This window comes from Pelodiscus sinensis, chromosome 24 (genome assembly GCF_049634645.1).
Source record: "Pelodiscus sinensis isolate JC-2024 chromosome 24, ASM4963464v1, whole genome shotgun sequence".
Taxonomy (NCBI): Eukaryota; Metazoa; Chordata; order Testudines; family Trionychidae; genus Pelodiscus; species Pelodiscus sinensis.
The window spans coordinates 17,019,354-17,301,597 of record NC_134734.1 but is presented as its reverse complement, the minus strand read 5'-3'; the positions used below and the strand labels follow the sequence as shown (position 1 = coordinate 17,301,597).

At 48.2% G+C, this 282,244-nt stretch overlaps 1 protein-coding gene and 1 long non-coding RNA gene across 14 annotated transcripts; one reads left to right on the top strand and one right to left on the bottom strand.

Moving 5' to 3' along the window:
* Window positions 1–50,495: 50,495 nt before the first annotated feature.
* On the bottom strand, window positions 50,496–273,546 carry MEF2D (myocyte enhancer factor 2D). 13 transcript variants are annotated; one of them, XM_075907987.1, is made up of 13 exons: window positions 273,144–273,546; window positions 202,399–202,465; window positions 147,463–147,738; window positions 127,188–127,391; window positions 97,029–97,166; window positions 96,759–96,893; window positions 87,597–87,807; window positions 82,456–82,512; window positions 74,187–74,377; window positions 69,099–69,119; window positions 62,927–63,053; window positions 56,475–56,652; window positions 50,496–50,880 (listed from the first exon to the last, which is right to left on the bottom strand). In XM_075907987.1, the coding sequence occupies exons 3-13, from the start codon at window positions 147,514–147,516 to the stop codon at window positions 50,553–50,555; spliced, it is 1,644 nt and encodes a 547-aa protein (XP_075764102.1). In that variant the 5' UTR covers window positions 147,517–147,738; window positions 202,399–202,465; window positions 273,144–273,546; the 3' UTR covers window positions 50,496–50,552. The 13 variants fall into 13 exon arrangements, with proteins under 13 accessions (XP_075764102.1, XP_075764099.1, XP_075764100.1 ...); XM_075907984.1 differs by having other exon boundaries at window positions 62,927–63,056; window positions 273,144–273,544; XM_075907985.1 differs by lacking the exon at window positions 273,144–273,546 and adding an exon at window positions 253,250–254,099 and having other exon boundaries at window positions 62,927–63,056.
* LOC142819638 (uncharacterized) lies at window positions 74,801–78,483 on the top strand. Its single transcript, XR_012897501.1, has 3 exons — window positions 74,801–74,842; window positions 77,189–77,301; window positions 78,365–78,483. It is a non-coding gene; the product is annotated as an uncharacterized LOC142819638 (long non-coding RNA).
* Window positions 273,547–282,244: the final 8,698 nt, after the last annotated feature.

Genomic DNA, 282,244 nt, shown 5'->3' with positions numbered 1-282,244 from the left:
GTCTCTATATTTGTAATTTGATTTAAAAAAACCAACACCTCTTTGCCAGGGACGTTTATCTGCTGGATTCAGGCATCCAAGAATGGGGAAAACATCTTAACTTCTCCCCCCCCCCTTTACTGTCATGCAGAAAAAACAAGGGGGGGACATAAGAATTGGAACCTTTAAAATATATTATCTCATTGCTTTGATTCTTACCTCGTGGGTCTGCCACGAAGCCCCTCGCTTTTGGCTAAAAAGATGGGCACGTATCTTCGCCTTTTCTCTCTTCCTTGCTCTTTTTCTCTCCTCTTCCTTTAATCCTCGGAGGAGAAACAAGTCTTCAAGGAGGGACGCTGAAGATGGAATTGACAAGGAAAAAAAGGGGGAAAGAGATGCGAGGCGTGAGGATATATATGAGCCGCCAAAGGAGACTTCCACGTAGCCTATACGTAAAGTATACGTATTATATTTAAAAAAAAAAGATGATATGCAAATGTTGGGAGGTCAAACTCATACATTACAAGGGTATTTTGAAAGGGGGTGGTGGAGGAGGGAGGTGGGGGCGCAATAGTGCAAAGCTTTCTTAACCTATGTATTTATAGCAATCGATCAGCAAAGCCCAGCAGCTTGGCAATTAGAAGCTCATTACCATATATGCAAATATGGCAACCTACAGCCACCGCCGTGGAGGCTACCAGGATGAATTCTTAGCCGCGTTTCTTAGCAATGACGCCAAATGATAGCACCGCTGTTGACTTTAATGGGGGGGGGGGGAGAGAAGAGGGACTGGAAGGGAAGAGAGACACACATAGTTGATGGCTTTTTTTGCTGGTTTCAGCAGGAAGCCGGCCGAGTCCACCTCGATGGCGCTCCGATTTCGGCTCCGATTTCGGCGCTCCGATTTCGCCCGAAGTGGCGAGCAGGGAGCCTAGCTGTTGAGGTCAGGCACCCGAGTTTGGGTCGCTAAGAGAAGTAATTGGCCTACTCCCCTAATTAGGCGGGAGTGAACAGAGGCCACGCTGCCTCTCCCACGCCTTTGTGTCCCTGTGTGTGTCGGTATCCGTGTGAAATAGACAGAGCAGCGGATACCAGTGTCGATCCATTTTTGACGCCCCTCCGCCCGCCTCCTTTCCCCAGGCAACCGTACTCTGTAGTTTGGGACCCTGCACAATCATCATCATAAACCTTCCTGGGGTGAAAATCTCGGGGGCGCAGCCAGAAATCCGAACGGGGCTGAAATAAACAAACTCCGGCTCCCCTAAAGTTGGGCTCGCTAGATCTCCGTGAGACCTGGTAGGGGATTTTCCTGGGATGCCCCTGTTTTCCTGGCCGTAGGTTTGCACTATTTCGTGAGCTTTGGGACACCCCCCTCCCCCCCAAAAAAGAAACCTAAACCAGACGCCTTTCATTTCCGAGTGTACAAACATGTTACCTTATTGTGCTTTGTGGACATGTTATTGCCTGGAAGAGTTACCTGCAATCTTATCCGCGCGGGCATTTTATTCGAGGATCAGGATTTTGTGGCTTAATAAGGGTAGTTTCACAGCAGGTCTTCCTAGGACTGGTTGACTTCTGATCCCAGCTGAATAGGTATACATCGCAGAAGCAATCGCGTAATGGATTTCTTCTTGATTGGCCATGGCAGGAAAATATTGGCGACAAAACCCAGATTCTAGATAACTTCGGTGTCCATTTAGGAAGTTACAATCAGCTGTATACCGCTTCCCCTCCCCACACATGGATTAAATCTCAGGTTGGATATTAAATACACGCGCGGGCACTTATAGACCAATGGCTAGTGAAAGTAAGAATAACATTTTCTCCCACACGTGGGTGAATAGTTTTCGAGGCGAATTGGAAAGCCTGAAAAGCAGAAGAAAACGGGATTCGATTCCTATCAATGCATCACTTCATATTTCGCTGGGGGAGGAGGGGCGTGTGGGAAAGCCACCAAGGAAGCTAATGTGGGACAGTCATCCAGAAAACCTCTGTGCTTTTTGTCTCAATTCTCTATAAGAACGGCCAGACTGGGTCACACTGAAGGTCAATGTAGCCTTCAGTGCCAATGCCATAAGGTGTGACATGTTGTGCAACCATGCTAGGATGTGAATCATTTATTTTACTTCCCGTTATTTGGGGTCCCTTTCAGGGGGTGCTGCAGTAACCCCAACCACCTAGTTTCAGTAGCTATCCCCCTTATCCTCCTGCATAGCTCGCTCTTACAAACCAACGTCAATTTCCGAGCTGTCACTGGTTTACAGTAAAAACTTTAAAAACTACAAATAGTCTAGCTGCAACCAACTCTAGCAGCACCTTAAAGACTAACAACATATGTAGATGGAATCATGAATTTACGTGGGCAAAACCCACTTCTTCAGCTGGCAAATATCACTGCAGCTCTTGAAAAAGCTCCGTGTTGCAACGTACAAATCCACGAAGACAGATCTCCGGCCAATGTGTTCTTTTTCAACACCCCATCAGACGGGAGAAGATTATGTATTTTTGCAGTTGCTTCTTGATCTACATTTTGGGTTGTTTTTTTTTTTTTAACTTAGTGAGGATGGACAGAAACGGAGCAGCCACTTAGCGATAGATCCGTGGATACTTTTCCAAACTGGGAATTTCACTTCCTTTTTATTAGAGACACCTATTTCATATTCGGATCGGGCTTTGTCCATTTGGTTTTGCAAAGCCCATGAGAAACTGCGTTTTGTAATATGCAGCGATCACTCCCTCCTCGCGGCAAATTCTCAGGAACATGGAATACACGAGCAAGCATCTATATTCTTGCGAAGAGCAATCCCCATTTGTTAGGTCATGGTTTCACAGGACTGAATTTTAGGGAAGGGGGTTGCTTCATTGACCAGATTATGCGAAAGCAACACATTTGGTTTCCTTCCGTTGCTCCAACGTAGCAATTCAAATAAGTGATGACTTTCGCCTTTAAATGAAGATCATATGTGGTCACTGCTCTCAGTAGGTTGGAATTGGCATCCGATCTTGCACTTTTCCACTTTCGTGCCGGTAACACAGAGCTCTGCTGTATTCTGCGCTCCTGGTTTTGTTTGCTTGCTTTTTTTGAAGACCATTCTTGCAGCCACAACAACAGAAAACCTGCCAGATTTTGGAGATTTCAGCTTCCTTTTAAATCTAGATTTGTTGTGTTTCTTTATTTTAGTGCACGCCCCCTTTGGAAATATTATGGGGCGTGTTATACCGATTTGATAGTGTATCTTTAAAACAAAACAAGCAAAAAGGGTTAGTCAATTAAACTACAGACCATCAAAGGAAAAGAGGCATTTTCACTTAAACTAATTAATTATTAATTATTATTATTATAAATGAATGAATCCACAGACACATTGTTCAGCAATATGTTACCCCGGAACATGCAACAACACGGAGGTGTGTCTAAAACTATATTCCGGGACAATATCTACAGCCAGATGTTGTGAGGTGTTCATACAGAATTACAAATCTGTAGCTAACAAAAGAGATGAACTTCTATGATACGGACTTTTCCTATATAAGTGTTCTTGTACAGACTACACAATATCGCTTTGCGATATAGAATTAGATGCCTATAGCTTATACTGGTTACAAATATATAACTCTGGTATATAGAGAGGTGGAGGTGATAGATAGACAGCCAGACCGACCGACCGACCGACAGAATTCTGTTAAATGGTCTTGTGAAAAGTGCGTTCACACACATGTGTTTTATTAACAGAGAAAGAGGAATGCAAAGACAGCACTGTTGTGTGTTGGAGAAAAGGCCCGGGTTATTAACAGTAACATCCAGTCTCTTTTCCCCTGAGATCATGGCAAGCTTCCGAGTCACAGGATACAAATGCATGATTGCAAAAGTTCCAGTCCCACACTCTGAAGAGTATGGATTGAGCCTAAAAAATGACTGTGCATCTGTCTGAAATAATGGCTGGATTTCCCCCTCCCTTTCTCTCGTCCCCCCCCCCCCACTTAGATCCTCCCCAAAATCGCAGCACTGCCAGTGCTGGGGAACCCCTCTATTTATTGAGAAGGAGCAGCCAAGAATTCACTGCCGTGCCTCGATTTCCCTTCCCAACTAATGCCGTGGATCCCATTAGGCAGGGATAGCTGTCACGCGGTCACTTTCGGCAGGTCAGGGTGAAAACTCCAGCACGGTTTTACTTGGGAAGAATACAGCCCCTTACACAGCGGTCTCTGAAAGGGTAAGTAGTAACTGCCACATGATTAACACAGCTGCATGTGTTGCATGCATGGAAACTTTCGTTTGATTGGGAGTCCCTTCCCTAGCTCGTTACTCCCCCAGCGTTGTCCAGTTATAATCTATAGTATCAAAACTGTATAACCCACGACTAACTGAACATATACCTCTAGCTAAACACACACACCCATCCCGCAGTAGGATCTTATTTTCAGTTACACTTAAGATTCTTTGCACTGTTCTCGCATGCTAAAGGGACCTTACAAAGTGAACCTCAGCTCCATGATCTGCATGTGTGTGTGTGTGTGTGTGTGCATTGTGTGTACATTGTGTGTACACACCGACATATTTTATGCACACACGCATTCTCTCTCTATGTGTGTGCGTGTGTGTGTGCACACATACACTTACAGCCATCAAATATATCTAACTAGAGATGCAAATTTTGATACACATCTGCATGCATATATATACCTAATCTACATACATCTATCTGTCTCAAAGGACAGAGGTGTGTGTCGCTTTGTATACACCCACCCGCTACATCTACCCACCCATCCACACACCCGTCTATAGACACCTACACCATTAAAATGCAGACTGTTTTCCTTTCCGCAAATGTGTGACTGTGTTTTGTACCCCTTTTGTGCATATACTAGGTAGGTAGGTAGGTAGGTAGATAGATAGATAGATAGATAGATAGATAGATAGATAGATAGATAGATAGATAGATAGATAGATAGATAGATAGATAGATGGGTGTGCGCGGATAGATAGATAGATAGATAGATAGATAGATAATTTACGAACACATCGCTGTATATATAGTAAGTATAAATATTCAGTGTGTATTTGTGCGTGATAAGTACACACATATCTAACAATCACACCCAGCTTTCCAGCCCTGCATTTCTCTGAATCTAGCCACCTATAACTCTCCTAGTTAGAGGGTTCTACTGTACCTAGGCTTAAATCGAATCCCCTGAATTGAACTCACTCCCATTGACTCCACTGGATCCAGGCGTAATTGAAGACAACACATGTTGCCCATCACGTGTACAGAGTCGCTACACACATGCACAACGGATAGGGTAGACGCCCCACAGAAGTGACACGATTTTGTTCTTTTGTGTGCGCGTCCCACCACGGCGCTGGAAGGAGGCAGGGAATAAAAGCCTGTTACAGAACATGAAGCCCTATGCTTGGCAACGGGCTATCGTATCATGAACACGGAAGGGTGAGAAAATACCTTGCGGACCCATTGCACTGAAAATATTCGAAAGAGGTGGCATGGGCGGGGAGGGGGGGGAGGAGAAGCATTAGAAAGAGAAGGCTGGTAAAGTCTAGAAGGCTCCTCCATATGGCATGGGAATTCTGCGGGGAAAAGCCTGACAAAGAGATACATAGATTCCCTTGCGGAACCTAGGGTCTTTGGGGTAGGAGGGGTCCCTTTAACCCAGACTAGCTTAGGCAATCAAAAGGGCTTAGCTTCTATTCAGGCACCTAAAGGAAGGGGCCTGAAACGTGTGGAGCACCTAGGAACCCCCCTTGGCGGAAACCAGCCACTTCATTGTGGAGCTCAGCTCGGCTGAAAATCCTTCCTTAACTCTGAGAAGGCGGGTTTGTCACTATGTTAAAGAGACAAGGCTTACACAGCGATAGGAACTTTCCCCCCTACGCCCTCTCCCCCTTGCTGCCCAAGGTGGATCCGAAGGGACCCATCTGCGTGGCGAGCATTTTATGGTGAGCCCCCTGCAAATTCAGCCCTGTGGAAGAATTTAGACTTAGATTTTTTTTTTTTGGTGGTAGGCAAAACAATATTGTCAGACACCTGTATATGCCATTGCTTGATTGAGCTTTCTTTCTTTCTTTCTTTCTTTCTTTCTTTCTTTCTTTCTTTCTTTCTTTCTTTCTTTCTTTCTTTCTTTCTTTCTTTCTTTCTTTCTTTTCCTGATTACACTTTCCAAACCAGAATGCAGTAGAGGGACATTTGTATCTGCGACCATTTCTACAATAAAAGGACCCTAAAACACAGATTGTTGTTCTGTTTTGAATTTCTATTTCTCCGTGCAGCATTGGTGGGTTGGCAACATTCATTTTGCATTTTTTTTGCATTGAGTCTGAAATCTATTTCCTATTCCCCTTTAAAGAAAAAAAAGACACAAGCAACGCAATACAGATACTTTCCCCGAAGTAAAAAATGATGAAGAATTAATATTTCAGCCCTTGCTATTGATTTCGCTTTTCATTCTTTAGTGAGGCTAAAATTCAAATACACCACTTAGAAACACCCAGCACTCCCCTTTTAAACTACTTCTTAGCATTATCAGCTGATCTTTGGCACAACTGGCTGTATGTCATTCTTTAAGGGGTAAAACCGGATTCTATTATTATTTATTGGCGTGTGATACGCACAAAATATGGAAAATGTGTGTATGTACACAGAGGTGCACATTGCATGTAATAAACATACATACACATGGTAGAAACATGCCTGGCATATCTGATACTGTCAAAATAGGTTTTTATTGTAGTATTCAAAGAGCTAATCATATTTAGACAGACAGGCAGACTGACAGATAGATAGATGTGGTGTGGGGATGGATAGATAGAAGGAGTGGACAGAGCGAGATAGAGAGAGAGAGAGAGAGAGAGAGAGAGAGCGTGTATGAGGATAGATAGATAGATAGATAGATAGATAGATAGATAGATAGTTCATGTATGTATACCCACACAGTACACGAAAGTTTATGTATATATGTTATCCATAAGCGTTTGCATTCTCAGACATTTTGTACTTGGTTTTACTGAAAGAGGGGAAAGGGTCTTTAAATACCTCTGCTTCTTTTAATGATTGGTCTCCCCATTTCGATTCCCTATGTTGCCTTCCCCCACACACTTGGTCCTGATTCTTACAGTACCACTCTGTAATATGCAGCTACCCACACCTCTTGTGTCTGCAGACCATGAAAGCCACCCAACCCAGCCTTCGCTCTGTTTCAAGGTGCAATTCTTTTCTTGTTACTAATCAATCACAGCTGGGGGGAGGGGGAGGAAAGCGAGATTTGAACAAAACAAAAAAAGGATCAGAAGAAGCCAGGCCTTTTCTAGCCCTGTGCGCTAATGCAGACACCTCGAAAAGACGCTGGACTGTACAAAGGGAATCGTTTCTAGGTTGCTTTGAAGCCGTTCTGGATGTTTTCGGGAATGTTTTCCCAAACTTCATTCTCTGCTCTTTCTTGGGGGGGGGGGGGGGAGAATGCTCTTCAAAACATCATAGGTCTTGAATCTTTTGTTTTTCCTGCCCCATCGGAGGATGGGGAGAGGACTAGACTAAATGTCACCTGCAGTTGCTTCGCTAGTCTACTGCCTCCAGGTCTGGCCACCGAAGGGACTCGCTGGCTGTTCGGATACAAAAGTTGAACGCCACTAGCTGCAAAAGGGGAGTGCTCACTCCGAGGACAAACCTCGTTACTTTGGGGGCGGGTTGTTTTCCAGGTGGAGAGGGACGCGGCCTCCAATTCCCCCCAGCTGGAAGCGCTGCTGCAGCCAGGCACCAAGCCGGCTCCATCCCAGAGCGGGGCGTGGCGCAAGGCGCGCACGGGGAAGTTTCTCAGCCCCCCCGGGAGAGTCTAACTCCGCTCTCCCTGGCACCGACAAGCTCAGCGGGAAGACCCGGGCAGACTGGCCGGGTCACAGCAGGGCACAGGACAGAGAAGCGGGGGGAGAGCCCCGAGAGGCGCGAGGGACCCGGGCACAGGCAGCCGATTGCCCGCCCTAGCCCCAAGGCCTGCGCTACGCGTCGGAGGCGCGGGGCGAGGGAGAAAGTTGCGCGCCTTTGGTGGGGTTTTTTGTTCTTTTTTTGCACGTGCTCTGATGTTAGGTGCGAGAATCACAATTAATCCTGCACAGGAGAGACACACACACACACACACACACACACACACACACACACACACACACACACACACACACACACACACACACACGTGCAGCCTTCCCTCCCACACAACCTCACGAGGGTCACCTGCTTAGGAAAGGAAGGCTTCCTCCTGGGGGCCGAGCCTGCATTCAACAGGAATCAGGCCCTTTTGTAACCCTTTCCCCGTTCTCTAAAAGAGGGAAGGAGAAAAAGTCTCTTCTCCCCCGCCCCCTCCGCCCCGTTTGTTTGCGTTTTCCAGGAAGAAACGAAGATTAAGACAGGAAATCGCTGCAAAGATCTTTTTTTTTTTTACAACGAAAACATTTTTCTCAACGCAGTAATCAAAGTTGACAGGGGAATAAAATCCGTTTCTCCGATGGTAACTCATTGCAAAATGATATGATAGCTAAAAGCTATTTAAAATTATAAACAGCCTCAATAGCTTTTAAATAAGATACACAGAAATTATGACTGTTATATACGTAAAATATAAAGAGCATATTGCGATGTAGCTATGAAATACAAAACTATTATAAAATATTTCATACGTCCTGTTATTTAATATTTAATATTATGTTTAATAATATTATGCCTCCTGTTATATATAAGATTAGAGAATGTCAAATAACTATTATTTAATACATAGTAGATATACACTATTATATGTATATATTAAATATTCTATATTTTAATATTTATATTATATAGGAAATATACCTTCAGACCATTATATATATATATATATATATATATATATATATATATATATATATATATATATATATATACACACACACACACCATTATACCATTATATATTGCATAATATAGTCTCTATAACAGACCTATGACTTACTGCTGTCATATTATAATGTGTCCGGGAGAAATGTCTGTATGTATCATAAACCCACATATAATTTCTGTACTGCTCTTTCTTACCGCTTTCCCAATCACTTCCAATTTTCTGTTTTCAAATGTCGCATCTTCTACTCTTCATTCTTTTTCCTGGCTGAGAAAGAAGGAATTTCAGAGACGGGGGCTTTACAAATACAGGTCCTATCATATGTCTAGGATTTTGTAAAATTGATTTTATTTTTATGCCTCCATCCACGGTATTTCATGTTTTCATTCATTTTGAAATGAGAGGACCGAGAAATCTGTCAGTGGCACCAGAAACGTTTTTGTTGTTGTTCAAACTCCAGTCTCTGTGTTGCGTCTATTTTCATTTTTGCACGAAACCCAGCCTTGGGAAGGTCTTAACTTAAACCTCTCTCTGCTGGGAACAACATTTCTGCCCTTCTTTCAGACTTATGATAAAACAGAGCGTTGCCATTTGCATCGGTAGTCAAACACAGTGGGGACTGGTTTGCTAAAACAGGCGGGTTATGCCCAAGGAAAGCCAAGAAAGTCAGGGGCGCCCGGAATGAAATACAGCTCGTTTGGAACGCCAGCCTCTCTAAAAGGAAGATCACAGATCCGATCACAGCAGAAGGAAACTGACACAGTTGCAATGTGTGGATTGTATCACGTCTCCCCGTAAGTTTGGAGAGAGGTGAGGTAGTTTCTCACCCGACCAACTTCTGTGAGTGAAAGAGACACGGTTGGAGGTGCGCAGAGCTCCATCCCTCCAGAGACTGGAAGCACATTCTTTTGACCTCACACACAGGAAATGTTAAAGTTGTGGCTAGATTCATCTGACTAGAGTCTGGGCGATCCAGAATAGCTAAACCCCAAATCAATACACTTTAAAGTCCCTTACAGACGAGTTTAAAGGGGAAAGACATACCTCGCCCAGTTCTAATCCAAAAATCTGCTAGGTTCTAGGTCTGCCATTCGTTGAGTTTGATTTTTCGAGGAAGGATCTTAGGAGAAAGATCGGTGTGGGTATCAAGCTCTGGCCAGCCCCCGGCTTGTCCCCAGAACCGAGAGTCGTACCATGGAATGAACGCAAAGAATTTACAGCCCATGTAAGCTCTCAGGGTATGTCTACACTACCACCCTAGTTCGAACTAGGGTGATAGTGTAGACATACCCTTAGAAATCCTTGACTTCTTCATTTTTTGTGTCCTGCTTTTCAAAAGGTAACAGTCAGAGGGCTTGAGGTCGGGTTGTTCTTTTTCTCCTGGTGATTCTTAAGACAGGAAAGGAAAGATGTGTTTAAAGTTGATCTCAACACAGAATCTTTTAGGACTTATGTGATCAGTTCTCCTGAGAACTTTCCACCCGTTCTAGTGCCGACCAGGTTAGGGGAGAGCTGTGTCCACCACACAAGTTGTGGCTTTTCCTTAAGAGAACACACATTCCATAGTTCACGTGAAAGGCTGATTGTTGTCAACCTGTCTGCTCCCTTCCCCCACCTCCTTCCTGGTCCATTTCAGAATTCCCTTTTCAGAAACGTCCTTCCGAGAAATTGGATTTTTAAAAGTCACAAATATTATTTTTTTAAAGGTAAATGTTGACAGCTACTAAACGGCAATATATTCAGGCGCTTCCTCGAAGACTGATTTAATAAGAACTGCAGGATGGAATCCACTATCTGTATTAATAATAAAAACAATAAGAGAAAAGAATTATCAAGAACTATAGGCATACCTTTTACATATGTTATGTCTGTTTTCACACATATGGGCAATTTTAACAAGTATATTATAAGCAAGATGCACAAATATCTGAGTGATCATATGTCTGAGTACATGGAGGTGTACACACACCCACACATATACAATATACACAACACTACATAGATATTTAATTGCACACATATGTATATGTTTGCCAGATCAGGGCCAGAGACACTTTTAACAAGTGTATTAGCACCAAAATTTTATAAATGAACATGCATTTAGATATGTTTACACATTTAAGCTCCTTACACACATATTCATTCATGCATATTTATAGATATATAGATAAAGATATAAAACACTTTTAACAAGTGTATTAGCAGCAACAATTGTAATTGAACATGTGTGTTATATATATTTACATCCATAAGCTCCCTACACACGTATTCATATATACGAAACACTTTTAACAAGTTTATTAGTAGCAATATTGTATAAATGAACATGTGTTGATATATGTATGTATATATGTGTGTGTGTTTATATCCATATACACATAAGCATCCTACACACATATTCATCTTTATAACACTTTTAAGAAGTGTATTAGCAGCAGAATTTTAAAAATGGACATGTTTATATATATGTACACACATAAGCTTTCCCCCATGTAGACAGTAATTCCTCATTTAACATGTGCCCGTTTAACACGTTTTCGTGATAGCACGATTTTTTTTAGGGAATGTTTTTTGAATTACACGACCGTCTCCGGAATAACATGATTTCTCCAGCCAGCCTGTCGCCGCTGGCAGCACGGGGCTTCCCCCGCCTCCCTGCAAAGCGGCGAGGGTTTGCCTCTCGCCACGCCGTTCCCGCTGACTCCCCCTTGCCGGACGCTTTGCCCCCTCTCCTCTGCCCCTGCTTGCAGGCCGTCGGCTGGGTTTCCCCAGCTGACCCATTGCCAGTGGCTGCGCGGGTCTTCCCCTGCCTCCCTGCAAAGCGGCGGAGGGTTCACCACTCAACACGCCGTTCCCCAGTGCCCACCCCCTCTCCGGACATAGTGCAGGTCCCGGCAGACCCATCTCAGGGGCATGTTCCCAACCCAATCCTCCTCCCCTCTCCTTTCCTTCCCTTCCCCAGAGCCAAACACCTCCCCTCCCTGCTGTAACCCAGTCCCCTTTCTCCTCCAACCTTATGTCCCGGTACCAACAGACGGCACCACTTGAAACGCAACCCCACCTTTTCCATTATTTTCAATGGGAAAACTGACCCCGCAGAACACATTTTCACTTAACACGATCATTTTCTGAAATATACCTATAGTGTTAAATAAGGAATTACTGTATAATACATATATATGAATACGTGTACATACACATTTTATGCATACATTTATAATACTTTCTATTACCTGTTTCTCATATATAACAACACAGTGTATAATAGTCACATACCTCTGGCTTAAAGTACACTTATTAATAATTTCCATGGCCACAAAGTTGCAAAGACTGGGGCATGTGATTAACTCTGTGCGTATTAATGGTCACACTGAAGACAATAGACGTTGCAGGATTGGGCCTGAAGTGAATTAAAAAGAAATTCAGCTCTATTGAAATCTACTCCCTATATTGTACCATATGGTTCATCGGAGACATTGAAATTTAAAAAAAAATCAGTGCAGTTCCCTGAATTTAATTAAAATGTAAAAGTCCCCTAATCTTACTATTTTCTATCTGGGCATTTTAGAGGTTAAATACCAGTTTTATAGTTGAGAAGCAAGATTTTTTTTGTTTCTTTGACACTAACCTAACACCTTAAATTGCAGCAAGGGAAGCTTAGGTTGGACATAAGGAAAAAGCTTCCTGCCTGTCACAGTGGTTAAACACTGGAATAAGTTGCCTAGGGAGGTTGTGGAATCTCCATCACTGGATATATTTAGCAGCAGGTTAGATAGACATCTATCAGGGATAATCTAAATCAGGGCAACTGAACATGAGGGCCAATGGCTGCATGCGGCCAGTGGCCTGTTTGTTTGCTGCCCGCAGTGTGGTTTGGGTTTACGCAGGCCCGCGGATGGGAGCCAAAACAAAAAAGTAATCAATATAATTGTCTTCTGTTGATATGCATTTTAGAAGTTAAATTCCTGGACTGTCATTGCTCATTAAAAGTGCTGTCATATGGGTGGAATCGGGTCAATATTGCATTTTATTAATATCAGCAGAACTGACTTAAACGGGGCCTGCATGTTGTGTAGTCTTGCCTTAATTATTGTATTCATTGTGTGTATTGTATTCATCAGTGTGAAAGAAGCTATTTGCATATTTTTGCATATATATGTAACTTAAGTTGTGGCCCTCGGCATGTTCTGTGAGTATCATCATAGTTCCTGGGGCTTCCAAAGTTGATCTAGATGGTGTTTGGTCCTGATGTGAAGACATGGGACTGGACTCAAAGACCCCTCAGGGTGCCTTCCAGTTCTAGTGTTCTATGATTCTATGATTCTTATATGATGGCAGCAAAGAAAACCACAGACACCAAGAATTCATCTGAGAGCTTTAATTGGATTTATTCATGTTGTAAACTGAAATGTTACAGACTAGCCCTTAACATGGGCTCTAATGCAGTGAGGGCCTTATGCACGTACTTAACTTGAAGCATGGAAGTCATCCCATGGGACTGTAGAGGTACGTCCACTCAGTAACATTATTTCAAAATGATGAGTGTTATTTTGAAATAACTTAGTCCGGGCCTACACAGCAGGCAGTGATTTCGAAATAATGTCAAAATACTGTCAAACTTGGGGACTTCTTTCTCCGAATCCTGTAACCCTCATTGTACGAGGAGTAAGGGAAGTCGGAGGAAAAGTGCTCTATTTCGAAATAAGTGCTGTATAGATGCTCCCAATTTCAATTTCAAAATAAGCTACGCAATTGATGTAGTTCAATGTGCATAGCTTATTTCAAATTAAGCCCTTTTTGTGTAGACGCACCAGTGTGTGTAAAGCTAGGCACGAGCGCCCCGTTAAAGGAGGCCATCAGCTTTGGTCCTATGTAGACACAGTTCTTTAGGAATCAAGGAGGGGTTTGTTGAGTTATATGCAGGGGCGGCCCGTGCATACATGCAGACTCGGCAGTCGTCACATGAAACGGGGCGCCCAATGATGATGCACCACCATGGAGGACTTTGGATGCAGGGGCGCTGATCGCACATTCCGCCTAGGGCTCCAGTTGCCGACAGCTCATCTCGGAGGTGGGGGTGCTGATCCCGCATTCTGCTTGGGGCACCAGTTGCCGGCAGCTCGTCTCGGGCCGTCCCTGGTTATATGAAATGTGCTAAAGTCTAATGTGGCTTTGTTTTCCTCCCCAAACTCTTGATTTCATACTGATTTGTAACCATAATCACCAACAGGGCTAATCCTGCCCACCAAGGGGAAAAAGTTTCAAATGCACCTAGAAGAGCTAGGCTCAGATCCGCAGAACTCTAGACACTTACCTTCCATTGAGTTAAAATCCTGAGTAAAATCCCACTGCAAGACACTCGGGTGCAAGACGACTGATGCCTGCGGGGAGAGTCACTCAGAAGAACAAGGAGGGGGCATGAGGGAGCACCGCAGTGAGCAATCAAAATTTTGGCAGGTGTACTGGGGGAGCAGTGTACACCCTGGGTGCTACCACAAATCGCCTGTGCTCGGGTGATGTTCTCCTAGTCCCCAAAACTGGACTCTGAAGCTAAGGCATGACCACCCCTCCCCCCAAGTCAATGGAAGCCTTCCTATCCCATTTGACAAGTTTTGGTCAGGCTTAGTGGGAGAACTATTATCAAAAGGGGCTTGTGTGCACATGGCCAGAGGGTCATACACTGGTTAAAACACAACCCATCTCTGGATTTACAGGATAATACGTATGTTTAAATAGAGGATAACCCCTGTATTTGTCAAAAAATGAGGTTTACAGGCTCTTACGCAAAAGGGTTTTTTCTGACACATGGCCCTGTCTACACAGGGCTTTTTATCACCAAAACCTCTTCTGCAAAAAGGTTCAGAAGAAGATATGCAAATGAGAGTGTGAGATATGCAAATGAGCACTCCATTTGCATTTCCTCTTCTGCAAAAAACCCGCAGTGTAGACGTAGCCTAAGGTGCCACAGGACTGCTTGTTGTGTTTAAAGTTATAGCTCAGTATTGCTTAAACTTTTTAAGACTGAGGAACACCAAACAATAATAATTTTTTTTATGAGGAACACCAAGGATTTTTTGTTGTGGGGGGAAAAAAAAGTCAGGGGCGGGGAAAAGGTTTGTAGGGGGGGAAGTTATTGAGGGGAAAAATGGGTCAGGGGAAAGTTATTAACAAAAAAAAGGGGTCTCCTGCCCCTTTAAGGGTGGCCATTTTGAATTCTGTTGCTCTCCGCGGCACACCTCCAAGTGTGTCGCGGTACACCGGTATGCCACAGAACACAGTTTAAGAAACACTGTTATAGCCTAACACAGCAACACGTCTGAGATGACATCTTGAAATAGAGGATAATATGTCTATTCAAAAAGTCTCAGAGGGGTCGCCGTGTTAGTCTGTAATTTGAAAAACAACAAGTAGTCCTGTGACACCGTAGGTCATGTCTACACTGCAGTGCAGAAGTCGCGTTAAACCACGCAGCTTCAGCTACATCAATTGCGTAGCTGAAGTCAAAATAGCTTAATTTGACGTTTGGCACTGTTGACACAGCAGGAAGTCAAAGAAAGAGCACTGTCCCTTCTACTTCTCTTACTCCTCATGAAATGAGGGTTACAGGAGTTGGAGTAAGAAGTCCGCCATCTCGAAATTATTTCAAAATAGAGGGTTGCTGTGCAGACGCACATTAGGTTATCCTGAAATAACGTCAGTTATTCTGAAAGAACACTGCTGTGCAGACATAGCTCTAGAGACTAACAAAAAATATATAGGATCATGAGCTTTCGTGGGTAAAACCCACTTCCTCAGAGTCCAGTTTTGGACACTAGGGCCGTGTCCAGACTCAGGGGTTTTTTCGGGAAAAGTAGCCTTTTCCCGAAAAAACTTCCCCTGCGTCCAGACTCAAGCCGCGTTCTTTCGAAATTATTTCGAAAGAACGCGGCTTTTCTTTCGATGGCGGTAAACCTCATTTCACGAGGAAGAACGCCTTCCTTCGAAAGTTCCTCTTTCGAAGGAAGGCATTCTTCAATGTAAAGAGGCCGTCTTCGAAAGAGAGCATCCAGACTCACTGGGTGCTCTCTTTCGAAAAAGTGGATTTTTCTTTCGAAAGATCCGCCTGCAGTCTAGACGCGATCTTTCGAAAGATGCTCTTTCGAAAGATGCTTTCGAAAGAGCATCTTTCGAAAGAAGCCTGCAGTCTAGACATAGCCTAGGAGAAAAGCAGTTTCACCACACTCATTTGATGAAGTGGATTTTACCAAAGAAAGCTCATGATCTTATTTATTTTTGTTAGTCTTTAAGATGCTGCAGGACTACTCATTGTTTTTAATGTGTATTTAAATACAGGATAACATATATATTTAAATCATCTTTAAGCAACAGAAGATAGGGAAAACTGTGATCATTTAGGGTATGTCTGCACTACATGGCTCCGTCAACAAAGCCATGTAGATGAGCTTTGTAGGCATAGTAAAATGAAGTGGTGATTTAAATAATCACCACTTCATTTACACCAAAATGGCTGCCTCGCTGTGCCAATCAGCTGTTTGTCGGCTCAGCGTGGTAGTCTGGATGCTTGGCGGTCGACATCAAAAGCCTTTGTTGGCCGCCCCGGTAAACCTCATCCCACGAGGCATAACGGGGTAGTCAACAAAGGCTTTTGATGTTGACTGCCGAGCGTCCAGACTACCATGCTGAGCCGACAAACAGCTGATCAGCACAGCGCGGCAGCCATTTTGATGTAAATGAAGCGGAGATTATTTACGTCGCCACTTCATTTTGCTAAGCCTACAAAGTTCATCTACATGGCTCCGTCGATGGAGCCATGTAGTGTAGACATACCCTTAGTTCCCTAGGCCTTCATTTAAGTTCCTTCCTACTTCACTACCAAGGGCCTTTGCTTTCAGTCAATTCCTTATCCACAGATGCTTCCATGAAGTACAGGTTGAACCTCTCTAGTCTGGCACTCTCTGGTCTGGGAACGTTTGTTATCCAGCGTGATTTTAGTTAGCCAGATGCCCACTTATCATGGGTGTAGCCAAGTTTCCCACAGTCTCATAAAGTTTGTTTATAGCCCCCAGTCTTGACTCTCAGTGTTCTGTGTTGTGATTTAGCTCTAATTTACCCCTAAATGTCTTCTAAGAGCCCAGCAAGGAGCAGACACGTTGGTAATGCAATATTGACTTCCCATAGTCCAACAAGTTCTCTGGTTCGGCACCTGTCAGGTCCCGAGGGTGCTGGATTAGAGAGGTATAACCTATATATGCTGCATAGGGCTTTGACCTGCAAGAACTGAAGGACACTGAGGCTCAGTGGAGTGAATTTAGCTGACAAGAGATGGATGAAAAGTTGGATGCAAGTTTTCCTGGGCTCATTAAGGGCTGAGGTGCTCTATCTAAAGGGCATAGAACAACAGAGGTCTGATTTCAGACAGGGCATCCATGGGTTATAATAAATAATAATGGGAGTACGTGATTGTTATTGCTGGGAGTGTACTTGTCACAATAGCGTGAGACCAGAATCCCATGGATTTTTGTCTGTAGCTTGCAAGAAACCTTCCCAAAACAACAACAAAGGGAACATTGCCCTGAAATTTGCTCAGTGACAATGATGCCTTTAAAAAAATATTGCTTATTCCACTTCCAGGCTAAAAAAATCTAGTCTTAGAACACATCAAATGCAGCCAAAAAATGGCACATGTACCTACTTACAGTATCCAAAAGCACCAATCTAACTTAATCACACATACACATAAGAATGGGAGGTGGGGGGAGGGATGGATGGGTGTTTCTTTCTCGATTCTGCCACAGATTTGCTGTTTTCTTGAGCAAGTCTCAGTCACTCTCTGGCTGAGGGTAAGGAAGATCTAATGGTTCAGGTAACAGCCTAAGATTTGGGCCCCTAGTGTGCCACAAACTTCCTGCGTGACTCTAGGCAAGTCATGCAGGCTCGGTGCCTCAGTTTCCCCATCTGTACAATGGGGATAATAGTCTGTGCCCTGCCTCTCCAGGGTGTTATGAGAGTGAGTCCTGTACAGACTGTGAGGGTAGCTATGCAACAGAGAGACGTTCAACCATTTGTAAAATAGAGAAGATCCAAAAGGTGAATTCATTCCTATGTGCTGAGTGCTTTAATGGCCTCTCATGGAGGGCTGCATAGCAGGGCAAGCGATTATCATCCCATGCCACTAGACTGCTGGGCTGACTTGGGGCAAGTCACTTGCCCACTCCGTGCCTCAGTTTCCCCCACCTGTGCCAACCGCCTTTGTAAAGCATTAGGAGAGCTCCTGATGCACAGTGCTTCATAAAAGCTATGTTGTTCTTGTTACTATCTTCCCACTTATTTTCCAAACCTCATACGATCACGATTTTTTATGTCTATTCCAGCAGCACCCTACGGTCCCCCAAAATCAGAATTTCACAATGGTAGGCGCAGCCTGCACATACCGTGGGACACCTTCCCCCTGCAGGATGCTCACAGCTCTTTCACAGCCATGGGGCAGATCCTGGAGGGACATCCATGTGGTGATGCCAGTTGGAAATAGCCAAGCCGCTTGGCCCATTACATTAAGCTCTTTCAAAAGCAGCCGTTCCAAAAGCACCAACCTCCAAAGGCTAGTGGAGCTAGTGTGATTCTGTTGACCTCACGGGGCTTTGAATTGGGCCTTGCCATAAAGGCGTCTACTCCCCCCTCCTACACACACTAGTAAATAAGGCAGTTTTTAATGGGGACAGAGGACGTGTCTTTAGACACAGGGCCACGAAGGGACCGTATCAACTTTCTGAAAGGGAAACTTCTTACATAGCTGAAGGACAATACACTCAAAGGTCTTCCCGGGACAGAGCCTCCTTCAAAGTTCTAACCTTAGGGGAGGATTGGTAGGCAGCCGTCCATAAAACCCTGCTCCATTCTAGCGAATAACCTTTATGTCCAGGGACCAGCAAAGTTTGTTTTTCTCCCTCCAGGGTTAGTCGCAGCAGGAGTGAAATAGAAAGCAACGGTTTTGTAGAAGGCTCCCCGAACACAATAACCTCAGAGGAGTTTAGGTCTAAGGACTAAAAGGGTCTATTTACTTTCACTGACAAGGAACAATATAAGCAGATGTCCTTTGATGGGATTAGGTTATTAATCCTTGAATCATGCGTAAATGGGAAAATGATCCATTATTTGCAATGAAATCCCTCACTGCTTTCGATTTCAAGGGACGACGGGTGAAAGGCTGTTAAAAGAAAGCTCCGGACCGGTATGTTTTTACTGTTGGAAATTTATTTCCCAGATGGATTGGTAACATTCACTATTGGATTCCACTTTCCCCGGAGACCCATTCACCATGTGGAACATTGATTCATCGAGAACCCAGTATTCCTCCTGCAGTAAGAACACAAACGAGGAAATAGACTCAGTGCTTGGTTTTGAACAATCTGGCCTAAACGTTTAGATCTTCACAGCCGTGCAAATCCATGATCACCACTTGATAGCCGCAGGGATCTGCATGCGCGGCTGTGGATGCAGATATCCATGGCTCCTTTTTGCAGATATGGATGAGGATACAAATGGTGTGTCTGCACAGGGCTCTATTGCTCTTCCTGTGTGTTGTGTTAGCAGCAAACCACAAAGCCAATGACACCATGTGATATTCCCTAGGAAAGACACGGGGAAAGGGAGCTCTCAAGAAGGAGAAGCCTGGACATACCTTGTTTTGAGATCTTTGTTTAGTTTGGAAAAGAGAGGCCATGACAGCAGTTTTCAAGTACCTAAAAGAGTCTTACCAGGAGGAGGGAGAAAAATTGTTCTCCTTGATCTCTGAGGATAGGACAAGAAGCAATGGGCTTAAATTACAGCAAGGGAGGTTGAGGTTTGACATTAGGAAAAACTTTGTAACTGGGTGGTTAAACACAGGAATAAATTGCCTAGAGAGGTTGTGGAATCTCCATCACAGAAGATATTTAAGAGCAGGCTGGATAAACATCTATCAGGGATGATTTAGATGGCACTTGGTCCTGCCGTGAGGGCCGGGGACTGGACTTGATGACCTGTTCTAGTGTTCTATGATTCTATGAGGAGGCCTGGCATTCAGGTTCCTACCTATGCACACCCTATTTATTATCTAAAATATCTCAACTGCTAACTCATGCTTTCCTGAATCAACCCCAACTCTTTATCCATGCTCTCTTCAGACTCTTCCTGGCTTTTGCCATCTGATAATCCCAATGCCAACTGAGCAGTGTGCAGTTTGCAAAATCTAGGGAAGTCAGAGGAGTATGATGGAGGCAGATGGGGGCAGTTGGCTTTGAAAACACATCCCTTGGATGGAGAGGGAGCTAGCTGCATTTCTGCAAGCTTAAAAAAAACCCACACACCAGGCAAAAACTGACATGCCAGTTGTCAGAGGAGGAGAATAAAGGGATGGAGGGATGAATAGATTTAGTAGCTGGGGGATGGACAGATAGATTATACAGGGAATGGAGGGATGAAGCTAGAAGGTGTGTGTGTGTGTGGGGGGGTGATTAGACAAATGTACCTTAGAGAAATCACTCTCATTATTTTCCCGATGTTGAATCAACTAGTCTGAGAAAGCATCAGGTAGAACCTTCTATTCTAGCGCCACCTGGTGGTCAGTGCCGTGGGAACCCTAGGAAGGTAAATTCTGAGCGTAAATTACTTTTTTTTCCCCCTAAACAGAGAATGGTAAAGTAATATCCGTTCAATTAAATTACCCATAAAAGCCAAAAGAAAAAAAATTCCCAACAGTTTGGCCTGCGAAGGGAAGGGATCATCGGCTCAGTTTGCTTTCTGCCCCATAGGCTCAGAGAACTATGTGAAACATATATTAGTATTTACTTCCCAATCAATAAAAGGCGTAAATATCGATATCATCGTGTTATTTTATCGGCGCCATTTCAGCTCAAGGTTGGAATTTTTTTCTGGCAACCGCTTCCTCCAAAGATAAACTGCTCAGGGGGAGAATTTGGCGTAACTTTGGACAATATTTGAAAACCGTATCAAAAGCGCTGGTGAAACTTACCGAGAACAGATTCTCTGCAGCCCCAGGCGTAACAAAGAAGCTGTTATATAGCCCTAGATTTTAAGCGAGGGATCTTTGTTTAAAGGGACATTTCTAGTTTAAAAATCACAATTTAAGGGTTCTTCACTATCCTGCCTTAGCCAGAATCAAGAACAAACGTAGTAACGTTGAAAGATTTGGGTTTTTTTTTAAAGAAAAACTCTATTTGCTTATGAGTGTCTTCTCAATTAAAATCATTTATGTCAATTTCACTTTTGTTTCTAGTCACTTTCACGAAGGTGCAAGATTTGGGGTGCAAACATTACAGGCAGGGGAGGTTTACTTCGTTTGTAACCCAATTTGACTTCCTCTTGAACTGAGGGCAGCAGAGCTATCGGTCTTAGGTCTTCTAAGTAGGCTGTCTGTCTGTCTGTCCGGTACTACTTTTGGGGTTGGGTTGTGTGTGTTTTTCTCTGCAGTTCTGGCGTGTGTTGGAATCTCCCCTTCCTCCCCCCACCCCCCGGACTGGTTTGGGCTGTTTGGGAGATGTGTGGGGTTTGTTTCTGTTCTCTTATGTTTCTGGGAAAGCTTCTTTGTGCTGTCTGAGAGTTTGGGGTTTGTATAGACTTTTAATTTTGGGTTTCTTTTGGGTTTTCTTTTTTTTGTTGGTGGTGATAGTGCTAGTGCTAGTGCTAGTGTGTGTGTGTGTGTGTGTGTGTGTGTGTGTGTGTGTGTGTGTGTGTGTGTGTGTGTGTGTGTGTTCCTCGTTTCCTGGAGGAAAAAGTTTGCGCTGTTTGAAAGTTTGGGGTTGTAGAGGCTTTTAATTTTGGTTTTCTTTTGTGTTTTTTTGTTGGTGGTGGTAGTGCTAGTGTGTGTGTGTGTTCGTTCCTTGTTTCCTGGAGGAAAAACTCAGCGTGAAAACACGGATAGATTTTATATATCCCCCTTCCCCCGTATACATGCGGTTTGCACTGCATCACTACTTGGAATCGAGGGATGACAGGCATACAATCGTATGCCAACTACAACTCCACCCTTTCAGTTAGAGTTCCTTTCAAGGCAAATCTAACCAGGGATTTCCCTACACCCCAACCCTCCCCAAGGGGGTGCCTACCCCCCGAATTTCCCCAAGACCCCCCAGTTTTGTGAACTATGGTGTCATACAGCCCATCTTCACCCTCACGGTCTCACCCCTCATCGGCACTGACACCCCCTTGTCAATTTTAACACCCCTCTCCCTAATTTCAATTCCTGGGGAGGAAGCTACTGAATCTAACTCTTGGGAAGCCCCCCCGCAACGGAAATCCTGAGAATAAAAGGTGTCAGCTCTAGGCTGATCTTTTCTCCCTCCTTTCCTGGGTTGGACGGGTGGGGGACCCTGCTTTTAGCCTGTGGAGCAGAACCATCCCCCACCCCCAAATCACTGACGCTGGAGATAATTGGAGCCCTAGGAGCAACCTAGTGTTTCAGGCATTAGTTAAAAAAAAACCTCAAGTCACCCAAAAGGAAAGCTGCGAGCCCGCGAGTAGGATTGCAGGGGAGGGAGGAAAGAGAAATTGGACGAGGAACCCAAACACAGCGGGAGAGGGAAATGCAGAAAGGCTGCCACCTACCCGCCCTCAGTGTTCCCCCCTGTGGCATCTATTGGATCTGATCCCCCCCCCCCCCCCCCCGAATTATTTGGCAAGGAGACGCCGATCCAAAGTCTGGCTCCTTCGTGGGTGCTGCAGTAAAATAAAACAGACCGGCGGGGGAGGGGGGAAGGGGATTGCACCAAATTAAGGCGCCCCGCAAGCTTGGCATTTTAAGGGAATTCTTTGTGGACGATACTCGGGGACCCGTAAAAGGCTACGAGGCGTGAGCGTCCCAGCTCCGACAATGGGCTCAAACTGGCATTTTTGGGGCACCTCCCGATGCATCCCACGCAGAATCGCTCGCTGTGCTGGGAGAGGCCAGGCTGGAAGCAGGGCGCCCTCAGCCCCTGGGTCTGAAATTAACAAGGCAGGCTGAGGGATTTCGTTCGCTTCCTCCAGCTTGTCGAGCTCTGGGGTTTGCTGGTTTCACCTGGCTCCAAGATCACACCGCCCAAAAGCACAAGAAAGGGGCCGGGAAGGTGTTTGCTAGGGGTTAACATTTTACTCTTTCATTGATGGTTCACAAGAATTTTACTGAGCGCATATAAGCAATCACTAGTGGCGTTTGTGTGTCTATAGACAAGCCAGCGACCTAGTATGAGCTCTCTGCTTTGCAGGCAACAGAGGCCAGCCCTGTGGTCAAGCAGTCCAGCCGGGAAGGGGGATGAACATGAAACAATACCCAATCATCCTTCTGAACTCCCTGCCAAAGTTGTAAACGTTTTTAAACTACTTTGGAAAGAAAGAAAGAAAGAAAGAAAGAAAGAAAGAAAGAAAGAAAGAAAGAAAGAAAGAAAGAAAGAAAGAAAGAAAGAAAGAAAGAAAGAAAGAAAGAAAGAAAGAAAGAAAGAAAGAAAGAAAGAAAGAAAGAAAAAGACCTTTGTTCTAATTTAAAATATTAACAAGTGAATCTAAGATTTTCATTTTACAAGGTCCAGTAGGAGAGAACAAAAGTAAACAAAAAGGCAAGTGTATTCAATTTTACAGAGATACTTGCTACATTGATCAGCAATATTTTCTACAGTTTACCATCATCTCTCTCTCACACATAGACACATACACTATGACACATGTATTTGGCAGACACTGAAGTCACACACTGAAGTTATTACTCAGGTATTTCCCCATCTTTGCACAGATTTCTATGATAACTTCATACCATAAACCTGTCATACTCTCCTATCTACCTGTTTATGTTATAAACACTAGGATGTTACATCATGAGAAATCCAGAGACTCCACACAATTCTCTATTAGAAAACCTAAAACATTAACAGGAAAACACAAAGGAAAATGAGATCCCTCTTATGGAGGACCAGCGGTAAGAACAAGGAACCAAACACAAGGCCACACACACGTGCAAGATATACAAATGTTACAAGATTTTTTTCCTCTTAGATCCCAACACATTTCCCTGGAATTTAACACCAAAAATAATAAATAAAATACAAAACAGGGGAAAAAGCAGGTCCGATTGTTGAAGGAAAAATTAAAGGCATTAAAATAGCTTAGTTAAACTAAAAGTTGTAATGAAAGAAAAGGAAATGCCTGTCAGCATCAAAGGCAGAAAAGGGGTGGAATGATTGTCAGAGACAATGAACCCTCCTGCAACTGTACAGAAATAATTTAATAGGAGTCATTCTTTTATTTAAAACTTATTAGTAAAATAAGTCTAACCTAGCATTTGGGGGCTAGAAGATTCAATATTTACAAGTGTATTCACCAGACACAGAATTCTTGCTTATATCACCTTATTGCACTGTATATTTTTCATAATTATGAACCAATATTTCTGTTATTACAACAAAAGAAATCCTCATTCCTGTTCTATTTCTAATGAGCAGCCAGTTGAAGTCACTCATTTTAAATTGCTTTTATTAGCTTTCCTGCAATCTAATCAATTGCATGCAATGAAAAAAAAATACATTTAAAAATAAATGTCACTGGAAAACAGATTGGGTATTAAAAGCAGGTGTGAAAAAACACCTGTTCAGAATCATATTATAAATGTAGCAAAGACTTCGGAGTTATGTATAAAAGTGCTTCATTTGTATTTATGTAAATATCAAATTTGGGATATAGCATCACTATAGTTAATGTAGAAAAGAAAGAAAGAATGAAATTTTAAAGTTGAGTGAAAATAATTATAGCTCCATAATCATTTTTTATTCTATTTTCAATTTTATTTTCCTTGCTTTAAAATTAATACCAAAAATGCTCTTTCCTCTTGCTCAGAGAGACATTTTAACTTCTTTCTTTCTTGTTGGATTTCTGCTATATTTTCCAATTTAACTTAATTTCCTGCTTCAAAGGTGACACGCTCAGACAGAAAAAAAAAACCTGATGAGAAACAGAGGCAGCTGATTTTAACTCTTCCAAGTCACAGGTGCTTTGGGCTAGATCCTCATTTACACTACTGCCCTTTTATACTGCTCTGATTGTGTAAGGCCTCTTTATGGTTCCAAGACGGTGCAAAGAGGCCTTAGTGTAAGCGAAAAGGTGTCTGTTGGGATTTCCAGCAATTTTTCCTCGGATCCAGTTCAGCCACCTTCTAAAACTGGCATCACTAGAAAATAACTCCTGCTTGCATAAATACAGCCTACGTCTTTTGCTGTTTCTCTGTAGGATTTTGTCTGAAAAGGGAAAACAATAGAAAACCAACCCAGAACAAATTAAAATATTAAATGTCATGGCTACCTTTTGGGGTTGTATTTAACTTCCTTCCTTCCTTCCTTCCTTTTTCTGAGAGCTACAAACCAATAAAGATCCAGAATTGATTTTCCATGTCTCAGTCTTTGTCAGAACCATTTTTAACAGCCTCCTCTCACAATCTTGGAACTTCTTTACAGGTTAACTGTTAATAGATGAAGAGCCCCCATGAAAGAAAAGGGATCAGAACCAAAATCTGTGCCACGCGCCAGCTGGGACAAATTCTTTTTGAGATGAGGCAAAAGAGCTGGGGCAGGCCTTGAGGCTTTAAACATTTACACAAGTGTTTAACTTTCAACACACAAAGGTCCCGCAAAATCCAATAGGGTTCCTCGGCTGCTTAAGACGAAGCACATGGAGGGTTGCAAGTCTGATGGGGCCGCTTTTAGACAAGAGCAGCGATGGAACCTGGAAGAGGAGGTGGCGATGGTGAAAGAAAAGGAAGTGAAGGGATTTTTTTTTCGACTGTCGAGCACAGGAGTGGGGAACCTTAGCCCTGCCTGGATCTGGCCCTTGACGCTCCCCATCAGCATTGAGGAGCCTGTGTTGGCGCTCAAGTCCCACCGCTGTTTCCCCCTCCCCCGTGGGGCTGGAGCACACAAAATCTACAAGCCTGGGCCCAGCTGATTTTTCTGTGGGTCAGCAGCCCCTCACCTTAAAAAGGTTCCCTGCCAGTGATCTGGCACAATGGGTCCCTATCAAGGGGCTTCAATAATAGAAGTAAATAATAGATCGGTTGTAAACAAGCAGCCATCGTATTTTCTTTGGAACTGAACATGGGGTATTTGCTTTTAGAAGCATTTTCTATGGGAGGAAAGGGACTACTGATCTCTTTCACACACACCTACATTTCCTACTTCACTACTGCCCCCTGGTGGTCAGATTGGCTAATTAGCGAGGGAGGGATGTTTGGGTCTCAAGTTATAGACTCTCCCAGGTTTTTTTTTACCTTTAGTCCTGGGGTCTGCGAGCTATGGCTCAATATAGAACCAAACAGGGCTCCTTTGTTGTTCCCAAAATGCTGGCAACTTTTAAAAATTAAAATTGAAAAATTAACTCAAGCTTTTAAAAATGTGTCATTACTTACGTAGCTTGAATGCGCGCGTGAACCGCAATGTGACCAGTTCTGATGTCAGCTTCAAAGAAATGTGTGAAGAGCTGTAGCAGCAGAAATCATTTAAAAAAAACCTGTGAGCACAATGTTTCATTGATGCTATTATTAATCGTCAGGCCCATTGTCAATAATATCAAGCTGCATATTTTCAGTCATGCCAATGGGTATTTTTATACGGCTCTTTGTTGACCACTTGTTCTGAATTTTGATGTACAGTAATTACTCGTTTAACACATGCCCACTTAACACGTTTTTGCAATAGCACGATTTTTGGGGGGGAACGTTTTTCGACTAACACAATCGCCCCGAAATAACACGAAAATAATCAAGTAGCAGACTACTTCGCATGGCAGTATAAATTGGTGAAACCAGTGGTAATACACATGAGTGGATGAATACACGTGGTCACTGAGCTCCTCCTCTCACTCACATGTTTATCTTTGTCTTTTAAGAAACCGCGGCGACTTGTGTTGCTAGAGATCTAATGTAGATGTTGATGACCCAGCACCAACAAAAAATTGACTTTGCCACCACCACCTGAAATGCAACCACCAGCTTTTCCATTATTTTTAATGGGAAAATTGACCTCGCATAGCACATTTTCGCTTAGCATGAACATTTTCAGAAAAGCATCTATCATGTTAAATGAGTTTGGCTCTTTGATTTGGAAAGGTTGCCCAACCCAGCTCTAGTCTATTACTCGCAGCTAATCCGTCTCCACCAGCCAATGTGGGATTGCTCCTCAAAAGAAGCAATGGGCTTAGATTGCAGCGAGGGAGGTTTAGGTTGGACATTAGGAAAAACTTCTTGTCCAGGTGGTGAAACACGGGAATAAATCACCTAGGCTGTGTCTACACTACACCCCTCTGTCGGCAGAAGGACGTAAATAAAGCACATCGAAAGTGCAAATGAAGCGGGGATTTAAATATCCTCCGCTTCATTTGCATAATCACGTTCTGGCGCTGTTTTGAACAAGCGCCATTTCAACACTGAAACCGCAGTTTAGATGCGGTTCTGCTAACTGCGGGGTGATTTTTTGACAGATCCTGTACTCCTCGTTTTTTGAGGAGTACAGGATCTGTCAAAAAACCCCTCACTGTCGGCAGAGCCGCGTCTAAACTGTGGTTTCAGTTTCAAAATGATGCTTGTTCGAAACAGCACCAGAACGTAATTATGCAAATGAAGTGCGGGATATTTAAATCCCCGCTTCATTTGCGCTTTCGATGTGCTTTATTTACGTCCCTCTGCCGACAGAGGGGTGTAGTGTAGACACGGCCCTAGGGGCGCTGTGGAGTCTCCATCACTTGGAGATATTTAAGAGCAGGTTGGATAGACACCTGTCAGGGATGATGTAGATGGTGCTTGGTCCTGCCGTGAGGGCAGGGGACTGGACTTGAGGACCTCCCGAGGTCTCTTCCAGTTCTAGTGTTCTAGATTCTGTGACAGTGTCTCTTCTGTCCAGTCTAATTTGAAATGTCCCAAAAGGTGGAGGATCCAGTCACCGCCACACAGAGGCAGGGGAAGTACGGGTGTGGGGGTAATGCAGTCCTCCCAGGTTTTGCACCCAGCTTCCCCACACCTGGGGGCTGGCCCTGCTGCTGGCTCCTCCTGCCATGGGTCTCAGCCTCTGGGAAGTCCCCCAAAGGGTCCTGCTGGCCCTAAGAACTATGCCAGCCCCCCAGGATCCTACTTAGCCCGTCCCCTGGCATTCTGTCAGCCCACACAGGGTCCCATCACCTGCTGATCCCATGGACCCTCGGAGTCCTGCTGCCCACTGGCCTTGCCAGCTCCGGGGTCCTGCCACCAGCCCAGGGCTCTGCAGCTGGCGCCAGCCTGGGGAGATGAGGGTTGCCAACTCTCCTAGACTGGACACCATCTGCAGTCATGGAGTCCGGTCTGTCCTGTCCAGGAGAGTTGGCGACCTGATCTCAGCAGATTGAAATGGGGGAAGGGTGCATCTTAGGTTTACGTCTGGCCACAGAGTCTGGTGCCTTTACACCTTAGCTGCAATGACCCAGAAGGCTCATCCGCATTCCCTGAGATCCTGCCTGGAGATAGAGGGCTCTGCAGAGGAAGCCAATGGAGGACACTGAACCACATGACTCTGGGGAAGCTGATGGGGGGTGGGTCTTCTCAAACAACACATCCCCCCCCTACAGCAATACCTGAGTCATTAGATTGCAGGGAAAAGTCCAGGTGCTTAATATTTACATTGCATTGGCCCCTTCCCCAACATCTATGACAATGTCAATGCCCCAAAGAGCATCTAACTACATACACAAGCCCGGCACAGAGGAAATAGGACATGGCCAAGGTCCCACAGTCAATCAGAGGCAGGGGTGGCACCCAGGAAGTGTTCCCTGTCAGCTGTGCTCTTGTGCGGCGACTCAGGAGAGATTCAAATGCCACTCAGCTGAATAGCAGAGCACCCATAGTTAGGTTTTCAGTTTCTACCAGGGGTACACATTCACACACGCATTGGTGCGCATATAAAAAAATTATTCCACACATCACTGGAAAAGATTAGAGGGGACATTACATCCAGGACTCCTGATTCCTAAATCTAGCCACTGGACCATACTGCCCCTGTAAAAATAACTCTAAGGGCTTGCACTTACCTCATTACCTTAGAGTCACCATCTTCTGGTTGAGTTCTGAGCAGCGACCGAATCCAAGCTCTGTCATTCTACAGCACTGAGCTCTTCTGCAATCAAGAGCTGTGTGGTTATTTGTCAGGCTCCACCTAATCCATCTCTCTTTCAAGGCAGGGGACTCCCGACAGTACATTTTGTAATGCTTAGAGATCTGCTGTCCAAATGGTCTTGAGATACCGGCTGGCCCATGTCATGTTGAAGCCTTTTTAATCTACATTTGCAAGGAAATATGCCCTTGGAGAGACTGGCAAGCTCTCAAATGTATCCTGCAGCAGAAAGCCAAGCTGGGAGAAATGATTTTCTGGCGTATAATTTATTTTGTTGGTCCAATAAAAGGCCTGGCATTATCAGACTTCTGCAATGTCAAGGGCAGCTTCCCCAGCAGATATTAACTGGATCAAAGCGGAGAGAAGATGCTGCTATCCCCACATAGACTGGGCCCCTTTTTCCTGAGGCCTGCAGTGATGAAATGTGCAGCTGTTTGCTGATTCCCAAGTTCTATGAGGGAGTGCAGGGATGGAATTTATTTTCGAGTCCCTGGGAGAAATTTTGACACACGGAAAATCTTGCCTCTTTTTTGGCCCCACATTTTCTGCTTTTTGTCCAAACGCTTAATCTGTCAGGTTTCAGGGTTTTTTATTTTATTTTATGTTTGTTAGTTTTTACAAAAAGCTGAGCACTTTTGACACAGATTGACCTTTATTTTTTTGGGGGGGGGGGGGAGACCTTTGTTTTCCTTTCATTGAGAAATAAGGGCTAAATATCTAGCTATAAAAATAACATTAATACACTTATCCAAACTAACCTCAATGCTTTCTAGCTGGAAAATAAAAATCTAGCTAATGCAATGTAAATATTAAAATGTTCCAGTTGGGAGTAAGAAGCCAGCAAAGACACACCCAGAGGCAGGGGAAACCGAGGCACAGTGTGATTTGAAAGAAAGCCAGCATCATAGATTTCAAGGCCAGAAGGAACCACTGTGTTCTTCCCTTCCGACCTTGGACACAACACATGCCAGGTATTCTCATTTCATTCTTGCACTGAACCCGACGGCCTATAACCGGACTAGAGTGTAGCTTTTAGAACAGAAGTGCGGAACCTAAAGCCCAGGGGCTGAATAAGATCCCCGGCTTGCCTGGATCTGGACCCCAAGATTCAGGCCTCCCCAGCTCCCAGCATTGGGGAGTCCATGCTGGCACCCCAGTCCCTTCTATCCCCCCCCCCCCACCGCCTTGCTGCAGGGCTGAAGCACACAAAATCCACTAGCCTGGGCTACCCTAGGTTCTGGTGTGGGGTGTGTCTTTTTGCTTCTCAGTCCGGGGCCATGTTATGGCTTAGAGAGCTTGGGGAGGAGGGGTAGGAGGAGTGACAGTGCCATGGTCTAGGTGGCATTAAAGATTGACTGCCCTCGGCCCTGCCTCTTGTGGGGGGTGGGGGGGTGGAACTGCCCCCACACATCTGGTCGCAGAGCCCATGGTGGTGATCAGCCTGCTGGGTGCAGGAGTAAGTTGGGGTGTGTGGGGGGTGTAGGAGTGGGCTTGGTGTGGGGGGGGGGGTGGATAGGAAGGAGGATGCAGGAGCAGGCTGGGATGTGGGGTCTGTGCAGAAGGGAGGATGCAGGAGCAGGCTGGGATGCAGGGTCTGTGCAGAAGGGAGGATGCAGGAGCAGGCTGGGATGTGGGGTCTGTGCAGAAGGGAGGGTGCAGGAGCAGGCTGGGATGTGGGGTCTGTGCAGAAGGGAGGGTGCAGGAGCAGGCTGGGATGCAGGGTCTGGGCAGGAGGGAGGATTCAGGAGCAGGCTGGGGTGAGGGGTCTGGGCGTAAGGGGGAGGGGGGAGTGCATACCTGGCTTCGCATCCCTTGCTGCTCCCAGGCACTACGTCCCAGGCACCGCCCCTGCTGCTCCCATTAGCCACAATTTTGGCCAATGGGAGCAGCGGGGAAAGCCTCCAGGCAGCACTTCCCAATCCCTGCACACCCATTTCCCAGCCAGGGAGGGAGGCGGAACGGCAGTGCATGGAGCCAGTTGCTCCCGCATGAGCTGGATCCAGCTCATAAGGTTCAGGGCTCATGTTCCCCCTCCCTCCACAGTAGGAAGCCGGCGCTGGTGTTCTGAACGCGTCAGGGTCTGGGGGGCTGGTGCGCTAGCATGGTCTCCCCGCTGGGGGGGGGGGGGGGGCAAACCTCAAGACACGGCCTACCTACAAGGCAATTGCTCACTGGTGAAAGAAGCATCCTCCGAGGACCACGAAGGCCAAGGGGTCTCTTCAAAAGCGCCATCACCTTGAAAATTTATGGAATTTAAGCTTTTAAGTCCTTGCAGCACCTTTGAAAATTTTAGTCTGAGTGAGCTGCCCAAGGCCATGCAGGGGGCCTGTGACAGACAGGAATTGAACCCACGCATCCTACCTCCTGGTCTGATGCTACTTGTCAGCCTTTATTTGTTCCACTATTTGATCTGAGGAAGTGGGTCTGGCCCACGAAAGTTCATCACCTAATAACCCATCTTGCTAGTGTTTAAAGTGCTACATAGTCCTGTTTTTTAGTTGTTCTGATAGCTTTACTCCATTGTGTTGCTACATACTGCCACCTTGTGGCTTGCAGGAAGAACTCAACCTAGCTGTTGCTCCATCAGTGGAGGTTTTTGGCTGGTTGGTCTTGCTTTTAAATAATAAAGTGAATTTAGTGCAAGAGCAGTCAGGGGAAACAATCCTCTATTTGAGAAAGAAAGAAAGAAAGAAAGAAAGAAAGAAAGAAAGAAAGAAAGAAAGAAAGAAAGAAAGAAAGAAAGAAAGAAAGAAAGAAAGAAAGAAAGAAAGAAAGACCAGGGCTATGTCTAGACTACATTCAAACTCTGTTGCGTCCAAGGATCGTGTTTGCTTTTCTGCTTTTTTTCCACGGAAGAGCAAACATGCTCTTTCGGGGAACCCTGTATATCTCGTTTCATGAGACATAAAGGTTATGGCAGAGTTTTTCCGGGATACCTGGAAAAACTTTTCCACATCCAGGGACGTGTTTGCTCTTCTGGTTTTTTTTGTTTGTTTTTTTTCTGGAAGAGCAAACCCGCTCTTTGGGAAGCCCCTGTATTCGTCATTCTACGAGAAATAAGGGGGCTTCTGAAAGAGGGGTTTTTTTTTTTTACATTTGGCCAGTCTAGATGCGCCAAATGTTGGAAAAGCCTCTTCAGACAAAAATATCGAAAAAAGCAGCACTGTAGCCATATCTAAGGGCTCCACCAAAAGAGGAGGATTTTCTGCCATTTGGCCCCGTCTAGACGGGGTTAAATGGCGGAAAAGCCTCTTCCAAGAAAAAAGAAGCGGAAAAAGCCATGCAAAATGTGGAGAACATTTTGCATAGCTCTTTCCGCAAAACTGTTGCAGTCTAGATCTAGCCAGACTGTGGCAGCTTGTAGGAACGGATGCGTTATAAGTCCTCCCATTCTCCCATTCCCCATTCTTAAGTTGCTCAAAAACCCCACAATTTGCGCAAGTGGAAGTCAGCTGTGGGGGAAAAAAATCCTCCTACTTTAAGTTGTTTTGCTCTAAGTCCAAGTGTTTTGGAATGTACCTTGGACCTGTAGTGAGTACAGCATGGATACCCATCCAGCACCCATGTGAATCCTGAACCAAAGACCTCAGAGCTGTACTGACTTGAATAAAAGTTTTGCTGAATGTGACACAATCTTCTCCCCAACTTTTCAGCAGTGCCGGCCAAATGTAAAAGCTGTTTTTCACCCAGCTCCAGTAGAGAGGAGAATGGGGGTGCGAGCGGTGGCATTTCCAAATCATCAGCTGAAATCTTTCAGATTTTGGCTGAAAACAGAAATGTTTTTGGATTTGGGGCCATTTGGGGAGCAAAAACAAATCAAGATTTTCCACAGAAAACGGACACTTTTTGCATACTTTTTAATGTATCTAAAACTCCAATTTTCTATCAAAAAACATTTAGGCTATGTCTAGACTACATCCCTTTTTCGTAAAAGGGATGTAAATTAGACGTATCTCAATTGCTAAAGAAGCGGGGATTTAAATCTCCCCCGCTTTATTAGCATAAAAATGTCTGCCGCTTATTTTTGGCACGGAGCTTTGCCGGAGAAAAGCACCAGTCTAGACACCGATCTTGCGGAAAATAAAGCCTTTTCCAAAAGATCCCTTACCCCTTATTTCAAGAGGGATAAGGGATCTTTCGGAAAAGGCTTTATTTTCTGCAAGATCAGCGTCTAGACTGGCGCTTTTCTCTGGCAAAGCTCCGTGCTGAAAAAAAGCGGCAGCCATTTTTATGCTAATGAAGCGGGGGAGATTTAAATCCCCGCTTCATTAGCAATTGAGATACGTCTAATTTACATCCCTTTTACGAAAAAGGGATGTATTCTAGACGTAGCCTTAGATGGAAACATTTAGAGCATCTCTTGGCCTGTAAAGATCCTGTATAGGAAGAAGCAGCAGGCGTGGAACAAAACGGGATGGACTCTCTGTATTTTGTATTAGTGCTGTGTCCTTTGGCTCCTGGCTTTGCCGAGAGATGTTGGCCATGCTCTGTGCCAGAGAGGCCTAAGGAGGCACTGTGGGCAGCTTGGCAGATCACGTATGGGGCTGGGACTCAGAGACTTGAGTTCTGTACCTGGCTGTGCTGTTGGGGTGCTTTGCGGAAGTTGTTTCCCTGTCCATAAAGCGAGGATGAGGGTATTGACTGTGTTTGTAAAGCAATTTAGGGTGAGGGGACAGATGGTTCTTGTGCTTTATTAGCAGGAACCTGCCACTGCAGGACAAAACTCTATGCTGCATAGATGGTGCAAACCCCCCACTCAGCAATGGGGTGAGAGCAGCCTCAGGCAACCTAGGCTAGTGAGTGGGCTGCATGAGGGGCCTCCTTCATCCCTGTGGGCTGCAAGATTGTCGTAACCAAGACGATCTCCCGGGCTAGGGCACTTTTGCTCACTGCTCTGGTGTACCTAGAATGCGCAGGAGTGTCAATGGAACCATAGCAGCGCTGTGACTGGCTGCAGAGGCAGTGCACGGCTCTCACACTCAGTGTTGCGTGCGATCAGCCTGCACTGCACTGCACATGTCCTGGCTTTACATGCTATAGTAACACCAGTAGGAAAAAACCTACGCGGGTGAAAACCAGCAGAATCTGGCAACCTTGTGTTTGGGCAACAGGCAGCAAAGTGTCTTGTGGGCCACACACAGAGAACCCTAGCGGGCTGCCAGTTGCCCATCACTGGGTTAGGACCTTGGGGGGTTTGGCTGCAGTAATTCTTCTGCTGCATGGATTACAGGAGAATCCCCTTTAGGAGCCAGCAGTGATAGAACTTGCATTGCTCCGCTGTGCACCCGCCGCTGGGGAAGGGGGAGGGTGATAGACACACACATACACCCACACACACACACACCCTAGCTGATGTACAATTGCTGGCATCCTTTGGAACAAATTAGTTTGTCATAGAAAAATCCCCTTAAAATATTTTTTTACACTTTTTTTTAAAGTTTTCAAAACATTTTAACAGAAATGTTGATGCCAAATGGAGTCTGTTCTTTGGTTGCTGGGCATGATTCTCATTTACACAGATCCCCCTTTACACCTCCGTGGCCATGTAAAGGAGCCATCTGTGAGCGTAAATTACAACCACTTTAAGATCCCTTTACACTGCAAGAGAGGGTGAAAAGGGCTTCCTATACAAGAGAATCAGGCCTTGTGTTTGATTGTTTTGGTTGGTGGGTTTCATTCCCCCTTTTATGGCTGCATCATGCACACTAAGAACTGAATTTAATCCCAGGATGGGATATGAGCTCCCCTCCCCGAAATGAACAATTGCATTTCCAGTTTTCAAAAATAAAAATAATTCTCAAAACTCTGTCAAACACACAAGCATTTGGGCCCATTTCGAAAACCACACAACAGCACATCTCTAGAGATTATCGCAAAACCAAAGCCAAACAAAATCACCCCCACGCTCTTCCAACCAGTTCTAGAATGTGATCCAAAATGCACTCATGTCCATGGGGATTAGTGTCTGCCACCTACACCAACTTGTTATATGGCCCGAGATTGTAGTACCCGAGGACATCACCATCTTTAATGCATTTATCCTCACAACACAACTGTGAAGTGCTGGTTTCCCCATTTTCCAGATAACAGAACATTAAAAAGCCAAAATCCTAAATATCTTGGGAGGTATTTAGCATCTTAATTCCTGGATTATTTTTCTCTTCCGGCTCTTTCATTGAGCCAAAAGATGGAAATTCCATTATGAAGCTAGTTGAAAAAAAAAGTTTGATTCTTTTCCCCTCTGATTTCATTTCTTTTTTGTAAGAAATTTCATTTCATTTCTAAGTAACAAATACTTCTCCCACCCTCTCCTCCCAGTGAAATTCCTAATGAATAAACTCTCATCCCCATCGGTGACTTGGAAGCTGCACTCCCCCCCTCCCCATGTTCCCCAGCCAACATTTTATTTGCTAAATCCGATGCCCCATACATTCTTCCTCCCTGCCGGCACTAGTCATTACGGCCCTTCCCCTGTCCCGCTTCTAGCATTCACATGGTTGCACTGAACGTGCCACTCAGAGACACGGGAAGGGGAAAGAATAATCAGAGGCGAGGAAAGTTATCAGAAATGTGTATTTTTTTTCTTTTTAATAGTAAACCTCTTTACAACAAATATAGTGAAAGAGTTTCCAAACAAAACTCATAAGAATTTTTCCATGGTCATTTTTTTCATCTCTTTTTCTTATTGTGTAATATACAATAACGCATCACCATACAGCACAAAGAAAGGAATATTGAAAAAACAAATCAGACATCTCACTGACGTGCTGCTGTTCCTGGGAAGGAGTCATTGATTGTCAAGGGGTGGGAGTGGGGAAAGGATAGGCCTGGGGATAAGAAAGCGAAGGTGGACCAAGAAAGCGTTCCCAGGGGTTGGGAGATTAATATAGAAGGCCAAACCCCAGGGATGCAAACGCCTAGAGAAAGCTGGAATTAGTAAAAGATCCTTGATGGAAATTTACAAGCTACTAGCACGTATCCACCTCTCCACCGCTTTCTTACTTTCAATGGATCGATGGGCTCCCACGATCCAGATGTATCAAAGAAGGGCAACACCCCAGAAAAATTACCCTCCCCCCATCTCTCCCCTACATGAAGATCATGGATTTTTTTAAACTGATGTGCCGCCACCCAAGAGAACAGAATCCCTTAATTCACACACAAAAAAGGGGAGGGAGCTTTGGGAGATGGGGTGCAGGGATTGGGAAAGAAGAGGTTAAAAATATATATATTTATATATATGTATGTATACTTATAGATACACGGTATAGCTTTTTAAAATTGCCTTTCTAAACAATAAATAAAACCTAATACAGGGAAGTGCACAATTTTTTGTACATTTGCACCATCACGGGCGGGAAAATAAAAGCTGCCCGTGACTTTATAGGCGGGCTGAATTGTGTAGGAAATTCGACTCACCACAATATATATATGTTGGGGTTTTGTTTTTGTTTTTTTTTAGTGCATAATTTAAAGGGTGTATTCTATTTTACAAAGGTTTTTGCACGTAGCCCAGAGAACACGACATCTATCCCGATCTATCTAACTTACAGGGATGAGGAGGCCGGGGGGAGCAGGCAGGAAAGCGGACCCGGAGCTAACACCATCCCTAAGAGCTCTGAGAGAGGCCTGCAGGGTCACCAACCACAATCCTGAGAATTTTAGCATCACGCCAGTGGCCACGAGCTAGGCTGAAACAGGGGGCTGGGCGGAGATGCAACAAAGAGCAATTGCACCGAGCGTGGCCAAAAAGGGCCCTTTCTGGTTTGCCTTTCCTAAGGAGAATATGAGCTAGAGTCTCATTTACAGTTTTACATGATTCTGGCTGGGTAAAGGGGCCCTAAAGTGAGCACAAATTTGTACCCACTAAAACCTCTTTTCTGCTATCACAGTTGGGTGAAAGAGATTTAAGGCACACAAAAGTTGCTCCACTTTATACCAGTATTGTTAAAGAGAGAAAACCCTTGAGTGCAGTTATATCAGCATTAAGGGGCTTATATTGGTATGGTGTGTATATATATATATATAAATATGGGAAATATATATAAAATATATAACATATGAGAAATATAATATATATAATATATGGGATATATTTCCCATATATATTATATTTCCCATATGGGAAGGAGAATAAACTATGTCAATACACGGCACCTTTGCACCAATTTAACTGCATGCACACTAAGGGTTACACTGTAATAACTAGATTATTTTACCAATCACCTCCCCTCACGGATACAGTTATACTGAGGCGAAATCTGTGTTTAAATGAGAGCCAGACCTGTAGATGAGGGGCTGGCAGGTCCCTTTCTCTACTCGGGGGTCATGGGGCTTGCCCTCGGATTTGTTTTCTCTGCTGGAGAGACCGAAAGGAAAGGATCAGACAAAAAAAATTCAGATGGGAAAATAAATAGAAGTCTGCTCGATTCTTGTTTACACTGATGCACGTTTACCTGGCCAGAATGGTGTACAGGGGCCTTTGGGTAAATGGGAATGAGGCCCAGAAAGGGCAGCCAGGGAAAACCAGTGTAGCTCCATTGACTTCACAGACACTGTCCTGAGTTACAGTAGCCAAAGATCTGTCCCATTGACTCCAATGGAACCCTACTGATTTCTATACCAGCTGGGAATCTGGCTTAGTGCCTGTTATCACAAGCCAGCCCAAATTTGCTGGGAGATTTTCTCGCCCCAGTACAGCCAGACACAGTTTCAATCCCCATTTCATGTCTCAAGCCCAGCTCTGGGGGTTTGGGGTATTTTTAAAGAAAAAATGACCACCCTTAACAAAAATAGGGAACCCCTGAATTTGAATGCCACCCATCTAGCCTTCACATCTGCCTTCCAAGCCAGCAGGGGGACAATCACATCAGAAACCAGAGTATTAAAGGCTTTTAATGCAGGGAGCTAAAAGACCCGCTTAGCCAAGGAGGTGGCAGGGTCATTCATCTCGTGATCCAGCCACCGCTAGCAGAGAACAGAAATAAAAAAGGGGAAAATAAAGGATCCGGAAGCTCCTTTTGCAACCCTCCCCCAAAGACCACAAGATCTGAGCATGCCTGTTTCTGCCCCAATCCAAAGAGAGTGCCTCAGTTTCTCTGTCCCATATGGGGAATCCAGAGGAGGGGGTTGTAATTCGCCCTCATGCAGAGGGGCCAGCACAAGGCCTATGTATCACTGTGGACTGATTTTGAAGGCTTCCGTGGGATTCTAGTTTCTATTTACAAGCCAGACGGGGCAATCGCATTGGGATAGTGGGTCAAATGCTCCGCTGGCATTAATCAGCACAGCCCAGTTGGCTTCAAGAGAGCTCTGAATACATTTACTCCATCTGAGGACTTAGCTGCTGCCTGCTAAAAATCACTGGGAAATAGATCCCTTGGTCTCAGGTGCATTCCTCAGACAACCCAGCCCGGAGAGCTGTAACACACAATTCGCCTTGTCACTGACACCTGTGCAAAGCCGGCGTGAATGCTGACCGGACACTAGTGCTTTCCATGCCGACTTTGCACTGGTGTAAGGTGCAAAGGAGGGGGTAAATGGGTCGCTTGGGCTTTCAGGACTTCTTGACAGAGTATCATTCTGGGCTCTGTTGCAAGTTTTCTCTTTGCTCAATTCATCACCAACGCCTGGCCCTCTAGCCACCCAACGCCTGGGTGGGTGGAAATTCTGCAATACAGAACAAACCAGGGCGGGGGAAGCGGAGCAGGTCTGGGGACAAAGGAGGGGAGGAAAGGCAGGTCAACAGAAGGTAAAACAAGAATAAGCTGTACAAGTTGTGGCCATGTTCAAAGTCAGTATTATTACAATATACTCTGACAAAAATATAATCTCATTTCATATCAATACAACAACAAACAAAAAGAAAAAGGAAAAGAAAAACAGTTTCATGTACTGTTACCATTGCTAACATATTGAAACTTGCTATTTACAGTTACAGTAGCCAGGTAAAATACTACAAGTTAAAGATCAGAGAGAAGGGAAGAGAGACCAGGAGACTGGAGCTCCAGAAGAAAGAAAAGCCAGAGGAAAGGACCTCTTCTACAAACGGTTCATGGCTTCTCGTTTTCAGACGGAAGGAGGGATGGCAGAGGTAGCGAGGACATAACACTCCATTTATGGGGCATGGGCGGTTGGTTTTTTAACATCGGGAAGGAGAGAGAGTGAAGGGGGCGATGGAAACAGATGAGAAAGAAAGGAAATTTATGACCTAACCCTCCACAGGTGCCAATTGGCTTGTCACTGGCCTTCCGCTGCTTTAGACCCGCTGGGGGCGTGGCTCATGAGAAGATGAGAGAGGAGGGACATGTTATTTCTGCAGTGGGGAATGAGGGGGTCAGGACAGGCCTGCTCTGGCTCCGTTCCTAACCCAGCTCCCATGTAGCTTGGGTGCTCTCCGAAGCAAAGGTGGGACCCCCACGGCAAGCTGGCACTACTGGAGAGGGCGGCATCAGCTCTCCAGGCCCCATCCTAGCTTCCCAACGCCCGCCAGGGGCCGTTGGGGGAGAAGTGCAGGCAAACGGTTTTCTTTTACCTCACACAACTTGCAGGGATCTTATTATGGCCAGAAAGGGGCCTCCCCAAGTGGCTTTTGAGGGCCTGGCACAGGGAGAAGCCATCTTGACTCTAGGCTTTATTTTGGACTTAGTGTTTGGCCTTTTATAACAGTAGAGATGAGCCACTCTCTCCCCCAAACCTGGCTCACTTCCCTCAGGGAGTGAGCCCTGTTGATTTACTCTCCTGCCTTCTACAACAGGGAAGCCCTGTTCTGCCTGAGCTCCCCTCTCTCTCCCCACTGCTAACTATGCACTGAGTCCTACTAACAGTGTTAGAGCACGGTCTCGGGGGACCAGGAGACATATGTGCCCCCCTCTGCCCCCCGTTGAGCAAACAGAGCCTGCGACCTTCTCAGCAAAGCTAATGCGACAGACTGGCTGAGCCTGCCATGTCCCCCTCTAGTGGCTGGTCTGTGCAGAGGATAAGAGCTTGCTACTGCTACTGGCTGAGGGAGACACTCCTTTTGCTCAAGTGACAAGAGGCCTGTGCAGTTGGTGCTAAAGGTCCTGGATGGCTACCCTGGCTTATCTTGCCTCGGCCAAAGAGCCTTGTTTAGAGGAGGCCAGGGGGGCGGAAGATATAAGTTTGTTCCTTTGAAGGCAGGAGCCCTCCTTAAACCCAACGAGGAAACCGTTACTCTAGTGCAGGGTCACCATTTCACCAGGGCGCTGTTCCCCTTTTACACCTGAGGCAGCTTTTGGTGCAGCCGTCAGGCCACCATTCAAGTGTCAGGCACCCACGGCTCCCACTCCCATGTTTTCCCCAGCATAGGATCTGGCTTCCAGGCATTGCCCTCCCAGTTTCTCTTCACCCCCGCTCCCACCAAGCCATGTCACTAAACAGCCATACGCCAACTGGGACATGGAGCAAAGGCCCACAACTGAACAGACTAGGTAGGATTCAGGCAGCTCCCTCCATCACCTCCTTCTCCTCCCCTACCCCCTGATTTTATGGGGCAAACAGAATTATAGGCCATCAAAGAATATATTACCGATGCTTTAAATGGACTCTCTCAAAATCCTGCCCAATGTTTGGGGGAATGAACTGGGAAGAGAGGACGAGGTGGGACATGTCACAATGAAATGGAAAATGGCATGGAACAAAAAAAAAAGGCATGGGAAGAAACACACCGGGAACCTTTTAGCAAACTGAAAATTCTTTGACTCCATCAGGTTACAAAACTGTGTAAACTTTCACTAGAACCCTTGTAGCTAGGAGGGAGAGTTAAGCAATGTAGGGAGTTTGCATTTACCAAAAAAAAAAAAAAAAAGTTGAAGAACTCCCACATAGATATATTTATGTGCATATATATATATACACACTTTTCCTGCAATATCTCTTAAGAGAACCACTAAAAGAAATAAATATTTCTCTCTATATTACCCGTCCGTATGGTTATTAAAAGTTTTACAAGGTTTCTCCTAGAGCTAGTCCAAAGGTTTTAAATGACTGCTGAAATTTGTTTTGAGAGTGGGCTTGTGGGTTTTTAAACTAGTCAACATTGATTTTTTTTCAAGATCTCAACAGAATTTTCCGACCAAAAAACCTGCCTTTTTTTTTTAAATAAAAAAATCCATTTGTTTATTATGATGGATGAGATTTTTCAGCAGTGTGGAAGTTAAGACAATTCTCTTTGCTTCCTCGTGTGAAACACAGATACTCTGGTTTTTTTCTTCATCAGCTCTAGTTTACACTTAATTCTGCCCTGTATCCCCACGTGACCTTCTGGGTAGTAATATTGCTTTACGGCTGTATAACTCAGGGTTAGGGGAGTTAGGATAAGACCCTTGATATGCAAAATTTCAGAAAACCATGTGATTTGTTGCTGGTAAAGTACGTTCTATGGAGGAGATTTCTGCTAAGCTCGAAGGAACAAGCGGTAGTAATAGTGCCAACATTTAGAAAGAACTCAATTAACATAGCCATCCCTCCAATCCAGGGATTCCAAAATGACTTCCTACCCCCACTACCAACAGCTTCATCATGGTTCTACTAACTGCAGTTTACACCAGTGGTGGATTTGATCCCACGTACTTCACTGCCTGGATTTGATCCCACGTACTTCACTGCCTAAGTCCAGAAGTGGGCTCAGGCCACAACACTGATCTGGCTTTCTAGCTCCCTGATTTGCGGCTGGCTGGCCCCTTATTCGCTCGTTGACGTCAGTGCAATGTGAGTGTGAAACGCGAGACAGCAACATTCTACACTCACTTCGCAGCAGCCTTAGGAATTACTCAAGAAGCAGGCCTGAGAAGAACCAAGCCCCTTGTGTTTGGCTTTAGCCTACTATACAGATGGGAACCAAGTATGAAATTTGCATTGAGTTGACCCCGGATTGCTCCAGCAAAGCAACGGGATGGTAGGTTGCAAGATTTTCCCTCTGGCCTTATTTCCATTCAACCCAATTTATACCTGTTCCCATATGCAATGGTACTTGATTTCCACTAGAAAACTCTATGGACTTTTGCTGTCCAATTATTTCTATTCAGTTATCTGTACCTTTCCCCTTTCTCCTTTCCACCACTCTGGCAGCATAAAAGGGCCTCCACGTAGTCACAACTATAACTGACTCAATGAGGAGGTCCCTGTACACTGCCGGAGAAGTTGTGCTCTGTGAAATGTATCTAGTTTCTCAGCATCCTACTCAAGCTTCGAGAGATTCCCCTCTCTGCCCTTCGAACGCAGGAGACCCCATGTCCAATAGAACATTTGACAATGTTTTGCTGCCAACCAATATTTGAAAAGACACCGATCTCTGAAATTTTGCTGCCTCTTTCCCTCCCTCCTCCCCTTAGTTTCTTAGTCACAAAGAGGGGAATCAAACCCAGCTCCTTTTCCTAAGAGACAACAGGAAATATCACATTATTGTTGAAATGACCTAGAATTTCTATAAACGTTAGGGCTGAAAAAAAAACACATGACCACAATCTGTCCCAACACAGTCAAATGGCCTTTTTATGGCCAAATATAGCATACTCAAGGGGTTGAAAGGAACACCAACCAGGGCACCACAATGCTACAACTTCCAGGATGTATGCAGATGAAACTCCTGATCCAATTTCATGCACTGGAATCTACTCAACAAAATATGATTTTAAACAGGAATCCAGTGTTGTGTTTGAGTCTGAATTTACCCAAGAAATTCTCAGTGCATGTCTTGATTTGTCTCACGCCCCATCCATGAAGGACTATTTTGTTCTCCTGATGGGTTAAAACAGTTTCTGATGGAACAGTTAACCTATGGTTAAAATCTGCTCAGAACCTAGGCTACGCCCTACATTTTTGGTGCTGGTAGGGAAGATACCACACATCAAAGCAAACCCAACATCTAAGTTGCTTGAGAAACCTGTTACACAAAAGACTCTTTACACCACTCTCGGAGTGTAAAGAAGCTTTAAGATGAAGCCATTTTAATTTCTCTCTCCTTTCCTCTTCCACAGCAATGTAAAGAGGTCTTAGTGTAACTTGAATTAGGCCTCTTTGTGTTTAACTCCAGAGTATGTATGTCGAAGGATCCACATAGGTTTCAAGAAGGAAAAGATCAGAAACAGACTTTGGTAAGTAACCACACCTTTAGAAAGTAATATATCATTTTTTGAAACATATCAGTGCATACTTCTTATATGAAAAATATACACAATTGTATTTCATTCTCAAAAAAGGAACAATTAAAAACAAAAGCAAACTAGCCAAACACAATATATTAGCTGTTTTTCATTGTTGTAATCGTTTTAAAATTTTTTTAACGCTACACTTTGTTCAGGTTACACTTTTTTTGTCTATTTTTTTTTTGTTTTTTGTAAATGTTTTTTTCTTCATGCATTTTACACCTTTTATAGCTTTTGAGAATAAATAAGCTCCATTTTGCTTCCATATCTCTAAAAACTGCAGCATTTTAACTATTTGTCATTTAAATCGTGCAATTCTTTTTTGCAACACCCCTTTTTAAAAAATGGAAAAAATATATATATATTTTTAAAACTAAACCCTATACAACGCAAAAATTCCAAATTAAAAAAAATTATACACAATGTAACTGTCAACAGTACAGTGGAGCACGAGAAATAAAATTAAAAGATCAGAAACATATTTATAGAAGCACAAAGGAGGGTGTTGATTTCTTAGATTGTCATCCTTTCGTTTGTCTTTTGAAAATTAGGAGGAGGTTATTGGATTCTACAGTCTGTGGTAAAATAGAGAATAACCCAGACAAAAAGACATCCCAAACAAACTCAAAAATCATTTCACCCAAATGGTGAAGCTAATGCAGTTGTCAAACCCCATTCCCGCCTTTGTCAATTCACATGGTACAGTCCCAACTTTCCCACAAGCCATATTTGCATATGGGTGGAGCCAATACACCTTTTAGAGTCCCTCCACCAGATTTCTGAAGATCTGTTTTGAACCTTGGCTTTTTATTTATTTTAAATACTAGCTGCTTGTCAGTTGAATGCCGTTTTGTAACCAATTTAGCCAGTCAATTGATGGTCTCTCTCTGTGTCTCTCTCTGTCTCTCTCTCTATATATATATATGCACCCAGTTGCCTTTTTATTTTCCATGCTCTTAGCTCCAAGGTAGACGTTCCAAGTTGGGAGTTAAGGTGTGACGTTAATGAGCAAAAAGGTTTTTCCTCAGGTTTGTTCAGGTCAGATGGTCGAGTACCAGATGGTATTTTATACCTGTCAACGGAGTTAATCATTTGGGATCCTCTTGACTAAAGAATGCACTGAGAGCAGCAAATGATATTCCACTGTACAGTCTCCCGACAAGAGAAAAAGTGTTTATTTGCAGGATAGTGAAGGAAAAATAAAATTGATGAGAAATGCTTTGTGTTCTGCTCAGTTTCAAAGGCCATGCAAAGCCTTCAGATGGATGGATGGTACCCAAACATCACTAAGGTAATAAGGTGGGCTTTGTCTGATTTTGATGGTCAGATACGTTTCAGGTTGGGGACTTCTGCTTAGATTGACATATGTAGGCCACATAAAGCCTGCCACAGAGACTTCCAAATACTGCCCAGTTTGCAGCACAACTTGCAAAATTCACTCTGGATTGCAAGCTCATCAGGAAAACAGTCAACTGTTTTATGGTGGGGGAAAAAAAAACCTGTTGAAAGTTGGAAACTTTTTTTTAACAAAACGAAAAAAAAATCAAAACTTTTCCTCACAAAAAGTGTGGTCAAAGTTACAAATTGCTCAGCTTTTGAGGTCTCTTGGACAAGCAAACAGAATCATGAGCTGATTTGTCCGTCATTATGCTGGAGTAGAATTTTGTTCCCGAGCTGCTCCATGTTCATAATTTTGCAAGGCGGCAGTAGCCCATAAACCCACAATTCACCCAAATCCTTGGTGTAGATCAGTGGAAAACACACTGATTTACACCTGCCGGCGATCTAATGCTCAGGATGAAACTCATCCATGCGCAGAGGGGTCGACAGGAGATGCGTCTACCACTTAATTGCTATATAAGCCATATGGGCTTGGATACTCATGGGTCTAATATTCCACAGGCTTCGACTGGGTCTTTGCACATAGAAGAATTCCATTTAAGGAGGGGAAAAAGTCATGGTAGAAATTATCTGTAGAAAAACCTGTGAGCGAATTCCTCTGAAATTGCCAAAGTGCTAAGTTAGCATGTGATTATATAGGATAAACAGCGCCACTTGAGCCCTGTTATTCACCAGAGAAAAGCTGGTGGGCTTGGAAAATGAAGTCCTTCCTTGATCCATAGAACCATGCAGTCAGCAGCATTGCTACTGCCACTCATTGCTCTGGAATAACTCCCTGAGGAAAGTTCAGTCTCTGTGCACAGTCAATCCATGGCCTCTATGTTCAGGCTCCTAACAAAGAGGTCTAGTTTGCACCAGTTGCAATGTTGGCTTTTATGATGATGGTTTGTTTCCCTGGGGGAAATGAACTGAAATCTGACAAGGAGAGCCTATTTTAAAGGCACAGATACATTTAGAGAGGCTTGAGATCCAGGAGAACTAGGCAAAAATCATTTAATTAAAAATTAATTCAACATAAAATGTTTTTTCTCTAAAAAAGAAAGGCAAATTTCATCTCTCAAAAGGAGATTTTGTTTACATTTTCCCTTTCCCCTCTTAAGAGTACCTGCCTTTATTGCATTGCTTTTTCATGTAACTGTTTATTTTTGGGTTGGGGGGGCGCTTCCCCTCCTCCCCTTATTGCTAATTTTGGTTGGCCAGCACAGTTGCATGGAAGGGCTTTTACAAAACTGAAAGTGTCCTAAGCCAAAAATGTTCATTTAAAAACAGAAACTTTTCAATTTTCTAATGGAGAATTTTGAAAAATGGCACACCATAGGGGGAAAAAAAGGTCCCATTGAAAAAAAATGTTGCGGGAAATGTTGAAAAACAAATGAAAATGTTCCGTTTTTGAAACTCTCGCATTGTAGTGCTTTATTATTCTTATTCTTTAGCTACTCTAATTTCAACAGGCCTTTCTCACAATCTTCCATCTCCTGTTGAATTGGAAGTAGTCTAAGCCCTGGTCTACACTAGGGAGTTATTTCAAAATAACCCCTCTTCTTTCGAAATAATAAGCAGAGCATTTACACTACTAAGCCTGTTATTTTCAAATAACAGGCTGGTTATTTCGAAGTCTGTCCTTCTGCTTTCCTTGGGGAATAACGTTATTTCGATTTTATTTCGGGAGTTGTTATTTCAAATTTAGTTGTTTCAAAATTATTTCCTAGTGTAGACATGCCCTAAAAGTCTAGAGGCTTCTGGAATAATGGTGGGTTGCAAAAAGCTACATTCATAAACCCTACCATGACTTTTTCCTCCTCCCCTTTGAAGTATTTCTGGGCAGATCTCTAAGCCACGGAGTTGGCAGACGCTGAAAAAGAATTCACTTATTTCAAGGAGCAGCCACAAATGGCAGCAGAACTCCACTGACATAGGTAATGAACCAAGTGAAAACAAAGCTTTCATATGCCAGGGTATGTCAACACTGGTGCAGAACTGAGATGCCCTTGCAGGTCTGGGGGGAGAGGGGAGAGGAGAGGAAGGACCATGAGCCCAAACACAGGATACACATAAAAGGCAGGATGGGAGAGCAGATTAGGGAATAAACTAGGTCCTGATTCTACTGCTCATCCATGCACAAATGCAGGTGAAAGGAGGGACTGAACTGTTATCTGCAGGAGTTCCCAAAAGCCCTTCAGTACAAGATTCCTGAGCTAGCTTCACTGGCTTTCTTTTTCGTTTCCATCCGCTGACCCCCAGGAGCTGTAGGGAGGAGGGGGGAAGCTACCCAGCATTCACTGCTGGAGAAGAAAGCATTTGACGATCTTACCTAATAATGAGAGAGGAGACTGCCTTACCAGCGTTTGCCAGCTGGCCAATGAGCCGGAAGGGCAGCACGCACCAATAACCATGGGGAGAAAACACCTGCTGGAAATGACTAATGAAACGCCTCCTTCACTATTCGCCCCTTTGCATTTTGCCAGTCCCTCGGCTGGTGTCAATTGGGCGTAGCTCCATCATCATGCACCAATGGACACCAGCAAGGGTTTCGCCCTTTGGTTTATATAATTTTGGGAAAGGAATCATGGGGCGGGGTGAAGGGTGAAAAATGCGCTCCTGCCTGTTGGCGATTGGAGGGCAAAATAAACACCAGGATGGGATGGGACATTAAAGGAGTAGAGGGTGTCGGGAGAGAGGGTGTTTCTGGCTGGAATGCACAGCGGCTGCCATTGAAAAACCACTGCTGTTACCCACGCAGCAGGTGCTGTGCCTACCCTTTCGGGGTACCAGCAGAGCAACGGGGTGAGCTGGAGTGCTCTGCGGCCCACAGCTTCATCGCCTGATTTTGAGCAGATCTTCTCATTCCACACACGCCCCCTCGAGGCAGTCACCAAAGGGGGCAAATGCCCCGTCGGGTAACTGTTTCGGCCAAAAAGTCTCAGAGGGGTCACCAGGTTAGTCGGTGCCTCCAGGAACAACGGAGGCTGTGTCCAGACTAGTCTCAGAGGCTGTGTCCAGACTCAGGGGTTTTTTCGAAAAAAGTAGCCTTTTTTCGAAAAAACCTCACCTGCATCCAGACTCAAGCCGCGTTCTTTCGAAATTAAATCGAAAGAACGCGGCTTTTCTTTCGATGGCGGTAAACCTCATTTCACGAGGAAGAACGCCTTCTTTCGAAAGTTCCTCTTTCGAAAGAAGGCGTTCTTCAATGTAAATAGGGCTTCTTCGAAAGAGAGCATCCAGACTCACTGGATGCTTTCTTTCGAAAAAGCAAGCCGCTTTTTCGAAAGTTCAACGTGCAGTCTAGACGCTCTCTTTCGAAAGAGGCTTGCAGTCTAGACATAGCCAGAGACTAGCAGATTTATTAGGGCATTAGCTTTTAGGGGGAGAATCCACTTGGTCAGATGAAGTGAGTTATCCCCAATACATCTCTCTAAGGTGCCACAGGACTCCTCGTTGTTGCTTAGGGAGACCATACGACTCCTGGCCCACTAAAATGAATGGGAGCATTGTACCAATTACTTCATCAAAGCCAGGGATTTGGTTAGGTGGCTGGAATTCAGCCCATGCAGATACACCCTCCCCATCTATATACACCACCAGAAATGCCCTCTTCCTCCACATAGGGCGTTACGGGACTCTGCTTAGGTTGAATTTTACCTTACATGAATAAGCACTAAACACAATAAGCTCTCTCTCTGCTCAACTCTGAGGCATCTTGCGGCCACTGAAATCAGTGGCAAAGCGCCCAGGGACCCCAATGGGACGTCAGATCAAAGAATGTATTTTTTGTCTTGCTAATTCACAACCCTGATCATGGTTTTATCAGCCTCTGTTTGTATCAAGACTCGAGTAAAGTCTTACACAGTTCCACAACGTGTGTGTTTCTACTCGCTGGAGCGCATAAAGCTTTAACTGAGCCGATTACAGTATATTAGGGTCGGGTCAGTACAGTACATTGGTGGTAATATTGTCAGGAAGGGATGAAGATGTATGTTCTGTCCCATCTGTGATGTAGCTAACTGCCTGAGCCATTGTGACAGGAGAAATCAGCTTGAATGGCTTGTACAGGAAGAAAATATCCCAGGGTGATGCCCTCCCCGGTTTCTACTGCTCTGACTTCCCTCAGTTGAACTCCTAATGTAAAACACCAAGTTGGAATGTTTCCAATCACAACAAAAATTTTAATCAAGATTTCAATATTTCAAAAATAAACCCTCCATAGAAGGTTTGCAATCTTCCCCCACCCATTTTGCGATAATCCAGGCTACAGAATTTTAGGCATTTCAAAAATTCTGGATTTTGATGAAGAGGAAGGGGAAGGAAAACAATGTTCAATGAATTTTTCATACATTTTCCTCTTATTCTTCAATAAAATTGACCAGAACTTTCTAATTTCAAGTTACTGTTAAAAAAATTTGCATTTTGGGGAAGAAAACAAGTTGGCGGCTATTTTGCAAATATTCCTGACATGCTGTTCAGAATTCTTCACATTTCAATAAAAAAAAATTAGAATTTAAATTAAAAAATTCTTATAAGTGTCCGTGAATCATTTTTCCTGTGTGTTATCAGCTTTAATTTAAATCTACAGCTTCGCCAACATCTGATTAGTATCAATTTTAATTGAGGTAAGATTTACACATTTATCTTTTCCCCCCATCTTTGGTGGGTGAAACTGATTTATTATAAACATTGATATGATCTGCCCCCCTTACATTTTTCAGGTATGTGCATTATTTCCAGCATGCAGTGCTCTAGACCTCAGTGGGGTGTTCGAAAACCTGCCATTTGCAAAAATGGTTGGCACAAATCTGATGATCTACGAGAGGGGATGTTTTCTTTCATTCAATTTCATCTCAATTCCCGGTTAAAGCCCTAAAAATCAAGGGCCTGATTCTCGTTTACACTAAGGTCCCTTTATATGGTTCTGGCAGTGCAAAGTCACCTTTTAGTGCCACGGACGACACTGACCTTTGCCAGACTACTTGCCAATTATACAATGCAGCTAGGGTGACTTACGCTGGCTCACAATCTGACCCTATAAATTGCACTGCGAAAGCTCTCTTTGAACAGCTGATTATTATTATTCATTGTTAATTTAGCAACATAATTGGAGTTGAAACTGATTAGAAGAAGCCAACCCTCCTGTGATATTGATCAGCAGTCTGATCTTCCTGAGCATGCTGGGCCCTGAGCAAGAGCTACAAACAGTGCAGAGACACGGCATCTGATCCACAGCATTGGTAGGTTACCAGTTCAGCCACCTGTGGTGCTGAGGGGCCAGGAAAGAGAGGCATCGCTTAAGTCTCACTGAAGTGCTATGCTATTGGAGTGGCACTGAAGCAGTGTTCAACGCCACCCTCTGATTGGTGCAAAACCCCTCAGCTCTATTTGAATTTGGCTGAAAAGGACCGGCACATGAATGGGAATTGGGAGGGCACAGAGCCTTGCAGAATCGGAGCAAAAATGTGCACATGTACGTGCGTGCATAAGAAATTCCCTGTGTCCACACAGAATTCCTATGTGTAGTTCTCGTCAAAGGCACTCTTCTCTCAGAATCAGGTCTGATCTTATCAACTGGGCAGGTGTGTCAAGCTCTCCCCAACTCCTGAGCGCCAGTGGGTGGAATTTTATCGACAACAACCTAGCACGCAATGCCCAACACTTGTTCGCTGGGATAAGTGACTTTTTTTTTTTTTTTGGTGACACGTTTCCCCACCCCACCCCGCTTCTTATACTTGAGTCTAAGCTGCTGTCAGCCGTGGAGTGCCTTCTGTGCTGCAAACGTCGCCTGCGGCGCTAGAACGAAAGCCTACAAAATCCTAAAGCTATTTCTCAGGCAGTTTATAATAAGTCCCCCACCCCCACCCCGAACCCGTGTAGCTCCACCCATTCCCCCTCCCCCTCCCAGCCAGATCACTGGTAACAATCCCACCCCACCCCACCCTTATCCACCCGCCCCCACCCGGACGTGAGCAGAAAGTAGCTCGCACAGAGTCGGGACTGGTTATGTTACCCAGGCATCCAGCCTCACGCGCTTTACGGACGGGCTCTCTCCCTCGGCCTCGGGCGTGGGTCTCAGGAGGCCAAGGGACGAGCCGAAATCAGCTCGGGCGGGGTCGTCCCGATCGTTGCCTTCGTAGGAGCTGGCGTTGCTGCTGAGGCTGTCGACGGGTGAGCGCCCCGTTGGCTCATGCCGGCTCTGGTGTGGGAAAGAGCTGAGCGGCGTGGCAGTGTTACGGTCCCGATTGGGCGAGACCGGCTCCGACTTGATGCTGATGTTGGGGTTGGTGTTGACAGTCAACGTGGTGGTGTGAGATAAGTGGCTCCCTTGTCTGCAACCGTGGAGGGACGGAGAGCGGAGAGAGGGAAAGGGGAGGCAGGAGACAAGAAGGGAATGGGGGAAGACGAGAGGCAAGAATGGGAAGGGAGGAAGGGGAGAAAACATAGGCATATGCACACGGGTTAGGAAAGGAGGACGAGACAATCGCAGAGAAGGTAAAAAAGAAACAGATGGAGAAAGGGGGAGAGAGAAATGTTGATTAGTAAAGGCCTTTTCTGTTACAGCAATTCCGAGATCTTATCCATCTCAGTGCAGTTCAATATTATTAGTCTACACCAGTGAGAGGCAACCAAGGCTAAGGTGTGAGTGGCCTCCTTCATCTCAATGGGCCACCAGATTGTCGTAACCAAGACGCTCTCTCGGGAGGGGGTCGTTTTGCTAACTCTGATTCCGTCCCTTGAATGTGCGAGGATGGAACGGTCGCAGCGCTGGGACTGGCTGCAGAGGGAGTACCCAGCGCTCCCAGTCGGTGTTGCGTGGAATCAGCCCCCGCCTCATGTCACGTGACCTTGCTCTGCGGGCCTGTTCCTTCAGTCATGTCGGTAGGAAAACCAAAACATGTGGATGAAAAACAGCAGAATCTGGCAACCCTGTGCATGGACAAGGGCCAACAAAATATCTCATGGGCCACACCAAGAACCCCACTGGGTTGCATGCAGCCCTCAAGTTGCCCCCGCTGGTCTACATGGTGAACCGGAGACAGAGAAAGGAAGTCGCTGGCTCCCAAATCACCCAGACTCAGCACAAGAACCCAAGTCTCTGAAAGCCCAACCTAATGACTTAGCAGAAGACCACTGTACCAGGCATCCTCCCGCCCCGCTAAGGCCCATTTATGCTGCAGGAGCAACCTAAAGGAGCCATTATGTCTAGGAGATGCTACTCCCTAAAAGTCTCAACTGGGCTACTGGATGATTTGATCATTCCAAGGCCAGAAAGCTGCCAGCCCTCACTACACAGTTATTGCCAGCAGCATAGCTTGCACTGCTAGTGGGCTTGGAACGGCAGTAATAGGCAAAGAGCATGTGCTAGACTGGGAACCAGAAGACCTGGGATCTGCTCCTGGCCATGTTGCCAACCTGCGTGAGCCTGCCACTTCCTCTCTCTCTCTCTCTCTGTGGGTCTTTCCCCCGCCCTCATTTGTCTTGTCTAATGAGAGTCCAAGCTGCGGAGCATGAAGCTTGTCTCTTTCATCAAGAACAGCAGATCCAATGAAAGATGTTGCCCCGCCCACCTCATCTCTTTCATACCGTGGGGCTCCCACGGCCACAACAGCGCCACAGAAAACTGTAGCTGAAAATCACAAAATATTCATTGAAACGTTTCACATGGCGGAAAGAAACGATTTTCTAGCCAGATCAATTGGGCAGCCAGCTCTTTGGTTAATGAGGAAAGTAGGTCAATATAGCTATGTAACTCAGAGCCACTGAAAATCCAACCCTCTGAACAACCCAGTGGAACTGACCTACTCCCTGGTTGAAACTAGGGATGTGAATGGTAAACTGGTTAACCAGTAAACATCACCCTGTTAGTGGGGGTCAGCTCCAGCCCAACCCGAGCTGGAGTGGCACCTCTGCTCGCCCCTTTTTAAACAGTTAATTGGTTAAACATAATGTTTAACCAGTTAACCGACTAAATAGGATTTGATATCCTTAGTAGAGGCAGCACTCGAATTTTCCTGCCAACCTAACCCCTCTCAGGGAGGTGGCATGCCGTGCCAAGGGGAGAGCTCCTCACAGTGCTGCAGGTCATGTCTTCATGGATGCACTACCATGGTGCCGCTGTTGCAGCATCTAGCAAAAGGTAGGGGACCTTGATTAGGTCCTCTAAGCACCGTTCTGGGTTTGTACAGCACTGGGCACACTGGAGGGCTGCTGGCTCATGAAGAGGGCACCTACTTGCGGTGGTAACACAAGTAAACAATCATCCTAATTATAAAGTGAGCAATTATTCAACGGAGGGGGCCTTGAACACTCAGGTCTGATTCTGACCAGTAGATGGCAGTGACACACACACACACAGTCGCCAGCTGACTGCAACATTCTCCTACAGTCTGAACACACCAGGATCCCTTTCATTGCTCCGGACCGTGCTAGAGATTTCTGCACAGTGCTCAACCAGATAACGTGATCTTTTTACAGCAACAGGGCCAAATCCTGCGCTGATGTCAACCAGGGTGGCTCCATCTCTGCTGATTTACCCCCCAGAGGCTCACTACAAATGAAAAGTGTTTTGAGGAGCGAAAAGTCTGGACTGGGGATTGAGGATCAGGCTTGTCCAGATTCCACGTAACATGGTAAACAGTCATTGTTGGTGGTGAATGCACCTTCCCAGCAGACAGCCCAACACGACAGTTCAGGCCAAGGACTGAGGAAGGTCACATGCCCCTGCACACACAAGCCTCCTGCTCATTCTGCTGACAGCCCGGCCTGACCGTGGGTTGATCAAACTGGCTGCCTGCCTTTGACTCCCCCAAAGGCAGCTGCACACCCAGGCTAGACTTCTGGCAATGTCCCATCCCTGCCTCTGCCCCCTAGGTGTTGCATGACCTAGCACAAGCCACCCAAGTCGTGTCTGCGCTGCTCCTGGGATCAAGATGTTCTGAGACTGTCACTCCGACTGTCAAGCCCACCCTGGCTGTGACTTGAGAACACGGGTCCCGCCATCTCTGCAGCATTTTTGAGTGCCCGGGCATGGGTCTCTGGCTGAGAGGCTCACTCCTAGATACAATGTGGACTGCAATGGCTCCCTGCGCAGATGCTCTATTAGGGTACGTCTACACTAGCTCGTTTGTTGGAGCTAGGTAGGGTAATTAGGGCAAGCAGAGTTGCAAATGAAGCCTGGGATTTAAATATCCCGGGCCTCATTTGCATGTTCCCGGGCGACACCATTTTTAAATCCCCCTTAGTCCAAACTCCGTGCCCGCGGCTACACGCGGCACGGAGTGGGTAGTTCGAATTAAAGATCCTAATTCGAACTACTGTTACTCCTCATTCCACGAGTAAGTACTCAGCTTTGGAAGCCCCCTATTTAGTGCAAAATAAAGGGGCCACAAGGGGAGCTATTGCACAAGAGCTGTTTGGGTCAGCCTCCCCATGTAGACAAGCCCTTACTTTCTGGGCCTCAGTTTCCCATTTGGGAAGGAGGACAACAACTGTTATTTCGTCTAGTTCGATTGCAAGATATTTGGGACAGGAAATGTCTTCTCCCTAAAGGTATGATCTGCCCTATAAAAAAACTCATGGCATGGGCACAGTTGATCCAGGTCAGTCAGGCCTGCTGATGGGGGGAGGAGGGGCAAAGGGGAGGCTTAGTGGTACAAAAAGGCCCAGAGTTCCCATGTGCCACCACTGATACCGTAGCAGCATCCAGGGCCCTTTAAATTGTGGCCGGAGCGTGTGGGGCAGCACTCAGGGCTGCTTGAGGGAGGTGCGGCACCCTCCAGGCGATGCTGAAGGCTGCCTAGCCACAGCCCCGCCCCTTCCACACAAGGCCCCACCCCTTCCAGGTGCAGAGAAGTTCCCCCACTCCCGCTTTGCCCAAAGGCCCTGCGAGGCTGTCGGCCCGCTGAGGTCAGCTGACTGAGGCTTGTGGGGGCTCTAATATTGCAGTGTAGACATCTGGGCTCTGGCTATAACCTGGGCTCTGAGACCCTGCGAGGGGGGCTTGGTCTGGGGGAGGCAACTCCATGCCCACATAGCAAATGAAGCCTAGGGATGCCAGATGGTTTATCCAAAAATACCAAACTCCTCCCCCCTCCCGCCCCAAAAGAAAAAAAAACACTGGAAAAAAATTCTGTTGAGGAAAAAATAAGGAGGGGAGGGGACCACAGTTGTTGAACAAAAAAAAAAAAGGGACAGCCCCTTTAAGAAACGTTTTTTTTGCTGATGGCCATTTTGTTTTTCTGCTGCAGCCACAAGACAAGCCTCTGTGGAACCAGGTACCAGGGTTGGGGGGACATCTGGGGGGCCTGGTAGCGGATCCGGGGGCTGGGCCCAGTTGCTGAGTGTGTCATAGGGTTCCCAGGTGTTCAGTATTTTTGCCTCCTGGCAGGAGGGAAAAAAAATCAGAAAATACCAGACATTTTAGATGTCCAGTATTTTCTGAATTTTTTTACCGGACAGGAGGCAAAAATACCAGACTGTCCAGGTCAATACCGGACACCTGGCAACCCTAATGAAGCCCCTGGTATTCCTATCAATGTTCAGACACAGAATTCCCCAAAGTTCAAGGCTGGTTTGGTTGGGCTCGTTATCGGCCACCCACAGTCAGACTCACTGCTGCTCAAACCTGGGGGCATAGCACAGAACCATCTTAATGAGGGTGCTGTCTGTAGCCTGCAGTGCAGTGTGTAACATTATTCTATTATTACTCAGGAGTGGCTGCAGGCAGCAGGTTGCACAGGTTCTGAACTCGTCAGGGATTCCACGGTTCGCTAACAATGCCCTCTGACAATGATGCTTAGAGCTCTGGCAGGTTTTCAGTTGGAAATCAGGTTTTCGTTTTTGCAAAACAATGTCCACTTTCTGCAGAAAGCGTTCATTGTCATCACAAAGACCAAACTCGTTTTTTCAGACAAAACACTGAAATATTTCTATTCGGACAGCTTCTGTGATACCCCACAGGAGTGTAGCTTGGTTTCCTCATGCCCCTGCTCTTGACTACATCTCCCATGAAGCACCATGGCCAAGAACTCCCATGATGCAACTGCGTCCCCTCACAAGGAGGAAGCCCAAGTTACACCATGGGAAATGTAGTCTGTTGAGGGAGCCTTGTCTATACAGAATGGGAGCATCCAAACTGTAACTCCCATGAGGCACCATAGTGGGATTTCAGTAGAGAACTATGTTTTTTTCATTTTTCACCAAAATGTCAACCATCTTAAACACTAAAGGAATAAGAAGAATTTGCCCTTCTAGAGAACTCTCCAGACCAGAATTTAAAAATACATTAAATTAAGGCCTTGTAAGGTAGATCAGACTCATTCTCCTCATTTTACTAGAGGAAAACTGAGGCACAGAGTAAGGAAGTGACTTGGGAGTCTTTGGAACAACCAGGCATGGAACTGAGGAGTGATGGTTCCATGACCTCTTTGCTCCAACCACTAGGCAAAACTGCCTCCTCAAATCATGACTAACTGCTGTCGACATACACAGCTACAGCATGCATTTGAGGAAATGGACTGACTGAGGACTGAAATGTTTTCATCTAAGGCCAGGTCTAAACTATAACTGGAATGTCGGGTTAAGGCACACAACTCCAGCTACGTAAAATACATAAAATACATAGCTGGAGTTGGATTACCTTAAGCCGAGCTCAGTGCTATCTTCACAGAGGGAGGCCGACAGAAGCAAATGTTCCTGTCAGCTTCCCTTATTCCTTGCGACTGCCACGGCGCGGACTGAAGCCACCCTCAGTGTTCAATTTAGCAGGTCTTAACTAGACCTGCTAAATCAAATGCCAAAAGATCAAACTCTGGCGTGGTAAGGTTCTATACAGTGGTATCTGGATGACACATAATAGCCAGTGGTCAGAATGGATGTTCTCTAAAGCAATATCAGGTAAGTAATACGCCTCCATTTCCCTTACATTAAGTTGCTTAGCGATACAGGAACAAGATGTTGTTGTTGTTGCTGCTGCTGCTGCTGCTGCTGTTGTTGTTGCTGCTGCTGTTGCTGCTGCCAGGCAGAGATGTTGCCGAGCGACAACCCGCTGGGTGAACTGAACGCTGGGAGAGAGGATAACTCCGCACTGGTCAGCTGGTAATCTGAAAGAGAAGACACACTGTTAAGAAGCAAAATTCTTCACTATTTCGGCGGCAAGTCTGTCTCAACACCGAATTCTGAGCTAGCCAGAGGGTGAAGGCCAAATCCTTCTCCAAGTTGTGATAAAAATGTAGGCAGCTAAGGAACCTCGCAGGTGCCACTGTGCTGTGCACTACAGTTGCCCAGAACAGCCCAGCAAAACTGGAGATAGACTGCACATCCTCCTTTTCCAAAACCACAGACCTCGGCCATTTGAGTTAAAGGAGAATCACCATTAGCTGTATGCCATATAGGGCACATGACACATGAATAAGCAGCTCTGATTCCATCCAAGAGACTGCAGAGGTTCCTGCACACACATAAAGGGATTACATCCCATACATGGAAGTGCTGTAGAAATGCGCACCTTTGCACACACACACACACACACACACACACTGATTCCAGTGGAGGGTAGCGGTATATAAATTGCACAAATGTCCATGCACGCACGCACGCACATGTGCGCACGCACACACATGCATACACACACTATCCTGTACAGGATTGTAGGATATAAACTAGGGATGTGAAATGTTAACTGGTTAACTGGGACGGAGGGTTTTTTCCTAGCGCAGCCCCTCTCCGTGGCTGGGCCCTGGCACATTGCAGGCAGGGGCTACATCTGGAGAAGCCCTTGTTCGCAGTGGCCCGGGCATGTCACAGGCAAGGGCTTCTCCATTTAACCAATTCAGCGGGCTATTCTATCCCTAATATAAACATAAATATACATGCCAATTCCACCCAGTACAGGGCACTGGTGTATTCCCACCGCCCAAACTAGGAGGTAGTGGTGCCCACATTCATATGCTTACCCAAGTTATTTCACTCTGTACAGTGCACCAAGCAGCACTTCTACCCCAGGGCAGGGCTAAGCAGCACAGAGGAAATGGAAGCGGGACTGTTACATTCCGTTGATTAGAATTAGTTTATGTCTGAACCAAAAGACGCGCCTGCATCTTAATGGAATAATCAACTTTTTGTGTTTGATCAGCGTCTTGTTTTGTTATGAAAGCTCCTTGAGATGTCTGGCATGATAAAAGCGGCTGCAGACATTGATCTTGCTGCTGTTTAATTGAGTTAGCTGACATATCAGCAAGGCCATCACTTTAACAAACTCCATGTGATCCTCCTGCGTAATCAGACACAAGCTGTCTTGGCTTCCTAATCTGCTCCACTCCACCCACCAGTGCACAGCCACCCCCTCCTCTCCGTTCTTCCTCCTGACTCAGCCTTCTAAAAATCTTGTCATCTTCTTATTAATATGGTAGCAGACGGGAGGCCGCAGGGTGCTAGGTGCTGTACATGCTGACAGCAGGAGGAGCAGCACAGAGGGAGCCACCTTCTGGTTGTAAGCTGGAGCTAAGGGTTGGAGTAGGATGAAGGCAGGGTAGTATGGCAGGTGCTAACCTGCTTCCTGCTGGCTCCCAGCAGAAAGGGTGAGGGGTTCTTACAGGGAACTGTGGGATTACACCGCAGTGCAAAGGGCTGGCTGGCTGTGCTGGCAGAGATGGCGCATGGTGAGCAATATCAGGGCTATATTGGATCTGCTCGCTGGGCTATGGTATTGAGTCTTTGTTATGCACACAGAGGCTTTCTTCTGTAAGAAATTAGCCCCACAAGGACAACTGGGCACGAAGAAAGACGAGATTCCTTTGGGGGAACTCTCAAAGGAGAAACAGAGGCAGATATACCTGGCATGCTGTTGCCATGCAGGACTGGCCTCTGATTCAAGTCATTCTCCACTGAGAGGAGAAGTGACTGGAATCAGAATGCGTCTAACCCAGTAAGTTGCTCCTGTTCTAGATGCTTGTATGAATGTTCTTATTTCAGTTTCAACCAAGTTTATTTAAAAAACGATGTGTTGTCCAGTGGCACCTTAGAGACTCACCAAAATATAGAGAATCATGAGCTTTCCTGGGTAAAACCCACTTCATCAGATGAACTGGAGTTAGGGTTAGGGATCAGTTCAACTGAATTAATTTAGTTTCTTACATTGAAATAAGAGTATTTGCACTGGTTTAATTAAACCGGTTTTGAAACAGACCTTAGTTTGGTGCAACTCTCTCGTGTAGATAAGGTCTTGGACCATCAATAGCTTATCTAAATAGTTTCTCAACTATGGAACAACAATTTTATCAAACATATAAACTTATGAATAATACTACACACCCTATTCTCACATTCCAATAGATGGCATTCGTATATACTAACTACTAAAGCTGAGGGGAAAAAAAGGTTGTTGTTAGTTTTGAGTTAGTTTTGTTCCTTTTAATTTGGTAGCCAAATTAAAAAAATAAAACCGGAAAAAATCAATTTGTTTTGAACCAAATGGATTTTTTCCCTCAGTTTTCCAGACAAAACAAAAAACCAAAATGGTTTCACTTAGGTGAAACAAAATATTTTTAACATTTATTCAAATTTACATTTTGCTTCAAAACTCCATTTGAAATTAAATATCAAAATAAATGATTTTGATATTTTCTACACAAACATTTTGATACTTCAGAGATTTGTTTTCAGGTTTTTTGGTTTGTTTGTTTGTTTGTTTGTTTTAGTACATCTCACCCAAGAGGTGAAGAGGTTTGGCTGAAACTATTTTTCAAATTTGATTTAAATTCACAAATCATTTTGGTGCCCTGAAAAATGAATTATTGTGTGGAAAGATGATGGGGGAGGGCAAATTCTTAGTGACAATTTTTGTGTATGTGTGTGCAGAGATTTAGTAACTATACACAGAGAGATACTGGGCCTTACTTTACGATAAGGCCTCTTTAGTCTACAACACAGTACTTTTTATATATAAAAGTCTTTATCCTCTTTGTAGACATCTGTTATGCATATTAATCCCAAAGAGACAAATACAGTTTTGTCAATCTCAGGTGTTTAAACATCATGAATCATGTCCCTGAAAAACCATAAGACTGGCTTAAAAATCTGTTTTTTGAGCATTGAGGAATCATGTTTTCCAGCTCTTCTCTGCAATCATGAGGGCTAGAAATGTACTTAATCTTTTTTAAGTTTCATATAATCACATGACTCTAGGACCAAGAGCTGTCAGAAGACCAAACAGCATGGAACTTGCTGTAAATTCAGAAGGGCTGGCCAAGCTGTGAGTAATTGAGTGTTGCCAGATAATTGTTTCTGGGGGGAAAAAAACGACCTTTGATCAAAGGCGGTGCTACTGTATTGTCTCAGCATTTGATGTACTTGCAATAGAGCCAGAATTCCTGGGTGCAACTCATCACCCACTGCACCCCGCCCCTCAATGTTGGCGTTTGTGGTTTCAGTCTTCCCCACCCCTGCAGGGACAAACCTGCTTGCAGCAGCTTGTCACAAAGAGATGGCTGAAGGGGAGTTGAAAGGTTGCCAAAGTGACTCTACCAGTCTGAGGCACACCCACCAGAAAGACCCAGTGTTTGATTTCTCCTCGGCTCTGTGCCTGGCTGGGTCACTGACACCGGTTATGATCTATTCAGGCTTGGTAGCACTGTATGGCCCCTGGGTGAGACAGCCATCAGCTTTGGCCAACACTTGGGGATTGAATTGCAGATTTTCCCACAAGTGAAAATTGACATTGTTACAGTTTGAGCTAGTTCAGAGCAGGCATACAGGGGGCAAGTAATACACACTGCTGAGGAGGTTATATTGTTCTCCTGGATGAAGGACACTATCTGAAACCCAAAGCCGCTCAAATTCCAGCTAACCCCTAATTTGAGATTGTCTATAAGGGGACACTTGGGCAAATGAATCTTAATTACCTAAAGGTGTGAACTGAAAGGGGGTTAGTGAAACCAGATTAAGCTCCCGTGTGAATGCTCCCATTCAAAATTCAAGTGGGCTTAACGGAGTTTAGTTTAATTCATTGTGGAAATGGTTATTGTTTAATAACAGCAGATTGGCTCATTGGGTAGCATGTGGGACAGCAGAAAAATAGTCTGCCTGGTCAGAGGGCAGAGGAAAAGTGAGTCTCTGGGGAAGAGACTGTCCTTCATTTTGTGTGCATGCTGCACAATGGGGCCCCGATCTCATTGGAGATAGTGAGGCCTTGCAGCAATATAAGCAATGATCATCATAATAGCATCTCTAATATCAGGTATTTTAGTCAAATGTTCAGGCTAGGGATATTAACCTGTAGTCGACTACACCAGGAGTGACCAACCCATTAAATGAAGAGAGCCGAAACAGCGAATAAATGCGAAGAGCCGCACCCGAATTTTTTTGAGCATATTTGTTGTTGAGGCAAAATAAAATAAAATAAAAAAAGGAAGAGCTCCCCCCGAGTTGTTGACCAAAAAAAAAAAAAACCTTTGCTGCTCCTTTAAAAGAGAAGACTTTTTGGCAAGATCAGGCTCACATCAGCCGAGGCCATCTTGCCAACGCCATTTTGAATCGCCGCGCCAGATGGCGATCTAACCTGCTGAGCATCTAACCTGGCGAGTATAGGCCATATCTAGGGGCACAGGGGCAGCTTCATGAGCCACGGGGCCATGGGGGAGGCTTTGTGATCCGTACTTTAACGGGGGGAAGCCACATGCGGCTCGCGAGCTGCGGGTTGGCCATCCCTGGACTACACGATTAACTGATAACCCTGGGCTTGTTGGCCAATTCTATCGGCTACCCGCATTGCCCCACCTTGCTGCCTCTCTATCAGAGGCAGCAGTCGGGTGTGAACATGTGGAGCCAGCTTTTAATGCTGGCTCCCCATGAGCACTGGATCCCACAGAACTGCCTCCTCCCCTCCCCCACTGCTGCTCCTGATCTAGAGGCAGCAGTGCAGAAGATGAGGGCGGCAGGCAGGAGCCAGTAGAAGGCAGGAGCGTGGTGGGGAGGCGGCAGGGGAGGCTGCCACGGAGTAGCCTCTGTCAGTGGTGGGCCCAAGCTTGTTGGGGACAAAGGCTGTTCTGTGGGATGCTGGAGTAGCCTCTGTCCGTGGAGGGCTCTCCGCCGACAGGGGCTGCTGCTGCCTTACGCTGCTACCTCTGATACCGAGGCAGCAGTGCGGGTGGGTGGGGACTCTCCAGGAGTGCGGCTGGGAGCGTGCTGGCTGCCACTCTCGCCACTGGGAACTATCGAATAGTCGTGTAACCGCTCACGTTTGATGCAGTTACATGTTTCTTCAATTAACCGATATCTAGCATCCCTAATTCAGGCTGCCACGTGGGAACCCTTTTTTCCCCTTTGGTGTCTTCACAAGACAAGCCCAGAGAGAGAGAGAGAGAGAGAGAGAGAGAGGCTGAAATTCACCCCTGTGCACAGGGCGTGAGCCCCCACCTCTGCTCCATTTACAATCTCTTGTCGGGCCCTGGCACTGGGTGCTCTGAGCAAGTTGAAATCCACCCAAGGAGAGGAGACTTCTCCTTGCCTGGGAGCAGACATCTGCGAGGTTACACCTAGTAATTAGAGGGTGTTCCCCACATGCCTACCCTGGGCTCTCCCAGACAAACAACTTCATGCAGCATTTTTACAAGATAGTCTCTGAGCAAGTGCCAAACTGAGTTAGACAAGAAACCGAGAACCCTTCCCTTCTGCATGGGTGTGGGACTGGTTCCAGAGGCGTAATGCCTTTTCTGGGGACAGTGTTTTGTTACTTTCATCTCTCTTCCTTTAAGGGGAGCCGACAAGAATGCTGGGCCCTTGGGCAGTGGGGAAGGGTCCTGTGGTGCTGAAAGAGGCAGGACTAGGGCAGCCAGCTCCCAGCCCTGGACGGATTTCCCCCTCCCCCCAAAAAATCACCTGGAGTGCACCGTGCAGCATTTCTAAAGGACCCAGGGCTCTGGCTGGAGCCCCAGGTCCTGTAGAGTCACCGGATTGTCCCCCACTTTCTTCCTAACCCCCCCATCAGTTAGCAACTGGCTTATGCCCAGCGGCATGCTGGGTTTTGGTCTGGCTGCTCATTTGCACTAAGATTTCTTTAACCACAGATGTAAACTGTACGTAACACCCCACTGCAGGGCACTTTTACACGGAGTAACGAGGCCTTCCTATAAATGAAAGTCACATCTTTAAAATCCTTACGGATGTAACAATGGATGTTCTCATTAGCCAAATAAATGGCCACTCTTTCAAAACAAACGAAGAAAAAAAATATTGCGACCCTCTTGTCCTCAGCAATATCTTGTGGCAAGGAGTTCCACAGGATGTTTGTGCATTGTGTGAGGAAAGCTGACCCCGTCATGGCAACAGGACACTTATCCGTTCCCACCGACACCATAATGTCATGTCCAATTGACTTACCTGTGTTGTATGCGGTGGGCATGGCAGAAAAAGGCAGGCCTTGGCTCAACAAACTCGGAGTGGCCACTGATACGACTGGTGTAGTTAAAGAATGAGTTGCTTGGGAAACTCCTAACCTCTGTGCGTTCTGCTGGGGAAGCAAAAAGAGAAGGAATTATAAGCCGGAGGTGTTAAAACCATCAGTGTGTTAGGTTTCCAAACTCTCAGCTGTAATCACCGACGGGCAGTAGGATTGCTGGCTCCTGCTACAGTACAATAAGCCAGGTAGACTGCTTGTCTGAGCCATGGGGGCGATTGTCGTACACCGCAGTCTAAAACACCAGGCCATGTTCAAATCCATCAGTAACAGATTCCAGGGCCCATATACCCTCCCCTTGCTGGATCATTTGTGCTGGGTTTTTTTTCCCCCCCTTCTGATGTTTAAAATACCCCGGGCTTGATTCACCAGGGCACTAAGGTGCCATTTCCCTGCCTGACTAGGGAAAAAAGGCCTTAAACGAGACTCTGGTTCAATGTAACTTGCCATAAGCAAACCAGCCAAAGTGAACTGGTTCAAAGAGATGCTTCTTTTTAAACCGAAACAGCAGCAGAGGTGGTAGCAATGCTTTCAGGGACATTCACTCTGCACAGAGATCCTATGGCCAGCATTCCCAGTCAGCTGGGCACTTGGATGGCGACCCAGTTAATTAGCTGAGCACCCACAGCAGGTGTTTCTATTAGTGGTGCACATCCGCACATGCTTTGGTGAACAAAACAAAATTTATTCTGCACACAGATGGGAAAAAATTAGAGGGAACACTATCCCACTTAAATCCTATTTTGCTGGCTTGCACAGATCTTGTGCTGACACTCTGCACCGGGGATGAATTTTACCCTTACGGATGAATGCCGTGAAGTGATTCTAATTTACATGCTGGAAAGACTATCATAGGTAATTATCTGGTTCCCAACACCCTAGTACATGAGCACACTGCAGTCTTTAATGCAATTTTCCTCACTACCTCCTTCATGAAGTAGGACCCTGCTCTTATTGTACAGATGGGGAAACTGAGGCACGGAGCGAATTTGACTTGCCCAAGGTATTGGATTCCATGAGGACAGGGGACTGAACTCGATGACCTCTCGAGGTCCCTCCCAGTCCTAGTATTCTATCATTGATTCTATGATTGGCACGACCCCCTTTGTGAGGTAGGACGCTGCTCTTATTGTACAGAGGGGGAAACTGAGGCACAGAGCGAAATTAACTTGCCCAACTTGTTCTACACTCAGTTTAAGGCCCCTTTGTGCTACCAGCATGGAATGAAGGGACCTAGTGTAACTGGAGATCAGGTCAGAGAAGGACAAAGGCGACTTAACTCCAGCTTAACCTCCTCCACCCCTGCACTGAACATGCCTAAGACTTCCATGGGAATCAGGGGCACTCAGCATCTCTCAGCAGTGCTAAATTCCTCACAGGATTGGGTCCCGAATGAGATTTGTGGATCTCCCTCATTAAGAAGCCCCCATTTTAAGAGTGGACCCTGAGGTCCATTATCAAACCATGCAAAAATTCTGCCCTGGGATAGCCGTACCGAGCCCAGAGGTGGGCAATAAAACAGTAGCAGTTCACCAGGTTTAGCTCTGGGTTGGCCGCAACCACTATATTTACCTGCATCTCCTCAGGTACAGGTGATCACAGCTCCCATTGGCCAGCAGAGGTGATCTGCAGCCATCAGGAGCTACAATTCCCCATACCTGCACAGGCAAAAACGGCGGCGTGGGGGCTAACCCTGGCAGACCAGATCCGGCCTGTGAGCCAGTATTTGCCCCCCTGACCTAACCCCTCCCACATTGCACTGGTTTTACTGGGAGCTACTTGGGTGTCTCCGAGGGCATGATTCAGCCCTCTTTGCAAACCAGATCATCCGGGCTGTCTATGTTAATCTGGACTCAAGCGGCTTGACTTTAATCCGAAACACCCAGGCACATGTCACCCCCAATGAAGCCTAACAGTGAATCCAGCTTAGCCCAAGCTTGGCATGGCTCGATGCCCGGTGGGTCATTTAGGGCCTCGGTCGAGACAGCGAGTTGTTCTCCATGCTCATTCAATGGGAGTTGAGGGGGACAGTTGCCTCCAAGCACCCTAGCGCGCCAGTTTCTGCAGCCAGTTCTTTGCAAAGCAGCAGGTTGCTCTGTTCAGTGTGCGGTTCGGCTCCGTGTCGACTAAACCCTAGAAGGTGGAGAAAACAGGCCTTCCAGGCGCGCATCCTGCAGCCAGCAAAAGTCCAGGCTGTGGCTGCTGCTCCGTGGGTTAAGAATATTTAAGACAAATGCCTTCATGGTGGCTAGGATTTCACCTTTGTTTCTGGGAAGGTCACATCAAGTCCAAGAGGCATTTGGTTTGGGATACAGCCAGTCCATGGTAGCAAGCCAATCAGACAACTGCTTTCTGGGATTGGATTTATTGCTGCTCCGACCCTGACCTTCCAAAAGGATTTTCTTTCCTCTCTGGCTCCTGAGAGACTAACCAGCAGACCTTACCTGAGCTTCTAGACAATGCTCTCTAACTTTTTTTCCACCTATGTGCAGAATAAATTTTGTTATGTGCACCAAGGCATGTGTGGATGTACACCACCAATGGAAACACATGCTGCCAGCTGAGGGTGCTCAGCTAATCATCTGGGCGGCACTTGAAACTCTCCAGGGTGGCCAGCCAAGCGCACAGTTTATCAGGAACACAGCTTCTAGACACAGGGAAGGGAAAACAGAGCTAGAAACCACCTTGGGGCAGAAGGTCAGCCCAAGGACCATGCAGCATGTCACTCATATCAAGGGTCCCAATCTCCTGAGCCTGATTCACATTTACACTTAAGGCCTTTTCAGCACTAGAAAAGGTTTGCTGGTACCTTCCTAAATGGAGAAGAATCTTATATTGGCAACCCAGTTCTTTCGCTTGTATAGAAGAGTGCTTAACTAATGTTTCAGGAAGTGGTGTTACTATTCCAACAGGAAAACTCCTTCCGCTGGGGCAGGCTGTGTCCGCACAAAGCAGATCTGATGGTAGTGTAGACGTGGTCTTTTTCATGCTCCTAATGAAGATAACTGCGTAGATCAGTCTCTACCATTCCTTTCCTCTGCTCTGGCAGTAAATTACAGTCACTTTCACTTTAAAGTCCCTTTATCCCATCAGAGTTGGGTAAAGGCACCTTGTGATTCACACCAGAGCAAAACAAGTGCAAAGTGCTACCAGATGAGATGGGTGGTACTTTGCAACCACTTTGCCTAAGGGGCAGTGGAGAATACAGCTCTTAGTTTTCAAACTAGGATTTAAATGGAATATGGAGGAGTGTGCCTACAAGAAATTATTTCAGAATAAGGTAGATTGAGGGCTTGTCTACATCTGGAGTTATTCTGGAATAGCTATTCAGGAATAACTATTCTGGAACAAGTCCATGTATAAACGCTCTTATTCTAGACTAAAGAGTACCTTATTCCAAATTAGCTTAATCCACTTTGGAAGTGGATTAAGCGCTAAACCACAAAAAGCCACTCTTATTCCGGAATTACAGGGCTCACACTGGTCATGTCTACACTACGCGGAAGATCAACGCTGCCACAGTCCATTTTCCAGGGTTTGATTTAGCAGGTCTAGTGAAGAATCTCTCATTTGAACTAAGAGGGCTCCCTCGTTGGCACAGATAGTCTTGCTTCTCAAGAGGAGTAAGGGAAACCATGGGGGGGGGGGGGAGAAGGGTGCGTGTGTGTGTGTGCGCGCGCGCGCTCCTGTCAACCTCTCGCTGTGTAGACAGCACCAAACACGACGTAAGATACTTAGACTACAGGCTAGGTAGCTGGAATTGTGTATCTTAAGTTGACTTTCCCCTTTAGTGTAGATCAGGCCACACAGAGTTCTCCAAGAATAGCTGTTCTGCTTTAAAGTAACACCTCTCCTTAATCTAGAATAAGTTTCACGTGTAGACAAATCCCTTAGAAAGCGCTACAGTTATTCCAGAGTTGGAGTGTCCACACAAGAGTGCTTCTGGATTCATTTTTGTGGAACAGTTTATTCCACAATATCCATTCCGGTCAATCCCTCCACTGGAGACAAACCCTTTGGAGATGCATTGATTTTCTGCAAACCCTCTCTGCGCAGAACCGGATTTGAGCCTGTAAGGGTTAGTCTTATTCCCTGACTCGATGATGTTCCCGGGGAAACTCAGGAGGAAGACAAACTCGCAGCTTTCTCCCCCCGCCCCCGAAAAGAATCTGAAAAACAACTCCCTTAAAGAGCACAGGAGACGAGACAGCCTCTTCCGTTCTGCAGGCGTGATACACCAATAGCAAGATGACAAAACTTTAAAGCGCAGAGGACCTCAGGTCCTTTCCCACCATTCTGGCCAGGGAAAGGGGCCTCTTCGAGTAGGTCTAAGTGTAATTTACACGTATCCCCTGAGCGGTATAAACGGGCCATAGTGTAAAGGAAAATCAGACTCCAAGACTGCAATCAAGTCAGCAACTTAAAACTTGCTGTGATTTCACACCCCGCCAGGTTGTTATAATTAACAAAGTTTTAGTGCCTCTCCATGCAGGCAAATTTTGTCAGCATTTTAATGCTCTCCCACTCTCCCGGGTTATTTTGACAGCCATGTGAGCTTGTTAATGGTGTGGAGTAGCACACTTCCATTCAAGAGCACTGCGACATCATGCACACATGCTCCCAGGTGAAATCTCTTGTCACAGAAGGCTTGGTGGATGGGGGTTGCTCTTCACTTCAAATTAAGAGATGCAGTCTAATGTCTAGGAATAAGGGAGTGTCCCTTTAAATCATTTGTGGTCCTCTCCAGGATCTCTGGTTTAGAAGCTGCCAGAAACACACCCACGTTGTTAGCAGGGGTTGAGCCTGCTGCTGGCAAAGGGTTAAGTGGGTTCTGCTGACTCATTGAGAGGCCGGTGACTCATAGCCCTGCCTGTGTATAAAGGAGGTAGGAAAGGATGTTTATAGAAAGAGGATCTGGGGTGTGGGATGAGCAATATGGAGGAAGTCAAATGTGGGGAAAAGATCTGAGCTGATCTTTGTGTTAGTAGAGCTAGGGGAGTGCACTAAATGGGCTGGGTTATTGCAGCAATAATACTATCTAGCTCTTATACAGCACTTTTTATCAGCAGAGCTCAAGTGGTCCATTATCCCCATTTTACAGAAGGGAAAACTGAGGGATCAAACAGGGAAATGTCTTGCCTACGGTTGCCCAGAACTAGTGAGTAAAGCAGATGCAAGACTACTCTGCCAGCTAACAGGATGGAAAAGGTACTTGCCTGTATCTATACCCACTTGCCTCCAGAGAGCCGTTTCTATCAGAGTTCTGCAAGCCATTGCTCTGTAAGACCATGATTTACGGCTATTCCAACCTTCCCTGACTGCCACGACCCTATTACCAGTGTGTACTGCACCAGAATAGCATCAGGACAAAATGGTATTATTGTCACCAACAAGGTGACACCACTCCCTTTGCTGGCAGGAAGAGCGATAAAAATAACGAGAAGCCGCGTTCCCCCGCAGAAATTCGTTCTCGTGAATGAACTTGTGGGATGGTGGATTGAGATTTCCCTTTCCCTTTCTGAGTTCGCCTTTGTATTTGAAGGACTCGTTTTCTTTCCTGCTTTAGGCCAGATGCCCAGAGTAGCGTAAATCAGTGTAGCTCTTTTGAACTTACTGAACTGACGCCAATTTACATCAACTGAGGATTTGGCTCACTGATTCCAATGGAGTATTACCAGTCTATACCAATTAGGGATCTGGCCCATTGACTCCAATAAAGTGACACCAATTTACGCCAGCTAAAGAGTCCTTTGACTTCAATGGAACTGTGCTAATTTAAAACAGCTGGGGACCTAGGCCTATAGCTTTTCTTTGCCACGGAGAAAATGTTTTTCCCTGACACATAGACTCCTAAACCTAATTCTCTGTTGCTCTGTAGAATAATAGCCCTGGAAATTATAGTTATACTAACTTTATGGTTCCTTTGTACCAACAGTATATTGTAAATGGAGCCATGGAGTAAATAAAATGTAAATATCAGGCCCACAGTGTTCAATGCCTTCTTTAATCCCCCATCCCTCCAGGCCTGGTGTTTAGGGAAGTGTTAAAGGAAACAAAAAGATGCTAAGAAAACACACACACAGCAAGGCAACTTACCAGATCCAAGTGGTCCTCCGTCTGAATGCAGAAGAACAGAAACAAAACCAAGAGGCACGGTTACATTGACGCCTTTGGCCCATTGTTTCAAAGCCCAGAGCCAAAAGCTTGATTCTAAGGCCCCTTTACCTAGCTTTTGGCAGGAGAAAGGGGTCCTGAGATGGCCATACATTCATAAACCTCCACTTTAGGATACCTTTCCACTACCCAAATGGTGTAAAAGGGACTAGTGCAAGTGAGAATTCAAGCATTCATTTGTCTTTCTGAGAAACTTCTGTAACATAGCTAAAGCTTGCCACACACAGCATATCTTGTACAGTGCACTAACTGTATATGTTAGGGGTGTGATTTATACCAATATAGTTATACCCAACAACTCCTATACAGGAAAGAATGAGCATCTTTATGCCAGTATAACTATCTCACATTATTTGGGGTTGTGTCCCTTTAACTATACTTTTTGGTTAATGTCGGACAACTTTTGGCTAGGTCTACACTAAAGCTTTTTCAGATTTTTTTCCGGAAGAGGCTTTTCCGAAATTTGGCCCGTCTACACTGGGACAAATTTTGGAAAAGCCCGCTCTTTCGGAAGAGCTCTTCTTCCTCATAGAAGAAATGCAATGAGGAAGACAGGGCTTCTGAAAGAGTGCGTTTGCACTGCTGCAAAAAAAGCAGAAGAGCAAACGCAGTCCCTGGATGTGGCAGAGTTTTTCCGGGATACTTTTGGTATCCCGGAAAACCCCCGTAGTGTAGATGTAGCCTTTGTGTGTAGACAAAGTTTCAGAAACGTGGTGTGGTCCACATCTATTTGTTTGGATTTGAGCTGGCCAATATTGTTACAGATCTATTACAAAACGCAGCTTTTTTTAAAAAAAGGCAGCAAATTCTCAGGAACATGGTTGCTCCAAACGTTTCGTTCTTCAAAACTTCTCCATGGCTTTTTGTGCATCAGAATCTTTTGCTTAGCTTTAATTTTTTGCACCGACAGTTTTGAGCAGTGGGCAACCTTTGGCCTGAGAGCTGTATGCGGCTCATCGGGGTTCTATGCCTAGCCCATGAGACATTTTGTTGCCCATGCACAGGGTTGCCAGATTCTGCTGGGTTTCATCCGCATCGTTTTTTTCCTACCGGTATCACTAAAGTGACACACACGCACGTGAAGCCAGGGCACGTGCAAGGAGGGGCGGGCTGACTGCACACGACATTGACTGTGAGCACCACGTGTGTCCTCTGAAGCCAATCGCAGCATGGCTACGGTTCCATCAGCCCTGCCCGCACATTCTAGGTGCGCAAGCGCAGTGAGCAAAACCACCCTGTCCCCGGAGACCATCTTGGTTACGACAATCTTGCGGAGATGAAAGAAACCACCCTGTGGTCCACTCACTAGTCTCGGTTGCCCTTCACTGGTTTTGACTGATTCTCTCTTCAGCCCCAATCCTGCTTATGTTTATGGGGGTAGATAACTTTTAACAGGGGCGTCCTGGACTTCACCTAATAGTTAGATTGACCTGGCTACAGCTGTGAAAGGGTTCAGAAAAGGGCAACTAAAATGACTAGGGGTTTGGAACGGGTCGCATATGAGGAGAGGTTAAAGCAACTGGGACTTTTCAGTTTAGAAAAGAGGAGACTGAGGGGGGATATGATAGAGGTATATAAAATCATGAGTGGTGTGGAGAGGGCCGATAAAGAAAAGTTATTTATTAGTTCCCATAATAGAAGAACTAGAGGATACCAAATGAAATTAATGGGTAGCAGGTTTAAAACTAATAAAAGAAAGTTCTTCTTCACACAGCATGTAGTCAACCTGTGGAACTCCTTGCCAGAGGAGGCTGTTAAGGCTAGGATTATAATAGAGTTTAAAGAGAAGCTAGATAATTTCATGGAGGTTAGGTCCATAAAAGGCTATTAGCCAGGGGATAAAATGGTGTCCTTGGCCTCTCTTTGTCAGAGGCTGGAGAGGGATTGCAGGAGACAAATCGCTTGATCATTGTCTTCGGTCCACCCTCTCTGGGGCACCTGGTGCTGGCCACTGACAGCAGACAGGATACCGGGCTAGAAGGACCTTTGGTCTGACCCGGTACGGCCGTTCTTATGTTCTTATGTAAATGTCACCCCCTAAGCCCTGAAGCTGTGGCAACCTGACTTTTGGTGTAGATGTGGCCAGGCTGAGGGAAGAATTCTGTCTCCCTCTCAGAGAAGTGGATTTCCTACGTCAATGGAAAATAAAAAGTTCCCTCGATAACCCTCTGGAACTGCCGGAGCACAGCTGCAGTGCAGACATAGTCTGAGCACTTAGGGTACGTCTAGACTACATCCCTTTTTCGGAAAAGGGATGTAAATTAGACGCATTGAAGTTGCTAATGAAGTGGGGATTTCAATAGCCCGTGCTTCATAGAATCATAGAATCATAGAATAATAGGACTGGAAGGGACCTCGAGAGGTCATCGAGTCCAGCCCCCCGCCCTCAAGGCAGGACCAAGCTCCGTCTACACCATCCCTGACAGATGTCTATCTAACCTGTTCTTAAATATCTCCAGAGAGGGAGATTCCACCACCTCCCTTGGCAATTTATTCCAATATTTGACCACCCTGACAGTTAGGAATTTTTTCCTAATGTCCAATCTAAACCTCCCCTGCTGCACTTTAAGCCCATTACTCCTTGTCCTGTCCTCAGTAACCAAGAGGAACAAATTTTCTCCTTCCTGCTTCCTCCTTGTGACACCCTTTTAGATATTTGAAAACCACTATCATGTCCCCCCTTAATCTTCTTTTTTCCAAACTAAACAAGCCCAGTTCATGAAGCCTGGCTTCATAGGTCATGTTCTCTAAACCTTTAACCATTCTTGTCGCTCTTCTCTGTACCCTTTCCAATTTTTCCACATCTTTCTTGAAATGTGGCGCCCAGAACTGGACACAGTACTCCAGCTGAGGCCTAACTAGTGCAGAGTAGAGCGGCAGAATGACTTCACGAGTTTTGCTTACAACACACCTGTTGATACAACCTAGAATCATATTTGCTTTTTTTGCAACAGCATCACACTGTTGACTCATATTCAACTTGTGGTCCACTATGACCCCTAGATCCCTTTCCGCCATGCTCCTTCCTAGACAGTCGCTTCCCATCTTGTATGTATGGAACTGATTGTTCCTTCCTAAGTGGAGCACTTTGCATTTCTCTTTATTAAACCTCATCCTGTTTACCTCTGACCATTTCTCTAACTTGCTAAGGTCATTAGCATAAAAATGGCCGCCGCTTTTTTTCGGCACGGAGCTTTGTCGGAGAAAAGAAAGCCGTTTCCGATAGATCCTGTATACCTTGTTTTACGAGGCATAAGGGATCTATTGGAAAAGGCTTTCTTTAGAGAAAGATCAGCCTCTAGACTGCTGCTTTTCTCCGACAAAGCTCCATGACGAAAAAAACGGCGGCCATTTTAATGCTAATGAAGTGCGGGATATTTAAATCTCCGCTTCATTAGCAATTTCGACCTGCCTAATCTGCATCCCTCTGCCGGCAGAGGGGTGCAGTCTAGACACACCCTTAGACTGGGACTCTCTGGGCTTGGAAGAAAGGTGTGATGGTTTTTAAAACCAAATTACCTCAAAACCTCGGTCTTCACTGCAGAGTTAACTCAAGTTATTGAGTGTTCCCTGTAAGCTGAGCACTTGGGCAGGAGCCAAGGAGAGATTCAGGTGCCCCCCAGCTGATTGGCAGAGTGCCCACAGCTGACAACCGCCAGCAGCTGGTGTTTCTATTGGTGGTGCACATCTGCACATGCCTTGGTGCACACAACAGAGTTTATTCTGCACATGGATGGAAAAACTTCGAGGGAACACTGGTCTACATTACAGCAAAGCTGTGTCCTTAACTTGGGTTATCAGCTTGAGTCAAAGTCCAGGAGGAGCCGGGAGTGGAATTCGAGCTCTCACCCTAGTCAAAAGCTGTGCTTCGGTGTCTTCACTGCTCTTTGGAACCAGCTAATTCACACCGACAAACACACCATTTGCAATGAGGACGGAAGCACAGCGATGCGCTGGCAGCTGACGTGCCCGCTCAAGCTGTGGTGTGCACCCCAACAGGCTGGCTAGAGGGAGTTAACAGCTCCCAAGGGGGGGAGGTATGGATGGAACTCAAGTGAGAGACAACCCTCAGGTTATAACTCGTGTTAAATTTCCATGAAGACAAGCCCCTTAATTCCCGGCGCTTGATTCTCATTTCCACAGAGGCCATTTCACACCCCTCTGGTAGTCTGAAGGGGCCTGAGAATGTGTATAAATTACGCTCTGTGGTCACTTCCCGAGGGCTTTCAAGGGACCGTGGCATAACTGGAAACGTGGGCCACTGTATTTACATATGCTTTAAAACTGCTTCATGTTCCCAGAGCGGCCCTAATATCAATGCGAGTCAGGCCCCTAAGACAGAGGCGGCAGAACACCTTTACAGTCTCAGAATGGTAGACTCCAAGCAATGGTGAGACTCAGTAAAACCTTGTAACGTCGCAGCTTGGTAGGGATTAGGGAGGTGAATGGTTAACCGGTTAACCAATGAAGTTTACCAGTTGTGTTTAACTTATGGGGGCTGCTTCAGCCTTGTGAGGTCCGCAGTGGACCTGGGCATGCTATAGGCAGGGGCAGCCCAGTTGGACCAGACAGTCCCTTCCTGTGGCCAAGGGACCATCCTAGCCCAGTTGCGGTGGGTGAGGGGGCTGCTCCCCCAGGCTGGAGCCCCCCCCCTTTAATCGGTTAACTGGCTAAACACTTGTGCTTTAATTCAATGGGATTTTACATCCCTAGTAGTGATGGGTGACGCCTGAGGAATCCTGTCGTATGGGCCATTACTGGGGAATACGAATACTTGATAGTAATAATCCAGCGGCAACGCTGTTACTGTGCTGCCGCACTACGCACGGTGACCAAGGAATACGGCAGCGTTCTAGAGCAACGAGGTCACGGCACGACCGGCTATTGCCGGGGAACACGGCAGCCTTCCCCATCTCCCGGTAGCCACATGGCCAGCGGGAAGAGTAGCAGCTCCAGACGCCAAGAGAATTCCTCCCCCTTCCCCTCCCCAACGAAGGCAGCGGCACTCACCAAATGGTGCATCAAGCCCTTGGCGCCCTGCGAGGTGATCACACGGAGGTCCGGTTTACGGCTGTTGGCGGCGAGCTGCGTGCCGTGGGAGGGCGGTGGGGGTGATTTCGCTGGGAGGATCTTGCCCATGGTGCTGCCGTTTGAGACCGGGAGAAGACCCGGCGAGGCTCTGGCGCTGACGTAGCCGTTTCCTGCGGGGGGAGAGAGGGGAGTGCACATTTTGGAAATGGTTGGAAGGGGAGATGGAGAGCTCCAATCGCCGTTGCCCTGTAACTTGAGCCCCACCCTCTATTGCCTCTTGCAGTCATTTCTATCCCAGCAATTTGAGCGCCCAAAGGCTGCAAAGCCAGGTGGGGGATTAATTCTGACTTAGACTAAGCCCCCTTTACACCACTTGAGCAGTGCCATCAGGGGTTCAGATAATTCCTCACCATTTTGAGGCCCCTTTGCACGGCTAGCATGACCCGAAGGGGCTGTAGTGTAAATGCGAATCAGGACCGAGGATCCTCTCCCCCGGTGTCGGTGTGGTCTCTATGAACTGTGAGCATTTTGGGGCCGAGGCTGTCTCAAACAGAAACACCCAGCATCCAGCACAATCTACCTTCATTCTCAGCAGGTCCCATCTCCACAGCATCTGAGCATCTCTCAAGTTTCAAGTAAGGATATTAAATTGCGGGTAACTGACTAATCAAATAGTCGATACATTTTGCATCGAGTATTCGACTAGTCAATAGGGAGTGTCTGCCTTTGAAGGGCCCTAGGGCTATTGCTACACTTTAAAGGCGAAAGTGCCCCGTGGAGCCCAGATTCAGCTGGGGACTCCCCAGCTGACCCCAGGATCCTAGCCACTTTGAAACACCGCCACAGGAGCCTGGAGTCAGGCTCCTCCCAGCGTTTCAAAAGAGCAGCACTGCGTGGAGCCTGGGATCAGTTGGTCCCAGGCTCCATGCAACTCTGCCGCTTTGAAATGCCGGGAGGAGCCTGACGTGGGGCTCCCGCAGCGGTGTTTCAAAGCAGCCGCGCTGCGTGCAGCCCGAGGTCTGGCCCCAGGCTCCACACAGCGCTGCCGCTTTGAAGTACCCCTTCCTTCCCCCCCGCCCTTGCTGCCTCTTTCTGACAGAGGCAGCAAAGTGGGAGGGAGCAACTAGTCAACTAGCTTGTCAACTATCCAATAAGCATTTGCTAATCGGATAGTCAACTAGTGTTTCACATCCCTAGTTTCAAGGCTTTTTTGGGGGGGGAGGGGGAGTAAAAAATTCATAGATTCCAAGGCCAGAAGGCAGCATTGTGATCAGCTAGTTGGGGTCCCCAGACTTTTCAGAGTTGTGCCCTGCCTTACGAGTGTCTGTGCCTCCCCCTTCAGAGTGGGGCCGTGGCTGAGGTGGGGCGAGGGGGGCACAGACTAAGGAGGCTACAGACGGTGTCGCAGCTGGGTCCATGGAGAAGAATGCTGCTGTGACAAGGGGCCAGGGCCGGAACGGAGCTTGCAAGGCCCCTCCCCACCTGCCACGGACCCTGGACAGAGCCCTGCCGTGCCGCATGGAACATTCCTCCATGCACCCCCGGGGGGCCGCACCCCACAGCTGGGGGACCTCTTATCTAGTCTGACTTGCTTCGTAACACAGGTCAGAGAACTGCCATACAATAATGCCATCTTTTAGAAAGCGATCCAGGCTTCATTTAAACTCCCCCGGGACCCTTGTTAAGCTACTCCAGTGGCTAATTACCCAGAATTGCGCACCTCTTTTCCAGTCTGAATGTGTCTAGCTTCAGCTTCAAACCTTTCCATCATATTGGACCTCCTTCTACTAGACTGAAGAGCCCGTTACCAAATATTTCTCTCTCATGTAAAAACACTGCCCTGGCTGAGCCAGAAGGGCCATGAGCATCCGTGCTAAGAAGGGACCCGTGACACAGATTTTGTTCTAAATCTTTGGCAATGCTGAGACGTAACGCCAGCTCTCCTAAGTGCCAGTCCCGGGCTTTGACCCTCCAAACTGTCCTCTCTCACTCCCCGCACCCATCCTAGCCTTACACTCTAGCTATAAGGCAGAATGGGGCTGTTACCCCTTTTGAGAGATGGGAAACTGAGGCATGGAGATTTGCCTCCTGCCAACCAAACATCTGGGACATGAGTCCATGTTTCTAGAGCTTCACTGTCCTTCCTCCCCTTAGGTGCCAACTTCTTCCTTGGCCACCCCCTCTCTGCCCTAGGCTCCCCTCCACTTCTCCCTTCGCCCCTATCATCTACCCTCCATTCCCTTCCCCCAAGTCCCTGCCCTGCCTCTTCCCTGCCACTGCCCCACCACCTCCAGAATATGGCAAATCAGCTGTTCGTGGCACTCTGCAAGCACTGAGAGGGTGGGGGAGGAGCTGGTCAGCAGAGCCACCAGCGGATAAGAGGCGTAGATGAAGGGCCAGAGAGGAGGGCACATGTATGCTGGTGGGTGCTTAGCACCCACTAATTTCCCCCCCGCCGGTGCTCAGCCCTGGAGTACCCACAAAGTCAGTGCCTATACTCCCACCTACTAGGCCTCTAAGCACTACTGCAGGGCAAGTGATAAACATTAAGGGTCTGAGCCTTATTTACACGGAGGCCTCTTTGAGCTGGTCTGGCAGCACAAAGGGACGTCAGAGAGGGCGAAAATCAGCGACACCCTTGGTCACTGAGAATCGGGGCTCCTCATCCCAACCCCCCCATGACACTCAGAGTTTCTTCCTCCTCTTCTCCCCCCCCCACCCCCGCCCCAGTTCAGAATTTCACGTGCGAAGCAAAATTAAAAAAAGATCTGACGAGCGTCAGGGAAAGAATAAACTGGATGAGATTATTGTTCCGATGAGATTATTATATTTATTTTTTTATGAATAGGCCCCTAAGATAGAAAGACATTTAGCAATCACCAAGATTCAGCCCTCATATTCATCACACATTAGACTGGGAAAAATAGGTCGCTGATTGCATTATTAATCAGCTTCCCAATCACGCTACATCTGCATTTCAGGGGGCAGCTGGGTAGCAGTGGAGTTTCAGACATGACGCGCGCCCAGCTGGGACGAACCCTGGCTCCCGTCGGTTGTCCCTGCCTTGCCATCGGCCTGGTGTAAGGGCCTAAAAGTGAGTGTCACTGTGATTTATACCTACAAATTACCCTGCCAGACCTCTGACCCCAAATGCTAATGCCTGGACACTGCAGGGAGGGGTAGCACTGCGTATGTGGGCGTTTGCACAAGTATAGTGCTCTGCGTCGCTGCAAATCTAGAGCAGCACTGAACTTGAAGGAGCGACTGCACTACCGCACAGATCTCACCCTGCCAAAGCCAATGGATGTGCTCCCGGTGACTGCGGCTGGGCTTTGGATCAAGCTCCGCAGCAGCAGGGAATCAGGCCCGGTGTGAACACGCGGCTGCTGAGGATGTATGGTCAGATTACTCGGCCAGATCCTCAAACTTCCACGCAGCTGAGCAGAAAGGAGGTGGCGAAGCTGCCTTAAAGCCACCTTTGCGCTCGTCTAATCCTAGGACGGCTCTGTGCCAGCTCGTGCCCCCTCTCCCAGTAAGTCAGAGAAGCCTCGAGGCTGCTCTAATTGGCATTGGCTGTCAACCGCCTCCAGAATTTGTCCTGCAGCATGAACCCTGATGATGCCCCTTACCCTAGAAATGCCCCTATGCTGGCACTGAGAAGGAAGTACGGTCAGAGCTGGTATTAGCAGCCAAGAATAACAGTAGGGATCTTCCAGCGGGATTCGAATGTGCTCTGATTTGGGCTGCTTTGTATTGAAGGAACACAGGAATTGCCAAAGCCATGGTCTGTCTGACCTGCTATGCAGCCTCTCACCAGTACCAGCGGTGGCCACTACCTGCTGCTTCCTAGAAAGGTCCGAGAACCCTGGCAGAGATGGGATAGTTTGCCCTTGAGGAATGTCTCCTCCTAACTCCAAAGCTTGAGGCTGGCGCATGCCCTGATCCAGGGTTCGACGGGTGTGGGTACTCTTGGATCAAATGCAACTTCTGAGCCCAGACAATCAACACATTAGCCTGATCCAGGGGTGCACTGGGTTTTGCACAAACCGTCTCTCATTTGCAAGGCCACCAGCTTTTATACTAATTGCCAACGGAAGCGCCCAACATTTCCTGTGCGACCTTCACCGCTTTCAGCTGCTTTTTTTTTTTTTTTACAGTGGCGTGCTGTTGGGTTTTATGCAAGGCTGTGCGCAAGCAGAGTGGGGCAAGGCCAAAGCATGTTCAAAATGCTTACGTTTTCCAGCCATAAGGCTTCCGTAACGATAACTCAGACGCATAAATAGGTTCCATGACAACAGCAACTGGTATTTTGCCTTATTGTCTGTGAAGATCTGGGTGCGTATATTGCAATGGGCTGGCTGGAGTGTATGCGCAACACTGCCCCCTGCAGGATGGAATCAGAACTGCTCACCATGGATCATAAGCCCTGTACTAACAGCGATTCTCCTTGAATTCAAGTGCTCTGGCCTTGTGCTTTAGGAGCAGGAGGAGCTGAGTTCTATCCCTGAAATTCCCATGAAATTTTGAGCCAGTGCAGAATAGCAATAATGCAGAAATGGCCCTGTCCCCACAAAGCTGTGTCCTTCAGGGCGTCGGGAGGGGCGGCACAGGGACTGGGGAGAGCTGTGGGTTGCAAGTTGAAGATCAGCAGTAGAAAAACCCATCTTGACTCCTTTGCATTTCCCACCCCCGCCCCAGATCAAAGCATGACTGGCCAGGTGCCTGCTGCCGTTTGCTGGCCCCCTGCCAGCCTCTGGCTCGGAACTCGTAGGTGGGGTGTCAAAGCCACACTGGAAGCAGGCTGCAGTGAGAACCCAACATGCCATATGTCAGCTCTCCTGCGAGGTCCTCTCTGCTGACCGCAGGGGGCCAGCAGAATACACACCAGCAAGCAGGGCCGGCCTCACCATGAGGCAAACAGAGGCAGCCGCCTCAGGTGCCAGACTGTGTGGGCGGGGGCGGGGGGGGGGGGGGGTGCCACTAGGACCCAGAGTGTAGAAAATTGTGCCTGCTGCTGGTGCAGATGTATTTTCTCTGCTCTAGATGCACAGAGATGGTGGAGCGCTGTGCTGGAGGAAGGAGGGCACAAGAGACATAACAGACAGGCAGAAGAAAAGGGGGCATGGGGGCGTCATTTGAGCTCCCCGCCTCAAGTGCCAAAATGTTGTGGGCCAGCCCTGCCAGCAGGCAAGCAGGATCCCGGAGCCACCCGCAGGCCCAGATCTCCTCCAAGTCCCTGGTTTGACTGCTAGCGACATCAATCCCTGCCGGAACGGCCACGCCCCGGCCACAACCGTCTGCCGCCTCACCCCAGGGACTCTCCCGCCTGTCTGATCCCCCACCCGAGGGAACCGGAGGGAGAGCTGAGAGGCAGCAGCGCTGGCTTCGGAGGGCAATCGATTGCCTGACGTGGCAGGGACCGGCTCCTGGAGAGAGGATGAGCACTCCTCCTTCCAGAGGCGAATGTGATCTCCAATGCACAGGGGAGGCACGGAGGAAGCCGCCTCCCTCGGCGACGGTGAGGCTGAGATGTTACAAAGCAAAGGCTGGGAGGTGAGCGGGGGGCTGTGTTACACCTCTGAGGCCGACAGAGTATGAGCTGCTTTCTCAAAGCCCTTTGTCTCCTAGGCCTAAGATGTTCTGCAGAGCAGGACCCGACATCTGCAAGGGAGGGCTGGAAACACAAGGCCTTGTCAGTTACTTCTATTCCCAGGCTTGGGCGTGGGGGCATCTCAAGACGTGTTTGCACCAGTACCCTGAGACTGTTTGCAGCCCCCCAGTAAGTCAGAGCAGCCTCAGGGCTGCCATGCTCCAAGGGGAACCTGAACTAGCTGCAGCGCAGGGTGCTCTAGGCTTCGTGGTCCCCGGAAGCCGTGCGCTCTCAGTCATGTCCCTGATGGGAATCCTGGGGATTGGAGAAGAGCTGCAAGGCAACTTGTTCAGGCCAGGTCCCAAAATCCCCCATCCTGCTGGGCGCAAGGTAGGGAGCCTCTATGTTTGCTCCACGCTGGCTGGGAATCCCAATGCGATCCAGGCCTGCGGTCAGAGGGATCCAGAGAGAGGAACGAGCCAAAGGTCGCTGGCGATCCCATGGTGCTGCCTGCCAGGCTCAGCACCCCCACTGAGGGGAAGGAGGGCGACAGAGGCGTTAGTGGGGGAGGGGAGAGCGACAAGGGCGGAGGAGAGCAGCTACCGCCTCATGTAGAACTCAAAGCCAACGTCTGGCCCTAAGATTTTGGATGCTCCATAGAGCCTCATCCCCCTGGTGACTATGAAGAGCACAGCCCATCTTCCCCTCTTCTCCACCCACATGCGGCCAACTGAAGGGAGTCTGGGGCTCGGTGGGGACAGGGTCTAGGAGAGGACTTGGGAACAAGGCCTGGGCTGAAAACAGCCGGCGCTGATCGACTCCGCAGGGCTCCCTGCGGCCCCGCAGGCCCCGCTGCCATTTCCTGGAGTGGCTGGAGGAATGAGAGGAATGTTTCAGTGACGTCAATTCTGACATTCATGGAACCTGCCAAGCTAGAAGCTGGAACAGCCGCTCACAACAGCTGACGTGGGGGCTGGGGGGAGGTGGGTGAGCTGGGGGGGGTGATAGAAAGTGACAGAGCGTCTCTGCCTAGAGGTATGGGCCAGTCCTTAATGCCTCTTTCCTGGCAGCCCTGACTTTGCAGATGAGCTTAAACAGCAAGGTCTAGAGCCAGATTTTGAACACTCCTAAAGACACGGAGACAAATTCTGATCTCTGCTCCCCACGCCGGCAATATCCCAGAGGCCTAAAGCCACCGCAGCGGGATAAGGGAGAACTCCCCAGCTGCAGGCTGTCTGCCTATACACTGCCTCATGTTGGGAGGGCATGCTGGGAGCGGGCCCCTCGTGTATGTTGCTATTGGGATTAGGAATACGATAGTGTAATGGTGTACACGGTTAACGTATGCTCAGGGAGCCGTCTGCCTCTCTCCCCTGCGCTGCTGCCTCTACTACAGAGGCAGCAGTGGGGGGGGGGAGGAACCCACCAGCTCCCAGGGAGCCAACTGCTTCCCTGTGTGTAACCGCTGAAAATTTCAGCACTAAATTAAATGTTAACATCCCTAACTAGGATTCTGGAAGGGAGACCAGCCCCCTGGGGAGTGTGGATGCAGGATGCTCATTTGGCCCTGTTCTGAGAAGTCCATTTGGCTGTAGGATCCAGCACCCAGCCAGCAGCTGAAACAGGGCTTTGAGTCTTGCGCCTGCAGCCTGAATCTCACTTGACGAGAGTCATTCATTCCACTCCCCTTCCCCGCAAAGTCTCCAGGGCACGACTCGTCCTGGAGTGACCCGTCTCTGTGGCACAAAAGAGGCATGGGAGCCACGCCTGGTTTTGTTCGGGCGGAGGGCTCTTCGCGCCTCCTTCTGATTGTCAGTATTAGAAGTAACCGCACCGAGGGAGCCCGCTGAGATCATTGCGGAGCTGGACACGCAGCTCATAAGAGACAGTCCCTGCCCTGCAGGGAGAGCAATTTAAATAGACAAGACGGGGAACACACAAAGATGTGTTAGTCCCATTTTACAGAGGACCTAGCCCTCGCTGACACTTAGCTCCTTCCTCCCACTCTGGCAATGGAAAGGGGCCTTCAAGAGGAAGCTCCACCAACACGGAATGTGTTTTTCCGAAGCCAGAGTGGGATGTAGGGGCCTTAGCTTACGTGTGACTCAGGTCCTATGGATTTTTCCCAAGGACACAGAGTCTGTGACGCAGCCAATTGCTTTGGCCTTACGGCAACCGTTCTCCTCCACCAGGCTAAGCAAAGTTTGGTTCGGATTTGAATTTGAACGGGTTATGTCCCAAGAGACAGAGCTATAAAAAGGAGCAGAGATGGAAGAGAGAAAATTATTCCCGCCGGCAAAGTCAGGCCCCAAACCCAGACCTTCTGCCTCCCAATCCAGCAGTTTAATCACAGGACACACCTGCCACACACAATTAGCTGACCTAAAAATCCACATCTGAAAGATCTGGAGGCGTTTGAAAGCGCACGCCAGACCTGACTCGAGCTGTCTGAGAGGATCTTCACTACCCATCACAACATCTAACCATTTTCAGCAACAGAACTCAAGACATTTTACACAGAAGGGCAGTATCCCGGGGGAAACTGAGGCACTAAGCAGTGCCCACAAGTCACCGAGCTGGGGATAGCACCTGGGTTTTCTGAGTGCCAGTCCAGCACTCTAGGCCTCCTCATGGAAGGTGGTCTGCATGCTCACTCACCAACTGGGCTCGGGCAGGCTCCGTTTGTGTTGTTCAAGTCTCCCCCGAGCATCGCCCCTGGAAAGCAACGGGAGACACAGGGGACAAAGTTAGTTCCGAACTCAGTGCGCTGAGCAGAGATCAACTCTTTGTACGAAGGAAAGGGGGGAGATCAACAGTGTTGCATTCTCATCCAGAAAATTCAGGGTAAAATGTACATACAGCCCTTGCAGGCATGGAAACCAATCTACACACACATTCCCTTTGGCGATGAGGCATGCTGCTCAGACGCGCATTCCAAACCACTCGGCTTGGAAACCAGCGTGGCTCGGCTGTTCCCAGCCCTCTCAGGGACACACGCGCTGCAGAAGGGAACCCGCCCCTAGCTCTGGGCCTGGAAAGAGGATCTCTCATGTAACATTTGCACCGAATGGAAACCATTCCCGAGGCGGCCAAAGAGGCATGGCGAGAAGCCGGCTGTGGCAGTCATGTGAAGACAAATAGCTGGGAAGCGCTACTTTTCACTTGAGGCTAGGAAAGCGATTCCCAGGGAATCGAGCCCATTAGCCCCTTTGCAAACAGACTTTGATGTTTGCTAATTAAACTGGTTAAAAGAAAGGAAACAAAGGGTAGGAATAAATGGTAAATTTTCAGAATGGAGAGGGGTAGCTAGTGGTGTCCCCCAAGGGTCAGTCCTGGGACCAATCCTGTTCAACTTATTCATAAATGATCTGGAGAAAGGGGTAAGCAGTGAGGTGGTAAAGTTTGCGGATGATACTAAACTGTTTAAGATAGTCAAGACAGAAGCAGACTGTGAAGAACTTCAGAAAGATCTCACCAAACTGAGTGATTGGGCACAAAATGGCAAATGAAATTTAATGTGGACGACTGTAAAGTAACCCACACTGGAAAAAATAACCCCAACTATACGTATGGTATGATGGGGGTTAATTTGGCTACCACAAATCAAGAAAGAGATCTTGGAGTTATCATGGATAGTTCTCTGAAAACTTCCACACAGTGTACAGCAGTGGTCAAAAAGGCAAATAAGATGTTAGGAATTATTAAGAAAGGGCTAGAAAATAAGACACACAATATCTTACTGTCCCTGTACAAAACTATGGTACGCCCACATCTTGAATACTGTGTACAGATGTGGTCTCCTCACCTCAAAAAAGATATTTTGACCTTGGAAAGGGTTCAGAAAAGGGCAACTAAAATGATGAGGCGTTTGGAACGGGTCCCATATGAAGAGAGGCTAAAGCAACTGGAACTTTTCAGTTTAGAAAAGAGGAGACTGCGGGGGGATATGATAGAGGTCTGTAAAATCATAAGTGGTGTGGAGAGGGTGGATAAAGAAAAGTTATTTATTAGTTCCCATAATAGAAGAACTAGAGGACACCAAATGAAATTAATGGGTAGCAGGTTTAAAGCTAATAAAAGAAAGTTCTTCACACAGTGCGTAGTCAACCTGTGAAACTCCTTGCCAGAGGAGGCTGCAAAGGCTAGGACTATAAGGGTATGTCTACACTAGCTCGTTAATTCGAGCTAGGTAGGCAAATGAGGTGACCGCAGTTGCAAATGAAGACCGGGATTTAAATATCCCAGGCTTTATTTGCATGTTCCCGTCTGGTCGCCATTTTGAAATTTCACTAGGCCTGAACTCACTGCCGTGCGGCTACACACAGCAGTGAAACGTTAATTAAGTCCTTAGATCGAATTAACTGCTACTCCTCATTCCCCCAACCCCAATAGCATTCCACGAGGAGTAACATTTAATTCAAACTAAGGACTTTAGTTCAAATTAACGTTTCACTGCTGTGTGTAGCCGTGCGGCAGAGAGTTCGGGCTAGTGAAATTTCAAAATGGCGACCGGACGCGAACATGCAAACAAAGCCTGGGATATTTAAATCCCGGGCTTCATTTGCAACTCCGGTCGCCTCATTTGCCTACCTAGCTCGAATTAACGAGCTAGTATAGACATACCCTAACAGAGTTTAAAGAGAAGCTAGATAAATTCATGGAGGTTAGGTCCATAAAAGGCTATTAGCCAGGGGATAAAATGGTGTCCCTGGCCTCTGTTTGTCAGAGGCTGGAGATGGATGGCATAAGACAAATCGCTTGATCATTGTCTTTGGTCCACCCCCTCTGGGGCACCAGGCGCTGGCTACTGGGCTAGATGGACCTTTGGTCTGACCCAGTACGGCCGTTCTTATGTTTATTTGCTGTTTTGAATTGCTTGACCCTTGGAACACTGTTATTTCTTCCAGCGGTCTGCACTCCCTCTCCCTCCCGATACCCACCTAGACGTCTTACAGAGCAGGGTCAGGAATCTAGGAGTCTGTGTTCCCATGCCACTGCTCCGACCACTACCCTACACTCCCCTCCCAAAACCAGGAGCTAGAAACTAGGCATCTTAATTCTCAGTCCGCCACGCTAATCACCAGACCACACTTCATTCGCAGAGAACCCAGGAGTCCTGATTCCCAGCCCCCTGCTCCAGTCACTACACAGGCTGGACCTCCCTGGTCTGGCACCCTTGGGGCTTGAATGATCCTGGATGAAGGATTTGGCCAGACCAGGGGATGGTCATTTCTCGCCCCCATGCTGCCAGCCCCACTCCCGCCTTGGCTTCCCGCACAGCCCAGGGGAACTGTGCTGGCTCCTGGACCCTTGCAGACCAGCTGTCGCATGCCAGGTCCTGCACCCCCGCCATTCCCCCCAGCTGCGCTGCATGTGTGGCCCTTCCCAGCTCCCCTCCCCCACAGCCCAGCCCTCTCTCCACCCCAAATTGTGCCAGGCTCCTAGCCCCCCTCACCACACACACCACAATCTGCTGCGACTCTCTGATCCTGGAACATCCACTGGACCCCGGATGTTGCTGGCCCCGAGAGATGTAACCTGCACGGCAGTCCCCTCTCAAAGAAAATAACTGATCTCAGAAGTTCCTAGCCTCTGATGAGTGTCTGCATTGCACTAGGAGTTTGGGGGCCAATAATTCCCCATGGTAAATAATTAGGGCCAGATTTTCATTCACAAAAGGGCCCCTTTGTGCGTCTACGTCAAGGGACTTTCAAGGGGACATTGTGTTCATTGTAACGCCCTCCCTCAGGGTATGTCTACACGAGCCCCCTAGTTTGAACTAGGGAGGCTAATGAGGGTGCCCAAAATTGCAAATGAAGCGCGGGATTTAAATATTCCGCACTTCATTAGCATGTTCCTGGGTGGTCGCCATTTTGGAAATTGACTAGCCCGGAAGAACTGCCCGCGTCTACACGCGGCAGTGAAACGGGAGATTGAAGTAAAGCCCTTAATTCGAATTAGCTGTTAAACCTCATTCCAGGAGGAATAACAGCTAATTCGAGTTAGGAGTTTACTTTGAACTCCCGTTTCACTGCCACGTGTAGACGCGGGCAGTTCTTCCGGGCTAGTCAATTTCCAAAACGGCGACCGCCCGGGAACATGCTAATGAAGCGCGGGATATTTAAATCCTGCGCTTCATTTGCAATTTCAGTCGCCCTCATTAGCCTCCCTAGTTCGAACTAGCCGGCTAGTGTAGACATACCCTCACAGAGTGTAACGGACCTCAAGCTGTGCGAAGGAGAGTTTCCCAGACACATCCAGGACATCGGATTCCGCGGAACCATTTTCATGCTCAGCAGCGGGCCTTGGCCTTTTCCTTACGCAAGGCAACTGCAGGTTCTGCTCCATTAGCGCCGCTTTTGATTTGGGCACTACAGGGCAGCTCTCTGTTCTCCTCTGATGCGCCTCGTGAATGGCACCGATCCAGCAGGCAGCGCTTACAAAAGACGATTCCTTCCACGCCCAGGAGGAAATGCCCAGGGCAGCTGCCTCCGGGGGACCTCTGCACGGATGCGCTCCGCTCAAAGCAAACAGTTCGACCCAAATCCATTTTTCCACCCCCCGACCCCAAGCTCCAATTTTTCGGAACTGTCAGCAAGCTGAAAAATCGGAGCTTCGCCCAGCTCTAGGGGTTATACGCTGATTGTGCCTGCCTGTCGCACTTCATGGGATTTTTCCCGAGCACCCAGGACCTTTTCATGTCTTATTATCGCACTGCGGGAGCGCCCTACAAACCCGAGTCATGGACCGGACACTACTGTGCTTGTGTAGTGAGGGATGGTAGATATGGTTTAATTGAATAATCAGGTAACTGCACCAAATCTTATCGATTACACAATTATTCAATAGTCCCCAGGAACAGGAGTGGCAGCCAGTGCGCTCCCAGTCCTACTCCCAGGGAGCCCCCTGCCACACCGTGCTGCTGCTTCTGTATCAGAGGCAGCACCGTGGGGTGGCCGTAGCCTCTGTCTGTGGGGGGCACGAGCTCCTCATAGGCAGAGGCTGCGCCGGCATCCTATCCTCCCCATGTTGCTGTCTCTGATACAGGGGCAGCAGTGCGGGGCAAAGGGGGGAGCAGGCGGCTTCACAGAGCCAGTGCTCATGGGGAACCAGCTTTTAAGCAGTCTCCCCCCAAGCACTGGCTCCTGTCTGCTTCCTCCTGCCTCCCCCCTCCCCCCCCCCACTGCCTCTGTGGAGGCAACAAGCAGGGGTGGGAGGAGGCAGCTCTGCATGAGTTGATACATCCCTTGAAAGCTGGCTTCCCGCATGTACCTGCTCCCGCCTGCCCCCCTCACCCTCTGCACTGCTACCTCTGGGATTGGGGGGGAGGGGCAGCTCCACAGGATCTGGTGCTCATAGGAAACCAGCTTAAAAGCCAGCTCCTCACAGGTACTAGCTCCTGCCTCTCCCATCCTTGCTGCCTCTGATACAGAGGCAGCAGCGGGGCAGGGGGAGGAGTGCATGTTGTTGTTAGGCTACGCCCAGGTTGATCGGTTAAGACTAAACGCTCACATCCCGAAGTGTAACACCAGCAGGCAGAATCGAACCTGGGCCCTCTGGAGCCTGCGGCAGGAGCCATAAACTCAAAGCCAGCTGGCCCACAGCTAAGGCTGCGTAGTGCACGCTCCTTCTCTCTGTGAGTGGTCTCAGTGCCACAAGATGGGACTGTGCCCCACCCCCCCAGCAGGTGTGCTCGGTGCTGCACAAACAGCTAGAAGGGAGTGAGCGGGGAGATGCACAACAGGCTGAAAACACTGGTGCCCTCTCTTGGCTATTTGAGCAGTAGGCTGAACACTCACCCGCGCTGGCTGGTCTCTGCGGCAAACCAGGAGACACGGAGTTTCTCTGCAGGGCTGGCTGCTGTGGCGAGAGAAGTCGGGGGTCCGTCAATGAGGAGGTCACCAAGGACTGGGTCACCAAGGAGCCCCCCGGGTTGCTGAACTGTAACGTGTTTTGGTTGGTCACCGGCACCGTCACGGGCATGGCGAAGTTCGGCGCGGGCACTGCAGACTGAAGAGAGAGGCAGATGAACGCAGGGCCCGGCACTGAGGAGATGCCCAAAGGCCCTCACTTCACCAAGGAGCAGCCTTCTGTGCGGTTCACGGCACCACCGCGTCCTGGAAGGCCACAACACCAATCGACACCAGCTATGCACCCGGTTCAAAGCTGCACCCGGTTCTGTTACTGCCCTCCAACATGTGCAGCAGCCACTTTACACTGGTGAAAATGGCGGCGGACAGGAGGGAATCTGGCATACGGCACACGGGGGGGATATGGATCCCCTCCGGGAAGAGAGAGAAAGAAGGGCAAACAGGAGTCCCTCTGGGCATGCCCAAGCTGCTCGGAGGGGAGAGGGGCATGACTAAAGTCCTGCATTAATTTCCCTCCAGAGCTCAGCCAAGTGGCTCTAGAACAGCTCACAGAGCGCTGGAAACATCTCAAAGCGGCTCCCCTGGAATGCTAGAGAGGGGAACAGCGTGAGAGGCTCTGGAGAAACAGAGCCAAAACTGCCCTTCTACCTTGGAGGGAGGTAAACAGAGCCCGGTGGAGACCAGATCCCCCGCTGGTGTGAGTGACCGCAGCTCTTCGGAAGTCAGTGGAGCTGCCCCGCCTTACACAGCGGAGGATCCCGGTGAACCTCTCTCAGCAAAAAGATCCTGCAGATTCTGCACATGCGTGTCAGATCCCAGGGCCCTACTCACAGCGGCTTCTTTTATTCCCACAACACCCAGAGTCACCAATCCAGATTCTGCGAGGCCCACAGACCCAGCCTCCAAGAGTTTCCTCAGACATTGTTCCTCTCTCCCTATTAGTAGGAAGTCTGATAGCCCCTGTGCTCATTCTAGGGAGAACACCATCTTGGGGTTACAGTACTAATGTACCTTCGGACACAGGAGCATTCCCACCTTTGCCACAGACTCTATGAAAGACCTTAGGCAAGTCACTTAATCTCTCTGTGTCTCGACTTCTCACCCCTTCAGCAGGGATAACAATGCTTCCTTTGTGTATTCTACAAGGCAGCAGCCCTTTTTTACTAGGCGTCTGTACAACAGCTAGCACATGGGGGCCTGTCTCGTCCCGTTGTGTGAAAGCAGCACAAAAGGTCCCGGTTATTATTTATGATCCATGTGGAGCCTGGGACCTGGATCAAATACACAGCTGACCTCAACTGGAGCCTTTAGGCGGCTACTGTACTAGAAAGGGTGACAGATCGGCCTAGTCGCCAGGTGCAGCTTTCTTCAGAGAAGCAGGCTATAGATAGCTCCTACCAATTCATGGAGCTGCCAGTCAATGGAAAGACCTGGAGCTCTGAACCCCAAAGCAGCAGAAGCACCTTTAATCTGTAATGCTGGGCCCCTGGCTTGAGGGATAGATCCACCTACCTCATTTCCTATTAAAGCCAGACTTGTCCCGTTTACTCTTTCTTATGTCACTGATTTGCACCTGCATCTGTTTCAATGCAGAGCATGGGAGGGGAGAGGGGATAGTTGGGATTAACCGGGACCGTTAACCAATAAGCAATCGTTGATTGGTTGTACAGCTATCTGACTAGCTGCTAACATCCCTAGCTATCGCATTGCTTGTGTATTAAGGATGTTAAATTGTGTTTAATCAACTAATCGAGTAATCGATGGAATTTCCATCGACTACTCAATGAATCGATAAGGGGGGAAACTGCAAAGCCACGGCAGGGTTATCTCCCAGCCCAGAAGCTAACCCTGCTGCGGCTCCTCCTTTTAAATGTAGTAAGAGCCGCACAGCTCTTACTACATTTAAAAGGCAGAGGCGCAGTGGGGGACCGGACGCGAGCCGGGACTCAGCTGTCCTAGCTTGCGCCCGGTCACAGGCACTGTGCCTCTGCTTTTTAAATGTAGTAAGAGCCATGTGGATCTTACTACACTTAAAAAGCAGAGGTGCAGCAGGGGACTGGGTACGAGCTGGGACAGATGAGTCCTGGCTCGTGCCCGGTCCCCGGCTGTGCCTTTGCCTCCACTGCCCCCTCCACGGAGATGGTGCTGGGGGGAACCGGCTCCTGCTCCCCCCTCTTCCTGCCTCTCATGGAGACAGTGGGTCGGGGGTGGGGGGAATAGGGGAAGAGAAGCAATTAGTCGAGTAATGACTCAACTACCTGATAAGCCTAGTTGCTTATATCCCTACTGTGCATGCGCATGCTTGGCTCCTTGAGTCTACAGCGTGCATCCTCACCAGGAGCACTTGCACCAATTGCATCACCAGTGTGGGCAATGGGGCACGGCTGCTGAAAGCTGGTAGTAACAGTCCATGTGATCTGCACTGACACTGCTTCAACTTAATTCCCTGAACCATGACTCCACGCTGCTCGGAGAGGTGGTGTTACCAAATCGCTATGAAGAGCTACTTAAATCAGCAGGAGTCAAACTGACATGAAGACACTTCCACAGCTAGGTTGATGCAAGGCAGCTTACATCAACCTACCCTGTCATGTACACGGGGCCTCAGAGAGAGCGAGACGGTACAGTCATGGAAGAACTCCTTCCGTCATTCTGTAGGAAGTGTCTGCATTGCATCTACACAGCACTGAGGCAGCTACAACATCCTTACTGAGGGGGAATCAGGCCCTTAAATGTTTGGCCATGCTCATCTAGAATGCAATATTGCAAAAGAAAAGAAAAGAAAAGAAAAGAAAAGAAAAGAAAAGAAAAGAAAAGAAAAGAAAAGAAAAGAAAAGAAAAGAAAAGAAAAGAAAAGAAAAGAAAAGAAAAGAACTAACCTACCCAGGTCTAGTTCTTCCCCAGATGCACCTGTGAAACCTTCTGATGTAATCCATTTATGGATTGGAGGACAAGATCCAGCCCTTAGCTCTTAACTATCACATTGCACCGTTGCAGAAACTCATCATCCCCATGCTCCTGCCCATTTGGGAAGAGACTTGTGAACACGCAAAAGGTAACTCAACCAGCAGCTTCCATTCTCCCCAGGGTCAGTGCTGATTACAGAGCACCGGGACCAGTAGTGTTATGGCAGGCAAAGGTTTGGAATGAACACAACAATCCAAAGTCCGGGGAGGGGGAGGTTCGTTAATCAGACAAACGCCAATGACTTTTCATTTTCTCGAAAGCCAGTTTCAAACGCACTCCGAATGCAGAGCCCTGTTAAGGCCAGTTTCACTGTTCCAGGGTGTCATTCGCTTCCCCGGCAGATGAGTGGTGTTAGTTCTCCTCACACAAAAAGCCGGTTAAAAGGGAAAAGCAACTGCTCCAACAATCCAAAATTCCATCCGGTTACAAAAGGGGTGTAGTCAAGGAGGCAGATGACAGCCATTTACTATTAATCGCCCTGCTTCTGGGATGCGACGGACTGCAAGATCTCTGAGGGGCAGGGACTTGCCTCTTTTTATATATGCTCACAGCACCTAGCATAATGGGGGCCCGATTCTGGACTGCAGCCTGTAACCATTACTATGATGCAAATAATAATAATAATAGTAATAAAATCCACAGGCAGATAAGCACACCATTCTCCCATTGCCCTGCTCTTCTGCAACTATCCGCCCCAGGGCAAAGTGAGCGCTAAATGCTACATGCTCCTCTGGCATCTGACACCCACTTTGCACAGGTGTAAACGACAGGACAAAGCGCAGTGCAGTGGAGAATCTGACCCACAGATGCTAGGGCCAGAAGTGACAACTGGTGGTCTCAGTCTGACCTTGGACATGGCACAGGCACACTTTTACCCTGCAACTCTTGCACCAATGAAGATGGCGGCAAAGCTCCACATGACCAGCATGAAGCAGAATCAAGCCGAAAGAGCTAACCGTTCCTTAAAATCCAATTCCGGGGCTTGATTCTCATTTACACTATGGGTTGTCTAAGGGTACGTCTAGACTACATGCCTCTGTTGCCAGAGGCATGTAGATTAGGCTACCAGGCATGCCTGGGTGGTCAACAAATGCCTTTGATGTCGACACCCGCGAGTTCAGACTACCGCGCTGAGCCGACAAACAGCTGATTGGCTCAGCTTGGCAGCCATGTAAATTAAATGAAGAGGCGATTATTTAAATCGCCGCTTCATTTTCCTATGCCTGGTAGCCTAATCTACATGCCTCTGTCGCCAGAGGCATGTAGTCTAGACGTACCCTAAGCTTGAAAATGAATGCAAATTCAGGTAGGGTGTGGCTTTAAAGCACATCCGTTGTAATCAAATCACTCCACATGTAGACATTCTGAATCCAGAATAAGAGGGCCTAGTTAAACCCACTTTGGGTTTGTCTGCACTATGCAGAAGATCAACACTGCCGCAGTCGATCTTCCGGGGTTCGAATTAGTAGGGTCTAGTGAAGACCTGATCATTCGAACTGAGGGCACTCCTGTCGGTGCTGGTAGTCTTGCTACTCATGAGGAGTAAGGGAAGTGGACAGGAGCGTTTGCTCCCGTTGGCCTCCCATTGGGTAGAGGGCACCAAAACACGGTTTAAGATAAGTCAACTCCAGCGACGTAATTAATGTATCTTAAGTTGACTTTCCCCTTTAGTGCAGACCATGATTTTCAGAGGAAGTGACGCTAAACCGAAAGAAGGCGCTCTTACTCCAGAACGTAAGTGTCCACACATGGAGTTAGTCAGGAGCTACACCATAAGCAGAGAAGCCCCAAAACCCGTTTACCCCACTTTGGCCATGTAAATAGGTGTGGATTTCAGTTACATCCACTTTAAGGGCCATTTCTACTGCCACGGTGGCGTGATTGAAGCCTTCGTGTAATCTGGTCTGGGGTCGGAATTTGGTTCCTTTCCTACCATCATTTGGTTCCTTTCCTACCATCAATCCCCGGGCTGAAGGAGAGCCTGAATCTCATTTACACTGAGGTCTCTTTACACTGCTTCAGCAGCATAATACAAGTGAGACAATTACACTCAGTTGAAGGTCCCTTTATGTTGCCAGAGGGCTGGCAAGGGGGAAATGAGCATCCACAATCTCTTACTGGCTGAGTCAGCCCCCCCTTCTCTGCCCCCTCAAAAATGCCTTAGGCTTTTGCAACAGAGAAGTCTCAAGAAAACAAAAAATAGTTCCTGTGACCTTGTAAGGAATAGCAGGAAGGAGTTGAGATATTTTATTCTGAATCCAACACTTGGAACGCTTCTTCCCTATTTCGAAAAAGTTTTTTTCGGAAAAAAAAGCAGTCTAGACGCGGTTCTTTAAAAAATAACCTCTTTTTTGAAAGAACCCTTATTCCTGAAAAAAGGAGAATTACAGGGCTCTTTCGAAAAACGGTTTATTTTTGAAAGAACCGTGTCTAGACTGCTTTCTTTTTTTTCCAAAAAAACCTTTTTCAAAAAAGCGATCAGTCGCGATAATGCAAATGAAGTGCAAAATTTGTAAAGCTGCGCTTCATTTGCATTTTCAATTTCCTTCATTCATATTCCTCTTTCGAAAGAGGAATGTAGTCTAGATGCACCCTAAAAGTGCTGTCATATGGGTGGAAATCGGGTCAATACTGCATTTTATTAATCTTAGCAAAGCAGATTTAAATGGGGCCTGCGTGTTGTGTAATCTTGCCTTACTCTTTGTATTCATGCCCGTCAGTGTGAAAGAAGCAATTTGCATATATATTTGCAAGTCTATGCAACCACGCTTAAGTTGCGGCCCTCGACATGTGCCGTGAGTATCATTGTGTCCCCTGGGGCCTCCAAAGTCAAGTAGCCCTGAACCAACAACTAATTTGCAATGCTCCTCTTCCCTCCCTTGACACAATCTTTTTCATCACTGTCCTGAGGTCACCTCAGTGACCTCCTCTCTGAAATCACAGGTTAAAGCCACCTTAGATTTCTGACGCCTCCAGGAGCTTTATGGATTCACATGGATTGAAAGCACAGTGGCTCCCAAACCAGAGCTGATCTCAATGCAGGTGCAACTGTCATAATCTGACCCTTTCTTTCTCCACCGTGGCTTATATTAATACTAGGGCTGTCAAGCGATTATAAAAATTAATTGCACGATTTAATCACACTGCTAAACAATCAGAGAATATCATTTATTTAAGTATTTTTGGAGTTCTTCTACATTTTCAAATATTTTTATTTCAATTACAACACAGAATACAAAGTGCACAATGCTCACTTAATATTTATTTTTGAGTCCAAATACTTGCACCGTAAAAAAATAAAACAAAAGAAATATTATTTTTTCAATTCATCTAATAAAAGAAATGTATTGCAATATCTTTATCATGGAAATTGAACTTACAAATGTTGATGTATGTACTAAAAATAACTGCATTCAACCATGTGGAACTTTAGAGGCTACAAGTCTACTCAGTCCTACTTCTTGTTCAGCCAATCGCTTAGAAAAACAAGTTTGATTACAATTTGCAGGAGATAAAGCTGCCTGCTTCTTGTCTACAATGTCACCTGAAAGTGAGAACAGGCGTTCACATTGCCACTACTGTAGTCAGTGCTGCAAGATACGTATTGTGTGTCAGATGCACTAAAGATACATGTGTCCCTTCATGCTTCCAGAGGACATGCATCCATGCTGATGATGGATTCTACTGGATAACAATCCAAAGCAGAGCAGACCAACCCACAGTCCTTTTCATCATCAGATGCCACCAGCAGAAGGTTGAATTTCTTTTTTGGTGGTTCATTTTTTGTAGTTTCTGCATTGAGGGTTGCTCTTTTAAGACTTCTGAAAGCATGTGGCACACTTCATCCCTCTCCAAGTTTGAAAGGCACTTCAGATTGTTACATCTTGGGTCAAGTACTATGGCTATTTTTAGAATTCTCAGATTGGTACCTTCTTTGAGTTTTGTCAAATCTGCAGTGAAAATGTTCTTAAAATGAACACATGTGCTGGGTCATCATCCGAGACTGTTATCACATGGAATATATGGCAGAATGTGGGTTAAACTGATCAGGAGACATACAGTTCTTCCCCCATAGTGTTCAGTGACAAATTTAATTAACACGTTATTTTTTTAAATGAGTCTCATCAGCATGGAAGCATATCCTCTGGAATATTGACCGAAGCAAGAAGAGACATAAGAAGGTTTAGTGTATCTGGCACATAAATATTTTGCAACATTGGATACAATAGTATCATGCGAACACCTGGTCTCACCGCTGGTGACATTGTAAATAACCAATAGGACTGAGTATCAGAGGAGTAGCCGTGTTAGTCTGAATCTGCAAAAACAACGAGAAGTCCTGTGGCACCTTATAGACTAATAGATTTATTGGAGTATAAGCTTTCGTGGGCAAAGACCCACTTCGTGCATGCATCTGACAAAGTGGGTCTTTGTCCACGAAAGCTTATGCTCCAATACATCTGTTAGTCTAATAGAACTAAGTGGAACTGTACGCTCTGAAGTTTTACATTGCTTTGTTTTTGTGTGCAGTTCTGTAACAAAAAAACCTCTATGTTTGTAAGTTATGCTTTCACGATAAGCCACTGCATCTCAGCACTGGTGTGAAGTGAACTGAAAACAACTATTTATTTTGTTTATCATTTTTACAGTGCAAGTATTTGTAATAAAATCAATATAAAGTGAGCCGTGTTGTAACAGAAATCAATATATTTGAAAATGTAGAAAAAACATCCAAACTATTTAGTACATTTCAATAGATAGTCTATTGTTTAACAGGGCAATTAATGATTATTTTTGAATTAACGGGGTGAATTAACGATGACTCACTGACAGCCCAAACAATAACAATGGATTTTTAAGGTCCGGGATCTGAACTTTTCCAACGTAGGGGCCAAAAGTTGGACAGCAAAGCTCAGACCCTCCAATGTATTTAGGTGCTTAACTCCCTTTGAAACCAATAGAGTCAGGCACCTAAATATACTAGAGGATTTGAGCCCTAGTGACAGGTCTGCTACACTGATTAGTAAGCAGTACAATCCCCCTAGCACAGATGCGGCTATAGTGTTTGTCTTTATTCTGACATGGGTAGGAGAATAAACTACCCCAGTGAAGAGCACTTTTATAACAGCTGCCGCATGTTGGACTGATAGAATGATTTCCGAAAACAACAACACACACACCCTCACCCAGAGCAAGAGAGTTATACTAAATGCAGACCAGGCCCGAGAACCTTTCTCACCACTCCAACACTGGAAAGGGGTCTTCATGTGAATACAAAAGTGATTTACACCCTTTTTAAGGCCAGAACGGTGTAACTGAGAATCAGGCCCAAGAGAGAGCGAAGACTGAAAGAATCAGGCTTGTTTAGTTTGGAAAGGAGAAGACTGAGAGGGGACGTGATAGTGGTTTTCAAGTATCTAAAAGGGTGTCACAAGGAGGAGGGAGACAAATGGTTCTCCTTGGCCTCTAAATATAGAACAAGAAGCAATGGGCTTAAACTGCAGCAAGGGAGGTTTAGGTTGGACATTAGGAAAAACTTCCTAACTGTCAGGGTAGTCACACAGTGGAATAAATTGCCAGTGGGGGGTTGTGGAATCTCCATCTCTTCATCTATTTAAGAGCAGGTTAGACAGACATCTATCAGGGATGGTCTGGACGGTACTGGGTCCTGTCATGAGGGCAGGGGACTGGACTCGATGACCTCTCGAGGTCCCTTCCAAATCTACTGTTCTATGATTCTATGAGACCAGGGAACAACTGTAATGTGCTATGTTCTAGCCTTGCCTCCACTCTGGCAGGCAAAGGTGAGTGCAGGGATCTGCCGTCAGCTCCATACCAGCTGGGGAGGGGCATTTCAACCCACTTTAACACCGCCTTATGCTGGCAGGGTGACCTAACCGGGTCTGCCGAGCATCAGACTGAGAGGCCCGTTTCTAACCATTCCAGACCATGCTGCCTCCTAGACATTCCCTAGCCCTGGGTTTGCGACGTCCGATGGGAGCCAACGAACAAGGCAGAGCAGGGCTCCATAAGCAAAGCCATGCAAAGTCGTCACCCCCGCCGCTTTGCAGTCTACATTGCTAGGGGGCTGGGGCAGAAGGTGCAGGCCCACCAGCTACTCACTGCGAGCCTGTAACTCTGCATCATTTTATCAAACTCCTCATCAATCTTTTTATATTTCTCCTCCGTCTGCGGGGTCAGTGCAAACACCTCGTCCCCTTCCGGGCTCTCGCATTCCCTGTGCTTCTTGTTCAGCGCCTGTGACGTGAGGGGAGGGGGAAGGGGGGAGGCGTTGGGGATGGGGGGAGGATTGGAAAGAAATCGAACAAAAGGAAAAAAAAAAAAAGAAAAAAGATAATGAAGGATTTCTGGCCAGAGGGGCGCAGTACTTACACCGTATCGTTTGAAGAGGATATCCAGATCCTCGCTGGTTTTGCGGTATTTATCCTCCATCAGGGGACTCTGGTCTATGGAGTCGTCTCCGTCGGGTTCCGGGCTGTCACAGCCGTTAAAACCTTTCTTTCTTAATGTCTGAAAACACAACCAGGACAGGTTGAGACCTGGAGGAGGAAGAGTACGATGGAGACGGGAGAGGCGGCGGGGCGTCAGACACGGGCATGTAACATATGGAGGTGGCGGGGGCTTGTTTCAAATGTCACAGCTGCCTTCCCAGTACAGCGGATTTGAAAAGGGGGGGGAGTGACTGAAATGGGAAAGGGGGGGATTTACTCAACATTTGGAAAAAATTGGGGGGGGGGAGAATAAATCCACATTCAAAATATTTGAAGAATATGAATAATTTCAAAAACACTGGAAAAACAATCTTCAAGATGTTAAAAACCTGCAGGGGGGGAAATCATTAAAATGTCAATTAAAAATATCACCCAACATGCAACCAGCTCCGCTTCCTAGTTACGAGAAAAGGCCTACAAAGCCAGATCCTCATTTACACTGGGACAGCTGCACATTGCTTTGGTGAGCTGGAGCTATGGTGAAGATGCCGTGGTTATGAGAATGTTTGTAGCTCTTATGTCTTCATCCTTATGTGCTGAAAGCTCAGCTTTGCCATAAATTCATTCTGCGATCCTGGGCAAATCCCAGAGGTCTGGCTTTTTCTTTCAAGTGGGTGTATATGTAATTTATTCCCATTTTAAGGGTCCTATATGAGAATCAGGCCAGCAGTGTTTAAGAGACAGATAACAATACATCTTTTGAACCCTTCTATAGAATTTAATAGATTTTTGTGAAATAACAAAAACAATGCAAATTAAGCTGCGGAACTCACAGCCACAAGAGACCACTGAGATTAGCAGGATTCAGAAAGATTAAATCACAGACCTTACTCAGGATTTGACTAGGCTTGCACATCTATTTTAGAAGAGACTATGACCCCAGGCAATGCCAGGGGGTGGAACTCCATTGACTTCCTAGGATCCATTTACATGAGGAATGAATTTGGCCCCATTCCAGCTCAGATTCAAAACCTATTCTTCTGCCATTACAATGATATGGGGAGGGAGAGAGGGAAACCCAAAAGATAGTTCCTCTCCTATTAAAAATATTTCCTCTCCTATAAAAAGAACAAAAATTTGCCTTGCCCCCAGCAAATGGGTGGGTAAAATTCTACAAGGTTGCTTTACACAGATGTAAGGGACTTTGGAACAATGTACAATGGAACCTGCCAAGCCCAACAGAGCAAAACTGTATCAATGAACGAGACTGTGTCTGCACCAATAAATGGTGAATACTTTGTAAGCAACGACCTTCTTTAACTTAAAAAAAAATAAACAAGTGCACCTTTTCAGTGGACAACTGCCAAATTTACCGTTGGTGTAAGCTGGGTTACAACTGTTGAAATCAGGGAGCTGGTTCTTATTTCACTTAGGGTACCTTTACACTGCATCCGTAGCTCGACATAAGCTACGCAGTTTGAGCTATGCAAATTGCGTAGCCTATTTTGAGACTATTTCAAAATAGCTTATTTTGAAATTTGGCACCGCCTACACAGCACTTATTTCAAAATAAATCGCTATTCCAAAACGTCCCTTCCTCCTCATGGAATGAGGTTTACAGGGACATTGGAATAGTGAGCCCGTGATATTTTGAAATAACAGACTTGCTCGAAAGAGGCAGACAAGCTATTTTGGGATTCTTTCGGTATCCCGAAATAGCTCCGCAGTGTAGACGTAGCAACAGGAGTGTAAATCCACTGCAAGGAAGTGGAGTCACTCTGGATTCACATCCAGGTGAGATCAGAATCCGTTCCAATGTGCTTAGCAGCTCTCTAGTTCCATTGCCCTGGGTTTTTTCATTATTTTACCTGTCATTTACCAAATGCCCCCAGATTGCTGCACACCTCATAAAACAAGAAAAAACTTGCTCCTGTGCCAACCTGACCTTTGGAACATTCAAAATCTGGACCCAAATGACCAAGTTAGAGCCAATCTCAAAGAAGAATATTGCAGACATGAGCTAACCTGACCGAGCTCTGACCTTTGCCGTGGTTGGAATCTGGAGTTGAACGTACCTTGGGCTCATTTACACTAAAGTCCTTTCATACTACTCTGCTATGGTGCATCTACACAGCAGGGCTTAACTCGAAATAAGCTATGCAAATTGAGCTATGTCAATAGTGTATCTTATTTTGAAATAGCTTATTTCGGAACAGGGAGCACCTACATAGCACTTATTTAGAAATCGAGCATTCTTCCTCTGACCTCCCTTACTCCTTGTACAATGAGGGTTACAGGAGTAGGAGTAAGAAGTCCTCCAGCTTGACAGTATTTTGACGCTATTGCGAAATAACTGCCTGCTGTGTAGATTTGGACTAAGTTGTTTCAGAATAACCCTAGTTATTTTGAAATAGTGTTGCAGTGTAGATGTAGCGCTAGTATAAAAGGACCTTGAAACAGGAATATCACCATGCAAGAACAGCTGCTGGCCTGGGTTACACTTACAAGTTTTACTTCTGAATTATTTTAGTTAAGGGAGTGATTTACTCAAATGGACACCCCAGTAAAAGCCTAGTGTGAACAGTTAACTGCTGTGAAAGTAACTTAAACCTGGTCTACACTTAACATTTAGGTCCAAGCACTAAACCACCCTATGCATACCAATCTCATTCCCAGTGTAGATGCAGCTAGGTTAATGGAAGAGAACTACCAACCTAGCTACTGTCACTCAGGGAGACGGCATTCCTATACTGATGGAAAAACCCATTCTGTCAGTGTAGGCTATATCTACACTATGAGATTATACTGGAATGGCTACAGAGCTGTAGCTATGCCATAACAGTCCCTGTAGTGTGGACAGTGCTATAGCTTGGCCAGTATAATCTCCATAGTTTAGGCATGCCTATAGCTATACAAGTATAAACACTTCTATGCTAATATAATCGCAACCACAATAGGAGATTTTATATCACTGGTTTAGTTAAAGCACTCTACACTACAGACTTCTTCCAACACAACTGTGGCAGTCCAGGGTGTCAAGAGGTGTGATCTGTGACTGACAGAGCTGAGACAGCTGAAACTTGTACTGTAGACTTAGTGACAGGCAACCTGGGCTAGTGAGTGGGCTGCAGGAGTGGCCTTCCTCTATCTCAGTGGGCTGCAAGACTGTTATAACCAAGATGGTCTCCAGGAAAGAGTAGTTTTGCTCACTGCACTTGCAGACCTAGAATTTTTGGGCTGTGCCAATGGAACTGTAGCAGCGCTAGGATTGGCTGTAGAGGGAGTGCCTGGCTCTCACAATCAGTGTCGTTTGCAATCCACCCGCATCTCCCTTTACCTGCCCTGGCTTCACATGCCTGTCACTTGAGTAACACCAGTAGGAAAAAAAATTACCAGGGTGGAAACCAGCAGCATCTGGCAACCCTACGCACGGGCAACTGTCAGCAAAATGTCTCCCGAGCCCACACATAGAACCCTGATGGGCCACAGGTTGCCCATCGCTGTGGTAGACTCATCTGGTCTACACTCAGAATTAGACTAAGCCAGCTCCCTCACTCCAGGTGATGAAAAACATTGCACCCTGTGTAGTGTAGGCAGGTTGGCCTAACCCCCTGTGTAGACACGGAAAAATTCTTCCCTTCACCTACCTCCCACAAGGGATGTTAATACCCATTAAAATGTTAACTGGTAAAACAATGTAATTTTCATTGTTTAACCAGTTAACCGGAGGCTGGTTCAGAGCAGCTAGGATCCCACAGCTGGGGCTGCTCCAAACAGGCTGGGATCCTGCCGGCCAGCCTATGGTAGATAGAGAACTCCTCCTGCTGGTTCGGCTCTCTGGTTAACCGGTTAGGCTGGAAATCATGCCGGTAAGGTTAACCAGTTACCCTTTTACGTCCCTACCTACCATCTCCCGGAGACAAGGAGTAACCACATTCCTTGGAGGTAGGAAATGTCTACACTATGGCACTATAACTTCAGTGCGAGAGGTGTGCCTCTATGGTGGAGATATATCCTTACTGGCAAAGCTATGCTATTCCCAGTAGAGCTTGTTTCACTTGGGAGGAGAAGGGGAGGTGTAGCAAGCTATACAAGCAGAAGTGTAACTCTGCAGATGTAAGCTACTTCCACACAAAGATGGTTTTGAACGTGCAGTATGTCGGTAAAGCACTCCAAGTGTAAACATGACCGACAACTACTCAGTAGGAGTAGGACAAGCCCCTAGCAGGAGAGCGAACGCAGGCCGAGGAATCGGTAGCAGAGTCAGGAACTGAATTTTGAATTTGATTGCAGCTCCTTATCGGCAGGACCATCTTTGCACTCTTACAGAAGTCCCATTAATTGGAAACATGGGCATCCCACGTGTACAGTAAGAATCCTTCAGAGACTTTGTACAGAAAGTTCCTGTCGCGTGTTTAGTAGCCAATTTACAGATTGCATTACACAAGCACACTGAATCATTTTATTTTCAAAATAACAGAAGTAATTAGGCATTATTATGGAACTAGCACTTGCCAGGTTTTTTTTTTTTTTTTTAAAGTCAAAGCGACATAATTTCCTGGAAGTCTTGATCTTTTTTCATGCCAAACTTGAAAGGGGGGAAAAATGCCTTGACAATTCTCCTCTCTCTTCCCAAACAGAGATAAACATATCTGCTTCCAGGCCAAATTTTATCCTTAAGAGGTTCCTTACCTACAATATGAGCATGGAGAAACATGTGTTTAAAATGAATCAAGTCAGTGATAGGGGAATGTATCTCTCATTTAACGTGCTAAGGTCCATGGGGCAGGGACTGTATTTATATTGTGTTTGTATGGCACCTAACACCATAGGGTTCTGGTCCATTTTTGGCACTTATAAATGCTACCCCAATAAACAATAATATTTTAAAGTGCTTTGAGATTTACTGAAGAAAAAGTGCTATGTAAGAGCCATGTGGTCTTATTATTTAATAATATGATGTGACACTTTCCACAGCTGGTCAAAATAATGGGAAAACTGATTTCATTGCACATTTTGATGCTGTTTCTGTTCCACAGTGTTTGAAATAAACCCATTTCCCTCCCCTGCCTTTCATCAATTTTTTCTAATATATTTTAGAGATTTGTCTGTCTGCCAGTCCGTTTGTTCAGGAACTCCTCCTAAACAGTAAGAGCTAGGACCATCACATTTGGTAAGCAGCTTCCTCTTACCCTAGCTGAAAGCAAGGCCAGCGTTTGGTTGTGCCAGGAAAATGGGATATGCCTGGAATTTGATTTTTCTCTGTAACATGGAAAGGGAGGGGGCTGAGCGGAGGGATGTTATACTAATTGTCACCACTGGGGGTAGCGAACTCAGGGGCAGCTGCACTGCAGAGTGACCACTGGAGGCAGCCACACCACCAAGGGAGTAGACAGCTGGAGACAGGGCTCGCAATCTTGCTTGCCAGCAACTCAGGTAAGTGTCCCTCCTGCCTCCAAACCCTACCCCCTCCCAGCCCAGCACCAGACCAGGAGGGGAGAAGTCCCACCACCACGGCCCCTCCGGGAGCACCACTGGGGCCTGGCAACGCACCAGCAGCCCCTGCCGCAGGAGACAAAGCCCTGCCACCCCACACTGTCAGGCTGCCCAGCACAGCCGGCTGGCCTGTCCTGCCCTCTCTTCCCCTCAGGGAATGTTGGCTGGAGGCCTATGCTCCCCCTTCCCCAGCCCTTCAGACTGAACCCAGGCAATGCTGGGCAAATATTCTATTTATTTTTTTCTAAAGAGCAGTATTTGTTACCAATGTTTTAATTGGAATCATTTGCAAAACTGTTTAGGTTTTTAAGCAAGTACACCTTCCTGCTAACGATTCCAATTATGGCAAATGTAGCAAAAAACCCCAGGATGATTGCAATAACGCATCTCTCGTGACAAGTTCCAGTGCCAAAACCTGCACACACACAGAACCACACGCGCGGAACTTTTCTTGTGCAGAAAAAGGGCAATCATTTCTAATCATCCCTCGGGTGAGCGAGACTGAAATCGGTTTCCTTGCTCGCTTACTTCAAATCTTGGGGGCATGCTGGTTTGTTATTGTCGGGTGGCCCGTGAGCTTGAAATGCACGGACTAATTAATTACTGGACACGTGCAGCAAATGTGCACCATGACTTGCCATTGCCCGTTCCATTCTGTTTTTCCACTTTACTCGTCACCATGGCACCCGGCTTATCACCGATTGCACATGGATGGAGGGCTGCTTACATTGGCTGATGATCGCCTGGTTGTCATCAGTTTGATCAGAACGTATTATTATTATTATTATTATTATTATGAACATTACAGGGCTATGACGCACCTTCTTCCCTCTTTCCTGCAATGCCCAGGCACACAACACATGCTCACGCTAACACAAGCTGTCAGTTGCAAACGGCTACCCATTCTGCAGCACTCATCTGATCTCTTGCCCCTTGAGCCACAATTCATCTCAGGTCATCGCCACCTCTGCAAGATGCAGGACTCCCAACTTTGTACTAGCACAAAACCGAACACACTCGCCCCACCCCTTCCCTGAAGCCCCACCCCTTGCTACATTCCCGCTCCCTCAGTGGCATGCTCTTCTTCACCCTCATTCATTTTTACTGGGCTTAGGCAGGGGGTCAGGGTGCTAACTGGTGGCGCAGGGTCTGGGATGGGGCCAGAAATTAGGGGTTCTGAGTGCGGGAAGGAGATCTAGGGTGGGGCAGAGGGTTGAAGTATGAGAGGGAGGGAGGGCTTCAGCTGGGGGTGCAGACTCTGGGGTGGAGCCAGGGATAAGAGGTGCAGAAGGGGGCTCAAGGCTGGGGCTGGAATATGGAGGGGGCCAGCGGCGGATTTAGGGCAGGGCGAGCGGGGTGGCTGCCCCGGGCCCCGCGCTTCCCGAGGCCCCGCGCATGCGCCATGGTGCCACGACGCATGCGCTGTGTCAAAGGAGGGGCCCCGCAAAATTTCGCTGCCCGGGGCCCCACGGTGCTGCCCTGGGCCCCGCGGCACTCTCATCCACCCCTAGAGGGGGCTACCAGCTTAGAATGAAATTTGACCACAACTACAATGTTTTCCAAAAACGCCACGAGACTTGAACAGAGGAAATGAGATGGCTAAAGGCAAAAAGCATTATTTAAAAATGAAAAGTCCCGGTGAAGAAAATAAAAAGCACACGCAGGCAAGTCAAGTGTGAAGGAATAGTTAGGCAGGCCAAGATAGAAGTTGAAGAGCAGCTATCTAAGGACTCAAAAATTAATGGAAAAAAAAAATAAGATCAGAGTCAGGACACTCACCCACCAGTCAGTGGGGCCACTGGGCAATTGAGGTGCTAAAAGGACACTCCAGGAAGACAAGGTCATTGCAGAGAAGCTACACAAATTCTTTTCACTGATTGCTACTGCAGAGAATATGGGGTATTTTCCCCCTTCCAGGACCTTCTTTTTTTAAGGGACAAATGTGAGGAACTGTCCCAGACTCAAGTCTCAGTAGAGCAGACTTTGGAACAAACTAATAATTAAATAAGACAACAACACCAGGATCAGACGGTATTCACCCTCAGTTCTAAAGGAACTCTGATATGAAACAGTAGAACTAATTGTGGCGTATAAGTCTATTGTTTAAATCAGCCAGAGGACTGCTGGGTAGCTAATGTAACTCTGATTTTTAAAAAGCCTCCAGAAGAGGTAATCCCAGCAATCACAAGCTAATTCACCTTGCAGTGAAATGCAGCCATCTCTGGGGTGTTTCACTGGCACACAGCAACAACTCTGACTAGAGATCACTCACCCGGCACTAAAATGCAGTCTGACTTCCAAATGCCTAACCTCAGAACCAGGCAAATTGATTAAAATAGGAAAGAACAAAATTATCAGATACACAGATGAACACGACATGTTGGGGAACAATCAACATGGCTTTTACAAAGGGAAAATACGCCTCACCAATTTACTGCAATTCTCTGATGGAGTCAATATGCATGTGGACAAGGGTGATGCAGTGGACTTAATGTACTTGGACTTTCAGAAAGCCCTTGACAAGGTCCCTCACCAAAAGCTTTTAAGCAAACTAAGCAGTCATGGACTAAGAGGGAAGGTTCTTTCATGGATCAGTAATGGATTAAAAGATAGGAAACAAAGGGTAGGAATAAATGGTCAGTTTTCACAATGGAGAGAAGCAAATAGCCAGGTCCTCCATAGATGTGTTCTGGGCTTTGTGTTGTTCCACACATTCGTTAATGATCTGGAAAAAGGGGTGAACAAGCAGGTGACTAAATCTGCAAATGGTACAAAATGACTCAAGCTAGAGAAGTCCAAACCAGATTGCAAAGAGCTACACAGGGACCTCACCATACCAGGGGACTCAATGACAAGATGAAATTCCATCTTGATAAGTGCAAGGTACTGCACACGGGAAAGAACAGTCCCAACTATAGGTGCAAACTGTTGGAGTCTCAATTAGCGCTTACCACCCAAGAAAGAGATCTTGGTGGCACTGTGAATACTGCTCTGAAAACATCTGATTAGTGTGCGGAGGCAGTCAAAAGAGCTAACAGAATGTTAGGAAGCATTAGGAAACAGATAGCTAAGATGACAGAAAATATCATAATGCTGCTGTATAAATCCATGGTACGCTCCTATCTCAAATACGGCACGCAGTTCCGGCAGTGGTGTGGGATCGTTTTTAAGAATGGGGGAGCTGAAATCCTGCCCCTCCTACTCCTGTCCGCACCCGCAGCTGAGGCTGGGAACAAAGCCCCAATGCAGGGCCAGCAACCAGAACCTAGGGCGTGGGACCGGCAGCAAATCCCCCAGAATGCAGGGGGGGCAGCCGGGACTCCAGGTGCAGAGCCAGCAGCAGAATCCCCAGAGCACGGAGAGGCAGCTGGGACCCTGGGCACCAGATTGCAGCACCCTCTCTTGCCCCCACCCGTAGTTTCCGTGCTTATGAATTCTGGTTTACCCATCTCAGAAAAGCTATATTAGAACCGGAAAAAATACAGAGAAGGTCAGGCATCCAGAACAGCTTCCGCATGAAGAAAGATTAAAAAGATTGGAACTGTTCAGCTTAGGAAAGAGAAGACAACACAGGTCTAGAAACTCGCGACCGGGGCAGAGAAAGCGAACAAGGAAGTGTTATCTACCCTTGCACATAACACAAGAACCAGGCCCACACAATGAAGTTCACAGGCAGCTGGTTTAAAATAAACCCAAGAGAGCACTTCTTTGCACCAGACAAAGTCAGCCTGGGGAACCCACTGCTAGGGGATGTTGGGGCAGCCAAAACATACAACTGGGTTCATCGCCTCACGGAGGATCGGACCATCCACGGCCATTAGCCAAGACTGGCAACATCACACTCTGGCTGCCAGAAGATGGAACTTGATAATTCCATCACTTGATAATTGCTCTATTCATTCCCTCTGAAGCACCTAGCACCAGGCACCGTCGGAAGCCAGGATCCTAGATAGATGGGCCATTGGTCCGACCCAGCATGGCCGTTCAGCAGCAGCGGCAAGGAACGTTTTCGTTTTCACACTGTATCTAAAAGACGACACCTCCATTGGCATGTGCCGTCTAGCAACGTGTCCTCTGGACAGCGCCTCCTACTGAACCGTTCACCCTGCTTCCTGTTAGGCATGTGAATGGTTAACCAGTAAGCCTCGCCCATGGGGCCTGCTGAGGGTGTGGGGTGCTCCAGCCCGGCCGGAGCAATCCTTGGCCATGGCGGAGGGGCTGCTACAGCCCAGTCAGGCTGGAATGGCCCCCCGCTCGCTCCCGTTTAATTGGTTAACCAGTTCAACTTAACATTAAACCAGTTAACTAATTAAACAGGATGTTACATCCCTACTTCCTGTAGTCCCCCTCCCCCCTCACACTTCTTCCAATCCCACGTTGGGGCATTTGCGTCTAGCGCAGAGCAAGGGCTCAGGATGGATTCCAAGGGAAGAGCAGGGCCTGCTTGGGTCATTCACATCCCGGACCAGCTACATGCTGGCTGCAAGGAAAGCGATGCGGTCTCCAGAACAACGCTCTCGAGGAAGAGACGACTGGAAACGTTGCTCCATAAGCCCATTCGAGGCATCTGCATCTATACTGTCACACACCCGTATATGCAGTTAAACATACTGCGCATGTCACAGCGAGCCTGATTTCTAGATCTGAGGTCTAAACAGCCCTCTGCAATATCACTCTCCTTGTCTCTTTCCTATCCCACCCCAGGGCTCTCTTGTCTATTAATAATGGAAGATGTTTGGGGCAAGGACTGCCTCTAAGGGTACGTCTACACTACATGGCTATGTCGACGGAGCCATGTAGATTTGTTTATTGGGCAAAGAGAAATTTAAATCATCGCCGCTTCATTTAAATTTACAGGGCTGCCGCGCTGAGCTGACAAACAGCTGATCAGCTGTTTGTCGGCTCAGCACGCTAGTCTGGATGCTCCCCTGCCGACATCAAAGCCCTTTGTCGGCAGCCCCGGTAAACCTCATCCCACGAGGCCAAAAGAGAACACTCTGGGATTCCGGGTCTGAGCCTCAGGTGCTGTAGTCACCAAAGCTCTGAAGGCCAGTTTACACCCTTAGAGGATCTAGTCCCGGATATCGGCCTTGGGGCAAGTACCAATGCCTTGGTTTCTCAGGGGTTCATGGATCGGGATGGAGGGCCAGCCAGGGTGTGTATCAGAAACTCACATTGAGAAGTGGTGCAAAAGGGCAAGTTTAAAAGGTCACCATGAAAAAGCCCAGGGGTTTCCCACCCGGAAAGAGGAGCAAGCTGGCCGGTAAGGACACCAGCACAGTAAAGGCTAAAAATAAACCAGGCCCCAGGCCCCAACAACTACCATCGTGTGGCGACCCAATCACAAACAGAGGCAACTTCCCAAAGCAGACGGGACATGGCAGCAGGGCTGGCCTTACCATGAGGCAAATTGAGGTAGCCACTTCAGGTACCAGACTGTGGGGGAAGGGGAGCACCACTAGGACTCAGAGTGTAGAAAATTGTGTCTGCTTCTGGTGCATAGGTATTCTCTCTGCTCTAGATGCACAGAGATGGTGGAGTGCCAGGAGAGGGGTAGAACAGGAAGAAGGCAGAATTGAAACCTTTCAAAATTTTGGCCCAAGCGAGGAGGCATGGGGGCATCATTTGAGCTCCCTGCCTCAGCTGCCAAATTGTTGCGGGCCAGCCCTGCATGGCAGCTCCACAGAATGACCCCAGTACTAGTAGAAAGCCAGCTATACCCAGCACAGCTGTGCCGGTGATCAGAGGGAGAGCAATGGATCGGACAGGGGCACAGCGCACCCCAAGAAATGACCAAGGCCTTCTGTTTCCCCACACACATATCCTGTAAAAACAAGCAAGGGATCGAGTTTTACCAAAGCCAAAGACTTTCGCTGTCGTTTTTCTTTAGAACTGGTAAAAAAAAAATCTAAATGGTTTTTGGTTTGGTTTCCAGTGTGTGTGTGGGGTGAGGGGAACCTCAGCTTTGTTTGGGAATCAGAATTTTTTCCTGAATGTTTCCATTTTCCCAACAACAACACACTTCATTGTTTCCTCGGGTTTTTCTTCTCCTTGCGCCTCTCCCTTTTCGGTGCTGAAATGGAAAAAGGAAACCAAAAACATGGTTGGGGGGAGAACACCCTGAACCCACATTTTTCACAAAGCATTTCAAATGACAATACTCCCTAGCTCATCTCTAGGGCTGGCCATCAGTAGGTCTCAGAGGGCTTTACAAAAGAGAGCAATAGCATTATCCCCATTGCACAGATGGGGAAACTGAGGCCTGGAACTACAAACTCAACCAGCAAGCTGATCCGAACAGGTTTTCACAATCAGAGGACGACTATAACTTTTCACAGTTTGTATTTCCGTGTGCCATTGCACCCAAATCTCCAGCAAGAAAACGCTTGGCGGAGGGGCGGGAAGGTAGTTTTCTTCAGCGATGAGGTTAAATTAATTGCCTCCCATATGAGTGGGTGAAAGAGAAGATCAAAGAAGGCTCTAGGTACTTTTCAAAGAGGTGAATTCACTCCTGGCTGGCATCTCCCTTAATGAACACTTGGGTTGAATGCTTTCAACTACCCCAGCTCTGCCCTACCGGCATATATTTTGCTGTCTGGATATAGAACAAAGCCAAAGATGGGAGGGCAAAGGGAGAACAATGGTCAGATGAAATCTCCTTTAAGTCTGTCCTCAAAGACACCCTATGTGAGTTCTTAAAGCCACTCCATCAAAAAGTACAGAGGATCCCATCCAAAGCCCGCTGAAGCCATAGATATCACAGAAATCCTCCCATTGACTTCAAAGGGCTTCACATCAGGGCCTGAGTGACTGGCATACCTAACACAATACAGTGCTATAAATGTAGGCGAGGGTTGAAAAGACAAATCTAGGGCCCTGTCAGATCATTCAAAGCGGAGTTCATCTTGGGCCGGGCCAGGCATGACCTAGCAATGAGGGCTATCTGAAAATGTCCCTCCAAACGGTGATTCAGAGGCAAATGGGGGTTTTGGAGAAAAGCCTCCTTCAGCGGGTCTTGGTTTTGCACTCTGTTCAGCCAGAGAAGGAAAAACACGTCCTTCCCGTTCGAATAGCTGCCTGCTTAATTCGATGGACACGCCAGCTGCGTAGAACAGCTTAGATTCACCATTCAACCAGCAAAGACCTTTGGCCAAAGGCGGAACATTCCATCCTCTCATATGGTATCTCTCTGAAACCGGGGGTTGGCTGATATTGAGAACAGGTGATTTGATGTGCAGTCCAGGGCGCTGTACCGGTTTATACCAGTGGAGGATTGAGCTCCGTTTCTGGGGGGGGAGGAGGAGGAGAACAAAACCCTTCCTGCCCTTTTTTAAACCAGCTCTTGATATTATTATTCCAGTAGCACCCTCAACCAAGATGTGGACACCCCCACCCCGTTGCCTTGAGCTCTGTGTGAGCACAGCATGAGAGTCCCACAGTGCAAACAGTGTGGGAGGGGAAACAGAGGCACAGAGAGTAAGTTCTTTGCCCAAAGTCACACAGCAGGTCAGAGGCAGAACTGACACTAACACTCCAGATCAATGAGATTCCTATGTCACTTGACCACTTGACTGCACACACGTTAGCCTCCTAAATGATTAGATGCTCCTACACTGCACTCCCAGCCCTCCCCTGCTGGCTCTGTCTTAGACCTCAAGCATTCTGGGGCAGGGAATCTATCTGCAGTGGGGAAGCACAACGCACTTCTGTGGCCAACGACAACACCATGTAATGTAGGGTGCAGATTCTTTAGCACATGCTAATCTCCATTATGATCCTTTCTGGCCGTCAGGCAGCTTGTTCGGAGGAGGAGGTGAAGGAGGAGGAAGGGAGAGCCCACTGTTTGCCCAAGAGCAAGGCTGGCTTCTTTCCGGCTCGGATGAAACGTGGCTCTGATGGATGGGAAATGTCACAGACTGGAACAGAGAGCACAACAACAGTGGGCCCCATGCTCGGAGTAAGGCTTGAGTGACCCCAGAACTGCAGACAAAGCACAAAATCTAGGTCCCATAAGATCAGCAGCCGGAGCAATCAGAGGAGTAAGTGTGGTTTGCAAATGGACTCAAGGCAACAATGTCTTTTTTGGTTTCCATCAAAAAATTCATACAACGCATCTTCATTCAATGCACAGTCAACCTGTGGAACTCCTTGCTAGAGGATGTTGTGAAGGCCAGGACTCTAACAGGGTTCAAAAAAGAGCTAGATAAATTCAGGAAGGATAGGTCCATCAATGGTTTTTCACCAGGGTGGGCAGGGATGGTGTCCCTAGTCTTGGTCAGAAGCTGCGAATGGGCCACAGGGGGTGGATTACTTGATTCCCTGTTCTGTTCATTCCCTCACGGGCACCTGGCATTGGCCACTGTCAGAAGTATCCTGGGCTAGCTGGACCTTTGGTCTGACCCACTGTGGCCATTCTTATGTTTATTTTCAAACACGACGAAAAAATGACTTTCATTCAAAATTTGTAGTGGAAAAGAATTTCCAATTTTCCACCAGCCTTCGTTCCATCTCTACCATGTCAGTCGGTTTGTCCCTTCGTGTGACCCACCTCCGATGCCCTTTCCTCTGGCAAATGGCAGCTCTATTATTTTTGACCCAGGAAGAGATGACCAGCCTGCCTAAAGGGACAGCACTCTAATTCAAGCACGGTTCAAGCGCAGCAGGGAATTCAGGGCATGTGAGAGGAAAAGAGTCTCCTTCAGACTGGGTCAACTTCCTTTAAAGGCTATAACTGAAACAACACCAAATGCTGCCAAGGTTTGGCTCTTGATCAGAACTTAGCATCTTCAGCTGTGTTTTGCTCCTTCTAGGCCAGATTCGCCATCCCTTGCAACTTGCCTTGCCGTTTACTACCAGCACAAAGGGCCGCCATTGGGAGAGTGAAGATGACAGCAAGAAGTGTGCGCAGATGGGGACAAAAACACCAGGCCCCAGGTTGGGCTTGTGAACGTGTGACTTTAAATGGATTCTGAGCGTCCACTCCCCTGTCAGCTGTGCTCCCGTCCAAGTTGCTTACCAGAAACTGGCATGTCAGCCGGGCTGTGAGGAAATCAGAAGCGACAGCAAGAAGCAAAGCCGGCGTGAGCTCAACGTTAACCGTCACGTGGCTGCCGGCATGCCTGTCTTCGAGACTCATCTGTGCCTCGCCTGATTAAGGAAAACCCCCCTTTGCATTAAGAGAGATTTTCCTCAGACTTAAAAGCTTGGAACAGCCAGAACTTTGCCAGGGCCAGAAAACTACAGGGGCTATGTGGCTAAAATCCTCTGTGGACTGAGGCTGCTGTTTCACTCATGCTTGCAACATTTCTCTGCAGGGCATTTCATCCAAGACGCTGGTCCTGACTGGCAGCTGGAATTCAAGGAGCCCTCTTAAACGAGGCCAGATCTAGCCTTCTCCAAGCTGTGTGACTCATGCCTCTCTCCCTCCTGCTCTCTCTAAAAAGACCCGGTTGACCTGAAAATCCTGACTCGATCTTAACTGTAGTCTGGGGGGCCGACAGCTTTCGCAGCCCTCCCTTGCCCCCCAGGCCCCAGAAGGGGCAGGGTCAGGACCAGCCCACAACATTTTGGCACCTAAGACGGGGAGCTCAAATGATGCCCCCGTACCCACTCGCTTGGGCTAAAACTTTAAAAGGTCTCAATTCTGCCTTCCTTCCTCCAGCACAGCACTCCACCATCTCTGTGCATCTAGAGCACTCTTACCTAGGGGAAAATTTAGATTAAAACTTAGCTCCATACTTTCACACCACAGTTGAAGCTCTATAGAAAAATGGATCTAAACCAGAACCCCAAACACAACCCTCCACCCCCACATTTTGGAAAAAGGCCGGACTCGGATCTCAGCCTGGACCCCGTTTTCTGGGAGCATTTCAAACACCTCCATGAAAATGCACCCCCAAGCAAATGGCAAAATCCACCAGCCATTTCCTGCTTGCAGATTCCAGAGCTGTGAGGAAGGGAAGGGAAGGGTGCTGGTCAACCATGAAAAACATCTCTGACTCCCAGAGAACAGTCTGATCAGCCAACTTCACTCCTATTATTAAACAAGGCTAGAAAATCATGTGATTCCTTTTTCTTCTGCTTGACACTAACTTAAATAACATGCAGGCACCTTAACATCTCCATTGGCTTCAGATTATCTCTGGTCCCTTCATATCCCTCTGGTTGTTACTGTTTCCTTGTACTTCCCTCTCTGTCTATGCTCACATGTTGTCTCTTGTACTTATATGGCAAGATTTTGGGAGCAGGCACTGTTTTTTGTTCTGGATTTGTACAGCACCTTGCACCAGGTGGTGCTTGTCCATGGCTGGGATTCCTACATACAGGCTACCCTAATAGTAAAGTGATTGTCCACTAGAACAGTGCAGAAACACCAACTCCAAGAGTTCAAACATCTTGATTCCAGCCCCCCAAACCTCTTGAGATTAGCTTAAAAATCATGAGATTGGCTTTAAAATTATTCAGTTGTTTCTTTCCACCTAATTTCTGTGCCTTTGGGTGACTGGTTTCTAAGCATTTCCCCACAATCATAAAGGCTAGAAACTTATTCGAAAGCAGAGATTCTCAATCAGAATTCTAGGAGCTGGAGCTTTAAGGGAACTACTCACAAGCCTCGTGACCTTATTAGTGTTTCGAAACCTTTGAAAACTGAGCCGTCACCTTCCTCCCTTCGCCCCAGTCCGGAAAATGAAACTCAGCCCCACCAAAACTCTGCCATGTGCTGACAACAGCCAGCACAGATAGATTCCTTTATGCATCTGCCGCACCCCCTCTCATTCTGAAAAATGCGGGTGGACAACCTCATACCAGGACACTTCCCCTTCCTTCCTTGATTTCATGATCTGTGAAATAGTTAACACTGCTGACACTTCATGCTGGGGCACACTTGAGTGGGCTGTGGTCCACCCACTTCTCATCCTAGCCCACCCACTCTGGCCGCATGCTGACCCAGCTCTACCTGGGGCACCAGCTGGGGGGCGGGGCTGGGGAGCAGGGGCTTACTGCCCCCACAATTGCCCATCCACCCGAAGTTGGAGCCCATCTGAGCGAGTGCTTCTGGCTATGCCACTACTTCATGCATTTTCATTGCCCTCCACACTCATTGAGAAGAATGGGGCAGCTCCTATTTCAGGCTCTCTGCAAATTCTGGTAGAAATCCCTGTCTGGGTTACACTCCAGTCGCATCTTCAAGCTTTTCTTAGCAACCTCAACACCTGGAGACTCACTCTTCTTTTGTTTCTTTTGGGAGAGCAGAGACTCTGCAGCCCTGTCTCTGCCCAGCTAGTGAATTCTTCACTCTAAGCCAGGGCTACTCAACCTTGGAAGTCCCGGGGGCCACAATGATACTCACTGCACATGCCGAGGGCCGTAACTTAAGTGTGGTTGCATAAACATGCAAATATATATGCAAATATATATGCAAATAGATTCTTTCACACTGACAGGCATGAATACAAAGATTAAGGCAAAACTACACAACCCACAGGCCCCATTTGAGTCAGTTCTGCTGATATTAATAAAATGCAATATTGACCCGATTTCCATCCAGAGGACAGCACTTTTAATGAGCAATGACAGTCCAGGAATTTAACTACTAAAACACATCTCAACAGAAGACCATGATATTGACTAGTTTTTTGTGTTGGCTCCCACTCGTGGGCTGCGTGTGGAGCCACACGTAAGCCCAAACCAATACCACAGGCCACAAACAAAGAGCCATGGGCCGTATGTGGCCCACGGGCCGAGTGTTGAGCAGCCCTGCTCTAAGCCCTTTGGGAAATACCAGATTAGACAGAAGAAGGGAACGCAAGAGACAGAAACACAACCTCAGAGCAGCTCGTCAAACTTGAAACGCTTAAGGTTTCATTTAGTCATCTTCTCACTAGAATTTAACGGCCCAAGTTCCACACCCACCAGGATTACCTTCTGGAAAAATTATGCTAGGTTGCTTGGTTCTCCAGGCAAAGAACAGACATCCATAGTCTTTTCACAAGGCTTGTCTGCACAAGATATCTCCACCAGTTTAACATCAGGTCCAGGGTGTCACTTGCTATGGAGTAAGGGGGGCAGTTCCCTCTTCCCTGACTTCCCACCAGTCTATATACGCCACCTTTTGCCTCCTTGCAGGATATAATATAATAGCATATAATGCTCTAAAGGCTGACACAATTTTGCCCTCACCCCACCCAATTTTAAACTGATTTAGGCTATGTCTACACTAAGAAGCTTTGGTGACAAAAGTGCTGTCAACCTGCAAAAGTCACCAAAAGTGAAAACCGGTCAAACCAGTTTTTCTGCCTCCCATTGTGGACATTTCATGGCCACATTGCTAGCTCCCCAGTTGACAGTGCAGTGCTGTGAGAAGGCCGGGCTGATCCCTGCGCTTCTTGGGATTCCCTGGTAGCTTGTAAGCTCTCCCTGCTAAGGAACGTCAAAGCAGCACAGCAGTCTCTCCAGCCCTCACCCTGCAGCAGCAGAGCAGGATTATTCCAATGATTTGCTCTTTGTTCCCCAAAGGAGCAGCTCACTCAGCTGTCTGATACTTTCGGGAGCTTTGAAAGGGGAGGGGGGCATGCCTGCAGGGCAGCAGAGATCACAAAACACTAAGCACAGCCATAAGGGCAGGCATACTGGGATACTGGCAGAAGCCAGTTCTCTGGACAAAACAAACAGCGGAGTCTTCACTGGCTCTCTGTAGACAAAGGGAGAGGAAAAGGCAAAAGTCTCTCAAAGGGCTGGAAGTTTTTTGTCACCAAAAATGGGTTTTTCCCAACAAAAGTTATATTGTAGTGTAAATGCTCTCACTGTTTTGTCACCAACATGCCAGTGTAGACAAGGCCACAGTTAAACGACTGTTATACTCTTGTTTCAGACCAAGGGCTACTCTACACTTGATACGTGACAGTATTACCGCTCACTGCAATGGTGATCAGGTTCTCCCGTCAGCGTGATTAATCCACCTCCCTAAGTGGGAGTTGCTAGGTCTTCCGTTGACCTAGAGCTGTATACAGTGGGGAGTAGATTGGCTTAACCATGTTGCGCAGAAGGATGGATTTTTCACACCCCTGTGGAATGTATCTGGGTCAACTTCATTTTGGAGATTCGCCCTGAATGGCTTTGGGTACATCTGCACTGCTGCTGAAGAAATGACTCCTAGACTAGGCTAGTTTCAGAGCAGTTTCAGTCTGTTTCAGCAAACACAACAAAGAGTCCGGTGGCACTTTAAAGACTAACACATTTATTAGGGTATTAAGGCATACACTTTTGTGAACGACAACTCACTGTATCCCTTCCTTTTCTGTCTTCTTTGCTCATCGGCATCTGAGGAAGTGCCACTGGACTCCTAGCTTAGTAGACATCCCGATGCTCCCGTGGATCGACCCAGCATGCTAAAAGTAGCAGCGTAGCAACAGTGGTACAACCCGGGGCTCAGGCTAGCCACCCTAGTAGAACCCCATTCGAGAGCCTATGTACGTACACAGGGTGGCTTGCCAGGGCTGTCTCCCATGCTACCATGGTATTTTTAGCACATTAGCTCAGTCAAAGCAGCACATGGCTGTCTATCCAAGCTGGAAAATGACACCTCCAGCTTCGGCGTGGAAGTATCTTTTTTTTCCCTGTTGATTGGGAATCAATTGCAGCTAAACTGAATTAAGCTGCTCTTAAGCAGTGAAGTAAACTGGTTTGAAAAGAGATTTAAATGAAATAGGGGCCACTTTCTCCTATAATAATAATAGTTCCTAACAGTTTTCATCAAGAGTCCTAAGCATTTCCCATGGGAGGCCAGTACCTAGCCCCACTTTGCAGACGGTGCAACTTTCACAGACAGCGCCCTCCTCTGTTTCTTTAAGTGCTTTTGTAAAGATAGCTCAAGGGTTAGGACAATTGGCAACCCCCAGGGTCTAGCTAGGGGCGTTCCTTCTTTATGAGCCTTCCATTGGCCCGGCATGCAGCCAGGTGACCCGGACATCGCTTCTTGGGTCTCCCCTCCATCATCAGAGAAAAGAAAACGTGCTTCACTCGCGGTGAATTACCCACAGAGCGGCTTGCCATCTTGTCAGGCGTGTGCCACCCGGATGCTGGCGCTCGAGTTCCAGAGCCATCTGGCTGCTGGCATTTACATGCAGAAAAATCAGGAAGGGGTTTTGTCGCTGCAAGCCAAACGAAAAGTCAAGGCGATTTCTTAAGCCTACAACATGCCAAAGGCCAGGGAGTCAGATTGAAAGGTACACTGGCCCAGATGCTTAAAAGATATTTAGGTACCTGACTGCCACTGATTTCAGTATCTAGTCACTTGTTCCTGCTTTGTTTCAGGGACACACAGAGGCTGCTTTTAAGCCAACTTTCTGTTCCCCTGCCTGGCCCCGGAGTAGGTTAGAGAAGCCTTTAGATCAGGGATAGGGAACCTTTTTTGGGCTGGGGGCTTTTCTGACTCACAGAAAAATCAGTTGGGGGCAGCACAATTGAGAAGCAAACAACAAAAAAACCCAAACAAACACTCACTGACTTGGCCCCCAATTGAGGAAAAAGACACTCCGCACATTCCCCTCACACCCCAGAGTCTAGGAAAGCCCAGTCTAGTAGATTTTATGTGCTCCAGCCTTGCAGTGGGGTAGCAAGGGGGCTGGAGCACCAGAGCTGGCTCCCCAATGCTAAGGAGGCCCCTGAGCTTCGGGTCCAGATCCAGGCAAGCCAGAGGCCGGATGCGGCCCCCAGGCTTAAGGTTCCCCATCGCTGCTTTAGATCTCGCCACCCCACATAATATGCACACACATACACTCGAGTTCACATGCCCGCACGCAACATGAGATCACAAACACACAGCCACGCTCGTACAAGTATACACTACACACATGCTTGTTCACACCTGCACACGGGTGTATACATGTACACATACTCACATTCAGAGCCCAGCGCACATATTTACATGCATCCCCCTTCCCCCCGGTTCCTCATACAAACACACACACGCTCTCAGTCACACACTCGCCTACACACCCACATGTTCACACTTGGCTGATTCACAGCACCCTTCTGGCAGCTCAACTGACACCTCTCCAGCTAACACCAACCTTCCCCTGCTGCCCCAGCCGGCAGCTTGTCTCCTTGCACAGAATAAACAGCTGTCCTCCTGCCTCGGAGACCAACACCATCCCCCACTCCTGACTCCTGCCCTGCCCCTCCTACTCTGTCTTCAGATCCCATTCTCTCTGCCGCTGGGTCTGCCCAGGAAAAGTGCTTACCGGGAGGTCATGAAGGCAAAACAGGGAGGGTGCTCAGAGCCAATGCTCCATCCAGGGCTAGAGATCTATGGGCCAACAGGGAGAGGCAGGAGAGCAGTTTCATTCAGGTTGGAGCTTTGTGTCTAAGAGCAAGGTCCCATTTCGTGCACAGGAGGCTTCTCCTATAGGGTAGCAGAGATGTCCATGAAACTAAGACATATTCTCTATCACTGCGGCATTCATCTCTCTTAGAGGGACCAGCCAAAATTGGGGCTCTCCCTGTGCTGGACACCATACGCAGCCAGAGAAAGGCCCTTCCCTGCAGAGCAGCCAAGGTCTCAGTGAACGAGACAAAGGATGGAAAAGGGCACATAGGGAGAGGGGAAGTGACTTGCACAAGGTCACCTGGCAGGCCAGCGGCATGGCTGTGAGTAAAACCCCAGTTTCCCAATTCAGTGCACTAATCCATTCAGAATAGGAGGGGATGCCGCAGAGAGTCCAGCGAAACTGCCTTAAATCGGGATCCCAATCCCTCAGCTGGTGCAAACTTGTGGAGCTCCCTAGTCTCCTCTGGCTCACGACATCGGAAAGCAAAAAGTCCCCAGCTGATGCCTGAAATGAAAAATATAAGCCGCTTGCTGCTTCTTTGTGGGGGATGAGATCTGTAATCCCTTCTCAAGAGGAAACACCTTAGCCTCGATTTCTATCAGGGCTCATCTTGCCAGCAAAGCAAAAGCGGGAAAAAAAACCCAACCCCAAAACCCCAAAATACGCCACTCAGTTCTGGCACCGAATTACTAACTCTCTGTCTTCAGGGCTCTGAAGGAGACTCTACTTTCCACACATGCTGCTCAGGCATTTGATGGACCTTGTTAAGAGGCTATTCCCCGGTGCAACTTCTGATTATTCTTGCCTAGGAAGGGTTAATGGAAACTGCTCCCCTGAGCCAAATCAGCGTAGATCAGTAGCTTCAGTGGGAGTCCACGCCAGATCCTAAAGAAGTGGCTTGCACACCTGGCTCTTCACACCTGACATCAAAGAGCTGATGATCTACCTCATCACCTGGTGTATGGATTGTGTCTAGGGGAGGCAGAGCATGTCAGAAGTGCCCTCTGTGCTGGCTAATCCCTGGCTGCCTGAGCAGCCATGTCAGTCTCAGAAAAGCTGGGGGGGGGGGGAAAGCTTAGAGCAGCCTTGAGGCTACTCTAAATTGTGCTGGGGAAGCAGTCTGGAAAGAGGCATTGGGGAGGTTTAGAAGCCTATCCCAACCTGACCTGAGGGAGATGGGACTTGAACCCATGACCCTGTCCTTCCCAGGTAAGCACCCTAGCCTATAGGCCATGTGGGAAGCAGCCCCACCACCTTACTGTCAGGTCGCCCCTTATCCCTCCAGGCCCAGGGGTGCCCAGCTTTTGGCCATCCCGTTCCAATGCAACCCAAAAGGGGTGGGACTCGAACCCACAACCCAGTCCTTCCCAGGCGAGCGGGTCCATATGGGGTCATCTCCTGCTGGTTGGTTTGATAGGGGATACTCCAGCATTATGGGGTCCCACTGGCACAATTGCAAAGTGCAGAACATTCATTTTTCCTGCACATCAACTAGTGTTTTTCCTCTCCCGATGCATTTTTCTTATTTCCGTTTTGGATGAGGATCCATCTATTTATTTGGTGCAAACAAAGCATTTCTCCGAGTGCCAGCAGCTGACTGACTAAACTTGCTGGATTTCAAGTGTTTGGATCTTGGACCATAAGGAGACGAGAATGCTGCCCAAAATGTTTATGATATTTTTAGGCCAAGACAAATCTGTCGAACGGCGCGTGCGAAGCGGAACACACACCACAGAGAGGGCGGACGAGGCTGTTCTTACAGGCGAGTGAAGGAGGGCCTTCTCACAGCTCCACTCACGTGGGAGCAAACGGCTGCGTCGCGTGGGTGAGGGCAGACATTCTGCTTACGCCGGGGGTGGAGAGGCAGATTCTGAGCTCCCAGGTACCAGAGAAATTGCCCCCGATGAGAGTGTGAGAGAATTTAAACCCATGTCAGTGAGAGCGGGATCAGAACCTTTGTGGACCCGGATCTATTCTTGCTCAGCACCTCATCTACACCTGCGCAAAGCAGGGGAGAGACACCGTCAGATTGGGAGGGCAGAATTTTACACTGACTTTGCGGTGGTGTCCATACAACTATCCAAGGGACTCAGCCCCTTCACACCAACACGGAAGCGGGAGTAAATTACGTTGCCTCTCACTTCAACACCTCTTTACACTGCCAAAGCAGCATAAAAGGGCCTTATTGCAAACGGGCCCGGGAAGGAAGACCAAACAGCACCATTCCTTGTTGCCCGAATGAGTTCAAAGCGCTGCAGATTCTGTGTGTGGACACCATGTCATGGCGCTGTAGCCCACTCCAGCAAGGAGAGGGCTACAGATGAGCCAGAAGAGGCTTGTGCAACCCTGGCCAATCAGGGCGGGAAGTAGTCAGCCAATCAGGGCCAGGCTGGCCCCTATAAAAGGTTGCAGGTCTGAGAGGCGCTCCCTTTCTAGTCAGAGCATCTGGAGAGAGCAGCACTGGACAGGCTCAGGGGAGCTGGAGAAAGGCTCCAGCCTGTTACTTCCTCGGCTGTGGCCTTGAGACATGGTCTGACAAGATGCAAGGGGTCGCAGGGAAGTGGCTCAGGGAATGTGATCAATGAAGAAGAGGACAAGGCTGCTTCCAGAAGGCAGGTCTGGGTCCCCCGCTTCCCTCCTTACATCACACCTAGCCTTTATGGAGCACAGCCGGTAAAGACTGTGACTTGCCCCCCAAGGCAAGGGGCTAGACTTTGGGGCTTCAGTTGACTGTTCAGACTGGTACCAGGACTGCTGAAACACCCACCGAAGGTGAGAACAGAGTGCTGGGCACTGCTGGAGGGCAGTGTCCTGAAGAGGGTGCTGCATGGGTCCAGATGATGGACAGCAATGAAGGACAAGACACCGGCCAGAAGGGGGCACCCTGCTGAGGAACAGAGCTAATTCCCAGAGTGACCAGCAGGAGGCGCTACAGTGGTAAGTGTTCCACCTGCTTTTACACCACTTTAACTATCTCGGCAGAGTTAAAGTGGTGTAGCTCCCTAGTGCGGACGCAGCTATACCGGCATAACCATAAAGGTTCTTATACTGGTATAGCTATGCCTGTACAGAAGGGGAATACGCTACACTGGGATACGACAATATACTTGTATAACTGCACCCACAACAGGTTGTACTGTATAACTGTGGGCTTGTCTTAACCCCCGGCCAGGTTGACGGGGCAATGATCAATCCAGCAGGGATCAATTTAACGAGCCTAGTATAGACATGATCAATCAACTGCTGATTGCGCTCTCTCTCTCTCTCTCTCTCTCTCTCTCTCTCTCATCGACTCCAGTACTCCACCTCAATGAGAAGTGAGTCAACAGGATAGTGTTTCCTGTCAACACACCAGTGAAGACACTACGGTAAGTAGATCTAAGGACGTCGACTTCAGCTATGCTATTCATGTAGCTGAAGTTGTGTAACTTAGATTGATCTATCCCAAAAGTGTAGAACTGTGTAAATTGGTAAAAGAACACACCCCTAACTGCCACAGTAAGCTACAAACTACAAAAATTGTGAAAAAGGGCCATGTCTACATTATTGACTTCTGCTGGCAGAGCTGTGTCAGTCCAGGAGGTGGAGGGTGTCATCTCTGACCAGCAGATCTGTGAGGGCATAAGATGAAGTTATATACAGTAGGACAGCTTGCATTGCTCATGGGGAAGTGGCTTTACTATGCGGGTACAGAGCACAGCTTTGCCAGTACAGCTGTACCCCCTCTAGGCTTACATCTACACTACAGCTGGGATCGAGGCTCTAAGATCAATCCACCGGTGGTTGATTTAGTGGGTCCAGTGAAGACCTGCCAAATCGACTGCAGATCATTCTGCAGTCAACCCTGTTACTCTACCCCTGAAGAGAAGAGTACGGTAAGTTGATAGGAGAGTTTCTCCTGACGACCCCTCCCCATGGTGTAGACACTTTTATTCATGTAGCTGGAGTTGTGTACCTTCGGTCGATTCTCTGCAGTAGTGTAGATACAGGCTTAGAGCGTAGACAATACCAGTAAAGTGCTCCTAATGCAGACATAGCCTAAATGAGAATCAGGTTCCAGGATTTTATCATCTGAATAAAGAGGTGGAGAGCTCCTTAGATCAAAATCGAAAAGAAAAGAAAAGAAAAGAAAAGAAAAGAAAAGAAAAGAAAAGAAAAGAAAAGAAAAGAAAAGAAAAGAAAAGAAAAGAAAAGAAAAGAAAAGAAAAGAAAAGAAAAGAAAAGAAAGATTGGGATGGTTGCAGTTATCCCTTACGCCCCCATGAAATCAAAGCCTCAGATAGATGACAGAGGCTGACAGATCACACCAAAGGGATTTAAAAGCAGACATGACATGACCATCACGGCAGGAGGGGGATTATTTCTCCAGCAGTGCTTTGAAGAGGTTAAACCTTGCTGCTGCGTGAGGTCCAAGCGCCAGCCTTCTGCCTGTGCAGGCATCCGCCGATTCTTTCAAGGGCCCTTCGTATCCATGCCGTCTCCGGCAGACAAACTGAATGACTAGCGGCGCTGTGTGCGTTAATTTGCGTCCGCCTGTCATGGCAATAATTACCCAGCCAACTCATCCATTTGTCTCAATTTGCCCGGACGTAGAGGGAGTTGCCCACACGCAGCTTGTTCATCAAAACTGACAAGCGCGGGGCTCTCATCACGGCTCTCGCCACGCTCGGGAACATGGCGCACGTCTCGCTGATCCTTTTGTGCTTGCGACTTCACGGCTGGTGGGAAGGGAGCTCGACTGACAGCTGAGAGGTGGAGAGTCTCCAACGCAGAACACTTCTCCGTGCTGGCTGCAAGGTCTGCACAAAGGCAATCATCTCCACTGAGAAGATAATTTGTGTTCTAACTCCAGGGTTGCCCCATCCCCGTTCACACACAAAACCCGATCGCTCAAGCGCAGTGATGCTATTCACTCGAGTTGCCTGGCCTGAGAGGGATGTATAGGCTATAGACTGAGGAGAGCAACTTATCAGCTGCTAAGACAACCATTCTGCAGTGTGGACACAAGGTAGCAGCATTCAAATGCAGGTAGTCCTCCAAGGCTTTCCCACAATCCTCCTTGTGCATCCAGAAAGGACAGGCATGTTCTTCCACAATTCATTGAGGAAACATTCATAGAACAGCTCAGTTGTGAACAGTGCTAAGGATCCCAGGATGTATCCCCTGAAATCCTAGCACCACCCAATTGAGTGCCATTCCATGTCATAAAATCATGACAGGTATGGAGAAAGTGAACGAGGAAAAGTTTTTTACTTGTTCCCATAACATACGTACTAGGGGACACCAAATTAAATTAATATGTAGCAGGTTTAAAACAAACAAAAGGAAGTATTTCTTCACATAACACACAGTCAATCTGTGGAACTCCTTGCCAGAGGATGTTGTGAAGACCAGGACTTGAATAGGGTTTAAAAAAGAACTAGATAAATTCATGGTGGTTAGGTCCATCAATATTTATTAGCCAAGGTGGGTAGGAATGGTGTCCTTAGCCTCTGTCAGAGGCTGGAAATGGATGACAAGAGGGGGGATCACAAGACTCCCTCTGGGGCATTTGGCACTGGCCGCTGTCAGAAGACAGGACACGGGGCTAGACGGACCTTTGGTCTGACCCAGTGTGGCCATTCTTATGTTCCTATGTTCTTATGGCAGTGTGGACACGGTAACTTGAGGGTTACTTCACCATGTGACAGTTCTCACTCAAGATCGGCTCACACCAGAGGAGTCACATGAGTGTAGATCACTGGAGCTAACTCTGCAGTGAAGAATGACCCAGAGAAGGCGTCCATTACAACTCACCAGCTGCCTGTATGGTCACTCTATACTGTGGACACAGGCTAGTGCTCAAATACCAGATACTAGTACTCAGGCCCGATTATTTCAATACTCACAACTGGGGCTAGATTTTTAGAAGAGTGCAACTTCAGCACTGGTTGAGAAATGACTCTTCCACGCCCCACTTTCAGGGAAATTTTGACCCAAAAAAACAAAAACAAAACCCCAAAGAAAGGTCTCTTTTTATGGAAACATTTCTGCCCAGAATCTTTAGGGTTGTGTTCATCCCCCTCACCTTTTTCAATGAAAATTCAAAATATTTTCACAAAAAGAGTGCAACAATATGTCTTTTTTTTAAATAATCTCTTTATTTTTTGATGAAAATCCAAATATTTTTCTAAAAATCTATTTTTGGGTGTGGCAAATTTTGTTTTCAATTAAATCCCTGTTTTATCACGAGTTTTTCATTGATAAAAAACGCGATGAGAAGAACCGGTTGTATTTTTTTCCACTGAAAAGCTTTCACAGACAGACAGACAGACAGACAGACAGACAGACAGAAAGCAACCAACCAACCAACCAACCAACCAAGCTCCATTTGGTATCCATCTAGACACCAGAAGAAAAAGTCAGATTTGCAAAAGACTGTCACCCAGCAGCTCCCAGTGCGACTGACGCAGACAGCCAACCTTCCAGAAAACCCCAGCCCTAATGTTTATCCAGTATGCTATGCCCTTTAGCAAAGCCAACTGCTTTTTTAGGAGCCTAAAATGGGAGCTGACATCTTTAGAAAATCCAACTCCATTAATGGAAATTTGTCCCTGAATTCTTTCAAAGTTCTACCCGCAACTAAGGCGCCTCATTCCTAGTTCATCTGGATCCTCACTGTGGCTGAGATGGCAGCTCGCTCTCTTGTTTTCACATACTCTTTGGCCCCTCTTTTGGTCGATACAGCTCAATGGTCACTTGCCCACTGAGAACTAGGCCAAGGTCCACCCAACAGCAACCAAACGCGTCTGAGTGTTGGTCCAACCTAGACTGGAGACTAGAAGCTGTCGCAGAGGTGAAAGGCTCTGCTACTGATCCCCGACACTCAGGCCCACCCACTGAGGGAGGGTTAAAAGAGGCAAATGCTGCAGGATCCAGTGATTCAAAGGGGCCCTTTAAATCACCGCTGGAGCCCCATGAGGGGCACTGCACAACGCTCTCCCCCCCCACCCACAGCACACTCCAGATGGAACCAGGGGAGGGGGCAGGAACGCGTTCCAGGCCGTGCTGAATGCCAGCTGTAGGGCTAGCATAAGCTTATCAGATTGTTGAGTAGTGGGACAACTAGTTGCTTCCCCCCCCCTTCCTTGCTGCCTCCCCAGCTGCAGTTTCTCCCCCTTATCAACTTATCAACTAGTCGATGGAAATTCCATTGACTAGTCCAGTGTTTCCCAATTTTATTTGGCCACAGAACCCCTAGAGTTGCCTTAAAAAAAAAAAAAGGCCCCTGCCATGTTTCATTGAGGGAAAAAAAAAAAAAAAAAAGCCCTCGCCATGGCTCTGTCTCTTTAACAGGGGGCGGGGGAGTGCAGGCTCTTTGCGGAACCCTTGCTTTCGCTTCGTGGATCCCCAGGATTCCCCGGAGCACCAATTGGGAAACACTAGACTAGTCGATTAGTTGATTAAACGCAATTTAACATCCCTAGCCAGCTGCACAGGCTCCGCCCCGTTTGCCCAAAGCCACGCCCCTTCCAGGAGCACAGAGCCCCCACCCCCTTGCCCAGAGGCCTGGTGAGCGTGTCAGCGCACCTGCCTACATCAATTCTACCATCTCTCTCAGGCACTTGTACATCTGTGACTTAACACACAACACCTAATTCTATGAGGGCAGCAAATGCCTGCTCATTCCATGAAGTCTGCTCCCACAAGTTTTCCTTCTCCTGTATCTAGGAGAGCAGAGGAGCAGGGAATGCAGGGGATCCTGGTTTATAACACCACTTCAATCCTATTTTGCAATTTAGAGCTTTATCTTAAAGTTAAGAGACCCCGCTCGCCAGACTCTTTCCCTCTAGAACCAAGAGCCCCTCAGAGTGCAGTGGTCATGGCAGAAGCCACCCAGTAGACTAGGGCACCGCTCATGTTAAGAGGCACCCAGCATAGCTCAGTCGTGATCACGGCAGGGCTGGAATGCAGTGTCTGATGTCCACACTCCTCCAGGGGCATCCCAGAATTCCATTCTCTTGCCCTTCATTGGCAAAGGCAAAATACAGAGTCGTGCCGTTTAAGCCCAGAAGAGACCACCAGAGTCTGAATGGCACATGCCACTCAACACTGCCCCCCCCCCCTCCATTCCCAAACCAAAATTAGATCCAAGTATCCCAGTCCACAGGAGACTAGACTCAAAGGAGCCACAGGCAGAGAACAGCAGGGACTTCCACACACCAGGGACTGAGGCCCCTGCAGTAGCAGGGAATTGATTGAGATGGACCCAGATAAACCTGAACCCACACACTGCAGAGGAGGTGGAAAAAAACCCCAACATCCCTGCCAACCTGACCTGAGGGAAAATTCCCAGAGACTGTGATCAGTTATACCGAGAACATGGGAACAAGAACCTCCAGATCCAACGTTCCTTCCCCAGCTGCGGCCACCCCTTGTACTTCAGAGAAGGGAGGTAAAGAAAGTCTTCCCTACCCGGAACACAGGGCAGAGGATAAACGGATTTTTCAATAGGGTCAATTAACTCAAGTGCATTGGGACATAATTAGCTGGAGTGACATATTACCCCTCCTTCCCATTCACAGCTAGTGAGTCAGGCCCATGAAGTCATGAGTTCAGCTTCAAAAATCAGGAGATTTATAAAAGATAGTAATGCATTTGGACCTCTTTTTATTTATCATCTGGCTTTTGAGCCTTTAGGCTTCCCCTAAGGCACATGTTCCAGCTTTTCTTCACAGGCAGGGATGGAAACTTTCATTGGGAAAAAAAGACAAGACAAACAAGGAAAAGCAAGCTTAGCTTTTCACATCATCCCGCGACTCCTGCACATGGCGCTTTCAGAGAAACACCACGCATTGCAAGATGGCGGTACAACCAAGAAAGCTGGCCACACTGGGCAGTTACAGAAAGCACCAGCTCTGACCATGCTAAAATCCTAAGTCAGGCCTAAGAAATCATGCGATTGGCTTTAAAATCAGGAGCTTTTAAATACATAAAGTTGGGGTCCTCTGTGCTCGCCTTCTCATTTCTGAATCTTTAGCGGCCACATTTTCCAGCTTTTCTCTGTTATCTCCAGGCATAGAGATTTCCTTCCATTTTTTTAAGCAAAAGCTGAGATTCCCTCTCCCCCGGTCACATGCCTCCAGGAGCTGGGACTTTAATGGTGACACCAAACACGATGAGCCTCACCATTCTGGCGAGCCTGGAGTTACAAACACAGCCCCCGACTGTCGCCTCAGCAGAAGATGGCTACCAGGGAGGCATTGGGAGAGGGGGAAGGAAAGGCAGGGTCTCACCTCGATGATGTCAGCGTTGGTCCGGCTCTCGTGCGGCTCGTTGTACTCGGTGTACTTGAGCAGCACCTTGTCCATGTCAGTGCTGGCATACTGGAACAGCTTGTTTGAGTGGTTGAAGATGATCAGGGCAATCTCGCAGTCGCAAAGGACGCTCAGCTCGTAGGCTTTCTTCATCAAACCGAACTTCCGCTTGGTGAACGTCACCTGCAAGGAGAATCGTAGAATTATAGGACTGGAAGAAACCTTGAGAGGTCACTAAATCCAGTCCCCTGCATTTACGGCAGGACCAAGCACCATCAGATCATCCCTGATGGGTGCCTGTCTAACCTGCTCTTAAATATCTCCAATAATGGAGATGCCACAACCTCTCTGGGCAATTTATTCCAGTGCTTAAACACCCTTGCAGGTAGGAAGTTTTTTCTAATGTCCCACCTAAACCTCCCTTGCTGCAATTTAAGCCCATTGCTTCTTCTCCTATTGTCAGAAGTCCAGGAGAACAATTTTTCTCCCTCCTCCTTGTAACACCCTCTTAGGTACTTGAAAACTGCTCTCATGTCCCCTCTGTCTTCTCTTTTCCAGACTAAACAAACCCAATTTTTTTAGTCTTCCCTCATAGCTCATGTCTTCTAGATTTTTAATCATTTTTGTTGCTCTTCTCTGGGCCTTCTCCAATTTCTCCATATCTTTCCTGAAATGTGGTGCCCAGAACTGGATGCAATACTCCAACTGAGGCCTAATCAGCTCAGAGTAGAGTGGAAGAATGACATCTCGAGTCTTGCTCACAACACTCCTGTTAATACGTGGTGGGAACAGGAGAAAGGGGAGGGGGATTAGAACAATTTTGGTAGTTAAACATGAAAAGGGAAAAGGGGAGAGAGCGAGAGGAAAAGATAAAGGGAAGGTAGAGAGAAGGAGGAGAGAGATAAAGGGATAGAGAAAGGGGAATGGAGTGAGAGAGTAGGGATGTAAAAATGCATTTAAAAACATAACCATGGAACCACTCAAAATCCTAGTGGTTACATGATTACACGCATTGCGGGCTCTGCAGTAAAAAGGTTTTATAAACATTTTATATGGCAGAGTCTGCCGCGAAGCCTCTCCAGGCAGCCCCTGCTGACCCCCGCTCTGGGGGAGCCAGCGTGTAACTGTAACGGAAACCATTATCGGATAACTGTTTAAACAGTTACATTTTTACATCCCTAACAGAGAGGGACAGCAAATCACAGGGTAAGGACTTTCCCTCTTTATGCCTCAGTTTCCCCAACTGGACAACAGGGAGGATAATACTCAGTTCCCCCTCCTCCTCTGGAGGGGGGACTAACCAATTCATCTCTTCTGAGCGCTACAAGAGATTCCAAAGGCAGACGCTCCAAAAGTGCAGAGATGATCCTCGACGCTGGAATTACATATTACAGAACCAAGGGAAAACACATTTTAGCAAAAAGCTCCGGCAGAGCCACCATCTGTCTGGCTTTTAAGACGGACTTTTAAGCAGGAGAGATCTCTCTGGCATGGGCCATAGCCGTTCAAAGCTCACGCATCATTGGAAGCTGCACACCTCAAGCCAAGGAGGTTGATGCGCAGTTCTGCTAAGGCCCTTTTCCTCTGGCAGCGTAAACGGGCCTTGGCATCAGTGAGAATTTGGGCCAGGGCACCAGTGCAGACCCAATTGCCCTGCGCTCTTACACCAGTGCAAGTGGGTAAAGATCACCAGGAACCCCCTCGTTACGCTAGACTTTCAACATGTCTCATGGCCCCCATTGTGCAGTACAAAGGGGAGTGGGAGATATTCCCAGAGCAAATGGTAGGAGTTGTACGCCCAATTTGCATTAGTGTAAATCACTCAACAAGGATCCCGGCAAACACTCAGGCCCGCAGGTGTCTGAGAGTCTCACTTCAAGACATCGCAGATCCTGGGCCTGATTCTCTGTTGCCGTGAACCTCGCCTCATCGTACATCAGTGCAAAAGGGTGTGTGAAATGCGGCCCATTCTGATCCAGTAGTGTTGCACACTTCTGTTGCACACGTGTTGCACAACAAGCGGGAGTCCATGGAGAAGCAAGCTGGCACCTCTGGCTACTACATGGCACAGAGGTACCATCCAGAGCCCTATGCACAAAACTCCCTGCCCGTGTACTCGGCCTGTCCTTGACTCCAAACCAGCAGTGGCCACTGCGGTCCCTAGCTGTGCTTCTGACACAGACAGGTGGAAGGTTCTCTCCCCCCGTGGGGGAGTCAGTGATCAGATCAGCAACCTGACAGACCCTTCGCCCACCGTGCTAACACTGCTTCCCACCTCCTCAAATGCCATAGCCAGGGCGAAGGAGTGGGTTGCACGAGTGGACCTCCTCCCTCTCAGGGGGCTGCAGGATTGTCAGAACCAAGACAGCCTGCCAGGACCGGGTACTTTTGCTCACAGCATTTGGATCCCTAGAACGTGCAGATGGTGAGGATGGAACTGTAGTCGCTCTGTAATTGGCTGCAGAGGGAGCACATGGCTTTCACCGTCAGTGAGCAATCAGCCTGCACCTCCCTTTACCTGCCCGTGCTTTACATGCCTGTCACTTTACTAACACCAGTAGGAAAAACACGACTTGGGTGGAAACCAGTGGAATGTGGCAGCTGCGAGGTGGGCAGTGGTGGACCAAAGTCTCATGGGCCACATGCAGCCTGTCATTAACCATTCACTGCTCCGGTCCTAACTTAATCCACCGTAGCATCAGCCACCAATTCACAAGACTCATGTCCACAGCTGTCAAAAGTGGTATCATACATTCTGCAGCCCCCCCCCCCCCCCCATCTTCCTGGCATGCTGCAGCAAAGAGAATGGATCAGTGCGTCGACCCCAGAGGCTGGAGGGAGAGAGAGAGAGAGGAAGGCTGGCCATGGGCGAAGGTGTGGACTTGGGTATCAGGCACATGGGTTCCATTCCTGCCTGTGCCACAGACTCCCTGGATTAGTTCCTTAATCTCACTGTGCCTCAATTTCCCATTAGTAAAATGAGGGCATGACTCCCTATCTTCCTCTTTTGTGCTATGATGGCTAAGGGATTTAGGAGCCTGTGTTCCCATTGCGCTGGGGAGCTCCCAAAGATCTTAAGGTATGGAGAATAAAAAAGGAAGAAGAGGGAACATCATACATGCCGCAGGGAAATCTTATGCTTTAATCTGGAATAAGGAATTTCTGATTCCTGACTCAGAGCATCCACACAGGGAGTTAAGCAGGAAAAGTTAAACAGGAATAGCTACTTCAAACTAACTTCCCCTTATTATGGGTTTGTACAGCACCTAACATCACGGTTCCCCAATCTCCTCGCATGTCCCAACGCATCAAATAGCACCCTCAGCTGGCAGAACCTTTCCCCCCACACACACTGCATTCCCACGGTCCTCATGACCTTGTCCAAGTGTTTTTCCACATCATCCATCAGATTTGGAGGGTTACCCGCTTCCCCCGTCCTCCTCACCCACACCGCCTCGAAAGTAGCTGTCAGTAGCAAGGTCAGCTAATGAGGAGTCCTTTGCTGGACAGATCCTTTTTCTCCTGACAAATGGGAGCACTGCCTGCCCTTATCTGCTGATAAGGCCACCTGATCCATGGCAGGCGGCGTCTTATCGCACAGTGCACTTCTGCAGGGGGCACGGCAAATGGAAACTGAAGCACACTCAGAGGATTGGCTTCTTATTGGATTGTGTCCGTGAAAATTAAAGAGCCCGGTAGCCATGTGCACCGGTGCAAAGCTGGGGTGTAAAACACTGCTGGGCTGTTGGATTTTTTTTTTGCACCCACTTTGCACTAGTACAAATGGCTGATGGGCAATGATGAACCAGACCTGTCAGAGGGCACACTGCCTCCCTCCCGGCCTCGCGGCGGGTCTGCAATATCCTGCCATCAATCCCTCCCTTTGTGGGGCCCTACAGCCATGCTCACGCGAGATCAGCCTCACAGGCATTGCAAGCTGGCTCCCAGACCCCCGGCTTTCTCTGCTGCAGCCGACTCTGGTCTGAGCTAGCCCCACTCTCTGCAGCTTCCTGCTTGTCTGTAATGGGGAATCAGCCAAAACCCTGCTCAGGTGCATGCCTTCTTCAATACTAGGGTCATACAGCCTGCCCATTACAAGGCCATAAAAACGGTGGTTTGTCTCCCATTCCTTTTAACAAAGCGAGCCCCCAATCCTGTTACACCCTTTCTCCCACTGGCAGTCCAGTGAATCACCCAAAGGAGCAAGGACTACTCATGAGAACAAGGATTTTCAGGATTGGGCCCTTACCATTCAATTTGAAATGGGCCTGAATCTCATTTATCCTAAGCTCTCTTTATATGGCAGGGGTGGTGTAAGCCACATGCTTGTGCTGCCACTCAGGAGAGATTTCAATGCCACCCGATGTATTAGCACCCACAGCTTGGTTCGTTGTTTCTATGGGTGGTGCACATTTGCAAATGCCTTGGGGCATAACACAACATTTATTCTGCACAAGGACGGAGGGAACACAGGCTTCAAAGTGAGTGGAAATCACAGGGCCTTACGTATAAATGAGGATCACACCCTAAAAATCACTCTCATCCATTCAGGGAAGGCAAAGAGGAACCACGCAACCAATACAGACAATCAAAAATGACGCAACACCCTGCAGATTGCTCTGTGGGATGCCGGCGCAGCCTTTGTCCACAGAGAGCTTGGGCACCCCCTGAACAGGGCTGCTGCAGCCCCGCACTGCTGCCTCTGTATTAGAAGCAGCAGCATTGGGCAGCAGGCAGGAGCCTGTCTGTGTGGAGAGCCAGTTTTTAAACTGGCTCCCCTCGCGGACTGTCTCCTGCCTGCCATGCTGGCTCCGCCCCTAGGGACTCTCGAATATTTGTGCAACTGCTAAGTTTTGATGCAGTCACATGATTATTAAATTAATTGATAGCTAACATCCCTAGCTTCAACCCTTCCTTGAATAGGAGCCTTCATGTGTAAACTCACGGGGGCCAAGGATTGTCTCTCCCTCTGATTCCCTGGCTCTGGCAGTGTTACAGCGGCCTTAGCCCAGGGCTGTCCTAGAAAATTAGAACAATCCACCTCCTGGGCAGCGTAGTTAAGCCAACCTAAGTCCCTGTGTAGACAGACTTAGGGCAATGGAAGAACTCTACTGTCTCTCAGGGAGGTAGATTTTCTATGACGAAGGGGGAACTCTCCAGTCGGTGAAGCGAGCGTCTCTTCCCAAGCGCCACCACGGCACAGCTTTCCTGTGGGAGCGTTTCAAATACAGACCAGGCCTCTGTGTCCATGAGACTCGTGCCCTGGCATTTACACTGTGCCTCTCTGCTTCCCACGCGGGATTCACTTTGGCCTTGCTGGCCTCCTCCCTCCCCTCTCTGAGGTGATGAAGTAGTAACGAGATTTGGCGCTAATCGTTTCAGCCCTTTCAAAGCGCAGGGATGGCACGCCGCGCAGCTGCTCCCCGCCACGTGAGGCTGCTAACCCCTCAGAGACTTGGTCTTCTGGGCTAACTCCCTCTCCCTCTCTCTGCCTCTGAGCCCTCACGGTCACGTTGCCAGGGTCTCCGAGAGCGCCGGCCTGCACGACGGCAAATCAAATTACTTCAGGATCAGCGCGGGTGTCATCATCAGACTCCACTTCTCTCTCTGCTGCCTGCTGACAGATTTGGGGGGGGGGAAGCAGCTTAGCTTTGCTGCATGATAAGGATAGCTTGGCAGCTCAAAACTTCTGCTCCCAGGAGGTTACATGGGGAGCCTCTAGCCACTCCAGCTCTGGAAAGAAGAGGGGGGATTAAAAGGCCCTATGTGGCCACATTTATAATTCAGTTTCTCTCATTGAAAGGCCCCTCATTCTGTCTACTAGCAGAGCAGCCGTCACCTTAACATCCGAGCTCCTGAGTCCAGGGCTCCGAAAGTAGACAGGTATTCGATAGGTAGATTTCTAAAGGGCATTTCTATAGCTAAACAAAGCAGATGAGTAGCAGATAGCTCCATATGACAATAGCTAGCTAGATAAGCATGTTTGGCTAAATACATGTGTATGGAGATAGACAGACAGACAGGAGTGCAGGTAGACAGCTAGATAGATCAAGGGAATAGTACAGAGATAGATTGGATAGAAGGGTATGTATGGGGATAAAGATCAGATGGCCAGACAGAGAGGTATGAATGGATACAGCTAGCTAGATAGAGGGGATAGACAGACTGGAGCACTAATATTCAACCTTTTTTCATTTGCAGACCCTTCAACATTTTAAAAACGGAGATGCAGATCCCTCCAGAAATCTTGTTACATAGTCAGTGAATCCCAGGGGTGTGCAGACCACAGGCTGAAAACGATTACATTGGATAATGGGGTATGCATGGATAGAGCCCCGTACAGATATAAAATTTGTATCCGTATCTGCATCCATGCAGGGTTCTGGATACAAAACTCGTATCCACATCCATATCTGCAAAAATGAGCTGCAGATATCCACACTGGATACTGGAGGATATAAAGCAGATAGCCACAGATTTGCAAGGCTCTATGCTAGGGATGTACAATCCTGTTTGATGGGATAACAGGTTAAACGTGATGTTAACTGATTAAAGGAGGTAGCTGGAGGGGGGGATGGGTGCTGGACAGGGGCTGCTCCAGGTGGCAGGAGCAGCCCCTGCTTGCAATGTGCCTGAGCTCACACTGGGCAGGGAGGTGCTCCAGCCCCCACCAGTTAACTGGAACCTATAAGCATCACCAGGTAAGGTTTCACATACCTGCTCTAGGCATGGGGATAGCCAGCTCTGAATAAGTTAGTGCAGCTGCAGCACCATGAGCTGCTAGCCATGGACTTGTGCAAACCCTACATACGTGCTCAGCGGGCTAGCCCCTCCATCTCTGTCTGCTTCACACTTATACTCTCTTCTTCATGTGCTAGCTCAATCTGGTTTAGAGTGGCTATGTCTCTTCGGGCTAAGAACTACATCCGCAGCACCAAGTGCAGACATCCCCTTTAGTATAACTGGGATTCGGGTCCTGGGAATGGAGGCTACTGGTATTTGCTGATTCCTTTCACCTTCCATTTAAAAAGATTCATCTCCCCTCAACTGGATGGTGGAAACACCAGCTCGTGACTCAAGAGGGCTAGATGCATAGCACCCAGAACAGACCGTCTGCAAACAGCTCACAGGGTTGAAAGGGAGCGAGCTGAGAGGTAGACCCCGTGCATGACAAATAAGTTCCCAGAAACTGGATCTGGTTGTGAGTGATTCCGCTACAGCTGACTGGGTGAAATTTATCCAGAAACTCAACACTGTAACTACACTGCTTCTCAGGCTGCCCTCAGGGGTTGAACCCGGAAAGGTGGATCTAAAAGCATAAGATTCTAGTGCTCGAATTAATGGACTAGAATAGATCCATCCGCATGGGGGCAGTAACAGACTCTAGCGGCTGTACATGGACCAACCACTAGAGGGGGACAAAGAGCCAAATTTTGTTACCATGGGTTACACTTGTGACCAGCTCTTGGGGGTCTGGTCAGAGCAGGGATGGAGAGCCTAAGGGTGTGTCTAGACTACCTAGTTTTGTCGACAAAAGTGGACTTTTGTCGACAAAACAATACCAGCGTCTACACTACCGCGGAGTTCTGTCGACATAACGTCGACAGAACTCCGCGGTTTTGTCGACGCTGGTAAACCTCATTTTACGAGGCATAACACTTTCTGTCGACAGAACTCTGTCGACAGAAGGTGTTATTGCCTGTAACGTTGCGTCCAGACACATGGAGTTCTGTCGACAAAGCGGCTTGCTTTGTCGACAGAACTCCATGTGTCTGGACGCAAATTGTCGACGGAAGTTTTGTCGACAGTATCTGTCGACAAAACTTCCGTCGACAAAACGCGGTAGTCTAGACGTACCCTAAGGCCCAGGGGCCGCATGCAGCCCCTGGCTTACCTGGATCTGGCCCCCGAGGCTTGGGGTTCTCCCCCCAGCATTGAGGCACCTACACTGGTGCTCCAGCACCCCCCCCCATATTTCCCCAATGGGACTGGAGCACACAAAATCTATTAGCCTGGCCACCCCTAGATTCTGATGTGCAAGGGGAATGTGGGAGTGTCTTTGTCCTCCGTCGGGGACCATGTCAGTGAGAGTGGTTTTTTTTTTTTCGTTTTTTTTTTTGAGGCTTTAAAAGCAGATATCCTCAGATTTGCAGGGCTTTTTTGAGTTGTTTTTTGTGTGCGGCCCCTGACTGCTTTTTCTGTGGGTCAGCGGTCCTCAACTCAAAAACAGTTCTTCCCCCCGGTTTAGAGGTTATTAGTATTCCAGAAAAAACTTCATTACCTCTTAGTTTATCTGGCCCCATTTTTCCAGCCTTCAAACAACAGTAAATACTGTGCCTTTGTGGGACACAAAGGCAGAGCTAGAGATAATTGACAAAACCAGGAAAATGATTTGGCACAAAATTTCAAACTTGATTCCATTTCCCAGGCTTCCATACAAATTCAGTTTTTCACGAACTTTTCCTATAATATTTCTTTTCTTACTCAAACTGTTCTTTTGCCAATACCACCTTTTTTCAGTTTTTTGGAGCACAGTTTTTGGATAAGTTTGTAAAATGCCAGGAAAATGTGTCACGGGGAAAGATTTATGAAAGTAAGAAAAAAGTGATACCGTTGATGAAAAGTTTTGTTGTTGAAAAAGAAGGCCATTATTTAACCCCACTCATACACCCCAAAAAAAGTTCACACAAAAAATGATGAAGTGCTTTATTTAGAGGTTTCTGTTTTGGGTGTCCCCAAAATATCATACCAGATTGATGCCCTAATTGTTTTGCCTTTGACAGAACCACACTAAGCATGAATTTAGCCAATAAATTGTTGCAATGGCTAAGGACCTGCAATAGCACATGGACAAATCACAGTTGTGCCAAGTAGGTAAATAGTGCTACCAAGTCTGGACATGTCACTCAGTTACACTTTTAGAGGTAGCATTTCACACCCACTTCCCTTTGGTGTGCACCTCACGTGGCCAGTGACACCAAAGAAAGAGTCAGGATCAATAACGATTTGGTGTAATGTCATGTGCCAATCCACAGCCCATATATGCTGTGATGTTTCAGTGTGCAGCAATGGAGAGTGTTTCATATTGGACCAACCCAGTGGTGGCAACACGAAGAGTGATCAATAACAGGGATATCTGGGCTGGAGAGGTGGCTCTTGGCCATGTCTGGAGGGGTGAAGCTGGAAAGGAGGGAGAGCAAAGAAAGCAAGTCTTGGCTATTCTCAGCCCTCTGAGAGAGGAAGGATGGGCCAGTGGTTAGGGTTTGGGAGGTTTGCATTAGATTCCCTGCTCTGCAAACAATGTCAGCCACTTACCCCAGATTAACATTACAAGGACAGAAATAGGACCCAGGGATCCCCAATTTAATGACTAGGTTATACTGCCTCTCCAGAAATAGCAACTGACCCCAGGGAGTCCTCTTGTCCAATCCCCCTGGTTCATCCATTAGACCCACCCCTCCTTCCAGACCCAGACATAGAATCTAGTGTCCCAACATCCACTGCTTAGTTCTAGCCGCTAGCGAAGTCCCTGACATATAACACCATCAATTAACATTATCCTGCCATTCAAGTCTACCAACCTTACCGTGAACAGGGAAAGAAACCCAAAGCCTTTCAACTCCAGATAAGCAGACAGCCTGGGATTTACATGGGCCTGACCCTCATCTAGAAGAATTAACCTTCTAAGCCTAAGAGGGTAATTAAATCTCATGTTTCACGGCATAAGCTGATCGCAATAGGGGTCAGGAAGGAATTACTTCCACACACAGCCCTGCGCCACTGGAGGATTTTTGCCTTCCTCCAAGTGTCAGACACTAGTCTTTGCTGGACCTGCCTTGATAGACTCGTGAGCTGATCTATTACGGCAAATCCAATCCTGTAATTCCTCTAATGTCATTACAGACTATGACTGGCTCTCCTCTCTTGTGTTCGGCTTCAACTTTAGGGCCTTGATTCTGATCTCACTGATCAAGGGCAACGCCATTTATTTCAGGGAAGTCATGTGGATTGCCTAGCACAGCAGGCAGAACCAGAAACATGCCCTTTGCACTCTGAGGTTGCAAATGTGCCAGTCCAGTCTGGCAAGATTCCTAAGTCTATGTCTACACTGCACAATTATTTCAGAATAAGCTTTTCCAGAAGAAATACTCCAAAACAGCTTATTTCGAAACAGCGTCTCTATACTACAGGGAAGCCTGGAAATTAGTCTGAAGCCGGCTCCCCTAATGTGGACAAGCTACCCTGATTTAGAGCCTCAGGAAGCACTGGGGAGTGATTACTCTGACTAGCCTGGGGGAGGAGCTATGTTGAAATAGCAGCAGTGGAGCGTCCACACTACTGCTATTCTGAAATAGCTATTTCGAAAGAGCGTTATTCCTCGTGGAACTAAGTTTACGAACGGCAAAATAAGCTGCCTGTTATTTTTCAATAATTTCAAAATAACGAGCTAGCTGTGTAGATGCTCACATAGTTATTTCAAAATAATGGACGTTATTCTGAAATAACGCTGCTGAGTAAATGTACCCTAAGAGATAGATACAGCACTAGAGAGGAAGGATTGGCCTGTAAGGCAGAAGACTAGCTCTCAGGGGACCTGTGTTCGATTTTAACTCAACCTCATCGACATGCTGGGCTTTGGACCAAGGATTCCAAAACCTTACAGTGCCTTACACTGCAGAGGCAAATGATTATTTATGCATTAAAAGTGCACCGGTGCAAAATTGTTGGTGACTCCCAGGAGACCATCCAGACAGGAAGGAGGGTTTTGTAGTTAAAGGCCCTAGAGCTGGATTTGGGGGATCTGGATTTAATTTATGGCTCTGCCACATGCTCCCTGCGATGAGTCACTTAATCTCTACAGGTCCCCCCGCCCCCATGTAAATATCTCCCTTGGCATGTCTTTTCTACTCAGACTGTAAGCTCTCCAGAGCAGAGTCCCTGCCTTATTACCTGTGCATGCAGCCCCAGCCAAATGGCGCTCCGATCTAGTTTGAGTCCTTTAGATGCTGCTGTGGTACATATAAAGGTTGTTTCTCCCTGGTCCAGAACCATCAGGACCTCAGTGATCCCGAACCAGGGAGTTTTCTGGACCAGGGGAGTTCAAGGCTCCCTCCCAGCTGTCAGTACCGCTCCTGGGTGCCTGCCTAGGCCACTAAGCTATACTCCCGGTCCTGGCCAGGACTGCACTCCCCACTGCCAGCCTGGGCTGCACTCCCAGCCTCTGGCCCCACTGCCACCAGCCGGGGCTATGTGTCTGACCCTGCTCCCATTTCCGGAAAGATTCTCTGGTTGCCGGACCAGAGAGTACTGACTGGATTTTAGAGTTTCAAGCTGTAACAATGACCGATACAAAAGGGAAAAGGGTCAAGGCCTGGCAACCCTTTTAGACTGTAAGCTCTTGGGAACATTTCTAATGTGTTTGTACAGCTCCTAGCACTTGAGTGCTGGATTTGAGGCACTCCTGCCCTATAAATGTTAAACAACAATCCAAGAATTGGCTTAACGGCAAGTTGAGGTCAGGGTCTCCTGGGAGCTTAGAGCACTGGTATGTAAGCAAGCATGCACACAGCAAAGAGTGCTAGTTATGCGCGCACGCGCGCGCGCACACACACACACACACACACACACACACACACACACACACACACACACACACACACACACACGTGCGGAGATACCCCCATATGCAAAGCAGCTTTAACTGGAAGACACAGAGGCAGAGCCATGGCATGAACGCACACGCATAATTCAGCAGCATCCGAGTCCGTCACAACTGGTGGGCAGCATTAGAGAGGAGAGCTTCTCCCCACTCTGAACCGCAGGAAAAGCATTCATGGGTATGGGGATGGAAAATGTAACACTGAGCTGCCACAAGGCATGGGCCACAGATGCAGAGTGGAACCACACAATGGATTTAAGCTAGTTTTTGCCATTTCATCCCACAGACTCTAACATGTGGAGTCAGTACTGGGCAGCTAATTTAGGCAGCTCCACAGTCATCTTATGTCTAAAATACACCCCTATGAGCTGTTTAGCTCCTTGAACTGAAACAATAGAACAGAGAGAAATGATGGAAGAAAGGTGGAATCTTTGTTAGTGCCTAGACATCATATGTGAGATCAGGGTGTCATTGTGCTGAACATACACTCAGGCTCCATCTAGACCACAACAGTGAGTCGACTTAAGCTATGCAACTCCAGTTCCATGAATAACATTGCTGGAGTTGACATATCATCAATTGCATTACTCGATACTGCAGGGGGTCGACAGGAGAAACTCTCTTCTTACTCATCTCATCAGGGTAAAGTAACAGTCAATCGGAGAGCAATCTGTGGTTGATTTGGCGGGTCTTAACTAGACCCGCTAAATCAACCGCCAAGAGATCAATCTCAGAATATTGATCCGGGCTGTAGTATAGACATAGCCTTAGGGAAAGAGATCTTACAAGAACAAGCAATCAAAATAGACAAGGGAAGGAAAAGGAGGGACTATTATCTGTATTTTACTGATGAAGAATTGAGACCCAAAGACATTAAGAAACATGACCAAGGTCACAAAGAAAGACTATAGCTGGGCAATTAGCCAGCTTCCGGTCCCAGGAATATATGCCTACAGGATAAGGTGTCTGACTTTGGATCTCAGAGTTGTGTGTTTGACTCTGAACACAGGTACTGCTGCCTAAGTCTCAGCTCAGGGTATAGCAGATTCTCCATCATGCACAGCCTTTAAATTGGAACTGGACTTCTTTCTAAAGCTACGCTGCAGTGCAGCAGGAAGATAAATGGCTTGATATAGGAATCCCTGGGTTAATTTCTAAAGCCTGTGCCTCTCCGGTGGTCAAACTACAGGTTCATAATGACCCTATGTGGCCTCAAAGTGCATGAGTCCCCTCGGGCAGGGGCTACTCCAGCCCAGCTCTGTCCGCAACGTGTTTGGGCCTGCCACAGATAATGGCTGCTCTGGACAACTGGAGCAGCCCCTGCCTGCAGCAAACCTGGACCTGCCATGGGCAGAGGCTGCTTTGCAGCAGCCTCCTCTCACTTCCCCGTTTCCCCCCGCACTGCTGCCTCTTATAAAAGCAGCAGTGTGGGGGAGAGGGGGCAGCTGGAACCATGGAGACGGTGCTAGGGAGAGCCAGCTTTTAAGCCAGCTCCCACCATCACCAGCTCCTGCTCCCCCTCCTGCCCTTGCTGCCTCTGATACAGAGGCAGCAAGGGGGGGAAGGGGGAAGTAAGTAGTTGACTCGACTAACCAATAAGCCTAAGCTTATCGGTTACTCGACTATTTGACTACTCACTTACATCCCTGCCAGTGACCTCAACAAAGCTGAGACGAGCTATCCCGGGCAGAGATCAGGCCCAATGTCCAAAGCCCTGTTTCTTTGTCCCAAAGGCTGCTTCTTTCTCCCCTTAGGTGCATCCTTGCTGGCCGAGGGAGGGAGAGGGGGAAATAATTTATACTGAAGCCAGCACTGCTGACCAATTACACAGCCCTGCTGCTTCGTTAACTTCCCGCCTCCCAGAGGGTTTTGTTGGGTTTGTTTTAAAAGCAAACCGATACGCTGCCTGATCACACAAAGAGCACAGATCTAATCTGGGGGAGCGGGGTGGTGGTGCGATTCTGCATGGAATCGAAGCAGTATCAGACAAAAAGCATCCCGGTTAGAAATGTTTGTGATTTCAAGGGGCTGGTAGAGGGAGAACAAGATTAAAAAAAAAGAAAATAAAGGAGCTGCAGGAAAGATAAAGGAGCCCCTTGACTTGCCCCTAGGCAACCGTTCCAGCCAGATGTTCTCAAGCCCTCGATTGTCTCTCTCTTTGTATCAGACCACTTTGTGTTTTTATTATAGGTATCATGTACACGCTGTACTCGCTCTCTATTTCTTTTTCCATTAGCCCTTTATAGGAGCTATAAATCCCACTGCCAAATTCTTTTTTTTTTTTTTTTTTTTTTTGTCCTCACGCTGGCTCCCAAGCTGCCTGGCTCTGTCCTGCCAGTGGTGCTGTGGTAAAGGAAGAAAGGCAGAAGAGAGCAGCATAACTTGGTGGATCAAGTCCAGAGCAGTGCTAGCACCAGAACCTCTGGGGTAGCTCGCTCGCTCTCTCCCTGGGTCTCATGTGCCCCTCTTCGTCTATGTAGGCAGGGATCTCTCTGAGGCAGGGCTGTCTCACACAGTGTGCATGTACAGCACCTAGCGTCCCGGGGCCGTGATCTTAGTTGCGTTTATATTCTCATAGCAGCTCATGGTGCTCAGTGCCGTACAAACACAGAACAGACAATTCCTGCCCACACTAAGCATACATCTACATTTGAACTTAAGGACAAATGGCAAGGGATGGAATATCCCCATTTTACAGCTAGGGAAAGGTGAAATGACTTGCCCAAGATCACCCAGCAGAAGTGTTGGGAATAGACCTCAGGTCTCACAAGAACGGTGATCCTGGGTCAGAACAAAGGTCCATCTAGCCCAGTATTGGTCCACAAAGGGATAGCACCAGATCTAGCAGAGGCTGCAAATGAAGAGCCAGGTTGCTGATGTGAGCAGGCCCGGCCCTCCACGCCCCCTGGAGATGTGGCAAGATGAGAAACACAGCCCCCAGCACTGCTAAGAAGCAGGTAATTGACTAATTGTGTAGTCGATACAAATTGTTTGTATCGACTACAAATTTTATCAACTACAAATTGCATCGACTACACGATTAGGCAATAAGGGTTGGTTCTCTGACCTGGCTTGTGCCGGTCTAGGAGCTACCCCCGCTGTAGCTCTGCAGTTTGAACGTAGTAGGAGATGGGTGTGCAGGCAGCCTGGCTCCTACTATATTTAAACTGCAGAGCCGCAGCGGGGATAGGTCCCCGACCGGCATGGGCTGGGACAGAGCTGGGACCCTTGCAGCTCTGCATTTTAAATGTAGTAAGAGCTGCCCAGTCCCGAACCGGCACAAGCCAGGATTGCTTGGTCCGCCTTTTAAGCCGACTCCCCCAGCACCTGTCGCCTCCCTCACCCCCACTTTGGTGCTTCTCATACAGAGGCAGCAAGGGGTGTGGGAAAGTGAGTAGTCGAGTACTCAACTCAACTCCCCGATAAACTTAGGCGTATCGGGTACTCAAGTACTCAACTACTCGCTTGCATCCCTCAGCACTGCCAAGCCCAACCTCTGAGAACTCTTGAGGTCTGTCCCCCAAACTCAGGAGAATGGCTTTAAAATCGTGAGCTTTAAAGAAAGGAAAAAAGGCCAGAGGGCTTTCTCTAGACTTTCTGGCAGATGAGCCTTTGGGACCACATTCAGGCCACGTTCCCAGGCTGTTCTCTGCCATCCTGAGGGCTAGAAACATTCTTTTCTTAAACCGATGAAAGCTAATATTCACCTGACTCCAGGAACTGAAGCTTTGAAAAAAGGATACCGGCATCAGGAAACTTGCAGTAAAATTACAAGTGTCAGCAACCCAGAGTAGTAACTGGTGTGGGAACCACATTGTCACACCTGTCTCCTATATCCCACCCCACCTGCTCAAGGTCAGTCAAGGAAAGCCCTTCACGAAGGTGACAGTCAGGCAAGCAGGCAGGAGAAACTGACTTCTGCAGCCAATATTCATTCCCTCCTTGTTCGTTTTTATGCCCTCTACTCATTGTTATTTATTTATGGTAGCAAAGAGGAATCTGGTGCTGGATGAAGGTTCTATGGTGGTAGGTGCTAAACAAGCTGAGCCTACAATGTGGCTACATCTAGACCGGCATGATTTTCCGCAAGTGCTTTTAACGGAAAACTTTTCCGTTAAAAGCATTTGCGAAAAAGAGCGTCTAGATTGGCACTTTTTGCGGAAAAGCGTCCGTGGCCAATCTAGACGCGCTTTTCCGCAAAAAAGCCCCGATTGCCATTTTCGCCCGGACGGGAGCAGCATAGTATTTACGCAAGAAGCACTGATTTCAGACAGTAGGAAGTCAGTGTTCTTGAGGAAATTCAAGCGGCCAGTGTAGACAGCTGGCAAGTTTTTCCGCAAAAGCAGCTGCTTTTGTGGAAAAACTTGCCAGTCTAGACACAGCCTGTATGTATAAGATAACAAGCAAGGGATGACTTATCCCCATTTTACAACTTGGGGAAACTGAGGCATGGAAAGGGGCAATGACTTGCCCAAGATCACCCAGCAGGAGAGCTGGGAATAGACCCCAGATCTCATAAGAACAGCCAGACTAGGTCAGGCCAAACGTCCATCTAAACCAGCATCCTGTCTTCCCACAGTGGCCAATGCCAGGTGTTCCAGAGGTAATGAACAAACTAAGTAAGTGATCCAGTCCCTTTTACTCATTCCCAGCTTCCCAAGCCTGGGTGCTGTGCACTCGTCCATCTCACCTACTGCTCCTTTGCTCGTAAATGAGGTGGGGCAACTGGCTGTGACAGTCGAGGACAGTAACTTTACTGACTAGGAATCTGAGGCACAGAGATTGACTGACTTGCCCATGGTGAGTCCGTGCACAAAGCTGGGAACCGAACCCAAATCTTCCCATCTCGCTCCAGCGCTTTAATCTCAAGACCTTCCTCCCAACCTTCTTCTCACCAGAGTCTGGCTAGGGAAACTCATACACCATATAGCAGTTCAACCCCCTCCTCCACTAGTCATCACCCCCTACCCCCAATTCCCCATAACCTACAACTCACTTGAACCCCAGGCTTTGGCAGTGACTTCACTCTTTTCTTTCCAAGAGGGATATAAAACAGGGCTAGAGCCAGCCTTCCAACTCCAGGATTACTACATATTTTCCATTCATTTTAACTTCGAACAGGGCTCCAATAACCGGCTTTATATATGTTATAACCTCCCACCCAGGCATGGCATCCAGCAATGCCAGATAGCCGGGCTGCCCCAATAAAAAAGCTCCAGCTCTTTTAATAATCACTAATGCACCATTTCCTGCTCGTTATGGAAATAAACACTGCCCTGAGCAAGCGGGATGCTTTCAAAAATATCCCCCCCACCCTACCCCTTCGCCCGCCCAAGTGCAATTTTAATGAAGAAAACCTGCAATTTTCTATTGTTTCAGCATGGAACAATAAAGCTCCTGGATGGAACTTGCCACTAATAGTTTTTCGTTCAGCAGCAAAAGCCCGGTGCTGAGTTAGGAATGATGAAGAATCTCCGGTCAATTTCAACAGAGAAGCTATAGTCACTGATTTTGGGCTGTAGACCCATCCCCACGGGCTGCAGGTGAAGGCAGTGGAAGGTGAACGTGTGCGGCATTCCGCTTTCACCTTGAGGCCTCCCACATTTCTCTTTTGGATGCAGCGATCAGGGCGCTCTCGAAATCTTTCAATCCAAGGCGGCAACACTGTCACTATGGGTGTGTCTACACTGCATCTCTCTGTCGGCAGAGGGATGCAGATTAGGCAGGTCGACATTGCAAATGAAGTGGGGATTTAAATATCCTGTGCTTCATTTGCATAAAAATGGCCGCCGCTTTTTGCCGCCACTTTGTCGGCAAGGAGGTTTACAGGATCTGTCGAAAAAGGCTTTCTGTCTCCACAGATCCCCCTCTAGACTGCCGCTTTTTGCCGACAACGTACCGCATCGGCCAAAAGCGGCAGCCATTTTTATGCAAATGAAGCATGGGATATTTCAATCCCACTTCATTTGCACTGTTGACCAGCCTAATCTGCATCCCTCTGACGGCAGAAGAAGGCAGTCCAGACATACCCTATCAGAGCTTGGCTCTGGCTAAGAGCCCCCATGTGTTGAGGTCAACATTGCAAGACTGGAGGGTCTTTTTCGAGTTTTCTTGTTCTGCCCCTAAAACAAGTTTCAATCTGCAGCCCCAGCCTTTGGCATTCTACCGCCAGACAGACAAGCCATGTGTCCACATCATCTCAGTTGCACGCGCACCATAAAAACTTCCACGCTTGTGATGCAGAATCCCCAAGAAGGGAGAACGGGGAAGAGCCTGGATTGAAATTAACAAGGGGATCAAAAATAAAGGGGCGTACAGACAGACAAAGCAGCCTTTGATGGAGCACTTTACACTTAATGGCAGGGGTTCAATTCCTGCTTCCTGTGAAACCTGAGGAAGTCACCTGAAGCTACACTTCTTCAAATTCACAGAACTGCCGAGGTCCTGTTTTCCGAAGAGCCTCCCTCTGTTCTAATTCCTCACTGCGCACCTCACCTTATCCACCAAGCCACTGGAGGAGCCCCCCAACCTTCCTACCTTCTGGGCCCCCCTTACTCATCTTATGTCCCAAGGGTGCCATGTCTATCCATCACCTTGCTCGTGTTGGGTGACCCCGCATGCACCTTCCGGTCATGACGTGACTAACAGCTGCCGTTCAGGCAATGCAAATAGAGCCAGGTTTTCAAGAGTGCTCAGTAGCTCTTGTTGCATGTCAGGAGTTGGGATCTTTGGAAAATCTGCCTCCCCACCCCAGTCTTGTTCTCAACCCTGCCCTGTTCTAGCCACTCTATTAAACTTCCTCCCAGAACTAGAACTAGACCCCCAAAATCCTGACTGCCCCTTCCCCAGCTCTAACCACTGGGCAACGTGGGAACAGAACGAGGCACTCCTAATGCTCCTTCCCCTGCACTGACCACTAGACAGCACGCCCCCTTGGACCCAAATAGAACCCAGGAATCCTGCTTTGCACCTCACAGCACTGACCACTAACTCTCACTTTCTCCAAAACTTGAAAATGTAACCCAGGAGTCCTGACCTCCTACCCCCAGCACCTGCCGATCTTCCCACATGGAGTTTTATTACACAATAAGCACACCAGGGCTGTGAGAAGGGATAGGGGGTTGCAAGGCATGTCAGAGGCCTTTCTTTCAAACAAAACATTGCGCCCTGTGGATTGCTATTAAAATAACAGCCCCACTGGGGACATGGAATCCTTAAGGTAAGAACGATCCTGCTGCAGCGACAACCCACAACTTCCCAATATCAGCCCCTTCAAAGAGACCCCACTGCTAGCCACAGAACTGCAGGGCTCGGTGGCAAGTCCAGCAATCCACATGGGGTGCTGCAGACGGGTTGAGCTTTGCACATTATAAATAAGAGCTGCTGCTCTGATCTAAGAGAGAGAGAGAAAGCCCAGGCTGATTATCTGATCCCCATTATCTGATCCCCCTTCTGCTAGTGCAGACTTAACCCCTGAGATTATTTCACTTCCCTCACGTAACCCAATCGGCTTCAGTGGAGACAGAGCAGTGACATTGATGGATTATGGGCAGATCATTGCAGAGCCCAATCTGTGCCCGATGTATGGTGAATATACAGGGTTACAGCCCCAAATTACAGACCCTTTTCTCTTCAGATCTGGCAAGCAGCTGATGCTTTTAGGCAGAGAGCTCCCCCGCCCAATCTCCCATGTGTTGGCCGAGATGTCAGCTGTCACAGTTGCACATGGTAATCCAGGTTTGCCAGGGGGCCCAGCAGAGCCAAAAGACAACACTCATGCCCAACATCTTGCAGCTGTGAGAGGACAGACCAATACGCCATATGCAGACCATGGCCCCCGCAGTAAAACCGAGTGCCATTGCGACCTGGCGGGCAGGGTCAGGTTTGGCCCTGCCACCCCTTCAACGATCTGCCCCCTAAGATGTATGGGGTCGCAACCCCACATGCTGGGTCACAACGCCACTCACTACAATTTAACCCAGAAGCCCCTCCATTGTGATGGAGGAGTCTTCAAGCTAAATCCAAGCAGGCCAGGTCACAGCCCCCAAGGGAATGGGGGAGAAGAAAGGGGCATTTTCCATCCGGAATAAAAAGTTATGATAGAAAAGCTTTGCTGAGCTTTAAGAGGAGAACTCCAGCCCCAATTTTGCAGGAGGGCACCATTCGACAGTCACACCACTGCCTTGCAACCAGCTGGCGATGGCACCTCGACAACTCCTCTGGTGCAAACCTGGTTGCCTTACTTTTACTCCTTGGAGCTCTTTTCATCTGCTGATCTCACTGTGCTGTATAGAGGCGGAATTGTGTCCCTGGCCCACATCTGCCAAAGCGGCTAGTGATTGCGGCTGCTCCGACTTAAGATGCTGTAAAAGCAGATTTTCAGCGAGCAGATGCTCTGCACCATCTGAAAAATCAGCCTCTGCCTCAGTTTGGGCAGCCAAAATTGCTCATTACTCTGGGAAATGTAGGCCATTATTCACATACAGATGGAGAAATTGAGGCACAAACACATGGACGTTTGGTCTTGCACATCTGTAGGGGCGGGGAAAGGGCAGGACCAGCCCTAGCAAAAGTATCAAATCAGGAATTACCAACCTGTCGATTTCGCTCATCCGTGATACGCTGGATCTGAATCTTTTTCCTCCCCATCTTCTCCGGAAATCCTCACCGTACGGGGATGGCTTTCTTGTTTGGGGGAGGGGAAAATAACCCTGCTTTAAAACGTTTTCATGAAAGAATGTTTTCTTTGATGTAAACGGTTTTTTAAAACCAAAACCAAACAAAAATCCGGGTTGCTTCTTTCTCAGTTCATGTTATGCTGCCGTCTGGTTAATTCCAGGCGCTTTGTGCCTGCAGTGGCTGCTTGGAAACCTAGGGAAGAGAGGAAAAAAGGATTGAAAATATTTTTCACACATCTTCCTAATTATTATGATGACTGTAGTACCGAGGGTATGTCTACACATCAAAGTTATTTCGGGGTACCAGAGGTAACCTGAAATAGCTACCCCACGTCTTCACAAGCCACCCGTTAATTCGAAATATTTAATTTGAAATATCAGAGTTTTGAAATATCAGAGTTCTGTGTTTGGCCCACAAGATGTTCTGTTGACCATTGCTCATACACAGGGCTTCCAGATTTGGCTGGTTTCCATCCATGTCGTTTTTTTTTTCCTTACCAGTGTTACCACAGCGACACACACGTAAAGCCAAGGCACGTGAAGTGAGGTGCGCACCGATTGCACACAGCACTGACTGCGAGCTTATCGGACAGTTGACACATTGCTTCTCTCCCCCCAACCCTTGCTGCCTCTATCAGAAGAATAGGGGTGTTTCAAAGCAGCAGTGCTGTGTGGAGCCTCTTCCACTGACCCTGGGCTCCATGCAGCACTGCTGTTTTGAAACGCCGCAGGGAGCACGAGGCCAGCAGGGGACTGCTTGAGTTCCCTGCTGGCCCCATGCTCCCACAGCGCTTTCGCCTTTGAAGTGTAGTCGGGTTGTTGCTACACTTCAAAGGTGAAGGCGCCTGCATCGACTATTCGATTAGCCCGTTCATCTACATTTCATATGCCTAGTGCCATGTGCTCCCTTTGCATCCAATCACAGCGCTGCTATGGTTTACCTATCCTATCTCATAGGACTTGGAAGGGACCTTGAAAGGTCATTGAGTCCAGTCCCCTGCCTTCACAGCAGGACCAAGTACCATCCCTGACAGATTTGCCCCAAATCCTTAATTGGCCCCCTCAAAGATGGAACTCACAACCCTGGGTTTAGCAAGCCAATGCTCAAACCACTGAGCTATCCCTCCCCCCATGCCAGAAATTCTAGGCATGCCATCTCAGCAAAACTACCCTAGCCTGGGAGACCATCTTGCTTAGGACAATCTGGCAACCCTTTGAGATGAAGGAGGGCCATTCCTGTGGCTCACTCACTAGCCTAAATTGCCTATTGCTGGTCTAATGAGACAAGATAGACAATGGTACAAGAGAGGGAGAACTCCGGGGGCTGATTCTTAGTAACCCAAAGACTCCTTTATATCCCCCCACCCACCCCGCCAGCAGCCACAGGACTGGTCAACCATGCAGCCAATCTTCTGAAATGTGGACTTTCTAGCAACCTGGATATTGCTCATTCCAGACTGTGTCACTGTTGTGTGATTTATTTCAGTGGCTGGCTACCGGCCCTGTTAGACGAGGGGGTTCTCTGCGACTGTGGGGCCTATTTCCGTTCTTCCCTCATGGCACGAATCCGGGCAGAGTTCCTCTGGGTGGCGTCCACTGGCTCCATCGACAGCTTTGAGGAGCAGTGGGCGCTGTCCGGGGTTCTCTGCTCGGTGTCCCCATCCGGCTCCCTTATTTTAAACCTGTGACCCGCACTCCTTGACCCTGTTGTCATTTTTTGTCCCCCGGATTCAGTTGAACATGGGTTCAGTGTCCCCTCCCATAAGGTTGGGGAGGGGCTTTTAGAATGTGGGCGGGCGCACCTTCCCATGCTTTCAAATAGGCCCTCCACCTGGCTGACAATGACACTGTTAAGTGGCTGAGAACATGGGCGGCTTAGGCAAGGGAAGGCTTTGCCTTCCCAAACTGCCAGCCCGGCCACGCCCAAACTCCGCCCTCAGAGCCCTTACTATAAGTGTTCTGGGGGCAGAGTGTTGCTGCCCCCAGCGCCCACTCTCTTGGTGCTCCTGGCGGGGGAAGCTGGAACCATCTCCTCCTCTCCCCTAGTGCTCCGGGAGTCGTGCTGCACGCATGCTCCCCTTCCCTCTCTTCCCCTCCCCAGTGCTCCAGGGAAGCTGGGAAGCACTCGGTGCAATTCCCCGCTTCTCCAGGGAAGCCGGGGAGTGCTTAGCATGCTGCCCTGCCTCCTCCCCTCCCCAGGGGCGGGGCCTCAGCAGAGGGGGCAGGGCTGTAGGTGGGGCCGGGTACACAGTACATGCACTGATGAGCAGCACAAAGGAGTCTTAAAGCATATGGAAATTTCACTGATATCACGGCACATCCCCATTTTACAGAGGCACAGAGCGATTCATGGCCAAATTTCCAAAAGACCTCAGATGTCCACAAGGCACCAAAGGCAGCAATGAGATTTCAGAAGTGAATAGCAGGTGTGGAGCTCTTCGGAAAATCTGCCCTTTTTTAAGGGCAGGTCTACACTACAGGAGAAAGTTGAGCTAAGAGCTACAAGACTAGATGGAGGGGAAACTGAGGCAGCCCAGCGACTTGACCTCTGGGACACAGGAAGCTTGTGAAAAAGCAGAGAATGAAGCCCAGGTCTGTGGGTAACCACAGCCCTCCCTGCCTCTCCTCTTCAAGCTAAGTGCTAGCCCTCAGCACAGTAGCAAAGGTCACCTGCTAACTGGCCAGGGAGAGAGATCAGATGGGCAGAAACCTTTTCAGAGGTGTTCCAGAGAGGCTGCAGTAACCCAGCAAGTCAAAGCACCAAGCTGCCTAGCATTACAAGCCTGCCCCAGCGAGATGGCATGTCTCAGCAGGGAGTAGATCTAAGCCACATGCAATAGGATTCCAAAGTTGGCAGCTCTTCATTTTTTCTACCAGGCTGAGCCATTCTTGCTTACTGCCTCCACCTTAAAAGCTCTTAGCAGCTTCTTTTTCAGCCCAAGTGTCAGGTTTTGAGCCCTGCTCATGGACAACAACAGGGCAACATTTTTCACAATATCAAAATTCAGATTACGCTCTCTCCTTGACATTTCACATTTTAGTGAGGGAAATGGGAGAGACATTTATGCATATGCTTTCCCCTCTGCTTCTTTCTACAAGTATCCATAAAAACAGTAATCATAATATTGCATTGTATTACAGTGGCATCCTTAGGGCCTGAATGAGCATCAAGGCCCACTTGCTAGGTGCTGTACACAGCCCCAGCTCCTTCATCCTAAAATCACCAAGGACTTCACCATTCCCATTTCAGCTCTATCACACAAAAGGGAGCACAGGTTGAGCCAGAGAATTTGCCAAATCGCAGGAGGTCAATATTGTCTAGCAGCCTTATCAAGACTTCCACTGCTTGCTGGGTTCTGAGAAGACATTTAGGGATAAATTAGAGCTAAAGAACAGCACAGAACACGGAGAGCCAGGACTGGTCACTGTGAACTTTATGGGACTGCAGAAAACTTGGCCACACCCATGATCAGTGGACATCCAGCTAACTAAAGTCATGCTGGACCCTGGATGTTGCCAGACCAGAGAGGTTCAACTTGTACCGTTTTATGCACATGATGCTCCATTAACCTGTGGAACTCAGTGCCACAAGGTATCAGTGAGGCCAAACAACTTACCCAGTGTTCTACTGTACCAATAATATAAAGAAAGGACAGGAATCATGACTCTTAGGTCCCTGCTCTGACATGAAACCATACTCCCTCCCAAATCCAGAACACCCAGGAGATCTAACTCCCAGTCCCCCTGGCCTTACCACTAGACTACATGCCCAAAAAACAAGCAATCCCAGCCTTCCCTGACTTACAAGCTTGCCAGGAGGTTTGCCAATGTCCAATTTATTTCTTCTGTATCAGTTACTTTAATTCTGAGTAAAAGGGTTATGTCAAGGGATATATATATAAAATCACATTTGCTAATAATGCCATAAATAAATGGCACAGCAGCAGGCATTGGCTTCTTTGTTGGTCCTATTGACTCAAGTATCAAAGCATACCGGGTGGAAAGATTTCTTCTCCAAAACCCACTATTCATTTCCCATGAAAGAAGGACACTTGGAAGCCGAAGACATACTTAGTCACAGGAGGCCATGGACATACAAGCAACAAAAAAGTTCTTTTTACTTCCCCATTACTAGCGTACTTTACAAGGCCAAATTGTATTGAAATGACACCAGCTGAAGCCTTGTTTCCTTTTTTTTTTTCTTTCAATGTGTGCACCTTTCCTTGTGCCATTAATAAACAGCAGTGCAGCTGCAGCGTTGCAACAGTGGTACGGCGGTGGAAAAGCAACAGCAAAATGGAAGCAGGATCTCTAGGATCATAAGAGATGGGGGCCCGCTTTATAAGCCAGGTCAAGCCATATGAGACCAGCAGCTCAGTATGCTTACCAGTTACTGGTTAACCAACACAAGCAGGGATCTGCTCCAGTCCAGCCGGGCTCACTGCACGGTGGGTGGCCGTGGGGAGGGCGCTGAAGCGGTTAACCAGTTAAACGTAACATTTAACTGAATAACGGAGATTTTACATCCCTCGCGGATATCTACTTTACATTCATGGGTACCCGCATCAGCAGATGTCAATGCGGATATCCACAGCTCATGTCTGTGGCTGCAGATACAAATTTTGTATTGCGCGCACGCACTCACACTCACACACACACACACACACACACACACCCATGATTCTGGGGTGCATTAACAGGAGTGCTGTGAGCAAGACCCAAAAAGTCATTCTTCTGCTCTGCACTGATTAGCCCTCAGCTGGAGTACTGTGTCCAGTTCTGGGCACCACATTTCAAGAAAGATGTGGAGAAATTGGAGAAGGTCCAGAGAAGAGCAACACAAATGATTAAAGGTCTAGAAAGCATGACCTATGAGGGAAGACTAAAAGAACTGGCTTTGTTTAGTTTAGAAAAGAGAAGACTGAGGGGGGACATGACAGCAGTTTTCAAGCACCTCAAAGGGTGTGACAAGAAGGAGGGGAAAAAATTGTTCTCCTTAACCTCTGATGAAAGGACAAGAAGCAATGGACTTAAATTGCAGCAAGGGAGATTAGGAAAAACATCCTATCGGGGTGATTAAACACTGGAATAAATTGCCTAGGGAGGTTGTGGAATCTCCATCACTGCAGATATTTAAGAGCAGATTAGACATACATCTATCAGGGATGATCTAGACGGTACTTGGTCCTGCCATGAGGGCAGGGGACTGGACTTTGACCCCTCGAGGTCCCTTCCAGTTCTCCTGTGGACAGCCATGCGGCAGACGAGGCCGGCTGAGACGGCGTGGTGAGGAGCTGCTGAGGCAGAGGGCCAGGACCTGCTGCAGCTACGTGGCAGGAGGAGGCCTGCTCCGGTGACGGGAGGGGGAGGCCTGCTCCGGTGGTTGGGGCTGCCATGTGATGGGGGGGGGCTGGGGGCTGTTCTGGTGGCTGGGGCTGGGAACAGGATCTGCCGCATGGACAGGGAGGGAACAGGGTCTACGCTGGAGGCTGGGAATGGGACATGCTGCATGGCGGGGGAGGAGGGGACAAAGTTTCTGCTCTGGCATCCAGGAATATGTATGTGTTAAAAAATTGGGTGCCACAGTGGTACATATCCAAACCAGCACACATGACCTCAATACTGGTTTGCAAACTATGGGTCGAGACCCCAGACTGGGTCGCACACTGTCCAAGCATTGGGTCATGCTGTAGGACAGCCCGGTGAATAGCATGGGTGCTAAGGCAGCTTCCGGCCTCTCCTGGCACCATGGTTCACGCTGTGTCCCGGAAGTGGCCAGCAGCAGGTCTGGTTCCTAGGCGGGGGCACACAAGAGCTCTGCACGCTGCTCTTGCACAAATCGCACACACCCCCTCTGCAGCTCCTATTGGCTAGGAATTGGCAAATGGGAGTGGGGAGCCAATGCTCAGAGTGGGAGCAGTGCACGGAGCTCCGTGCCCTGCCCCCACCTAGGAACCCAGCCTGCTGCTGGTTGCTTCTGGGATGCAGCATGGTCCATAGTCCCAGGACAAGAAGGAAGCTGCCTTAGCGCCCCCACTAGTCACCAGGTCAACCTCCAGCAAGGTGACTCAGTACTGGGTTGCAAACCCATAGTTTGAAAACCACTGGTGTAGAGCGGTGATCTGGAGCTCTGTGACCTATGTCTGAGATTTCCAAAGGGCTCAGTACCGCCATTCAAAATTAGTTAGGGTTCTGCAAATAATGAATAAAGGTTGGAGACCACTGGTTAAGAGAATAAAACTTTCAGCTAGACTACTAGGAGGTCTGTCCCATGAATTAGCTCTCGGGGGGGGAGGGGGGGGGAGAGCTAAAAAAAATAAAGCTATTTGTTTAGTTTTCCCCCACTGAGATTAAACAAAGAATTCAAGTCTTTTTTTTATTTTTTTGGTCATCATCACAACTAGGGATGTAATGCAGTCATTCCCTGACTTACGAATGCACTGACTAACAACCAACCTCCCATTAACCCCATTATAGTATTTTCAAGTTGAGAACCATGTACGTCAAGTGGGCAGCGCGTTTAAGGGTATTTCCCACTTATGACCAAATTGAGTTACGACCAGGTGTTCGGAATGTAACCCGTTCGTAAGTCGGGGACTGCCAGTAGTGTAGTCAATTAACTGATCAACCAATAAGCAAAAGCTTATAGGTTAATGCTATCCTACAAGCATTTCTCTTCCCCTCCCCACCAGCAAATTTTTTAAGCAGGCTGGACAGCAGCCCGGCTTAGTCCCAGCTTGCACTGGATCCGGGACCTACCCCTGCTGCGGCTCTACATTTAAAGTGTATTAGGAGCCAGTCGGGCAGGCAGGCTCAGTTCCAGATCTTAATACATTTAAAAATCAGAAGAGCAGCAAGGAGGAGAGAGGGGACTCAGCAGAAGCCGGAACAGCTGATTCCTGGCTCACGCTGTTCCTCCCCCACCCCGCTGCACTTTAGCCTGCAGGCTCTGAATACCTTTAAAAGGCAGAGCCACAGTGGGGTTAGTTCCTGGGCAGGAGCTAACCCCACTGCAGCTCCCCCACTTATCGACTAATCAACAGAAAATAAATAGACTTGTCAATTCGTTGATTAAACTAAATTTAACATCCCTATAATCGACTATTCAATTAACGAATATTTAACATCCCTAGTCACAACTTGAAACATTTCTACTCAAAGGGTATTTGCTATTTTTAAAAGAGGGTTTCAAAGGAAAATTTTCATTCCACATAAGCTGGTATATTACTAGCTGTGTATACAACACAACAGGAAGGAGCCCGCTGCTGAAAATATACACAGTGGATCTCGGCTAGCATATATCAGCCTAGAAATGAAGCTGACTTACAAAAGCTCAGAATCTGATCCAATAATTGATGAGCATGGGGGGGAGGGGAAGAGCTCTGCTCTCATGGATGCTTCAAATTGGTTCTTCCTTTGTTTTCTGGTTTCCTTCATCTCAAATAGAAAGCATACAAGCTGAAAGGGCTTCATGTTCTGCTCAAAGAGTATGAAATAACGTAATACTCCGCTGTACAAAATCAGGCCTTTGGTCCATGTGGCCCAGCATCCTGTCTGTAACAATGGCCAGAACCAGCTGCTTTGGAGGACAATACAACTAACTTGTGAATGTACAAGTACGTAATAACCTGCTCATGAGAGAAATGTCTTCCTAATCCAGGTGCTTTGTATTTTGCCCCTGAAGCATGAGTATTTACATGCCCTATAAATGTTTCATCCTATTGTATGTAAGTGCACACATCCTTATTATCCATATAAATGTCTAATCCTGTTTTGCATGTGGTTATTGCAACCAAAATAATATCCAGTAGCAGTGAGTTCCACAGGTTAATTATATGTTACATTAAAAATGTGCAAGTTGGCAACCTTAACTAGCCCTTTCTTTTCAAAACTGGGCAGTGATTTTGGGTGCAGGCAGAAGCTGTTTTTTCCAAATGTGCTGAGTACTTGCACATACACCTCAAATCAACCAAAGTTAAGGGTCCCCAACACCTCTGAAAATCAAGCCCCACTCACCTGATGATGAGTACATAAAGGGTACCCAAAATTGCCACATTTGACATTTTAGGCCACCATTAGAGTTAACAGAAGTTCTCCACACATTCAGTATTGCACAGTTAGCTTGTGGAATTCTCTGCAACAAGGTATTATTAAGGCCAAGAGTTTAGCAGGATTTTAAACAGTGATTTGGATATGGAAGTTATCAGAGTTGCAGCACAAATAGTGGATGCTTTGCACTTCTGAAAATCAAGTGATAAGTGACGTGCCTCAAGTCACAGAAAGAAGCAGTGGCAAGGTGAAACAGCACTCCCCTTTCAGAAACATAAAGAAAACGTAGGAGTCATAATATAAGTCACCTACTTAAACCATGAAACCATATTACTTCCCAGAGCTGGGTATGGAACCCAGATGTCCTGGATTCCAAGACACACCTCCCCCCCACTCTCGCCCCCGCTCTAACCATTAGACAACACTACCTCCCAGAGTGGGAATAAAACCTAGCACTCCAAGCAATTAGTTCCTTCGTTTAATCATTAGCCAACACACCTTTCCAAACTGGAGGGAAAAAAAACTGACATCTTCACTGACAGGTCCCTCACCCTAACCACTAGACAACACTGTACAAACTTTTTTTTTTTTTTTGCACTGTTTCGTGTGTGTCACGATAGGGAGAAAAATAATGTGTGATTTCACAAAATTACCCCTCCCCCTCAAAACAAACCAAAAACAGCCCAAGACAAATTCAGACCTTCAAGAGAGGAGAAGAGGATTCAGAAAAGCAAGGCGCTATTAAGAGCCACTCTGAGATCTGACTGTCAGCGAATGGAGCTAGGTTAATCCTTATACAAAGGGGATGAATTGCAAGACAGGCTCTGCTGACAGTCCTTGCCTTTTCTTTCCTTTTTCAATAATGAGCAACACGGAGGCCCCCTGAGGCCGGAAAACAAGGCTCCCAAATCTGACAGCCCAATCAAGGCCCCATAGCCCCAGACGCTAAGCTTCATCTGGCCTTATGCTTATCATAAGGCAGGGCAGAGAATCAGAGATCTGTCTAGGTGTGGAACTTGGAGTTGACTCTTCTAAACTAATTGTTTGTATTGGAGACACCTGAAGCTACAGTATCTGGAGCCAAAGTGAGTAAGGATGTTTGGGTTCCATACCCAGCTTTGGGAGGGGAGTGTTGCCTAGTGGATAGATCAGTGTATTTGGAACTGGAGCTTTGTCTAAGAAAGAAGCATGGGAAACAGGCTGCTATCAGTGCTTGGGGTATATCTACAATGAAATAAAAGCCCGGCAGCATAACGACGAATGGCCTGACTCAGCTGATTCGGGCTTGCAGGGCTATAAAATTGCAGAGTAGATACATAATCGGACTGGACCCCAGCAGCTGAGACCTGAGAAAATCTCAGAGCCAGGACTCCAGTCTGAGTATCTATCTCTGCTATTTTTAGCCCCTTAGCCTGAGCCAGCTGACCCATGCTATGAAACTTGGGGCCAGGCAGTGTTCCCTATAAGCTAGGCACTTGTGCGGCTGCTCAGGAGAGATTTAAATGCTGCCCACCTGATTAGCAGAGCACCCACCACTAGGGCTTTTTTTTCCTGCTGGTGGTGCACATCTGAAAATACCTTGGTGCACATAAAAATTATTCTGCACGTGGATGGAAAAGATTAGAGGTAACATTGATGCCATGGGGGTTTTAGTGCAGTAGAGACCTATCTTTGGGGTCTATTCTCAATGCTGGCAGGGAGTGTAATTGAGAGATTAGAGCAGCTGGAAGAGGCATGCCAGAACACCTGGCTTCCATTCCCAATGCTGGACAGGAGAACTGCCTAGCGGTTAGAACAGGGGGAAACTGAAATGTGGTTTACTCCCAGGTCAGAGCAGCAGCAGGGTCTCAAGAATGGACACTGGCCTTTATTCCTGCCTTCATAAGGCAGCACTGTCCAACAGCAAGCATGGAGTTGAAATCCGGACCCCTCCATTCTGATTGTGCTCCAGATTGAGTACCATCTCAGGTGCGAGTCACCCACCATCTCATGTGAGCGCATGGCAGCTCCTGGTAGCTAGCACTTGTTACATGACTGAAATGGAGAAGGGAGCGAGGCATCAAAGTGGGTTTTCTCACCTGGGAAGCAGACCCGAGAGCAGCAGCCCCCGAGAAAAGTACAACCAAGAACTGAATGGGCAGGCAAAGAAAACGCCAGAGAGAACGAATCACCCCGGGGTCGACACAGACCAATCCACATGAAGGAAAAACAAGGAAAGGAGGAATGGACCTCATGAGACAGGGGTCATGCTGCTAGCCCAGGGGTGGGCAAAAGGGCCTCCCCGGGCTGGATTCGACCCGCAGAGGCCCTACTGCTCTCCCCACACCCAGGCCAATCAGGGCCTGCTCAGCTGATGGTTGACTCTAAGCATGGTGGCACTCCTTTGCAGGGTGGGGGCAGGAAGTAAGAGACGTTATGTGCTGCCCTTCCCCTGGCCCTGATTGACAGGGGTGGGGGGTAGGTAAAGGAGCAGAGGGTGCAAAGTCTCCTCCCTCTGCCAGGGGCACAGGTACCTAGAGGTTCTGTCTGGGGAGGGAAGACTTTGCGTGCTCTCCCACCCCCAGACCAATCAGGGTCTGTGGGTGGGGAAACATGGAAGTGTCCTGGCCCTACCCCTTCTGCCTGAGGCTCCACCCATTCTGGGCAGCCCAGGACCACTTCAAAAATTTCTGTAGTGGCCCCCAGTTAAAAATTATTCCCCCACCCCCGCGCTAGCCACTCAGATATCACTGCAGCACAGAGTGGCAGCCGGATTTAGTAGAGAAGGGGCTGCCCGAAGAGTTAGCAGAGATGAGTTCCGCACCCAGCTCTGCCTTAGAACCATGTCCGAGTCACAGGCCCGTTCTCTGCCTCAGTTTCCCCACCTACCAGTTGGCTGTACTGACTGTAAGCCCTTTGAGGCAGGGACAGTCTCTCACTAGGTGTCTGTTCAGCACCCACCCACGCAGGGGTAGGGAACCTTGTTTGGGGTCGGGGGCCTCTGACCCACAGAAAAATCAATAGGGGGAAGTGAAGTGAGAAGCAAAACAAAACAAAACCTGCCACACTGACATGGCCCCCAGCCGAGAAGCAGAAAGACACCCTCACATTCCCCTCACACACTGGAGCCTACGAGGGCCTGGGCTACTAGATTTTGTGGTCCTTCCTAGGCTCTGGGATAGGGATTTTCAGTGCTGAGGGGGAGTCCAAGCCCCAGAAGCCATATCCAGAGAAGCTGGGGGATGAATCCAGGCCCCGAACCAAAGGTTCTCCCCCCCCCCCAAAAGCCCAGTGGTTAGTCTGACCCACGTTCCCCTACCTTGAGCCCAAAGACTTTAGTTCCACTAACATTATGGTCCTCGCAATGGACAAATGCCCCAAGGGAATACATTAGGCGAGGTGACCTCGGGCGAGGCTTCTAATGCTGTAAGAAAAATGTGAACAGCAAAGAAGGGAAGCCTCTTGCAGGCAAACAGCTGCCAAAGTTGCGGTGGGCTTTATTTTGGGTTCAGCATCCAAGCAGAGGTGAAGGTGTCAGTCAAGACTCATCCAGCCCTTGACAGACACATTCTTAAAGGGGCTGGAAAACCCACTCACCTGCCTGGCTACTTTCAAGGGAGGGAGAGACAACCTGCCCTGCCCTTGCTGGGATTGTTTAACAACAGAAAATAAAATAGCTCAGGGTCTCACCTATGGGATAGGGTGAGCTGGGTGGCTGCCATGGGGTGTGAGAGATTGAGACAGCAACAGGTAAGGAGAAAGAGGACACACCTGCATTTTTTCAGTGATACTCCTACTTGGTTACATTACACATTTACAATCCACTTGTTCTTCCAAGTGGCTGGACTGGACGACTGCTTTAGAACAACCACAGAAAGGTGCTTTCTTTCAGCCAGTGCTTGGATGCAAGGGAAGTCTAGTTAGAGGCCATGGCATCCTGCACCCCATGCCATAATTGGCACCAGTGTCAAGTGGGCATAGAAATGCTGCATTCTGCATGGGTGCATGTGACCACCCAAGACGCCAGGCAACATAGGCAACTGCCACAGAAAAAAAAAAGGAGCAGGGAGATCTAATGGACAGAGCATGAGAATGGGAGTGAAGACATCTGGGTTCTGTTCCTGCCTTGGCCACTGGCCTGCTGAGTGACACTGGGGAAGTCACTTCTGCTGTCTATGCCTCAGTTTACCCATTTGTATAATAGGGATCACAATCAACGTTCCCTTTATTTTTTCCATCCATGTGTGGAATACATTTTGTTGTGTGCACCAAGACATGTGAGGATGTGCACCACTAGTAAAAACACACGCTGCCGGCTGTGGGCGCTCTGCTAATCAGCTGGGCGGCATTTGAATTTCTCCTGGGCGGCCGCCCAAGCGCTCAGCTTACAGGGAACACAGATCACAATGCTGACCTTTCTCTGTAAGACGGAAATGAAAAATTGCTATAAGAAATGGGAAGATTTATTGCCTACACTGTCCCATCCAAATCCAATATTCCATTTGTGCTGTCCTTCCATTGTAAATTCGCCAGGGCAGACACTGCCTCCTGCTATGAGGACATACAGTGTGGAACACGATGAGTCTCTGACCTTTGACTGCAACCGATCACTGCTACCCCAACACAAATAATATTGCACTGATCATTATTAAGGTGTGAGACATCATCTTTGTCCTGATAGACAACTATTACCATTTCACGCTACACAAGCACAAGCTATGTTACTTGTTAATTGTTGTTAATTATATGATACTAGCTTCTTATGATACCCAGTCACAGACCAAGAACTTATTGTTGTAGGCACTGTACGAAAAGATGGTTTGGGTCTACAGTGCATACAAGAATCTAGACCTCGTGCCTCTAGTATCCAGAAATCTCACAATCATGCACAGGTTTCTTCTCTTCCCAGCATTCTGTGAAGCACAAGTATTATTTCCATTTTATAGAAGGGGAAAGAAAGGTACAGGGTAGATCATGTAACTAAGCTAAGTCACACAAGGCTGGAGCAAACTGGGACCGGGCCTTTAGATTCTCTCTCCCTACCCTCACCCCGACACTACCCCATACAGTATACGGCTACCTTGGGGGTGGGGAGCTTTCGAAGAAGGTATGCAAATTGTGCTCGCATTTACATATCTTCTTCCGTTTCCCCCCCCCCCCAGAAGAGGATTTTCCGATATTTGGCCCGTCTACACGAGGCCAAATGTCGGAAACCCCTCCCTTTCTTAAGCCCCCTTATTCCTCGTAAAATGATGTGTGCGGGGGCTTCCAAAAGAGGGGTTTTGTCCCAACATTTGGCCCAGTGTAGACGGGCCAAATAACAGAAAATCCTCTTCCAGAAACAAAAACGGAAGATATGCAAATGCGAGTGCAATTTGCATTCCTTCTTCGGAAAAAAAACCCCCACAGTGTAGCTGTACCCACAGTCAGTAGGAATTATCTGGGGGAAGATCCGTGACATGTGTTAACCCAGTTGGTCAGACTCAATTACCACAATGGGCTCTTTTGGCCTGGGACTCTAGGACCAATCCTTCCCAGCTTTCACTCCAGTGATTTCAATTGGCCCTGAATTTCCGCAGGTCCCTTTGCCACCATGGTTTTTTTGTCCCCTTTATCTTTCAGAGAGCAGGGCATAAAGTGAGGCAGACACTCTTTAACACGCGGCTAGGGATGAAGTGGTCTCCATGGCAACCATTACCTTGCAACAGCTCTTCAGCTCTCCCTCCATTCCTGGAGTTTTTATGCCGTTTGGTGCAAGCAGAGGCAAGAAAAGGCGCTAAGAATTACCCCTGCAGGCTGACTGGCGTGCGCTCGCTGGTGCCAGAGATGCCCGCAGCTCAGGACCCGTTCAACGGCTTTCTCCAAACCATCCCCAATTACACGGAGCCACCGCTCACCGATTGCTAGGCCCGGCGACCCAAACGACTTTTATTCAAGTTCGGTTGGCATGCTCAATGGTGTGAATCCCGAACTTATAAAACAGGACTGCCTCACTTCATAGGGCAGGAGTGAGGAACCTAAGGCCCAGGGGCCTGATGTGGCCCCCCGGCTTCTCTGGATTCGGCTCCCAAGGCTTGAGGCTCTGCCCCATCATTGGGGAGCCCGCGGTGATGCCCCAGGTCCCTCCCCCTCCGTGGGGTCTGGAACACAAAATCTACTAGCCTGGGCCCCTCAAGGCCCTGGTGTGCGAGAGGAATGTGGGGTACACCTCTTTCTCCCTTTCAGAGGGGGCCACCTAGAGAGGAATTTGGGGGTTTTTTTGCTTCTCACTTGAATGCGGCCCCCGGTAGATTTTTCTGTGGGTCAGCGGCCCCCGACCCAAAAAGGCTCCCCACCCCTGTCACAGGGCAATCGTGAGGTGCTATAGGGATGTTGGTGCAGATGTAGGAGAGATACAGTGGGGCAGTGACAGCCCGCACAGCACATCTGGCTCTTCACTGCAATCTGACAACACCATGGCCTGCAACTTGGGATTGTGAATGGGTGGAAGGGCCCCTTTGTAAAGCATGCTAGACCCTGCAGAGGTGATGTGTGTTACTGGTATGGCCCTCTGGGAATCTGCCAGCATAAGGCTAAAGTCACGTCTGATCCAGGCATCCAGGATTCCACTCCAGGGTTTTGGTTCAAGCCTTGGCATCCCAGCCTGCCCTTTGAAATTTGCCTCTGGAGAGGCAGAAAGGACTTGCAGTTAAGACACCGGGCTGGGACTCAGGAGATCTGGGGCCAATTTTTTACTCTTCCACCATTCAATCTGTTGGCACCTCACCAGCCTGCATGCTAAGTGAGAACAGCTGTTCTTTTATTGGCAAGCATCAAGTGATCCATCACCTATCGCCCATTTCCAGCTTCTGACAAACAGAGGCTAGGAGCCTCCCCTCTGCCAATAGCCATTGATGGACCTATCTCCCATATGCAGGGCCAGATTAAGAAATGCTGAATTCCTATGTCAAGTTTAAAAAACCCCATAGTAGTAACAACCCCCCCACACACACCAAAAAAAAAAGTATTATTCTAACAGAAGGCACAATGAAAATAGAAATAATAAAGTTTCATATTTGCATATTTACCAGTATATAGGTGAGCTAAAAACTAATAATGTTATTGCATTTAGAGGCTCTTTACTTAACTTGTGCATAAATCCAGCACTGCCTCCATCAGTTTATCTAGTGCTTTTCTGAACCCTGTTAAAGTCTTGGCCTTCACAACCTCCTCTGGCACCTCTCAATGTGGGATCCCTTATGCAAAAGGGTGCTAACTCCAGCTAAGATGTCTAGGTGCTGCTGGACAACAAATAATTGCACAATTCAGAAGAGACCTATATAGGTTGAGGGACCTGGGTCCTTTAAAGCATTCGCAACCCAGGACTGGCTCCCGGAATGTCAGGCACTGGATCTTGTTGCTGCAGGGAGATCAGGTGACCAGTGGGGGTACTAAGGCAGCTTCCTGCCAGTCCTGGCACCGCAGACTGCGCTGTGCCCCAGAAGCAGCCGGCAACAGGACTGGCTCCTAGGTGGTGGTGGGGGGAGCACACAGGGCTCTGAGCACTGCCCCTGCCCTGAGCACTAGTTCTGCACTCCCATTGGCTGGGTATCTGCTGCAGGCTGCTTCTGTGGGCAGCATGGTCTGTGGTGCCAGGAGAGGCAGGAAGCTGCCTTAGCCCCTCCGCTGCACCGCTGACCAAGAGCCACTCGAGATAAACCCCTCCTGCCCCAGCCCTGCACCCTGCCCCCCTAAAGCCAAAGCTTCCTCCCACAGTCCAAAGCTCCCATCCGGAGCCCACACTCTAGTCAAATTATATTGGGCTGCAGCATCAATGATTTTCTTCAACTGGGTCATGAGAAAAAAGTTTGAAAACCACTGCTTTAAAAGGCCCCAATACATGAAAATGACCAACCCAGGAAGTAGGTTGATTTTTAGTGTGTCCCTTCTACAAGACACACAGCGAAGCGCTTGGGCTACAGAGTCTGTTAGGGAATGCAGGCAGCAACGAACTCCTGAATGTCTCCTTCCACCTCCTCGCTATTATACAAGTATGACTATCACAGCAATTAACAGACATGCCAATTAAATACAAGCAGGTGCTGGTTAACTCTGCGCTGAGTAATTCATACCCGACTCCAGCTAAATTGCTTTAAATTGGAGAGACGGGCGAGGGAGCAGAGTTTGCAATTTGCAAAAGGGGAAAAAATTCATCTCAGCTGGGGAATGTTTTTGCAAAAGCAGAGGTGGTTAGGAATCTGGGTCCATTGTTCCCATCCCCCCCAGGTTTAGGCAATTCAGTGAAAGGGTTTGTATCTCATCCAAATCTCTTACCACTGGATCTTTGTGTTATCCATATTAATCCCCTCTTTGAATCCTGCTAAACTCTGGGTCCCCCTGATATCTTGTGGCAATGAAATTCCACAGGCTAACTGGGCTGTGGATGTGGGGGGGGGGGAGTTTTATCTTTCGGCATTTTTTAATTTGCCACCTTTCAATTCCACTGATAACCTCCTTGCTTTTATGCGATGATGCAGGATGAACTGAAATTTTACATTAACCTGCATTTTTGTTGGCAGGCTTGTGGCTTTTCTTAAAGTTCCAGCTCCTGGAATCATGTGACTCTGTTAAGCTTCTCCTTGCTTTTTAAACCAACAGGCAAATAAAATCCTACATTGTACATATCTTTTGAATCTCATTATTTTTACTCCAAACCTATGAGTTGATGGGAAAGGGGACTGACTCCATTTTTTGAAAGTTTAGGGCTGAAAACACTGGAACAATCCCTACTTTTGCAGCCTTTATGCATGGGAGCTTTTCCATGCTCCTAATCATTCTTGTCACCCGTCCCTGAACCTCCTCTAATGCAAACCATCTCCACCAGAAGAGATGATCAGAACCCCATACTAGGACAGTGGGATCAAAAGCTCAAAGTGAAATTGACTAGAAACTGACCAGTCTTTTTTCATTGTTCAAGGACATTCAAATGTAAGGAAGCAGACAATCCACAGTGTGAAAAGTCACTCTGGATTTTAAAAATCCGTTCAGTTTGAATCATCTCAATACTATTACTAATACATTGGCATATCTTGTTTTAAAAATATTTTGATGTAACAGAACTGTAATTTTTTTTAAAGAAAAAACTATTTAATATCTCAAACAGCAAAAGACAAAGTCCCAAATGCATTTTTTAAAGGATTCCTGGAAAACCTGGCCATGATTTTCCAAGTAATTTGATATTTCCTTGTCCCCAATTTAAGATGCTTTAAGGGGCCTGATTTTCAGGAGTCTCAGAAAGGTCACTGTGTTAGTCTGTAACTTTATAAAGGAGTAGTCCTGTGGTACCTTAGAGACTAACAGAAATATATATAGTATCATGAGCTTGATGAAGTGGGTTTTACCCACGAAAGCTCATGATACTATCTATTTTTGTTAGTCTCTAAGGGCACATCTGCACAGCAGGGGAAAAAATCGAATTAAGCTACGCAGCTTGAGCTACGTCAATTGCGTAGCTTCAGTCAAAATAGTTTAATTCGGCTTTTGGAGCTGTCGACACAGCAGGAAATTGAAGAAAGAGACCTCTTCCTTCGTCTTCCTTTACTCCTCATGAAATGAGGGTTACAGGCGTTGGAGTAAGAAGTTCTCCAGCTCGCCATTATTTTGAAATAATGGCTTGCAGTGTAGACACGCTCTTTGTAATTTTAGAATAATGTCAGTTATTCCAAAATAATGCTGCTGTGTAGACATACTTTAAGGTGCTACAGGTCGACTTGTTGATTTTCAGGGAGTAGAGCTTTTTTTAGAAAGGCACGCCCCTTTCAGGTCTCTCAAGCTGAGTTCCTGAAAACTGAAGCAGGCAAAATGAGTAGGCTCACTTGAAAATCTTGACCACAATGTCTTTAGAAAGCCTTGTAGTTTCAGATCCCGCATTTCCCTGTCACAACAGGTATCGGTGGTTAAATCTGCCCTCTTTTGCATGTGCTGCAGAGGGCAAGGCCACCATGACTTCATGTAGCAGAAGCACAGTCTCATGAACTTAAGACAATCAAAGGTAAGTAACGTTTTTTTCAAAAGTGTGGCAATGGGGTCTAGTGGTTAGAGCTGAGGATGGCGCACAAGCAAGAATTCTAGTCCTTGGTATGGGAAAGAATATGGTCTAGTAATTATGGATACGGTTCTACTCTGAGCTTTAGAAGAACATGAGATTCTAGTAGCTGGAGCAAGGGGAGGGAGAATCAAAACATTTGGTTCTACCACCACATTTCTGACCCGCAGAGCATTTTTCCGTAAGAGGATGGAGAGTCTTAAAAAGGGAATGTTTGCAAAGCACAATGAGACTGCTAGATACAAGGCAGCTCTAGAAGTGCAAAGCATGAAAAACAGAGGTTTTGTCTTCTGGGTGTACTGTGTCACTGATTCAAATGACCATCTCCCCACCCCTGCCTCCAAAACCTGCTTTCCCAACCGCAGCTTGTTCAACAGAGCTGCGCCGAGAGGTAACCTGTCTGGAGCCCTTCACAGCATGCCTAGCTATCAGAGGTACAGGGATCCAGGCAGAGTTAAAGGTTAAGAAGGGATCAGAGGCAAGAGACAAAAGTGCTTAGAGACCTAAATCTCTCCTATGACGAGAGACCAAAAGAACTGGCACTGCTCACAGAGGAGATAAACGAGAAGGAACCTGATAAAGTTGATGAGATGCTGAATGAAGAAGGCAGATCGGGGGCTCTGTCCCATAATGCAAGTGGCAGGAGATGGTGGATGAAAGCATGATTTTTAAAGCTGATAAAGGAAAACTTTTTTTGCTTGGACAGCAATGCAAAGAGCAAGAATAGCCAGGAATACATTAGTATTTTTTTTTAAAAAAACAAGATGTTTTTGGGAAGGGAGAGAATTGCTCCTGTTTCCAGACAAATGCCAACCTCCAATCAGGATTTGGAAAACGCATTCCATGGGGCAGGAATCATAGGGTGTTGCTGCCCTAAAGCACCCCCTGCTGGCTGAGTATTTACATGCCTTATAAATGTTTCATCCTATCATATATAAGTGCATACATCCTTATTATCCCTATAAATGTCTAATACTATTTTGCATATGGTTACTGCCAGCCTGGATAATATCCAGTAGCAGTGAGTTCCACATGTTACTTATGTTTTCTGTCTCTGCATGGGATTCCCACTGCTCAGTGGGTCACTCAGAGTTTAATATGTTTTCCAGAGAGAGGTCAAACAAACAAAAGGTTCCTCTGTACCCTCTTCCTTTATCCTCCCCCAACTTTGGTATCCTCTGTGCTCAAGTCCCAGACACCTTCCAGTCTCTCTGAAATAAGCCTGGACTCTCCCAGGCTTTTTCTCCCCATTCATTTTACACAGTCTGAGGCTCCACAAGGTACTTTTCTGTCTTCCCACTCTGGGATAGTGCTCTGACCTACAGACTTCAGGGCCATCTCAGAAGCCCCATTTATTCCTGCCATTCCCCCCAGAATAGCCTTCTCTGCCCCTTTTATGAGGCCTCATAAAAGCCTCATAAAAGGCTTAACAGGCTGTCTTCTAACTCCAGTTAGTTCTACCCCCCCAGGCATGGGGCAGCAAATATACCACAGGCAGGGCTGATTAATCTAGGCTGGTTAGCCCGAGGCCTCCTGGCCTTTAAGGGGAAGGCCTCTCTAGGTATGTCCACACTGACACAGGGCCTGGACCAGCAATGGGCAACCTAAGCTAGTGCGTGGGCCATATGAGTGGCCCTCTCCATCTCAGTGGGCTGCAAGATTGTCGTCACCAAGGCAGTCTCCCGGGATGGGGTAGTTTTGTTAAGTGCACTTGTGTACCTAGAATGGCGGGGGGGAGAGGGGAGAACACCGATGGAACAGTAGCAGCACTGTGATTGGCTGCACGGCTCTCACAGTCAGCATTGTGTGCGATCAGCCCACACCTCACACCATGTGTCCTTGCTGTTACATGCGTGTCACTTCAACACTGGTAGGGAAAAAAACTTCCATGGACAGAAACCAGTGGAATCTGGCAACCCTGCACCCGAACAACAGTAGATGTCTCACGGACCATGCACAGAACCCTGATGGACTGTGGTGTAGACTTACAGCCAGCGCTCTGGGACATCCCACCGTGCAGGGTGCTAGAGTCCAGTTTCCAACACAACCCAGAACATCTACACTGCAACAAAACAGCCCCACGGCCGATGCTGGCTTCAAGATTTCATTGCAGTGAAGGCATGCCCCTGTTACAGAAGGCTCTCCTTTCACTTCAGAGTATCTGGCCCCTGCTCAAAAGCAGCTGGTGCTGTCCTTGTCAAAGGCAGGATACTCAGAGACCTGGAGCCCTGATCCCGGCTCACAATGCCGACACTCTTCTGTTCCTAGATTTGAGTTGCCCAGTTCTTGCTTGCCTAGCAATAACAGAGCAATCAAGTGGGCTCAGAACTTGCAGACGTAGCTCTAAAACCATGCCAAGAAAAAGCCCTTACAAGTAGAGTTTCGTTATATGTATACACATCGGAGTAGGTTCCCATTGAAAGCAACACAAAATATTTGTATCTTGCTGTGGATTAGGGGTCTGATCTACACACCATTCAAGTCAAGGCAGGAATCTTTCCAGTGGAATTCAGAGGGTTTTGGAAATAGTAATATATCTAATTCCTTTTCCCGATGACAATCAGGGCTGCAGAGAGACTTGCTGGACCCCTGAGCAAAGTGGGGTGCCTCTCAAAGGGGTGGGGCCTCAGTTGGAAGGGGAGGGGCTAAGGCTAACTTCTGCCAGCCAGCCTTTCAGGGGTGCCTGAAGCTTGCTGCATGGAGCTCCAGCAGCAATTTCAAGAGCCTGGTGCTCTTGCTGCTGCCAGGAGCCCTGGACCCTTTTAAATCACCAGGCGCTGGGGCAGCGGCCCCTTCTCCACCTAGGGTTGCCAGATGGTTTCAAATAAATTACCGGACACACTTGACATGACATCACAATTCACATCTCATTTAGAAAATACTGGACATTTATATTTCCTCAATTATATTTTCTCAATTTGTTTCCTGAACAGAAAGCTCAAATATTGGACTGTCCAGTTCAAAACCGGATACCTGGCAACCCTATCTCCACCCTCCGTTAGAACCAGCCCTGATGAGAATGAACTACCCCAGCATAAGCACTTTTACACCACATAACTGCATTCACACTAAGAAGGGTTTCACCACTTGAACATTCCCGGTACAATTCAAACGGTACAACACTGGAGACCAAACCAATCTGCTCAGTCCACACGAAGGGCCTTCAAAGGAGTCAAAATACAACGTCAAAAGGCCCACGTGACTTGCCCATGGAAATGTGAGGTAAAACCAAGATCCTACTCCGGTCTCCTGGCTCCAACGGCAATGCTGAACCCAAAAACCAGCCCTCACTACGGTGCAGATACAAACTAAACTTCCATTTTGTGAAGAATACACGTTTAGCTAGAATAACCTCTTGCACTTGGCTATTTGACCACAGTTCTTGCCTTCCTGTTTCCTTTTTCATAGAGGGCTATGCATGCCTTCTGCGACTTAGTAATTGTTTCTTATTTAGCGGCCACATGGAATCGTAACGATTGTTATTTCCTCACTGGCGTGAAGGGCTTGGTTGTTTGGCTGGGTTTTTTACCAGCTTCCTTTAAAAAAAAAAAAAGAAAGAAAAATCCCCCTAAAATGTAGTGTCAGAGAGTCCTTTTTTGGTACCTTTCGTCCCCCTCCAAAGGATATTGAGCTGAATCACATTGTGGTTGCTTAATGGCCGTTAACCTATAGAGCTAAGCACTGGGCAAGCCTTGTCGCTTCTTTTTTCGCACATGTGCTAGTGTTCGCCGTTCTAATAAGCCATCATTGAACAATAACACAGGCTGGACATTGATAATGAAACTCTCTCAAAGGCCAAGTGGGTCACAAACATGGCAATTACTTTTCAGACAAAATTTAGTGGGGGAAGAGGGAATCGTTTTCCCTCCAACATCTCCCAGGAAGATTTTTCACTTAGCTGATGAAAGCTTTTTAGCGAAGTATAAAGTACTAGATTTTCCCGGCGTTGCGCGGGTCCTTAACTCAATTCGTTTTTGCTTTTTGGAAAAATAAAATGAAAATGTCCCAGGCTTCATTTAAATTATGGCTCTGGGATGAGGATGGGGTGAGGTTGCAGGCAGTCCTCTCTCACCGCAGCAGCTTGGGGCCAGGTAAGAAGCACTTCTCCACGGCCACTGCAGTTCCAGTGGGCAGAGCCGGGGGAGGGGTGCATGTCCCCCAGCTGGGGCAGGTCCAGACTTGTCCGTTCCTTGCGCTCCCCAGCCACAGTGAGGAATGCAGCAAACTCTGCACTTTCCCCTCACTCCCTGATAAAGGGGAACAGCCAGCAATGTTCTCACACAAATTGGGGGGGAGGGAGCTTCAGCCTCCCCCCAAAAGGTGCCTGGAGGATAGGAGGTTCAGTGCTGGAGCAGTTCCGAGCAAAGGGGGAGCCGTCAGCCAGCTCCTTTCACCTAGGGTTGCCAGGTATCCGGTTTTGAACTGGACAGTCCAGTATTTGAGCTTTCTGTTCGGGAAACAAATTGAGAAAATATACGAGACACAATATAAATGTCCGGTATTTTCTAAATGAGATGTAATGTAGATTGTGATGTAATGGCAAGTGTGTCCAGTATTTTTGTTGAAACCATCTGGCAATCCTACTTTCACCTGCCTGGTGATTCTGTGTCTCTTCTGTAGGGTTTTATGAGAACCAATCTCATTCCAGGCACATCCCATTTTCCTGGCACAATCAAATCCTGAACTTGCTTTAAGTTCTGATAAGAGGAAACTGCCTACTGAATTTGGTGGTCTTAGCTCTTCCAATTTAGGAGTTCTTGAACAACCAGACAGACAGACAGACAAATGCTCTCAAATATATAGTAGATTTGGGCTTTTTTTGCTAAATATTTTTCGTACTTTTTTTCGGGTTCTGGATGTTTATGGGGGGAAGGACACAACATTTTGAACAAAATGGAAATAGTCTCTGAAAAACAAACAAACATGTTTATCAAAAAAAGAGAGAAAGAGGATACAGACTGATGGGGAGCACAAGGAAGCAACAAGGCACACCTGGCCAGCGGAATAAGTGGAGGGTCTTGGCATATCGGCATCCTAGCACCAGGGAACCGAAGGAGAGATTTAAAGGAGCTCCCTGAGCAGTGTGGATCTTTATAGGGAGATTCTCCCATGCACAGGGGAGGCAAAATGCCAGTACAACCTATGCAAAGAGGGGGTGGGTATCTGCCCCCTGATTCTGCCACATGTAGCAGTTTACAGATATTAATCCTTTAGCACAAGCAATAGAGGCTGAGATTGTTAGCGTCTGGGGCAATGAGTTGCATCGCCTCTTACTCTATAACTCACAAGTGCCTTAAAACTTTACCCTGCTAGTTCTCTGCCCGGAAGGCCCACAATCAGCCGCAAGTACACACTGTGGCTTGGTCTATGCCTGGAAAGTCGACTTAAGGTACCCAACTCCCTCTATGTGAATAACCTAGCTGCAGTCTATGTACCCTCTGCTGGGCACTATCTCCACTGTGGAAGGTCGACGTGAGCATGGCTTCCCATACTCCTCGCAACAGAGGCGTACCAGTGCCGCCGGGGGCACCCTCAGTGTTCGATTTCGCAGGTCTTTAACCCCAGAAGATCGATCACTAGAGCGTCACTCCTCCGGTAAGCGGAGACGAGGCCTGACTGTCCATGGATTAGCCTCCGTAGTCCGATGCTTCAGATCGAGGTGCCTTCCTGCAATATCCCAGTTCTTCCCCCAGGCTTGGTTAATTCACAGGCTTCACACTTTTCCCCAGCCCCAAATTTCCTTTAAAACTGTGCTTTGTGAAATGTCCCGCCATGCCCTAGAACAATCAAAGGAACGTAACGGTTTGTCACCCTTTTAAGGAGTCAGCATCCAGCTGTTTGTTCCTTTAACTGGAGTCACCAAACAGGTCAGGTCAAACACAGCCTCAGATGAGTTTAGAGTTAAGGGATGAGCTACCCCTCACTGGTGTGGAACTGCACCCAGATTTGGTGACCGAGGCTTGCCAGAGGTTCCAATCCCACTAACCACCCAGGCAAAGTTGGTTAAAGCAAAGAGGAGGCGGGGGGCGAACTTCGGGACCCAAAGCTACACAGGAATGGCCCGTTTTTTAGAGATGCTGGACACCGACCACTCTCATCCACTCCCACTGGAGTTCTATGCACCCACCCTCGGAAAATGAAACCTCAACCTCACTTGGTGCAATCCCACCAAACAGCTCATTGCAAGAACAGCATAGGCCTTAATGAAAGCCCCCTCCGGCAGCAAGCTGGAGTGCATGCGTATGCACACGCACCCGTGTTTTCCCCATCGCCCCCTGTGCACAGAGATGGTGGGGGTAGCAAGTCATTGTTTAGCACCCTCTTTATCTGCAAACCAAGATCAAAACCACACAAACATGTTAAAGTCTCCTCCAAAGCTTCTATTCTGGTTTCAAGATGATGCTATCTAGGTTCCGGTGTCGAGCCTGCAGACGTGGGGAGGGGAAGGGAAGCGAACAAAAGTGCAGTCTCGAAACAAACTTCACCCTCGGAAATGCAGCTGCAGGGACCTCGCCTCCTAGTCCTGCTGCTTTCAGCTCAGCCGCACGGAGCCAAATTCCACCCTCAAATGGATGCAAAGCCAGAGTCAATGGGACAGGAGTCGATGGGCCTGATTCTGCTCTCCCTTCCAGAGTGCTCTCCGTGGATTTCAGGGGGAACAACTCCTGCTTTGCACAGATGTCTCTAAGATTAGAAACAGGCCCACCAAAGCGGTGCCAAAGCAGAGTACAGTGGATCGATTGGATCTGGCCCTTACACCTGTGTAACAGAATCCCTCCCGTAAGCGTCAGGTACAATCCTCGGGAGGCTCAGAGGAGAAAAATTGAGGTTGGATTCAATAAGGCCCCTGAGGAATTTTAAAAGATACATATATGCCTGACCCAGATTCAGGCATTCTCTGGAGAAAAGCAGATGCCAGCTGCACCGTCAGCGCTGCTGAGCGCTAACAAAACCACAGCCCATGCCAAGATCTACAGACTCCATGGAGAAAAAGCACAACCCTTCCACAACACTTAAAAACCAGTGTGTGTTGCGGGGCATGCTGAAGGCAAGGCTAAGGACTAATGAATATACCGGGCCCGCATCTCTGCTGCCCAAGCTTTTGTGCAGTTATTTGCACTAGTGTAAAGACAGTGTGAAATGCCTCTATTGGTGCAAATGACTGCAGGAGTGGCAGAGCAGTAGGGAATCATGCCGACTGCCCTTTACCACAGAAAAACTAGCAGCCTGAATGTTCAATTCCCTCGCTTTGCATTTTTGCAGGACAGGGGCTCTTTATAGGTAAGCATTTCCTTAACGTTCCTTGCCACAGCGAGTGAGTGCCTTATAAACATTAATGGCAGTGGTATCTAGTGGGCAGCGCACTGGTGCAGACTGCAGAGACATGGGTTCTATGTCCAGCTCTGCCACTGGCCTGCTGGGTGACCTTGGTCAAATCACTTTAAAACCTCCCTGTATCTCAGTTTCCCCATCAGCTAAATGAGGGCAGTGACTGTGCAATTTTTGGATGAAAAACACCAGCCAAGAGCAAGGGATTGTTACTGGTAAGGTAACACACCACCCCTGGAAATAAGGAAATATAATCCCCATTTTACAGATGTAAAAACTGAGGCACCGTGCTTATACGTGACTTGGCCTGGAGTGGTAACAGAACCCAGAAGTCCTGACTCCGAGGCCCATACTTTAGTGCCTCGAACTGGGAACAGAATCTAGGTCTTCTAATTTCCCCTACTCTGTTATAACTGAGGATGCCAGTGGTTCACCAGCAACAGTTACTAGTTACTGGTTAACCCAAGGGTGGTCAACCTGTGGCTCTTGAGCCACATGCAGCTCTTTGCTCACAAAAATGCGGCTCTCAGGGTTACAGCTCGTTCGGAGCCGCATGCCCGCTTTGTGCATGAGCCCCAGTTCCTAGAGGGAGAAGTGCATGGCTGTGGCAGTGGCAGCTCCAGTGAGACCCAGGCATTAGGTTAGAGTGGGAGGGGCTTGGGGAGCCTGGCTCTGGGGGAGGGGGAGGACATTGGGTTAGAGTGGGAGGGGCTTGGGGGAGCGTGGCTCTGGGGGAGGGGGAGGGCATTGGGTTAGAGTGGGAGGGGCTTGGGGGAGCGTGGCTCTGGGGAAGGGGGAGGGCACTGGGTTAGAGTGGGAGGGGCTTGGGGGAGCCTGGCTCTGGGGGAGGGGGAGGGCATTGGGTTAGAGTGGGAGCAGCCTCCTGTCCAGCCCTGTTTAAGTGGTTAATGGGTTAAGCGTAACGTTTAACCAGTTATCTGAGTAAACGGGATTTTACAGCCCTAGTTTTAACCCACTTCTGTACTAACTCAGAATTGCTGTAACATATACTTGGTTCCCTAGGGATTCCAGCAGCACAGCTCTGGCGCTCCAGTGGGGCTGCTCGCATGCCATAATGCAGACGTTTCCTCCACCGACGGAAGGGGCTTTTCGGCTGACAAAGTTAATCCAATTCTCTGAGCAGTGGTAGCTAGGTACACGGATGAATCCTTCTCTCGGCTCAGCCACGCCTACACCAGGGGTCAGGCTGACCTAACCGCAGTGTGAAATTTTTCACAGCCCCGAGCAACATGGCAGGGCCAGTCAAATTTTAAAGCACAGACCAAGCTTTAGAATAGCCACAGCCTGGTGCACACTCACGCACCAAGGGCTGGGAGCAAGACCCATACGCCAGCGCCACCCTGGAGGGGGAAAGCTTTTGCCACTGTGTGGGGTGGACGTAGGGCGCTCCTCCCACTTTCAGGACTGCCAGCATGGCCTAAAGAGGCATGAGGAGTGAGAAACAGGCTCCAGGTTGTAAGCACTGCAGCTGCTTTTTGGAGAGGACAGCTGGCAGTCGACAACACTAACCGGTGATCCCCGAGAGCGATACTGCAGACATGTCGGCCACTTCTGTTCAGAGCCCATCAAGACCCAGACAGCCAATGCCAATCAGAGAGCTCTCTTACCCTGAGCAAAGGCCGAGAAAAGCCACTGAGGGAGCGTTTAGGAACTCGGGACACACCAGGATCTGTCACTCGTCAGCCTGAGTGATTTCCCAGGAAAAGCCAGCCTAGCCTCTCCAGCTCACAGAGAAACAATCAGGCTTGTTACGCCATGTCAGCTGGCAACAGCATTTTCTTAGTAGCACAGGCCAAATCCTTGGCCCATTTATACCAGCTGAGGCTCCAGAATGGGGAAGGGGAAAATCAGGGTGGGGATCAGACACCATCTGAGCAGGATCTTGGAAGCCCAACACTGTGTCTCAGACTAGCCTTCCCGCCACTCCCCAACAGTGCCTGCAGCTAGATCCAGAGCCCATTGAAGCCAGTGGAAAGGCTCTCACTGGCCGAGAAACCAGTGAGGCAGCACACAGAGTACATAGTCCTTTGGTTAATTCGCCAGCCTAGCATCCCATTGAGTGCCAGAGCTGTCTTAGCCAAACTCTGGCTTGGTCTCTCTAGCACATAGGTTCCCAAACTGGGGGGCATGCCCCCTTGGGGGGGGAAGGGTGAAGAAATTCCGGGGGGGGGGGGGAACACAAGGCAACCCAGTCCCCCCTCATCAACTCCTCACCCCCTAAGTTTTGCTGCTATTTTTGTTTTTCGGCCCAGTCCGTTCCTTCCCCCCCCCCCCCAACAAGTTTTGCTGCTGGGGGGGCGGGGCATGAGGGTTTCTCAAAAATCAAAAAGAAGGGCGTGAGGCCGAAAAGTTTGGGAACCACTGCTCTAGCAGCTCAGCTGCACTCAATCTTTTCAGACAAGGTGGCCATGACACCCTCGCACCACATGTAATCCAGCCTCCCACAGGTGGAAACGTTGCCCTTGAGAAAAGAGAGCCACCAGCATCATGCCCTGATGGTTTTCCCCAGAGATCTCCCACCCAGCGACTGAACCACGCCAACGTTGGGAAACGTGGCAAGATTTGCAGAACCTTGAAACCGCGTCGAGGCCCAAATATCCGGACCTGGAGTTCTGGTTCAGCTCGCTACGGGGCTGGGACGAGCATCCAAGCGTTGATCCCACTCTTCCGCATTCAGGGGCTGCTGCTGATTGCTCATTGGGAACATTTTCCAATGCGAACCATGCCGAGCATGTCACAAAGGACTCTGTGCCTCGACGCACTCGTGGGTAGTGATGATCATTCCCATCACACACGTGGGTAAACTGAGGCCAGCGGCCTGCCCAAAGTCTCAGGGGCACCTCCAGACTGGAGAACAGGAATAGCACCATGGAGTCCTGTCTCCTAGCATCCAATTCTAACCCCTCTCCCTCCCAGAGGCAGAAGTGAACCCAGGAGTCCTGACTCCAAGCAATGTGCTCCAATCATCAAGCCGACAAGCCGAGAGCAAGTTGAACTAAATTGCCTGAGTTCTCTGCCGTCTGAATTGCAGCTCTCCAGCAGGCGAAGAGGGGAGGAAGGGGGACGGGAGGGGAGCAAATGCCTCATTTGGAGTTGCTGTTTCATTTCCCTCCCGTGCTTTATCAATCGACGACTCCCAAGCTGAGGACTCGGGTAATTTTCCTCTGCGCTAACTACAGTTTTCTAAATGAAGGGAAGCAAGAGCCCATTAAAATTGCTCCCTCGCCCACCCCTCTCAGCTCCCTGCAGGGCATGAAATAACCACCTGCCAACTCCCCAGAGCCGCATGCCATGGCAGGAGCGCAGCAGCTTCCCCTGTCACTACTGTCAGAGCAAAATTTAGATACCTGATAATGAGGAGGCTTAATGTGACAGATAAGAGGTTGGCTCATTAATAATATTACATATATCTATATCTATATATATATCTATATCTATATCTAAATATATATATGCATACACGTATATAAACAGATGATTATAGGCTAGACTCTGTTTGCGTTCACACTGCGTAAAGCTGGGGGCTATCAATTGGCGTTTCCTCACGTTTCAAAAAGCACAAACAGGACTTCCTCCCAGGCCAAATCTCCTCTAGAAATGTTCACTGTCAGCTGGAGGGAGAGCCAGGTGAACTTTTGCACACACAACTTTTTCGGAAGGGGTAAAAAAAAAAATACCGATGTGATGATGCCCCAACATACTGAGAGTTCGTGTGGATTTGGCCAAATGTTTTCAGCCAAAAATAAGAACCCAAGGGGAAAAAATCAAAATGTTTTTATTTTCCAACCTGAAGTGACTTTGTTTTGACAGTTCCTTTAATTTCCTTTTTTTATTTTTTAATTACAACTGGTTTTAAACAGTCAAAATCAAACCCAAACATGTTGATTTTGTCTGCCTGTGAAACGTTTTGTTCAAGACAACGAATGATTGAAAGATTTCATTTGCAGTTTGACTCGAAACAATTCCACCTCCCTTCTCCCTGGGAATTGCTTGCAAATCCAAAGGTCCCTTATTCACACAGTTTTAGTTAGGGATGGGAGATTGAGGGTTGGGGGGTGTTGTTTGGTTTGGTTTATGTTTTTTGCCACATTTCCATCCCAGCAAAACTCCTGATGGAGACACAATTATACTGACCTACCATGGATCCTGGGGCTAATCATTTCCTCTCTATGCTTCTCTTTCCTCTCCCAGCCTTTCCCTGATTTGTCTAATTAGACTGTAATGGGGATTGTCTTCTGGCTTGTGTTTGTACATCATTGGGCACAGCAGGACCCTGATCTCCACTGGGGCCTCTTGCCACTTTTGGAACATTTATTATTAAATAAAATAATAATAATCCAGCTTGTAAGTGGCTAGAGATGGATCAGGATAATAAGCTGCAGTCAAACAGGAGTTCAAAGGGCGAAATGGTTTGCATGGACAGCGAGCTGCCCAAAATCTTGCAGAGATGTGGTTGTGGAGCCAACAACAGAAATCCAGTCCCACCCATCCCCTCTAACCGCTAGGCAACACTCTTTCATTCCCCAGCACCATGACAGCCTTTTAAGACCGTGTAGCTGGCACTGGCCATTTCCTCCCCTGTAATCTGTTGATCTGCGGCATCTGAAACTGAGACCTCGTCAAAGCTGAAATTGGTTCAGCTCTCGGACCACAGAAGGACCTCGATCGCTATCTCTGATGTAGCCCCGCACACCTGTCCTGACCAAAGACTCAGCTGGCGGAACCACTGTGACTAGTTCACTGCCTACTTAGTTCTCTCCAGACCACGGGCCTTGTCTACAAAGAAAAGTTGTGCCACTTGATCTGTGCCAGTGCAGTCAAAATTCCACAGCTCCGAGTACGGAGGTAGTTCTCCCAACGCAAAGGAGCCTTTTACGGGTACAGCATAGTCTCCTCCATGCAGGGCAGAGAGATGCGTCTGAAGGCCGGCGGGAGGGAGGGAACCACCAACAAGCATCTGTTCCTATCATTCACCTCACTTGGCCTGGATCTTAGGGGAAAGACCCAGGAAATTCACCCTAGGAGCCCGGAGGCTGAGCAGACGGATCAAGTGCAGTTGGCCTTCATGTGTGGGTGAGGCAAGATGGGATGCTCTTTAAGCACCCCCTGCTTGCTGGCCCTGAGAACACTGCTGGTATGGGATGCACAGACAGATGCTTGTCTCTCCCACCCCACCCCACCTGAGCTGGAGACGGCACACTCAGCACTGAGCTTTGACAGAGAAATAAACCAAGAGCCACAGAAGCCTAAAGACAATAGGTAGGTACATCCACAGCTCAGATCCAAGGGACAGAACCTGAACACGACCTGTACTTCCTAAGCCTACCTAAGGTACTTCTCTGCCTGGCATTGGCAGACTCTCCGAGACCTTCACAATCTTTCACCCTGCACAACCCTCTGTAAAGCAGGGGAGGGAGCCAAGCCGTAAGAACCTCTACAGAACAGAAGGGGCAGCGACACTAAGTGACTTGCCCAAAGTCACACAAGAAGTCTGGGGGTAGAACAGGGATTTGAATCTAGGTCTCTCAAATCCTTGACTAGCCCCCAAACCACTGAGCCCATAGCGAAGCCTCCCCAGGAGCAGGGCAGAGTTTAACCGATAACATTGACCGATAAGAATCTGACTATTGGTTAAGCTCTAACATCCAATTGTGTCGGGTCTCAGAAGGGCAGAAGGAGGAACAACTGTTTAGAAAGGGGAAGAAGGAAACTCCGAGACAACCTCTAGGGTGGTAAAGAGGGGTGTGAGAAGAATGAGATTTGCATCCCACCTCCTCCCCAAGTCAATTATCTTGTACACTGGAGATTGGAACCAAGGCGACACACCAAGCGAAGAGGCATTCCAGGGCACAGAGAAGAAAGTTAGGGGCTATCCATAACAGGCGATGGGTTTCCCCCCAATATTCATAGCAGCTGGTTCTCCTCTCCCATAGGTGGGTTTTACCCAAGGGAAACTCCACTGGACCCATTTCTCTGTTGCCCAGCATCTTGTTTGGTCATTCATGTCAGTGCAAAGTGGGTGGGAAATGTTACCGTTCTGATTTGGTGCCGTTTTACATCCCACACCGCACTGGGTGTAGCATAATGAGAATCAAACCCCATTCAACCAAGACACACCTGACTTACACCACCATAAATGAGCGGAGACTCAGGCCCTTCATCCCTTCTCGGAGATGTCTCTGGATGGACAGTACCCATGTCCAGAAGATGTGAGCTACATTGCTTTCCGCTCTATTGGAAGGCACTCAGCTACTACTGATAATATAGGCCGCAAATAACATTCATGAATATGGCTCAAACCAAAGGCACATTCATAGTGAATGAAGCTCACTGAAATGTTTGGTTTGAGAAAAAGAAATTCTCAGTGGTTTTTTTTTTTTTTCCAAGCACAACAACTTTAGAAAAAGCATTTTGACACACTGATTTTTTTCCATTTTTCCAATGTTTTCTTCTAATCATGTGATTGCATGATGACAAGGTGCATTCGGTTGTGCCTATGACCACATTCAAAGGAATGCGACCGATTCACAGGCACATCCAAGGGCTAGCCCGGACAAAGCCCTTTCCACCTGCCACAGCTCTGTCCCCTAACTCATTTGCAGCCCACACACACATATGTCTGCAAGCAAAAGGCTGACGAGGGAACCCAAGGACTGATCCTCATCTCTTAGGCCTCTTTACACCCAGTCCGGCAATGCAAAGGGGTATTTGTTCCTTGGCCAAAAGGCTACTATCCTATGATCTGACCATCTAAAATCAATAGCAATAGCAAAGTTTCTTCCAGAGGATTTCATGGGATCTCTGGCACATGTCCATTTTCAGAGTCAAAATTCTACTTGGGATTAAATATCAGAGGGGTCGCCGTGTTAGTCTGGATCTGCAAAAGTGACAAGGAGTCCTGTGACACCTTATAGACTAACAGATGTATTGGAGCATAAGCTTTCGTGGGCAAAGACCCACTTTGTCAGAGGCATGCATCTGATGAAGTGGGTCTTTGCCCACAGGAATCCTTGTCTACTTGGGATTGTGTTTTTGTTTGATTTTTTGAGGGGAGGAGATTGGTCAGAGTATAGAAAGGGATGTCCGTCCAGATTTCCTCTGAAAATGGGACACCTTTAGTAGATTTCAAGTTGCGCATCCAGAATCCTTAGTTACCTTTGAAAATCTTGGCCAATCATAGAATCACAGAACACTAGAACTGGAAGGGACTTCAAGAGATCATCAAGTCCAGTCCCCTGCCCTCACAGCAGGACCAAGCACCATCTAGATCAGTGTTTCTTAAACTTTTTAAGACTGAGGAACACCAAACAATAATTTTTTTTGTATGGGAAACACCAAGGATTTTTTGTTGAGGGGAAAAAAAAGGTCAGGGGAAAAGGGGTCGGGGGAAAGTTATTGAGTAAAAAAAATGTTCAGAGGAAATCCGGACCGACATCCCTTTCTATACTCGGACCAATCTCTTCCCCTCAAAAAATCAAACAAAAAACACAATCCCAAGTAGAATTTTGACACTGAAAATGGAGATGTGCCAGAGACCCCATGAAATCCTCTGGAAGAAACTTTGCTATTGCTATTGATTTTAGATGGTCAGATCATGGGATAGTAGCCTCTGGGCCAAGGAAAAAATACCGAAAGTGGTAAACAAAAACTGATCATCAGAAAGTGAAAATAATAATTGGAAAATGTAATAGGGAATTGAACATGACAACTGAAAGAACACCAGTGATCAGAAAAGGAGAAAAAAAATGAACGAGAAAAGAAAAACGAAAACAGTCACTCCGTCGAAAGAAAGAAAGAAAGAAAGAAAGAAAGAAAGAAAGAAAGAAAGAAAGAAAGAAAGAAAGAAAGAAAGAAAGAAAGAAAGAAAGAAAGAAAGAAAGAAAGAAAGAAAGAAAGAAAGAAAGAAAGAAAGAAAGAAAGAAAGAAAGAAAGAAAGAAACGTACCTCTGATCAACTGCAGGGAGTTCCAAGTTTAATCAACCAAACAAAATTATTCCTTTGTAAACCTTTCTTTTAACACACATTTTTTAAAAGCCAGTTAATTCCTTTCATATATAATTTTCCCTTCCCACTAGCTACCTCTGAATAGTTTTTCCAACTTTTTGTTATTCCATTTCTCCTGGTTCCTTTTTCTTAGCCACATGTTCCTGTGCTGAGCGATTTGAGAGGTCATGGTCGGAAGATTTCCAGCCAGCAGAGTTGTTCTAACTGAAGGGGATCAGGTCTGCGATTCCATTATTTTTTGTACTGCAGTGGAACCAAGAGTGTTCAGCCAAGGTTATGGGGTAACGACTGTCTTTGTGTTCTGTGTTTGTCCAGTACCTAACACAACTGGGGGCTCAGAAATGCTATGATAATATGAATAATAATCAGCAGTAACCCGCTGCACAGACACATAGCTAGAGGTAGCCCTTGCCCAGACAACCTTATAATAATCTAAGCAGACAATGCACCAGAGGCACAATTAGCCACCTAACCCCACCCAGAAGCAGCGGTAAGAATAGACTCTTGCTTTTCTGACATCTAAGCTATCTCCTAGCCTCTAGACCATACTGCCTCTCAGTACTCTCAGTCTGGTACCGACTGCTGTGATTGTTAACGACGAGGAGGCAAAAGGAGACATAACATATGACAAGTTAGGCTGGGAGTCGCACAGTTCAGAACCTGGCTTTGAAAACTTCCTCACTGTCAGGGTGGTGAAGCACTGGAATAAATTGCCAAGAAAGGTTGTGGAATCTCCATCGTTGGAAATATTTAACAGCAGGTTACATAAGTATCTATCAGGCAGGTCTACACTAGACTCGGCAGCTCAGCTTAAGGTTTTCAACTCCTGCTGTGTAGAATACTGGCATAAATACTCTTGTCGGCTTCCCTTACTCCTGGCAAGAGCAGGAGTACCATATGCCAATGGAGGTGCACTCTGAGTTTGATTTAGTGTGTCTTAACTAGACTTGCTAAAACAAACTCCGGAAGATCGACTGGGCAGCAGCGGTTTTCCGAGTGAAGATGCTCCTGCAGGGATGATCTAACTGGTGCAAGGTCCTTCTAATTCTAGTATTCTATTTTCCAGATTTGCTTTGAACCTATTTTCCAGATTACTTTTGTTCAGCCATGAATATTTTGAACTTTCCATTTGGATATCAGGGCTCATGCCACGCTGCTCTCTGACATTAGCAATAATAGTCCTGATTTTCCATTCTCCTGCACTTTGTGCAGCCATCGATACCAGGGTCAAGTGGGCGTTGAATACAAATGAATCAGAATCAAGGAGCATTTTACATGCCACACACGGGACAGGGAGAACTGAGCTTAGGGGGTGGGTCCCTTTTGCCTTCAGCTGCATGACTCACGGCTCCACCGGGGCATGTGATTGCATGATGACAAGGTACATTCGGTCGTGCCTATGACCACATTCAAAGGAACGCGACCGATTCACAGGCACATCCAAGGGCCAGCCCGGACAAAGCCCTTTCCACCTGCCACAGCTCTGTCCCCTAGCTCATTTGCAGCCCACACACACATATGTCTGCAAGCAAAAGGCTGACGAGGGAACCCAGGGACTGATCCTCATCTCTTAGGCCTCTTTACACCCAGTCCGGCAATGCAAAGGGGCCAGATGACCCTCCTATTAAAGCCAGACTGATGCAACGGAGGCTCGGTACAGATGAGAATCAGACCTGGGCTCTTTAAGGAACTGAAATGCAAAGACAGCTGGTTATCAGCTGTTCCCACTCACTCATAGGAAACATATTCTACAGACACACACAAAAAACCTGCCGCCCCACCCCGCCCCCGTTCTGCAAAACTGCCTGTAAATTGGGTTGGGTTGGGTTGAGCTGGGACAAACTGGAAGTGAAAATTAAAATAAATAAGCTTGCCCCATCTCAAGGCAGGGAAGAAAGTTTTGTCCCGACTCACTGCACAATGTTTCCTGTCAGCAAAGAAAGCTACCTCAGACCAGATCTGCTTTTATCAAGAAGCATTTTAATTCCCATTTCTGTCCAGTCTTCTTAGAAGAAAGAACTTTTCCCTTGCGGAAGCAACCTGGTGCACTATTAATGCAAATCAGCATCCCCATTAGCTGTTTCTGTATTGCACCACATGAATACTTACTGTGTTCTTGATGGTGACAGTGGGGCTAGACCCTTAATCTTACTGCTCCAAAAGAGCAGGTCTCTGCCTCATAAGCAAAAGGAGAATCGCCACTAATGCTTAGCAGTATAGGATATATGATACATAGCTAGGCTGCTCTAATTCCAACCTGTAGAGCGCAGAGCTCTGACACCTTTGTATGCTCTCTCACCCCACAAGTCAGTCCATGACACTTCATCTCAAATTTCTCCATCCACCCCAGTGGAAATGATGCCCTGCACAGATGGACAAACTGAGGCCCATGAGAGCCATGAAGAGAGCTGGCAACAGAACCCATGAGCCTATTCAAAGCCAGGAATAGGCTCACAGTAGGTTACATTCATTCCCAGAGCTGGCCCCTTAGGAGTTCTGACTCCCAGTCCCCTGCTCTAACCACCAGACTCTATTGTCTTCCAGAGCTGAGAAGGGAACCCAGAACGGTTTCAGCTAGGAAATCTGGCCTTCAGACATCTCTCCAGTAAACATGGCTCCATCAGACAAAACACAGCTTTACGTGAAACAGCGTTGCTTAAGGTATAGTACATCCCTAGGAGAAAACCACAACTGGCCCCAATAAACCCTTACATGGTTTCCAAACCAAGGACATCACTGCACATCCTCGGGGTGAAGAAACCGGCACTGTACGATGGTGGCATTCACGCTGGTTGTGCTTGGGCTGTGAATCGAGAAAAGGTTGAGAGCAGCTCCATATGGAAGCATCCCCACCCAGCAGGCCACGGTGGATTATGGCTGCATGTGCTAACAAACTGGCCTGAAAGAGAAAATCAAGGGCTGAACTTTCCAATGCTGCCTCAGATATGTGGCTAGCAAAAGCCTTTTGAGCAAGGACAGAGGGAAGCAAGAATGGGATGGTAGTTAAAGTATTCACCCATGGCTCAGAAAACCCTCCTTCAATTCTTTATTCTGCCATGGGCTTCTGGCATGATCTTGGGAAAGTTTTTGTGCCTTCGCCTGTTGAACGGAGATAATGTTATTGCCGTACCTCAGCGAGATGTTGCGAGGATAAGGACTGTAAGGTATGCAGAGGAAGCAGTGGTCACTTAAGGGTGACAGATAAAGGAGAAAATTTCTATCTGATGCGCTTGATCACTGGAGCTGCTCAGAAAACTTATGGACTGCAAAAAGTTCTTTTAAAGAAACACAATTTTAATTTAAAATATTGTTGCATAGACTTTGGGAGGAGGAGTGTTATTAAAAAAAGAAAAATGCGTGGTTTTCAAAAGCCAGATGTATTTTTGAATAAAAATGAAAACTTACTGTGAACTTTTTCATTTAGGGGGAAAACAGCATTTTTTGTCAAAAAAACAAAAACAAAACAAAAACCTTCCAGACCAAAAAAAAATAAATTTTGGCCAGCTCTAGTTGTTTACATAGGAGAGCAAACAGGGGCGAGAGAGGGCACTGTAAGTGCCTCAAAAGTGGGTAAACTGAGGCACAAAACAGAGCTCCGTGTCTCCAAGCTTGATGACAGAGCAAGGAATCCAACCCAGCAGTCCTATCATTCTAAATAAAAGCACATTAGCTTGTTTGCAATAAGAACATAGTCATTGCAAAGATAGAAACAGACTGCCTGAGTCCATTTTGCCCAGTGTCTTAGGTGCAACAGTTGCCACAGACAAAGGTGTAAGAACCCAGCAGCAGGAGATCTGTAGTAACCTGCCACCAATATCATGTCTTCTCCTGGTGTCCTTTTGGCTTAAGCCTTTGGACTGAAGTTTAGTATCTCTTCCAAAATGTTTGTAATTAATTATGACAGTTCTGGATAGTCTTGATACCCATATCTATGTCCAACCCTTGTTTGAATCTTGTTACATTCTTATTCTTGCTTATGTCTTGTGGCAATGAGTTCCACAGTGTAATTCTGATTTGGGTGGGGAAACTACTGGAACAAGACTTTGTTTTCCTTCTTAAACACTTTAATTTTTCTTGGAGGTTTTTATCTACATTATTATTACTTATATGTCAGCCATGACTAGAGGGCTGACATATAAGTAATATATGTCCAAGACCACCATGCTGGACAGCCTCTACCACAAAGAGCTAAGAGCCTAGAAAGACAAGACAGGTGATGGATTTTTCCCAAGGTCATCCACAGAGCCAGCATAAAAAGCAGGAGTTTGGATTCCCAGTGCAGAGCTGTAGCCATTGGAGGCAGAAGTGTTCGAAGCTTTGTGTGGTTCTCCTTGGTTTTCTTTTTCTCGCCTTTCCGCTATAGCCTTCCCAGTAGCAGTAACAGAGAGATTGTTAAGACATACCAAAATTTAAGTCTAATCATTCCTAACCTTCAAGTGCTTTAGAAAGGGAAGTAAGCATCAATTACCTACCTCGTGAGATCCAGAGAGAGGAAGTGACATGCACAAGATCACAGAGCAAAACAGAGGAGGACAAGCGCCCCGCACTCCAATTGCCAGCACGGCATTTCACCCGCTGGGCCACGCTACTTCCCACTGAGTGTGAGGCTTAAAAGAGAGGTCACGTGGAACCACCCTCAGATGAGACAGCAGAGAGGCAGGATTTCTATTCAAACACAAGGTGTGCCGACCTGGTCTTCTCTGATACAAGCATACAGCGCGTTTAGACCACTATAAGTGCATCCACGTTAAGGGTGTTTGTAACCCTTTAACTATGCTGGCTTCTAAGCCAGTAGTGGACAGTCTGTGGCCCGCAGGCCACACGTAGCCCATCAGACATTTTGTTGACCGTTGCCCATACACAAGGTTGCCAGATTTTGCTGGTTTCTATCCACATATTTTTTTTCCTACCAGTGTTACTAAGATGAAATTAGATTTGAAATTTTGAATTCCCCACCTCCCCAAACTCTAATCCTCCTCTTCAAAAACACTCCCCCAAAACCCACAGACAATTCTCCCCTTAGAGAAAGGAAAAAAGAACAAGGAACAAAATGCATGTCCTGTGGCTTGATACATAGCTTAGCCAGTGCTCATATCCCATGGCAATGGGGAGAGTAAAAACAAATAGAATAGGAGAAGGCTTCTGCTTGCCCTTAAATCATCAAATCTGAAAAAATCTCCCCAACTTTGCACAGATGCAGAATGACAGCACAAAGTACAGGCAGTCCCCGGGTTACGTACAAGTTAGGGACTGTAGGTTTGTTCTTAAGTTGAATTTGTATGTAAGTCGGAACTGGTACATATTGTAGGGGAAACTCTAGCCAAACATTTCTCCAGAGCTCAGTTTTATTCTCCCACACCTCACTTCCCTCAGTCCTTTATTCTCAAGCTGAGGTGTCTGCTGAGAAAAGCCGCTCCGCGTCTCCCTAGTCTGCTGGGGGGAAGCAGCTAGTGCGGGGTTGCCTCACCCCGTTTGTAAGTAGGGATCCGATGTAAGTCGGATCCATGTAACCCGGGGACTGCCTGTACTAGAAAAACAGGCTTGCCGTTAGAAGAATTGCACCCTGATTCTGGGATCTTGCCTGATGGATTTTTTCCTTCTGCTACATGTTACATCCCTGCCTTGAGAGTAGGCCCAGGCTGCCAGGATCACCAGCCTTCAGCTGTCAGCCTGGAATTTCAAAACAGCCTGCTGGTCCCGTCCTTAAACAATCTGTTCAACCCTCCAAATTGTTCCTGAGGTAGCCCACAGTCCTAGGCAACTGAGTATGATAAGGTCAGAGATGTTAGAAGCACGCAGCACATATAATCACACAAAGTATGCGTGTTCTACCCCTTTTTCCCGACGCTGAGTTTGTCGGCTCTGAGAGGCAGAGACTGTCTTCCCATCTATGTTTGTACAGCACCTTGCACAGCAGTGCACCACTGTTCTCAACGTGTGGCAGCCACATGTCTGGCCCCAGCGGTTCGGGCACCATTTACTGATCCACGTGAAGGAGTCAAAACAGTGTGCGCGCATTATTTCATTTACTGTCGATGTGGAATTCTCACAGCAAAATGGCTGACCACATGTTATTATTGTACCAGTTACAACTGGCCAATAACATAGTAACACCATCCTAACTGGTCAATAACTTAGACTGTTTAATAGTTAAATCACACAGTGTTTTAACAGCATGCGCTGCAAAGAGCTGCCAGAGACACACGAAAGAGCCATTTGCAGCTCCCACACTTCAGTCTGAGTATCGCTGGCCAAGGGTCTGGAACAGAAAACAGGGACCTAAGGAGACCTGAGTTTGATGCTTGGTTCTGACCCAGTGCACAACCTTGGGCCAGTTATGTCCCTTTTCTGTGCCTTAGTTTCCCACGGGAGTGATAATCAGGGCTCGACAAATCCGTTTATCTACTCGCCTGTAGCAAGTAGATTTCAGCCGGTTGCCCCGTTTACTGGTGGTGCGCGCATGCGCAGTGCAGGTCTGGCGCATGCGTGGTGCAGGGCTGGCGAGTGGATTTCGCCGCGGTTTGTCGAGCCCTGGTGATAATGATGGTGACCCCTTTTGGAAAACATTTTGAGATCTACTGACACACAGAGCTAGGTATCATTAGCAACAACAATCCAGATTTTTCAGAAGGCCTCAGCTCCCATGTAATCGCATACGAAAAACGGCCCCACACCCACACGTCGGCCAGGCAGCACTTTTGAAATCTCAAGCTTATGTAGGTGCCTCCCTGGATGCTGGTCTCTTTGGAAACTCTCACCTCCCAGGGCCGCCCCTACTAATATGCGAAGTGCAGAGCAGCGTGAGAAACCACAAAATTGGGGGCACCAAATTACACCATATTTCGGGGTGCCAGAGGCAGTTGTGTGCTGCTTATGGGGTGACGCTGGCTCTGGTGATAAGCCTCTTTCCCCCACCCCCTTTTCCACAGCCCACTCCATCAAGCAATACAGCCCAGAGGACCTGAAGTGGGCCTGGTGCCAGCCGCAAAGGCTGCCCCCCACCAGCAGTGGCCTACAGTCCGCTCTGCTCCCCTGGCTCCCAGCTGCCTTGCTCCGCTTCCTGCCACCAGGGAGCGCGGGGGGCAGTTCCACCCCTTCTTCCAAACCCCCTCACCCGAACAGTTGGGAGTCGAGGGGAGCAGAATGGGGGAGGGGGAACAACCTACTGCCTCCCTGCTCTGCTCCTGCCCCTCACAGCACCTTCCCCTACAGCTCTGAACTCAGCCTCCCTCCCCTACGTGGAGGGGCTGTCCCCACCCCCGTGGAGGGCACCAAAATTTCTAGGGACGGCCCTGCGTCCTCCCTGAGTTCTGAGAAACTTGGGTAATTTTGGACCCATTCGCCGTCCCACCCAAGGGGTAAATTTCCACTCCGCAGCACAACGCACCGGATGGAAACAACACAACTGTGTGCAATGGCTTTTGCAGAAGGGTGTTCGAGGGGAAAGAAAGACCTCAGAGGAACCACTGTCAACAGCCTGGCGAAAACCAAATAAATACAGTGGGTTGCTCCCAGCACTGCTTCCTGTTTGCTTTCGCAGCATGTTCCGGGCTGCTGTCACAGCCCTGAAAATGACCATCTTGCTGAGCTGCAGAGATGCCACGCTGAGACTAGATGCAGATATTCATCCCTCCAGTCTCACAGCGAAAGTGGGGAGGGGGGCAGCTTATGTCTCCCCTATTCTGGTGCTCCCTGGGCCACTTGATTCCCTGTGATGCCCTAATTTACTATCTGTATTGCAGGCACACCTAGCACCACCCTCTCCCTGTCCCCATCAACAGTCCTGGCCCTATGGTGCTGGGTGCTATACGCGCCTACAAAGAAAAGACCACCTACTACAGTATAACTTGCCTCCTGCACTGCCATAACCTTTATGGTTTTCATGGCAATTGACTATTGTTAATCATTTGCATTACTGTAACGCAATGTTCCCGCTAATCTTTTCCATCCATGTGCAGAATAATTTTTTTCTGCGCACCGAAGTATGTGTGGATGTGCACCACCACCGGAAACACAAAACCTAACAGTGGGTGCTCTGCTAATCAGCTGGTCGGCGTTTTGGATCTCTGCTGAGCGGCCGCCCAAGCGCCCAGCTTACAGGAAACACTGCTGTAGTGCCTAAGAGATACAGATTGGAGTCCCACGGTACGAAGCGCAGTACAAACATATTTCAAAAAGACAGTCCCTGCCCCAAAAAGCTTACACTTTAAGAATCCTCCAGCTCCCTCTCCCATTCCATGCTCACCCCCACAACGCCGTAGGAGCCAGGGGACTCCTGTAATGGCTATCGGATCTAGCCTGGCAGAAAGGTTCTGCAAGGGCGTCTTCTGAAATCCGGTCTTTCTAAACACCCTTGTCCCTGAGCTATTTGACTTTGTATTCCTAAAGCAGCAGCATTTTCTTTCTAGAAGAAAAGGAGTTTCTCCCCTCCCCGCGACACAAACTTCTGAGGATGTCAGGGTGCCTGGTTTTAGTTGGAGTAGGAGCAACATTTGCATGCTGATTCTGAATCCATCCTCTCGACATTCTTATCTGCCTGGCTTGGCTTTTGCTTGTTTTTAAGGCACCGTGGCCAAGGGGCTTGTACTTGGGACCAGGACTCAGAAGATCTGAGTTCTATTCCTGGCTCTGCTACTGGCCTACTCAGGCAAGTCCCTTCCCTGCTCGGTGTCTCCGTTTTCCCTTCCCATCTTTTGTCTGGTCTATTTAGACCACAAGCTCTTCAAGGACTGTCTCTTGCAATGTGCCTGTGCAGCACCGAACACAATGGGGCCCCAGTGTATAATACAAGCTCTGGACTTTGCTCAGAAAGCGGCACAAGAGGAAACATACGCACTGAAGGTCTATTTCAGGGGTATTCAGAGCAATAACAACACAACCTCCAGCTTTCAAAAAGAAAAAAAACCCAAAAGGATGCAACAATAGATAAGCAGGCTGAAAGTCACTTGGGCTCTGAGCATAGGGCAGGCTCTTTACCAGCTGATGGGGGGGGAGGGGACACACAAGGGGGGGGGTCGTCCACTGAGTTGCCTCCTAAACCCCTGGGGCCACTGGAGTCATCCGAGCTTCAAAACCCAAAGCAAAAAAGCCCTCACCCCATCGGGCTGGTCAAGCTACAGCAACCGCCTGCTCTTTTTTTTAAAAAAAGAAGTTGCTAATTTTAAACTCCCCAGTGGAAAGAGTGAGAGGTACTTACAGGAGACAGGATGGCTGCGTCCTTTTCCACGTAGGCTCAGCCCTGGCCGTCTGAAAGGAAGCTGTGAGGATAAGGGAGCCAGTCCCAGCCTTGCAGGAAAGCCGTCTTGTGTCCCGTCCCCCCCCGCCCCTGCCCTCGCCCAGAGAACAACTGTCCCCAATCTGTCACTGACAGCACCATGGAGGGAACACGCCGGCCCCCCCGCCCTCTTCCCAAACACTGTCCTAGAGTGACAGAAAGAACTCGGCCTGTCTAAAGGGCAGAGACAGATGTAAAACTAGAGGGAGCTGGTAAAGCGCGCAGGGTGGGGGGAGAGGGGGATGGGAGAAGCCAAAGCAGGCCTGCCTGGAAACAGCTGTTGAAAGCAGCCGCTGGGTTCGCTTCCTTTGCAACCAAAGGCGCAGTGACCACAGTGTGTGGGGTGGGGGGACCTGTGAAATCAGCCCTCCAGCAGATCAGACTGCCAGGCCGTCTCGCACTAGCTGGCCCGAAAATTCCTCCCAACAGCCACCTCCCACCCTTCCTGGGTCCTTTGTACTTTCACGCTCTGTAATCGCGACTGTCTCTACCGACCCACTCGCTCCTTGGCTAGCTCGGCAACCTCGTGATGGGAAAGGACATTTTAAAGAACCACGCATGGGTGAGCTGTAAGAGGCTGCTCATCCCGAATGGGAGCATTTAGCCCCGGGGTAAATAGCTGGGAGAGATACAGATGCCTGCTCGCTTGGGACTTTTCAAACTGGTCCGGAACAAATAGGTAAACACAGGGAGACGCACACAGGATGTGTCCACATGCAGAAGTTGTACAGCTTTAACTATGCCCACGCAAAGTGAGTCTATGCCCTAGTGTGGACGCAATTGTACCAGAAGGAAGGTGTCATTTTCAGTACAGTTTACGCCCTTTCCTATATAGGAATAGCTATACCAAAACATGCACTTATACTGAAACAATTGCTTCCACCCTAGAATACAAGCATGGTTAAAGTTGGAACACCTGTGGGCGGAGAGAAGGATTTAGCAGGTAAAAAGTTTCTGATGAAGACGTTCTGAGAAGCAGTTTCCTGGGAAAGGATGTGTTTTTCCGTGGTTTGAAAACTCTCCCAGAGTGTGGGAAGGGTCGGATGGGGGATACGGTTCGAGTATGATTTAGAATAGTGGTTCTCAAAGTGTGGTCTGTGATGGTTTTGTAGGTGGGCCACAGGGTTGGGGCTCACCCCTCTCCCTGCAGCAGGGAGCCAGCACTGGCCCTCCACCCACTGGGGGACCTCATGGGCCAGATCCAGCTTGTGGGGGAAGGAAGCAGTGCTGCATGCTACCACTCCCCCTCCCCCAGCTGGGGGAACGGCAGCGCAGGAAACCGCTGACCTGGAGGCTTTCTCCACCGCTCCCATTGGCTGGAATCACGGCCAATGGGAGCAGCAGAGCAGTGCCTGGGAGCAGCAGGAGTGCCCCCCATCCTCCTTCCCTCCCAGGTCCCCCACCCCGCTCCTGCATCCTCCCTTCTTCCCAGACCCCCACACCTCCAACTTGCTTCTGCACCCTCCCTCCCAGATTCCCCCAACCCGCTCTTGTACACTCCTTCCCATCAAGACTCCCCACACCTTCTGCCCGCTCCTGCATCCAACCTCCCACCCACATCCCCACCCCCAGCCCACTCCTGTACCCAACCTCCCATCCAGCCCCACACACACACCTTTTGCCTGCTCCTGCACTCAGCCTCCCACCCAGATCCCCCACCCCCAGCCCACTTCTAAGCCCTACCTCCCGGCCAGACCCCACACCTCCACCTGCACCCATTTTGTCATCATGGGTGGCTGGCTGGTGGTCCATGAAAAGGTCTGTGTTGAGTGGGGGTGGGCCACAGGCCAAAAAGTCTGAGAACCCCTGCTCTATAGCCTCATTGGACCAGATCTTTAGAGCTAGGGAGCAACCGCTGCTTCCTTTGACTCCAAGGGCTGCCCAGAACTTTTGAAAATCATTTCAAGAAGCCTTGCTCCTGGACTGGCACAGGCAAAAGGCATAAACCCAGCAGAGGGAACTCATGGCACGTGATTTCCACCCAGGCACGTGATTTCCCGAGCAGAGCTACAAGGGGACAGTGCTGCGGGCACAGGGATGTGCCAGCATCATTTCAAGGAAGGTCGCTGTCCCAAGAAGCCTTTCTGCACCAGAAGTGGTTAGGTACCGAAGGCAGGAGAGGTTTTCTTGGCCTACCTCAAATTGCGTTGGCCCCAAGCACCCAAAGTGCCTATTGATTGTGGACAGCAGTGCTGTGCCTTACGGGACACGAGGAGGCGGCCCTGTGGGTTTAAAATCACCCCAGCATTGGCAGCCACATACTTGGGAGCCAGGGTCAATAATACGTCTCTATAACGGCTTGGCTCCAGTCGCGAGGCTGGCTCGGGGAATGAACGGAAGGGGATGGGTTAAAGCAGCACTTTTCCAAAGTCCTCCCCCACACCGAAACCTGATGCATCAAGTCATGGAGTGGGCAATTGCAGTCTCAGGACAACTGTTAAGCCCCCTGGTCGGATTGTAAGTACAAAGCCCTTAACTCAACTCATTTTTGTTTTTCTTCATTTAAATCATGGCTCTGGGGTGGGGGTGAGGGCTCAGGTTACAGGCTGCCCAGGGAGAGAGAACAACCCCGGCCCTCTCTCACGGCAGCAGTTTGGGGCCAGGTGAGAAGCACTTCTCCATGGCCGCTGCAGCTCCAGTGGGCACAGCCGGGGGAGGGGTGCATGTCCCCCAGCTGGGGCAGGTCCAGGTTTGTCTGCCTCCTGTGCTCCCCAAGCACAGTGAGGAACACAGCAAACTGGGCACTTTCCCCTCACTCCCTATCAAAGGGGAACAGCCAGCAACCACCCCGTACAAATTGGGGAGGGAAGCTTCAGCCCCCCTGAACTCCCTAAAGGGTCCCTGGGGGTGTGGGTGGGGCTGGGGCAGTTCGGAACAGGGTCGAGGGGAATGGGGGAGGTAAACCTCCCACCCACCTCTTTCATCACCCTGGTGATTCTGTCCATTTTCTGTACGGTTTTATGTCATCCCATACAAATTGCGGGGGGTGGGGGAGCTTCAGTTCCCCCTTCTCCTCCTCCCCACACAACCAAACCCTGACCTTGTTTTCAGTGATGATCGGAAAAGGCTGCATTCCAAATTTGGCAGTCTTAGCTCTTACCGTTGAGGAGGAATTCTTGAACAAACAAACATGAGACAGACTTACTCTCTCACAAACTCTCTCAAATATATAGCAGCTATCAGTCGCAGGTCCTGGGGCCTTCTGTCCAACAAATAAAACCTGTCCGTACACGCAGAAACCACATCAATGTCTTCCAAAGAGCACCATTTTGTAACCTAAGCCTGGTCTACACTAGAAAACTCCTTATACTAGCCTAGCTGGGTTGGTAGGGGGATGATTTTATACCTATATTACTTTAGCCAATATAAGTCCTAAGGCATGTCTTCACTACGGGGAAGATCGACGCTGCTACGATCAATCTTCCGGAGTTCGATTTAGCGGGTCTAATACAGACCCACTAAATTGAACACTGAGGGCACCCTTATCAACTGCAGTAGTCTGTCGACCTCCGCTGTGGGGCTGCCCCAGAAAATCGATGTCAGGCATGTCAACACAATTCACATAGTTGAAGTTGTATATCTTGCATGGGTCTTCTCCGCCAGTGTAGACCTGGCCTTAGCCATTCGCGAACCAGCATAAGCTAAAACAGAATTAGCACTTTTATACCAACGGAGCTGTGGCCACACTAGGAGTGGTTTAATTTCTAGTGTAGACAAGCCAAAGCAACCTGAAATGTGCAGATCAGATTGGGCAGGAGAGGGCGGGCAGGAACAAGTGGGAGTGCTGAGAGACACTGAACCAAACTGTAAACCCAGGGGCGGCCACGGGGCAGTTGCCCTGGGGCCTGGTGACTTAAGGACAGCCAGAGCCACGGGTCCTTTAAATAGCCGCCGGAGCCCCACAGGCTGCATTGCAGATGGCGCTGGGGGGCAGGGCGTGGTCTGGAGGGCCAGCTGTCTCCTCCCCACCCCTTCTAACTAAGACTCCCCTTAGGGGAGCACAGAGACAGGCCCCACGTCCCCTGCCCAAGGGCCTGGGGAGCCTATCAGCTCACCTGAGGTCAACCTAAGTTTTAGGAATAAATCAAGTCTGGGCCTTAGGGCCTGATTCTCTTTTATACAGTAATTCCTCATTTAACACGTGCCCGCTTAACACGTTTTCGCGATAGCACAATTTTTTTTTTAGGGAACGTTTTCTGAATTACACTCCTGTCCCCAGAATAACACAATTTCCCCAGCCGGCCCGTTGCCGGCAGCTGCATGGGGCTTCCCCCGCCTCCCTGCAAAGCAGCGGAGGGTTCACTGCTCGCCGCGCCGTTCCCCGGCGACCCCCCCTCGCCGGACGCAGTGCAGGTCCCAGCAGACCCCTTTCACAGGGGCATACTCCCAACCCAATCCCCCTCTCCTCTACTCCCCTTCCCTTTCCCAGAGCCAAACACCTCCCCTCTCTGCTGTAACCCAGTCCCCTTCGTCCCCCAATCTTATGTCCCGGTCCCAATAGACACCACCACTTGAAACGCAACCCCCCGCCTTTTCCATTATTTTCAATGGGAAAATTGACCCCACAGAATACATTTTCCCTTACAATCATTTTCTGAAACATATCTATAGTGTTAAATGAGGAATTACTGTATATTAAGGCCTATACTATGCTAAAAATGAAGTTGACATGCCGACATCACTCGGGGTGTGAAAAATCCACACTCCGAACTGCAGCTATGACGACCTATCCCTGATGTAGAAATGGGTAGGGGCTGATGGAAGAATTCTTCCATTGGCCTAGGTCCTGTTGCTTGGGGAAGTGGACTACCTGCTGCGACAGAAAAACTCCTGTTGAGATAAAACGACTTTACACTGTCTCCTCTTTAGTATAGGCCTGCCCTTAGATCGTAAGCTCCTGAAGGTAGGAATGGGTGTCTTTCTTTGTGTGTCTGTGTAGCACTTCATCCTAATCTCAACTGAGGCCCCATGTTCCCTCTAATCTTGTCCAACAATGTGTGGAATAATTTTAGGTGCACCAAGGCATTTGCCAAGGTGCACCACCAACAGAAACACAAACCTAGCTGTGGGTACTCTGCTAATTAGCTAAGTGGCATTGGAATCTCTTCTGAGTGGCCGCACAAGCGCACAACTTACAGGGAACACCACTGAGGCCTTTATGCACTTTTGTAACAAATAACAGCAATAATTAACATAATAAGCTCCAGCAGATTTTCTAGTGAGATGCTATGGGATCTTACGCTGGTTTTACACTGGCATGTCTCCCTGATTTATACCAGGGTCATTTAGATCCAAATGAGACCTTCAATCGTGACCTTCTAAGAGAACGGGCAATGACTTTATTACGTCCTTTCCACATACAGCCACTATAATCATGCATATTATCTGCCCCATATCTGATCTCCCCCCCCCCCCCATTTCAATTCTCTTCTAAATGCCCAGCAAAACTTGCTTGCTCAGCAGACAAAACAACACACGCACCCCTTTGAGAGCTGGTGTTAGATTATTTTTAAAATCTTTCCTTGTATTGATTTTAATATCAGATACAGAATATACATTACGTGAAACCATAGAACCCTCAAAAAAACGGTCACCCGGCCTTGTCTCTACCCACAACCTCATTACAGACCATGGAGATACAAACATTTACTGTAACAGCAATAAACAGGGATACCAGTGCTAGAAAAAAAATACCCTCTTTTAAATTGTTCCGACATCTTCCCTCTGCTAATGCCATCAGCAGTCCTAATTTCCGGGGAAGGGAAGGAGATAGGGACAGGATAAGAGGCTTTTCACACTTATAGTTCAGATTTGTGATGGATGAGACCAAATATACAATCTGCTTTCACAGGAAGGGAAGGTTGTCTAGTGGTTAGAGCAGAGGACAGGGAGTTAGGGGACCTAAGTTCTGTGCCCCAGTTTGTCACCTAATCTCTGTGTGGCCATGGGAAATGCCTATTATTTGTACCTCAGTTTCTCCATCTGTAAAAGGGTGGTGATACTAACTAGCTCTCAGGTTGAAACAAATGTTTGCAGAGCACTTTGAAGGCCTCAGGTGCGAGGCCTTCACATAACGGCCAAGAATTATTTCACAAAAAAATAGATGCTCTAAGATTCCTCTCTTCAGTCCTACAGCTTCATGGTCACACCTCTTACGCAGATATCCATGGCATGATTCCTATATACCAAAGGGCACCAAAACAGGGTTCAGCCATCACACTGCTTTAAGGCCCCTTGACATAAAGAAGCCTTAGTGTAAACGAGAATTCAGATCTTGGTCCTAAGAGGCACATGATATCCAGCTGATGTCATTCTATCTAGCTTCAAAGGGGTAGCTGTGTTAGTCTAACTTTAAAAACAAGTAGTCCCTGTGGCACAGCAGTAGCTTTCGTGGGTGAGTTCATCAGATGAGTTGCAGTGGAAAAAACATAAAACCAAGGTAGATATATAACAGCAAAAAAAAACCTGATCATTGTAGGACCCGTGTTAATAAGGCTAATTAAGAGTGCTGCATGTGTCCTGCTCATAGTTTTTTATGTGGAAATGCAGCTGTTAAAGGCAGGAGAAATTGGTTAGCCTCATCTTGTGACAAAGTGGGGTTTTACCCATGAAAGCTGATGCCCCAATACATCTGTTAGTCTCCAAGGTGCCACAGGACTCCTCGTCATTTTTATCTAGCTGTTCAGTCTTCAGTGGAGCTGCAGCTGATTGACACCAGTTCAGGACCTGGCCCTGTAGTTATCTCTAATCAGCACTGCTCCCAGACCCCTGCAAGCTGGCACTGCAGAAGACCAGGTTTTCTGCCCATGCCTGAATTCTTGCATTAACAAGCCTAGCCACTACGGCCAAATCTGCTCTCATCTTGTTCCTTGTTTATTACAATGTCTTTTGACAGGACTTCTCCCATTCAGGATGTGGCTGGAGGAATAAAGGTTTGGAGACATCCACCCAGTGCTTCTTGTGGGACTGTGGGACTAGCTACTCAACTTTTAAGTGTGCGTCCTTTGCAATACCCACACACATCTGAGAACCTGGTTGGGACAAGAGGAAAAGATCTGATTCAATGTCATTCTTTAAGTTGCGTGTCCACTTAAACCAGTACAGAGTGGAGGAAAAAGTTACCAAACTACAAAGGGGATGGTCTGCACGGCAGTGGCATTGACACTAGCCTGATTCCAACCTAGGCCTTGTCTACATTAAAAGGAAGATCCGCCACTGCCACAATTGATCTTCCGGAGTTTGATTTAGCGAGTCTAGTCAAGACTCACTAAGTCAAACTAAGAGGGTGCCCCCGCTGGCATCCCATTACTCCTTTTGCTCCTGTCGGCCTCTTGCAATGGGGACACTGCCAAGCTTGGTTTAAAATAAGCCGACTCCAGCTACGTACTCTATGTAGCTGGAGTTGTGTGCCTTAAACTGAGCTGCCAGGTCTAGTGTGGACCTGGCCCTACACTCAGGAGGGCAAATTTTGTACTGGTATAGTGGTCAGATAGGGCTGTGATTTTCTACCCAAATAACTGTATCAGTGCAACCTAGGGATGTTTAAAAAAAATTGTGTAATGGGGTAACCGTGTAAACGCTGAAAATCTCAGTGGTTATACGGTTACCCATGCTTATCTTTATACTGCAGAGCCTGCAGCGAAACCTTCCCAGGAAGGCACCGCCAGCTGCCCTTGCCTGCCAGGCTACTGGGGAGGTGACTTTGCTGAGTGTAACCGACACTTTTAACCGATAAGCATGCAATAAGCGGTTAAGCAGTTAGTTGTTTACACTCATGCGGCTGTGTCAGTATAAAGGTGCCTTTTATTAGTATAGCTTATTCTCCTTCCTTTATGAGAACAGCTACACCACTACAAGCACTTTTATACCAGTATAACTCAGTCCACAGGAGAGGGTCTCCGAGGGATCACCGTGTTAGTCTGTATCTGCGAAAACAATGAGGAGTCCTGTGGCACCTTACAGACTAATAGATTTATTTGGGCCTAAGCTTTCGTGGGTAAAACCCACTTTGTCAGAGGCACAGGAGTGGGTTATACCACTTTATCTAGACCAGGACAGCTAAAACGGTACAACTTTCCATTTAACCACAGACATGTACAGCTGGAAGGGACCTGAAGATGTTAGCTAGACTGGTGTTTCTCAACCTTTTTGATACCCAGGGACCCACTTGCTGCCTTCCTAAATTGCATCAGGGAGCTCTCAGGGACTGGCATCGGTCCACAGACCAGCCAGTGAGAAGCACTGACTTAGACCATCCCCTTGCACCTAGGCAGGATTAAATATCACTAGACCATCCCTGACAGACGCTTGTTTTTCCCGTTTCTAAAAAACACCCGATGAGGAATCGACACCGTCCCCGTTGGTAGTCTGTAACACAGCTCCAGCTAGAGCAGAACAATTATGGTCAGCGTCTTGCATTATGATGCTCCCCAAATGCCTTTTTTCAGCAGCGTCACACGCTGTCGACACACATTCAGTTTTCCATCCACTGGAATGCCCAGATCCTCGTCAGCAGTACTGCCCCCAAGCCGGTTATTCCCCGGTGTGCTCTGTGTGTTTGGTTTTTCCCTCCTACACAGAGCACTGTGCCGTAGCGTTACTGAACTCCCTCTGATCCAGTTCAGACCAATTCTCCAATTCATCCCAAGCACTCTGAGCTTCCGTCCAGCACTCCAGAGCTCTTGCAACCCCTCACCGCTAGGCGCCGCCTGTCAGTGTTCTCTCCTCTTTGTCCTCCTCTCGTTAAAGCAAACAGTGATTAGGGCTGGACCCAGAGTGCACCCTGTGGGGCCCACCCCTGAAAACGTCCTCTCAGTCGGACAGCACCTAGCATGTGTGCAAACAAGCCCTGAGGTCATTTTACGCTTCTCCAGCAGCATATGGGGCCCTAAAAGCATTGTAGCCTGGTACAGAAAGCACCTGGGTTCTATTCCTGTCTGCCACGGGTCTGCTGGGTGACCTGGGGCGTGATGCTGCAGGGCGCTGGGCCTCAGTTTCCCCATGTGAAAGAGAGGTAAGGATACTGCCGTCCTTTGTAAAGCATGTTAAGAGCTACAGATGAAAGGTGGTATACTAAGAGCTGGGGATTATCATTATTATTAAAATAGGAATAAATTACAGCTGTGCATATGTTAAAGGTCCCTTTACGCTACCAAAGTGGGAATCTGGCTTGTCGTCCAGATTCGTGGCTAGACTTTCATTTACACCAAGACCCTGTTACGCTGCCAGAGTGGTACAAAGGGGTCTTAAAGTGGAAGCCGTAACCTAGTGGTGCGCAACCCGTGGGGGGTCGCGACTGTATTTGGGGGGGTTACAGCACCGTGACAGCCGCTATTTTGTTTACCCAGCTTGGTGCCCAATGTATACGCAGCAGAGGCAGGGGGAGTGGCAGGGGAGAGGAAATTAAAAGGGCCGCAACAAAATACTCTGGCCGGTTTTTTTTGCTCAACAAAAATCCCGCCCCCTTTTTTTTTTTTTTTTTTGAGCACCACTACCATAACTGAAGGCCACTTTAAGGTCCTTTTACATTGCCTCTGAATGCACTGATGCCTGCAGGCCTCTGTTGACACACACACCTATACAGGGGCGGCCCGTCCATATAGGCGAACTATGCGGTCGCCTAGGGTGCCAAGCTAAATGGGACACCAAATGGTCATTGAGGGGTTTGGAGGTGGGGGCGCCGATTGCATGGTTCACCTAGGGCTCCAGTTCCTGGCAGCTAGTCTAGGGCCGCCCCTGCACCTATATACACTTAGAACAGGTTCAGCGTGGTCAATGGCCAGGTGCTAGTCCCACACACACTGTCCCCTCCCCAATGTGCCATACGCCCCCCTTTTCAGAGGCATTCAGTGCCTGCTCCTCTCCTGCCCGGCACCTTCTGCGGTCATTTGCAGGGCTGACCCCGCAGCGCTTCGCGCCCATTTTGCACTAGTGCATCAGCTTGCACAAGGGCTAATGAGTGGCAAGCAGACTCTCTGCCAGCCGGGGCCTGGGCTCAGCCACTCGTTTCACACAAAGACCGCACGGCGCCCCTCACAAGGGTTCTCACTTGCTGCCCCCCGAGGCTAGATTCAAGCCAGTACCTTAGCGCTGCGGGTTTCAAACTTTTTTCTCATGACCCAGTTGAAGAAAATTGTTGATTCTGCGACCCAGCAGAATTTGACTGGAGTGTGGGCTCTGGGGTGGGGCTGAGGATGGGAGCTTTGGGCTGGGGGCGGGGGCTCCAGCTTGGGGGGGGGGTTCAAGGCTGGGGCAGGAAGGGCATACCTTGAGCGGCTCCCGGTCAACGATGCAGTGGGGGGGGCTAAGGCAGTTTCCTGCCTGTCCTGGCACCGCAGACCATGCTGCCCCCAGAAGCAGCCAGCGTCAGATTCCCAGCCAGTGAGAGTGAGGAGCTAGCGCTCAGGGCAAGGGAAGTGCGTGCAGCCCAGTGTGCTCTTCCCCTTTTGCCTCCCACCTAGGAACCGGGCTTGTTGTCGGCTGCTTCTAGGGCACAGTGCAGTCTGCGGTGCCAGGACAAACAGGGAGCTGCCTGAGCTCCCCCACTGGTCACCTGATCCCCCTGCAGTAACGAGTCCCAGCATCCAACATCCCACCCCCCCGTCCTGAGTCGCGACCCGTCATTTGAAAACCACTGGCTTAGAGGCTCTGGCTCCCATTAGCCACTTAAGTGAGTCGGTGCATTTCCTACACGGGTGGTATTGGTTCTCCGAGGTAGCCCTAGGACAGTCCCTTAGCTGCTCCCCAGCCACGGTCGGATTAGTTTCAGACCCAGAACCCCCACTCAATCCAGGCTGGGATGCAAGGAGAAGTCCACTTCTCTGCACACTCAATCTTCAGCCTGCATCCAAGGCGGATTGGGCACCTATTGCAGCACTGACTGCCTGCAACTGGTCACAATCGGAGATTTGGACACAGCTCCCCGGCAGGACTCAGAGGAGGCTGCCAAAGCTGGCTGGGGGTGAGCAGCCTCGTGCAGTCCCATAGCTGCCGCACGTCACGCTGTTACTACCCCCTCCGGTTTGACCACAGGAAATGTGATCTCAGCTCAGCCTCTCCTTCCAAATAGGGAGGGGAAAGTTCTGCCTTCTCTCTTGCTCTCCTCGGCAAACGGCAGCTCAGGCGGAAGACTCTGCCATAATTGGAAGGGTGGAGACACACACAGGACACACATTCCCTAAACCTAGCAGTTCTCTAGGTTTTGCAAAAAAAACAGCCCAGGCAGGAGCGAAATCCTGTCCTGAAACCACTTCCTCCTCCATCCCCATCTCCCCAGTTCCCACCGGGGTCCCAGAACATTTTGCCCCACGGATCAGCCGGCAGGGGCTCTGCAGGGAAATGGAAGCTCACACAACCGAAGAACCACAGTCCTGTCCCTTTAAGAAGGAAGATGCCCTAGAGATAAGGGAGCAGGTCTTTAGTTGAAGTGCAAAGGAGTGACTCTGGTTTGCACCTGCGGGAGACCTGCTCCATGGATATCAGTGGAGCCCTGCCCATTTACAGAACCCCACTCTGGGCAGGGAGGAAACCAGCTTTGTTTTCCTCCTTTGCTTTCCACCTTGAAACAAAAGGCTACTTAATAATAAGGAGTCAGAGCCTCAGCTGACATAAACCGGCAGCACACCCCTTATTTGGGGAGCTGCACAAAGCAGCATTAGCAAAGGATCTGGTCCCTTGACCCCATTGGAGCCGCACCAATTTGCGGGTCTGTTCCCAAGTCTTCTCTTTGTCCTGGGCCATAAAGCCCGGGGCTCTTAACATGTGTGATACCCAGGCCCACGGAAAGGACGAAAAGGAGGCAAGTGCCCCTATCAGCTGTAGCTGGGCCCTTTAAATTGCTGCCAGAGCCCAGCACAGTGTGCTGCAGAATACCGGGGGAGGGAGGGAACGGGGGGGGGGGGGGCACTTCTTAAAGCACAGGGTGATCAGAGCAGCTGTCCTGGCCCCACCCCTTCTGCCTGAGGCCCCGCCTCTTCCAGGAGCATGGAGCCAGCCCCCTACACACAACTTGCCCAGGGGCCCAGTGAGGCTGTCAGCTTTCCTAGTAAAACCCCTGAAGCTCAGACAAAGGAACTGTAAAAATGTGAGTGTTAAATAGGGATTTTACCGCCTACCTGTTAGTCAGATGGCTGCATCTTCAGCACACGCCAGAGGGTTATTTGTAGCTGCCTGTCAATCAAACTGGAAAAAAAAACAACCTGTTAATTCCAAGGGGCTAAAGTGAAGAATCCAGGTAAAGTACATATTCTGTCCTGAGCTGGATACAGGGAGAACCCAGGAATATGGGGCTCTTGCTCTCTCAGGAGATCCCTTGCCTGTGAGGGGCTGGGACCTCAAGGTTCATACTCTGCCCAGTCATTTACGTGTTTCGTTCAGAGAATTTCATCCAAAGATTTGTTTTCACCTGGCTGAAAATTACAGGGATCCTGACAGAAAAGGCAGCAAAGACCCTGGGCAAAGATCCTGCAAGATACTCAGAGCTCTCCACACATGAAGAAAAGAAAAGAAAAGAAAAGAAAAGAAAAGAAAAGAAAAGAAAAGAAAAGAAAAGAAAAGAAAAGAAAAGAAAAGAAAAGAAAAGAAAAGAAAAGAAAAGAAAAGAAAAGAAAAGAGAAACCCACCCAATAAAAATATGATCTTAAAGTTTTAAGACATGGAAAAGCAGTTGTCTACCCAGCCAGCTGTTCAGGAATAGCTGGTGGACTGAAAGACACAGCTGACAGGATCACACTGCCTCAGGTTGAACTGAGGTGTTACAAAGCTTGATCAGTCCTTGTTCCACAACGGTTGCATAACCCACTGCAGCTCTCACTTCAGGTCTGTGTGGTTTGCATGTTCTGGTCTCAACCGGACCAGTGTAAATCTGGAAGTCACGGTATATGATGGGAGAGGCATGCTGGCTAAGGAAGCCCAGCCCATACTGGAAAATGGGGAATATGAGATAGGCGAACTACAAAATCCACAAGGCACTGCCACCACATAGCCGAACTGCAATATTTTGGGGTCTGGGCTTCCAATTTTTGAGTAAAAAATGTGGTGAAAAATGGAATGACACCAAAGACCTAAAAAACAGCTTAGATGGAACATGTTCCACCAGCCCTAGCGAACACAGAGCTCAGTCACCACATGGCACTCTGCGATCTGCCTCATCTCAAGTATTTCGGAGATACAAGCTCACCAGAGGCTGCCATGGGCTGGTTTGCAAACGTGCTGTGCACCAGCATCTCCTCCCGTGAACATCAACTCAAGCTGGGGGCTGCTCATCACCTCAAGAAGCCAGGCCCTGGTTCTGGTGGACCTGCGTTCCCAAAGTCGTTTCACTTGTGACTCGAAACAAGCCAGGAGAGTCTTACCTGGGTGAAATTCTCCTGTCAATCTGGCTACTTGCCTCTCAGAGAGGCAGATTAGGTACATCAACTGAAAACGCCCTTCCATAGGTGGGGAAAGCGGCTGGGAGGCAGGCCGCTGAGACGTGGACAGTAGCTACCATGAACGAAGGCGGTTTTTCCCAATGCAGTAGCAAATCCAACCCCTGGAGAAGGAGCAGTTACGTCTTCCACGGGCCTACTGCAGGGATTCTCAAACTTCCCCCCACTGCGACCCCCTTCTGATGACAAAAATTACTACCCGGCCCCGTGAGGGAGGACCAAAGCCTGACTCCGCCCCAGTCCCACGATCCAAGATGGGGGGCCAAAATTGAAAGCCAAGGGCTTCAGCCATGTATGTATACACTGGCCATGTATGCCCCCCCACCCGGGGAAGGGCCAGGACAACCCCCTCCACTCCTGGCCCCGCCTCTCCCCACCCCTACCTTTTCCACCCCTCCCCTGAGCGATGTGGCTCCAGGGACTGATGGGGCTGAGGGGCCAGCACCGGCTATTGGAGGTCCGCCCACACACCCCTGCACTCATTGGCAGGGGAAGTGGAGCAATTCTGTCCCAGCTCGCTCTGCGTCCCCGGCCACATGGCTCTGCTTTCCCCCAGTGAGTGTGGGGCCGTCCCAGCGCGACTGAGGCAGCAAAGCAAGGTGGGACCATGTTGCTTGGCTTCCCCTCCCACTGCTGGGAAATACAGGGGGGGGGAACCCCTGCTGCGGGTGCCAGGCCCTCCCCTTCCCAGTTAGTCCCCCTGTATGCTCAGGGACTCGGGCCTCACCAACTGCTGCCCCTTGCCTCTCCCACCCATGGCAATTGGGGGCATGTGTCTCCCTCGCTCTCTCCTATGTGTCAAGCCCTGCCTACCACCCAGGACTTCAGCTTCAGCCCTGAGCCCCAGCAAGTCTAAGCCCGCCCTGGCAACCCCACAGGGTCGCGACCCACTTTGGGGTCCCCACCCCTCACCTTTGTCTACACCAGGGCCTAGGTTGGAACGACATCTCCTGGGGGTGGTGTGAATCTTTCATCCCCCTGCACGACGTTGCTGGGCCAACCCAAGTTTTCAGTCTAGACCAGGCCTAAGTGATTTGTCCAAGGTCAGACAAGGTCTGGGGAGTCTGCAGAAAAGCTGGGAATGCAGCCCACTTTCTCCGAGTCCGAGTCCTTCGCTTGAAACCACAAAGCCAGCCTTCCTCTCGCGGCGCCTCCTCCCCCTCCCCTTACCAGCTCACTTCCTGACGTTACAAAATTCAGTCGGAGCACAGATGGGCCCGAGAACCACACAGCATTGAACCTCATCCTCACCCTCCCAGCACCGCTCTGAGCTGTGGAAGCCAGGACAGGGCTTGGGGGGTTTCAGTTCAGGGCCCCATCTCACCCTCGAGGTCTTCCCTGTAACAAATATCTCCTCACCAAATGGCCTGGCATGGGAAGACGCTGTACATAATTCCCTCAAAACAGCTGAAGCACGGACAGATTTCTCGCTGTCAGAACGCATCAAACCTTAAGACGTGAGGGCCGCATCGCTTCAGACATATGAGCTACAAAGTTTTCCAGCTTCTGAAGCAAATGAGAAAAATCTGACAGAAGAGGGGTGGGAAGGACGGAGATTCCAACCCTCTTCCCTCAGTCAAATCTGAGGTGGCAACGGAAACACGATGCATAATTCACCTCAAACAGCTTCCCAGCACTTTACGAGCTAGATGTTGTGTTAAGTTCAAGTCAGTTCAGACTCTGGCCTTTTGCTTCCCTGAACAGAGAGGAGCCGTCCAAAGAAATTAAGACCCCGGATCTGATCAACTACTCTGTCGCAGAGGGGATTTTCAAAGAGAAGAAGTTAAAAAAATGAGTAGTCCTGGAGCACCTTAGAGTCTAACAAATATACATATAGGCTGTGTCTAGACTGGCAAGTTTTTCCGCAAAAGCAGCTGCTTTTGTGGAAAAAACTTGCCAGCTGTCTACACTGGCCGCTTGAATTTGCGCAAGAACACTGACGATCTCATGTAAGATTGTGAGTGTTCTTGTGCAAATACTATGCTGCTCCCGCTCAGGAAAAAGCCCTCTTGCGCAAATGCTCTTGCGCAAGAGGGCCAGTGTAGACAGCTAAAAACTGTTTTGCACAAAAAAGCCCCGATGGCGAAAATGGCGATTGGGGCTTTCTTGCATAAAACCACGTCTAGATTGGCACGGACGCTTTTCCGCAAAAAGTGCTTTTGCGCAAAAGCATCCATGCCAATCTAGACGCTATTTTCTGCAAATGCTTTTAATGGAAAAACTTTTCCGTTAAAAGCATTTGCGGAAAATCATGCCAGTCTAGATGTAGCCATATAGTATCATAAGCTTTTGTAGACACAACCCACTTCTTCAGATGAGTGTGGGTTGTGCCCACGAAAGCTCATGATACTATATATATTTTTGTTAGTCTCTAAGGCGCTACAGGACTATTCATTGTTTTTTTAAGTTACAGACTAACATGGCTACTCCTCTGAGGCTTTTAAACATAAAAGGAAGTTCGAGCCTTATGGTTAAGGCATCGGGCTGGAACTCAGGTGAGAGGGATTCAATTCCTGGCTCTTACATTGGCTCCCTGTACAACCCTGGCCAGTCCACTTGCTCTCCCTAAGGTCTTTGGGGGAGGGGGCTGTCTTTCACTGCAGGTTTGTACAGCACCAAGCACGACTGCCCCAATCTCAGTAGGGGCCTCTTGATGCTACTGCCCCCCAGGGCCAACTTATCCATTAGGCATGGTAGGCACAGTGCCTAGGGCACACGATACTTTTAGGGGCCCACGAAAATGTTTTAATTTTTTCCTCACATCAGAAAAAAATGACACTTTTAGGGCCCACGAAAATCTATTAAATTTTGCCTAAACCAGGAAAAAAAAATGTTGAAGTATTTAAAGTTATATCAAAAATAATTTTTAATATTTTTCTTTTATGGAGGAAGGGGTCCACGAAGGCAAAAGTGCCTAGGGCCCACGAAAGTCATAATGCGGCCCTGCTGCTCCCCACCCACCCCCATTCTGGGTCCCCCATTACAGGAAGGATGTGGATGCATTGGAGAAAGTCCAGCAGAGGGCAACAAAACTGATTAGGTGGCTGCAACACGTGTCTTATGAGGAGAGGCTGGGGGATTTGGGCGTATTTAGTCCATAGAAGAGAAGAGGGAGGGGGGATTTGAGAGCAGCCTTCAACTACCTGAAGGGGGTTTCCAGAGAGGATGGAGAGAGGCTGTTCTCAGTGGTGGCAGATGGCAGAACAAGGAGCAATGGTCTCAAGTTGCAGTGGGGAAGGTCTAGGTTGGATATTAGGAAAAACTATGTTGTTAGGAAGGTGGGGAAGCACTGGGATGGGTTCCCTAGGGAGGTGGTGGAATCTCCATCCCTAGAGTTTTTTAAGGCCAGGCTTGACCAAGCCCTGGCTGGGATGATTTATTTGGGTTGGTCCTGCTTTGGGCAGAGGGCTGGACTCGATGACTCCTGAGGTCTCTTCCAGCCCTGGGGTTCTATGATAGAATCAGAATGATTCCGTTCTATGATCCTCTTATACTCCGAATCTCAGCGGAAGCCACAGCAGCTCTGAAAATAAGTCCTCTTGAACGTACAAAAAGCATTTGGGGCCAGTCTGCGTGCCCCATGAGCCGCGAAGAGAGCATTTTGCCCACACCCTGTAGTGCGAAGGGATGGGGGCTGCCGTGTGGGTGGAGGATGTGCGAATGTGTGGTTTAGGTCACTGCACAGGGTTTGTTCTTTGACACTGAGCCCTAACCGCGTCCTCTCCCCGCACCTCCACCCTCCTTCCCTGCCCTGCCCCGCCCCCTTCTCAGTGCTAGCTTCACAGCACGTCCACATGACTCTAAAACGAACATGCCACTTCCACAAGCTTTTGCCTTCCACAAACACATCCTTTGCGCTCCACTCCCGGCAATCCTTTAGGATCTCCAGCTCATCAAGGTCATGCCTGGCCAACAGCCTCCTGATTGGAGTGGAGTTGGGTTCTGTCTTTCAGCCCATACACACGACACTCAGCAACTCCTGGCCTGCCAAGGTATCACACACAGGAGTCAAAGTATTAAGGGCTAACCTCAAGGGCCTGGCGAAATTTCATTTTAGGTCATTATATGCTACCTCCATAAGGCCTTCTGCGCCTGCATAACCAGTATAGCTACAGTGATGCAAAATCCCTACAGTAGACACAATTATACGGGCATAGCTTATTCCTATAAAGAAAGGGGAATAAGTTATACCAGTATAAAGAGACCTTTATACAGGGACAACTGTATCCACACTAGCAATTGTACAGGTTTCACTATGTCAATAAAAAAAAAAAAAATCACCCCCTTCACAGAGTCAAAAAACAGGACTATGTAGCTCTGTCAAGACTAACAAGATGGTTTATTAGGTGATGAGCTTTCGTGGGCCAGACCCACTTCCTCAGATCAGATTTTTTTTTTTTTTGGATCTGAGGAAGTGGGTCTGGCCCACGAAAGCTCATCACCTAATAAACCATCTTGCTAGTCTTTAAAGTGCTACATAGTCCTGTTTTTTTATTCAGCTACACCAGACTAACACGGCTACATTTCTATCACCCTTCACGGAGGTTAGTGATACCAGTACAAAATCTGTGTCTGTCTCAGGCTTATTTTAGCCCAGCAGTTAACAGTGTTGCAATCACCAGCCACTCAAAAATCACAAGACAGGCCCCCCAAATATCCCGAGATTAGATCAAATATAATTTTTAAACAATACATTTGGGGTTCTTTTTATTTGCCTTCTGTGGGCCAGGAGCTGCTCCCAGTACCGGTTAACCGTTACGAGCGATGCTAACCAGGTAACTGGTTACCCGTTCACATCCCTACTTGCTGCATGTTGCCAAAACAGATGCTGTATTCCCACTCAGAGGTGGAAGCATTTCAGTGGCGAGTGAAGTGGTCACTACAATATAAATAGTGCTCAATCCGCTGCTCTCTGGTACCCGGTGCATGAAATGCTACTCACGGCAGCATTTTAGACTCACTTTGCACTGGTAGAAATGACTGCTCCAGGGGTAGAGGAAATGAGGCTTGATAACCGGGACTAAGATTATGTCTACACGACAAGCACTACAGCATCTAACTGCAGAAGGAGATTTTCCATCTCTGTAGGAAATCCATAGCTCCAAACGGTGGTAGTTTAACTCCACACTGTGAAGTTCATTTTTTTTACAACCCTGAGTCAGGACAGAACTAGGCGGATCTCTAATTTTTAATTACAGACCACACCTATACATCAAGTAAGTCGCCTTTGATCTCTGTCTATCACAGATTGCTGGCCCCCTACATAAGAATGACCAGACTGGGTCAGACCAAAGGCCCATCCAGCTCAGTATCCTGTCTTCCCACAGTGGCCAATGCCAGGCGCCCCAGAAGGAATGAACAGAACAGGGAATCATCAATGGAACCATCCCCTGACAGCCATTCCCAGCCTCTGACAAACAGAGGCTAGGGACACCATCCCTGCCCTTCCTGACTAATAAGCAGGGCTCGACAAACAATGTAATCGACTCACCCGTGGCGAGTAGATTACACCCCGGAAGAGCCAGCACAGAGCGATCTGCGCGTGCGCAGAGCATAGAACCGCGCGGCTGGCGAGCGGGGTTCGCCGCCGTGCGGCGAGCCCTGCTAATAAGTATTGATGGACCTATCCTCCAGGAATGTAGCTATGAGGGTGCGTCTACACTGCACCTGGAGCTCGAAATAAGCTACACAATTTGAGCTATGCAAATTGCGTAGCTTATTTCAAGTTAATTTCGAAATAGCTTATTTCAAAATTTGGCACTGTATACACAGCACTTACTTCGAAATAAATCGCTACTCCGAAATGTCCCTTACTTCTCATGGAATAAGATTTACAGGGATGTTGGAATAGCGAACCCCCGCTCCACCTGCCCTGGAACCCTCTGTATATAGGGAGGTGGATTGGGTTCTGGAGTGGCTGGGGGGGTAGGGCATTCACCAGGGGAAGGTTGGGGGTTCAAGCCCCACTTAAAAGGTGTAGAATAGCTATTTTGGGTATCCCCAAAATACCTCTGGTATCTCAAAATAGCGCTTCAGTGTAGATGTAGCCTTAAAGTCCTGGTCTTCGCAATATCTTCCTGCAAGGAGTTCCACATTGCACTGTATGAAGGAATACTTCCTTTTCTTTGTTTTAAAACTGCTACCTGTTAATTTCATTTGGTGACCACCAGTTCTAATGCTATCTGACCACTTCATACTTTTTAACACCATGGCAGTCCTCTGGGGTTGTCTCCACTTTCCAGAAGGGGAGCTGACACACAGATACAGACGAGGCGACTTGCCCGTGATCACACAGGAAGACTGTAACAGACCAGGGACTTACACCCAGGGCTCCAGCGTCCCAGACCATGCCTTAACCACTAGGCCACTTCCTCTCAACAGCTTGGCAACTGCTACAGAAACGTCAGCTGTTGTTTATGAAGACTGCAAAAGACACAGCACAATCTATTTCTATTGCAAACTGTTCTATTAACCATAGAGCTGTAAGGCTGGAAAGGGGCTCAAGAGGGCATCTACTCCATCCCACATTCCAACGCAGGATCAAGGATATCTGACCAGCCTTAAGAGGGGTTTGCCAGTGTTCCCTATAGAGACGTAAATATCCTTTAAAAACGTTAGCCAATTAAATGATATCATGTTTATCCTTTCACTGGTAAAATGGGGTCAGGACAACTCTAGCTTGGCCCTCCACGGGTGGAGGGCTGCTCCAGCCAACCGGGGTCCTGCCCACCTGGCCACAGCGGGACAGTTAACCCGTTACTGGGTAAGCATGCCAGTAAGGCTAATGCTTACTGAGTATGGTTAACCTTTTACATCCCTAGTTCCCTATAAACTATGTGCTTATGTGGCCACTCAGGAGATTCAAATGATGCCCAGCTGATTAGCAGAGCGCCCACAGCTTTATTTCTACTTGTGGTGCACATTTGCACATGCCTCAGTGCACATAAGAATTATTCCGCACATGGATGAAAAAAATCCACCCGTGGAGGAAAAAGATTAGAGGGAAACTTGGTGTTTGCCCACTCTGTTCTTAAAAACCTCCAATGATGGGATTCCACAACCTCCCCCCATTCCAAAGTCCAATGCTCCACTACCCTTAAAGTCAGAACATTTTTCTTAACATTCAGCCCTTAATTTCCCCCTCCTGCAAACTAAGCTGCTCCTTTATTGTCCCACCCTGAGGCTAAGTCTACATTGCCTTTTTTTGCGGCAGAAGATATGCAAATCATGCTCTCATTTGCATATCTTCCTCCAATCCTTTTTGCAGAAGAGGTTTTGCTGCTAAAAAACCCCATTTGTTGGAAAAAAACCTTTTTGAACAAGATCCCTTATTCCTCAAAAAATGAGGTTGACAGGATCTTGTGCGGGGCTTTTTAGCAACAAAACCTCTTCTGCAAAAAGGTTTGGCAGAAGATATGCAAATGAGAGCGCAATTTGCGTATCTTCTGCGGCAAAAAAACAGCAGTGTAGACATAGCCTAAGTGGACACAAAGAAGAATTGACCACCAACCTCTTTACAACAACCTTTTACCGACAGGAAGATTTTTCTATTGCTCGTTACTATGATTGTAAATAATTACTGCCCCCTGAGAACTGCTAGCCATGTATCACAGTGTTTTACTGCGACAGCCTGGCTAAGAATTGTGACACACAGCCAATCAGTGCTAAAACATCCTTAGTCTTTCCTCCCCGCCACGGCTACTTCTTCATGTCCACCACCACATGTTAGACTGCCAGGCCAAATCCTCAAAAAGTTCCCCTGATTTCACTGGAAGTTGGGCACCTAGATACTCTTCAGAATCCCCGTCTCTTCGGAGAGGGGATTGTCATTACTGTGGGTATGTAAAGCTCACAGCATAATGAAACCCTTAAAGTGGCAGGTGCAAAAACGATGCAGATAAAACGATCGGGGTGCTGGGTCTGCTCTTGCTGATCGGTCACCTCACTTTGGAAAAGATGCTAAAGCCTTTCATTCCCATTTCATTGTTCTGTGTAGTTGACAGAACAGCGCTCTTTGAAGGCAGGAACTGTACAGCACCTGGCAGAATGGGGCCCTGATCTCAGTTATAGAGTTTGAGGGTCTATCTACACTGCAGAGTAAGCCCAGCATTTAAACTTAAGTTCACACAAATCCACACTAACCCAGGGCTTGGATCTAGGCCCAGTGGCCCACTGGGGTTCTATAGGTGGAACACAAGATATTTTGTCGGCCGTAGCCAGATTCTGCATTGTTTCTTTTCCTACCGATATTCCTAAAGTGACAGGCACATAAAGCAAGGGCGCATGAAGGGAGGTGCACGAGGATTGCACACAGCACCGCCTATGAGCGCCGTGAGCCTCCTCGGCAGCCAATCCTAGCACAGCTATGGTTCCATCGGTGCATCCTGCAAATTCTAGCACAGCGAGCAAAACTGCCAACTCCAGGGAGACTGTCAACAACCTTGCAGCCCACTGAGACTCCTGCAGCCCGCTCACTAGCCTCGGTTGCCCAAGGCCCTGACAATGGCAGAGACTTGATTAGCAAGTGACCCATGCCCCAGGCTCTAGAGGAAGATGGAAGTATCCCAAAGTCCCTGCCAATTTGACCTAGGCAGGAGAAAGACTCTCCATCTCAATGCTTTATTTATTTTGCAGAGGAGGAAGCCAGGGATTAAGGGACTTGCCCCTGGCCATACACGGAATCTGTAGCAAAGCTAGAAATTAAATCCCAGAACTCTGCTCAGAAGCCCTTCCACCCTATGGAGTGGCAGCTGATGAGGAACAAAGTCCCCTGGAAAGACCAGACCAACCTGACCCAGAGAAGTCATCTGAAACCCACTGGAACTTTGGCTTGTCTGCTGAGTAGTGACATGGAGATGCCTCTGGGCAGGATCTGGACAGACACACTCTCCTCCACCCCTAGCCAAAGCATTTCATATTAAAAGACATGGAAAGGTACCAAACGGTCAGGTGGTAACGATTTTTGGTCGCTCCGCAACCTGTGCTGGATTGAATGACCGGGCAGCCCCAGCATGAAAGACATTTACAGTCCGTGGGAAATAGGACATGCTCCCTGGTCCCTAGAGGCAGGTTGGAATCAAGCGGGAGCATGCCTCTTTTTATTCACAGCAAAGCCAGTTGTGCTGTAATTCAGTCATGGAGTTTAAGGCCATAAGGAATCATAAGAGTCTCTAGTATGTATAGCCTCTGGTAGAGCCAAGGCCATTGCATTTCACTGAGGCACCCTGTACAGAGCCCAATATCTTGTGCTTGGATCCAGCATCTCTTCTAGGAAGACACAATCTGCCACATCCTGTGGAAGTTTGTTCCAGTGGTTAATCGTCCTCGTTGGTAAAACAAGTCTTAAAATGTAATGTAATGATTGGAGGCGAGGGGTTCAGTGCACGTGCACAGGCACATTTATTATCCTCTAATCAGTACATTCCACTCACTGGAACTGTTGGCCTGTGTGTCATGTGTCCTATATTGCTATCAGTTATCAGTGATTCTCCTTAAACTTAGGAGGCCTGTGCAGGGCCGGACTAAGGGGTGGGCTAGCCGGGCAGCTGCCCAGGGCGCCAACCTATGGGGGGCGCCTGGCTCTTGGCAGGCTGCAGCGGCCGCCCGGGACGGGGGCCATGTTAACCCCCGCAGCACCAGCTAGCAGCACCCTTGCTCCCACGGCTGCAGGGCCCAGCACAGCCAGGCGCAGCCCGCCCCAGTCTGCGTGCCATCAATGGCGGCTGGGCTGACTGGGCAGCACATATGCCATGTGTCTGCCCACACGCCGTGCGTCCGGAGGCGGGGCCGCGCACCCCGGGAGCGGCACCATGCGCCTGGAGCCCAGGGTGCCAAAATGGCTCAGGCATGCCCTGGGCCTGTGCTCTTGGATCAAGAGACTACAGGTTCTATTCCCACTCCATCTATAACATTCTCACTGCTATGGCATGCAGCACAGTGGACACCTGGGAAGGCCTCGATGAGCCTAGATGAGTCACAGGAAAGTTTAACCCCGTGGTGGACAACCTGTGGCCTGCATGTGGCCCATTGAAGTTCTATGTGTGGCCTACGAAACATTTTGTTCACCCTTTCCCACGCACGGGGATGTCTCGTTCTGCTGGATTTGGTCTCAGTGAGCCCAGGCAGGCTGGACCAGCCCCCCACCCGCAGGATCCCGTTTAAGCAGTTAACCAGTTAAACGTAACATTTAACCAGTTAACTCCGTGTTTCTCAAACTGTGGGTCCTGACCCCCTGGGGGGTCGCAAGTGACTTAGAGGGGGGTCGCGGTATCACAAAGTTTGAGAACCTCTGGGTTAATTGAGTAAAGGGGGTTTTACATCTCTATTTCCATCCAAATCATTTTCTTCCCAATGGTGTTACTACAATGACACACACGTGAAGCCAGGGCAGGTGAAGGGAGGTGTGGGCGGATGCACACAGCACTCCCTCTGCAGCCAATCACAGTGCTGCTAGGGTTGCCAGCTGTCCAGTTTTTGCCCGGACAGTCCAGTAATTACATCTTCTGTCCGGTTAAAAAAAAAAATACTGGACATTTTCCCCCTGCCGCGTCTGGCAGGGGCAGGGGCGGGTGAGAATTTAAAGGTACAGCAACTTTTTTTTTCCCCCCTCAACAAGTTTGGTTCCTCCCCCCCCCCCCCCCTTTTTTTTTTTGGTTCAACCAATTTTCCCCTCTATGTTCGGGATTTTTTCTGGCAACCCTAAGCACTGCTACCGTGCAATCAGCCCACCTCACACATTCTAGGTGTGCAAGCACAGTGAGCAAAACTGCCCTACCCCAGGAGACCACCCTGGTTACCACCATCGCGCAGCCACTAACTAGCCTCGGTAGCCCAATGCTGGTGTATCCCTACAGGCAGTTCCGAGAGTGCACGGGGTTGGATTTACGGGAGCCTAATCCAAAACTCAATGAAATCTATGGCAAAACTCATTGGCTTTCGGGTCAGGAGGCTCAAAGCACCTTTCTCATTCACCTCGATGCCAGGGGCTGGATGACCCCATAATTGCCCTGCTCTGTTCATTCCCTTCTGCAGTGCCTGGCCCGGCGGCTGCGACGACACTACAGTTATTGACCTCTTGGTGGGGGCTGTGTCAAGCCCAGGCAGCTCAGCCCCCTCCCCCTCCCGCATGGACCTCGTTACTGGGACCTTTGCAAGTTTGCCTGGCACTGAGCTAGAGTTTCCATTGCAGTGCCCTCTGGGTATTTATCCTGCTGTACCTGGCAGGCTCCCAGAAGCAGTGGATTCTGGGAGATTTCAAAAGGTCACGCAGTGCACTGTGGCATGGTAGCTGGGGGGGGCTAGGGGGGACCAGGAGATTTTTGGCCAGTGTGCATCCAGGCCAGGACTACAGTGGTAAGTTCAAAGAGACACCGTTTTGGAGCTCACAGCAAGGCTAATCCAGCCGCCTTTGGCTCACCTCTCATTTTTTAAAATAGCCTTTTGGCAATGGAAATATTTGGAAAAAAAAAATCTGATGGAATCTGAAAACAAAAATATTTTCAGGGTTGGCTTTTGGGGAGGGGGTTGATTTGTCCCTTCTCCTCGTCCCCCACCCCTCCTTTTCAGTGACAAAATGGAAACATGGGGAGGGGGGAGAAGGAGGAAATGAGAGGAGAGGGGAAAAAGAAAATGCTGGATAAAAACTTTTGAAACAGATCCTGAACAAACGGGAAACTGTTCCCTTTCGAAAACTGAAAGTGCTTCTCTTTCACCCAGCTGGGGCAGGTCTGACAGCCTCTGATTTAACAAGGAGTCCAGTGGCACCTTAGAGACTAACAGATTTATTAGTGCATAGGCCAGAGGTGGGGAACCTTTTTCGGGTTGAGGGTTGCTGACCCACAGAAAAATCAGTCGGGGGCCAGTAACTGCGGGGAGGCAGCTGTGGGGGGACGGGGAAGGAGGCTGGAGTGCCAGCACGGGTGCCCCAATGCTGGGGAGGCCCTACACCTCGGGGGGCCAGATCCAGGCACCCCAAGGGCCACATCCGGTTCCCAGGCCTTAGGTTCCTCACCCCAGCATAAGCTTTCGTGGATAAAACCCACTTCCTCTCCAATTCGTTGAGGTTTTGCCCATAAAAGCTGATGCCCTAATTAATCTGTTAGTCTCTAAGGCCGTGTCCAGACTCAGGGGTTTTTTCGGGAAAAGTAGCCTTTTCCCGAAAAAACTTCCCCTGTGTCCAGACTCAAGCCGCGTTCTTTCGAAATTATTTCAAAAGAACGCGGCTTTTCTTTCGATGGCGGTAAACCTCGTTTCACGAGGAAGAACGCCTTCTTTCGAAAGTTCCTCTTTCGAAAGAAGGCGTTATTCAATGTAAAGAGGCCGTCTTCGAAAGAGAGCATCCAGACTCGCTGGGTGCTCTCTTTTGAAAAAGCGGATTTCTCTTTCGAAAGATCCGCCTACAGTCTAGACGCGATCTTTTGAAAGAGGTTCTTTCGAAAGATGCTTTCGAAAGAGCCTCTTTCGAAAGAAGCCTGCAGTCTAGACATAGCCTAAGGGTATGTCTACACTACCACCCTAGTTCGAACTAGGGTGGTTAATGTAGGCAACCGAAGTTGCAAATGAAGCCCAGGATTTGAATTTCCCGGGCTTCATTTGCATCTTGCCGGGCGCCGCCATTTTTAAATCCCCGCTAGTTCGGACTCTCCGTGCCCGCGGCTACATGCGGCACGGAGTAGGTAGTTCGGATTAGGCTTCCTATTCCGAACTACCAGTACACCTTGTTCCATGAGGAGTAACGGTAGTTCGGAATAGGAAGCCCAGTCCGAACTACCTACTCTGTGCCGCGTGTAGCCGCGGGCATGGAGTCCGAACTAGCGGGGATTTAAAAATGGCAGCGCCCGGCAAGATGCAAATGAAGCCCAGGAAATTCAAATCCCGGGCTTCATTTGCAACTCCGGTTGCCTACATTAACCACCCTACTTCGAACTAGGGTGGTAGTGTAGACATACCCTATGATGCCACAGGGCTACTCGTTGTGTTTGCAGATATGGACTAGCACGATGACCCTTCTGAGACTCCCTCGGTTTTGACAGAGAGGGAAAACAACACAACAGAGGGTCAAATAGACTAGGCACACCAAAGCAGTGACCGAGCCAGGAAGAGAATCCAGGAGCCCGAGGGTCTCTCTACACTACCGAGTTTTGTCGGAAAAACGGCCATTTTTCCGACAAAACTTGAGGAATGTCCACACTGCAATTGCGTTCTTCTGCAAGAAAATCAAAAGAACAGGGGGGTTTTTCCGGCACTGGTAAACCTCATTCTACAAGGAAGAAGCCTTTTTGTGAAAGAGCTCTTTCGGAAAAAGGCGTGTGTGGACAGGGAAAAGGGAGTTCTTTTGGAAGACAAGGAAAGAGGAAAAACCACAGGTGCCCTGGTGGCCATTCTGTTCATAGCAATCACAGTTTAAATGCGAGAGAGTGTCCATTCAGTCTGCAATCTGCTTTTTTGATGCACTTTTGCAGTGTGGACGCTCTCTTTTGGAAGAAGTTTTTCTGGAAGATCTCTTCCGAAAAAAACTTCTTCCGAAAGAAGCCTGTAATCTAAACGTAGCCTGAGTCTAACCACTAGGACAGACCCTCCTGCAGAGCCAGAACCAGAACCCAAAGGCTGGCCTGCACACAGTGTTTGCCTGGTATAGCTATGGTGGGCAGGGGACCTTTTCACCAGTACAGTCATACCGGGACCATCCCAAGGTGGACGGAGCGTGACTGCCATGAGGGTGCCTTATCCAGGACTGCTTATTCCCCTTGCCATATACAACCTGTACAAGCCCTTTTCTCACAACAGAACTGCATCCATAGTGGGGATGAAGAATGGGTTAAGACAAGGGCTTTTGAGGTTGCAGTCCAGGACCCCAGGCTAAGGAGGGTCCCGCAAAAAGATCTCCAGGACACCAAAATTGCAGAGTTTGAACCCTCATTTGAACTCTGAACCCTCATTTTGGCCCTACTCTAGTGCCTAAGGGCCCCCACAAGATCTCATAGCCCCGGGCCCCCAGAAGAGTTAATCCGGCCCTGTTGGGGAAGGGAAAATTCACTAATCAATAGGAATATAAAACAGTGCCTCTTGTGGAAACGTGCCTCTTGTGGAACAAGGCAGTTTTGGCCCTGCTCCAGGGGACCGAGGAAGGGTCTATACCTGGCCATCCACCCAAAGGCTAACGTCTTTCAGTCACTCCGACCAAGCCCAGGCCCGTCGTTAAATCAAGCGTGAGCCAACGAAGTCTCTGATGCCCCAGTACCGTGGTCCCCAACCTTTTGGGGCTGCCGGGCGCCCGGGGGCAGAGCTGCTCATGCACTGCACGGTCAGGGGCAGGGCCACGAATGCGCCACGTGGCTGGGGGTGGGGCTGCGAATGCTCCGGGGGCAGCGCTGCGCATGGGCCACATGGCCGGGGACGCTCATGCACCTGGGGGCGGGCCTGCTCATGTGCCACACGGCTAGGGGCGAGGCTGTGCATGCACCGCGTACCCGGCGCACAAGAATGGCTTGGGCCAGCCCTGGTCACTCAGCGGGCGCACATAAATGCCCCAGCGGGCGCCATAGCGCCCGCGGGCACCGCATTGGGGACCACTGCCCCAGTGGGTTGGCAATACCTTCGCCCCTGCTGTCTCCCTGCGTGGGAACCAGATTCTCCACTCCATTCCCAGGCCGCCAGATGGCCCTGCTTGGTTAAGGCAGGACGTGGCTCACGGCTGCAAAAGGCCAACTCCCCGGGGGGAGTTTCTTAGATGCAGTTTCCCCAGAGTTCCTGGGCGACTTTCATGCTTAGCTTGAAGGGCATCTGTTAAGAAACAGGGTCTGATTGTCAGACCCTCCGTTCCTGCACGCAGGGCAGGAGTGCAGTGGGGTGGGAGAAGGTGGATTTAAGCTACCTCGGGGTTCTGACCTCTGGCATCAGCTAGGGCAGGGCTACTCAGCACGTGGCCCATGGTGCAATTGGGGTTTACGATGCGGTTTGGGTTGATGTGAGTTTTAGTAGTTAAATCCTTGAACTGTTGTGAAGCCAAAACAAAAAAAAACAATCAATATAATGGTCTTCTGTTGATACACGTTTTAGTAGTTAAATCCCCGGACTGTCATTGGGATCGGAGTGCGACTGAAAACCAGGCCCAGACTGAGGAGGGGGAAGGGTGGCATGACCACAACCATTCCCTTCCCTTTTCTGAGTTTCCTCTAACAACGAGCCCGGACCACAACTTTTGGTCTCCAATCCAAACTTCCCCATCATTCGGGGAGCAGTGCCGCTCCTAAGCTATCTCTGCCTTTTGAGGGCCTCCCCCTGGGTTCCTGGCCTCCAACGGGCGACGCTTCACACAGAGACAGTCAGGACCTCATTTCACGAAGGCTGCGTTACACCACTCTGCCGGCATACAGAGGCCTTCATGTGAGGAAAAACCACAGACGCGCTCGCTTGAAGGCCCCTTTGCACACAGTCAGAGCGTGAGCAAAGCCATTTCAAGGGACTGAGCTATTCCACAGAAATCAGCTCTTCTTGATCTACGGCCAATAAACATGTGGCCAGATACTCAAAGGGGCAGAGAGAGTTTCCCCGGGTAGGCGGGGGCGAGGGGACAGCTCTCCCAGGAGAATGGAAAGAGACAATGCCAGGGTCGTTCCGGTCCATGTGCTCCCCCAGGAACGTTATAAGAGGCAGGGGAGCTGTCATGGAAAGGGGAAGCTCTGGTTATCCCGGGCCTCTTGGGGCTGGGTTCTCAGAGGTGCTGAGAAACCACAGAAGTTGCAGCTGGACTCGTGGGTGCTCTGCAAACCAGACGCAAGTTTCCACGGGGCAGCTGGAGCTGTAGAAACAGAGGAAAGAGAGAGCAAACTAGAAAAGGAGGGAAAGATACAGATTGATAGCGGAGAGTAACTCGAACAATATCTTGGACCAGATTCCTCCCTCACACACTGATGTAAATCAGCATGGCTCCACTGGAGTCAAGTAGGCTGAGGGTCTGTCCCATCAAGGGAGAAAACGAGGATGTGAACGAGGATGTTGTGCAGTGGCTTTGAGAGCTGAGAGACTAGTCGTGGCTGCCGAAGCTTTTTCACCAACCTCACCCCACTTTGTCTGTCTCGTTTGTGCAGAAGGTACGTTCTTTGGGAAGCAGGGGCTGCTCCTAGAGCTACATTAGGTGTAGGGACAGGCCCTCAGGGTTGATAGCTATTATCTGAATGCAAGCAATGAAGAAGGGAGAGAGGTGATTAAAGACAGAAGGAGGCTCCATCTTCACGGCCCAGACAGGTGCATAGTTTACGTGGAAAAACTTAAACAGCAACAAATAGTCTGGTAGCACTTTAAAGACTAACAAAACATGTAGATGGTCTCATGATCTTTCATGGATACAACCCGCTTCTTCAGATGACCTGAGTGTTGGAAGTCTAGATCCAAGGATAAATAATTTTTTTAAATCTTTTTTTCTTCGTCCCCTTCAATTTTTCTTCCTTCTCCTCCCCCCTCCTTCCTTTCCTTATTTATCCTTGGATCTGGACTTCCAACACTCCGGTCATCTGAAGAAGTGGGTTGTACCCACAAAAGCTCATGAGACCATCTACATGTTTTGTTTGTCTTTAACGTGCTACCAGACTACTTGTTGGTTTTTAAGTTTTTCCTGTGACAGACGAACTCGGCTACCCCCTCTAAAGTAGTTTACATGGAGACAGCTATCCCGGCGTGAAATCCTAGTGGAGACGAGGCAGAGGTGGCTTTTAGCTTGAGTTAAGGAGTTAAGGTCAACTCTGCACACGCACCTCAAATGGGGGGAGAGGGTGGTATGATTTTGAGATAACTATCTTGATGCAAAAACGCACCTTAGAAAGAGGGAGGAAATAGAGAAAGACCAAGTTAGGAAAAGAAGGACAGTCCAAGGGTTACAGCCAAGTCATAGGCCACCAGAAACCACGATTCAAGTCTCCACTGTCACAGACTCCCAGAGGGATAGAAGGGGACGAAGAAAAAAAGATTTTAAAAAGCATAGAATGCTGGAACTGGAAGGGACCTCGAGAGGTCATCGAGTCCAGTCCCCTGCCCTGATGGCAGGACCAAGAACCATTTAGACCATCCCTGACAGGTGTCTGTCTAACCTACTCTTAAATATCTCCAGTGATGGAGATTCCACAACCTCCCTAGGCAATTTAACCACCCTGACAGGTAGGAAGTTTTTCCTGATGTCCAACCTAAACCTCCCTAGCTGTAATTTAAGCCCATTGCTTTTTGTCCTATCCTCAGAGTTCCAGGAGAAATTTTTTTCCTCTCCTCCTTGTGATCCCCTTTTAGGTATTTGGTGCAAATCACTTAAGTCTCGCAGTGCCTCGGTTTCCCATCTGTAAAATGGGCACCATAAAAGTACTCCAGAGAAACAGACCATAGTTGCTCCACCTGGAGAATGCAAACAGGTGTTGGGGGAGCATCATTCCTCCCCATTTTTTTTTTATAGCTGGTTGGATGACTCCCTATAGCATTTTCCTGGTGTAGCATGGAGTGATGCTATGGGCTAGGTGAAGACAGGCCGTGTCAGAGGAACAACCGTTGGGCGGCCAGGAGGGTTGATGGGAGACCAACAGAGCTGCCTGACAGGCGACGCAGCACGCAGGTGTTGGGCGAACAGCCATAGGCCACGGCAGGCCCATGGGATGCACAGGAGCGATTGTGGAGTGATGTGTGACCGTTAGAGCCACCGAGTTTCGCTCTCACTGGCCAACTTCCCTCTTGCCAGGACAGATACAGAAGTGAAACTGACAGCTGGATGGATGCTGAAGGGGGGTGAGTGGGCAGGGCTGGGGGTGGTGAGGAGCAGGAGTGGGAGACGTAGGAGGGACGGGGATTTAGCATGGAGCCCAACACAAACAAGTCATTGCGCAGAGACAGGCGCCTCAGCAGCCGGTTGCTGTGCAACGGAAAACGTTAACGAGCAAAATATTTGGAGCGTCTACAAAAAAATGTTACATTGACGCGGGCTGGTGGGTCCGGGGTGGCTGGAGCAGGAGGGTCGCTCCACACTCCCTGGGGGCAACAACATAAATCCACCCCTTTTCCCATTCCCATAGCAGGAATTCCCCCACCCCAGCAGACATGCATTGCAGCCAAACCAGTTTTCACTGTCGGAGGGTGCAGCCCACGCAATGCGGACGCAGTGCCCGAGCGCCTGCCACACGCCGCACAAGGCGTCAGAGAGCAAAGGCGCCCTTGGCGTGTTACAGAGCTTGCCACCCAAGGCTCTCCCAGCGCCCTGCGAGCTTCAGTACATTCCTCTTGCCAACGGGGAAACTGAGGCACGGAGTGACAACCCCATTTGAGCATGCACAGCAGAACTGGAAACAGGACTCAGGAGTCTTAGCTCCCAAGCTCAGACCCACCTGACTGAGCTGTGTTGCCTCTATTCCACACAGCCACTCTCCCAACCATTAGCTCCTAACCTAAACCGCCTCCTTTAACCCCTCTGCATCTAGCATAACAGGTCCACTCTGCTCTGGTTGCAGGGGGAGGGGAAAGTTCTCCAGCCGAAACTCAGCCTCCGCCAGAACTTGGCCGTGAGGACATACAGGGTGGGATGAGCCAGGGGAAGATACTGGGGTTATATTTATTTTAGAGATGACTCAAGGGCACAAAGGGCCTGCGGGTCTTTTGCCCCACACCTCGGGGCAGCCATCTACACCCGGGCAAAGTGCACAAGCACACACCCACTTTGCACAGGCGTGCCCAGCGGCACAAGACACCGGGCAACTGAGAATCCAACCCAAGGTTGCTGGCATTTGCCCTACAGAAGGCAAGTTTGATCCATAGTGACACCTGCTGGCCCCAGGCACTTTACAAATGGGAATTAACTCTTACTGCTCCACAGACCGGGGCTAGTCCTCCCTTTCAACAGAGGAGTAATCGAGGTTAAGAGACAGGCTCAGAGTAAATCAGTGTCAAAGCCAGAAAGAGCCTCCAGGAGCCCCTAGAGTTCTAACCACTTGGCCATACTCCCTCTCAGCACTGGGAAGAGAATCCAGAAGCCCGTATTTCCAGTCCACTCTGACTCTACTCCCTTCCAGAGCTCTGTGATCCTGAATCAGGGAGCTCGAGCCCTTTGAGCAAGTTTCAGAGGGTCTGCCAGGCATGGCTGATGTTAGACTCCCTAGGGCCCAGAACCGCAGCCTGGGATCCTAGCCGAAAACCCAGGGCTGAAGACAAAGCTTCACGGGGCCCCGGGCAATTATCCTGCTTCCTATCCCCTAACACTGGCCCTGGCTTTTATATGCCAATGAACGGTTGTTTGGGCACACCTGAGCCAGGGTGGAGTTTTTATAGCCTCTTGGGGAGGCCTCTTGCAGAAAATAGTGGAGAAACTCTGCTGAGAACCCCCGATTCCCATGCCCCATACTAGCCATACTCCCTCCCAGGGACAGAAAAAGACCCAGGAGGCCTGATCAGTGTTCCCTTTAAGCTGTGCTGCAGCCCAGCTTCATAGGTGATAATTAGCCCCACCCGATCAGAGGTTCAGGGCTCTCTGCACTGATTGGGTGGGGCTGATTAATCACCTGTGAAGCTGTGCTCTAGCACAGCTTAGAGGGAACACTGGTCCTGATAATTTTTCATCCCTCTATTAATATTGACATCCCTCTCTCCAGTTGTTCTGGGGGCACTTCTCCTTGTCGTTCCAATCCTCTCTGGCTCTCAAGCTAAAAGCCCCCCTAAGTTGACATGGAGTTGGAACTCACCGCCTACCTCAGTTTACCAGAACCTGCAGCCTTTGGGACAGGATGCAGGTCTCGGAATGCAGGCTGGAGTCAGAGCCAAAAAAAAAAAAAAAAAAAAAAAAGGATCTGTCTACACTGCACAGTAAGTCTGGGCTTTGACAAAGTTTGAGACGCAGGCTCCCTTCTGTCCACACACAAGTCGGCTTGACTTGGTTCAGTCACCCTGGGCCAATGCTCCTTCTCATTTTTTCCATCCACGTGCGGAATACATTTTGTTATGTGCAGTGATACACGTGTGGATGTGCACCACCAGTAGAAACACAAGCTGCCGGCTGTGGGTAGCATTTTGAATTTCTCCTGGGTGGCCGCCCATGTACTCAGCTTACAAGGAACACTGCCCAAGACCAACACCCTTGCTGGAGGGGTGTAACAGCCCAAGTCCCTGTCATTTTGCAGTGGGGATGCAACCCAAGGCAGAAGCTTGGTGTCATGCAGTGTGGACGCACTAGCAAGGCTGAGATCTGGGTCGAACAACTGCAATCCCGGGTCTACGATGTACCATCGATTCACAGGAAGTGGCTTAGAAACACCAAGCCCACAAGACCAGGTCCCATAGACCTGGGTTTACAAGGCAGCTTATCACAGAAGGTTAGAGCTGGAAGAGGCCCCAGGAAGTCATCTACTCCTACCCCCTGCTCAATACAGGACCAACCCAACTAAAAAATTCCAGCCAGGGCTGTGTCAAGCCGGGACTTAAAAACCTCTAGGGATGGAGATTCCACCCCCTCCCTAGGGAACCCATCCCAGTACTTCACCACCTTCCTAGGGAAATAGTTTTTCCTAATATCCAATCTAGACCTCCCCCACTGCAACATGAGACCATTGCTCCTCGTTCTGTCATCTGTCACCACCAAGAACAGCCTCTCTCCATCCTCTTTGGAACCCCCCTGCAGGTAGCTGAAGGCTGCTATCAAATCTCACTCTTCTCTTCTGTAGACCAGCTCCCCCAGCCTCTCCTCGTAAATCATGTGCTCCAGCCCCCTCATCATTTTCGTTGCCCTCCGCTGGACTCTCTCCAATTTGTCCACATCCTTCCTGTAGTGGGGGGCCCAGAATTGGACGCAGTACTCCAGACACGACCTCACCAGTGCCGAACTGAAAGGAATAATCGCGTCTCTCGATCTGCTGGCAATGCTCCAACTAATGTAGACACACCCAGAGAGAATCCAGATGTCCTGACTCCTATACACCTAGTGGTTTATGGGACACATTTTACAGTTAATTCAAGCTGTGTACCTACCGTAGGAGATTTTTTTAAGAGATGTGCCTGTGAAATCTAAGTCAATTAACTGTCTCCAAGCTTTGCTAGCGCAAAGTTCAGATGGCCCAGTGCTGCCTTGCTCCCTTCCCAGAATGTGGCTCAACTTAACCCTCTGAACCCCAGGACACTGTTAAGAGAGGCACTTATGAACTGGAAATTGTCCGAAACATCAGACTTGGTGCGACGGCTGGCTCCAGAGCTCAGAACACCACGCATTTCCAGCGTGTGTCAACACCCGGGCAAAGGGGTCACAGCGTGCAATCGACAAGCACATTCACGTTCCATCAAAGGAGTCACCGCTGTTTTCTTAGCTAATTTTTGACCTAGTTTTTACCAGCAGCCCTGGATGGTTGCAAAGCTCATGAAGCATTAATGATTTAAAGGGCTTCGGTTAATCACATGCCAGGTACGCTGCAGTGTTATATAATACCAGAGTTCGCTCTTGCACAGTATCACCCCGGCCTAAACAATGAATGTGAGCCTGTGCTAACCGTCCTCTGCTGGTATGTATGGGTCTGATTCTCCAGCGGCCTCCACTTTGGGCCTGATTCTCAATTGCACTAAAGCGCCTTTACACCACCCAGGCAGTCCCATGGAGCCGTAAAGTGTAATTTACAGTCGCTCTAAGACCTCTTTACTCTGCTTAGGTTTGTCTGCATGGGGACACTCGGGAAAATTAATCTGAATTAATTTTTCCGGGGGATTAGTTAAATCGCATTAAATGCCTGTGTGGATGCTCTCATTCAGAATTAAAATGGCCTTAATTTGGTTTAGCTTTATTCACTTTTTATCTTAATGCACTCCCGAAATTAATTACGCGGAACCATTTTAAGTCTGAATGAGAGTATCCACACAGGTGTATAATGCGGCTTAATTAAACCACTTTAAATTCACACTATTAGTTATATTGGATTAATTTTCATGTGCGAAAGAGAACAAAGGTTTTTATGCTGTCATTAGTGCCAGCACAAAGGAAGTGTGAAACTGTGCCACTCTGATATAGTAGCCTTTTATAGGTGTGTTACATACACTGAACAGCTCACACAGAGCTTGCCCACACTAGGAGAAAAGGAGGAAAGGGGTAATAAGGCATGCTAGCAAACATTATCTTGTCTGCACAAAGGTTTTAACTAATATGTTAAAAATAACCCATTTTTACTCACTACTGTGAACGCTAGGTTCCCTCTCAGATTTCTTCGCTACCAGCGAACACGCGCTACCACACATCACGTCCTGTCTACACAAGGGTTTTAAACCATGTTAGCAAAGTGGTTTTAAAACTTCTTTGGGCTGAGTGTGGACAAGCGTCAAAGACCCATAAATCTCATGTTATCACAAACTCTGAATTAGGAGAACCTACCTACATGCTTAGCGCTCTAACCCCCTTTACGGCTGAAAATCACCCTCCCTCACAAGGAGCATGTGGATGTAACAGAACAGAAAAGCTGGGTGGAGGACACAAAGCACTGCCTAAGCACAAGGCCAATAGGCATGCTGCTTATGCATGCAATCAAAGATGTGTTAATGTGGTAATCTGGGCATTTCAGTCCTTTGGTAAATATCAGACTGCACAAAAGCAAGGCAGTGCAAATCATATTAACTTAAGTCTCAGCGCTCTTGCAGGCTTGCTGCCACTGCAGCAAACAGACACGGAAGACAAGTGATTGTCTGGGAACTCCATTTATTGCAATAACACACACAGGCACCAACAGAGACTGGAGCCCCATTGTGCTGGACCGGGGTGGGCAATAATTTTTGATGGGGGACCTCTCCAAGATTTTGGTAAGTGGTCAAGGGCCACACTTTTCTATGTAGGGGAGTGTGGGGTTGGGACAGAGGTTGGGTACAGAAGGGAATTCAGGAAGGGAATTGGGGCGCAGGGTGCAGGAGGGGTCAATCTCTCCAGGGGATAGGGGCTTGGAGTGAGACTCAGGAGGGCTCGGTTCTATTTTGTGCCGAGCCATGTTTGACACATCACTTTGTGATGCCTGTTGCCCCTCAAACCACCGGTGTCATTACAGACCTTAACAAACAAGACAAAGGGCAGGAGAAACTTGGCAGCTGGGGAACTGAGGCCTGGCGAGATTAATGCCAGAGCTTTCCAAAGTTCTGCCACTATCCGGTTATCTCACATAGGTGCCTGGCTGGGAGCCTTTAGAAAAGTCAGCCTGGTGCAACCTTTCCGAGGTCATGCGACAAGCTTATAGAAGAACTGAACTGAATCCAAATCTCCTGAGTCTACAGCTACTGCCTCAACCAGAAGACCATGCTCCCTCTACTGTCTTAAAAAAAGGGGGGATTCAAAGATAGCTTTCCTTCATCTCTACTCCCAAACGACAGGATGCAACCCAGGACTGGGTGGTGGAATGTCGGGCACTAGGTCTCCTTGCTGCAGGGGGATCAGGTGACCAGTGGGAGCGCTAAGGCACCTTCCTCCCTGTCTTGACACCGCAGACAGTGCTGCACCCCAGAAGCAGCTGGCAGCAGGCCCAGCTCCTAAATATTGCGGGGAAAGTGCATAGGGCTCCATGCACTGATCCTGCCCTGAGCACTATCTCCACACTCCCATTGGCTGGGAACCTGCCCTTGACTGCTTCTGGGGACCGCATGGTCTGCGGTGACAGGAGAGCCAGGAAGCTGCCTTAGCTCTCCCGTCCCGTCCCCCCGCCACTGATCGGGAGCCGCTCAAAGTAAGCCCCTCCTGCCCCAGCCCTGACCTCCATCTCAAAGCCCCCTACTACCGCCCAAAGTTCCCATCCTCAGCCCCACCTCGGAGTCCACACTCTAGTCAAATTATGTTGAGTCATGGGAATCAACAATTTTCTTCATCTAGATCATGAGAAAAAAAAGTTTGAAACCCACTGGGCTAGGGGAGGATGCCATGGCAGCATCAGGCAGGTTAGTGATGGAGAAGATCCATGTGGCTAGCAGACTAAGCTCTTTGCACCACCGTTCCTTATAAGTTGAGCATGTTTAGAGCAGCATTACATTTGCAGTGAACTCAGTTTTAAGGGTTTAAGTATGTTTCTTGGCTTAGTGATCCCCCTCAGCTTCAGGGTAGATCTCTGCTACAAGCAGCAATGCCACAGTAGTGTAGTCATGGTAACAATGGAAGGGATTCTCCTACCACTGCAATAAATCCATCTCTGCAGGAGGCGGGAGCTAAAAAATATTCTTCCAAGCAATGTAGTGCTGTCTACACTAGGGCTTATGTTGGCTTAACTACATCTCTCGGGGGCAGGAAGAATGAATTTTTCACTGCCCTGAGCAAGGCATCTAAGTAGATCTGACAATCTAGTGTAGACCAGCCTTTAGAGGGCTTTAGAAAACTATTCCAGAGATTCACACATTTAGCCTCACATTTCACCCCCCACCCATTACTCCTCCTTGATTTTAACCCATTGCTCCTACTTATATCACCCGTTGGGGGGGGGGGAGAGCATACTTAATAGTTCTCCTTCTCCTTTGCTGTTTACACCCATCAAATACTTCACAAATCTGATTCCACTGCCCTGCACTTAACACAAAGTAAATCAAATTCTCAGCCCCCTTGAAGATGGTTGAATAAATCTGTACCTGGCCGTGTGAACGTAAAGTGGCGGGTGCAAAATGGGGTATGAGTATGGGTTATGAGTATGTCTACACTACAGAGCTGACACCACCATAACGTGCCTGCATGGCTCTCCCAGAGGAGTCCCCAAGTGTAGACACAGCCTGGTTTTCCTGTCCGTGTAGAGCAGTGTTAGCTATGCCAACCGCTGCATGAAGGGCAGCTGAGGGTTTTGTCAGCGTAGCTACATCACTCATGGGGTGTGAAAATGCAGCCTTGATAGACTTAGCTATGCAGATGTAATTTTAAGCATTGACCAAGCCTGAGAATCTGTTTCCTTTATTGATTTGTTCCTCGATTTGTAATTGGAGCCCATTTGCCCATGGATTGGAGTGATCTCACAAGAATTACAAATATACAAGTGAGCGACCAAATCAATGCCAGGAAGCCATGAGATTTTTCAGGGGTTGGAGGAGCCATTTTTGAAGGCTTTGCAAAGCCAAAGCTAAGAGCTACTTCACCACAAGCCACAACTGTTGTGAAGTTGAGCATGTTTAGAGCAGCATTACATTTGCAGTGAACTCAGTTTTAAGGGCCTGCCTCTACCTTAGAAGCACAACTACAATTCTGTAACCAATCTATGACACTCTCGTCTCACCGTGTTACAAAGGCCCTAGTTGCACTCTGTAAGCTTTCCTGTGATGGCCATGTTTTCATGACTGTTGCCAGACTAATGCATTCTGGGAAAACGCAGGCAGCTATCCCATAATGCCTCCCCAGATATACGGAACCTGGGAAGTGTGAACACAGAAAAGCACCAGCACCACATGGAGCAATGCATTCTCAGATGGTCCCCATGGCACAAATAGCTAGGAAGCAGGTATGGCCAAACTGATTCCCTAAACACAATGAGGTGTAAATGCCTACACTACAGTAAATTTGCATATGGATCCAGCTCCTGGAAGGCATCCATGCACCTAGGTAGCTGCTGTGCATACTGCAAGTTGTGTGTGGACACAAACTCTCTTTCAAACCAGCCTGAATACAAAACCAATTACAAACTCAGCTGAAAGCTGTAGTGTAAAGGCAGGTGGTAGCACACAGAGGCTGCATCGTGCTGAGAGCTGTACATAGGCATCATGAGAGAGGCTCTCTGCCCCAAAAAGACTACAATCTAAATAGAGGAGACAAGCAAATAAGTGGGAGGGGAAGCAGAGGCACAGATGGGATGCAATTTGTGCATGGGCACAGCCAGGAACAGGACTGGGGTCTCTCATGTGCCAGCGAATCACTCGACCACACTGCCTTTTAAACCTTGGTGATGGCCCATGAGAGGCAAGGCCAAGGAGTAGGGTTATATAATAGGGATTAACAAGAAAGAGTCCAGGTCCAGTAAATCTACTATATATCTAAGAGAGTCTCTGTCTATTTGTTCAAGAACGCCGCTTAAACAGTAAGAGCTAAGGCCGCCAAAATTTGGTATACCGCTTCCTCTTGTCATTAGTTAAAGCAGGGGTTCTCAAACTTTATGATACCGTGACCCCTCCTCTAAGTTGCTCACGACCCCTCGGGGGGTCGGGACCCACAGTTTGAGAAACGCAGACTTAAAGCAAGGTCTAGGTTTGGCTGTTCCAGGAAAATGGGATTGCTTCTCATAAAACCTGACAGAAAAAAGACAGAATCACCTGGAAGAAGAAAGGGGCTGGCTAGAGATGCCTCCCCACTGTCTGGGACTGCTCCAGCCCTGCGCCTCCCACCCCCAGGCATGCTTACAGAGAGGGTGGGGGCTGACGTTCCTCCCGCGATTCATATGGAGACATTGCTGGCTGTTGTCCCTTCACCAGGAAGTGAAGGGAAAGTGCAGAGTTTGCTGCATTCCTCACTGTGGATGGGGAGTGCAGGGGGCAGAGGAACCCGGACTTGCTCCAGCTGGAAGACATGCACCCCTCCCCTGGCTTTGGCCCCTGGAGCTGCAGTGGTCATGGAGAGGCACTTCTCACCTGGCCTCAAGCTGCTGCCGTGTGAGAGGGCTGGGGTAGTCCTCTCTCCCCCGGGGCAGCCTGTAACCTGAACCCTCACCCCCAGCTCCACCCCAGAGCCATGATTTAAAAGAACATTTTCATTTTATTTTCCAAAACAAAAATGAATTGAGTTAAGGACCCAAGCAATGTCGGGTTGCCAGAATAAAAAAAAAAAAAAAAGAGAAAACTTGAGCTGAAAACTCCCCTGCCATCGTAGGGACGGATTTGGCCCTTCGCATCCGGTGAACGAAGCAAAGCAGCCAAGCTGGCTGATTTTATATCACCGGGTCAGTAACCGGAGGAGAGCTGGGTAAGAGATACCCTCCACCTCCTCCCAATATGCCCCCGCCACGGCAGGGCAAGCAGACTCTAGGGAAGTAGGAGAGGGCAGGGAAAGCTTCCTTCTCCAGCCTGGGCTGAGGAATGTGGCCTTCCTGCTGTGTCAGAGTCAGGTTCAAATTCCACAGCCGGCAGGTGAGGCGTGGCCCTTGGCAGCCTCCCCACCAGGGTGAGGGCTGGGGACGAGCCAGGCTACGGCTGTGAATCTGAAGGCAGGCTAGTGCCCTGTTATTCCAGAGAGGGGGAAGTGCAAGGCTCTCTCTCTCACCCTCATGCTCCCCTTTCGCATGAGTCAGCAGCCGCTTGCCCAGTAATGGCCCCGGGACATTTTATACCACGCGAGGCCCACGCCTCCCTGAGCTGCTCGGGGCTTTGACTGACTGCTCGGCCTGTCCTGGCACCATGGAAACAAAACAAACAAGTCAGCCCAGGTCCAAACCTTCCAGCCTATAACTCTCCTAACTCTGACAAACAGAGGCAGGTCATAAGTCACTCCCGGCTGTTATGAAGCCCTAATGAGCTGAGACACGGGGCTTTTTCTGGGGGGTGGGGGGGTTTAATAACCAGCTGAGGGGAAGCCAAAGGACCACACCAACCAGTCATTAATCTCTTACCATCCCCAGCTGATTATTAGTTCCTGCAAATAAAGACCAAGAAATATCAAAGGCGAGGCCTTGAGATGTTTTACAGTCGATGCCGTTGCTACGCACGGGGCATTCCTAGGGCAGGGCATGAGCTGTAAATTAGCCCGATTTGCTTTGAATCCCCTTACGACTTTCCATTCAGGATCATCCGGCCTCTGGATTAGGACAAAGATGGACTCCACTCCCGAGCCGGCAGAAAGTGCCAACCGCCTTCACGACCTGCAGCTTTCAGCTCCCCTTCAAAAAGAGTCTTGCCGCAGAGAATAAAAAGGAGCTGCTGCCCCAGAGAAAAGCTGGCCTTGTGCTTAAGGCAGTGTTTCCCAATTTTATTTGGCCATGGAACCCTTTTCAGCTTAAAAGAATTTCAAGGAACCCTTAGTGTTGCCAGGGTAAAATTTGTCAAGAAAAAAAAAAAAGCCCACCAAAATTTGGAGAGCCAAAAAAAAAAAAAAAAAACCAGCTACAGAATAGACTGTCTCTTTAAGAAGGTGCAGGGGAGTGCTGTGTCTTTGCAGAACCCTTACTTTAAATTCACGGAACCCCAGGGTTCCACAGAGCACCAATTGGGAAACACTGGCTTAAGAATGGACGCGGGAGGATCTAGCTTGAATTCTGGGTTCTGTCACAAACTCCCTGGGTGACCTTCAGCAAAGTCGCTTATTCCTTCTGAGCACAATGGCCTATGGCCCTTGCTCAGATGTTGTTATTTAGGCTGATGTCTCATGCTGCAACTGTAACCAGATTTGAACCTGGGACCTCTGGAACTCTGTATAGGAGCCTCTACTGTTTGTGCTAACTGCATATGACAGTGAACTACACTAGGGCTGTGTCTAGACTACATGCCTCTGTCGTCAGAGGCATGTAGGTTAGACACATAGGCAAAGGCAAATGAAGCCGCGATTTAAATGATCGCGGCTTCATTTACATTTACATGGCTGCCGCGCTGAGCCGACAAACAGCTGATCAGCTGTTTGTCCGCTCAGCGCAATAGTCTGGACGCTCCCCTGCCGACATCAAAGCCCTTTGTCGGAAGTCCCGTTATTCCTCATGGGATGAGGTTTACCGGGGCTGCCGACAAAGGGCTTTGATGTTGGCAGCGGAGCGTCCAGACTAGCGCGCTGAGCCGACAAACAGCTAATCAGCTGTTTGTCGGCTCTGCGCGGCAGCCATGTAAATGTAAATGAAGCCGCGATCATTTAAATCGCGGCTTCATTTGCCTTTGCCAAAAAAACAAATCTACATGCCTCTGCCGACAGAGGCATGTCGTTTAGACGTACCCTAGGTGTGTGGGTTGCACAACTACAAACAGTGCAGGGCAAAGGAAGAAGCAAAGCTCACTTCATCACCTGTAAGATGAGGAAAATATAAGCTTTCTTTTGTGTCCCTTGTCTCCATGAGCTCTTTGGAGCAGGGACTGTACGCACTAAAGCTAGGCTTGGCAAAATTCAGTCTTTACATGTTTACAATTTCAACAGGTATTCTCGATGTTCATGTTTAAGCATTTTTTCCCCCAGTCTTTCTCTGTTCCAATTTCCAAACTTGCAGGAAGATAAAGGGGGGCTGGGAGGAGGAGGGATTCAGACAAGAACTGTTTAGAGACTGCCAATACTGAGAGTCAATGAATTACAGCTTCATCATCGTTAAACACACACACTGTCAACATCTCAAGTGAAAAGATAAAAAGTAAATCTCCTTAAATCAGACTCTAATCAGTTGCTAAGCAGAATTCTTCTTATTTGGCCTGGCTGTAAATTTCAGTGATCCTCCACAAAAATCAGTTTGTGCACATGCAGTGAAATCAATGTCAGACTAAATAAATCAGAGTGGACCCATCTAGCCTGGCACACTATGAATCTTGATTGGGGCCTCCAGATATACAATATTAGCCGCATCACACGAAGCCGGGGTGGCCAAAAGAGCCTCCATGGGCCGGATCCGGCCCGCCAAGCCGGTGGAGCTGGTCCACGGCCACGCTGCTGTTCCCCCGCTCCCAGGCCAATCCAGACTCGGAGATAGGGGAGCGCACGAAGTCTCCTCTCCCCAGCCAAGGGCACGCAGCAGCTAGAGAGAAACACCAGCTGTTTTAAAACAGACAGCATTTCTCTCTAGCAGTCACGCACCCTGGCAGGGCAACGGCACGGGGCGAAAGACTTCATGCGCTCCCCTGCCCCCAGGCCCTGACTGGCCTGGGAGCAGGGGGTGTGCGCGAGGTCTCCTCCCGTTGACGCACCTAAAGGGAACCTAAAACAGCTGGCGATTCTCTCTAGGTGCTGTGTGGAAGGGGGGGGGGAATTCATGCATTTCCCCACCCACAGGCCAATCAGGGTCTGGAGTGGGGGGGAGCACAAGAAGTCTGCTGGCCCTGCCCCTTCTGCCCGAGGCCCGGCCACTTCAGAAATTTCTGAAGTGGGCTCCTTTTAAAAATTATTGCCCACCCCTGCACAAAGCGCTTGTGCAAACAACACTGTCGTCAGCTCCCAGGGAGATTTTCCTGAGTAGGACCGCAGGACTCTGCCTGTTAAGAATAGAAGGTGCTTTTCATGCTTCCGTGGGAGCTAAGCCTAGAGGTCACGGGGTCTTGAAGCCCAGGGTATTTTTAAAGAGTAGTGGTAGGCCCATTCCACGCCATAGCCCTACTGGGAAACCTCTCCCAGAAATCATGTGAAAGCCCTTCATGGGCTGACCTCCAGCAGAGACCTCTCTGATCGGAATCAGTTTGATTCATGACTGCCAGGATCCAGGAAGCACAAGCAAGCAGGGGAGGAGCCTGCCTGGCCTTCCAGCCAGAGTAGACAGCAGCCTCAAAACAACCAAAAATCAACCTTGAGGCTTGTGAACAACAGGGCCAGGACTTCTGCGGCTGCACATGCGAGGAACATCACAGCACCCAACAGGGCTATGACGACTTATTCTGGAAGAAGAGAGCCCATCAGGAAGTGCTATTCCAAAATAGCTCCTTGTGTAGATGCATCCTAGTAAGGATAATTCAGATCAGAAAGGAGAGTAATTGTAGAAAGTCCGGAATGGAAAAGAAACACTGCAATATTCGTGCCATCAAAGGGCCTTTTAAAAAAGTTGCTGAGCCTAAAAATTGACCTGATAGCATAATGGACTTGTCTAACTGCCGTAGTAGCTCTATACAGTTGACTTCCTCTAGAGAGGAAAATACGATTTTATGGTTATGAGTTTGACTACTTGAATTCAGATTAAGGTAGGGTGCACATTTTAAGGCAGAACTGCTATTTCTGATTAACACCTTGTATGGGTGCTCTCGTTCCAGAGTAAGAATACCTTATACTAAATTAATCTAATTCATTTCCAGAGTGGATTAAACTAATTCGAAAGAAGGCAGTCTTATTTTGGAGTAAGCCACGTCCACACAGAGAGCTAATAAGGAATAGTTAATTCCCTTTCAATCATTCTGGATTAAATTTCATATCTAAACAAGATGAAGAGCAGAAGAAAGAAGTTTAATATGTCTTCTAAACTTTAAGACTGTAGGAACTATTTTAACTCTGGATGTTAAGAAATCTCAGAGAGGTCGCCGTATTAGTCTGTAACTTTAAAAACAATGAGTAGTCTTGTGGCACCTTACATATGTCTATACAGCAGGGCTGAAGTCGAATTAAGCTACGCAACTTCAGCTACGTCAATTGCATAGCTGAAGTCAAAATAGCTTAATTTGGCTTTTGGCACCCCTTATTCCTCGTGAAATGATGGTTACAGGAGTCGGAGTAAGAAGTCCTCTAGCTCGACATTATTTTGAAATAAAGGCTTGCAGTGTAGACGTGAAGTATGTTATTTCGGAATAATGTCGGCTATTCCGAAATAACGCTGCTGTGTAGACGTACTCTTAGAGACCTATATATATATATATATATATATATGATCAAAAGCTTTCATCAGATGAGTTGGAGTGGAAATAACACAATCCAAGATATATATAACAGCAAAAATAGTACCCTGTCAATTGTGGGACCCATATTAATGAAGCGGGCAGGATGTATCCCATTCATAGCTTTTGATGTGAATCCAGATACCTTGGCCCGCAGGCCTTACTTAAGCCTAGACTCCAGTCCTCTGCCTTGTGTTTGATACCTTGCTGTAGGTGTCAGAAAGCAATCACCAAATATCATGAGATTGATTAGTATCACAAGTGATGACAATGTTGCTACAAATTAGCCAACTTGTACAGTTTTATAAAGAGTCTCTGGATAGGCAGTAAAACTGACAAAACTACCATGGACTTCACCCTTGCTGTTTTTTTTCTTAAGGGCCCAGTTCCTGGACGCATGTGATTAGGTAGTCACCTCATCTTTCATTCAAAAAAGGCAGAATCCAGCCCTAACCCTAAAACATGAACCACAAAGGCTCGGAAACCAGAAAGCAAATAATCATGATTTTGGGGAGTCCCAAATCCTGAATGGTCAGGCGAGGAGAATCAAGGTAATACTGTTTATTCCTGTCTTTTTCTGTTGCATTGTACGTATCACACATTTTTTCTCAGAATTATTGTACTATTAAAAAAAATCAAAATGATCAAAAACTCTTAATCTGGGAAATTCTCAGTGTGTGTGTGGGGGGGGGGAATTTATATTTTAAAAATAAACTTTCGCTTTGAATGTCTGATTGGGCAGAGACAGGAGACGTGATTAGTGAAGAGCAATCTCATTTCTTAACTGCATCCGCCATGGGACAAAAAGGGCTTACAGGTTGTGTCACTGCAGGCCTGGCTCAGTCCAAAGTCTGTGTTTCATCAAAAGACCAGAATTTTGTCTCTCTTTGCCATCAGAGCGGCTGGATATTTAGAGTTGAAGGCTTTGTCTACACTATATAGCTTTTAGCAACAAGGCTGTGTCGACAGGCCTTGTTTACATCAGAAAGCTGTACCAGTTTAATTCACAGTGTGATTTTAAACCACTTTAATTAAACTGGTTCAAATGCCTGTCTGGAAGCTCCTATTTCAGTAACAGAGTGGCTTCTTTTGGTTTAGCTCAATTCAATTCCTGACCAATGTCATCTAAACCAAAATGAGTGCATCCACACGAACATTTGCACTAGTTCAGCTAAATCAGTTTAAAAATCATATTAAGTCAAATCAGCACAGCTTTCTCCTGTGGATAAGGATTAAAGCCCCTTTGTATGACCCTGACTGTATAAAGAGGCCTTAAAATGTGTGCAAACTTCACCCTTTCAAAGCTGGGCTGAAAGGCTTTAATGTAAATGAGACTCAGAACAGTACATTTTTATTTAAAACTACGAATTGGACCTTAACCACATCACCAATGTTCTCTCTAATCTTTTCCATCCACATGAGCATTGTTTTCATCCATGTGCAGAATAAATTGTTTGTGCACTAAGGCATGTGCGAACGTGCACCACTAGTAGAAACACAAAATCTATCCGTGGGTGCTCTGCTAATCAGCTGAGCAGCATCTGAATCCCTCCTGAGTGGCCGCACAAGCGTACAGTTTACAGGGAAGACTGCCGGCCATCATTCTATAGATTTTAATTATTTTTACTTAGTCTGAGCATCTGCTACACTAAAGCTCTAGGACACAACTCTGGACTTAAATTTCAGCTTGAGGTCCCCTCCAGTCCTACGATTCTACAATTCATTTGACTACAATAATAAAACAACTTATGCTGATACCGAGTAGGAGCTCTGAAAGCACTTTGCAAAAGCCATCGGGGTCACAGTGCCTATTTTACAGATGTGGAAACTGAGGCACAGAGCAGGGACGCGTTTTGCCCAGCAACCTCCTGAGTCGCAGTCTAGTGCTCTAGCTACTAGGCCCCACTGCTTTGAAAGAGATACACAGAGACCTTAGCTCAAATGAGACTCTAACCCGTACATGCATGAATAACTGACTCTCCACCGCCCTGTTATTTACACCAGTGCCAAGCCAGTGTTAAATGCTACTGAATCAATGAAATTTACATTTCCTTTAAGGCCTTTTATGCTTGACAGTGCAAAGTCGCTTTTGCTGTAAATAAGAATCTGTCTCTAGCCATTTGTAGCCCAGGAACTATGCAGCTATAGTTACACCACTGCAAATTTCCCTACCTCTGGACAAGCCCTAAAAGGAGGGAGACGGAGGGGGGGGGGGGGAAGAAACAATAACAACCATGCAATAAACAATAAATAATTCACATTAGGGTGTGACATTTATACTGAAATTTACACACCCCTCGCATTGCATGCACCCACTCCCTCCTTTGGCATTCTGGGTTTGTACAGATACCTCGCAACAAGCTGAAGGCGGCTGGGAATTTCAGCTTCTTTGTAGGCCCAGCTGTGCTATGTTACTTAAGAGGATCATTTTGTTCCTTCAAGCAATGTAAGATGGGGGAACATCCAGATGCCTTATATGCTCCCCCCCCTTAAGTTATTTTAGGAAGCGAGCTGCATTTGCCCCATTTTCTTATCACATTGAAAATTCCACAGCTTGCCCAGCTGTGAAAGTAGCTCCGTTCCCAGGAATTTCAAAAGAGGCCGTGACTTCTTTCCAGGATTGTACAGTATACGGTGGCAGGGAGCCAATGTTAATTATAGGAATAGGAAAAGACAAGAGATGCATTTGAAAGGCGCTGCCCTCTCTGAGCTGGGAAGCTGAGCAGCACACGTGTGGGCAGCTATGCAAGGTAAGGACAAGGTTTAAAAGTTGCATGCTCCCTCGGCACAAAAAGCTGCAAGAAAAAGGGAATTCCAAGAGTTTTTCAGCACCAGGTGAAAGGCCTGATTCTTGTTTACACCAAGCCCATTGTACACTGCTGTAGCAGCATGAAATTGGGTGTAAATTACAACAGGACTCCCTTTAAGATTCCCTTTACGCTGTCTGCCGGTGTCATATCAAGCAGCTTCTGCATGCATGAATTCAGAACAGCGGTTTACACCAGTTCTCTGCTGGCATAAATGGTCTGACTTGCTGCAGGGTGAAGGAAGAGTCATTGCTGCTAGCTCTCGTGATTTTCCTGGGAATCATGCCAGAGATAGCATTTTTCTTGACGCTCCCAGCTTCTGGAGTCATGAGATCATATGGGAATTTCAGCTTCCCTTTATTAAAAAAAAAAGTTTCTCTCAAGATCATGGAGAAAAGCTTGAAAATCTGTCCCCCTACAGGGTTTGTAGTCAGAAGGCAAATGAAAAGCACCCTACATTTGCTATTTATATCTCCAGATTTTTAATCCCAATGGCATGATTTTTCGGGGCGAGAATCATGGTTTTTCGATGGCCAAGAGTGGCAATAGTGAAAATGAGGTCCCCAGATGCTATTTTTGGCTCTGCCACTGGCCTGTTGGTTGACCTTGGGGAAGTCATCCCCCCGTGCCTCAGTTTACCCATCTGTGAAACAGGGATAAAGACTCCAATAGCACCTTTATATATCTCAAGTGAAAAGTTTATTTTCAATAATTTATCAGTAACATGAATACAGCAATTTATTTAGCTTTCCAGGTCCCCTTTAGATACTGCATCGCATAATTATGCTGGGCCTGATTGTCAGATACATTAAGAAGCTTCAGGGGGTAGCTGAGTTAGCCTGTACAGTTAAATGAAAAAAACAACAAATAGTCTGGTAGCACTTTATAGACTAACAAAACATGTAGATGGTATCATACACCCAACACTCCGGTCATCTGAAGAAGTAGGCAGATACATTAAGGACCATTTTTGCTTCCTTGCCAATTAGACTCACTTTCAGGTGGCAGGACAGTGTAAAAGGGAGTTGGCATAAAAGACAATCACACTCAGACCCCCTTCACCCTCATAAGCTTTTAGAACTTTCCTACATCTCTTCCCTTGGGATCTTGCATTTGTTTTCCATCTGTGTTCTGCCCAAGAACATGTCACTCTCATCACTTCCCCAGCGAACTCTAAGTTGGCACACTGAGTGGTCGGCTGGACTGAGTATGGGATTGACTAAGCAGCAGCTGACCATCTTCGCCGTCTCCAGCAGACTTCATTGCAGTAAAATGGAAAAACACTGAGCTGGCTAAGGGCATGGAATTCTCATCTGCCCTGTCCCGGCTGGACAAAAGTCAGTGTGAATGTAATGGGCACCCTTTTAAAAGCCCCATTAGTGGAGTAAAGGGAATTTCCTTGCCTTCAAAAAGGAAAAAAAGGTGTGTTTCCAACTCATGTTAAACTAACCTCGATTAAAATCCTAGTGAAGACAAGGCAGTTTTAAGACATTAGCTAATCCAAGGCTTCACTACCAGGGTTTTTCCTGAACTAATGCAGTTTAAAATGACATCTGTCATGACTTCACTAGGATCTTAACATCTGGTATCTTCACGCGGGTCAAAAAGGCACCTTTCCTCCTAGCGCGGACACCACTTTAGAATAAACCTAAGAATCAGACTCCATGTTTGTCCCAAAGCACTTCAGGTGAAATAAATTGCCCAAGATCACACAGTAGAGCCATGAATAGAACCCAGGTGTCCGGACTCCCACGCCGGTGCCGTGGCCACCCCGCCTCTCACATTTTAAATATTCTTTCCAGTTTAGCAGCAATCCAAATCTAAAGCAGCAGCCAGCATTTGACACTCAGAAAAAAATCAGACAATCGGTGATTGGTCACCAGGCCTTTAAGCGGGTGTACCTTACATCTTCTGGCCCCCTGTGTGTACATGACTCATTTAGACACAGAGACACCTGCTTTAGATTACACATCCTCCCCCCGGCAGGGAAAAACAATCTGAAGTGCAACTGAGCCAACTGATGTATTAAAATCTGTGTTAACATTGCAAGCTGTCCCCTGAAATTAGTTGGGGGGAGGGTCCTATTTCTGTTTGCAGGGCTGGGGCCTTCTAGGGAAGCATGGGTTCTGGGTCTTATGTAGTTACTCTGCCAAGAGTCAGGCAGGACCATCCTTAGTCAGAATACACAGTTGTGTAGGGTACCTGAAAATTTGGGGCACCACTAAATCTTAATGTCCACCCACCTGCTTTTCCTATGCCTCTTCTGTGGCTCTGCTTCCTCCAGAGAGAATCTAGTTAAAAGTAACAAAGCCTGCCAGAGCTATTAGCAGAACACTGAACCTGTGAAAGACCCATTCGAGTGGTAATGAAGCCATTTACAGGCATTTGTCAACCCCAGGTAAACACAGTCAGTTTCTGTAATTACCATAAAACAAAAGGAAAAAAATATGTAGCACTTTTAAGCCCAACAAGATAGTTCATTAGGTGATGAGCTTTCCTGGGGCAGACCCACTTCCTCAGATCATATTCTGAAAGGGAACTGGCATGACCATATATAACAAAGGAATACAATGAAGAAAGTAAACAAATGATGTACTGACAAATCAGGTGTTAGAACAGAGGGTGGGGGTGAGGGGCAAGGATGAGACAAACCATGTTCGTCTACAACAGTAGTGGGCAACCAGCGGCCCATCAGGTTTCTGAGTATAGTCCATGAGACAATTTGTTTATCATTACCCGTACACAGGGTTGCCAGATTCGTCCAGATTTTTTCCTTCCGGTGTTACTAAAGTGATGCACAAGTAAAACAACGCACGTGAAGTGAGGTGCAGGCTGACTGCACACAACATTGTATGTGAGAGTCATGTGCTCCCTCTGCATCCAATCACAGCGCAGCTACGGTTCAGTCGGCAAACCCTGCCAATTCTAGGCACGCAAGCGCAGCGAGCAAAACGACCCTCTCCTGGGAGACTGTCTTGGTTACAACACTTTGGGGGCCCGGGGAGATGAAAAAGGGCCACGCATGCGGCCCACTCGCTCGCCTCGGTTGCCCCTCACTGGTCCTCAGGACCTTAGTTTGAAACCTGCTTTAAAAATATTTCATTCATGTGCTGCTGAAGATTATAAAACCACATCTCTAAAAAAGTGCCACTCAAGGACTGCCACTGGGCACCGGTTTACTAGTACCGCGTAAGGCCCCATAAGCCCTAACGACGGCCTTGGAGCCAGGATAGAGCAAAGTAAGGCCAGCCTTAGGGGCAGGTGATTAGGCCAGTCACCCTGGCGCCAACCGCTGGGGGCTCCAGTTGGCCGCAGATCGCCGTTCCTGGCCATTGGGAGCTGCGAGCACCTGCACCTGTGGAGGTGCAGGTAAATATAGCAGCAGCAGCCCACCAGTGACTAGCCCCAGCAAACAGCCACCATTTTATTGCCCACCCCTGACAAAAGGGCTTGTCTACCTGAGACTATTACGTTACCAGGGCAACCAGTGCTTAAATTGGTAATGAAAGAGGTCCTGGGCCATAAGCAATGTTTTTATATCCATAACTCAGGCACCAAGCACAGCAGTGCTGGGACTACGAACTGCCAAGCCTACAGATGCCGGATCTCAGCCCTGGCAGAAATTCAGCACGAGCAGGGAGGTATTAATATTCAGTAGGAGATGTTAATATTTATTTGTATTCCCATAGCACTTAGGAGCCCTCGTCATGGACCAACAAGGTGCAGTGTCAATGCAGAAGAAAAGGCAATCCCTGCCCAAAAGGAGCCAAGCACAAATACTCCAAAATCCTAGGTCTGGATCCCCAAAATCACGAGGTTGGCTTAAAAATCATGAGATTTTAAAATAAGATTTGGGGGTGTTCTTTATTAGCCTGCTGGCATTAGAGCTTGTTGGGGTGATGGTTCTAAGCTTTTCTCTGCCACCACGTGTTAGAACGCTTTTAAATGTATCTATTTATTTTAGAAAACACAAGCCAGAGCTTCTCCCATTGTCACCAAACATCTCCAGAATCACAAGAAGGAATTGGCCACACAGGAGATAGGTTATGATCAGTTGCCTTAGACTCCTTTCAATAATATTCTATCCCCCATTTCAGCAAAGTTGTAAATAACAAATGCAATCCAAGGAAGGCTGGGGGGGGGGGGGGAGGGGGGGGAGAGGGGAGAGAGCACGTGGTTTCCATCTTATATGGGGTTTACCACCCTCACAAATCCCATACAAATTGTTCCAGTGCAGCTGGGTAGGGGGCAGGAATGGGAGGGAATTTGAAAACATCCATGCAAGAGACTTTACAACAATTCAAATGAAGATGTTTGGAGAAGATCCAGATGTTTACCCGTGACGCACATGGAGGTATAAATAATTATCGGGGAAGAATTTTTTGTTCCATGGGCATCTTTGCCTTATCTCATCAGATCTCAGAATGGAGCGTCCCAAAACACACACAACAAAACCAACCCTTGAGAAAACCAGATGCGAAATTAAATCAAAGAATTTAAGATTCAATCCCATTAATCAATCAGACATTTGGACTAGAGTTGCCAGGACCTAAATCTCATTTCAGTATAGCTCTTACGAAGAGAGGGAGGACTGAATTCCAGCCAGAACCCTGCCTTGGACTCAGATTCCCTATTAAAATCCCCACGACAAAAGCTACTTGCCTGTTGCTATACCCAATTCACTAGGCTGCATTAGCCACCAGAGGGAAGCAGGGCCCCTGCTCCCCCTCCATCCCACCACTTTTGGGGACCTCATGTATCCTTAGGGAAGTAAGGGCCCCACGCCCCAAGTCTGTGATTCTGCCTCGGCCAAACACCGATCGTGCACAGGTTTTCCTGATTTATTTCTTTGGGGCAGGAAGGCGGAACACACCCGCCACTGCACTGGGAATGTCCTCACAAGCAGAATGCGGTAATATACAAAGCAAAGCCCTAACCCAGTGGTTCTTAGCCTTACTGCAGCATGCACCCCTTTGGTGCTCAAAATATGTTCTCGCGCCCCTTATTAAAAATCGTTGAAGTGGGTCAGTTCTGTAAACCTAAGATATATCATAAAAATCTGGCATGTCTCGCACCCCCAGAAAGGGCATCTCACACCCCCACGGGGTGCGTGCACCCCAGGTTAAGAACCACGGTCCTAACCTTACAAAGCAAGCCGGATCGGCAGCCCCTCTCTGCTCTTCCCAATCCACGGACCTCTCGCTACCTACACTGATCACAGCCGCACAGATCCCCCATGGGCTCTTCCCCTCAGTATTGGTGATACGCAGTAACCCACCATAGTGAGGGACAAAGTCCAGCTTGGATTAACAAAGTCCACCCTCAGCTCCAGAGATCCACTGTGTGGGCCACCATTGGGCAGGAAAAGGACCTAGCTCTGCATCGAACGCCCATGAACCTTGTGCTGCTGGAGTCACAGAACCAAGCCCAGGGGGTCAGAGAGACCACAAAAGCCTCTGTTTCTGGTCCAGGGTTAGATCCCACATTTCCATGTATCACTGGAATCTGATTTTTTCAAAGGGGAACCAACAACGTCTCCGTCCAATTCCCAGACTTCCTGCATCACCTGGGGGGGGGGGGGGGAGGGAAATCGCTTAATCTCACTGATGCTTAGTGCCCCATCTTTATCTGTTGAAGTCATTAGAGCGTAAGGCAGGGTTGGGCAAGAGTTGATCCAGCCTGCGGAGGCCCTGCCTACTTCCCCCGCATCCCACCCCCTGGCCAATCAGAGCCTGGGGGCAGAAGGAAGTGCGAAGTCTCCTCCCGCCCTGCCCCTGCCCTGCAAGGAGTGCGCATCACTTAGAAGCACCGCACGCTCCTGGCAAAGTGGGAGGAGACTTCGTGCATTCCCCCCGACCCCAAGCCCTGATTGGTCTGGGGGCAAAGAGGAGTGCGTGAAGTCTCCTCCCACTGCCAGGGGTACGGGTACCTTGAGGGAACTGCCAGCTGTTCAGAACATCTTGTGGTTCTCTCGGGGGGGGGGGGGGGGCAAAGACTTGGCATGCTCCCCCACCCCCCAGATCAATCAGAGTCTGTGGGTGGGGAAGCACGGAAGTGTCCTCGCCCCGCCCTTTTCACAGAAGCCCGGGGCCACTTTAAAAATTTCTGAAATTGCCCCCGGTCAAAAATGATTGTCCACCCCTGGCATAAAGACAGGGACAGGAGTCTCTTATAAAGGAGACCTGACATCTTCCAAGGCCTCTAGGTGCTAGCATCATGCAAATGCATAATAATAAAGCTCAAGAAGAGAGAAAAAAATCAGGCCTTCTTTACCCGTCCTGCAGCAGGGAAAGACAGGAGCAGGTTTCTAAATAGCAGAGATGGAAGGCTCTAGAGCACCAGGGAGGCCAACAACCTAACTCACTGGAAGACGCTGTGGGATTAATTTAGGAATGAGAATATATGACCAGTCTGCCTTGTGACAGCAGAAACCCAGGCAGTGCCTTCCAACCCTGCGCCCTTCGTTCTGACCAGCCTCATTCATTCCTGCCCTCCTCAGGTCACCTCTGTGATGTTTTATGCCACTCTTGCCATCAATCCCAGCTGCAGCACAAAGTCTGCATCAGGAACTGGGATGAGCCAGCTCATCCTCCCCCAGCTGCATTCACAATAGAGAGCTTTGCCTTTCATGTTCCTGGGATTCTCTCCCTGCAGAGAACAAAGGTGCAATTCTACGCTCTGCTATAGACCCCCTAGGTGACCTTGGACGAGTTACTGAGCATCTGTCTACACGTTTGGGTTCGAGCCGGAATAGCCCTGTTCTGTCCACACACAAATCAGTCTGACTCAGATAATCAAGCCCTTGAGATCCAGGGCATAGGAGGCTGCTAGAGTGCTGGATCAGAATCTAAGACATGTTGTGCTCCAGGTCCAAGCCCTGTCATTATGCCATGTGGACACAACTCAAGCCGCAGACCTGAATCAGAAGGTCACACCAGGTCCCACAGATCCAGGTTTACACTGCAATGGAGACATACTTTTGGTGCGAGGTTTTCAAGACCGCTCACAATGCTGCGCTCTTTGGTGGATCTGGCCCTTATTTAGGGCCAAAATGGGCACAAATCTCTTTGGGGAATCCAGCCCTACTTGTGCCCTCCGAGCTCAATTCACCTCTGCCTTCCACCAGTGCAAAGTGAGCACGAAAGGCCTCCTCCCCATCAGAATAGCAGAGAACTACATGAGTACAAAGGAGATGATGCATGAGTCAAGACAACTGAATGCATCAGGACCTAGCTTGCCTTCTGGTGCCTCAGTTTGCCCTTCTGTAAAATGGGGATGATAATAATACTTTCTCCTGCCCTTTGGGCCAGATTCACATTTATGCTACATCCCTTTCACACTGGGAGGAGACTTGAAAGTGTCAGTAAATTACAGTGACAACTGTAAGGTTTGGTATGAAGGGGCCTTGTCTTGTCAATAAATCCATGTGTAGACCCCTCTTGTTCCAGAATAAGGGTGTGGTGTTCCCATTTAGCTAAATGCTCTTTGAAAGTATGATCAATACAAATAATAAATAATATCATCCTTTAAGAAACAACACCAATCCAGTGTGCCTTATGGGTTTCCTAAGCTTATACAGGTCAAAAAAGGGCTTTTGTACAAAGGCATCATATGTCGTAATTGGTCATTTTCTTAAATCCCTTTGTGCTCAGTTTTGGCTAAAATTGGCTTGCACACAAGATCGATAATTGCAGATGAAGGAGTTCATTGTTGCACACCAAGACCCCTTTATACTGCTCTGTAAAGCGGCCCCAAAGTGCAATTTACCCACCACTCTGACATCCCCTTACACTATAATGAGGGCCTTCAGTATACCCGAGATACAGCCTCTTGAATTATGTTCGAAGACCAAAAAAACAACATTGTAAGGCCGAGAACACCTATCTGGACTTTAAAGAATATGAATCAGTCCCAAGAATGCTGCAAATAGCCCGCAAAATAAGCCAGGAATTAAAAGAGCAAAGAAATCCAAACACATTCCAGTCTGGAAATAAACAGTAGATCCACCCAGTCTTACAGCATGGGCTAAACATTATGATGTGAAGTGCCGCTTTTTTCCAGCCATATCCGTGCTACTCTCGGCTCTGAGTTACATTCAGAAGGGACAGAGGGAGTAGCCATGTTAGTCTGTAACTTTAAAAACAACTTTTAAATAATGAGTGGTCCTGTGGCAAAAATTATCATGAGATTTCGTGGGCACAACCCACTTCCTCAGATGAGATGATCTCGAGTGGAGAAAAAAGGGCAGGAACCCTCAAAATAAGAGGGGAAAAATTACCTGTCGATTGTAGTCCAGGTGCTAATGAGGCTAACTGTGTGGGCTGGAAGTGTCCCATACGTCACTTTTGATGTCAAAAGGGAGTTGAATGTAAGGTAGGGATGTAATAGTATAGTCGATTTATCGATAAGCAAAAGCATATACGTTAATGCAATAGACTAAACACATTCCCCTCTCCCCCTTGCCAGTACATTTTTTAGCAGGCTGGCCAGAAGCCCAGCTCAGTCCTGGCTCGCACCGTGTCCAGGATCTACCACCGCTACGGCTCTGCATTTAATGTGCATTAGGAGCCAGGTGAACAGGCAGCCCAGCTCAGTTCTGGCTTGTGCCAGACCCAGGAGCTCTACCCCTCCCCTGGACAGGGGCTGCTGGCACCCTGTGCTGCTGCCTCTATATCAGAGGCAGCAGTGCAGGGCAACAGGCAGCTGGTCCATGAGGTTTTTAAACGGGCTTCCCTGATACAGAGACAGCAGCGTGGACTTGCCAGGGGCTCCTTGGGAGTGGTGTCAGACTGCATTGGCTGCCAGTCCCAGCCCCTGGGACTAGTTAGTAGACTAGTCGACTAACCGATAAGAATTCGTGGTTAATCGACTATTCAATTACCCGATATTTAACATCCCTAATGTAAGGAAACTCATTAACTCGGGCAGCAGCGCAGGGTAGCAAGCAGGAGCCGTTCTGCGCAGGGAGCTGATACAGAGGCAGCAGCGCAGGGTGGCAGGAGCTCCCTGAAAGTAGGGCCGGGAGTGCACTGGCTGCCACCCCCACTGCCAGGGACTATCAAATAGCCGTGTAACCGCTACATTTTTATGCAGTTACACTACTATTCAATTACATGCTGTCAAACATCCCTAGAGGAAACGGGGATACTCTGTGGCCTCTGTTATTCAGGAGATCAGATTAGATCAAGGCTGGGTAGGCAATAGTTTTGACCAGGGCCACTTCAGAAATTTTTGAGATGGCCCCGGGCCACCCCGGAAGGGGCGAGGCCTCAAGCCGAAGGGACAGAGCCTCAGGAGGAAGGGGAGGGGGTCAGGACACTTCCATGCTTCCCCACTCGCAGACCCTGATTGATCTAGTGTTTGCCCCCCCACTCCTCAGAGAGAACCGCCAGATGTTCTGAACAGCTGGTGGTTCCCTCTCGGTACCCATGCCCCCAGCAGTGGGAGGAGACTTTGCGCCCTCCCCCCTCTTTACTCTCAAGTCAATCAGGGCCTGGGGAGGGGGAGCATGTGAAGTCTTTCGTTCCCTACCTCCCTCCCCCCCCCTGCAAGGGAGCGCTGTGCTTAGAGTCAACCACCAACTGAGCAGCAGCTGGCGGTTGACTTTAAGTGCTGAGCCCCTGGCAGGGCGGGAGAAGACTTCACATGCTCCTCCCCACCCCCAACCCCTGATTGGCCTGGGGAAGGGGGAGGAGACTCTGGTCCACCAATTGAGTTAATCTGGCCTGCAGAGGCCCTGCTGCTCCCCCTACTACCAGGCCAATCAGGGCCTCTGCGGGGAGGAGAGGGGAGAGTGCATGAAGTCTCCTCCCACCTGCCCCCATCCTGCAAGGAGCAAGCGGTGCTTAGAAGTGCTGCATGCTCCTGGCAGGATGGGAGACTTCATGCACTCTCCTCGCCCCCAAACCTTGACTGGCCTGGGGGCCACAGGGACTCCACAGGCCGGGTCCTCTCTCTTGGCTGGCCGGATCTGGCCCCCAAAGGCCCTTTTTCCCACCCCTGGATTAGATGATGTAATGACCCCTTCTAATCTTGAAATCTATCAGTCTTGCAGATGGGAAAAATGAAGTCTAGAAACACAATTCTGGCTTTTAATGAAATATACATGTAAGAGGAGGTTGCATCGGACATTTTCCCCTGGTGCCTGGAGACAGCTCCACCAAATTCTACCTACCACGTCTGAGCTTTGCTCAAGCTGAGCGGGAAGGAGATGCAACTGATTCAAGGGGCTTACAGGTCCACCAGGAATGAAGACGTCGCATGGTACGTCCCCATTGTGTTCTCCTAAGACAAAAGCCAATGAGCCAGGAGACACAGGCTGCCACTTGTATCAACTGGTTTCAAAACAATCTACATATAAGAGGCACCTGAATTTTAGAGAGACCAAAGAGCAGGGAAATTGAGGCTGGAAACTCACAGAAGAATTTGCTGCACTGGCCCAGCAATATACTTATCTTGACTTGTGGGAAAGTCCATAAACTCCAGAAAAAAAGAAATAAAATGCCCTCCCATTTTATCCCCTTAGGACTGAAAACCCAGAGCAAAGTTAGGGTCTGGATGCTGCAGTGTTTCTGAGTTCCTACGGAGTCTGGGCTTCCTGCCATGAGCAACAGCAGCTCCGGGGGTGTGGAAAAAAAAAAGTGTTTATTTTGGGGGATGAGAGAAAACTTGCAATGTACAAACTGCGGAGGCAAAAAAAAAAAAAAGTGTTTTTGTCGCTCCTGCCAATTGCGCGCCTTGCAATATAAAGACTTTTGTGTAAGATCCAAGATTTCTGGTGGGAATACTTAACTTACTAAGTATATTCTTTCCTGAGGCTTACGCCTAGAGAATCGAACAAGCTCTCATTCATATACCACCTGGGAGAGTCGGCCCCTCTCACGGCGAGGTTTCCATGTTTGCTATAATACCCTACATGGCCTTCTTTTTAACATAGGGCGGTGGCTCGGAATGAGCCAGCGATTTGGGCACTGGGCTGGGAGCCAGGAGAGCCAGGCATTGATTCTGAGCTGTGTGCTGGCCCCTGTCCTCCACTTCTTGTGTGGAACAGCCACCTCATCCCAGCCGCTTTCTTCCTGCTGCCAAACACTCATGTGAAAAGCTCTCGCTTCCTCCTGCACAGTGATGGTTGAGCTAACAGAGGATCCCCATTTGCTGTTGACAGTATAGGGCCTATTACACACAGTGGAGCCACTCTGATTCAGTCTAACACAGGGCAATCAGACACATACATGCACATGCATACATGCAGCCCATTATAATCCCTGCCTCCGAGGGCATCGGGAAAGATTAAATTAGCTAATACTTGGAAAGCACAGTCTATGTGCTGAATATCCTTCTCTCCTCAACTTTCTTCCCCTTGCCAGCCCGGATGGCATTAGGAATTACTTAAGAGACACCGGAGGACACGTTTCCTCCCCCTGTGACCCAGATTCACCTGCCGCCTGATCCTTCAGTGCAGTCGTAATCCAATAAGGGGTGGAGTGGAGAAAGAGGGATTGGTGTTCTTTATTTTTTTTAAAAACACATCCCAGAGCGTTGCCATGGAAACCACCGGGATGCGATCAATCATTTCAGCCTTAGCAGAGGAACCGACACAGCGATGAAGGAAAAAAACACATGGGCTTCAACCAGAAGGCTGCTTTTGTCACGCAGGCCCTGAACTAAGCTTCGGGAGACGTGGATTCATTCTGTCCACAGGGTAGGTCTTTCGTAGCAGCAGAGCTACAATTACAGCAGGGGTTGGTACGCCCACGCTAGCGAGCAGGGCTAAAAATAGCAGGAAAGACATGACAGCACCTGAGCCCCTCATGTGGCTAGCCCAGGCTGCTATGTCCTATTTTTAGCCGTGATCGGTAGATTAGAGCTAGTACAAGGGTGCAAATCCATGCTTCTGTCAAACCCCAGAGAGTGGCATAGACCTACCCCCAGACTCTTGGCTGAGTCACTTAATCTCCCAGTGCTTTAACTCCCTATCATAATCTGTTCTTTATCTATTTAAACTATTAAGCTGTTTGGGCCAGGGGCTGGCTCCTATTCCACGCAAGGCACTAGTCCCCTGGAAGGGGACCCATGCCTGGGTGGGCTGTAGAGATGTAATAAAGGATCTTTAGCCATTAGCAAGACAGGGTAAAGGAGCATTAGGGGAAAAGGAGAAGCCGATGAAATCTTTGAGCCAAACTCCTCCTGGGAGAGATACCATTAACATCAAGGGTACATCTACACAGTAGTGTGTACCTCAAAATAAGCTACACAATTTGAGCTACACAAATTGCATAGATTATTTTGAAATCTGGAGCTGTCTACCCAAGGTATACAGGAAGCCGGAATAAGAAGCCCATTATTTCTAATGCATTTCAAAATAACGGGCGTGCTGTTAACACGCACAGAACGCTATTTCGGGCAAATAACCTCATGAATTCTTATCGGGTAGTCGACTATTCGATAGTCCCTGGGGGCGGGGCCGGCAGCCAGCATGCTCCGGCCTCACTCCCAAGAAGACCCCTACCACTCCACGCTGCTGCCACTGTATCAGAGACAGCAGTATGGGATGCCAGGTGGGAGCGGGAGCGGGACCACAAAGGAATTCAGTTTAAAAACCAGCTCCCCTGGTGAACCAGCTGCCTACTGCCTTGTACTGCTGCCTCTGATACAGACACAGTGGTGCAGGATAGCAGCAGCCCCTGTCTAGGGGGTGGCCTGAGCTCACAGACCCAGCGCACGAGCCGGAACTGAGTTGGGCTGCCTGCCCACCCAACTCCTAATACATTTTAAATGCAGAGCTGCAGCGTAAGCAGGTCCCGGACTCATCACAAGCCAGGACTGAGCCGGGCTGCTGGCCAGCCTGCTCAAAAATTTACTGGCAAGTGGGGAGGGGAGGAATGCGTGTGGTCTATAGCATTAACCAAAAAGCTTTAGCTTTACACTATTGCATCCCTAGTTCACACCACCACTAACTAGAGTAGGAATATAAGAATTTAACTGGTTAAACTCTCAGAAGCTGGCAGCCCCCCAGGATAGCAGCCACTAGGGGCTGGCCACCACAGAGAGCTCATGGGACCAGGAGTCTGTGAGGCTGGGAACCGCCGGCAGTCTGTGGGACCTACAGAGCCCATTTAACTGTGTAACCCACATGGTTGTCTGACTGTTTTTACATCCCTAAACTAGAGCTAAATCGGCATTCGCAAGAGAGGACCATTTCTGCAAAGAATCTTTCAGCCTTGAGTGGACAAGGCCTTAAGGGGCCAGACGCCAGGATCTGTTGCCATGGCAACCTCAAGCCAGTTTATGCAGTCAGGCAGGTGACCTCAGTCTCATATTCTCTGCTCCTCCAACAAAGCCCTGAAAGAAACCAAAAAGCCCACGGGATACCACACCCGCTCTGCCTCTTGCCACCCTCTCCCACACATCCTTCCAGCAGATGGTCACAACAGCCAAAGCCTGGCAAAGGAGGTGAAAGCGATGCCCATTTTCACCAGGCAGGCATCCAGGACCAGATTTTAAAGTGTTCAGCACCCAGAAGTGGGACTAGATTTTCAATAGAGCCCAGCACTCAACTCCTCGCTTTGAGAAGAGCAGAGCCTTGAAAAAGCTGGGCTCGAGGCCCATGGATTGGTTGTACAGATATTAACATGGCTTTTTAGAAACTTCCTGGTTCACCTGAAAACTTACTCGGAGGAACCAGCTGGCATTTGCATACCAAAGACCCCACATCTGCTCTGTTGGGTTCTGTCATCTCTAGATCGTATGCAAAGCAACCTTCCCTACCTTTTCAAGCACTGCAGCAATACACTGCAGACTACAAGAACTGACGCATGAGACTATCCATTCGGTCCTCTCATTAAACTAGTTACCAACTGCTTCCGAGGAAGATGCAACGTTCCCTGTAATGACTGGATAACCCGTCCCTATCTTCCTGAACCTGATGCAGGAGGTTTTTACAGGGGTTCCTTGCATTCCACCTCACAATCTTTCTATAAGTCACCTTCTTTCCCCCCCTCTCCTGCCTTTTCAAGGACTCCCTGCAACTCCCCTCCCACCCTATGCCAGGAGTTCTGAGTATCTCCTTCCATACATGGGTACCTTCGATTTTTCTAAAAAAATCAGTGGAAGTTAGATGCCTAAATACCATGGAAAATCTGGGCCCTGATCTCCATGACATCATGTAGCAAAGAGTTCCACAGTCCCTCGAGGGCTGTAACAAGGGTGGGGCAAGCATGGCGCTCACCCTGGACGCATCATAATCAGGGTCGCAAAGACACAGTAAGTAAAAATAATAAGCTGCAAAAGTAAAGAGCATGATGCATGTTAACCTAAGGAGAGGGGGCACATAATTAATATTTTGCCCCGGGTGCAAAAATACCTAGTTACAGCACAGGATGCCTTAACAAGATTCCCTTTATGAGTTTTGAATCTACCTTCTATTTCATCAACTGTTCCTATGGACTTCTACCACTTTCTATCACTACTCTGCTATATTAAATCCTCTTCAAACCAATAGACCTCCTTATAGCTCAATTATTACAAACAATCAGCTCTCCAGTTCGTTTCAAATGAATGCAAAATACAGCATTGCCAAATCTCATCATTTTACCACATGTCTTAGGATTTTTTTTCCCTCGAGCCCCACTTCCTGGAGCCCTGGGAATCTGAGAATCTCAGCTTCCACTTAAGATAACAAACCTACCTCTGAGGCTATGTCTAGATTGCAGACTTCTTTCAGAAGAAGTTTTTCCCGGAAGAGATCTTTCAAAAAAACTTCTTCCAAAAGAGAGTGTCCACACAGCAAAAGCGCATTAAAAAACCAATCTGCTTTTTCAACAGAGAGTGTCCACACTGAATGGACGCTATCTCGCATGTAAGCTATGATTACTATGAGCGGCATGGCCACCAGGGCACCTGTGCTTTTTCCTCTTTCCTCTTCTTGTGAAAGAACTCCCTCTTCCCGGTTCACACACATCTTTTTCCGAAAGAGCTCTTTTGGAAAAAGGCTTCTTCCTAGTAGAAAGAGGTTTACCAACGCTGGAAAAACCCCTCTGTTCTTTTGATTTACTTTCGAAAGAACATGATTGCAGTATGGATATTACTCAGGTTTTGTTTGAAAAACAGCCGTTTTTCCGACAAAACTTTGTAGCGTAAACATACCCCGAGCTGCAAACTTGACTTCCGTGCAGCCCAACCAGATGAGTCTAACGGTTCCTCCTAGCTTTAAAATCTATTAAGCCCAGAGGCCCAAAACACAGATGATAAATAAAAAGAAGCCAAAAATCTATTTTTACCTCATAAGTTTGGGGATCTCGACTCACGATTTTTGAATATTTGGGGTTGGCAACATGAGGGACACATCAGTCCCTGCGCTCTCCGGAACAGCCAGCACTGGGATGGAGGAAGCGCATAGATAAAGTAGTTCCAGGGGCGGGTAGATATGCTTCCAGACAAGGGGAGGAAATGTCTGAAATCCTCAAAACCACGGAAAGCTGCTCTGTGTTTGTGCAGTCCACTGGGAGCCCGTTCGTGAAGTCCTTTGGGAACCTCCGATGCTTTCACACACATCCTTTCCCTTCAGTATGCGGAAAAAGGTCACCGCCAGACGCTCCTCCAACCATCCGCTTACCAAGCCTAAACACGGAGACCCTCCCACGCCAATCTCACCCTTCCCCCGCCACCCCACCTCTGCCGACTGACTCACAGATGGTTCCTTAGAGTTAAAAGTTGGGGAGGGGGGAAGAGGGAAGCCACAATGGAATTCATGGAAGGCTGGAGAAGAGAGAACACTCTGACTGTGCGTTGTTTTCTCCCACCCGTCGGACGTGCCAGATCGGAGCTGCTGTACCGTAACATGTAGGAGGCTCGGCTTATGTTTCAAAAAGGATAATGTTCCTTTTAAGTCTGAGCCACCCAAAATAACAATGACCCTGAAGAAGGCAGCTCCTCGTAGGCCTGGCTTACAGTGGGATCGGCTATCCCCAGGTAAGCCCCTAGTGCAGACACGTTTTGCAACAGTTCCTGGCTTCCAACCTGGTCACATACACCAGTACAATTCCCATCTGCATCAGAGCCCTGTCTGCCCAGAATGGGATGCAGTCATTTACACCAGTACAAAGTGAGTCTTCAGTGCTGAGTTTTTCACACTCAATTCACATGGGTGTAAATGACTGCGACAGTGTAAACTGTGCGGCCCAGTGGGCGGACCTGTCTTCTGTATGTGAACAGTGCCTAGCACAATGGGGTCCATGCAATACGAATGATAAATAAATGCACCCTTCTGTTCATGGCTCGAGGGCACGTGCACCAGAATCTAGTTACAAGAGGAACTCATGTGTGTGCACCCCAAGAGTAAAGAACTGGGGAACAGGGTTCCATTCTGCTAATGGCCATATGGCGCCTTTTCACCGAGCACCAACCCACGCAAAAGGACATCAGAAACCCACTTCCACTGGGTTGGTGCAGGGAGCAATCACCAGCCAAGCCAACATCTGCCTGGGAAGAGAGATGTGGCCACTCAAGTAACAAGGATGTTGCTTAGACCATCTGGTCCACTTCTGTTTAAGAAATAGAGAGGATCTTATTGATACATATCTCCATCCTCCCCTCGGCAGATAAAGGTGACATATTTCTGCAGGATGAAGACTGTAGCAACACCCAGCAAGAGCTCTGGGCAGCATCTTGAAGACTCGGCTTTGGATACTTGTGAGCAAATGAGTAGAAAAGAGCTATGACTGTCAATTTTCAATGTGGCACCTTGCAATCAGGTGTCAAGCAGCGTTCCTGTAAGCTGAGTGCTTGGGTGGACACCCAGGAGAGATTCAAATGCCACAGAGCTGATAAGCAGTGCCCACTGCTGGTAGTGTGTGTTTCTACTGGTGGTGCACATGTCTTAGGACACAGAACAACATTTATCCTGCACTTGGATGGAAAAAAATAAGAAGAAACATTGGTGTCAAGGAAAGCTGAGCTAGTGGTTAAAGGGCTGGACTAGAGCTCAGTAGATCTGGGTTTGACTCCTGGGGCTAGATTCTCAAAAGCATGTTGGGTATTAAGCTTTTGAAAACATAGCCAGAAGTTTCACAGTGGGAGTTATTGGAGAGCTTTCAAAATCTGGCCTTTATTTAGGTGCCTAAACAGAAGCTGGGGTGTTGCGGGTGTGGAGAGAAGAGAGGGAACAGCCCCCCTTGTGGGCGCTCTGCCTAGCCCACAGCTGAGATGTGAACCGAAGACATATCCCCATAAGCACTGGACTATCCTTCCTCTCCATGTACCCCTGCAAATCAAGTCGCATGGCACTGAATTTGCCTGGGATTCTGCCCGTTTACAGCATGCAGCTTCATTTCATAAATCAGAACTAAACAGCTTCCGCATAAACATTCCTCGAAAAGCAACGAAGAGGAAAAAAAAACCCTTTCCAGGGCAATACTCTACAATGGAGGGACCCGTTTGACCCCATCTGACCCAGTCCACTTCCTAATCATCAAAACAAGCTACTTCCGCAACAGAGTTTTCATAAGAGCAAGAGGCAAGTCTCAAGAGTGCGCACTCGATGCACCCTAAGATAACCACACCCCGGGGTGCAGACAATGACGTTCCTGGCACGTCACCCCTTTCCCAGGGCCCTGGGCTGTGAGATACTGCGGGAGAGACCCGGTTCTCAGTTCAAACGAGTGACTTAACATGTCAGTTTTCCAGTAAATTATTCATCAAGGTCTGTGAGCGGCAACATATAGATGGATAGGGATATACAAGTACCACTAATAATGACATAATGATTCCATGCATGTGAAACTCACTCTTTGGCGAGCCTATTTCTTAGCTGCACAGCTGGCATATGCTCCAGTCTGTCTGTACATTCCACAAAAACATTCCTATTCACAGTCCCTATGCAGTACTTACGTGCCACTTAAACCTGGGACTTATGCACTCCTCTCTGCAGCTACCATTTCTCAAGCATCTAGTGTTCAACAACTCATAAGTATTGCGAGAGGAACAGTTTTCAGTATCATGAATTTCAACTCCCTTTAATACTGATGCTCCCTTTTCCGACAGTAGTGCTATGTTCTGACACCATCTTCATCCCTCAGATGGGCAGTGGTAAGTCTCTAGGGCTGTACACAGTGGCCCTAAGCACTGGACCATCCTTCCTCTCCATGTACCCCTGCAAATCAAGTCGCATGGCACTGAATAGCAGGTGAACAGAAAATAGTGGTATAGAGTTTGAACTAGGGATGCAAATGTAGGCAACCAAAATTGCTAATGAAGTGGGGATTTAAATATTATTAGCATAATCGCACCCGTGCGCTATTCAGATCACCAGCTGATTCGAACCAGGCAATGCGCTCTGGGCCGCGTTATTTCAAATCAAACCCCTTAGTTTGAACTAACATTACTCCTCAAAAAATGAAGCGCAGGATATTTAAATCCTCACTTCATTAGCAATTTCAGTCGCCTATATTTGCATCCCTAGTTCGAACTAGGGGGCAAGTGTAGATGTACCCTGAGTGTCATTTGCTTTATTTACATATCTGCAGCAATCCTGAGACAGGGGTGCTCACAACAAACATGGAGACAGTGCTCTCTTCCAGAAATCTCACCTCAATACCAAAACTTTGCACTGTGACTTTGCACCAAGAGCTGACATGAGAAGAAATGAAACCTTCTAGCTGCTTGCAATAGCTTTCTCTCCAGACAGCCTTGTAACGACACCTGCAACAACACAAGCATTCCTTCCAAGACTAAAAACTTGCTCGCACACGGAGAACTTGGAAAACTGTGTGCAACAGTGCCACCAGGTGACATCTGCTACAAAAGACATGGCACAACAGTGGAGACACTGGCCTAGACCTCCAGGAGGCTGCATTCGATTTCTGGCTCTGCCACAGACTCTCTTGGGCAAACCCCTGAGCCACAATTTCCCATCTGTCAAATAGGGATAATAATCTTTGTTGGCCTGCCATTAACTAATTAAACTCTAAATTCTTTGAAGCAAAGACTCTCTCATGCTCAGTTCAATTTGACAGAAGATGAAAACAACTGTCCCCAGTGTTGAAAGACAAGGCCTAGTCCTGCCGACCATCCACTGATTTCAAGGAAATTTCCACCCCCAAAAGGATGCCGGCAGAAGGAGGGCCCATAAGATTGTAATGAAAGAGCTCAAGAGAGTCAGGAAAACTGGTGCATGGGGAGGGGAATCTCCAAATCTGCTCCCCTCTCCCGAACACCCGGATGAAATCAGGATTAATCCTCCAGGGAAACCAGAGGTGCCAGTGATGAGAAACAAGCATTTCATGGAAAGGCAGCTTCCTTTTTAGACTCCAGGATAACAACTTGGCAGCTGACGAACCGACCTATGTAGTCAGTGGTGTTATCAAGACCTGTATTGAATAAGATATCTGCTTGGCCGTTCCATGGTAAATTACAGTGCTCTGTCACGCTGATCAATATGCCTTCTGGGACTGCGTTCGTGACAATCCCACGCCCTGGGACACACACCTTCTTTGCAATTGCCTCTGGATTGCCTAGCACTGGCTACAGGGTACATGATCCAGGGCTTAAAAGCACCAGACAAGAAGCTAAGAGAACTGGATTCTGTAATGTTCCTCAATTTTTTATTTATATTAGAATATCACCTAGTGGCCCTGCTCCTTGAGGCTGGCACAAAAAAGATGGACAATAATTTGTTAACCCGGTCATTTATTAACCCTTCCCAAACTATCCCATCAACATACTCAATATAAATGTGAGTGAACTCTTTTGGCACCAAGGTGCATCCTGTAACCCTTTGGGGCAGTAAGACAGAAGGAAAAGCCTGTCAGCTGTATTGAGTGTTCCCTTAAAGCCTGGAGAAAGCAGCATTAACTGCAGGTAATTGGCTTTGTCAGTCTATTAGCCATCTTGAGACCCTGCCTTTGCATTAACAATCACTTCAGCTGACCTTGTGTCGGCCAGATCACCTTCTGTGGGTGTAAATCTGTGTCACTCCAGAGATGTCACTGGAGTGGCACCGGTTTACACCTGCTGAGGATCTGACCTATTTTAAAAAGACAACAAGACCAAGATATGAGGCATGTTTACATTGGAGCAGAAAGGTGTGGTTCCCAGCTCACTCAGAGTTGCCCTCATTAGCTTAAACAAAGCTAGCGTGCTTAATAGCCTGGTGGCCAGGAGGGAATGGGTGGCAGCCAGCTCAGGTTAGGCACCTTAGTTTGTACCCAGGGGGGTCCAAATATTACCCTGCCATGCGGCTATTTTTAGCACACTAGCTCAAGCTAGCACTGGCAGGCCCACGCGAGCTGACACCCATACTTCCCAGCTCCACGGCAGGCACACCCGTCCATTTAGGCTCCAGTTAACACGCCAGGAATGGGATATTGTAATTAATGCCAACCACCGAACAAAAAAGGAGCCTGTAAGTTTGACCCATTTATTTTCACTTGGAAGCTCACACTTGCTATTCCTACCCCCAGCAGGTCCCACTAGCACTCAGGCTAAACTATGGAGATTTAAAGTAACTAGGGGGCTGTGTCCTGTGCACTATGTTTGCCAACCTCCCTCTCTCGGGGGGGGGGGGGGGGGTAGGCAATCCCCGCTCCCCCCCCCCCGGCCACTAGGGAGGGCTGGGCTGCGGGAGTCCCAGCCCTTTGTCTCCCCTTCCTCTCCCTTCTTCCCCCCCACCCCCGGCCATACCAGCCCAGGCCGTATCTCTACCCTCCACACCTACAGCCGCACCCACCCTGGCCCTTCCTCCCCCCAGCCTAACACAAACTCCCTTCTCCTGCCTCCTGGACGAGTTCTGCTCCCGGCGGCCGGGGAGGACTGGGCATAGACCATGGCGCACCAGGCCCAGCTCTTCCCTCCTCCCCTTCCCGTGGCTGGGGAAGGCCGAGGCTGCAGTGCCCAGCCCCAGCGCTCCACGTGGCCACCAGAGAGGGCCGGGCTGGCAGTGGGTGGGGCTTGGCTCCAGGGACAACGGGACGAGGCTGGAGGATGGGCTTTACCAGCCCATGCCTACCCCCTTTCCCGCCCCCTCCCCCCCGGCCTGTGGATGTTGTGACATGATGACATCACTCTGTCGTCCCATAGGACAACATTTTTGAGAGAGAGAGAGAGAGAGAGAGAGAGAGAGATAACACGCCTTTCACCCCAGTGCACTTTAGAAACTAATCACTGGTCTGTATAAAATATTTGCTCCATATGGAGGGATGATAGCCGTGAGACAACCACTGTGTAAATCACCAACTTGTGCCTCACGGTGGGCCACGTGATCAGTTTCAGGCAGCTTTAGCTCTTTCACCTGCACTCTGCCCACCACTCCATCTCTGGTGAGGTGAAAACTTTTCAAAGCTACGAGGAATGGTAAACAGGGACCCTCCACTCCTCTCCCTGGGCTAGGGAACGTCTCCTACTTCTCCCCAACCAAACCTGGCACGTTTTACCCTCCTCCTCCAAGACAAAACAAAAATAAAACGGCAGCGGATCAGAACAATTCAGCCCGTCAGGTTAATTCACCCATTGGAAATTACTTGCATTGTGAGTTTGAGCACCTAAACTACAGTACAAGATGAAGGTGATCCGTGCCTGGAAAGACTCTAATTACCACTCATTTAAAGGACCTGATTCTCATTCATACTAAAGCCCTTTTCCTCTGCTCTGGATGCAAATTACAGGTCTGGTCTACACCAGAGGTGAAAGGAAGCAGGTGCACCAAGGTGCGCAGCTCCGGCAAGAGCTGGCTGAGCTGTGGCAAAAGCCAGCGGGGAGCTATTTAAAAAGCTGGCAGGGAGTCAGGTTGCGATAGGACAGTACCTGTAAGAAACTGAAGTTCCTTTCACCCCAGTCTACACTTAGAATTTAGTTTGACATAGCGACAGCACTTAGGGGTGTGAAAAATCCAAACCCCTGAGCATTGTGCTTATATGTAGACAGATCGAGGTCAATGCAAGACTGTTTTCCTGCAATAGAAAAAAAAACTCTTTCCATCGCTCTAGGCCAGGGTGGGCAATAACACGGCAGTGGTTCACCAGGGTTAGTCCCTCGTGGGCTGTTGCTGCTATATTTACCTCTACAGCCACAGGTACCAGCGATCACAGATCCCATTGGCCGTGGATTGCCGGCCAATGGGAATGGCAGGAAGTAGGATGGATCAGGACACTGCTTCCTGCAGCTCCCACTGGCCAAGAACGGCAATCTGCAGCCAGCAGGAGCTGCGATCACTGGTACCTGTGACCGTGCAGGTAAATATAGTGGTGGGAGCCCGAGAAATGGACTAGCTCTAGCCAGTGGGCTGGTATTTTCCCCACCCCTGCTCTAGGATGCATCTATGCCACTGTTTCTCTATCAGTGGCACGAGTACCCTTAGGGGTACTTGAGAGAAGTCTGGGGGGTACGTCAACACAAAACAAAAATTCGGTTTTCTCCAAATTTCAGTTAAGTTTTTCAACATTTTATTCTTTTTGTACTTTTTACACCCAAAAATTTCATTGCCCGCCCAGCTACGATTAAGTTGTTTAAACAAATGTGTTGCAACAGTAGAAAAAAAAATGTGTGTGTCTGAAAACTGTAGGTACTGGGGGTACTTATACATTTTTTTAAACAAAAAAAAAGTTGAGAAACACTGGTCTATGTTATGGGACGATACCAGTTTACTTACAGCACTGTAGCTAAGTCCGATAGCCACTGCAGTGTAGACAAGAACTTGGTCACTTCACTTTAAAGCAGTGGTTTTCAAATGACGGTTTGTGCCCCAGGACTGGGTGGTAGAATGTCAGGCGCTGGGTCTCATTGCAGCAGGGGGAGTTAAGGCAGCTTCCTGCCTGTCCTGGCACCACAGAGTGTTCTTCATCCCAGAAGCAGCTGGCAGCAGGCCTGGCTCCTAGGTGGGAGACAGGGGGAGTGCACAGGGCTCCACACTGCCCCTACCCTGAGTACTAGCTCCGTACTCCCATTGGCTAGGAACCTGCTGCTGGCTGCTTCTGGGGGCAACATGCTCTGCAGTGCCAGGTGAAGTAAGAAGCTGCCTTAGCTCCCCCGCTGCACCACTGACCAGCCCTGACATCCCCCCTCCCCCAAAGCAGGAGCCCCCTCTGTGACGTAGTGGGGGTACTTGCTGGGCTGTGGTGACCTCTGCTGTCTGGAGCAAGACCCAGCAGGGAAAACCTCATTATGCAAAGGTGACGCCAAACCTGTTGAACCAGACACCCCTCTCCCCCCCCCTCCCCCCGTGGAGAGGAACAAAGGAAGGTGGAATGCTGCCCTGGCTGGGGGGCAGGGCTGGAAGAGTGTGGGTTAGTTGCGGTCTGGGAGCATGGAGGAGACAGCCTAGGGAAAGGGGCTGGAGTTTAGGGGCCCAGTCTCCCCCCATCTCAAGGGGGCCTGAGGCATCCTAGCCCAGCTCTGTGACCAGACTACATCTGTGCTGTGCTGTATCCTGGAGAGGCAATAAACTTCCTCTATCCCACCGGCTGGTGCAGTCTGTTTGTGCCATTTCGGGGTGCAGGAGATGCGCCGTCACACCCTCCTACAGCCCAAAGCTCACATCCTAAGCCTCACCCCGGAGTCCACACTCCAGTCAAATTCTTTTGGGTCGCGGCATCAGCGATTTTCTTCAGCTGGGTCATGAGGGAAAAAAAAAGTCTGAAAACCGCTGGTTTAAAGACCCTTTATGCTGCGATGGGGCCAGAGTCTAAATGTCACTCACAGGCTTTAAAATCTTGCATAAAATATCACTGCTCCCCCCCCAAAAAAAGCCCTTTAGACTAGGTTCTCACAAAGGCTGATGCGCTTGAGCAATTTTACTCGAGCATGTCTCCCCATTGACTTCGCTGAGATTACTCACATGAGTAAAGCTACCTGAATGTGTAAGGTGTTTGCAAGACCCGGTTCTTATTTAAATTGCCCAGGGCCAGACTCTCATATATGATCAGACCTCTTCACCATTCTGATGGCGTAAAGAGACACTGGAGGAATGCAGCTCGGAAGCTCACCCTGTTTCAGCATCACTAATGCTGCCACCGGGAAAGAATTCAGGAAAAATTTTCATTTTATTTTCATCATCCTATGGTACTTCATAGCATAGAATCATAGACTCCTAGGGTTGGAAGAGACCTCAGGACGTCATCAAGTCCAGCCCCCTGCCAAAAGTAGGACCAGTCCCAACTAAATCAACCCAGCCAAGGCTTTGTCAAGCCAGGACTTAAAAACCTCTAAGGATGGAGATGCCACCACCTCCCTAGGGAACTCATTCCAGTCCTTCGCCACCTTCCTGGGGAAATACTTTTTTCTAATATCCAATCTAGACCTCCTTCACTGCAACGTGAGACCATTGCTCCTCGTTCTGCCATCTGTCACTACTGAGAACAGCCTCTCTCGAACCCTGCTTCAGGAAGTTGAAGGGTGCTATCAAATCCCCCCTAGCTCTTCTCTTCTGTAGACTTAATTAGCCCAAATCCCTCAGCCTCTCTGCATAAGTCACAGGCTCCAGCCCCCTAACCATTTTTGTTGCCCTCCACAGGACTCTCTCCAATGCATCCACATCCTTCCTGTAGTGGGGGCCCAAAATTGGACACAATACTCCAACGAGTTAGTATCTATTTGATACAAAGTACACAACCCTGAAGAAGCAGGTCTGCCCACAAAAGCTTATGATACTACAGCACTACTTGTCATAAGCATATCTGTTGCTTGGATCGTCACTAAGAAGCAGGGGAAAAGAGACGAGCAATTTTTCTGGCTTGGATTATAAAGGGCACGGCTTCAGTTCCTCTGGATACCAACACAGCACATGTATCAGGTAGGAGCTGAGCCATTAACACAGAGCAATACCAGCCAAAGCATGGCAGAATTCCAGCTCCGAGGGAGAGACGTACATACTCGGCCTCTAAAAAGCCCTGCACTTAATTGCGCGTTGCAGGGATAATATATGAGCAGTAAGTTAAGCACATATCGCTGACGCTCGGCTGGTCCCTGGCTATGTCAGCGCAGGAGTCTGGGAACTTTTCAGAGTCAGTAGGGTGACTCCTCAGGTGGTTCAGTTGACCCCAGGTGCAAGCTGTGCCTCAAAGTATGAATGACATATTCACGTCTTCCTCTTCTCACCAGCTAGTGCATCACACACTTCCTTGGGAAATCCTTCATCACTGGCCATGTAGCCTAGCGGATAGGAACTCAAGAGAGCTGAGTTCTATTCCTGACCTTGTTGCGAGCCTCCTGGACAATCTTCAGTGAGTCACTGCACCTCTGTGCCTCAGTTTCCCTTGGGGGAATAATAGTACTGACCTCCTTGGTAAAGCACTTTGAGCTGATCTTCTCTCTCTTTTCTAACTTGCTGGGCCAAGCAGACAAATACTTACCAATATCGATATTTCATGTATCCTAACCATCTGAGTTAGTACCACTTACATAAGTGGGACAACTGGCACTTCAGAGCTACAGTTCCAGGTTCTCTGCAAACTCAGGCTCTCTGGGCTTTGCCTACAGTAGGAAGTTACACAGGCAGAAGTTTTTCCGGCACAGTGCCCTAGACAAAGCTATTTTGGAAAAGCACATGCACCGTATACCACTTTTTGGGTTTATGTCCGTGCAGCTCCTGATCGTTCACGGTGAGCAAAGCCCTCCCTACCCAGAGGCAAAACACGCAGTCGCGTAGGTCACCACAAAAGGTGGGGCACCAAATTGCCCCAAATTTCATGGTGCTCTAGGCACCTCCTCTCCTGGCTGCCCTCCCCCGCTGCTCAGTGCCGGTCCGGCCCCTCACCAGCCAATCCCCGGCCACCCCACTAGGACTCAGCATCCAGCCCCCGCTCACCAGGCAGTGGCAGGCAGCCCGAACAAGCTGAAGGACTCAGGTGGAGAAGGGGGAAGCTGGGATATGTAGGGCACCAGCACAGGCAGGGACAGCCCTGATTGTGGGTAGCATCCTAATGTCCCTCCACTTTCAGGCGCATTGCCTTGCGGGAAATTCTTGTTGTGCACAGTGGGCCCATTGCTGTGTGCAATTATTATTATATTGTGGGGAGACCTGAAAGCATCAGGCACACCCCACCGTGCCAGGTGCTGTACAAGAAGAGAACACAACGACCATTTTTGCCCCCTAAAGAACTAACAGTATGATGGGATACCTGCATGTCTCTCTGAATTGTGGGCATGCTTTCCCAGTGCATATGTTTCACAGGCAGCAGGTCTCAGAGATTGGCTCATTATTCCCCATGTTCCTCCCACACATACACCCATCCTTCACCTACCCCTTCTATTCCAGATTTGGGAAACACTAGGTAATTGCACAGCCCAGAAACTACAGTGGTTCGAACTTATTTTACAGAAAGATGTATTTATTTTATAGCCCCCGGTGCTTTTTGTTGCTAACCATAATGATGGTTGTTTTACACAGGAGGAAATTTTTTTAAAAAATCTGCAAACAAGTGCAAAGAAAAAGAATGGTGCACGTGACGGCAGAGAGGAAGATTGAAAACGACAGATCTGTGAAGGCAGAGTGGCTGGCAGACAACAGTCGGGAGATGACTCGATTCGCCTTAAAGGGAAAAGCACCACACGCATCAAACTGTTCCTTTAATAAAAAAATTATATAGATACTAAAAAAGGTCAGCCTAGAGGTCTCCCAACATCGCCACAGCTCTGAACAAACCAGATGTTTAATAAAATACAGCTCTTTATTGAAAGGTTTATGTAATTTTTAAAAAAAGAAGAGACAAATGCCAGAGAGGGAAAGTATCAAATGCCAGTTCTTAGGTGCTGTAGGCTGATCTGGGTCATCTTAACTCTGATGGCCTTACTACTATTATTCCTTATTTGAATGGCAATTGCACCAATACCAGCAGGTTTATTGCTGCTGTACAAATGCACAGGACTTTGTCCACACACAGAAACGGCACTGATTTAACAAAATCAGTTTCTATATCAGTGAAGGGCTTGATGCCCAGGAAAGTTAAGCTGAATTAACTAGAGGTGTGAATTTGAAGTGGATTATTCAAACCACATTCAAAAACACCTTTGGGAGAACCCTCAGGTAGAATTAAATGTCCTAAATCTGATTTATTTTCAGCAGTGAAAGTAACTTTACATTTCTTACTGGTACTGTCCTACTGCAGTGTTTCTTAACCTTTTTTTTTTTTTTTATAAAGTACTCCTTTTTCCAATAAATAAATAAATAAATAATTATAAGTACTCCCAGTACCTACAGTTTTCAGACACACAAAAATTTTTCTACCATTGCAACACATTTGTTTAAACAACTTACTTAGAGCCGGGTGGGCGATGAAATTTTTGGGTGTAAAAAGGACAAAAATAATCAAGCACTTCAAACAAAAATTCACTTTTCTCCAAATTTCAGTTGTGTTGACGTACCCCCCAGACTTCTCTCGAGTACCCCTAATGGCACTCGTACCAGTGGTTGAGAAACACTGTCCTACTGCAACCCAGGACAGTGTCTCCCTGCCACTCTTTAAATAGCTCCCTGCTGGCTTTTGCTGCAGCTCAGCCATCTCTTGCCGGAGCTGTGCACCAGGGCGCACCCGCTCACTTTCACCTCTGTTATTTTAATTCACTTTTGAAACCAAATTAAGGCCACTTTCATTCTGAATAAGAACATTCACACATGGATTTAATGCAGTTTAACTAATCTGTTGCAAAGTCACCCTTGGGGGTCTGCCATACAAGTATGAAAAACATCACTCCCTGTGCACTATAGCCAGGTCAGCCTACCCCCAGAGGTAGATGCAGCAAAATCAACACAATGGAAACAAGTCTCAGAAGGGTTGCCATGTTAGTCTGTATCTGCAAAAGCAACAAGAAGTCCTGTGGCACATTAAAGACTAACCAATTTATTTGGGCATCAGCTTTCGTGGGTCAAAACCACTTTGTCAGATGCACCAATAGAAGCAGCTGAGTGGCTGTAGCCACGCCTAGTTACTCTGGATTAACTTTCCTGCCTGTGCCCATGTAGATAAGCCCTATCTCGAGTTAAGAACACCTGTTTTCTCCTAGGTGAAAAGCTACCCAGTGTGGGAATTCTTCCTTTTGGAGTGAACAGAGGCTAAAATTAATTGCTCCAGTGTATGCAGCTCAATGCATTGCACTGAAACTGAAATCAGTTCAAGCACACTGATTAAATCTACACTCATGCAACATCTCTGCATAGCTAAGCACTTCCCTAAAATCAGCTGGGCCTGATTGTCATTGACACTATACAGCATTCCATATAACTGAGTGCTTGGGTGGCCACCCAGGAGAGATTCAAATGCCACCCTAGCTGATTAGCAGAGTGCCCTCTGCCAGCAGCAGGTGTTTCTCCTGGTGGTGCACACCCTCACATGCTTCAGTGTACAGAACAAAATGCATTCTGCACATGAATAGAAAAATATTAGAGAGAGAACATTCACTATGGTCTGATGGCATCAGCCTGAAAATGGGTGTCAATTTCAACATAACCAGGTAAAGGCCCCTCTATGCTGTTGGGAAACTGGAACTGAGGGGAGAAGTAAAGACACCATAGCCCCTGCAGTGTGAACATGGCTTTAGCATCAATGATAAACAGGCCTGGTTATAATTCACACTTTTTGTTATTTCAGAGCAAGTTTGTGTGGAAATTAGTTAAATCACAGCTAGGGATGTAATAGTGTAGTTGATTAACCGATAAGCAAAAGCTTATAGGTTAATGTTATAGACTACATGTATTTCCTCCCCTCCACCTTTGCCAGTAAATTTTTTAGCAGGCTGACCAGCAGCCCAACTCAGTCCTGGCTCATGCCAGGTCCAGGACCTATCCCTGCTGCGGCTCTGCATTTAAAGTGTATTTGGAGCCAGGCGGGCAGGCAGCCCGGCTCAGTTCTGGCTCGCATGGAGTCTGGGAGTTCAGCCCTGTCCCTCCCCTCTCCCCTAAACAGAGGCTGCTGCCATCCCACGATATGCAGCAGTGTTGGGTGACGGGGAGCCAGTCCGTGAGGGGAGCTGGTTTTTAAACTGGCTCCCATCGTGGACCAGTTCCTGCCTGGCACCCCCTGCTGCTGCTTCTGATACAGAGGCAGCAGCACAGAGTGGAAGGGAGCTCCTCGGGAGTGGGGCTGGAGTGCACTGGCTGCTGGTCTTGTCCCCGGGGACTATTGAATAGTCGACTAACCGATAAAAATTCATGAGGTTAATCGACCATTCAATTAACCGATATTTAACATCCCTAATCACAGCAATCATTTTCAGTGGATTTTTCTAGACCATTTCATGGCAACGGAATCGGACCAGTTAGGTTAGACACAGGGTTAGTTACATCAGAGCTACTCACATCAGAGCGGAGGAAGCCGCAGCAAAAGACAGCATTAGTCCTGACTAGGACTCCAAAGACCTTGGTTCCATTCCTGCCTGTGCTGCCAGTGGACCTTGGGCAAGTATTTTTCTGTGACTCAGTTTCCCCACTTGAAAAACAGGCCTAATAATACTGCCCTTTGTAAAGCATTGTACAAGAGCTATGTGGTATTTTTACTCCAAAGAGCCTGCAATGCAAAACAGACAGAAAGTGGGTGAGGAAACAGAAACACAGAAATATTCTATGGCGATGGCAGCCCCAAGAGAACAGACCCTCGGACCAGGTATGCTGAGTCCCAGGCTAGCACTCTGTCCACACCAAACACAAATTCAGAGACACTGAAATCAAAATTCTGATGTTCACACACACAAGTCATTGAACAGAGAAACAACTCAGGAAAAGAAAATCTGAAACTGTTACAACCACTTTTTTCTAAAAAAGCAGCATTTCCTTTAGATATCTGTATTTAACAGTGACCCATTCTTTCTCCCCAGATTATTATTTTTTGTTATGACAGGGTCTAGACCCTACAGCTGAGATCACAGCTCCCATGGGGATAATGGTAACTGACCTATTTTGAGCTGCAAGATCTGCTGAGGAGTGTACTCTGTAAACTGAGTGCTTGGGCAGCCACCCAAAATGCCATCCAGCTGATTAGCAGAGCACCCACAGCCGATGGTACACATCCACTCATGAATCGGTGCACAGAACAAAATTTATTCCACATATGGATGGGGGGGGGGAAATAGAGGGATCACTGCTCCTGAGTCCCACATTCCAATTAGTGTTCCCAAACTGCTAAGCACTGTGCACATTCTGTTATGTTTGTTGCCTTGCCCTACTCCACATATTGGCACCCCATTTATTACCGGTTCTGTCTTTAATTCTAAATTCTGTGGAACAGGAAGGTGTTATTTGCTATATGTTTACATAGCACTGAGTACAATGGGATCCAATTGCAACCTGCCTCTAGGCGCTACCACAATACACATGTTCACTAATAAAACTAGGAGACAGTCCATAGCCCAAAGACCTTATTCTCAGAGCAGATAGACATCAAAGGAAGAGACGGAAAGCTATTACGGAAAGCTCTTAACCGGGACTCTCTGGTCTGGCAACATCCCTGGTCCGGCAGGACCACGGATGTCCCAGAACCAGAGTGTCCTGGTGGAGGGCTGGTCATTGGGAACCCTGCAGAGAGGCTAGAGCCCAGCAGTAGTGGGGCTGCCCAGTGTCAACGCTGCAGGGAGTGTGGGGGGGTAGGTGGTTGGTGGGCAGCAGGGCAGGAGCACAGCAGCAAAACTGCCTGGCAAGACCAGGAGGCAGAAGTCCACCCGGCAGCACAACCAGGAGCCCAGCAGCCCCGCTACCACCCAGCAGCTCAGCAGCGGGTCTAGGAGGCGGCACAGCAGTCCCGTGGAGCCAGAGGCCTGGAAGCGGGGCCAGGAACCCGGGAGTGGTAGCCCCACTACCGTCCAGTGGACCTGCCCAGTGAGGCTGGGAGACAGTGGTGCTGCTGAGGGAGGTTGAAACCCAAGCGGGGCTGTCACCCTGCAGAGCAGCTGCCCCACAGGACCGAGAACCGGCACTGGGGTTGTGCGTGCCGGTGGGTGGGGCCAGGAGCCCTGCACATGGAGGGGCCGGCAGGAGGGGGAAGCTGGTTGGAAGGCCATGGTTGAGGGGCTAAGAAATGACCTTCCCTGGTCTGGCAAAATCCCTCGACTGGGAAATGAGGCACCTGGTCCATCAGGACCTGTGAACTAGGGATATAAATTGCCATTTAAAAAATTCACCCATTAAACACTAGGTTCACCGTGGAGAAACTCCCCACCTGCAGCACAAGGCAGCAGGCCTGGCTGGCCCGGAGCAGCCCCTACCCTCGTCATGGCGGGCCCAAGCTGGCCAGGCCCACTGGGCCACGAGCTGCTCCGTCCAGACTAGGCCGAACCCACCACACTGTGGAAGGGAGCTGCTCCGGCCGGGCCCACCACGCCGCACCAGGGACAGGGAGCTGCTCCAGCCCATCTGGCCTGCTGGTGAACCAGTTACCAGTAAGCATCCCCCAATAAGCATGATGCTTACCAGATACCCGGTTAACTGGCTACCCTTTGACATCCCTACAGGGAAAACTTACAAGTACTATTGCTTTAATTACACATGACAAATGATTCGAAGAAATGGCATATTTAGCGTAGAGAAGGGAAAACTGAGAGGGGACATGAGCGCAGCAAAGAGCTGATCGAAAGAGAAGAGTGATCAATGACTCCCCATTTCCACTAAGGATAGGACAAGAAGGAAAATTAGCCTAATTTGCAGGGAGATTTAAGATATTAGGAAGAACTTTCTAACTAAGGATAATTTAGCTCTGGAAGAGGCATCTGAGGGAGGTGGTGAAAGAATCTTTTTAGAACAGATTGGACAAACCCTTGTCAGAGATGGTCAAAGTTTAATTGGTCCTACCTCAGCATGGGGCAGTGGACTAGATGACCTCTCGAGATCCCTCCCAGCTCTACAGCTCTCCGGTTTTATACCAGCATAATGAAAATGAGGTGGGGGGGGAGAGGAAATCCACTCTGGATGCAATTCTAGCGGTAGCAAAGTGCTGCTATCGATACAGCTCTCTGCAGTTGAGGAAGCAAAATAAGCTGGTTCGGTAGAACAAACTCACACAAGGGCTTTTATCTGCATAAGTATTTCAGTACAAAACAAAATCACACCCCTCCCCCACAAAGCGTGAGATCACAAAAACTTTTAACTGTCTAGAGGAGGCTTTGGCCAAGGTCATACGGGGAGTCCACCGTGGTGCAAACATCCCTGCTTTTCACCTTGAGCTGTTATTTACACCACTGCAAGGTGGGATGTTAACTGCTACCGAAGAGTAGCTTTTCCACATCCACTTGCTGAAGCTTCAATTCAGCTTAACATTTAAACACGGGCTTAACTTAAGCAGGGAAGTGGCCTTGAGGACTTCAACAGTGCTGTTCTTCTGCTCAAAACTTAGCTTCTTTGCAAAATCGAGGCTTGAGGGTATGCTTCTACTGCAGCAGGCTCCCAAATGTGCAAATTTGTGCTTGCCAAATGTCCGCAAAGCAGAGTCACGCACCCTACACACCCGTCAAACCACAGCCAAGTTGAGGTAACCCGGATCGGACCCTAGAATTTCTGGGGGACATCTCCCAGGGTTCTTAGCACCTCGCAGACCTTCTAGGAGTTGGTTCGCTGTTGACTGGGGGAGAACTTGGTTCTCCCTCCCAAGCCTACGCAAGGTGCAGATAGGCCCTCTCCATCTATCACACATTGGCTCAGACAGAGAGAAAAATAATTCAAGGGCTTGTCCTACACACCACTTTAATTATAGTCATATAGTTAAAGTGACATACCCCACTAGTGTGAATACAGTTAAACCAGGATAAAGGTGCTCATACCGGTACAGCTCCAGAAGAATAAGTATTGCAGGATAAAGGTAGCTTTATATCTGTATCCACACTAGAGGTTGTACAGGTGTAACAACATCAGTGCGGGGAGGGGAAAAATCACCCCCCTAAGGGATCTAGTTATTCTAGTGCAAAATTGTGTGCCTAGAGATGTGTGAATGAGAGTCAGACATTCAAAGTGAAGGCAACACGCACAACGGTCACTTTCCAAACCGAGTAGCCTTCAGTAGCTGCACTCCAGGTTCCGTTCCACTTACTGTTTAAAGATCCAGCTCTCGGAGCCCGTTGCCTTCCCAAAACTGACCCAGCAGGGAGCTCTCTGTGCTCCACATAGCTGGGGAGAGCCGGGGGCAGAGGATGTTGGGGGGCAGGGGAGCGTAAAGGGAAGCATGCAAGAGGATCAGCCGGTGTCCGACCCTTCATCCCATCAAACCCCTTCATTTCACAGGTGGTGAAGACTGTGCTGGAGACCAACAACCTCTAAGCCATGCTGCTTGGGCAGAGATCTGTCGCTGGCAAATAAGCATCGGAGTTGCAACCCACATGCCAAAACAACACCCTGATCCGACGCACAGAGTCCTTCTTAATTTCTCCCAAACCCCCCTCCCCATTCTCCCTTGTGATGTTTCTGCTGCCTCCTCCTTCGCTCCCCCCTCTTCTCCCCCCACACACAATTCAGGTCATAGGATGTGTCAGTGGTGCTCTGTCTTCTCTCACCCTGAGTGACACTGACACCCTCCAAGACAAACCTCAGCATCCCCCGGAGCTGACAGGTCTCACAAACCCACACGCACAAGTCCGGTGGCAACTGCTGCCACCTCTCAGTCTCCCATCCTCTTCCCTCCCCTCCCCCAGGAGAGTCTCAACTCTTCACCATGGCACCTTATTCCAGCTCTTGTCAAATGGCAGAAGGGCCTCTTGTTCCCCCTCCCTAACTCCCCCCCCCCCAACACACACACACAGACCAGCCTTCAGCAGCATTTCAACAGAAGAGGAACAAACAGCCACAGCTGTCAGTCCCCAGAACAGGCAGCCGTCCAAGTTATTGAAGCCCCGGGACTCTGTTTACCATCATCCTTCCTAAAAACTGCGGTTGCCAATCAAATATCCCACTCCCCATGCTCCATATACTAAGCCAGCCAGCCTCCCAAACACAGAGGGAAGCTGCTCCCAGCTCCCCAAACACATGGAGACTTTTACTCCCACCCCCACACCCTCAAAAACAGGGGAAGGGTTGCTCCAATTCCCCTATTTTGGTGGCTGTAGGAGAGAGCTGCTGTCCCGCACCATGGCTGAGATACACAGGTTGGCATTTAGAAGCTCTGGAACCCACTCTCTGTACTTACTCCAAACTGCTGTTGCCCCCTGAAGTACCAGACAGCCCCTAATTCCCACCTAACCTCTATGTCCCCGCAAATACCAGACACCCCTTCCCCCAACTACAAGCCACCCAATGCCCCCCACCAGATGGCTCCTAGCCCCCCACCAACCAGGTGCTGCCTGCCCCCCACCAAATACATCTACCCCCCAACTTCTGGACGCCACTGCCCCCACCACCAAGCACTCTCTGCCCCCCACCAGACACCAGCTACCATGCCCCACACCCTCAGCTTGCCTGATACCCCCTACCCCCACCCTACACCTCACACACAGGACAGATCCTCCTGTGTCCCTGTGCACTGATTAGGTGGCTGCAGCTAAGTGGGGTTCCCCCCCACAAACACACCCTCAGCAACAGTCTAATCTGACAGCTCCCCAAACAACAGGCAAACACCAAAGATCAAGGACTCCCCCCTCCCCTTTGCCAGCTGCTGTCTCCCAACCGCCCGCCCCCAAGCACTTCCAACCCTGGCAACATTTCTTCCCCTCTGCACCATTTTTTTTCCGGTGGTTGCTATCATATGACACCAGCCCCTCTTCCTCTTTCCTGTCACCCACCCCAAGCAACAGCTAAGACCTGGGTGCGGGGAGGGGGCTCCACCACCCCCAGAGCAGATGTCAGTACCCTGCCCTTCCTCCTTCCTTGCAAACAGCCGCTGCTGTCAGGCAGACAACACCTCTCCGCCGCCTGTATTCCTCCCTTCACCTCTGCACCATTTTGGTGACGGTTTGTTTTGAAATGTCAGCGGTAGAAGGATGCCCCCCTCCCCGCCCGGCAGCCAGCAGGGAGCCCGATCTAGCCATGTCCAGCACCGTCCCCGTCCCCCCGCCGCCCATCCCCGTGGTACCCCGGCTAGGGTGACCAGCTGCCCTATAAGAACAGTGGCTTTGCCTGACAGACGTGTCCATTACCCCCACACCTCCTGTCCTTCTATTTCACCCTTCCCAGCTGGCCCCCCTCACCCGGACTGCTGCCAAAGGCTTTCTCCTCCGGGACCCTCCGAAGGGCTGTCAGCCGCCGGCCCACCCCGCCCTGCGTCCACACACGCCTCGACTTACCCTCCAGGGCTCCGCGCCGCCCTCCCCAAAAGTCGCCAGCCGGGGCCGTCCCCCCTTCCCCTCGCGGGGCAGGGACTCGAAGCAGCGCCGAGGGGTGTTGTCGGAGAAGAGGAGGCTTCAGCAACAACCCAACAACAACAACAACACAACAGCCGCCGCCGCCAGCCAACCAGGAGCAATCTCAGCCACTCAATGAACTTCCTCCCTTTGATGGCGCGCGTGTGTGTGTGTGTGTGTGTGTGTGTGTTTCGATTCCTTCCTTCCTCCTTTTTGGCTACAAAGGTAACTACTTCCAACCCGCTGGGGGGAAAGACACAACGTAGCCAGCCAGCGCAGCCTAGCGTGCCGGGACGGACAGATGGCTTCCCACCACCAATGGCCAAGCCAGACGCAGGGCCCGGAGAGGGAGGGATCAGCCACCCAGCGCCCTCCTCTCCACCCCACCCCTGCACCCAAGCCGCCTCCCCAAAGCTAGGCTGCAGCGTGGCTGCTTGCAAATCCTTCCGCCTGCAGGACTAGCCGCCTGGGTGGATTACTGAGGAGTTTTGCAGGGGTTTGGATTTTAGGAAAAGCTTTTTCCTTAAGCTGGGGGGAAGCACTGGGATGGGCTCCCTAGGGAGGGCGTGGAATCTCCATCCCTAGAGGTGTTTAAGTCCCGGCTTGACAAAGCCCTGGCTGGGTTGATTTAGTTGGGGTTGGTCCTGTTTTGAGCAGGGGGGCTGGACTCTGATTCCTGAGGTCTGTTCCAGCCCTAAGATTATAGGATTCCAGGGCCCTCGCGGCCCCCCTGGGTTGTTTTCCTTCTCCGTCCCTCCTTCCCCCAGCTCATCACTAGATGTCAGAGCTCATCTGAGGAAGTGGGTTTTAGCCAGCAGAGCACAGGAGCCTCTCTATTTTTGTTAGTCTCTAAGGTGTGTCAGAACCCACTCGTTGTTTTTAAAGTTACAGCCCAACCCGGCAACCCCTCTCCAATTGTATTATGCCAACTCATCTGAGGAAGTGGGTTTTACCCACGAAAACTCGTGATTCTATATGTTCTTGTTAGACTCCAAAATGCCACAGGACTACGTTCTGTTTTTTATCGTTACAGACTCACGGGGCGGCCCCTCTGAGACTAGCTACTAGGGGAGAGCCCCTCCCTGCTTTTGCCTCTGTTTTTACACACATACCACCAGGGGTGCTGTAAGGAAGTCGCTCTCAAGCAAAGTCTGACATGCAGCCCCGGCCCAGTTCTGCTCAGCACAGCTTCTTCTGCCTTCCCCTAGCATCACAGCACCTTACAGCCTGGTGGAGGAGGAAATCCCTGATGTAGGGTGCTGGACCAATGTGGACAGTGTGCATGCTGCCAGCTGTTGAACCAAAGTGCAAACGTTGCATAGCAAGGGTTTTCAAATGGGGGAAGGGGATGCAGCCCCATTAGGGGGTGGTGATGTTATTACATGGGGGGTTACAAGCTGTCAACCTCCACCCCAAGCCCCACCTTGCCTCTGGCGTTTATAATAGTGTGAGCGTATAAAAGCATGGTTTTAATTTATATGAGGGCTCCACTCAGAGGTTTGCTGTGTGAAAGGTGATGCTGGTACAACAATGTGAGAACCACTGCTCTATAGGATGGAAACCACTTCAAACCAGCAGCTGCTGTTTCAACCTCTTGCCAGCACCCCTCCGCCCATGGTGAATTTTGGAAACCAGTCGGGTGTTTTTAGACCTGCAGCAATACTTCAGGGTATATGTCACACACAGAGCAGTGTGGTCTAGTCATGAGAGAAGGGAAGGAAGGGAGTCTGGAAATCAAAATACCTGGGTTCTTTCCTTGTTTCTGGGAGGCAGGTTTGATTGGGCGGGTAGAGCTGAGGTGGCGAAGTCAGGACTCCTGTGTTTTTGTTCCAAGCTCTGTGAGGGCATGGGGATTAGGACAAGGCACTGGGCCCTGGTTTTCAGCAGAGCCAATTTACACCAACTGGGGGCTAACCCATTGACTTCAATGGAACCAAGGTGGTTTATACACACGAGGATGAGGATCTGGCCCTAAATATTGAAAACCAAACATGTGTTCTTACCTTACACAATAATACGTAGTGGTTTACAACTTGCACGTGCTTCAGTATGGGGTGTTAGCAGATTATCAGTATCTGGGGGAAACTGAGGCATGGGACAGTGAAGTGACAAGACTAACTCAGAGACAGAGGCATGATTAGAATTCTCAAGTTCCTGGCTCCCAGCTCCATGTTCTGCCCTGCAGCACGAATCTAAAGATGTTAAGGACTAGTCAACTAGTCAAGTCCTCCACCCCCTCTTGCTGCCTCTATCTAATATCATATAGAGGCAGCAAAGGGAGGGGGAAACGGGGATACTTCAAAGTGGCACTGTCACATAGCTGATCCCGGGACAGCTCTGTGCCGCACTGCTTTGAAACACTGAGGCAATTTTTCAAAGGGGCAGTGACGATCAGCTGTGCAGCGCTGCCCCTTTGAAACACCACCATGGCATTTCAAAGCGGCAGTGCCACACGGACTCCCCAGCTGATCCCAGGCTCCACGCAGCATTTCCAAGGAACTCAGAATCAGCTGGGGACTCCCCAGCTGACTCTGGGTTCTGGGGAAATGCTGCGCAGAACCCAGGGTCAGCTGCTGAGTATCTACATTGATTTAATGACAGGGGCACAAACAAATAGGACTTGAGCCTCATTTGCACTAATGCCCCTTTACACTTCTCTGCTGATGTACAAGGGCTATGAAAGACGATGCCAATGACACTTTATTAAGGCTCTTTTCCACTGCCAGGGCACAGAAAAGGGGCCTCAGTGTAAGGAGTCATGCCCATTAGTACCTGTCAGGTGCTCAGACAGCAGGAGAATGGCCTTTAAATAAATGAAGTTAAAAATTCCACTTGCCCAATCAGGGAGCAGAAACACCATCATGTGGTTTCAGGAGCCAATCTCAGCATACGAATTGAAACACGTGGTTTGCAAAACAAGCCCATGGTCTGAAAATAGTTTGTTCAAAGAGTTGATCCAATAGTATCAAACACTCGGTTGGAAACATGGAGTTGGCTCTGGAAAGCTGGGCTATGGAATAGTTCTACTCATTGGCTCTACAAATCAGCGTGCTTACTTTTAATATTGATTGTGGTGCAGCGGCATTCCCAGACCTCAAGCAACCTAAGGTCTCTCTTCCATTAGGTGTTGAATAAATACTTAGTAAGAGGCAGCACCTGTCCCAAAGAGCTTCCACTATGGAAAGAGGTGAGACGATTCCTCCCAAAGTTACCCAGGATGCTATATATTCAGCCTGGGAAAGAAACAACTAAGGGGGGGGGGATATAATAGAGGTCTATAAAATCATGACTGCTGTGGAGAAAGTGAATAAGAAAAAGTTATTTACATGTTCCCATAACATAAGCACTACAGGTGACCAAATGAAATTAACAGGTAGTGGATTTAAAACAAACAAAAGGAAGTTTTTCTTCATACAATGCACAGTCAACCTGTGGAACTCCTTGCCAGAGGATGTTGTGAAGGCCAGGACTTCAACAGGGTTCAAAAAAAGAACTAGATAAATTCATGGGGGATAAGTCCATCAATGGATAATTGCCAGGATGAGCAGGAATGGTGTCCCTAGCCTCTGTTTGTCAGAATCTGGGAATGGGTGACAGGGGATAGCTCACTTGATAATTCCATTCTGTTCATTCCCTCTGGGGCACCTGGCCACTTTCAGAAGACAGGACACTGGGCAAAACTGACCTTTGGTCAGACCTAGTGTGGCCGTTTTTATGTTCTTATACTCGACGGCTACATCTACACTGGCATGAATTTCCGAAAATGCTTTTAATGGAAAAGTTTTCCGTTAAAAGCATTTTCGGAAAAGAACGTCTAGATTGGCAGGATGCTTTTCCACAAAAGCACTTTTTGTGGAGCAGCGTCCGTGGCCAATCTAGACGCGGTTTTCCGCAAAAAAGCCCCGATCGCCATTTTCGCGATCGGGGCTTTTTTGCGGAAAACAATACTATGCTGTCTGCACTGGCCCTTTCGCGCAAAAGTCTTTTGGAAAAAGACTTTTGCACGAATGGGAGCAGCATAGTATTTCCGGAAAAGCACTGATGATTTTACAGGAGATCATCAGTGCTTTTCCGGAAATTCAAGCGGCCAGTGTAGACAGCTGGCAAGTTTTTCCGCAAAATCATTTGATTTTGCGGAAAAACTTGCCTGTCTAGACACAGCTGACCAGTCTGTTTCTTCAGTTCCAGCATTAATATGAATTCTATCCTATTCTAGTCTAGACCGTCAGTCTGGAAAAGAGAAGATTGAAGGGGGACATGACAGCAGTTTTCAAGTACCTAAAAAGATCTTAAAGGAGGAGGGAGAAAAATTATTCTCCTTAACCACTGAGGATAGGACAAAAAGCAATGGACTTAAATTGTAGCAAGGGAGGTCTAGATTGGACATTAGAAAAACATTCCTGTCCCGGGGATTAAGCGCTGGAATAAATTGCCCAGGGAGACAGTAAAATCGCCATCACTGGAGAGACTTAAGAGCAGGTTGGATAAACATCTATCAAGGTTGATCTAGATGGTGCTTGGTCCTCCTGTGAGGGCAGGGAACTATGCTTGATGACTTCTCAAGCCCCTTTCAGTTGTAGTGTTCTGTTTCTATGATTCACTGTCCTATTTGACCACAGTAAAAATCAAACTAAGGATGTTCTTTCTCTTTAAACTACAATCTTACCCTTACTAACTTGATCACATCCATATACCCAACTTCCCATGCTCATATATTTCCTGTGTTCCACCGTTTCCTGACTCAGCTCCAAACCAGGTTAATTATATTCCACTTTCCTGATTTCCTCAAATGTACTTTTAGTCTGGAGTACTTATGCTGAAGTCACACTCCTTTAAAAAAAAAGGAAAAAATAGGTCTTGTGGAATTTTTCTAGCTGCAGTGTTCCACGCCCTGAAGTAGGGACACAGTAAGGTACACACTATATTAGACCCATGCCTGGAGCTCCTGTTTGTGACATCCCACAAAAGCATCTTAGAATCTCAGGTTTCATTTAAATAAAAAATATATGTGTGTATAGCACTGGTGGTTGCGATGAAAAGCTCAGAATGTAACAACACAGCAATGCCTTGCCTGAGTCTGCAGAGAGCCTGAAACAATTGCTCTGAAAGCAGAGAGTTGCCCGGAGTCTAACTGATGCAGCCACCATTAAAGCCAAGGGAGAAGCTGCCAAGTCCCATGCGCATTTGGAACTTCAGTGAGACCTTTAATAATCAGTTCCTGGAGAGTGGCGTGTGAGTAGCAGGTTGGGAATGACTTCTGTGGGATGTGAGATCATGCTAGGGAATGCTGGAAGCACCACACACTTACCACAACTGCGACAGAGCATCTCACCTCCTCTGCGGTGTGTTCTGAAGACATGGCAAACCCTTGCCTCTCCTTTGATGGAGGATCTGAAAGACCTGGTTATCAGAGACAAGAAGGCCCCTTTAGGCCGTTCCAGTAGCACAGAGGACCTTAAATTGGGGAATATGATCCCCTGTGAATCCCCCCTCCAACAGGATCCCTAGTCAGGTATAAGGGCTCTGCTTCCAGCCCTGGAATCAGGAGTGGTGTGGCCAGAGAACACTGCACGGGAAGCAGCGTGTAAACCAGAGTAGCTAGCAGCCCGCTCTTACTTACATCAGGACCTGTGCAAGCCCCTGTGTGGCCTCGGAATCCGAGCAGCACAGAAGTGGTGTTAAAGCCACCTTCCTCCCACGGCAGCCCCAGGAAGGAAGTAAATAAGCCTCCGGCCCCTAGAATAATCAGGGGAAGCGTGGAGTGGGCAGCATGACAGGCCGAGGGCTGTATTTCCGGCAGCAGAATTTATTATTCGCATTGCAGCCCTGCCTAGTAGCTCCCTGGGGTGGGTCAGGACACACACCCACACATTCCCCCGGTGCAAGGGGCTGTACAGATGCAACCCCAAAGGCATTCCGATGGCATTAGGGGGCTCAGCCCTAGGGGCCTCCAGCTAAGCTGGTTTGACACAAGCAGCCAGCTTCTTCCAGAGCATAAATTCTAGCACCGGTGGGGCGGGGAGAGAAGCCACCACGCGAGTGACTCAGGATGAGAAGGAAGAGTTTGTGTGAGGAATAGGGAAGTTTTACAATGCCTCTGGTGTGGGAGGAGGCTCCCGGCGTAGGCGGTGAATTACACAACCCGAGTGAGTTGTGTGTGTGCGTGTGTGCGAATGCAGCATCAGGAGACTTTATGGCAGGGAGAGGTACACAAACACGGCATTTCTACCTAAGCGGAGCTAATGAAGGGCATTCTGTGTTCCAGTACAGGGCAGGGAGATCTTCTGAGACAACCATCTGTCATGCTGACCAATACTGTGGCATGGTGTCCGTGTACTCCCCTGTCTGTTTGTATCCGGTTGTTTTGTCTTCTCCGCTCCTTGGATTGTGATGTCTTTGAGACAAGGGCTGTCTTCTTCTTCCATGTCGGTACAGCACCTAGCACAACATGGTCCTGTCCCATGACAAGAGCTCTGAGGTGCATAAATAATTGAAGGAGAAACACCCCAGGGTGTCTGCCAATCTGACCGGCTTAGGTGCTGACTCTGGGAGTGCTCCAGGGTAGGAGCAACCATGGGAAAAAATTAGCATACACTGGCAGCCAGCCCCTCCCCCTCCTCTCCAGTCTCTCCCACCCATCAGTGGCCAATCAACTCCCCTCCCCCCCCCCCCACCATGATCAGCTATTCCATGGCATGCAGGAGGCACAGGGGAGAAGTGGGAATGGGGTACGGTTGGGGGAAGGGGTGAAACTAGGCAGGATGAGGTGGGGCAAGGTGAGGGCTTGGGGACAAGGTTTGGGGAAGAAGGCCTGGGATGGGGGCAAGAAGAGACAGGGCAGGATGAGGGTCTGGGGACATGGGCAAGGTGAGGGCTTGGGGATGGGGATGGGGCAGGAAGAGGCAGGCAGGGCAGAGTTATGGCTTGGAGAACAGGTGGAGTGGGGTCAGCGCCTGGGGCAGAAAGAGGCAGGGAAAGGTGCCCCTGCCAACATTTTAATTGCTAAGTCGGGTGCTCATGACCCCTCCTTGGGTGGCCTCCCTGCCCCCCATCCCCTGCAGGCAGGGCCGGCTTGAGCCATTCCTGCACCCTGGGCAGCGGACACATGATGCATGTGCAGCCCCACCCCTGGGCACATGGCGCCCCTTAGAGCTGCCATCAGGTGCCACGCGTCTGGGGCCAGGGGTCGCGTGGCGCCCCTTACAGCTGCCATCAGGCGCCGTGCACCCGGGGCCAGGGGCCACGCAGCACCTGATGGCAACTCTAAGGGGCGCCACGCAGCCGGGCGCGCAGCACCCCTTACAGCTGCCATCAGGCACCCCCCATAGGTTGGTGCCCCGGGCAGCTGCCCGGCTAGCCCCCCCCCCCTTAATCCAGCCCTGCCTGCAGGCACTAGTCACCTGTGCACAGTTTCATAGAACAATAGAGTCAAGAAGGAACCATTCCAGTTCAAAAGACTAGTCTGTTGTGGTACTCTGGGTTGAGGTCAGGAAGGACTGGTAGGAGGGGAGGCTAACAATGTCAGAGCCCCCTGCAGTTCCAGGGCATGGATGAAGCCATCTCTACCCAGATCATGATCCTAGCCAATTTCATATCCATCCCTTTTCCCCTCCTCTCCAGATGCATCTTTCTGGGGGATTTTTCTGTTTGTTTGGCTTTGGGGCTGTTTGTTTGGTTTTTTTTTGGGGGGGGGGGCTTATAGTATTATTTGTTACTGAACCTATTTTTAGCACCAGATCAGTTTATACTGAGACAGAATTAGTCATCCCATGGAGGGTTGTTTGCGAGGATTCTTGGGTGTTTGTTTTCTAAGCAGCTGCAATCATGTAACCAGCAGAAAAATGCCAGAGAGTTCCTCTTGCTTTGCCCTGGTGCAAATGAGAAGACTAAAGCATGTCTGAAGCTCCTGGCAGCCCCTGGAAGCCTAGCATATTACTGTGAGCCTCAAAGTATTTTGGAAAGTCAGTTTCTGCTGTAATTTTTCTCTTGGGAACCAAATGGTGAGTAACTCTCTTCCCACACCAGGACGATGGGTTGATCTTTTCGTACGGCTGGTATGCAGTCTATTGACAGTGGAAATTACTTTCCCTTGCCCCATGCCGATGGAGGAAGGGGGTAGGACGACTGCGGGGTGCTCAAACATAAATACGTGCCGCCCACGCTTGCTCAGGGTGAAAAACATTTGCTACTTTCACACATTGTGCAAATAGCAGGAGTATAATTTCCCCACTGTTGGGATGAATATAAATCAGCACTGAATTCAACTGAACTTCATGGATTTGCCCCAACCACCATAGGCAAAATTTTTGGCAGGGGCCTGGAGGGGGGGCAGGGCACTTTCTGGATGCTACCACAAGTCACCTATGCCAGCTGGAAATGTGACCCTCCAAGCATGACCATGAGTAGCACAATGGCATGTACCACATCCCCTTCTAGTGGGTAGTCAGTTGGGGATGATAACTTACTACTGCTGCCAGAGGAACCAGTATCCATTGGGGCCATTGGTAGGCTTCAAAGTCCTACATTTAGACTCTGCTGATGAGTCTCCAGGGAGGTTGTTATTACATGGGCATTTCTCAGCTTTTCTCACCTCTGGCCGCTCACCCACGTCTGTTATTTCCAGTGGTGCTGTTTCATCTGCCACACACAAAATCTCCTCAGGGCACCTCCAGGCCAAAGAAGCCTTTTGGGGTTGGTTTCAAGTGCAACCAGGCTGTTGTAGGAATGGCCCCTCCTGGTGGGTGAGTTTATGGGGCCTATAATGGGGTTAAAAACCCATCACTGGCTCTCACATCACAGGTCAGAGTCATTATCCCTGCAATACATATAGGTAAACTGAGGCACAGTGCAGTGAAGCGATTTGCTCAAGGTCACGCCACGGCACAGCAATGAACAGAATGCCAGTCTCCTGAACTGCAGACTAGTGTACTAGGGTCTTCTCTGCCACAGGTCCTGTACAGCTGGAAAAAGCTTGAGTATAAGTTATCCCTCGTTCTTCAGTGGCCCTTTCTTCTGAGGATCATTAAGAGTATTTGTAACACAAC

Bases quoted from the DNA above. Each gene is read 5' to 3' on its own strand.
- MEF2D (XM_075907984.1), bottom strand. From the start codon at position 147,516: ATGGGGAGGAAAAAGATTCAGATCCAGCGTATCACGGATGAGCGAAAT. The intron at 96,894-97,028 runs GTAAGTACTGCG...CTCACGTCACAG, and splicing joins TCCTCTTCAAACGATACGGT to GCGCTGAACAAGAAGCACAG. The intron at 87,808-96,758 runs GTGAGTAGCTGG...CTCTCTCTTCAG, and splicing joins TGCAGAGTTACAGGCTCGCA to TCTGCAGTGCCCGCGCCGAA.